Source organism: Poecile atricapillus, chromosome 8 (genome assembly GCF_030490865.1).
Source record: "Poecile atricapillus isolate bPoeAtr1 chromosome 8, bPoeAtr1.hap1, whole genome shotgun sequence".
Classification (NCBI taxonomy): Eukaryota; Metazoa; Chordata; class Aves; order Passeriformes; family Paridae; genus Poecile; species Poecile atricapillus.
In genome coordinates this window covers 25,378,338-25,648,334 of record NC_081256.1, presented here as the reverse complement: position 1 = coordinate 25,648,334, position 269,997 = coordinate 25,378,338, and the positions used below count along the sequence as shown (strand labels likewise).

Below are 269,997 nucleotides of genomic sequence, written 5' to 3'. Positions count from 1 at the left end.
CCTTCCTTATTTTTAAATCTCTGCAGAAAATGCAGAGAAATATCAGGGTGTTGATTTCCCTGCAGCTCTTGGGTGGCTGCCTGCACATGGGCAGAGCTGCTGGGTTTAAATTCTCCCTCCAAAGGTGAAATTTTCCCTCCAAACCCCCAAATTTGCAGTCTCTGACCCCAAAACCTCTCTGTGGGAAGCAGCTCTGGGGAGGAGCTGCCTCCTGCTGTATTTAAAGCAAAAAACAAAGCCCCAAATACACAAAATTTCCTCTCAGCTTTAAGGAAAAAAACAGAAAAATAAAAGCAAGAAAGCCCCTGGGGGATCCCAGAGCTCATCCTGGCCCCATCCAGCTCTGGAGCAGCGGGATGGGGCAGCCTGGAAAAGCTGGAATTCCATTCCCTTGCCAAGTGCCTTTGATTTGCTGGAGAGAATTTGTTATTCCACTCACCCAGCCCTGCTTTCCCCCTCCTCTCCTGGGGGGATTTGGGTTTTTCCAGGAAAAAATCCAGTTCTGGGTGTCCTTGGCTGGGTGTCCCGAGCGGTGCTGTGGATGATGGCAATGCTGGAATTGATGGATTAAAGGATATTTCTAAAAGACAAGGATCTGCTGTGGTTTCTGAGCGAGATTTTGGGGTTGTGTCTCACCCCTGGCTCCAACTTGGAGCCTCCTGAATCCTCCTGGGTGGGTTTTGATTCCCAAAAAAAAGCATGGAGCATCTCCCACAGGATGCCAGGCTGGGAATTGTTTTCCAGCTGGTCTCAAGCCACAACTTTCCTCAAGAGTTTGAATTCTCATCCCAAACCCACCTGAAAATCCTGAAATAAATTGAATAAACAACAACCCCAAATCATCCCCGTGGCTGAGCCCAGCTCCTGCTGGGATTCCTCTCCCTTGGGAACTGGGATGAGCTCCCTGAGCCAGCTGCACGCTTTGGCTTCCCCTTTTTGGGATTTTGGGTTCTTTTCTTGGCTCCTGGGTGTGCTGAGCAGGATCTCCCCAGACACAGAGTGGGAGAGGGAAAGGAAGGGAAATCCTGGCTGCTCCATCCCTGGAAGTGCCAGCTCGGACACTGGAGCAGCCTGGGGACAGTGGGAGGTGTCCCTGCCTGGCAGGGCTGGCATGAGATGATTTTTAATGTTTCTCCCATCCCCAAACTGTTCCATAAATTCCATTTCATTCCATAAAAACCACACTCACCACCCTTTTCTCTTCTTTTCCACCCTCCAATGATGAACTGCTGAGCAGGAAGGCTCAGCTGAGACATTTTGGGATCTCCCCAGCCGGCTCCAGGACATCCCTGCTGCCTCACACCCTTCCAGGGATGGTGAAGAGCTCCCAGATTTTCCCTCCCCGAAGCAAAGCCACCCTTCAGGCCGGGGGAGGCTGGAGCTGACCTCCCTCCCACCCCCCTGACACATCCCAGGCCTCTTCCCAGCCACTTTCTCTTCCCTCTTCCCATAAAGAAAGGAAAGTCTGGTGTCCAGGGCTGGCCTGGGGCATCCTGAGCACCCCCAGGAATTCTCCAGCTGGGATCAAATCAGCTGAAATTGCTTTTCCCGGCCCTTGGCTGGGATCAGCCCTTCCCTCAGCTCCTTCCCAGCAGGGAAATGTTTATAAAGATTGGGATAAAGAGCAGAGAAAGCACCCAGAGCTGAGAAATTCTGTCAAGAGTGAAAACTGAAAGTGAGAGAGAAAGAGCTCCCCGAAAGTGCCATGAAACCACGGGCACAGCTGGCAGCAGCCACACAGCCAGCACGAGCTCACAGCATTCCCAAAATTCCAGGGGATGCAGCTCCCCCATCCAGCCCCTGCTGCTGCTTCCTGAAGGTTTTAATTCCAATTAACTCTGGGGAGATTTAAAACAAACCCCACACGGGGTCATAAAATCCAGGAATGGGTTGGGTTGGGAAGGGACCTTAAATGCCAGTTCCATGGGCAGGGAATGGGAATAATTCCAGATTTGGGAATAATTCCAAATCTGTGGGCTGGGCTGTGATGTTCCTTTGTGTTTATTCCATAGAATCATGAAAATCATGGAATGGTTTGGGTTTTTTGGGTTGGAAGGGCCCTCAAAGCTCATCCAGTTCCACCTTCCACAGTCCCAGGGTGCTCCAGGCCTCATCCAGCCTGGCCTTGGGCACTTCCAGGGATGGGGAATCCACAATTCCCCTGGGAATCCACAATTCCTCTGGGAATCCACAATTCCTCTGGCCTGGAGCCTCCCCACCCTCCCAGAGAAGAATTTCTCCCTGATATCTTCTCCTCCCAGCTCAGTGGGAGAAATTCCCTGCCCAAAATTCCCCCTGTGGGCTTTGGAGGGAATCCCAAGCTCCATCCCTTTCCTGGGATGAATCCCTCACCCTGGAGAGGGGATTGGAGCAAGGAATGACCTCTGGATTTGGGGATCCCAAGGCTGGGTGGTCCCCAAGAGCCGGGATCCAGCACGGATCATGGGGAAAACCTCAGGAATTCCGGTGGCAACTGGAATAAAGAGCCAAGAGATGCAGGTGAGCATCCTGAGCCAGGATTTTGGAGGTTCCAGCACCCCAGGAAAGCTTCAGGAACCATTTCATCACCCCCTGATGAAATACCAGCAAAAGCAGAGGTTTGGGATTAGGAATTTCAGGGAATTCCATGAGGAATCAGAACCAACAGCCACAAAAAAAACACCAGGAAAGTTTCTCCTGACCCTTTCCCCCCGTATTTTATGGAGCAAACAGATCCCAACCCAAATCAGAAACAACTTCTGTCAGTGAGGCTCTTCTGGGGATAAATCTGACCTTGGATCTTCCCAAAAAATGATCCAGAAGCAAAAAAAAAAAAAAGATTCAATATTCCACAAGTTCTGTGAGTGGCAAACAGGATCCAACTGATTTCATTTGCTGCATCCAGAAATCCCAATCCAGGCATTTATTCCCATTTTTTAGTGGGGCAGTGATCTCTGTCTGCAGCTGACCATCAGCCTGGGTGGGATTTAATCATCCTGTGGCTTTAATTGATATTTTTCTGTGATTATTGTTTAATTAGAGATAGAAAATGATTGCTGATGACCACGCCAGCCCTACAAAGAACCAAACCCCACTGAGGATGTCACGAGTGACTCTGTGACATTCCCAAAGGGTTTGGAGCCTGTGAGTGAGGAAAATCCATCAAATTCCAAATTCCAGGAGAAACAACATCCCCCAGCTGGGTGGGAACATCCCTAAACCTCATTTCCAATGAGGAAAATCCATCTAATCCAAAATTTCAGGAGAAACAACATCTCCCAGCTGGGTGGGAGCATCCCTAAACCTCATTTCCAATGAGGAAAATCCATCAAATTCCAAATTCCAGGAGAAACAACATCCCCCAGCTGGGTGGGAACATCCCTAAACCTCATTCCCAATGAGGAAAATCCATCAAATTCCAAATTCCAGGAGAAACAACATCTCCCAGCTGGGAGGGAACATCCCTAAACCTCATTTCCCTCCAAGCAGAGCGTGATTCCCACCATCCTTACCTGGAAATCGGGATGTTCTTCCCTTCCCTTGGCCAAAATGAAGCCAAAAAATTCAATTTCTGTTTCTTGAAAAGGAGAAAAACCACAAGAGTGAAAGAAAAAGCCGGGACATTTCCAGGAACCTCCTGATTTTCCAGCAGAGAGAGGCTGGAGCTGATCCCAGTTCTCATCACTCGACTCCCCAGGACTCAAAACCAAACTGAGCACAGCCCTTGGGCCTCGGGGCTTTTCTCAGCCGCTTTCTTTCTGATTTTGTGTTTTCCCTTTCCTTTTTATTTGACATTTATTAATTTGTATTGATTTGGGGGAGGGAGGAGCCAGGGATTCCCCAAATTTTGGCTGCATTAGATCAAATCTGATTTTATAGAGACTCAGAATGCTCCTTGTTTTTCTCTGGGGGATTATTCTGACAAAAGGGATTTCTGCTGGGAATGCAGGCGGTGGAATTGCATTTTCCTGTGGAAAATCCTACAGCTGCTAACACATTTATAACTTAACAGTTATGTGGTTTATATATATATATATACATATGGATGTATAATATAGAATATACAAAGTATAATATAGAATACACAATGTATAATATATAATATAGAATATACAATGTATAATATATGATATAATATATAAAATATTATATAATATATATTATATATTATATATTATATTATACATTATACATTATATATTATATATTATATATTATACATTATATATTATATATTATATATTATATATTATATATTATATATTATATATTATATATTATATATTATATATTATATATTATATATTATATATTATATATTATATATTATATATTATGATAAGATATAATATATAAGATATAAGATATGTATGTATAATATATAATAGACAATGTATAATATCTAATATCTAATATCTAATATCTAATATCTAATATATAATATATAATATATAATATATAATATATAATATATAATATATAATATATAATAAATATCTAACATATTACATAAAATATATAATAAACATATAAATAATAAATAATATTTAATATATACTTATTCTACAAATTATACTTATTATACAAATTGTATTTCTTCTACAAATTATATTTATTCTATTTTTTCTATTTATTCTATTTATTCTATTTATCCTGTTTATTCTATTTGTGCTATTGGGCAGGCCCTGGCCCAGGGGGAAGCTGTGGCTGTCCCTGGATCCCTGGCAGTGCCCAAATCCAGGCTGGACAGGGCTTGGAGCCCCTGGGACAGTGGGAGCTGGAACTGGATTTTTGGTATTTGCCCCAAGCTGCTCAAGGAGTAATTAATGATCTCATTTAAATAAATTCTAATGTATAAAACACATTCTTTTGCTCTAACATGATTCATGTAAATATTAATTATCAAGATTTTTCATTCAGGCGAAGCCTGCTCAAGCAGAGGAGCTTTGAGATGAAGGAGGAGGAGATGGATTTCTTCTTCCATTGGAAAAAAAACCGAATTTCACTCACCAGAATTCAAATCCCAGAATCCTGGAATGGTTTGGGTTGGGAGGGATTGAATCCCATCCCAGCCCTGCCATGGCAGGGACACCTCCCACTGTCCCAGGCTGCTCCAAACCCATCCAGCCCGGCCTGGGACACTGCCAGGGATCCAGGACAGCCCCAGCAGGGATCACAGGAGAGATCTAGAGGATGTAATTAGGAAATATTCCAATTTAACACCAAATTAAACCCAAATCCCACCCCAGCACTGACCCTGTGGGGAAACCTCGTGTCCTGCTGGGAGCAGAACCCTGGAAAGCCGAAGTGGTGCCTTTGAGGAACAGCCCTGCAGCACATCCCAAAATTCTCTTTCACTTTTGGCTCTCGGAAGAAGCGGCTCCTCCACGAGCTGGAAACCACAGCTCGTGTGAAATGACGGGGCAGAGGTGGGAAACACAGAGAGAAATTGGAAAATGAGGCACTGCTGGTATTGGAGCTGAAAGAAGTCTCAGGACCCGTCACAGGCTTCTTATAGGAAACAGTGAAAATAAAAAGAATCTGAAAATGCAATATAAAACTCTTGATTCATCCTGCTCCCTCCCAGTTTGACAGCAAAAATCCCGGTGACTTCACGGCAGTCCCAATGCACAGAAAAGTTTCTCGGTGCAGCTGAGAATGGCCACGAGAAAACAGGAGCTGATATTGAAATATTTGTCCATTATTCCAAATATTTCAGCAAAATCAAACATTCGGGCAGGTTTCCATCAGTGAGGTTTTGTCATCACAGAACCAGAGAATCGTGGAATGGTTTAGGATGGAAAATATCCCGAAGTTCTTTGAGTGGAACCATTCCCCAGCTCTGCCAAGGCCACCCCTGTCCCCAAGTGCCACCTCCTCCTCCTTCCAAGCCTTTCCGTGAAGGAATTCCCCTAAAATCCAACACGGATCTCCTCTGGTGGAACCCGAGGCTGTTCCCTCTTGTCCTGTCGCTTTTCCATTGGGAAGAAAGCAGGGTAAAGAATGGAAATGGAGAAGCTGGAGACGATTTCCGAGGGCTGGAGCGACAGAACAGAGAGGGAACGGCTTCAGAGAGAGAAGAGGAGGAGGTTTAGTGGGATATTGGGAAGGAATTCCTGGCTGGGAGGGTGGGGAGGGGATTCCCAGGGAAGCTGTGGCTGTCCCTGGATCCCCGGGGCAGTGGGACGCGTCCCTGCCATTGGAACGAGAAATCTTTCAGGTCCCTTCCGACCCAAACCATTCCATGATTTTGGGATCCCATGGAAGTTTATCGCTCACGAGCCAATCCCGTTTTTCTGGAAGCTGCTGGGGCAGGGTCCGAGGAGGGAGCTCCGGCCCCGCGGCATCCCCGGCCCCGGGCGGGATTCCCGGCCCCGCCGCTCTCGGGATGAGCGCGGCCGGCCCGGGGGGAATCCCGCCCGTCCCGCGGCCCCATAAGAGCCGGACCCGGCGGGGAGGCACGGCACAGAGATGGAGCGGAGCGGCAGCACCGGGAACGGCACCGGGAGAGCCGGGAACGGCACCGGGAACACCGGGAACAGCACCGGGAACAGCACCGGGAACATCGGGAGCGGGACCAGAAGCGGCTCCAGGAACACCGGGAGCGGCACCAGAGATAACACCAGGAATAGCATGGGGAACAGCACCGGGAGCGGCTCCAGGAACACCGGGAATGGCACCGGGAATGGCACCGGGAATGGCACCGGGAATAACGCCGGGAATGGCACCGGGAGCGGCTCCAGGAACACCGGGAATGGCACCGGGAATGGCACCGGGAATGGCACCGGGAATGGCACCGGGAGCGGGCGGGCAGCGCCGCCTGGCGGGGCCGCCCGGGCATTGCTGAGCCTGGCGCTGCTGCTGGGCCCGGCCCGGGCTCTGCCCAGCGCTCTCCGGCCACTGCCCAGCGCTCTCCGGCCACTGCCCAGCGCTCTCCGGCCACTGCCCAGCGCTCTCCGGCCACTGCCCAGCGCTCTCCGGCCACTGCCCAGCCCTGTCCGGGCTCTGCCCACTCCTGTCCATCCACTGCCCATCCCTGTCCATCCACTGCCCAGCCCTGTCCGGCCACTGCCCAGCGCTCTCCGGCCACTGCCCAGCCCTGTCCGGGCACTGCCCAGCCCTCTCCGGCTCCGCCGCTCTCTCGCCCCTCGCCTCGGCCGCTCCCGGGAGCTGCTGGAAGCCGCCACCGCGTCCCTGCAGCGGCTGAAGGTGCTCGGGAACGGGACGGGAGGATCGGGGGAACGGGGATGGGGCCGGGGAGGCACCAAACCAGGAAATTCTGGTCCCCAGGATGGCAGAGATGTTCCCAGAATGTCAGAGATGTCCCCAGGATGTCAGAGATGTCCCCAGGATGTCAGGGATGTTCGCAGGATGTCAGAGGTGTCCCCAGGATGTCAGGAATGTCCCCAGGATGTCAGAGATGTCCCCAGGATGTCAGAGATGTCCCAAAGATGTCAGAGATGTTCCCAGGATGTCAGGGATGTTCCCAGGATGTCAGAGATGTTCCCAGGAGTGCAGGGATGTCCCTGCCACGGAGGCAGAGCAATTCCCAACCAAATACAAAACAAAATCGGTGCAAACCCTGGGATTATTCCCAATCTATTCCCTGTATTTCACATTTCACTCCTGGAGCCTCAGTGCTGGGATTGATCTGAGCACAGACAGCTGAGATAAATGAAATTATTGCGTGGATTGCCAGAGAAATGTGTAAAAATGGAGAAATCACATTGTGAAGCTGTGGAGGAGCTTTTTAAATTCCCTTTTTAAATTCCCTTTTTAAATTCCCTTTTTACCCCAGGAGCTGGGCACGCTGGGGTTTGAGTGCAGCCCTGAGGAGGTGGAGGTGGAGGACATCACCCAGAACCAAACCAACACCATCAGAGCCTGCACGGCCCAGGCTGCCGAGGTGAGAGAAACACAAATTACACCTCAAATCAACCTCAGGAATTAGCATTTATAATTATAAATATAATTATATATATATGTGTGGAATTTATAATCCACAATTCCCATCAAATCACAAATCTTAGTTCTTGTTTCATTTGCAGCCTGGAAATTGCCCGGTTTTGGAAAGATCAACTTTTGATAAGGTGAATAAAAATTTCCCAATAAAGTTATTTTTATTCTCGTTGCATGATTAAATGAGCTGCAAATTCCCACATTTCCTGACAATTCCCTGTTTTTTTTTTCCAGGGAAAATGCCTGCAGGGAATCTCTGAGGATCTGAGAGCCTACAGGACAGAGCTGAGGAACCTCCAGGACCCGCAGCTGCTGCTGGCTCTCGATGGGATGATGGAGGTGAGGATTCCTGCCCCCAAAATTCACTCCAAAATTCAGGAAACACGGAAAAAAACCCCTCAAATTCTCCTCCAAATATATTATATATAATAGAAAAATATTAATATAAATAATTAATAAAAGTATTAATTAAATTTATAATTAAAATTAATATAGATATTAATATACTATACTATTATATTATATTGAAATACAATATTGAAATAGAATATTGAAATATAATACTGAAATAGAATATTGAAATAGAATATTGAAATAGAATTTTGAAATATAACAGATCCAATATACTGGATTAAAGGTGGAGAAATTAAATTTTATCCTCTATAAATGCAATCATGAAATAGTTGAAATTTTCCCTTATTAATGATAATATTCAATATTTCATATTTTATCCTCAGTCTATTAATGCAATCGTGAAATACTTCAAAATTTCCCTTATTAATTATCAATGAAATATTTTCAATTTTACCCTCACTCTATTCATGCTAAATTAAATATTTCCAATTTTTCCTTCACTCTGCTCATGATAAATTAAATATTCCAAATTTTTCCCTCACTCTATTCACAATAAATTAAATAAATTAAATTTTTCCCTCAGTCTATCCAGGATAAATATCCTAAATTTTTCCTTCAGTCTATTAATGATAAATTAAATATCCCAAATTTTCTCTCTGACTATTAATGATAAATATCCCAAATATTTCCCTCACTCTATTAACGATAAATTCAATATCCCAAATTTTTCCCCTCACTCTATTGATTATAAACATCCCAAATTTTTCCCTCAGACTATTAATGATAAATTAAATATTCCAAATTTTTCCCTTAGACTATTAATGATAAATTAAATACCCCAAATTTTTCCCTCCCTCTATTAATGATAAATATCCCAAATTTTTCCCACATTCTATTCACTATAAATTAAATATTCCAAATTTCCCCTCACTCTACTAACGATAAATTAAATATTCAAAATTTTTCCCTCAAACTATTAATGATAAATTAAATATCCCAAATTTTTCCTTCAGTCTATTAATGATAAATTAAATATCCCAAATTTTTCCCTCCCTCTATTAATGGTAAATATCCCAAATTTTTCCCTCATTGTATTAATGATAAATACCCCATATTTTTCCTTCATTCTATTAATGACAAATTAAATATCCCAAATTTTTTCCTTCAGTCTATTAATGACAAATTAAATATCCCAAATTTTTCCTTCATTCTATTAATGACAAATTAAATATCCCAAATTTTTCCTTCAGTCTATTAATGACAAATTAAATATCCCAAATTTTTCCCTCGACCCACCCTTCCCACTCTTCCCGTTCATCCCTAAAGGGGATGAAAATCCCAGGAATTTTTTGGTTGAAGCTGTTTCCTAACCCTGTGCAGGCCCTGGGCAGCAGCACTGGGAAGGTTCCGGAAGCGCCGTTGGCATCGGAATTATCGGGATCATTGGGATCGGGATCATCGGGATTGGGATCATTGGGATCATCAGGATCATTGGGATCATTGGGATCATTGGGATCATTGGGATCATTGGGATCATTGGGATCATTGGGATGGGCGCCGTTCCCGGTGCGGCTGCGCCTCTGCAGCGTCCTCCAGGCCTTGCGCATCCGCAGCGTCACCATCAGCCGGATGCTGAACTTCCTCAGCTCCCTCTGAATCCCAGGAATCCGCCAGAACCCAGAGATCCAGCGGGAACAAGAGCGGGATCGGCGGAATTCCCGTAAATGTGCCTCCCAAACCGCGCTCGGTTCCCGCGATCCGGCCATTGAAGCTCCGCTGAGCTCCCAGCGCCTCCTGGCTCGGATTTATCCGTATTTATTCTGCTGCTTTCCCAGGAATTCAGAGCTGTTTATGATAATCCCTTCCAACTCAGGATATTCTAATCCATGATTTATTTAGGGTGATATTCCATTCTATTCCCTGATTTATTTATGATGATATTCCATTCTATTCCCTGATTTATTTATAATGATATTCCATTCCATTCCCTGATTTATTTATGATGATATTCCACTCTTGTCAATGATGTATTTATGATATTCCCTATTTATTCTCTTTCCTGCCTAATAAAATCAAAGTTGACTCCAAAATTGTGGGGATTTTTTTGTCCCTTGGGATCCAACACGAATCCTTGGAAATACTTTGGATATTGCTGGCATGGGAAGGCAAATCCCTGTAATTGGTGGGGTTTGAAATCCAAGTTTCCCTCTTGGAAAAACCTGGGATAGGGAAAATGTCCCTGCCCCTGGCAAGGGTTGGAATGGGATGGGATATTTTGGGATTTCCATCCCCCAAAAAAACCCCTTTGGTGGCACCTCCAGCTTTTCCAGAGGCTGAGGAACAAATTCCACCCTCCTCCTCTTCCCAGGAAATCCAACAACTTCCCAACACTTCATCCAACTAAAACAAAAATCAAAAATCTAAAAACTAAAATCTAAACTAAAACAAAAATCAAAATGCAGATGGAAATAATGGATTTTTTTCCTGTTTAATCCTTATTTTTTTAAAGTTATGTTTTCTTTTCCCAAACATACACAGAGGAAAATGATCCCAAATATTCCACAGCCTTAAAAACAAGACAATCCTGGATCTGGTCACTCCTCTCTTCTGCAAATTCCAGTTTTCCCAATTTTTTTTTCCAATCCTGCAGCACAGGGATTTCGGCTCCTCCCGAAATTTTAAGCACCTAAATTCTATCCAAGTTCAAATAAATCAAGTAAAAAACAAAAATAAAAAAGTATAAAAAGTTTCTCATAGGAAAAAGAATTATACAAGGTAAAAAATGTGAGACAAACTATACAGAAAAAGAAATTCCATGGGGAAATTCCGAGCTGCCTGGAATTCATAGCGGTGTTCCCAACTTTGGGAATTTCTGGAAGCAGAACCACAGCTTAACAAGGACTGGATGTACAGGAGCTATACAATAATTCCATATATACAGTGATTATGCAAAGGAATTTGGTGCAAGTTTAGGATTATTCTTCCCTGATCCATGAGAAATCCATCTCAAGATTCTGGCAGTTCTGTGGTTTTTCTCTTTTGGAAAGGGATAAAAGTTTCCAGGGGAATTTTTCTCCCTGTTTCTCCCTGATGGAAATAAAATTATTTTCCAGGTGATGAGAAAAATCAAAGTGGTTCCTTCCAGTGTTTGTGATTTTCCAGAGAGGCTTTTCCTGGGGGTGAAGCCCAGAATTCCAGGATCCACCTCTCCTGAGAGTCTTGGAAGTGGCTTCTATCCACACAGAATTCCATTCCTGTTTCTCTGGAGGATCCTGCCCCAATTTCCCTCTGGAGTGGTGATGCCACGAGCATTCCTGAATCCCAGCAGGATCCCAGGGGAGCGGAATGGTTGGGTTGGGAAGCTCCCACCTCCTCTTCTTCCTCCTCCTCCTTCCAGCTGGCTCAGCTCTGAGCCAAGAAACCTGAGGGAAGGGAAAACCACACCTGGATTATGGAATCTCTGCAAGCTCCTGCGAGACTCAAACCGAGAGAATTTGAATTTAAAAGTATTTAAGTTGGAAAATAAATGTATTAAACCCCACTGTTCCCCGAGGCAGCACGGGGCTGTGGCACAGGCTGGGAGGGAGAGCTCTCCACCTTTTCCAGCCAGGTTGTTTCCAGGGAGAATTAATCATGGAATTAGGTTGGAAAAGGCCTCTCAGATCATTCCCCAGCACTTCCAAGTGCTGTCCCCTTTCCAGGAAGGAATTTCCCCCATATCCAATCCAAACCTCGCCCTGGCACAACCTGAGGCCATTTCCTTTTCTCCTAAATTAAGGAATTAAGAAAAAACAAAGTTTTGCTGTTGCAAACAAAGGGGAAAAAAAATCCATTTGATTTTTGAGGACAATTCCCCTTGTCTGAGTTCATAAAATTAAGGAATGGTCTGGGTTGGAAAGGACCCTAAAGGTCATTAAATTCCAACCCCTACCACGGGCAGGGATAATTCCCAGCTCCTTGAATAAATTGGATTTGCAGAAATTGTAACAACTCCACAGAAAGGAGGAGGAGCTCCCTCAGGAAATCCATCCCCACATGGGGATGGAATCACCAAGTCAGGAAGGTGCTAATTAACCATTAATTAACCATTCCTGAAATAAAGACCCAAGCAGCTCCTCTGGGGAATCCCAAGAACTGGTTTGGACACCCAGGTCATGCTGGGAGTGCTCTCCACACCCAGGGCAGAAATATTCCTCATTTTGTGTCAGTCAGAGGGGAGGATAAAAACACCACAAACTAGAAAGTCAGTGCTGAAGGTGGAAAGGAGCCAATTTGTGACCTCCACCATAAACCACACACTGGGGATTTGGGGAATTCCCTGCTGGAATTATCCAAATCCAGCGGGACCAGGATGGGCTCAGCAGCAGGGAGCCGATACCTTGCAGTGCCTGCAGGATCTCGTAGGTGGCTTTTTCCCCGAGGCTCCTCTGCAAAGCCTCTGCAGTGCCATTGCCCTGTTCCCTGTCTCTCCACTTCCTCAGCACCTGGAATTTCTGCATGATCACCTCCTCCTCCATGGCCCGGATGTCCTCGATGTCCTTCATCTCCATCTGGAGACACTCGATGGCCATTTCCCTCCAGCGCCGGTCCAGGAGCTTGGCGATCTCCAGCAGCTGTTTGTCTGTTAAGCTTTTTGCTCCCATTCCATCTGAAAAGCATTGGATTTTCCCCCAAATCCATCCTGAGCCTCCCCAGGCCTAGCCTGAGGCTGTTCCCTCTCCTCCTTTCGCTGTTCCCTGGGATAAAATTCCAAATCCCCCCGGCTGTCCCCTCCTGGCAGGAGCTGTGCAGAGCCACAGGGTCCCCCTGATCCCCCTTTTCTCCAGGCTGAGCCCCTTTCCCAGCTCCCTCAGCTGCTCCAGCCCCATTCCCAGCCCCATTCCCTTCCCTGGCCACACTCCAGCCCCTCCATGTCCTTGTGAGGAGCCCAGAACTGTCCCAGGGCTGGAGGAGCCCCAGCAGGGCCAGCACAGGGGACAATCCCTGCCCTGGGCTTGGGGACCTCCTTGGCCACCCCTGCCTCATGTCCAGCCACTGCCAACCATCACTCCCAGCTCCTTTTCCACCAGACACCTTTCCCAGCTGCTCTTCCCCGAGCCTGGAGCATTCCACAGGGAAAAAATCTTGGGAAAAGTGAGCTTGGTTTCACTCTCAGGACACAAAACCAGCCCCAAGCAGGATCTTCCCCAGGCAGGCCCCACCTGCAGCGCTGCCGGTTTTCTGCTTTTTGCTGTGCAGCCCCTCTTCCTCCAGGATGTTGAGGGTTGGCTTCCTCTTCCTCACACCTGGGGAGGGATCAGAGGTGCTGTCACTGCTGTCCCCTCTCCCCAGAGGGGGCACGAGGAGCCCCAGGGGATCTGCAGGGTCACTCACCGGCTGTGCTCCTCTTCTGCTCGTTCTTGTTCTGGTCATAATGGATCCAATCCCCTGGGAGAGGTCAGAGGAGGAAAATGTGGAATTGCCAGAGCCCAGCTCCAAGAATTCCCAGAGCTGCTGGGTGGATTCCAGCCCCTCAGGTTTGATGGAATGAGATTTTTTTTCCCCTTTTACCCAATGTGCTGCAGCAGGCCCAAACAGGCACGGGAGTTGTAATGCAATAATATGCAATTTGATATTATATTATATTATACAATTCCATGGTTCATGTATGGAATAATATGTTATAACATGGAATAATATGCAGGAGGGTTGAACTAAATGGTCTTTAAGCTCCAAATGAAACCATTCCATGATCCCAGGGATGGAGCAGCTCTGCTGGGAGCAAAGGCTGGGAGAGTTGGGATTGTTCACCTGCACAGGAGAAACTTTGGGATGAGCTCAGGGTGGCCCTGCAGGGCCTGGAGGAGCTGCAGGAAACATGGAGAGAGACAATTCCCAAGGGATGCAGGGACAGGACACAGGGAATGGATTCAAACTTCCAGAGGGCAGGGCTGGATGGGATCTTGGGAAGGAATTCCTGGCTGGGAGGGTGGGAAGGGGCTGGGATGGAATTCCCAGAGGATCCCGGGAAGTGTCCAGCAAGGGCAGGGTTTGGAGCACCTGGGACAGGGGAAGGTGTCCCTGGGGGTGGAACTGGATGATCTTTAAGGTCCCCCCATCCCAGAGCATCCCCTCATTCCCAAGGACTCACTCTCTCGGAGTCTGGCTTTCCAGATGGTCTCATCCGAGTCCTCCTCCACCAGGGACAAGGTGAAGTCATCAGGCTTCTCCAAATACACCTCAAAGTAACTCTTCAATTTCATGAGTGAGTCATCAATGAATTTCATCTCCTACACAACAGAAATATAAAATAAATATAAATATTTACCTAAAATAAACAAAAGAGAAGGCAATTGCCTGATAGGAGAGACCCAAACCAACTCAATTTCCCCAGAGTTTTGCTGTTGACTTTAGCATCAGGATTTCATCCCAAAATTTTAGGGCTCTAAGAGCCAAATGGTTCCTTTTTGTGCCATATTTCCAGGGAAGCTGCAGTGCAGCAGGTGAGGGCTGTGTCAGGGACTCACCACAGGAGTTATTTCAGCTTCTGGCTCACAGATCAATCTGTATTTCTTCCCTTCCTGCAGTAATTTTTGGCATACAGCCGGCTTTTCAATTCGAATAAATTTCCTTTTTGAGTGTTTTACAGAATTTTCGATATCCTAAAATTTAAAAACACCATTTCAAGATTCATGTTTCAATGTTCCTGAATTCAGTAAAGGAATTAACATTTAAACACCTGTGTTCAGCATCACTGAACCTCCCCAGCTCTTCTGCCACGGGGGTGAAATGGAATAAGAGTTTTAAACCTGAATAAAAGGAAGGTTTTTGCCCCTGTCCTCACTGTAATGGGGTAAATTAAAGTCCTGCTCCTGCCAGAGCTCCTGAATGATGCCACAAACCAAATTTCCTAATTTTAGCCTGCTGCAGGGAGCTTTCCAAAGCTGGAATTTTATCCAGGGTTAGTTCCATGGCCTCTGTCAGACAGGCTCTGCTCTCCTCAGAGGTTTTTTCTGTCGTGGCCCTTGGCAGCAGCAAAGTTGGTGGCATGTGGATGAATTCACTGTCAGCTGCTTTCCCAAATCCCCAAATTTTCACTGGACACTCCACCAGTGCCCTGGGCAGCCTGTTCCAACGCTTGACCACCCTTTTTCCAAAGGAATTTTCCCCAATATTGACTCTAAAGCTCCTCTGGCACAACTTGAGGCTGTCCTCTCCTTATGTGGTAGAGGTGACTCGGATAAAGAATGGGAATGGAAAAGCTTGGAGAGAGACAATTCACAAGGGATGGAGTGACAGAAACAAGGGGGAATGGCTTTAGATTCAAAAGACTGTAGGTTTAGATGGGATTTTGGGATGGGATTTTTCCCTGGGAGGGTGGAGAGGCCCTGGAATGGAATTCCAAGAGAAGCTGTGGCTGCCTCTGGATCCCTGGCAGTGCCCAAAGCTGGACAGGCCTTGGAGCAGCCTGGGACAGTGGAAGGAGTCCCTGCCATGGCAGGGGGTGGGATGGGATGAAATCTGAGCTCCCTTCCCACCCAAACCACACCAGGATCCCTCAGCCCACCCTCCCCGTGGCCGGCTCCGTACCTTGATGACCGAGTGGTTGTTGGTGGCCAGGTAGACCCAGAAGGACAGGGAGGGGTGCTCGTCCACGGCTTTGTAGAGGATGACAACGCCGTGGTAGTGCAGGGGCTCCTGGCTGTGGATCAGGGGTCCCACGGGGGACAAGGAGCTCACCACCCACTTGACGTGCGACGCCGAGAACTCGGCCGAGGGCTCGATGGCCGCGCCGCCGCCCTTGACGTGCAGCACCTTGAAGGCCACGGCAGCGCCGTCACCTGCGGGGACAGCCCGGGGCTCAGCGCTCCCAGAGGGTCCCCGGGGCTCCTTCCCAAGCCCCAGCCCCGCAGGACTCACCCCCCAGGCACAGGCAGTGCGGGAACTGGATGGAGCCCAGCGCGGAGGGCGCCGAGCAGCGCACGTCGAACAGGGGCCCGCCCACGATCCAGGGCTTCTCCACCAGCCGGGCGAATTTGCTCCAGGATAACAGGGAATACGTGATCCTGGCGGCGCCCGTCACCTCAAACACGAGCCCGGTGATGCTGCACTGGTAGGAGCCCTCAGCATCCAGCTGCACCCTGCAAGAGACGGCCAAAACCCCCGGGAATGGCCGGGAGAACGGAGCGGATCCCTCCCGCTTTATCTCCGCACTCCAGGCGGGTCTGGAGCTGCTCAAAACCACTGAGGGCCCACCCAGCCCGGGCAAAAGCAGCTGGAAATGAAGGTTTGATATCAAACTTCCCGCCCTCGGTGTCAGAGCCAACATTTCCCGTGGGGGAGGTCAGCGAGGGCACAGAGAGGGAGAACGGCGCCGCATCCGAGGGAAAACGCAGCGCTCAGGGGGAGGGTGAAGCAGGACAAGATGCCTCATGTGCATCCAGGCTGAAATAAGCACATAAAAATGGGCCTGCTGTTAATTATTGCAGCAAGATGAGGCAGCATCCTGAAAAACCCTCCCAAATGTTGGATCTGGAGGCAGCACGGGCTCTAAACTGTGATTTTTAAGGATTTGGGTGTGCCTTCCATTATAAATCCAAATGCATTTGTGCAGCAAATGAGCTGTTTGCCCACTTCAAGCAAAGACTGAATCACCTTGATGAGCACAATGTAAACTCAAACCCGTTACATTAAAAAAAATTCATACATAAATTGTCCTCCAGCAAGTTTCCTGGGGGTCACCTGCTCCTTCTGGTCCTGAAAATAGATTTTTAAAACAAAAAAATTATCTTTAAAAAGGTGAGGAGACAGTAGAATTGCAGTTTGCAAATGATCTCATGCAAAATAAGTGGGTGGTGGCTTTTTCCCTCACAAACCTACGTTTTCATTCCTGCAGTGCTCACAGTGTGGCAAGCAGCTCTCTCCTAGTGGGAAAAGAAGAAGATGAGCTCAGGAAAAGTCAAGTAATTAAAGAGGCAGGAACAAAAGAAATACCCTCAGGAGATCTGTTCCTACCTGAGTCATTGCAGTAAGGTGGAGATTCCTTCTCCTCCTGTCCTTCATCTAGGAAAAAGGAGTTTGGAGTAAATATCTCAATATCCAGAAGGTTTCTGCTCCCACATTCACCCAGGACAACTCCACAATTTCATTTCCTTAAATTCATCAAATCCTAAGGAGAACATTCCTGACAGTCCTTGCAGGCTTTGCATGGCCTGGGGCTGAAGCTGAATATCAGGATACAAATTTGCCAAAAGCTCCAGAACTGCCCAAACTCCTGGGAATTTTCACTGGGGTTAAAAAAAGATTTCTCCTGGGTAAAGGAGAAACTGTGCCAAGGACAAAGTTCAGCCCTGGGCATGGAAACTGGGAACAGCTTTCCCAAGGAGCAGCCATGGTCTGCAGTGTGTTTGTCCCAAAAATGGTTTAAAAGTGCCTGGATTCTCCTGGCTGAATCCCACAGGACAGAATTCCAGCAGAGCTGACACTTCAGGCCAAGGCTGTGTCCCGAGGGGGGGATTTGGGAGCAGGGGAGTGGCAGAGCTGCCAGGATCAGCTGCTTCCCATCCCACCTCCCTCCCAGGAAAAAGGGATCCTGGAGGCTGTCCCAGAGCTATCCTGGAACTCCAACCCTCTCCTGGGCGATCCTGGAACTCCAATGTCCCCTCTGGAGCAGCAGCTGCAGCAAACAGCCTGGCAAACACCAGCCAGCACCATCCCAGTCCCCGAGCTGCAGCAGCAGTGCAGCAGCACCAGGAACACTCCCTGCACCTGCAAGCTCGTGGCCTCCACCCCTCATTCCCTAGGGATGCTCTCCAGCAGCTCCTTTTCCCAAAAGAGATGGAGCTGATGGCTGGGCCAGCTGGGAATCCTTCCTGGCACCCCACAGCAGCCCTCAGGAATGGCTTATCCCAGCTGGCTTCCTCCTGCTGAGCAAGGGATAACAGGGACAATAAAGCCACACTCACCCAGCCTTCCTCCATCCCACTCCTCTGCATCTGCACAGAAAAAAAACCATTGCAATTGTTTAATTATCAGTGTTACATAAAACCAGAATAAACAGCTGCCAGCAGAGCCATGGAAGCGCAAACCCACCAACAGCAAACACTTCCTTTAATTCTTTTCCTGTCCATCCTGTTTGGCCAGCTCTGTTGCCAACTTTTGAGGAAATTTATGGCCTCTTGGTGTTTGGACAATTCTGTGGTGTAAAAAAACCGGTGGGTATTGTGTCTGGGTGTAGAGTGTGTGAGGTGAAAGCAGCATGAACTGCTGCCCTTTGATCACTGACAGGAAATCACTGGCTCCCAAAACATTTATTGGGAAAGCAATCAGGGTTAGAATTCCCTAATAACTGGGAGGCTTTTCCCAGGAGCAGCAGCTGGTTTGAACTGAACAGCAAACAGATAAATAAATCACAATATTCTGCTCACCTGACTTTTCTTCTGAGGTGCTGCCCTTTGAGCATTGATAGGAAGTCACTAGCCCCCAAAAATTTTATTGGGAAAGCAATCAGAGTTAGTATTCCCTAAAAACTGTGAGATTATACCCAGCAGCTGGTTTAAACTGAACATCAGCTCTAAAAAAGGGATTACAGGTAAATAAATCACAATGTTCTGCTCACCTGACTCCTCTTCTGAGCTGCTGCTGGAGCTGCTTTCGGAACTGGCTTCTCCTTAAAAACAGACACAGGTGGAATGTGAGCCCAGGGATCCATCCAGAGGTTTGGATCCATCACCCAGGCAGCAGGTTAGGTGATGGAACAGAAAAGAAAGAAATACTGAGGCAGAGAAAAACACCAGAGCATCAAATCCCAGCACCAGGAGAGATTCTGGGGTCACCCAGGCCCTTCCAAAATGTGTCCAGAATATTTAATTCTCATGTTTAATATTTAATTCTCATGTTTAATATTTAATTCTCATGTTTTCTACAAGCTGGGATCATTTTGGAGCTTCTCCCACGGCACATGCCCGTTAAATTCTGGTTCTCCACGGCAGGTGGGAGCAGCCTTGGTGGGAGCTGTGTGTCCCAGGTGAAGAGAAACCAGCACTGGAAAGCCAGGGATGTGCTTTGGGGGAAATTTGGGATGCAGGAGCAGCCACACCACCCCAGGAGTGAGGAAATCCCTCAGCCATGGTGTGCTCACCCTGTGGGTGCTCCTCGGCTGATCCCGATCCCTCCACGCCGTTGGGTGCCACCTCTGCAAGAGAAAAGCAGGGAATAAAAGTTTGAGAAGGATTTGACTCTTCCCTTGCCAATTCTGTACTCTGAGAAAGGGAATAAATAACAACAGAACAGGGATTTTAAAAATCAGCATAAACCCCAAAATAATCCATAAACAAAGGGTTTACACTGAGGTTTTTAACGCTGGTTCTAGAATTCCCATTCCCAAGGATGGGAATTTCCCCAAATCTCTGCACCTTTTCAACTGGTTTTTAAAGCCAGGTCTAAAATTCCCATTCCCATTCCCAAGGATGGGAATTTCCCCAAGTCCCTGCACCTTTTCAACTGGTTTTTAAAGCCAGGTCTAAAATTCCCATTCCCATTCCCAAGGATGGGAATTTCCCCAAGTCCCTGCACCTTTTCCACTGGTTTTTAAAGCCAGGTATAGAATTCCCATTCCCATTCCCAAAGATAAGAATTTTCCCAGATCCCTGTACCTTTTTCATCCGAGGAGAGGGACTCTGCCCCGCTGGAAGACAAAAGCAGACACACATGAAAACTCTGCCAGTCCTTTCCCACACTTCCACAGGGGCAGCATTCCCAGCTCCCGCCCGCTGGCATCGCTCCCAGCCTTGGGAATCTGGGAGCTGACTTGGGATGGGGGTTGGGATGAAATGTTCATCTCCTGCAGCATCACCCCTGTCCTGGCTCTGTCCTGGCCCTTTTGGGGACACCTGGCTCTGCTGGACACAATTCCCACTGGCACAGGCTCCTGGTTCCAGCCCCTTTTGCCAAGCACCAGGATCCCGTGCCAAGCGCCGTTGGATTTGGGAGCAATCCAACCAATCTCCAGGCAGGCAGGAAACTCAGATAAACTCTGAGCTCCAGCAGACACATTTGTGGCAAACCCACACCAACCTCCAGCCTCCACCCACTCCTGGAGAGGGGAAACCTGCTGTGTTTATCATTCAGGGATAAAAATCCTGCTGGGAAGCCTTTTCCAGGAGCTCCACGACATCTGTCAGGCAGATCCAGCAGAGCAAAGCCACCCTGAGGATGGGAGAGGCGCTGGGTGCAGCCACCATAAACCAGCAGGTGACATCCAGCTCTCCTGCTGGAAGGACAGCCAGGGAAAATGATCCAGCCCATTTATTTTTTGGAGGTGGTGAAGGTCACAGCGCAATCCCAGAGATGCTGGGGCTGCTGAAGCCGGGGTGTGGGGCTGATTTTGGCTGTCCCGGCTGCTCCTGGGATGAGCGGGGCCAGAGCTGGGGCACTCAGCCACAAAACTGAAATACAAATAAATAGATGGGAATGGCAGAGGCAGGAAAAGCAGTGAGGATTCCTGAGGAACTCAGGGAAGCGATGCCAGCAAAGCACAGCAGAGGGGCTGCAAAAATCTCAGGGTCAAGAGCAGGAAGAAGTGGGGAAAGCTTTTCCCCCCACAAAAAATTACACAACAGCTTGCTCTTCCAACCTCTATCCTCTAAAATAAATAAATATAAATAAATAATTGTTTATCTGGAGGATTTGCATGAAGGCTGGATGCTCTCCAGGGCCAGCACACCAGCCAAGAGATGTTTGTGCAAGTTTTCACCACGTGCTGCCTTGGCTGAAATGGGATTGCTTCCCTCGAACCCCTCCAGCTGCATTTCCCTCCTCCCGCGCTGGCACAGAGCGCAGAAACGGGGGGTGGGGAGGAGGAGGAGAAAAAAAAAAACTAAACAAAAAACCCGGCCAAACAGCCGAGCATTGTGCAGTTAATAACTGTAACCATTAATTGCGGCGGGGAGGAGCCGAGCTTGGGGAAAAGGGGCTCCCCGAGCTCGGTTAAAGCAGGGAGAGATAAACAAACACGAGAATTGTTCGGGGTTAGGGCAGTACCGGGGGATCGGGGGGATCGGGGAGGCGGAGGGAGCCCGGAAGGAGCCCGGGAGAGGCGGAGGGAGCCCGGAGGGAGCCCGGGGAAGGCGGAGGGAGCCCGGAGGGTGGCGCGGAGAGGCAGCGATGCTTTGTCTGCAGGAGCGGGGGATGCGCGGCGGCGCTCGGAGCCCTCGCTGCAGGTGCACGGCCGAGCTCGGGCACCCGAACTGACCGGGATGGGGGGGTTTGGGGACGGGAAGGAGGCTCCGGGCTCGGTGCCCAGGAAGGGGGATCCGGGAGGGGATGGAGGAGCGGGAGGATGCCGGGGATGCAGGTGGGGTGGGGGATGGGAGGATGCGAGGGGCGGGGCTGGGGGCGCAGGGGGACAGCGGGACGGGCCGGGGGACAGCGGGACGGGCTGGGGGACAGCGGGAGGGCTCGGGGGGTGCGGGGGGACAGAGGGAGGCGACAACAGCGGGAGGCGACAGCAGCGGGGAGGGTGGCGGGGGACACCGCGCAGCCCCGGGAAGGGGGCGGGGAGGCTGCGGGGGGACAAGGGGACCGCAGGGACCCCATCCCCGGTCACCTGTCGGGCTCCTGGGCCGGGCCGGACATCGCGGCGGCTCCGCTCGGCGACAAACGCGCGGAACGGCGGCGTCCTTCCCGCGTGGGGGGCGGGAGCGAGGGAGACACGCCCCGGACACGCCCCCGGATACCCCCGGACACCCCCAAACAGCCCCGGATACCCCTGAACACCTCCAAACACCCCCGAACACCCCCAAACACCCCCGGACACCTCCAAACATCCCCGGACACCCCCAAACATCCCCGGACACCCCCAAACACCCCCGGACACTACCCCGGATACCCCCGGACACCTCCAAACACCCCCGGACACCTCCAAACACCCCCGGACACTCCCCCGGATACCCCCGAACACCTCCAAACATCCCCGGGCACTCCTCCGGATACCCCTGGACACCCCCAAACACCCCCGGACACCCCCTGGACACGCCCCCGGACACCTTCAGGACATCTCCAGGACACCCCCGGACACCCCTGGTCATCCCCAGACACCTCCAGATACCCCCGAACACCCCCCGGACACCTCCAGACATCCCCTGGACACCCCCGGACACCCCCGGAGCTCCTCCTCGCCCCCCTCGTTCTCGCCCCTCGGAACTCGGGTGTCCATCCCACCCTCCCTCGGTGTGGCTGCGGATACAGCCGGTATCATTCATAAAAACCGAGATAATATTCATATCCTGGGTGTTAGCTGTTAGGATATTTGTATTCTACATGCGAATTCGATGGTTCTAAAATCCCAGAATGGTTTGGGTGGGAAAGGACCTTAAAGCTCATCTCCTTCCAGAGACAATTTCCATGGATCAAGGAATCCAACCTGGCCTTGGACACGTCAGGATCTGCCTCCTGCTGGCAGAGCTGTTTAGGGGGAAAAAAAAAATAAATTAAATTTTAAAAACCAGCCCAAACCTGCCTCACATTCAGGTATTTTTATTTATTTATTTTAGAAAAAAAAAAAAAAAAAGGGAATAAAAAGAGAATTAAAGCCTCTTAACCAGAAGTATTTTGATGCTCCTGGAGCATGTCAGCAATGGGATAAATCCCACCTGTCCCCACCCCTCCAGCATCCCTGCAATCCCTGGCTGAGGGGAATTCTAGAGCTCCAAACAAGGAAACCTCACAGCCCTTCCCAACTCCTCCAGGGCTGGAAACATCCAAAGTCACCGGGGTCTGTGCCCAGAGAAGCCCTTGGAAAGAGTTCAGATGGGTGCTTTGGGGGTATTTCTCTTATTCCAAGAGCTGATCCAGCCCCAATCCTCAGCTCAGGCTCCCTGGGGTGCAGGTGTGCTCTGAGGTGACCTTTTTGTGTTTGCCCAGGAGCAAAAATGAAAATAATCTCCATAAACAAATGTAAGTGTTTGAGCAAACACGGGCTCAGAGAGCTGCTCCAGGCACCTTCCAAGAGCTCAGGTCGCCGCTCCTGGAAATATTCTGGATTGTGAGCGACCTCAGTTCTGCCCCTCGCCCCAAATTCCAGCTCTTTGGAGCCCCAGGACATTGAACAGTTGTGGAAAATCCATATTCCAGGAAACTCCAACACAGAGCTCACAGGAACGGGCTGCCACGGCTGGGCTGCAAAGGGGAGGTGGAAAACTGATGGAAACCCCACAAAATGAACCAAATTCTAATGGGAAACCCTGGAAAAGTGACTTTGGGCAGGGATGGAAGTGCCAGCGAAGGAAATTCCCTGTAAACAACCAGGCACCAGCAAATCCAGCCCGGAACAAACTGAAGGAAGTGGGAAAAGTTCATGGCACAAAGACAGTTGAGAGTGTAAATAATCAGCCACAATGGAGAGTAAATGAGGAAAGGGAAGCAAAGACAAGGAGGGGAAGGTGGGGGTGATGCAGAGGAGCTGAACCAGCATTTTCCAGCTTTTCCAGAGGTGCCCAGGCCCGAGGATGATGCAATAAAAATCCCAGCGCTGAGGATCCACAGGGACAGCCCCAGCCCTGTGTTTGCTGCTGGTGGAGTCCTGGCAGCTCAGCCCAAACCTCTCCAAATCCCAGTTTTCCTCTGAGATTTGATTTTTTTTTATTCACCCCCAGCAAAAATTGACCCAGTTTACATCAACAACCCTTCCCAGTTTAACTGGAGCCTCGTGGTGCTGAGGGATTCAGTTTCTCAGGACATAAATCAGCTTTTGTTTTTGTTTTTGACAACGGGGACAGATTTAAGGCGCAGCTTTGCTGACACTTGATAAACTGGGATTTTCTGTGGCAAAGGAAACTGGGCCAGGTCCTTGCAGGCAGCTCCCAGGGGAATTCCTGCTGCTCCCCCGGGATCTGCCAGCCCTGGGCCCCTGGCCAAGCTGGGCTGAGGTGCCTCAGGGTGCCAGACATTTGTCACCTAAAAATCGGGCTCTGATAAAAAGCCAGAGTGCTTTCAGCCTCCCACAACCCCTCTGGTTTGGCAGGTCCATCCCCTCAGCCTCACATTCATCCCAGTTTTAAAAATGGGGATAAAACATAGAGATCCAGAGCCTGAAACAAATATGTGGAGGGCAGCAGGAAGGAGGTGAGCAGAGACATCTCTTCCTTCTCCGCTGGTGGATTGGATCTGCATTTTCCAGAGGATTTTCAGCACAGAAGTTCATTGCATTTCTCCCTTTTCTTTCTTCTTCGTTTTCTTCCTCTTCTTCCTCCTTCTTCCTTCCTCTTCTTTCTCTTTTCCTCCTTCTTCTCCCTCCTTTTCTTTGAATCTTCTTTTCTTCCTCCTTCTTCTTCTTCTGTTAATCTTCTTCTCTCCTCCTTCTCCTTCTCCTTCTCCTTCTCCTTCTCCTTCTCCTTCTCCTTCTCCTTCTCCTTCTCCTTCTCCTTCTCCTTCTCCTTCTCCTTCTCCTTCTCCTTCTCCTTCTCCTTCTCCTTCTTCTTCTCCTTCTCCTTCTCCTTCTCCTTCTCCTTCTCCTTCTCCTTCTCCTTCTCCTTCTCCTTCTCCTTCTCCTTCTCCTTCTCCTTCTCCTTCTCCTTCTCCTTCTCCTTCTCCTTCTCCTTCTTCTCCTTCTCCTTCTCCTTCTCCTTCTTCCTGCTACTACTGCTGTTACTGTTATTATTTTTATTATTACTACTTACAGCAGGCTATCCATTCCCTTTTGGGGTATTATTTGAGCAATTAATGCATTTACCAGATCACTAAACAGAAAATAAGAAAGAGGCACTAAAAGATGGTTGTAAACTCCTGGAATTTCCACTTTTCTGGTGCTGGCTATTTCTCTTTTCTCCCGAGGGTGGGAAGGGTTTGCAGTGCTCAGATGTTGGAGCTGTGGGGATGCTCATTCCAAGAGCAGCCATGGACTGAGTCCTGCAGGAATCCCTGAGGGTTCCAGCCTGGGAATGAGGGCAGGGATTGTCTGCTCAGCACAAACCCTTTTGTCAGGAAATGGAGATTTTTTCATTTCAGCCACAACTGAAGCCCAGTGAGCGCTTTGCCCTCAGCTGAGGGACGGAATTAACGCTCCTGTTTATCCTGAGAGAGAATCCTGAAGTCGTAAATCACTTTTCAGAAAATCACTGTGTACTTCAGGTTGGAAAAGCCTTTTAAGATCATCCATTCCAACCATCCCCAGCTCTGCCAAGGCCACCCTGGCCATGTCCCCGAGTGCCACATGCCCAGGGCTTCAAACCCCTCCAGGGATGGCTGGAGCCCTGTCCTGGGCAGCTGTGCCAGGCTGGACACCCCTTTCCAGAGGGAATTCTCCCAATATCCAACCTGAACTTTCTCTTGTGCAGCTCGAGGCTGTTCCCTCTCCTCCTGTCGCATTCCCCGGGATAAGATCCCAAACCCGGCTGTCCCCTCCTGGCAGGGAGCTGTGCAGAGCCAGAAATTCCCCCTGATCCCCCTTTTCTCCAGGCTGAGCCCCTTTCCCAGCCCCATTCCCTTCCCTGGCCACGCTCCAGCCCCTTGTGAGGAGCCCAGGGCTGGAGGAGCCCCAGCCGGGGGACAGGGACACGGTGGCATGGCTGGATTTGGGATAAACAGCAGGAATGTTGTGTGAATCCCGGGATCCCGGCTGCTCCTGCATCCCCAACCCTTTCAGAGGCCACTTTTTCCCAGTCCCACCAGTATCCGGTGATGGTTCCTCGCCAGAATCCACAGGGATCTGCTCCAGAGCCGCCTGCAGATGGCAACAGCATCCCATCCCCGCGCTGCTCTCCCGGGATTCCTGCGGGCTCCCTCCGGCTCCTGGAAACACCGATAAATAATGTTATTCTTAATAATGAAACCAAAATAATGACCTAAAATAATATCAAATAAATAATGTTATTCTTAATAATGAAACCAAAATAATGACCCATAATAATATCAAATAAATAATGTTATTCTTAACAATGAAACCAAAATAATGACCCATAATAATATCAAATAAATAATGTTATTCTTAATAATGAAACCAAAATAATGACCCAAAATAATATTAAATAAATAATGTTATTCTTAATAATGAAACCAAAATAATGACCCAAAATAATAGCAAATAACGAAGTGATGTTGTAAGAATAAAAAAGAATCGAATCACAAAATAATAATAATAATAAAAAAGTGGTTTGTTGGGATGGTTGATTCTGGAGGAGTTGGTGCATGTAAATTTGGAATGTGGGGCTTTTTTATCCCATCCCAAATTCCCAGTGGGTTCAGGAGCCCCCTCTGGTCTTGCTGCTTCATCCCTCGGGCAGGTCCAGCACGGGATGGGATAAGGCAGGAAGAGCTGCCTGTGGAAAATGCAGTTTTTATTTAGTTCCCAGCTCTTTCTTTTGCCATTACAGCAGATTTAAACTGCCAGAGGGCAGGGTTAGATGGGATATCGGGGAGAAATTCCTTCCTGTGAGGGTCGGGAGCCCCTGGCAGAGCTTTCCCAGAGAAGCTGTGAATTTTTTTATTGTTTTTGGTGTTTGGGGGTACAGCAGGTCACGAGAACTTTGGGGGAAAGTAAAAATGAAAGGAGAAATGGAGTTGTAGCTTCAGATACTCATTAGGCTGCTCATTAAAATACAGATTTTACTCTATATAATTTATATATATCATGATAAATATATACACGTTTATCCTATGTGGGTTGCAAAAGTGATGGTCAGAAAATCAACATTTCCCCTCCAAATGACAGCCAGGGACCCCCAGGGGAGGGGACACACCACAGCCACAACAAATATCCCTGATTTTAGCAGCAAAACCACAACCCTGATGGCCAGGGATGCATCCCAATGCATCCTGGAATTATGGAATTCCTGATTCCATAATTGTGCCAAATAAACTCGAGCTGGGTTTGAATTGAACCACACAGGATTTTATCTGCCTCTGGAACTGGGAGCATCCCCCCTGGAGCAGCACTGGAATAATTCCAAACATCCAACATCCCCTTTGGGCTGAAAGAGCCAAAATTGTGTCACTGCAGCTCCTGCTGCACAGAAATGGGGGACAGCCTGGCTCTGGTGATTTTTGCTGGATATTCACTGTTTTTACCCCATTCTGCTCCAGGCTGGGACATCCTGGAGCTCCAGAAGGTGACAGGAATTGCAGGAGCCACCAAATATTCTGTTGTAACTCACTGAGCGGCACAGGGAGGGAGGAGGATGCTCTGGTGGATCAGAGCTCAGAATCACTGCAGATTATTTATTATTTGCTATTTTTTGGTGGTTTTGGTTGATTTGTGTGGAACAGGAAGGTCTGAGGCCATCACTCACCCCCAACCCCTTCCCCTCCCGTGCCTGAGCTCAGCATCCCCAGCCTGGGGGACCCTGAACCTCAGAGCCACCCCCAGGGAGCTCTTCCCTGCCTCCCATCCCGATTTCCAGCGTTAAATGTCACCGAGTGAAACCCAGCCCGAGCAGGAAGCCGGGGCTGGACACGGCAGATCTGCTCTTGGGGCTTGACAGGAGCCACCCACCTCATTTTCCAGCAGGGAATATTTGCCCTTCTCCAGCCATCCCACCAGTTTGTGCTGCCCAAAAGGGACACAGCAGCATCCAGCAGGATCCCCAAGGCCTGGGATGGATCCAGGGGGGGCCATTCCAGAGCTTTTCCTTGTTTTCCACGCCGCCTCCAAGGCTGACACGGTTGTTTAAGGAGAGTAAAAATAGCAGGGTCAAAGCTCTCCTGCCCCCTCATCATCCCCTCCTTGCGTCTGCATCTTTCCCTGAGGATGCTTCCCTGTGGAACACACAGCCCTGTGCCCTCCTCTCTCCTGGAAAAATAGCTGGAAAGGTTTTCTCCCTTTTTAAAAAAGGTTTTCTCCCTTTTAAAAAAATATTTTCTCCTTTCCCCCCCCTTTTTTAACAGCCTTTAGCGGCCTCAGTTGGGGGTGTTGGATTTTCTCTGGCTGCAGCCTGTTGCACAGGGAATCCAGGGAATTCAGGGTCCTGTGGACAAACTGGGGTGGGAAATGTCCTGTTTGGTAAGGAATAAAATCTCTTCAGAAGGAAGGGGAGAAGGAGAGGGAAATGGGAAATGGGAAAGGGGAAAGGGGAAATGGGAAATGGGAAAGGGGAAATGGGAAAGGGGAAAGGGGAAATGGGAAATGGGAAATGGGAAATGGGAAAGGGGAAATGGGAAATGGGAAAGGGGAAATGGGGAAATGGGAAATGGGAAATGGGAAATGGGAAAGGGGAAAGGGGAAATGGGGAAATGGGAAATGGGAAAGGGGAAATGGGAAATGGGAAATGGGAAAGGGGAAATGGGAAATGGGAAAGGGGAAATGGGAAATGGGAAATGGGAAATGGGAAAGGGGAAATGGGAAATGGGAAAGGGGAAATGGGGAAATGGGAAAGGGGAAATGGGAAATGGGAAAGGGGAAATGGGGAAATGGGAAATGGGAAATGGGAAATGGGAAAGGGGAAAGGGGAAATGGGAAAGGGGAAATGGGAAACTCCCTGCCTGGGCATTGCCCCATTCTTTTGACCCCCACAAAAACTGGGATCCCTGAAATTCCTGGGACATGTGGGGTGGCAGGGAAGCAGCTGGGCTGCAGGCAGGAAAACTGGGATTACCTGGCAGGGAAGCAGCTGGGCTGAGCCAAGGTGAGCTCCTCAAAAACTGGGATTACCTGGAATTCCTGGTGGAATGGCAGGGAAGCAGCTAAAGTGAGCTCCTCAAAAACTGGGATTACCTGGAATTCCTGGTGGAATGGCAGGGAAGCAGTTGGGCTGCAGGCAGGAAAACTGGGATTACCTGGAATTCCTGGTGGAATGGCAGGGAAGCAGCTGGGCTGCAGGCAGGAAAACTGGGATTACCTGGAATTCCTGGTGGAATGGCAGGGAAGCAGCTGGGCTGCAGGCAGGATGATCCCTCCTGGAATCCTGGAGCTGGCAGAGCATCCCGGGCTGTGTCACACGAATCCTTTCACCTCTCGCTGCTCCGGGATGCTCCAGGGCAGCCGGGGCGGGATCATCCCGCTGGGAATTGCTGCTCCTGACTCATGCGATTCGTGTGGGAGAGCAGCAGGGATGGGAAAGAATCCGCTGCTATATTTAACCACAAATAATAGGAAGAGGTTGAGTTTTTGGGCTGAGTTGTAAATAACAGCGGGGTGAAATCACGGCAGAAATCCACGGCTGGATCGCGGCAGCCTCTGGAGAACCGGAATGACTAACAAGGAAAAACGCTGCTCCCTGGAAAACACAAAGAATTTCAAAATGAGAAAGGTTTTGGTTATTCCAGAGGGACACGGGGATCCTTCCAGCTGTGACAAATTGTCCTTCAGTGCCTTTGAGGATATTTCAGTGTTTCTGTGGCAGCTGCTCCCACCCAGCCCTGGGTGGGATCTCCCCCCTGGATCCCAGAGGGATTCCATATGGATGGGGTGGGATCGAGGCTTCATCCTGGAATCACTTTTAGGAGTTAAGATCATTTGATTCAAAGGAAAAACAGCAAATCATCCCTTATAGGAAGAGATGCTCATTATTTGTAACTCTAAAAGCCTCTGCCAAAGTCATTGCATGAGTGGGAGCCTTTCCATGGAGTCAAGGGATAAAAATCCTAATTATGAGGAATTATTGCAAAGGGAAAACCAGTCCAAGCCAATCTTTCTAAAGCTTCTGTGTAGCAGAAGGAATAAAAAAGAGTATTTTAAGTGTCACACAAGAGCTGGAAGCCTGAAAACCCATTGATATCAACATCATTGCCCTGATATCTCCACCTTTTATTTATTGGAGAAAACTGTGTTAAAGAAATAAATATTTTATGCATTAAATAGAGAAATAGATACAGAACAGATAGCAATGAATAAATTTTATTTATTTATTCAATTGGACTGATTTATTACAGAAAGCACATTTCATTTCTGAAATGTTTCACCCAAACTTGTGAACAGCTTGGGAAGGAATCAGAGTTGTCCAGGAGGGTTTCAGCCTCTCTCTCTCACTTTCCCTGGTTTTTAAACAGTTCAACAGCAAATATTTGCTGGCAGAGGAGATTTCTGAGCTGTGAGGTAATGGCTGGTGGAGTTGTTTTACATTTGCAGAGTCATCTCCTCGGGTTTGGGGCCTTATTGCAGTTACAGATGTGCTGGAGCAAGGGGAGGCACTGGAGATCAGCTTTGGGGTTTAATTCCAGCTCTCCCTGAGCCCTGCTGATGGCTGGGCTTCCTTTGGAGCTTCTCTGGGAGTTTTTACAGGAATATTAAACATTATTTTGTTCTATTCAGAACGATTTAAGGATTATTTTGGCCTTGGAGGAGGTTCCCACCAGGCTGTATTTGATTATCATGGAATCCTGGAATGGTTTGGGTGGGAAGGAACCTTAAAGCTCATCCCATTCCACCTCCACCATCCCAGGGTGCTCCAACCTGGCCTTGGACACTTCCAGGGATGTGGCAGCCACAGATTTTCTGTCCAACCTCCAGTGCAGCAGTGATTTGCTCCTTAATTCCTGTCAAAAACCTCAATTATCACAAGGTTTGAATCAACCAGATATTAAAATATCATTGAAGCTGAGAGTGCTGAACCTGTTCCTATCAGCATCCAAAGCTGTGCTTCCCTCCATCAATCCATGGGATTTTTCCAGCTACCAAACACGTGAGGCTTTCAGAGTCTTCCCAAAAAAACAAACCTCAGGTCATCACGATTTTTTTCCTGAGTAGTTTCCCCATATTTGGGGGGAAAAACACATCAAAGGGAATTCAGATGTGAAGCATCACTGTGCCAAGAGCATTTTTATGGAGCAGATTCCCGTGGGTAAGAGTTTGGAGCTCCCCAAATGGCAATTTGGGGACAATGACACCATCAAATGGTTGTTTTGCTGTGTCAGCCCTTTGGCAGCACACCTGAAAGGTCTGGGAGTCCTGGAGCCTTAATGATCCTGCTGCTCCAAAGGGATCGATGGGTTTCTGCAGGGGTCATTTGCAGGATCAATAGTTGTCCATCCCCTGCAAAACTGGAGAAAATCCACTTGAAAGCTCCTTCCCAGCACCAGCGCGGCGGCTCCGGATTTTACCTGACTCCAGGGAGTCTCAAAGTGGCTTTCCTACAGATTTTGGGATGGGGCAGGCAGGATGTGGTCACTATTGATGAGTTTATTCCTGTTCACGTCTCCTGGTCCTGCCCCAGTGCTCTGCTGTGCTTGGGAGGCACAGAAATTCCAGGTTGGATGGAGCTGGGAGCAACCTGCTCTAGTGGAAGTTGTCCCTGCCTGTGGAATCCTGATGGAATCAAAGATCCCTGCCTGCCACCACACTCCCACTCTCCACAGATTTCCAAAATGCAGCAGCTGAGCCAGCTGCACCTCCCCAAATCCCCCAAAACCCACAGAGCCCCTACACCCACAGCCACCCCAGGATGAATCCCCTTGCCTCAATTCCTCCTGAGCCTGTATTTTTCCAAGTATTTCCTCCTGATTCCTGCATTTTTCCAAGCCAGGCATGGGGCTGAGGGAGCTGGGGCTGCTGCAGAACAGGAATTCCTATTCCTTCTTGTGCCCTGCTCACTCCAGCCAGTTTTCCTTGTCCGATGGGATGAGGAGCTGCTCCCGAGCCACTGCTGCAGGCTGAGCACCAAATCCCAGCTCACAGAACACAGGGCCAGGCAAAACGTTGGTTTTAACGAGTTATCAACAGGCTTTAATATTTCATGGAGCTCTGAGGGAGTCCCAGCTGATCAGAAATGCTGTTAAAAGGCTGAGCTCTATTAACAGCCGGGCAGCTTTCACCAGGCGCCTGCTGTTTACTCCCAATTTGCCATCAAAACACCACATCAGTTCTTGTCAGGTCTGGAGGGAATGTGGCCCCCAGAGCTGGAGCTGGAGCTGGCGCTGAGCATCCCAAATCCTGCTGGCCACGGGCAGGGATGAGCCCCCAGAGCAAAGGGTCCCCAAAGTCCCCCCTGTGTGAGGAGCAGCTCCTAAAGCAGCTGGGGCTGCACCCGCTGCTGGCACCTCCTGTCCTCATCTCCCAGCTCCTGCCCCCTTCTGCAGGGAGAAATGTTCCCAAAATGAGGAAACAGATGCAGAATAAACCCCTGAAATCCTGAAAGAAACAGCAGTTTCTCCTTGTTTGCCAGAAGCCCAGCACCACCACCACCTCCTTCCTCAAACTCGTATCACAGCTGAGATTCTTCCCCTCATTTTTGTCCCTGAGCACTCCAGAATGTGTCATTAAATACATTATAACCCCAAACTGGGGCTGACAGCAGGGGGGTGGCTCGCAGCTATCAGCAGTGAAATCATCACCAGTAAACAGGACAAAGGAAACAGATTTACCCCACGAGACGCTCACGTAGGTGGGTCAGCAGCTGCCTATCAGATTTGGCAGGGTCACCTTAGAGGAAACCAAGCAGAAAAGGTCTTGGTCAGCTTTTGCCATGTTTGATGTTAGTCAGTTTTTCCATGATGAGAGCTCCCTCTCCTCTCTCCCTTCTGCTGGAGTTTTGCAATGAAGCTGAAGGTGAGCAGCAAACCACACATCTGAGGGACTGTGCTCATGGCTTGGGACACCCCTGGGTGACACAGGGACCTGTGAAATCTGCATGGCAGGAATAAAACCCAACAAAGAGAGAAGGCAGAAGGTCTCAGTGTGCCTGCACAGGGCCCCAGTCTGTCAGTGCCTGCTCTGACACTGCTGGAGCTCCCATTTTTAAGCTGCAAAGTCAGTGCTGGGCTCTGCACCTTGAGTTGCTCAGGGCTCAGGTGTCACCCTGATGTCCTTGGCTCCTGCTCATCCCTGCACCTTTGGGTTCATCCCTCATGCTCAGGTATTGCTCATCCCCACATCCTTAAGTGCTGCACATCCCTGTGGCCTTGGATTCTGCTGCTCCCTGAATCCTCAGGTTCTCTCTCCCATCCTTGGGTACCGCTCATCCCCCGATGCTGGGCTCCTGCTGCTCCCTGCACCCCCGGTCCCCACACTCGGGTTATCCCTGTCGGGGCTGAGCCACGACTGCTGCCGGGGCCATCCCGCCGCTGACCCCTCTCCCCAGGCCGCTCCTGGCCTCGTGCCCGGCCCCATTAGGCGGTGAACGGCGGCCAAATGCTCCCATCAATATTTGATGCGTCCCGAAGCGCTCCGGGCGCGGATAAAGCGCGGCGCTGCGGGAGCGCACCGAGGCGCTCAGCGGGGATGGCGGGCGGCCGGAGCCCGGGGCCGTGCGGCCGGGACGGCTGCGTTGGTCCGGGGGTGGCGGCCGGTTCGGGGGCGGTGTCGGCTCCCCCGTGGGTGCCGAGGGCTCGCTGGCTGGCTCGGAGGCTGGCGGCGCTGCTGGTGCTGCTGGCGCTGCTGGCCGCGGGCTGTGCGCTCCGCCGCCGCGCCTGCCCCGCGCCCCGCCGGCCGCGACCCCCGGCCCGCCGCACCCCGCCCGCAGCCCCGGGCCCCGGGGGCACCGCCGGGCCCCCGGCAGCGGAGATGGGCGTGCGGCTGCCGAACCTGCCCAGCTACGAGGAGGTGAAACACCTGCCCAGCTACGAGGAGGCGCAGCGCTGCCCGCCCGCGGAACGCGGCGGGGATGCGGGGATGCGGGGCTGAGCCCCCCCGGCTGCGCTCCCGCGGGCACCGCTCTGATGGAGCATCCTCATCCTCATCCTCATCCTCAGGACCCTCGGGAGACACAGCGGACAGCCCCAGGGTGGCCCAGGAGGGATGCGACGCCAGGAACCAGCAGCGTTCTTTGGTGGGACACTGGAGATTCCCGGGAATGCTCCTCTCAGCACGGTGATCTGCTGGATCTGCAAAGGGACCTGCCAGGGACACTGGAGATCCCCGGGAATGCTCCTGGACACCTGGCTCTGTGAAGGGACACTGGGGATCCCCGGGAATGCTCCTGGACACCTGGCTCTGTGAAGGGACACTGGGGATTCCCGGGAATGCTCCTGGACACCTGGCTCTGTGAAGGGACACTGGAGATTCCCGGGAATGCTCCTGGACACCTGGCTCTGTGAAGGGACACTGGAGATTCCCGGGAATGCTCCTGGACACCTGGCTCTGTGAAGGGACACTGGGGATCCCCGGGAATGCTCCTGGACACCTGGCTCTGTGAAGGGACACTGGAGATCCCCGGGAATGCTCCTGGACACCTGGCTCTGTGAAGGGACACTGGGGATTCCCGGGAATGCTCCTGGACACCTGGCTCTGTGAAGGGACACTGGGGATTCCAGGGAATGCTCCTGGACACCTGGCTCTGTGAAGGGACACTGGGGATCCCCGGGAATGCTCCTGGACACCTGGCTCTGTGAAGGGACACTGGGGATCCCCGGGAATGCTCCTGGACACCTGGCTCTGTGAAGGGACACTGGGGATCCCCGGGAATGCTCCTGGACACCTGGCTCTGTGAAGGGACACTGGGGATTCCCGGGAATGCTCCTGGACACCTGGCTCTGTGAAGGGACACTGGAGATCCCCGGGAATGCTCCTGGACACCTGGCTGTGAAGGGATGTGTGGAATTCGGCGGAGGGATGGCACACGCTGCCTGGAGCCGCTGGAATGGTTCCCGGAGCCCAGCCCTGGAAGGTGACTCGGGGACCAAAGCCAGGACACGGAGGGATGGGAAGAGCATTCCCAGCTGCTCCCAGCTGGGCTCGTATCCCTCGGGAATTTTGGGATTGCTCGGCTGTGGGACTTTGGACACGACTGGGTGATCCTCACCCCCACAGGGAGCTTTGGGACAGCCAGAGCTGGCTGTGCCCCCTGGCCTGGGCAGCAGGGGAAGGAGGGAACCTCTCCAAAACCTGCAAATGAAATATCAGCGTCTCCTGCTCTAAGGGAATATAAATAAATGTCACAGCTCCTGCCCAGAGCAGGGAGATCTCCCAGGAACAAAACAATTCCCAGGAGAGGCAGAAACCTCCTCCAGCCCCAGCGCAGCCCTGAGCGAGCCGGGAGCGCCTCCCTCACTCCTCAATTCTCCTGCACCATCAGCCGAGCTCAGCCCAGCTCTCCTGGCTCTGGAACTGCTCGGTGACCAAAACTTTCATTAAATACCTTTATTTCTCCTTTCCTAGCTTGGCTTTAGCAGCTGGAGCTGAGGATGTGCTCAGTGCAGGAGCAGCAGCCACGAGCACCTCCCTGTCTCTCCTCTCAAGGTGTCTCTAATGGCAAAGACAACCTGCAGGTTTATTTAAAATACAGATTAGAGCTTTTAAAAAGGGCAGGGCTCCCACTAGCACGGTCATTTCTTTAGAGGAAGGAAAATTCTTGTAGACCCTTCATGAGAAACCCAGAAATAATTAAATATTTTGGTTTTTGTACAAGGAAAAAAACCTTGTACAAAAACCATCCCTCTCTCTCCCTGGAGGTACCAGCCCATCCTATTTCCCCAAACTTTTACAGCAGGGCAAAGGCACCTGAATTAAAATGAAAAGGTTAAATTGGACATTTTATAGCACCCTGATTTGATTTGGATCAACAAAAATAAACTTTGGTAATTGAGATTCTCAATTCATAAATTGAGAATCTCAATTTATGAATTTTTTTCTCCCTGGCTCTTCCCCATCCTCTGCAGAGCAATGTAACATCTCTGAAAATAAAGAAATGGAGGTCTTAAAATGAATATATTTAATAAAAAAAAGTGGAAAAAACTATTTCAAAGACATACCTATAACATCAAAAATAATAAATTGCTTCTCTCTAACTCCCCCCCCCATCTGTAGGTGATGTAAACTTTGTATTTATACAAATATCTATTAAAATTTCAGAATAAAATTTTAGAAAGCTTCAAGCTTTTCTGGTTTTGTTCATTTATAATTTTGACTATTTTGAAGTGAATAAGGCAATAATCACTGGTGTTTCTGCAGGAAATGGTTCCACATGATCTGTAAAATCAAATTTTCATGTCAGATGATTCAAACCTTCCTCCTGTTCCAGGAGGGCAAAATCCCACAGATAAATCCAGATTTCAAAGTTTTATTGCCTTAAAAACCAGTAAACAAAAAGGTATTTTTAATTTTTCCTCTGAACCATTACAAATATGCAGCAGGTTTTGAAACACCCACCTGAGCTTTTTGCTTTTACCTCACTTGAGGATTTTATTTTTCACCTGAAGGTTTGTTTTTCAAATTTTTATCCCTTTTTATCAGATTCAAGAGATCCTTTAAATCAGAGAGGATTTACTGTGGCCAAGGATAAATGAAGTGAATGAACTCAACTCTCACCCTGCAATGGCAAAATTTGGGTTATTTTTGATTATTGATCCATCACAGCAGCACCTAAACAACCGAATTTTAATCATGTTAATTAATCTCTGTTTCTTAAATTGGTTTATGATGGTTTAAATCAAGCAGGAAGTAATTAAATAAGAGGTAATTCTTTTTAAAAGAGGGTTTTTTAAATAATTTCTCATTCTGGGCAATAATGTAACCAAAATGTACCTGAAACATCTGTATCCTTCTGCTGTTTATTTTTACTTAATACTGAAAATAGCTGAAAACAGGTGAAAATACAATGCAAAACTTTGAAAACCCCAGAAAAACCAGCTCAAAAATTCCCTTGGCATGGATGGATGGAATTCCAATCCCAAAAATCCCAATGCCAGAGAAGCCACACAGGAACATTTTCCCCTGAGAATATCCTGAAATGTAAATTTCATACCCAGGGTCATAACTGTATTTAGAACCTGGTGAAAACAAGGAATGGAAGTGCTTTTCCAAAATATTTTGCTTTGTTTTCTATTTAACACCAGGATGCTCAGGACTGGATGTGTGTGATAAAAAAATGGAATTAAACACCTCTCCCATCCCCTCCAAATGTAATTAAAACACCCCAAATATCCTTTTTTTTAGCACTCAAGTGGAGATCCCCACATGCAGCAGCTCTCAGAAACATTAAAAACCTCCACTTTTATTTGGTTTTATTAAGAAATTTATGAAATGTGCAAGATTTACAAATTTGCTGCATGTACAGATATTTTACATTTTGCTGGTAACATTTGAAAGATACATAATAAACCTTGTCAATGCTGAATAAGCTGCTGATATATTTATATAAATGAAGAGAATGCAGCCAGTTTTGGGTGTGAAACAAAGAAAAACTTATCTATATGAAATAACATTAATAAAAAAAATATATTTACAAATCAAGTGCTTTTGGTAGAAAAAAAATACATGAAATATTCTCTCATCTTAAATATTCTTGTCAATTTTACACATCAGATGCTACAAATGCTTTTTCTAATTTCCAACCACCTTGAAAGCACATTCCAAAGTATTTTAAATAACAAAAAAAATTCATTTTACTGCTGAGTGTTTTTCTCAGTGATAAACCTGAGTTGGTGAAATTATCTGAAATCATCAAATCATCTATTAAAGAACTCATTGGTACATCCTAACAAATATGAATTCCCACAACTGTGAGGGAAATATTTCTACTTTAGAGGCTCAAGTTCCTTTTTTTAATTGCATTTTCAGCCCTTCCAGTTCGCTAAATTTGTTTTAGGGCAATTAAAAAAAAACTGGAGAGGTCCCTGAGGTTGCAGAAATAACCAAACTTCTTAATTTGGGGCTTAAATTGTGATTTCAGTAGACACAACTCAGGTTAAAGAATATTAATGGCAATAAAAATTTAAAATCACCAAGAGAGGAACAGTTAATTGCCTTTTTTTCTCGTGTATGTAGCCATCACTGGCACCAGAATATAAACCCAGCTCAAAATGAAATAATTCATCTTCTGTGTCACTCAAGGATTCAAATCTACAGAAATTCTCACTCCTGTGGCCCACAGAATATTTGCTGTGGCTTTTTTTTATTATTTTTTACAAGAAGCCAGTACCAAATATCGAAGCAGCACTTTGAAGGTGCCCAAAATGTGAATTATTGCTGCACAGTCACGCTGCTCCTCACTGCAGCACTGGCTGCTGCTCGTTCTCTTTCTTTAGCAATTTCCATCTCTATTTTGGCTTTGATTTTATTCCAATCCACTTCCAGCTGTAAGAAGAGAAAAAAATTAAACACACAGAGCTCAACATCAGAGAGAGACAGGTCAGTTATTCAGTATAAAAATATAATTATGAAGTGTTGAGTACCCAAACTCACAAAAGATATGAAGGCACAGCTGAGCTTTAACTGAACTTCCTTTAAAATAAACCAAGCCTGAGATAAAAATAAAATAATAGTAATAAATAAAATTAACCAAGCCTTTGTGTCTGGCAATAAAACATAAAAATAACCTGTTTCTAATTCAATATGACGACATCAGTGTCCTGTTACTGAAAATTTAGCCCTGCATCATTAATTTAGGAGTGGTGTCTCCTCCAAGGAAGCTGATAGCATATTAAACCAGTTATCTGCTCCAACAGAAATCCAATTCCTGCTTGGAATGGCCCTTCCACATCGATAAATGTTTTAGTTTTAACCTTGGCATTTCTCCAGCTGAAGAGAAATTGGCATTTTCTGGCTGTGTTTAGTGGCAGTGAAACCTCAGGCAATACACACAGCACAATATCACAGCACAAAGCAGGGTAGGAAAGTTGTTTCTTCCCCAAAAAAAATGCTTGACAAGGAAAAGAAAAAATGGATCATGGTACATTTGATGACCCTAAAAAACATCCAGAAATGTCATTGTGCAGTTCAGTTTATTGCTGGAGAATTAATGCTGTCAAAAGGTGGGACGGGGGAAGAATTTCAAGGGCTGTACAGGGAATTTTAGTCTGTAATTAAGTAATGGGATAACTGGGGAGATTCTCCAAGAGGAAAAGTGAAATTAAATACCCACATTCTCAGGTGAAAATATAATGATAATGATAATAATAATAATAATATATTATTATAATAACACCTCTGCTCTAGAGGTATTGACTGGGTCCAGGATTCCCAGGATATGTGTTAGGTATTAAGAACCTGATATGTAAAATAAGCACAATTTTAGATCCTGCCTGGCTGCAGAAAATAAAGGAAAAAACTCCTTATTTAAACCTGAAGAGGTTTTAGGTTGTGAGAGGGAAATGGAGACTCTTTTAAATCCCTGAGAAGGAACTGCAGCACAAAATCTTGCTTTTCTTTTAAATTTCTTTCTGATTTTTCTTTATGAGTCTGACAGGTTGCATGAAGAATTTAATTACAGCTTAAAATTCACATTATGTGGATCCCTCCTAGTCTCAGATCCAACAAAGATCTCCAGCACCTGGATGTGGAAAAGGACTTTTTTCCCTCCAGAAATCTCCTGAGTGAGACCCAAATTTCAAGACTGAGCAGCTGAAAAATCATCCTGCTCACACCTCGTCACTGCCAGGGTGGAATTCCTGAGGAATCCTGGTGGAATCTACAGCTTTCTCCAGGATTTTAAGAAAATCAGGATTATCTCCAATGTTTATCAGAAGCATCAGGGAATTTAGGTGATTTTTGCTCTGTAATGGCTTTTACAGAACACACACTTCCTGCACAGGAGCTGGAAAAGCTGCAGGATAAAAATGCTTGGAATCTGTGCTTTAATTTTCCCTATTTTCCAGATAAATTACTCTGGAATGGTTCATTAGGGGCTGAGTTTTGTTTAGAAAATAAGAATCCTTAAAAGTGCTAAAAGCTAATGACTTCCATTAGAAAGCCAGCTTTATTCCAAGTGTCCAATGAAAGGATGTGAATTCCCAGCTCAGCTGCTCCCTGATCCATCAGCTGCAGTGGATAAAAGGATTTCACACAAAGGAAAGATCTCTTTCCATCATTTCTCCCTCAGAATTCTGAGGAATAAGGAAGGGAAAAGCAGGAAGGCTGCTCAGTGGAATTGTGCCTCTCCTGAGGGAAATGTGTGGAAATATTCCAGTGGAATCCAAGATCCACCTTCTGAACTTCAGGGTGTGCCCTCAGGATCTGTGAAATGCTAATAAATTGATTTACTGGTGATGCAGAGGGTTTCCAATAAATGTATATTGATCTGTTTATCATATTTATCAGAATGGCTTGCAGTTCATAAATATCCAGATTCCTTCCAGGTTTGTTACTGTTTCTATCCATAAAATGCCACAAAAATGTTGAACTATTGGAGATTCTCATTGAACCATGGTGAAGTTTAGCTCCCTGTTTATAGAAAACAACTGTGCCTTCACTTGTGTGATCTTTACCAGCTATTAAATATATTAATGTCATGAATCTTCAAATAAAACCCAAAATGCCCAGCTCTTCCTGGCCAAGCAGCCCAATATTAGGCCAAAAATGGTAAAAATTCCCCATTTCTGTTCACATTTGAAGCACAGAAGGAAAACAGAGGTGCAAACTCATCCCACCCTCCCAGCAGGAACAACCCTGAGGGACACTTACACCTTCTGCATATTGCAAAAACCTTTGGTTGGTTTCTTTTTTCCCAAAATCTTCCAAGAATTTCTGTCTGTAAGCCAGGACCGTGTCCACGTGTGTCCTGTGCTTCACTGCCAGATCCAGGGCTCTGGAATAAAGCAGGAATGGGTTGGGGAAATGCTCTGGCACCACCACAATCACCAAGGTTTTGCAGAAATTCTGAGGGAGAGGGCAGAGATCCCAAATCCAATTCCACATTAGGATCAGCAGGTTAAAATACCCAATTATTTTGGGTATAATTATTCCCACTGAATCACTTCATCACATCCATAATTTCACCCCATTTCAAGGAAATGCAGAATATTTTAGTCTAGCACAAAACTAAAAATGTTTAATAACTTTTTTCTAGTCAGAAATAGGTTCTGAACAAGCATAATACACATTTATGATAAACTGTATGTAATATTTATAAATACTGTATAGATGGAAAAGATCAGGCACTGGATTAATTAAATTCATTACTCACACTTGGTTTCTTCTCAATGACTTAAGAACACTGATATTTGATATACAGAGATTTTTTTAGATGATAGAATAAAAGAATATTCTTTTCCTAATATTCAGCTTGAACCTCCCCTGACACAGCTTCATAAAAAACCAAAATTACAGATTTCTGGGGGAAAATCAACCTTTTGCCTGAATATATGAATAGAACAGCAGAGAAATCAGGAGGAAACAACTCAGAGGATTCTGTCAGAAAGCGTGGGGGTTTTGTTTAAAGGAGAAATTCCTCCTTTGTTTTCTCAGCCTTAATTCACATTTTCTCCACCTACACAATTGCTGGGAGTCTGAGTAGCCACAGTTTTATTTTTAGCAACAAGACATTTTAAAAGCAGCCCAAATTCCACAGCCAGTCTGGGGCATCACCGAGGGCTCCCTCAGTGCTAGCAGTGATGAAAAAGCAAAATGTTATTTCAAAATGCTTCCAGGAATATTTTGGGCTTTTATCACCAAATATTTGTATTTTTAAGATATGACACAAAAAAGCTGGGTTTTTTGGTTACTGTCAGGCTATAATTTAATTTGGTTTTTTGAAGTTGTGGGTGATTAAAAGATAAAAAACGAAGTCAGCAATAAAACAACTGATGGAAATAATTAGGGAAACGTATTTTAGGGGGAAAAAAACCCTACCTTTCCCAGTTGTAAAGATTAATGTTGACTTGGATAGCTTGGTAAACCAGGCCTGACTGAAGCAGGAGGGTTTCAGCCTCCTGGGTGTTCCCACTGAAGAGCAGCATGTGAGCCAGCCTGGATTCCTTGGATGGCAGATCCTTGATGGAATTGATGTACTGGACTTTGTCAATCTGCTCAGGAGGAGGACAGCAAGGAAATTAATTAATCAACCTGGTTTTGGATTTAATTTGGATTATATTCTGTTTTCTAATTGCATTTGCTTACCTCGCCAATGGCTGCATAGGCAATTTCAGCTGTGGTCATGTCCTTGCTGGCCACTGCCATGGCAGCCAAACAAGCCCACAGGGTCTGGTCCTGAAATTCAAAATAAAAACAACTTGTCAACCTTCAGATGTTTATTAGCATGCTGCAAATGCCTCCTCAAAGCAACTACACAAGGCCTGAAAATGATGTGTAATATTATGTTTATCTGTGTGGCATTTATGGCACTGTGTGGTCTGAGTCTTGCATCAGGAAATTATTCATTATTCCTCAGAACTAGGAATTAGAAAATCTTAATGGTAATAAATAATATTACACCTTGTTACTATTATTAATATGTGTTAGTATTTTATTATTAATATTATTATATTATTTATTACATATTATTATTTATTTGTCATTTATTATTATTTTTAGTGTATTATTTTATTGTTTCTGTGAGGGTTTTTTGGGGTATTTTAACCATGAACTCAGAATCTAGGAAGACCCTAAATGACATTTTGATGGATTTTCAAGTGATAACATGATGACAAAGACACACTAATAAACCATATTTTAATATAGTATAAGCTACCACATCTAAAACTCTATTCAGACAGGAAAAATGAAATTTTGGACTTGCTAGTCCAGGAATTAAGGAGGTTTTAATGTTGAGTGTGTTCAATAACAAATCTGGCAATAAAGACTTAGCAGTGTGAAGGTTTTCAGGAGGATCACTCTTGACTGAAATCTGAATTAACAGCTGCACTGAGGATGCTCTAAACACATTCCTGTATTTCCTGACTGACTTTTCCATCACTCAGGACAAAGCCTCCTGCAGGAAACCCAGAATTTGGGAAAATTCAGATTGTTCAGAGAATCAAATGCTCCTAAAATCTTTGTCACATTCTCTTCCCACTTCCCTTTTATTTAGAAAATCAGGTGATAAAATGCTGAAAGCTCAGCCTGAACTTATCCAGGAGATGAAATTCCCAGGAATTGCTCCTTGATGGATCGAAGTTGGTTTTTGTTGCTTTTTTTCCTCTCAGAAACGTGAACCATTTTGTTATTCCTGATTGGAAATACTTTTTACTCTGCCAAAATTGAAATATCCTGACTTGGATGCTTAAATCAGGTGATGTGGACACTGCAAATAAAGATTCTCTTACAATTAACTCTAATTATACAACCCAAATTATCTGGATGTGCATTAATTTAATAATTGGCTACACAAATATCTGAAATACACATTTAAGGTCATGACAAGTGCTAAACTTTTCAAGGAATAAATGGGAAGGAAGGTTTGAAGGGATTTTGTTGTTTCAAAAACTACCACACTCACCTCATCTGTTGCTGTTGTCTAAATAAATACAAAAGAAAGCAATGGAAAAGGGAAAAAAATAAAAAGAAGTGAAATAAAATATGGAAATTAACAGGTAATTGTGGAAATGTCACTTTTAATTGGTTATGTTAAGGCCCAGACCTGAAAATTTAAGTTCAGAACTGAATTCTGTGAGCACCTGTGTTCAATCCAGCTGGATTCCGGTGTGACTAAAAATAAGAATTATTATTTATCACAGAAGTTATGGAGTTATCATGTTATGGAATTAAGAAAACCACATCATTTTCCATGAAATGAGTGACAAAGCAGGCTGGGAACAAACCACAACATTTGATATGGAGAGATCACTATTAAAAACCACTTAAAACAATAAATATTCCACGGAATGGCATCTGAATATTCCCAAAAATCAGCTTTACCTTGACAAATCGGCAGAGCCTGACCCCATCCTCCCACCTGGAGGTGCTGATGTAGTCGTGGAGAATGGCAGGGTAAGGGGAGATGTGCAGGTGCACCAGGGACCCATCTGCTCTCCTAATTGTCACCTGATTTCCTACAAAACTCACAATCTGGGGGTTTTTGCTGAATTCACTGTGTGGAGAAAGAAAAAAAAAAATTTATTTGTTTTTATGAGAAAGAATTTCAGATCAGTTGTCACCTCCTATTTTGCTATTTTTCATTTCTGACGTAATCCAAACAAATATTTTCTGTTTGTTTTTTACAAAACATGAGGTAATATTTTATGAGAAAGAATTCCAGTTCTGCTTTTACCTCAAGGTGCTGCTCTCCTTTCAAACCCTGAATCCTCATTTCAACCCTAAACTTCATAATTTTCCTTACAAAACCCTTTTTCCTCGTTTCCCAATCAAGAAACAGGTAAATTTTTAAAAGTTGCAAGGCCAGCTTTTACTTCTCCTGACCACAATTTGTTAAGACAGGAGGGAAATAATTAAAATAAATCATATTTGGATTAAAAAGGATTTCTTACCTGGCATCTTTTTCATAAAGGGTTTTTGGGAGAAGATCTTTATCCACATAAACAGTGTTGGGATAATACCAGACTGTGAGCCTGGAATCCTGAATCCCACAGAGGATGTTGGAGGTGTCATTCCAGGCCAAACTCTGCACCATTGTCCCTTCATTTAGAGACAATAAATAATTAGAAATAAATAAAACATTTCCAGAAGAAGCTTATAAATAAAGGGAATTCTAATAGGGTGGTTATTCAGCATTTTTAGTTGCTTTTCTAAGGTTTTAACCCCAAATTTGTAATATTTTAAAAGCTGCTTTGCATGGAAGTGATAGAAAAATTATCAGATTTCAGATAAAGTTTCATATAAATGCCTCACTTTATTTAAAAATTCAATTTCACTGCTAATTAAACAAAATGTTGTCTCTTGTATTAAATAAAAATTTATTTCCCTCACAGCATCTTCCCAAACATCCATTTGAATTCTTCTCACCTATCTTGACAATCTTCTGCTCTTTCCCAAACCTTTTCACAGAGGTGATGAAAAGATCTCTGTTCTTATCAATAAAAGCTATTTTTCTCTCACTTGTCAGTCCTTTCTGGTCCAAAGCAATCTCCACAATCTCTGTCTGAAAAGATAAAAGAGAATTTTTATTTTTATATTGGATTTTTATATTGGATCTGATTTTTATTTTGGAGCTTTTATATTTGGACATTCAAACTGATTTTTTTTCCTAAAAACAAGACACAAAATTCTTTGATAAACTGGGTTGGAAAAACACATTGTGTGAGATTTCTCAGTGGAATAAATCATTCCATGGGGCTAGAATTAAGATTATTTCAAAGTCCTTTCCAACCCAACCCATTGCATGATTCTGTGATTCTATAAATTGAATTTAATGAAGATTAAAACAATTCTGAAGACAACACTAAAAGTCAGCTGAAAAGCTCCTTTCTATTAAGATTTTAAAACCTTTAATGGGTTTTTAGTCCCATTATTGAGGAAAACCATTAGTGGTTCTTAATTTCTGAGTAAAATAAAGACATTAAAGCCTTCACTTTACCTTGTGGGTCAGATGTTTTCCATCACCCAGTGGCTTCCCAGATAAAGCTTCAAATATGTAGATAACTGAAGGGAAAGAATTATATGGTTTATTAATGAAAAGCACAAGTTCTTAATGGATTTTTCCAGTGATTCCATTCTTTTTTTTTTAGTGTAATTTAGTGCAACCGGATAAAACATTCTGTGTGAGCTTTCCCAGTGATTTTCACACGGTGGTGAGAAAAAAATCTTATAAAAAACTGAATTTTCACTTCCTACTCCTATTTTTCATTTCCTATCTCAAATGGGGCTTTACAGAAAATGACACCAAATTGTGATACAAATCTGCACCTGGAATTTAAATAAATCCACATTTCCAATATCAGATTTACTCCATCTTAACCCACAATTTAATGAATGAAAATGTTTAGGAAGAGAGAAAATTGAAAAATCCCACCAGGGAGTAAAAACTTAAGTATTTTCTGTAAATATTCCATGGATCAACTGGAAATTCAGAGCCAGACCATTCTCTTGAAGTTTTTAAATTAATTTTAAGCAAGACCCATAACCTGAATTAATTTTTATAATAAATATATGTATTTTTATCCTAAATAAAACAGAATTTACCTTTCTCATCAGCTTTGTCCTTCACTGCCAGGGTGTCATTGCTCAGGGACACTGTCTTGGCATTTAAAATGTCTGTTCTCATGCCTGGATATTTTGGAGAGGAAATTAATCTGCCTTCATAGGAATATAAATAAAGTCCTCCACCATCCACAAGAAGAAAATGCCTAAGAAAAAAAAAACAAACAATCCAACAACAAAGAATTAAATCACTAAATCATATTTAAAAATGGTATTTTCAACAATGGGAAGGTCATTGTTTAATATCCTGCAACTGTTCTTCCAGTTTCCATCAGTCCTATGCTTTAAATTTTCAAGATATTCTGCAAGTTTTGTATGGAAAAGTTTGGTTTTAATGTATTATCCTTTCCCAGGAGAAACATTTATTATGTGAAATATTTACCATTTTATCTGGGTATATTTTGTTTATTTCTCATATCTCAATTTGAGCTTATTTTGTTATATATAGATATAGATATATACACATATATAATAAGCATAGTTATTTATAATATATATAATTAATTGATTAATTTATTTATTAATTAATTTAATAGCTATATTTTGTTCATAATGAGCATAAGAAGAATTTAAGAAGCCAGGTACCTTTCTGCTTGGAGAATCAAACTCACAGTTCCTTCCTTCAGGTCAAAAATCAATGGAGTGTTCCAGTTCTTTGTCCTGCAAATATAAAAAAATCAGCATTAAAATCGCTAATTTCCACATTATTTCAAACACAAAGTTGCATTCAGCAAGCAAAATACACATTTTTCACCATCAAATATTCCTAAAAAGGAGGTTTTCCAACTTCAGACAGCATTTAGGAAGCCAAGGAACACAGATAAACACAAAATCTGATGGAATGACAATTTTGCATTCATTGTTTCATCCCTTCCCACCAGCAGCAGCTGCCCCAGGAGCCTTAAAACCAGCAAAATTATATTGATATAGACTATTTTATTTTAAAAATGTTTTTAAAACATTCCTGACTCTTTTAGAGTGATCTGTACCAGTGTTCACTGAACAGATATTCTACTGAATGTCTCAATTAATTAAAAATAAATTAATGATTGTGCTTCCAATCAAGTTTCTGCCACTCTTTTCCAAAGAACCAGAGCAAGAGGAATTTGCTTTACTCACGAGAACACATAACACTGCAGGGAAGTGGAAACCACCAAATATCCATAATTCAGGGAGGCTTTAATGACCCTGTCCCGGAATTCCAACAAATCCACGGCATCGTTGATGACATTGTAAACCTGAGCAAAGGGAAAGGATCATAGAATTAAAATTAATTAATGAAATATTCCTGTTGAGGAAATAATTTGAGATGGAGGAGGTCTGAAAATTCCCATTTTAAGACTGTTCAGTTGTTGATTATTTGAATATTTGAAATAAACGTGGCAATGTTTATTTTATTGTTATTTAAATAAATGTCAAAGTTATTTTATTTAAATAAACACTTCATCCAAACATCTCACTGGGATGATGATGCTGCAGAGCTCTGGAATTTGAGTGATTCCACACTGAGAAGCACAGGAAATTCAGGAGATGGGCTGGGTGAGCAGGTTGTGGTTTTATTATTCTGCTTAAAATTTGCTCAAGAAAATCAGAATTTGCCTCAAATCAACACAGATTTTTCACCTCAGAGATTTTATGGAGCTAAAAATCCAAGGGGGGACCTTAAACCAAAAAATATCCTGTTTTTTTTTGTGGGGTTTTGGGGTTTTTTTGGAAGATGTCACCCTTCTGAGGGCGGTAACTTCCTTCTGCTGTTCTCCATTATGCACCAATTGCAAAACAACGACTGACCTCAGTTATTCCAAGAGCCTAAAAAGCATTTCCAAGGATATGTTAATTGCTATGCCCACCACAGCATCACTAATTAACTTTGCCATTGTAATACTCAGGAAAAAAAATCCATCTGCAAGTTTTTTTGGTAGGACTTTCCTACAAAATATATAGGAATAAAATCACTGTAAAATACCGAAAATTAAAAATGAGTCAGGGTTAGCTACACTTCCTCACTCTCTGCATATTCAAAAAGAGAATTCAAATCCCAAGGAGATCATTCCCAAGTCCATCTGGTACGAGTCGATGTCTGGGAATGAGGGAAAAAATTGGGAATTTTGAGCTGATGTGCGCTGTGTGTTCCCAGACACTGACTCACAGCATCCCACCCACGGCCCCAAACCCAAATCCAGCTCTTCCCAAATCCAAACCCAATATGAAAAGAAAAAAAAAACCCAAACATTTAATGGTTTAATTAGGAATTTAGGATGCTGAAAAGCCCAAATGTGTAATTTGAAAAATGTGGAAGGATGGAAATCTTTATTATCCCAGAGAACGAAAGTTGTGAGTCAATGTCTGGGAACACAAATTCAATTCAAAATTCCCATTTTGCATTAAAACAAGCTTTGTGAGCAGGCTGCCCAGCTCTGAGGTGATTTTACCTTCATGGTTCTTCTCTTCATTAAGGTAATTTGGAAGTTTTTCCACTCCCAGTGTTGTTCCACCACGTGGGCAAAGATGACCTGGCCATTTCCACACGCTCCGGCCAGCTGGGTGCCATCGATGGACCAGGAAATGGCAAAAATGCTGCCAGTGTTGGGCTTCTCCAGGGAATAAGACCACTGGAAAAAAATAAAAATCATCATTTCAGTTACTCTGTATTTTTTTAGAAGTCATTTATTGTCATAAATAGGTTTGCAGGGTTGGGGTTTCTCAAGGAGCGACAATAAAATGAAGTTTTTGTTGCATTGGGGTTGGATGTTTAAGTCAGACTCTGGGGAAAAAAAAGGGGGAAAGCATCAGGTAAAGCAGAAATTAAAAATGTACAATGCTTGAAGTACATCAGGCATCAGTTTTGTACTCATAACTTATTCCAAGTGTGTTCTCATTCATAAATCCAGGGAATCACTACATAAAATTAAGGTGCTTAAGAAATAATTGCATTTCCTCCACTCTGTTACTGTCCAAGTGAAGGATTAATTAAAAATTTCCTCCAGTAAAGACCTTAATTCTTAATTCCCTCAGCCTTATCATGAGACTCCTCTGAAATTTAGATCCTTATTAATAAATTCTTGTCAAAAATTTGAATTTTCAGACCAAGATCCTTTGTTGAATTTCCTGCATATCAGGAACACAAACCATTCTGAATCTTCAAACAGATGTTTCCCTGAAAATGGATGACAAATAAAAATTAAATAACCTTTTCTAGGGAATTTCAGGAAGATATTGAAGCAGATTTTGAAACAAGAGGCAAATCTCAATTATTTCCTCTTCATGTAATAGAATATTAAAAAAAAAAAAATAGTAATTGAAGAACTATCTGAATATTCAAATATATTTGAAGTCTTAAAGAGCAAATCAATAATAAAAATCATGTGATTAAAGTTAAATGTAAACATTGGATTGACTTTTGGATACATGAAATTATCCCAAAAGGGGCACAGCTGGAAGAAAATCCTCACCTGATGCTTCCAACACATTTCATAATCTGATTACTTCTGCAGGGCATAAAATCCCAAAAACCCAAGTATTTGTATGATTTAGATGGAAGGAAATCACAAAAATTCCAGTAAAACAGGTGTTGGACTTAAAAGGTTCAGCAGGAAGGAAATTCCATTGGGTGAAATCCAACCCCAGTTGGAATTTGGGAATTCTGAGTGGAATTAAAGCTCTTTTTTTACACACCAGGGTGAGTTAAAGGCGATGCTGGCACTGCCTGAATTTCCAGTTTCAAGCTTTGATTTTAAGGCTTCACCTTCCTCATCATCCCCTGTCTGTGTGAGCTGCACTTGGGAAAGAAATTCCCATTTTTGAATTGCAAGGAAGGAAATTCCCATTTTTTTTTGAATTGCAAGGAAGGAAATTCCCATTTTTTTTTTCATTTGCAAGGAAGGAAATTCCCCTTTTTTTTTGAATTGCAAGGTAGGAAATTCCCATTTTTGACCAGTCCATAAGTGCTCCTCTGCCTGGCCAGGATGAATTCAGCCCCAAACACTCTGCAGTAATTAACCCCAATAATTAAAGCCTGCCTCCAGCCCTGGAACCCCCATCCCAGATGTTTTTCCCAGCTGGAATCTGTCTGGGAACACTTTGAAGGAGTTGTTTCAAGCTGAGCCCTGGGATCCTCCCAGCCAGACCCGGCTGTTTCCGAGGTCGTTTCCCTTGGATCAAGGATCCACCCAGAAGGAATCAAAGGACATCAAACCATAATTAAAAACCACTTTAAGGAGCTCCAGGAATGTTTTTTTTTTGGAGTTACTTTTCCATGGAAAGCAGAACCACTGCAGCTCTGACGAGATCCATTCCTAAAACTCCTTTTTTTAATAAACTTTTTTTTTTTTTTCTTCAGGCCATTGAAAAATCACTCAAATATTTCCAGATCATAACCTACATTTTAAAAAACAAACCAGAAAAAGCCATTTCCAAGCTTTATTTTCCAGCTGTTCTGAAGGCTCTGTGTAACTCCAGTGATTCATGCTCCCTGCAGATGTCTGGGGCATTTTTTATGGCCATAAAATGTTATCAGAAAAATCATTTTACCTCTTCATTTTTAAATAGAAACAATTTTAAAACTGGAATAGCTGCTGTAGAATCCTAAATAAATGGATTTTTTATTTTTTAGGGAAGGTCTGACTGTGACTCCAGCAATGAATGTTGACCCAACATTAATGCAATATTTTGGGCTCCATTTTTCCTGTGCCATAATCAATTTTTCACTGAATTCTTTCAAGAACAAACCCAGGAATTCTTAAAGTTTCATTTTATTAAATCAATCCATAAAAGCAGCAACTTGAGCTTCCCCTTTCTGATTGCACAATTCTGTTTTCAGAATGTTTTCCTCTATTTTCCAAAGATATCAGGCAATATTCCATATTTTTCATAGAATTTCTAGCAAAATTTGATAAACATAAAAATACAAGAGGATCAAATATGCAAACTGCCAGTGTAGTGAAATGGCCAAAATTCACTCTGCAACACAAGAAAAAGTTTGAAGAATGTACAAAATAATATTAAAAAATGATGGATTAATGGAAATAATTGCTTTTATTACACAGAATTTTCTCAGCAGAGTGTTGAAGACAGGAGTAAAGCAAAGGGCAGGATTTAACCAGAAAATAAAGGTGCAACAAGAAGAGCACAAACAATTTGGAAAATAAACAAAAACATTCAATTAAACTGATCAATCCCATTCAGGGTAAGGAAGTCATCAAGAGAAGATGCATAAATATATTCAGCATTATTTAAATATTAATTGGATGCCCCTATTTAGTAACTAAAATCATTAATTTGACCATTTAATGTTTTTTTATCACTGATGCCCCTACACTTCCAAGGCCCTGGGAACAAAACTTGCCTGCAGGACAGCTACAATTATTTATTTTATATATAAATACAACATTTCTTTTCATGACTTTTAATCAAAAAAATACAATTTAAAATGTTGTTTTTAAATATGTAAGTTTGATCTTTACCATGAAGCTGCTTGAACATCACGGGGAGGTAGGAAAAAAATGAGAAAAAAAAAAACATTGAGTGCAAGAATTTAATTTAATTATGCCCCAAAGTGAACACATATGCTGGAGAAGAGTTAATGATAAATATTTATTGTCCTGATGGCTCCCTGGGGAGCAATTTGCCAATGCAGCTCCATCCCATCAGACACAATAAAAGTGTCTGTGCTGAGCAGGAAAAGCAGCTCTGCTTCCCTTCAAACCCCACCCCTCTGTGGGATGGGAATCATTCCCTCCTTCCCCTCTATTCCACACACTTCTTTAGGCAATATTTACATTTAATGGCATTATTTACATTCAAAAATCCTGAATTTGAAGAGAATAAAACCTGCTAAATGCACAAAGCATCTGGCAGCAGCTACTGTTCATTTCTGTTTTGAACTGAGGAATAAACCAAGTAAAATAATTTTATACAAGAAATAAACCTGTCTGCATTAAAATTCCCAATAACCTGTTCAGTATTAAATGCTGATTAAAACATTGATTTTTTTGCTTGCAGGAGCCTTCCTCAGACTTACAGGAAATTAAATTACAGATCTGTAGATATCAAAATAAAACGTTTTTAAATCAGCAAATTGACACTTTGCAAGAGAAAACTGCATTTGAGTACTTTTCCTTTGAGATAATTGCAATTAAAATTTTACTTGCAAACTTGTAATTAAATTCTATTTATACTCTGTCAGTGAAAATCAGTGAAATCAGAATCACAGCAAAAAAGTGAAATAGAAAAACTCAAGATTTTATCCTTATGCCCCTTCTTAAATAATCTTTCAAGGTTCCTCTTCATGAATTTAAAATAATCTGAAATACACACTCCAAATTCATGCCATGATTGACTGAAAACACCCAAAACACCACAGCAATTTTTTCCCAAAAAAGAGCAATAAACACAAGAAAATTAGGACAATAAAAGTCCCAAAAAATCAAGGTTTGCTGCAAAAAATCTGAGCAAAAATGTGCAGAACCACAGAGACAACGAGGTCAGTCTGAGCTAACTCAGAGCACCAATGAAGGGAGGTGAAATTGCATTAAATTCATTTTAACTGGACACCAAGCTGCAAAAAACCCCCATAAAAATAATGATTCAGGAATAAACCTTCAAGGGAAAAAAAATAAAGATTCAATACTAAAAGTGCAGGACATGGTTCTTCCTTTTCTGTCAGATTATTTTTATATACTCCTTTTAATGGTTAAAAATTACAGTTTATGATTAATGATGATCACAAGACATGCTTGTGAACTCTGTGGTTTTCAGGTGAAGAATTTCATGTCCCAAAATGCAAAATATATTAAAAATAAACTATTCTGGTCAGCAAAAAGGTGCTGGCAATCACAAGTAGTTTTTGCTAATAAAATACCCACCTGCACACTGATATCCTGAGGAATTATCAATAAATGTGAACAACTGCCAGAGTTTTACACTGGAATTTTATCTATTTTTAATATTTTTATTATATTTTATAAATATATTTTTATATAGATGTATAAATTTGCAGAGTTTTACTCACCCCAGTTTTATCACAGAGACGTAAAGTGTTAAAAGATCCCACAGCAAATAATTCTCCATCCAGAGCCCAGGCAATGGAAGTGATGGGATACTCGTGGGGCTGGGAATTGTACAGAGCACGGCCAAAACTGTCCCAAACCTGCAGCAAAATTCAAATTTCTACCATGCCAACACGCTTTGGGTGCATTTTTATTATTCCACAAGAATAATTTCCCCTCATGTTTTACTGTCATTTGAAAAATCACCTATATTATGGTTCACTTTTGGTTTATATATATATTTTTTGGGGATTTTTGTTACTCCAGAAGTGTGATTTCCTCTCATGTTTTAGCATAATTTGAAAAATCAACTGCATTATAGATCACTTTTTATATTTTTTGTATTTTTATTACCCCAGAAGAATAATTTTCCCCTCATGTTTTTAGTATAACTTGAAGAATCACCTGTATCATATCTCACTTTTTTATATATATATATATATATATATATATATATATATTTGGTATTTTTGTTATTCTACACGTATTATTTTCTCTCATGTTTTCAGTGTAACTTGAAAAATCACCCAAATTATAACTCACTTTCAGTTTATATACATATTAATATTTTTGATATTCCAGAAGAATAATTTTCCCCTCATGTTTTTGGTATAACTTGAAAAATCACCTGTATTACATCTCACTTTTTAAAATATATATATATATATATATTTGGTATTTTTGTTATTCTACAAGTATTTTTTTCCCTCATGATTAAGTGTAACTGGAAAAAAATTACTTTTATTTTATATATACAATCATTATACTTTTATTATTCCAGAAGTATAATTTTCTCTCCTGACATAGAAATTGTAGAAATAATTGCCCAAGTTAATTAAGTGTAATTAAGTGTAACTATACATATATATACACATATATATATTTATAAAAACATATAAATTATTATTTGATTGGTATTGGTTTATTTAATGGAACAGACTTTGCTTTTTGCTGTGGCAAATGTCACATAATTCTGGATAAAATATTCTGTATAAATTATTTTGCACTCCTGAGTTTTATTTCTTGTAAATTACCCCAAGTCTCTAAAAGAACCACAAGGTTTATTCTGTTTGCACTCATGAGGCCTCTCTGCAATTTTCCAAAACAAAAAAAATATTTTTTTATGGAAATCAACAGAATACCAGGAAGCCAATCCACAGAACAATTTCATAATTTATTGGATTTTTAAAATTTCTTAATTGTGTATCCTCAATCACAGCCATTACACAATTAAATGAACAGAGACAGAACCAACATTTAAAAATCAGTTTTTATTTAAGGAAAGATACACAAAATGGGCTTTGTATTTTGGATGCAGATTCTATATTGCCTGCATCTAAATAAATATTAATATATTTTAAAAATTACTGAGGGATTCACTAAATTCCTGTAGTAGAAAACAGCAGCTTTATCTCCTCTAATTTGATAATGTCAGTTTATATTAATTCAAATAATCACTTCTATATTTGTACATATTTTTCTTTTCATTTCACTCCCATTTTACCAATTTTTATCCTGCTGTATTTAAAAAAGGTATTTTACAAGATAATTACAAGGTATTATAATTTTATGTTACAGTGTGAGGTGTATTTATAAATAATACACTTTTTTCTTGAAAAGATTCCTCATTTCACTTTGGGCATCCAGGGTAAAATTCAAAAATTTCAAGACATCTAATAAATTTTTTGGTCACTTAGTTGAAATTGAACCAGAACTCACCTTGTATCTACAATCTTCCCCTGCAGAAAGAATCAGATCATTCACTGAATTCCAGTCAGTTTTTAGAATCAGGCCATCGTGGGCTTTCCACTGAAATGGGAAAAAAAAAATAAAAATCAACAGATGCAACAATTCTGACAACTTCTATTTTTAATATTTATCACTTGTCAGACTCCATCTTGGAGGATTTTTCCAACCTTAATGATCCTAGGATTTAGCAGAAAAAGAAATTAAATAAAGCCTGAACAAGGCAGAATCAAAGCACTGCATTAAAATAAAAAAAATCTGCATTAAAATCCTGTTTTCAACTACTGGTTTTTGACAAGAGAAAAGGGAAAGGCCTCTGTATATTTATTTATGTAACTAAATCTTATTAATTAATCAGATTATTAATGGTACCTGCAAAACTTTAGCATTTGGCTGGAGGGGTTTAATAATCAGCTGCTTCCCTGAGGTGTAGAGAACTTTGTCAGAGTCAGGTGCCCAGGATACTGAGTACACTGGTGTTCCTGTGGGCATGGAAAACAGGGAAAAAACATGGAAAAAAGCATGGAAAACATTCCTGGGGTTTGGCTGAAGAAATCCTGCAGGAATTCCTACAGCAAGGCAGGTCACCAGCTCTCCTTTTAATACTGTAAAACTATTATTATTATTATTATCATTATCATTATTATTATCATTATTATCATCATTATTATCATTATTATTATCATTATTACAATAACAACAATAATAAGCAATAGTGCATAATAAAGAAAATATATAATTATATATAATACATAGCTATATATTTATATTAATATATAGAAATATAATATATAAGTACACAAAACATAATACATTATTACTGCATTAAATACATTAGATTTATATTATCTATGTAGATAATACTGTATTATATAAACATACATTACACCTTTCTCAAGCCTCCTTATCTATTGCCATTTACCACAATATCAATTTCTGTAACTTTTACAAGTGAACAGTTTTAAGTCCAGAAAAGTCCAGAAAACCAACAGGAAATAGCTGCATTTTGTATTTATATTCAGATTTTATCCACTGATACAATTTTAGTCCCAAATGTCACTCCAGACATACAGAAAAACTAAATAATACTCACCAGGAGACATCAGAAAATAAATCTTTTCACCCCAAATTATGAGGCTGAACACAAATGTGGGTGGAAAAAGTTGTGTTGCACCTAAATTATTCTATTTTAGATTTTTAGGCTCTGTAATTAACCCAGATTTTTATTTTGCTGCACAAACATCCCATTCACAAACAACTTCCAAAATAAATGACAATAAATAAAACTGGCCCACAGACTTGACAGATTTTTCCCAATGAACTGAAACGTTCTTAGACTGAAACCCCCAGAATTTTGTAGCTGGAAAAAAGCTGACTGTTCCATTTTAAAATCATGTTCCAGTTTTCAAATTAGATTTTTTGAAAACAGAATAAAGCAAAAATGACATGGAAAAACATCCACGGAAAAGAAGAATTTTAAAAAGTCAGGCTTGCCAACTATGCAAATATTTTCCATATTTGACAGGATTTGTCTCCTCTGAAGAAAAATCAAAGGATTTTGCTACTTGATTCCTTGAAATAAAACTGAGAAAGTTAAGTAAAAACCATCTCCAAGTATGAAACTGAGCAACTGAATTAAAATTGTTCAAATAAAACAATTTTTAATGTAACTTTATGGTAATAAAAAACCCCAAAAGGCTTAAAAATGCTCTTACAGGGTAAAATACTCAGTGACAATTTTGGCAGACTAAATTCTCTTCCCAAAAATGACTCAGGAGTATTTTTGTATGGGAATATTTTGATGAGATTTAGATAATTCAGTGATTGAACTGCTACAGCTGCCCTAAAATCATCCAGTATCTCTCCACTTTTCCTCAGTGCAAAAAGCTGATTTTATTACGGTTAAACTCGATTTGAGCTCCCAAATATTCACCCTCTAAATTGAGACCTGGTGTTGTTGCTCCTGAGGATTTCTGTGTTTCACAGATTTTCTTTTAGGGAATTTTATTACTTAAAAATACAGAATTATAACAGATTTTTTTTAACTTGTCAACCATCAGAGCAGACAAGTCCCAGAAACACAACATATATTAAATAAATGTGGCTCTGGCTGTTTTCCTCCTGGCAATTCCTGGTGAAAACTCCATAAATTCTGTCACCAGCTGGAGCAGAAATTCTAAATAAACTCCTTTTTTTTTATTTTTTTTTTTGGTCCTGTCCTAATGCTGATCTAACAATCAGAAGAGTTTTCTATTTAAACCAAATGTTTCCCTTTTTTATGATGGCTGAGGACTTAACCACAATTTCCAGGGCTTAACAGCAGGAGCTGAGTTAACTCATTTCCTTCTGCACTTAACAAGGGCTGGGTTGGGAAAACGCTGCCAACACCCTGGAAAACCCAGAGGAACGGCCACACTGCAGGAATAAACAGGAATATTCTGGGAGAAAAGGATATAAAAAGGCAGAAAATTGGGATTTGAGGAAGGAAGACCTGGCTTATCCCACAGCAGACTCGGTAATTCCAAGAGTTTGTGTGGGGTTTGGGGTTGTCACAGGAGGAGAAACATTAATTTAAAGAATTTTCGATCTTGTGAGGGTGTCTCCAGAAGAATAAAGATATCAGGGATAAATTCCTCCTTGGGAGGGTGGGGAGGAGCTGGGCTGGAATTCCCAGAGAAGCCCCTGGATCCCTGGAAATGTCCAAGAGCAGGTTTGGGATAGTGGGAAGTGTCCCTGCCATGGAGGGGATGAGCTTTAAGCTCCTTCCAACCCAAACCATTCCAGGACTCCATGATAATCTTGTGGGTTCCCAACACATTATCTATGAAATCCATGGAAAAAAAGTTTCCTCATCAAAATGGATCAAAGGGATCAAATACAACATTTCAGTGTGAGGAGAAGGAGGAACAAAAGGAAGAATTTTAAGGGAATCTAAGGAAGAATAAAGGCAAAAGACAGAACAGGCACGTGGATCATCATCCCAAAATATGAGCCTGAAAATTTATTACTAACACAAAGAGTGGAGTGAGGCAAAAGAATGTTGGCAAAGGGAATTTTTTCAGTACTTATTGTAACAAAGGAAAGGAAAAATTGGTTGAACATGATGCACCTCTCTGAGAGATCAGCATTCCTGCAGAATTCTGCAGGAGTTCCTGCTCCCCTTACAACGGGGACTGTGGGATTCTGCTCCTGAATTTCCAGGATTTCAGGGCCTCACAAGATTTTAAGCTGAAAACTCAAATACAAGGTGACAGTTACTCCTTGGGGACTCAGCTGTGCTTTTGTACTGCACCAGAAACTTGCAGAAACCAATGAAAATTCTTATTTCAAAGTACAGCATAGAATTTACTTTATATGCTTTTTCAAACCTCAAATGAGCAAAATAATGCACAAAAAATCTGACAACATCAACTGAGAAATACTCAAGAAAATGGGCTTCAATTTGAATTTTTTTTTTTTAATTCTAGTTCAGTTGGTTTATCTTTTAACCTGACAAACACTGCATGAGCATGTGAACTTCCTTAAAAGAACTGAAATGCATTTTACATTCACTACTGTGGTTAAAATGCCTTCCCTGGGTTGAAAGAATTCAGATCATTTGTTTCAGACAGAGATAAAGGCCTGACATTTAACCCAAGCCCAGGTGCATGTGGTTTCTTCAAAAATGTCACAAGGTCACATGGGCTCCATCTATGAAGTCTGAAAAACAAAATTTAGTTGAGGATCTTCACTGAAATGGCACCAAATCCTTAGGGTGGGACAGAGACTGCTGCCTAAAAATATTTCAACACTTTTAATTTGAAAAATGAATTATTGTTTTAGATCTTTTTAAAATGCAACTCTGATTTACATTTAATTAAGTCCTTAACACCCTTGAACAAACCATCCCTGCCATATTTAGGATCTGTTATTTAAATATATTTCAGAATAACCCAAATGAACAAGTTCTGATGGAGCTTTGAGCAAAGGAACTCACCTTGCTGAGCCAAAGTGGATCTCAGCATTCCACTTTTAGACCAGATTTTCACTTGCCCATCTTCCCCAACTGCAAATGAGCACAGAAATCAGCAAATGCCATGCAATAATCAGTCTAACAAATGAATTTGTATTTACTCAGGAAACACTGAGTTAAAATAAATCCAGGTTTTTGTTCAGAGGTAAATTGCTTTTGTTTATTCTTCCAAGCATGCAATAGGAACTCTATGAAGGGAAAATACTTAAGATGGTTCTTTTGTTATGATGAACAAGTTTTTCCTTTCCTGAAAATCCCTGAATTCTTTTTTGAAGCTGGTCCTAGGAAGGGAAAGTCCATCATCACTCAAGCATCCCAAATTCTGTATTTTTGATTCCTTCAATGGCCCAGAAGCTGCTTGAAGGAGTCTGAGGAGCCCCAGGGGAGCAGGAGCAGATTTGATGGATTAAACTGGAGATTTCACAGCTGATACATGGTGGAAGTGAAGATAACTCTGTTTGTATGGCTTCAATTTTCTACCATAACTGTGTGTTACCAAATAACTCAGTTTATTTATGGAAGAATTAATTGCTAAACACTACACAGCACAGTTAGGGCTGTTTTAACACAGAAATCCTGGTGTGGTGTCATTTTTAAAATGCTCTGGTCCTTCAATTTAGGCCTCCCAGAGCCAATTCATGAGGAAAAAGATGCACAATGAAATGAATGGATTCTTCCATTCAAATGTAATTTATTTACCACATTTCAGGATTTTATACCGGGCCAATGTTGTTTTAAATGTTTAAAAAAATGTTAAAAAAAAACCCTGAAAATAAAAAATCTTATTTGTGCACATTTGATGCTGTTGAAATATAACCATAAAAATATTTTAAGTGGAGCAGTAGCAATGATTTATTCACTCTTCCTCCAAGTACAGCTGTGGTATAAGAGGAGTTGATCTCCTCAGAATAAACTGGAAGTGGTGATGAATTCCCACACTCCCAAAAAAGTGTCAGTGTCATGCAGTCTCATTAAAAAAAAAAAAAAAGGGGGATTCAAAAGACAATTTTGACTTTGTCTTTGGAGAAGTTCCTGAGGCAAAGCTGTCTTGAAAAAGAACAATATTTCCATCCCTCTGGGATTTCAGAGGAACAGGCCAGACAGAGTTCCTTGAAGCAGCATTTCAGAGTCTGGAAATGAGCAGATCCAAAATTATCTTCAGTTCTTGTGGCCTGAGCTGGAATTTGTCCAGAGGAATCAGCTGTGCTCCATCAGCAGGAGGCTGACACCACCAGAAACCCCAGCAAGGAGCCCAGCACAGGGAATTTCAGCAGCTCCCCTTAACACCGAGATGGAATTTGGGACAAAAAATGCCAAAAGCAACCAATTAACAGAAGATTTAGGACAAAAAGTGGTGTAGGAATGAAAAAATTGTGGGCTCACTCTCCTAGCATTAATATAAACAGGCTGTAGGTGATAATTACTGATAATTAAGGAATAAAGCACAGGAATATTCAAGATCAATGAGCCATTTTGACTAAAAAACCCCAGATGTGTAGGGATATAAATGTACAAACTTAGCAACTTTCTCTTGTAACAGACAGGAAAAAAAGAAATCAAACATTCTCCTTTCTGAAGTTCAGAACAGCCTCAAAACCATCTAAGCACTCTGATATTAAAACATTTACTTTCAAGTAGATTGGATGACTTAAATGAAAAAATAGAAATATTTTTACTAGATCTATTAATTAAAATGGACAACATTAAGCTAAAATAATTACACAGTGCAAAATGAACTCCTAGTAAACAAGGTGATAACAACCTCTGTGATAATTAAGACAAAAAAAGAAAAAGCAGATTATTATTTTAGTTTTTAAAGCACTTTATTAATGTAGGAATGCTCACCTGTAACCAGGGCTGTTCCCTCATAATTCCACCTTCCTGCAAGGACAGCTCCACAATGTGCTTCTACACTTTTCTCCACTCTTCCTAACTTGGAAATCAAGTGGAATTTCCCTAAAAAAAAAAGATACAGTATATGTAATTTACATAATTATAGATAATTAATCTTATAGTGAATTATTAATTATATTACACAATTATATTATATATTATTACAGCAGTGCTGGTACCTTCTGTGGAAAACACACAGAGAAAATAAAGCAAGAAACCAGCAATATAAAGAAAACATCCAATTGTTTTTCACTGTTCAAATCAGAATTATTCCTGCTTCCATGCTGGAGCTGGGATGGAATTCCACAGCAGCCAACCCCAAAGTTTGAATGATTTCAACAGAAGGATCAGAAGTTTTTCTTCCCAAATAAGGGATGCTGCTTAAATCCAGGAAGATCAAATTTAAACTGGAGCAAAGAGCAGACAATGCAGAGCCTGGAAAAATGAGCAGTCCAGCAATTAAAATTAACTACTTTAAAATCTAATTACTTTTATTATTATTTGATTTAAGCTGCCAGACTAAACCACTGCAAGGAAGTTCTTGAGTGACCAGAACTCTTGGCACAATCATCCAGCCAAATCTCTGCAAGATTTCCAAGGAAAAGACTTTCAACACTGATAAAAAAACTATGGTTTGGATAAATCCATTTATTTGAACATATCATTTAAAATATCATGGAATTCCAGACTGGTTTGGGTTGGGAGGGATCTTAAATCCCAATGGTCAGGGACATTTTTCACACACCAGGTTGCTCCAAGCCCCCTCCAAGACTTCCAAGGTGTTCATTTAATGAATTCCATTATATTATAACAATAAAACAGAATTTATCTCATTAATCTATCAATTATTGGATAGAACATCTCTCATGTTAATGAGATTTCCATGTTTCATGTGTAAGTAATAACTGGATTTAGAGGAATTTAATGTTATTTTCTCCAATTCAATTGGCCAAATGGCTTTTTCTGCTTTTACATCAAAAATAACTTTTATTTTCTGATAAGTAAATATTTTATTTTTTGCACCTTTTTCCATGCAGTGTCTTTGTTCCATCTGTATCCAAGATCTTTTTCATTGGAAAATCCTTAAACCCAGTCTCCCAGGACCAGGAATATTCCCATGCCATCACCCACAGACTCAACATGAAGTGGCTGAGCTCTCCAGAGCCATCACTTTTTTCAGGATATAAAGAATTCCATGGGATTTTATATATTGAAACAGCTTCCACTGATCTAAGCAGAATCCCTGAATATTTCTGTAAGTAATTCCCCAACTCATAGAAGACAAAATTCCAGTGGAAGCACAAGCAGCTGGGAAGGAACTGAAGGCTTTGGTGAAGTCAAAATATCAGGAAAATGGGAAATGTCAAAGTATCAGGTAAAATCCTCTTATCCAGGGAAAACTTTACTATTTTCCCAATCTTTTGCATCCTCTCCCACTCCACGAGCTCCTCTTCTCTCACAAGGCCCCTTCCAAAGAAGGAACCAGAGGAAATTGTAGCTGAACAGGAAGAACATGGTTACATGTAAAAGCAGGATCAACTTTCCAGAATTGCTCTGGAAAAAATGTGATCATCACTTAAAACTGTATCATAATCACAGGGGAGATCAAGTTTTCATGGGTATCACTTTCACTTCTGCAACTTCTTTGCTTTTCCAACCGGGGAATTTACAATTGCTGACAGTCAAATGCTTTCTCCATGGAATTCCCACAGGGAGGTTTCTCCATATTCATGGATTTCTGTTCTTCAACTGGGGGAACTGAGACTTTCAAATTACAACTTACTACACAAAAAAAAAGGAGAAAATTTTAGCCAAATGCCTGGAGTAGGCAGAAGTGATTCAGCTTAATCTCTGGTCCTTTATTTTTATTAAGTACTGAAGCCAGAACTGTCCTCAACCTGAAAATGCTAAACAGATTATAAAATATGTATGTTTTGTTCATTAACTTCCATGGACTCCTAAATATATATATATATATATATATATATATATATAATTTATATTCCTAATATAAAATTATCAATAAAATTTAAAAAAAAAATGTTTGAATCATTTATGATTTGTGCTTAATTTGAAGGTTAAAGCCAAACACATTCTTCATTTTTGCTGAAAAATAGCAACAAGACCAATGTCAGTAGGAAATAAAAGAACAGTATCCCCCAGGAGAAGCATTTCAGAAGAAAACCCAAGGGGATAAATTTACATTTGCTCTGATTTCAAACATCCACAGTTCAACTAGGAATTAATGCAACCCTGTAAAGACATTATGCTCCTTTTCCATTGGATTCAGCAAGTTTCCAGGAATCCTTATCACAGAGGCGAGTTTGCTGCTGCAGGAAAATTTCAGGAGTAAGCTGGTACAGGAAAATTCATGCAGGAAGAAAAATCTGGCTGGGTTCAAAATCTTTTTGGGGAGAAGGGGAAAAAAAAACCCATCCCAAGCAATCCTCAAAGCCTCTTACTTCCCAAATAATGCCTTGTACTTAAGTGACAGGAGCACAATAAATATTTTAAATTTACCTAAGTATTTTCAATTGCCTTACCATCAGAACTGGTCAGAACAAAGCTCTCAGCCTGGGATTGCTTCTTCCCACCAATCCCTCTGGGAAACCAGTGCAGATCTATGGGATAAACATCATCTGGAAGCTTCACCACTCGAGTGGTCTCGCTGGTCACGGGGTTCCACTTCATGATCTGGTGGTCATCGCTGCAGGAGTAGAGCTCATCAGCTGTTGTCCATCCCACACAGCTCACCAAGTCCTTATGTTTCATTCAGTTAAGGAATCTGAAAAGTTTAACTCCTAAGAATCATCAGATACCCCATCTCGGATATTAAGAACTGAAGGGACAACATTATTTTGATAAAATTGCTTGGAATGTTTTATATTAAAAATAAAACAAAAAACTTGATATTTTGCTCTTATGTGTCAAAAAGAGCTAGTAAAAATCCAGCCAAAAATAAAGGAAGCTTTCAAGTAAAAGTAAAACTGTTGTAATGATGTAAAGTTATCAAAATATGGCTAAGATGTTGGGTTAATGAAGGGCCTTAGTGCAAAATACAAGTGCAAACCATCCAAGTATCATTCAAAAGCGTTGGTTTATTAACACCACATCTTATGTAAGTGTTCAACATCTCTTAAAACATTGTCCTTAAAGGCTGCACTCAATGACAAGGGGAACAAAAGAAAAACAGGGGGAAAAGCCATCTGCAATTTACTAATATTTTACTGTAACTTCAACAATAAAAAAATATTTTCTGGAAGAGCCTATTCAGAATGAACATGATGTTCCATGTTTTTGTCTGTGACAAAGGATATGTTTTGGCTCCTTTAAAAGGGAAGTCTTCAGTCTCATCTCAGTTGTTCAGAGCATTAAAACCATGTGTTATAACTGTAATAAAAGAAAACAAATATATATGTAAGTATGTATAATTAGCATAATATATGTGCATAGACAAGCAGACAAAATTAAAAAGGAAGACACTAACACTAAAATTGAAAGTTCTGAAGTAATATTGTATCATTACTAGGGAAGCGTAAGCACCAATAAACACCTGAGTTTAAAGAGAATTCTGTTTTCACATTATCCAACTGGGTACAGAGAACTTGAAGAAAAAATGATGCTGTGAACAGTGAATTCTTGAATAATTAATGTTGGAAAAGATCTTTAAGATCAAGCCTGAAACATCAGAGGTTGGAGCACTGGAGGTGCCTTGTGCTGACACACAGCCAGGAAGGGAAAACCTGATATTTTTCTTTCAAAGCTCAGAACTTTATTAGAATTTTTAATGCATTTTAATCGCTCTGTATGCGCTGCTAAAAGGCTGAATGCCCAGTCTCGGCCATCCACAGGTACATCCATCACTATCAGTCCACGTATTCCCTACATCCCAAGGAATCCAGCAGCGGCTCCGCTGGAGCTTTAGGAGAGATGTGGCAATAACCAGGAATTAAAACCAGGAATTAAAACCAGGAATTGTCCCGACTCGGAGAAGCCAAAGTGCCTCACGCCTCCTCCCTTTCCCATCCGGAGCTGCTGGCCAGGAGACGAGGATCAGGGACAGCGGAGGAGATGGAGCAGAGCGGGACGGGGGGAGCAGGGAATGCCAAAGGCGGGATGAGGGCAGCGCAGGGAAGCAACGCCAGAGGGAAGGATGGAGAAACACCGGGAAGGAAAACTAGCGGGCGGGACAGGGAAGGCAACGGGAAGGGATAGGGGCAGAGCAGGAAAGAGACAAGAGCGGCAGGATGGGGGCACCGGGAAGGAATGCCACAGCAGGATGGGGGGAATGCTGAGAAGGAAGAGCAGTAGGCGGAATGGGGAGCACGGAGGAGACATCAAATCCTCGGGGCATCCTCGGCCACCACCGCCGTTTCCAGCATTCCAAGGAGCAGATTACCCAACCCCTCCTGAGGGCCGCCAGCAACCGGGGGTCCCCCGCCCCGCCCTCAGCTCCCCCGGAGCTCTCCCTCCCCTCCATCCGTCCGTCCCACGCCCGGCCGGGGGTCACGGCTCCCGACCCTCTCGCCCACCGCGGCGGTGACTCAGCCGAGGGGAGGGGGACGGCGGCCGCCGCCTCCCCAGCGCGCCTTTACCTGCGCGGGCAGCGGGAGGCAGCGCGCAGAGCGGCGGCCGGAGCCCGCTCCCGGCGGATCTCGGGACGATCCCGCCGCCAGCTCCCGGCGGATCCCGGGATGGTCCCGCTCCCGGCGGATCCCGGGATGGTCCCGTCTCCCGCTCCCGTCGCCTCAGGAACGGCAGCACCCGCTCCCCCCGCCGCCAAGCGCCGCCGTCTCTATGGCGACTTCTCGCGAGACCGCATCCTCTTCATCCTCCTCCTCCGCCACCTCACGGGTCCCCCCCGGCCCCCCCCGAGGTGCCACGGCGCCGCCCGTTAATTAATTTAACCCGATTCAAAATCGCCGCGCTGTCACCATTTTAAAAAGAAAAATCTTTTTCACTTGCAAAAAAATTTTTTATAATTTTTTTAAAATTATTTTTAAACCAGCGCGCGTCGCCCAGCAACCAAGCGCCGCCCACTGACCTACTTCTAAAATTGAAATTAGCCCCTTTCTCCGCCGGCACGGCAGCGAGGCTGTGTTACCGCATCACCCTCACTCCCTAATGCCTCCCATCCCTCAGTCTCTCCCCAGAAAAAGCCGCTCCTCGCGGATTTCTGGGCGCTTTCCCCTCCCTGCTGTAACGAACACAAGATGGCGGGCGGGGGCGGCGGTGCCGTTCAAACCCGCGGGCCCGGCCCCTCCCGTCCCAGCCTGCCCCGCGCTTTTCTAACGAATTTCGGTTCGAGTTCGCTATTTCGGCGCCATTTTCGAGTGTGGAAGCGGCCGAGCTTCTACAGCAGCCGGGGCCGCCCGCGCCGCCGCCGCCTCGCCGGGGCACGGAGCCGCCGGGACGAGCAGGTACGAGCTCGGCGGGAGGAAGCGATGGTGGTTCCCCTCAGGGCGCTGGGCTGGGGGGGCTTGGCAGCGGAGGAGGTGCCCTCAGGGGGCTGCCCCGGGTAGGGGGTGCTGAGGGGATGGCGCTGGTGGGGAGAAAAGAGATGCTGAGGGAGTTGAGGGGAGACAAGGGATGCCGAGGTGGAGATAAGGACTTTTGTGGGGAAGGTGCTAAGGAGGAGGCGATGGGTGTTGAAGGGAAAGTGCTGCGGGGGGTGCTGAGGGGATGGCAGGAGGTGCTGAGAGAACGGCGGGTTCTGCCCCGCGCCTTATTTCCCCGTTTCCCTCCTGACCCGGAGGGAGCAAAGGCGGCGGCAGCGCCTCTCCCCGGGCCGGGCTACCCCGCTGAGGGTCCCCCCGAGGGCTCCGGGCACGGCGGGTCCGTCCCGGCTGCTGTCGGCACACAGGGCTTAGAGAAGCGGGTCCCAGAGGGGCTGTGCACCCCAAGGGCTCCCGCTGTGCCCTTAGGGAGCCCCGGGGACCGCTGCTCGGAGAACGGGGGGAAGTTCAAAGACGCGTTTGGGTAGCGGAGAGATCCGATTTTAATTTGCTTAGAGCAGGGACCCTTCTAGCCCCGGCTCTGCCTGCTGCGTTGATGCTTGAAGGATGAGGGAAAAATCCCAAGAAAGCCCTAAACGATTGGTCATTCGCTTAAAAGAGCTGGACTCGATGATCCCCGTGGGTCCTTTCCAACTCGGAATATTCTGGGATTCTGTGACTTGGAAAGAGCGTGACAAGAGTGCAGTCTGGCTCTTTAGGCTTTAAAAAAATCCCCAGATTTGTCACTGACAGGGCTTGTCGCGATCAGATTTAATCGGCTGTTAATAAGGAAGCTTTTCTGTCCGGCTCCGGCTCCTTTTTCGCCATCCCCGTAAGGAAAACTGCGCTTGGCAGGAGAGATGCTTTTACCAAACACCTTCGAGCTGGCTCGGGGGAGGGGCTGGGCACGAATTTGTTAAATTTGTTAGAGACTATGTGGCAGCTGATTTATCGCGATTTAAAAGCTGAGGTCAAGTAGTTCGGCTTGTTCATTCTGATGAAGGATCCGAAGTGGGGGGGAAGGGGTGGGAAGGTAAATAGGTCTGTATTGCACAATTCTGTTGGAGTGGAGCAGCTTGGGGGGGGGGGGGGAAATTAAAAATAATAAATGTGCTTTGAGAAGCTGTAATTGTTCGCGACAGCCATTGCGGAACAGTTCTGAACGGGGGCATAGACTCAAATAGCCTGAAAATGAGTTCTGTCTCTCATTTCCCCCCTCCCCCATTGTCCCAAATGAAGGACTCTCATGAGAGTGTGGGTTGGGGGTAGGTCTGAAAACGTCAAATGATTGGCACCAATTGTAAGATGACTTTCTAACCACGTCAGTTTTTTATCTTATGAGAAGTAAACTTTCTCATGTCTGTTTTTCTGCGAACTCACTTCGCCACTTGCTGCGATTTCAACTCTTCGGGGAGAGTTTCGCTCCTCACTCGCCTTTTCTTCTCATCGGGTGCTTTCTCTTCACCCGTTTGGGGAGCTGTGCTCAAGTGCCAGCTGATGGCTTTTGTAATGCTCGTCCTTGCTCAGATCACTTTAACATCCCAGCTAGATGAAGGTATTTCGTTTTCTGCTTTCTCTGAAATGCTGAATGCTGGCAGGAGGGGTTTTGTTGTATTTTGTGAGCAGAATGTGTTGATTTAAATTATTTAAGAGTCAAGTCTTTGCTATGATCACGCAGGGCTTTTGTTTCTCTGTTTATCAATTTCTCTATATCCATAGAAATATTTAGCACCATAGAAATACTTATGGTTACTGAAAGTAAAACGAGTGTCAGCTCTGAAATATAATTAGTTCTTCCAGGAGAGTAGAGACATGTGGCTCCTGGGCTTGTTGTTCAATGTGTCTTTAACTCTTTTGCCCCCAGCACGACTTTGAGACTTTCAGGGAGCAAAGTCAGTGCCCTGAACGTGTCCCCACGAGTTGGCAGCAGGTAGATCCATGCTGTTAATACAGATTAAGCTCAGCCCCTCATTTTAGGGGTGATGTATCTTAAAATATATCATTATGAAGCTAACCTCGATATTTTGTTTCCAAATTGGATTTTCGTCTTCTCAATACCTTCAGTCTTAAGTTTCTAAATGAGTCAAGCATCTGGGCAGAGGTGTAGGTGAATTCCTTGCGGGGTTGTAGCTCGGTGCTGAGATCACGGGGTTTTCTTGTTTGTGTTAGCAAAGGAGATAGAGCCCTTCAGTTTGATTGCTTGGAATGGAAGGGGAGCAGCCAACAGGGACCGTGCCAGGCAAGAGCACCAAAACCTCCACTGCAGCCCATGGGAAGGGCAGGGAGCCCTTGGAGGAGTCCTCCATGGACATGGAAGTGGAGAGCGAAGGCACCAGGAGGCCTGACAAAGACCCTCCCCAAGGTAGGTCTGGGCTGGCTGTTGTGGTGCTGATAGAGTCTCCTTAGCAGCAACTTGAATTTCCCAGCTCTTCCAGATTTGCTCTTTTCCCTTTTCCAAAGCAATGTGAAACGCCTGCCTAATTAAAACTGCTTTTAAAATGGTCAAAAGAGCTCGCAAAGAGTTAAAGGGTTTGGCCCAGTACAAGTGCAAAAGAAATTTGTAGACTTTCTCCTAATAAAGCCTATTTCGGAGCTCTGATCTGGAGCATTGTGCTTCAGATTGTGGTACAACAGCAGGATTTTCCAAATTTATAGGCAGCCAATGGTATGGGATTTCTTGGAATGGAATAAATGTCAAGTTTATTTACTTAACTCTTAAAATGATTTGACTTTCTTTTTCATGAAGCAGTGTATTTTCTTGAGTTCCTTGAGCTGAGCTTTCGCAGAAAAAAAATCTGCAAAACCAGCAGCTGTGTGATTTTTTTAGGGAGCCAGATGTGCAGTTGTTAAAGGCAGGTATTTGACAAATAGATGAATACATTGAAATTGGTGACAAAAACTGCTGCGTGTTGGAAGAAGGAGCTGCTGGTGCCTGGGGAAAAGCTGCTCTGCTGATATCCAGGGGGCCAGTTTGTTTTCGTAACAAACTTCCTGTCTTTGCAGAGCAGCCGTGCTGTCATTGCAGCTTTCAGAGCCTCGTGCAGAGATCCCCAAATCTTGCACAGGGACTCTGAAATGTGGCTTTGCACTTATTCATTAGAAAGGCTTTGCCTGCTTCAGATTTGCAGATTTATTGTGATCGTTGGAGCTGTTGGAATTGCAGGGGGCCTGTTAAAGTGTGTTGGAATAAGAATTACATAATGAAAGAACAAACCCGGCGATGGGACATCTTAAGTAGCTCTTAAAAAACATTTTGTTTGTGGAAAGAAGAATTTTAATTCCACTCAGCTCATATTAATAATTACAGGTCAAAATGTAGTTTGGTTCAGATAGAAGTGATGTTTGCTTTTTCGGTTCAACATTTTAAAGGCTGTCAAATCATTGAGAGCTTACAGTTGTTTTTTGGTTTTTTTTTTTTATCTTTCTGTTGATTTGGATGGGTTTTAGCAGCCTCAGATGAGGTGGTGGATAATCGAAGTTTAGAAGAGATTTTGGGTAGCATCCCTCCTCCCCCACCTCCAGCGATGACCAGTGAACCTGGTGCTCCTCGGCTCATGATCACTCACATTGTAAACGAGAACTTCAAATCCTATGCAGGAGAGCAAACTCTGGGACCTTTTCACAAGGTATCTTTCTTTTTCCTTAAATAGTTTTGAACTGAAGGTAAGGCTTCACTGGGTGGTATTACTCCTTCCTGCATTTTCATCTAAGCTGACCTCAAAAGAACTGAAAAAATATTTCAGGTTTAGAAATATTTTCCTAGCAATATTCTAAATTAAGTAGAGAAAACAGTTAAGTGCAACTTTCCAATGCTGTGCAATTTTAATTTGTCAGCACAGCTTAGTAAAGCTCTCTTTTCTCTTGATTTCGTTTGCTGGAGAACTTTTAGGGCTGTGTTTGAAGAAAGAGAATATTTTTTAGTGCCCACAAGAGACTTACGTGGCTGAGCATGAAACTTTGCTTGTGAAGCCTGCGAAGTGCAGGGCTTTGGGTTAACCAGTGCTGCTGGGAAAGCTGAGCTGAGGTGTGGGGCTTTTATTCACTTTTACCTTTGGCACCAAAAGCTGAGCTCTCAGACACTTGCACTCACGAGGAATAATTGTGCTTTAAATGGGTGATGGACGCTGGGCAGGAGTTATTTCCCTTTGAAGATCACTTTTTTCCCCTTCTCTGTGCAGCGTTTTTCATGTATTATCGGGCCAAATGGCAGTGGCAAATCCAATATCATTGATTCCCTGCTTTTTGTGTTTGGCTATCGAGCCCAAAAAATCCGGTCCAAAAAACTCTCAGTGCTGATCCATAATTCTGACGAGCACAAGGACATCCAGAGCTGTTCTGTGGAAGTTCACTTCCAAAAAATCACTGACAAGGTATGTATGATTCCAGGTTTTTTCCTTTAAGGAGCTGAAAAACTTTTAATATTTGCTTATTTTTGTTGGAGCTGGAGAAAATTTCATAGCATGATTAGTTTACCTTTGGGATATAAACCATCAGTGTTAATTAACTTTAAAAATCCTCTGTTGAGTAGTGCAGCTTTTAAAATCTTAGTAAGGATTCTTTTATTTGCTGCAGGACTAATATGTGGTAGATTTCTGTTTGAAAACAATTTAGAAAATTTTAATCATCATTTTAAGAAGAACTCGTTTTAATTTGTAATCTCGTTTACCTCAAGTAAATAAATTTATTTCTGCAATTAAAAGAATAAAAATTTATAAGCCTATGTTTGGACACAGTAGATATTCTTAAATGTATAACACAAACATATGTATTAAGAAATAAAACCTATTTAAGCAAAACTTTTCAAGCCAATTAGAAATTATTTTAATTTATCTAAACTTAGAAAAATATATAATGAATCTGAAACTTATTTACACTTTGTGTGCTGTAAACGTGCCTGCAATTTTATAACAGATTTTTCAGCAAAAATTCTGGACCTCACAATTTACCACTAAAATTTTTTGAAGCTGATATTTTGTTTGAATTAAATAGAAGGAGTTAGCAAATTACAAAAATATTTTTTTTTGCTTGCTGCTTTGTGTATTGATAAAAACTTTAGCACTTTTTTGTTGATTTATTGCAATTGTGGTACAAAAAAATTATTTCTCCTAATTTAAATTTCTTTTTAGTGCCCACATCCAAACTTTTAAATTTTGGGTCAACCAAAAAAGTGGGAAGTGTACATTGAAATTTCAAAACTGCTGGTTCATAAAGTGACAGCACTTACAGCATTTTTTAGGAACTGTTTGAAAATACATTTATTATTTTTTCTTTTTATATTTATAATAACCAGATTAAAAAATTCATCTATTTAAATTTTTTTTTCAACTTTTGTTTCACTTTGTGTTAACATCCAGAAGCTGAGTTTGAATTAAAACCAGAGAGCCATTTGAGAGCTCTTGGGGGGGTTAATCTGGGTGAGTTTTAACTTCTTGAAGCCTGGCACCAGCTTTATTTTGGCTGCTGCTCTGGAGGTAAATGGAAGCTCTCTTTTGAAGCTGCTGATGTCACATTTGTCACATCTTTAATGTTTGGCTTTTTTTTTATCTTGTGCAGTTTCTCTTTGGAGCTCTGAGCTGAGAGCAGCACTGGAGGAGCAGTAAATGCTCTGCAGTCCCCAGGGCTTCCCAGAGTCACTCCAGGCTGGGACAGCACAGCCACTGCAACCTGGGGCACTGCAAAGGCAATTCATGCAGCATTTTCAAAGCACTATTGATATTAGAGGTGGGAAGGACATCAGATGAAGACAACTCTGGGTATTTTTTTTGTCCACTTCTCAAAGGATTTTTTTGTTGTTGTTTTTCCTCTGTTTTTGTTTTTTTTTTTAAGAGATGCAATTTTAAGACAGCTCCCACTTCTATAACTCAGAGTCCATGAAAAAAGCATCCCATGATGAAACTTAGCTGCTTAATTGTGAAATAGGAGGTAGATCCACAGCTACAGTAATTGTTTCTCTGGCTCTGTGTTTCCTTAAAGCAGGAAGGAGATGATTACGAAGTCATTCCTGACAGCAAATTCTGTGTGTCTAGAACTGCCTATAGAGACAATTCTTCCACCTACTACATCAATGGCAAGAAAAAGACATTCAGAGATGTTGGGATGCTCCTCCGAAGCCATGGGATTGATCTGGATCATAACAGGTTCTTAATTTTACAGGTTGGTGCGAGAATAAATCCTATTTAAAAGTTGAATTTCCAGTTAAAACTCTAAAAAAAAATGCAGGTTTGAAACATTGCCTTGGAGGCCTTGAGGTGCTGTAGCAGCACATCATGGTTTGCATGTTCTGCTCAAGGTGCAAATCATTATTTGCTGCTGTAGGAATTGAAGGCCCAGAAGCAGTTGGGGATTCTGCTGTCCCCTTTTCCAGGAGGGAATTGTGTTCCTGACTGCAGGATTGTGCTCGTTCCGCCCTAGCAGCACGTAAATATTGGCGTGTAAAAGAAACCTTCAACCCCAATATTATTGTGCTGCTTCAGCGTGGCAGAGGCTCAGCAACTGGGGGTGCTTTTAGCTGAACTCCATCAATATTAATTAAAATTTGAGTTTTTATTTTTTTAAATTGTATAATCTAGTGTTGTCTGCAGCTCTCAGAGATACATGGTTTTACTGAGAAATGAGTGTGGAAAAATGAACTGTGCATAAAATAAGTGCAAGAAAAATCCCCTGAATTGTGTTTGTTGTTTACACTTGTGTAGCTCCAGAAATAGCACATTTATAACCAATTACACTTTACACCCCATACTGTAAAAATAATCACAATTTGTCAATATCACATCATTTATATTCATGTTTGACCTTCAGATTCTGAGGCTTGCTTGCATCTGTTTGCTGTTTTAAAGTCAGGCTGAAGGGAAAAACATTAATTTTTTTTCCAGTTTTTAAATAATGAGAATTTTGCTAGGTGCCAGCCAATTAAAATGTAAATTAAGCTACAAGTATTTAAATATTAATTCTATTAAATATCTATTTCTGCCATTATCTGTAATTACTGATAAGTCCCAAATCTACTCTGGCCTAGAAATCAGTGATCAGTGGGAGCTTCCCCAAGGTCTGAAATGTTTTAACAGAGTTTATTTTAGGCCTGTTTCTGTCAAAGGAGCTTCCAGTTCCCCTCTAAAAAACCAAAATATTTAAAAAACTTGTAGCTGGGTGGCTGTGCTTGCTTCACTTCCTCCAGGCTTTCTGTACAGTCCTTTTTTACAGCTACACCCACAAAAAGAGGATATCTCTGTTTGCAAGTCTCCATGCCAATTAATTATTTCCTCCAACACTTTATTCCTGTATTTTCTGCTTCAAGATGGAGCGAGAAGCACCTCCAAGAAAACAACTTGGAGTAAATACATCCTTTTTTTTATTATTTTTTTTTTTAAGTACAGTTGTTCTGAAATCTCACTTTGCCAAAATTTCCAGAAGGGAGAAATGTAAAGTGAAAGATGAAGGGAATGCTGGGGCAGAGATACCCAAAGCTCAGAGTCAGGGAACACTGGGAGCAGGGGAGGGGACCATTTGGAAAAGAATATTGATATCTTAATTTATTTTATATTGTTTTTCCCCCAGATGGGATTTTTTTTTTTCTTCTCCTACAAATTGTTTCAATGAGGGGAGCATCCCTTTTTTCCTAAAAGCTGGAATTTCAGGCTTCCCACCCTCCAAAGGGAAACACGAGGAAGCAGAGTAAATATTAACCATAAACCAGAGTTTTCCCACCATAATTTTAATATTTCATCCCACCAGACTTTGTCTCAGTAACTGCACTGAAATTTTCTGCTTTTTTTTTTTTTAAGTCTTTCTGACTGAGGGCAGGGCCTTTCTCTTTGCCTTTTTGAAGTGAAATCCACTGATCTAACTGTCCAAAATTCAGTATTTCCACTTGGGAAATGTAGCAATATTTTCCACAGAATGACAGCAGAACTTCAACCCCCAAATCCTAAAATTTATAGTTAGAAGGAAATAAAACCATCTAAGGCTGTGGATTGTTATCACAAGGATTGCATTTTCCCCCACTAATGTTTTCCAAATTATTTAAAATTGAAAGGATAAGTAACAGGTTTATTTGGCTTTTACTTTTTTTTTTTTTAACAGCAAAACTAAAAGTTTAATTAAATTAAGTTTAACCAAGTATTTCTCCTTTAAAATAAGTTATAAATCTCTGATTTTTTACTATATCAATAGGGTGTAGTTAAAATATTTCATTTGTACTCTGTATTTTGGGGAAAAATATTAATTAAGGATTATCAAATGCTGGTTTGGGTGTGTGACAGAACATTTGCTGTCAGTACTAAAGAAAATGTTGTAGGAGAACATGTCCTACATGTAGTAACAACACCTTTAGAGCTTTGATTTTATCTTGCTCACATAATTGCCATTACTCAATGGAAAATATTTGCTTTTTAGAAGACTGCTTCAGTTTTTTTGCTTCATTTTCCCCTTTTCACCCCCTATTTTGCAGTGGTTTTCTGCTGATTTTGGTGCTTTTGAGGGTGAAATTTGAAAGCTGAGTTCTGATCTAGATATTTCTGCTGATGCCAAACTGAAAATATTCAAATCAAAATGCTGCTGACTTCTGTGAGTAACATCACAAAAAAAACACCTGTGGGAAAACAGAAAATGTGAGAGTAATTGAGTAATTGTAGAAAAATTACAAATTCTGTGCCTGAACTTGCAAATTGAAATAAATCTAGTCTCAAAATTCTTCTGGTTCCAAAGGGATGTTGCCAGCACAGAACAGGAGGAGTTTGTCACTTCTGGGATCCTTAACTCCAACACTCCACAGTGCATGTTTTTAATAGATTGCCCTGTGCTTTCAGTACTTAGGAATAGACAATCATTTGGCATTATTGCAAGAATTATTATTTACAATTATCACAAATATGTTTCATTTTGAATGAGCTTGCCACAGCCTGAAACTGTAGCAGGAAAAAAGTGTATCTTTGTCACTTAAAAAAGAGAGTTTGGGGGAAAATCTGGCACCTTGCTGCTGCTTTTCTGTCTTCCACACCTTCCAGGAACTTGGAGAGGTGTAAAGAACAACAAATAAAATAATTGAGCTTTCACTGAAAGCCTTGGAACCCTGCTCTGCCCAGGCTGACAAACTCAGAGTAAGTATTTGTGCTGTTCTCTGCAGTGAAAGTCAGAAAGAAATTAAAACATCTCAGCCTCTTCCTCTCCTGCCTGCTTTCCTCTAAGCAATGCTGAAAGAAATGGGAGCACTGGAGGAACATCAGGTTTGGAAGTGCAGGGGGGGAATATTTGAGATCTGTGGCCCATCTTGTGGGCAAGGTGAGAGGCAGAGTCACCAAAAAGGGTGGAAAAGCCAAGTTGAGCTGCCCAGGTGACCCCCAGGCAACCCCTTTGCACATAAATATTGCAGAATTCACTCTACATTAATAGCAGTAAACTTCTGAATTGATTTGACTTTATTTCAGAATCTTACAAACAAATTACAAGTGTTTCAAATTTGTCCTAATAAGAGTGGTGTTTCACTTGAATATATTTGCTAGACTTAATTAAAATATTCTCCTGTAATCTTAGGTGTAAACAACTGCAGGGATTTTATCTGGTGTGTTTTCTAACTGATTGGAGCTCAGTTTTATCCTGTGGCAGGATGAGGTTGCCAGGAAGGAAATTCTGTCAGGCTTTTCACCTGCTCCTGTGTGGAAACAAGGTGGGAGTCACTTCCAGGGGAGTGGGGAGGAAATGAGGGAGAGATTTTCTTCTCCTTTGAGATAAACCAGAAATTCCCAATTGTTGAGGTCTGTGCTCCTGATGGGACATTGGAGCTGAGGCTATAAATGAGATTTTAAAAGGGATTAGAAATGGAATTATAAAAAACTCTGGGCTGCCAGCATTGGGGGTGAAGAGAGGGTTGTTCCTGTAGGAAGTTCTGCAGAAAAACGTGGAAAATGGGAGGAGCAAATGAGTGACAATTGAATAATTTCTTAGAACACACCAATTAAAAATCAACCATTGCAGGTTGGGTTTGCCAATTCCTGACTTAAATTCCAAAGTGACTCTGGATTTGCAATCACTTTATGCTCATATATTAAACACAGGAATATCCTTAAAACTTCCAAACTTATTTCCAGAATGCAGAATTGTAGTTTTGTGCAAACAGCTGAATGTTGAGATTTTCCTCATCCCTGGCCAGTGGTGGCATTGTAGATTTTTGTACATACATTTATTTTTTAATTTGACTTTATTTCCCACTGAGTTTTCCTGGAAAGGAAGAATTTTTGATGCTTTTTTCCCCCTCCTGTGTATTCACCACGTGGTAAAATTGAAGGGTAAAAATGAGATAGGACTGCAAACATTAATTAATATCAACAATAACATGAAATTACAGGGGAAAAAAATCCTGTATTACAACAATCTGTTGTAATCTTCCCTGAGCTGTGTTACAGCAGGAGAATAATGAGATGGGAATATTGGCTCTCTCCATACATATTCCAAAATCCATGGATGCAGAATTGGAATTCATGGGCAAAGCTTTGTGAGATGGGATTAGATAAATAAATAAATTGAAGATCCAGAAATTTAGAACTTATTTTTCCCATTCTTTACTGTACTCCTGATTAAAAATGAGAGCTATCACTGTGGTAAAAGGGGGGAAATAACCCCAAAGCCAAGTGTGAGCACAGAAAAGACAAATAGAAAATTGAAATTGTGGGGGGAGGGTGAAATCACTGGAAGCTGCAGACAGGAAAGGGGAGACACTTGTCTCATTTTGCTGCCTGAAGGCTTTTTGAAGAGAAAAATGCACTTTTGGTGCCTTGTTATCAAGAAATTGATGGCACAAAGCAGCCAGGAAATAAAAATGTAGCGAGAAAACAAAGTTCCACAACACCCAGGCTACTTTTCCTCTAAATTTTCCTCCCCCTTGGCTTTTGCTGCAGTTCCAGGTTGTGTCAGGTGGAATTGGAGCTGAATGAGCCAAAAGCTGAACTCAGGAGCAGTAACTTTGTAGTGGTGCTGATTCTACTCAGAGGAGTAAAGAACCAAAGGGAAAGCAGGAATTAGGCTTGGATTTTTTCTTTTCAATCTCTAGAAAAACAACTTTATTATAAACATTTCAGGTGTTTTAATGGGATTTTCCTTGGAGCAAATCCAGTGTCCCTGTGTCACTCGGGCTTTGCTCCTCGTGATGCTGAGGAGGTTTCAGCTCCTGGAGAAGCTCTTGCAAAATCTCTTCGTTTCCATTTGCTTCAGTGTTTGAGAGAACTGAAACATTGCTGTGCTCTGGAAAATAGAGTAAAATATAACTTAACTTTTATTAAGAGAAGTTTGCCCTGTGCTGTGTCACTTCTGTCCCAAATTCCATGGCAAAAAGTTAAGAAAATAATTGAAATTGTGGTGTAATTTGAATTAAGATGGGTTTTTTCCATTTGTACCAGCAAACAACAGATTTTAGCTCTGACTGCTCTAATCTTCCACAGAGATTGAGTTAAGGTGGTTTTTACAACTGCAAGCACTGCTTACATTAAATTCCAATTACCCATGCATTTATAGTACTAGTTCTTCACAAATACCCCTTAATCTTGTGATGCTTGATAAATTGTCCTAATCACTGCATTCAGATATTAATTCCATTTCATTTATGTAAAATATCATAAAATTGCAAACTAATTTATGTAATCACCTGATTTTGAAAGCAAATTTTACATATTGATGTTACAATATTAATAATATTACTATTACAATATTAAGGTGTTATTGTTGTTAAATATTAAGTTACAGGATAATTGGAATTGTGCTGGAACAGGTGTTATGGTTGGATTACAGTAAAGTTTGCTGAGACTGAAAGATTTTGGTCTCAATAAGAAAACTTCCTTTTATGGGGGTTTAAAAAGCCTTAAAAAGTTTTCTGTTATTAAAAATATGCTGCTGCTACAGTGAGACTACTAAAATATCCTGAATTTTAAAAAAATGTCTTAAAAATACTAAATATTCTTAAAATGCTGAGTATCATGGTCACAGTTGTCATACATTAAATTTTCTGGTGGTTTAATGGGATTTTGAAACAAACTCATATATTTTGACCTGTTCCTAAACAGGGAACGTTTTCCTGATCCATAGTGTTGTGTTTTCCAGGAAATATCTTCTCTAAAGCTATTTCTCCTGAGCACAACTCTGATTTTCACTCAGATCTCATATTTCTCCACCTCTGAATAGTGGTGGAGAGCTCTTCCAAAAACAAACCCCCAAAATCTAAATGACCAAATTCCCCTCCAAAACCACCCAAACTTCCCTGAGCTCCTGCCCAGAGCACAGTGCATTCCCAGCTGCTGAATTCTAAGCTATCCCAAGGTTCTCAGCTTTTTAAAGCTGAGCTTAAGCCAGCAGAAATTGAGAATCCAGAATCCTGGCAAACTGTTTTTGCCTCCTTGGTGCCGGAATTATTCTGTGGCACATTGACCAAGAGCTCTGGGAATGTTGCAGTTACAATTTAGACAAAACTCAGGGTGTTTGAGGTGCTGCCATCCCAAATATTCAGGGATGAACAGAGGAAGCAATAATCACTAAAAACAAACATCTTCCTAGGTTCTCCAGAAACAGCTCATCCTGCCCGATGGGATAGTGGGAAGGAATTCCTGGCTGGGAGGGTGGGGAGGAGCTGGGATGGAATTCCCAGAGAAGCTGTGGCTGCCCCTGGAAGTGTCCAAGACACCCTGGGATAGTGAAAAGTGTCCCTTAAAGGCCCCTTCCAGCACAAAAGGTGTTGTTTGTTCTTCATGAAGAGTTCTGAGGTTGCTGTCAGTAGTTTTTCAAGATGGTGGAAGCTTTTTGCCATCCCTGTTTGTTCCACAGCAGAGTTTTGGGATGGAATGTGGTGGCTGGATCCCAAAACTGCCTCATTCCCGTTCAGCGCTATCCCAGTGCCCCACAGTCCCAGTTACACCAGTGGGGCTGGATCCTGTCCCTGCTGGGATCAGCACTTTGTGCCATTCACACCCCTTAGCTGTGGGGAACAACACCCAGTCCCAAAGGGAAAGAGGAAGGTTCTGGAACACAGCGCAGCAAATGAGAGTTACCTCTGTTAGGATCTTGATTCCAAACCACATTTGCAGGAAAAGCCTCAGGAGCAGGTCAGACCTTCCCTTTATCAGACAGTTAAATAACCTTGTTTAAAATTCCAATCCATATGTGCCAGAAAACATTGGATAAAACTGGACAGCTCAGGTTAGAGCTCTGCTGACAGGATCAGCTGTTTTCCTGCTTTTAGAGAAAACAGTGGTCATGGCAAATTCAGAATTTTAAACCAGTGCTGGAACGTGCTGCTGCTCTTGCCAGTCCTGAAACTTCTTTTAAACTTTTTACTTAGGTACAATAGAAAATTAAATTCTTAAATTGAGGAAGTATCTTAAACATCACAGCTGTGAATTATTCAGCTGTGCAAAGAAACACAGATTCCAGACTGCAGAAGTTTATTCCTCATGCTTTTTGCCAGAGGAGCCGCTTCCAGCTGAGAAGGGCTCTTCCCTTATTTTACAGCTTGATCTCCAACCAGGTTTGTCCTGATTTACCCCAGGGCTGAGTGTTTGGAAATGTTTCCCCAGATGAGGTGGTGGTGTAGGATTCACGGTGTTTGTTCCCTGAGGAGTTCTGTGGGATGGGTGCTGGGATGTGTGTGCATGGTACAGAGCTGGAGCTGGCCACTTCCAGCTCGTGCTGTATCTGCATCCCAGTGGATCCACGTGGATGTGGAAGGCTCCACACGCTGCAGAAGCTGGAATTTGGTTTGTAGTTCCATTTAGAGCTCTTGCACTGAGTGTAGAGCCTTCCCAAAGGGCTTGGTGGGTGTGGAAATGTGGAATTGCAGGATGGTTTGGGTCGGAAGGGACCTTAAATCCCATCCAGCCCCACCCCTGCCATGGGCAGGGACCCCTTTGCTATCCCAGTCTGCTCCAAACCCCGTTCCAGCCTGGCCTTGGGCATTTCCAGGGATCCAGGGGCAGCCACAGCCTCTCTGGGCACCTGTGCCAGGCCCTGCCCACCCTGCCAGGGCACAATTCCTGCCCAAAATCCCATTTATCCCTGCCCTGGCAGTGGGAGCCATTCCCTGGCTCCTGTCCCTCCAGCCTCTGTGAACAGTCTCCATCTTTCCTGTAGCTCCTCCAGGCACTGGAAGGTCACAGTTCAGTCACCCTGGAGCTTCTCCAGGATGCATCCAAGGCTGGTTTTTTCCAGGAATTTCTTCCCTCGTGTGGACATCTGGTTCCTTGTTGGCATCACCCATGGCTGGGTGTTGACATCCATTTTGATTGTCTGAACAGAGCCTGCATTTCCTTTTTATTTTACACATTTTTCCCTGTCCTGAATCCCTGAGCCACAGGAAGACAACTGAGGGAGGGAATTCCAGAATTCCAGGGGTTTTGGTGGGAACCTTGGCAAAGCTGGGTGTCCCAGCTCTGAGGAGCTGCTGAGCTGCTTCCCCTCATTGCTCAACAAATGTCTGCCTGCCCCGCCTTGGTTTCACTTTCACAACGCCGGGGCATTTCAAAATTCAGAAAGAGCAAGGAGGTTTGGGGCTTGTAAATTCATAATTCAAATAATGGATCGAGTAATGAACACTGGGAATTAATTAAGAAACACTTCAATCGAGTTTTAGCAGTTGTAAAATCTGTTTGCTCTGTTAATCATTATCAAGAAGAGCAGGTACAACCTTTTCACTCTCCTTTATCAATTAAAGGAAACTTATAATTTCTTTTAATTTTTTTTCTGCAAACTTTTTTATTTCTTAAATCTGGGCTGAATTAAACAGATTTCTTTATATATTAAACTTAATAAATAGTATAAATATTAAATAAAAACACTATTATTATTTAATTAATAATTTATAAATATATTTATTTTTACACTCAATGAGAAAATAATTCAAGAACTTCTTAGTGAGCTGCAGAGAGACCCCACAACTGCATCATCATCTTTCTTAGAGGTGGTTAATTATATTTAGCCAAATAATGGAAATTGGATTAATTCCTTGCTTGTCCAAAATTGCCATTTTTCCCTGTTAAATCCAAGGTGGATTTGTGATTTACAGCACTGAACACGAGGGGTGTAAAGCCAGTGTAAAACCTCTCAGTCCCAGTCAGCATTGAGTTAAATCTTTCCTGTGATTGTTTTCTCCTGGGTGTAAACAGAGGAAATGCTTTAATGCTAGAAGGAGAAAGACTTCTGACAATCCCAGAATATCTGGGGAGGCTGCAGAGTTTCCTCCCCCAAGAGCTGACAGGCAGTTTTGGGGAGAGAGCCACACTTTTGTGGCAAGGGAGCAGATAATTGGGGTTTTATCCAATCCAGCAGCAGTTACTCACAAACTGATTTGCTTTTTGAGGCATGCAAGAAATAAAACTTAAGGGTTGGGTTGAGGTTTTTTGTCTTGTCAGACCTGCAGCAGTAACACAAACTGTCCTTGTCACTGACTCTGTTTAATCCTTTCTAAATCTTACTTTTAAAAATTCAAGCTATTTTTAATACCGCCAAATTCACTTAAAATTAGTACAGTACATAAAGGGAAATTACACAAAGGAACCCTCATACCTAAAGAATCCTTTTCTCCACCAAGGAAGCCTCAATTAAATGAATTACAATTCTAGTTCATCCATCAGCCAGGATTTGATGAACTTTCTAAAGAGACCCTTCAGGGACTTCAATTCTGATTAAACTTTCTTCTTTCCAAGGGCCTGCTTTATTCTCTTCTTTTTTTTTTAGGTTGGGGAAACACATTTTGAATCTTTAGAGAATGAAGGAATGGTCAAACCTGGAGAGGAAATTTCATTCTGATCTATATTTTCCCAAATAAATGTGAAGGTTGGACTTGATCTTGGAGATCTTTTCCAACCTGAATGATTCTGTGACATTCCAGTTGGAATCATTTTGATTGCTGCCTTATTTTATTCTTTCTTTATAACGTCTCATACTCATTCCATAGATTTTTTTTCAGAATATTTTCCCCATCCCAGAAAAAAAAACAAAACAAACCCAAACTAAATCAGAAAAGACCCAGCCAGCTTTTGTTTCCCAAGGGGGAGGTGGAGCAGATTGCCATGATGAAGCCCAAGGGGCAGACGGAGCACGACGAGGGAATGCTGGAATATCTGGAGGATTTGATCGGCTCGGCGCGGCTCAAGGAGCCCATCCAGACCCTGTGCCGCAGAGTGGAGCTGCTCAACGAGCGCCGCGGGGAGAAGGTGAGGCTGCAGCTCCTGGGGCAATCCCAACCAAATCCCAGCATTTCTACACACAGCCCTGTGGAGAGTTCAAAATACACACAATCACTGCTGCCCAAGCTGCTCACGGAACGTTTTATTGGTGCATTGAGGGCTAAAAGGACTAAAAAAGCTCTAAATAAGATCAAAGTTCCTTTTCCTTGATGTGTCTGTGGTAAATCCTGTGGCAGACTCGTTTTAAAGGTAAACAACACCTGTAGTTGTAGGAATTAAATTAAGTATGGCCTTTCAGAAGGTTGAGATAAAGGAAATCGCCATAAAATTGCCTTGCAGAGGTAATTCCTGGTATCATTTTTCCAGAGGATTCACATCCTACAAAGGGTTTGGAATTTTCTCCTCATGGTTTCCTCCTGTAGTGCTGGCCCTGCCTTAGCTATGCCCTTCTGTTTTCCCCAGTTAAATCGAGTTAAAATGGTGGAGAAAGAAAAAGATGCCTTGGAAGAGGACAAGAATAAAGCCATTGAGTTCCTTTGCTTGGAAAACCAAATATTTAAGGAAAAGAATCAGATGTGTCAGTATTACATGTAAGTAATTCTCAGGCTTTGGGTTGGCTTTCACATGGTGGGGCTGCTGTTAAACTTTGCTTCAGTATCTCTAATTACAAATATTTTCTATTTCTAACTCCAAATTATTGTTATTTTTTGATACTTTACACAATCCTGATGTTACACTGAGAATTGGAACTAGAGATTCATTGTGAAGATGGAGAAAAGTGAGGATTTGCTGTTTTATTTTCCTAGCCATGACCTAAAGAAACGAATAAATGACCTGGAAATGCAGAAGGAGAAAATTAATGAAGAAACTAAAAGTATTAATGAGAAAAGCAGTAAACTTGCAGAGGAAACAAAAACCAAGAATAAAACTTTGAAAGAACTTGAGAAGTGAGTACTTTAGGGATGTGTAGTACCATGTTTTACATGTTTCCCAGCAAAAAATGAAATTATCTGATGAGCAGAGTCACTCCTGGTATGTCGAAATTCACAAAGAAACATTTAAATAAATGCACAAAAGAAATTAAATGCACAAAAATAAATTAAAGCAAATTCACATTGGTTTGATTTGGTTCTGGGTAAGATTCACAATTACAATAAGAAAATGTCTGATTTTTTAATGGATTTTAAATATTTCTTTTTATTGACTGTACAAAAAAAGAATTAGTAAATGCTTTTTAGATGTACAACTCTAATGCTTGGGGACATGGATTTGGGAATCTTCCCCTGGTTTCCTCATGAATCATTTTTGCATAAATTGTGTTTGTTAAAATTGCTTTGCCTGGGTGCTGATCCCCAGTCTATCTGCAATATTGACTTGCTCATCCTCATGGAATTACTGGGGAGAGATGGGAATTATCAATTCTGTCAAGAAAAAAATGAAAAATTCTGAAAATACATTTAATATTGCTTGGGTAATTGATCTATTTCTGATGGAACATCATTTTTCCAGGGAAAATACTGGGAATATAGTGAATATTGGATGTTGTTAATTACAAAACCTGAGTAATACTAATTTAAATTCTACATGTTCACTTGTTAAGCCAAGCTTAATAAGCCTTATTTTTATACTGTATGAAATCATTATTTTTTTTTTATTTCTTCCTTCAGGAAATTCAATAAAATCACAAAGTTCATAGAGGAAAATAAAGAAAAATTCACTCAGTTGGATTTGCAGGATGTGAAAGTGAGGGAGAATCTCAAACATGCCAAGAGCAAGGCTAAAAAACTGGAGAAGCAGCTTCAAAAGGACAAGGAAAAGGTAAAGGGGATGGATCAGCTGGATTGGCTTGGAAAATCCAAGTGGACAGAACTTGGAAAAGTTCTGTTAATTGTGGGAGAAAATGGAAAGGGCACAAAGAAGGTGGAAAATTTGGGTTGGAATTGTTTTAATGAGCTATTTGAGGTCATTAAATCAGCCCAAGGTTTTGTTTGCTAATCCCTGACTGCACTGATCACTCCATGAATGGAGTTAATTTGTGGATCAGTGCCATCCACTTGGTCAGTGAGAGCTGTTGGGATGCCTTTGGATCGAGGAGGGATTCAGGAATTGCTGTCCCAGTGGGGGAGGAGGCTCAAAGTGCTTTCCTGTGCAGGTGGAGGAGCTGAAGAACGTCCCCGCCACGAGCGCCAAAGCCATCGAGGACGCCACGGCCAAGAGGGAGCTGCTGGCAAAGGACAAGGACAAAGAGGAGGCCAAGCTCAGGCAGGTCCTGGCCAGCCTGCAGGAGGAGACCAAGGGAATTCAGAAGGAAAAAGAGGTTTGGACAAGCAGGAATTATCCACCTGCTGTAACTTCACTCTTCTAAAGGAAACCAGCACCAGGCGCTTCATAATCTATTTATTGAAAATTCCAATGTTCCTTAGTTCAGAGGAGCTCAGTGGGAAATTAATCTTAAATTAATAATTACACCTAAACTCTTGGCTGCTTTTTGAGTGCTCAAGCATCATCAAGTAGCTTATTCATAGATTTAATATAAATGATTGTCATGGTTTTATATTAAATCTATGAAGGTGAAGCTAACCCATGACAATGATACACTCTGACTTTCTGCCACCAAAACATTTAAGCCAATGGTGTCGCTTAAATAAATAAAGATATTCTGGAATGTTCTGTTCCCAGCCCTTCCCACACCATCTGTGAATTAATGGACAACTCCTTTAACACTTGGTTATTGGTGGTGGTGTTGTTCAGTACCTGGAGGCTGGAAATTTGTCCTGTAAATTTGCAGGGTTATTTTCTGTCCTTGAAAACGTGGATTCTCCATGGATTTGAGCTGTAATTTAGCTCAGTGTTTAGTGCTCCTCCCACCTTTGAGAAAACCATACAAAGCTTGTATGGAAATGCTCTGGGAGAACTCCCTGAAGTTCTTTATAATTAGGAAAAGCCTTGTTAAGCCATTAATTAACGAAGAAATGCCGCTTCTCCCAGAGAACAGAAGCATTTCCTGCTGCCAGGGCTGGAAAAGCACATCCCATTTCCCCTTGCCTTTGCCCAGCTGAGGGGCTGAGCTGTCCCTGGGTGTTCCTGCAGGGCAAGGAGAAGGAGCTGATGGAGTTCAGCAAGGAGGTGACCGAGGCCCGCTCCAGCATGGAGCTCGCGCAGTCGGAGCTGGAGCTGTACCTGAGCAGGTACAACTCGGCTGTGGCTCGCCTCAGCCAGGCTCAGGAGGCCCTGCAGAGCACCTCCAACACCCTGAAGGAAAGGAAAGCTGCCATCAGAGACATCGCTGGGAAACTGCCCCAGGCTGAGCAGCAGCTCAAGGAGGTGAGATTGACTTTGCCACTTCATCTGGAGTCACACACAAAGCAAAGGCCCCCTCCTCTCTTTGGCAAGAATCGTGGTGAAAATGAACTGTGACCCACCTCCTCCAAAACAACATTGAAAAGCTATTACCTAATATTGAGAAAATACTGGATTTCAAACTTAGTTTGTTAAGCCAATGTTGACTTCAGTTAAATCCTACATATCCCTGCAAGGTAATAGATTTAATTTCACACTGAGATGTGGCTGCATTCCTGAGCCTTCTTCAGGGTGCTGAGGCCCTGGCACAGGGTGCCCAGAGCAGCTGTGGATCCCTGGCAGTGCCCAAGGCCAGGCTGGACATTGGGGTTTGGAGCAGCCTGGGACAATGGGAGGTGTCCCTGCCATGGCAGGGGTGGCACTGGGGGAGCTTTAATGTCCCTCCCAACCCAAAAACCATTCTTTGAATTTAATTTCTTGCTCCTCAATCATTCCCCAAAGAACAAACAGAAGACTCCCTGAATCCAGTAGATTTTGGGAGGCTGAGCTAATGTCTTTGAACCCCCAGAAAGAGGATGCTCTGGAGAAGCTGGGAAGGGAAGAATCCGGGGCCAAGGATCTCCTGCGAAACCTGCGCCGAAAAGTAGAAGAAGCCAAAAGCTCTTTAGCACAAAGTCGCAGCCGAGGAAAAGTGCTCGAGGCTCTGCTCCAGCAGAAGAAATGTGGGAATATTCCTGGGCTCTATGGAAGGCTGGTAAGATCTAGAAGGCTGTTAAGAGCTTTAGTGTTGAACTTTGGAGGAACTGAAAGGTGTTCCTGTGATGAAGTGTGGGATGCATCACTTCCCTGGCATTAGGAATTTGGAGAGCAGAGCTGTAAATCCTGTGGACTTGCTGTAAAATCAAACATTTTTCAGTTCTTTCCAAGCAACTTTGGTTTAAAGTCCTGAAAATTCAGAGCTGAGTTTTTCATTCCTGTTGCACAGCAGTGTAATTGTAAAAATGCTGGTTTTGTATTCTGCGGTTTTTTGTCTAAGGAGAATTACCTCTGCTTCAGAAAAATCAGTTTATTCCGATTTTTAAAAGTGCATTCATGGATTTACTGGGACAGAACTCAAAGAGCAGCTCAGGTGCCAACTAATCAGTGTTTGCCCCTCAATGCTCAGGGAGACCTGGGAGCCATCGATGACAAGTACGACGTGGCCATTTCCTCGTCGTGTGGAGCCTTGGATCACATTGTTGTGGACACCATTGACACCGCCCAGGCCTGTGTGAACTTCCTGAAGGCCGGAGGGATTGGAGTTGCCACCTTTATAGCCCTGGACAAGGTGAGTCCCACCCTTGGGAAAACAAATCATTTTACTGTTAATTGCAGTCTAATTACACTTGTTTTAAAGCCTTAGCAAGCCATAGAATAACGGAATGACCTCAATATTTATCCCAAAGATTCATTCCTTGATTTCCTTTGTGGGTGTAGATGGCTGTGTGGGAAAAGGAAATGAAGAAAATCCCAACTCCTGAGAACGCCCCGCGTCTCTTTGACCTGGTGAAGGTGGAGGACCCAAAGGTTCGCCTGGCGTTCTACTTCGCTCTCAGGAACACTCTGGTGGCCAAAAACCTGGAGGAAGCCACCAGAATAGCATTCCAAAAGGAGAAAAGGTGGAGGGTGGTAACCCTGCAGGGACAAATCATCGAGGTGTCAGGTACTGGAGCTCCATTGGAAGCACTTAGTGGGCAATATCGAAGTCTGGGGAGTTCTCTGACCTCTTTTCATCCCTTTTTCTGTAGGAACCATGACTGGTGGGGGAGGAAAAGTCATGAAGGGCAGAATGGGCTCCTCAGTTGTGATGGATATCTCAGAAGAAGAGGTGAGAACATCACAGAAATGGAATTCCAGCAGAATTCCTTCCTTCAGGCAGTTCTGACACACACATGTGCCTTTCAAACCAGCTTGATCAGGAGCAAGCTTGGGATGGAAGAGAATTCCAAAGGGTTACAAAGCCAAAATTCCCAGTGTTAGCAGAGGTTATAATGCTTTGAAGTGCTTCAGGGATAAAAGGGTTGTCATTGGCAGGGGCTGCCCAGGGAGGTTTGGAGTCCCCATCCCTGGAGGTGGCACTCGGTGCTCTGGGCTGGGGACAAGGTGGTGACCAGGCACAGGCTGGACTCCGTGGTCCTGGAGGGCTTTTCCAGCCTCAGGAATTCTGGGATTCTGGGTTTGTTCTCAGCCCAGCCCATTCTCACAGTGCTCCCTTTGATAGCTTGGACATCATTTTGGCAGAGCAGGATACAGTTTGCTTTTCCTTCTGAATTCCATTTAGGTTTTAATCTGGAGCTGCTCTTCCTCTTGTTTTTCACTGGCAGAGCTGATGTTCCCAGCACTCAGACTCCCCAAGCTGAAGTTTTTACTCCACTTTCTCCTGTGCTTTAAGAGCTGTTGAGCTCAGGAATGAGCCCTGGCTTGGTTCTGTCGTGGTGACACCAGTAAATAATCCTCTCATTCTGTGTAGATCAGCAAAATGGAATCCCAGCTGCAGAAGGATTCCAAAAGAGCCACGCAGCGTGAGGAGGAGAAATCCCAGCTTGAGGAAGCCATAAGGAAACTGCAGCAGGACATTCGGGAAATGAGGAACACCTCGGAGAAGTACACAGCGAGCATCCAGGTGAGAATTCCTGAGCACTTCCCAGCCTCAGCCCCACACAGGCCTGCCTGGGGCCAAGCAGCTTCCAAGGACAAGATTCCAGCCCAGTTTTGTGTTCTCTGCAGGGTTTTTCTGAACAAGAAATCGATCTCAAAAATCAAACCAAGGAACTTGAAGCCAACGTCGCTGCTGCTGCCCCCGACAAAACCAAACAGAAGGAGTTGGAAAAAGTCCTTGAGGGTTATAAAAAAGGTACATTTTTTGGAGAGGAGATTAGAGATAAATAATCTCCTCTAGCAATAGAGGAAGGAATGGGTTTGGGTTTGTGCTTCAGTTCCCTGTCTTGGTTTAGGACCTCATTTTTCTAAGGTGTTGCTGGAGATCATAGAGTAAAACCCCTTTTCTTTGTAATTGCTCGAGGTCACGTTTCAGTCAAGCTAAAGATGGATTTCAGTAGTTTGTTTCTTTGCTTGGATTTTTGTGGTTGTATCACACATTCATAGGGAAACTTAGTTTAATTAGGGGTAAGAATTGTTAATGAGGAGGTAATGATATAAAAGCCAAGTGAAGGTTTTTTGTCAGGCTCTGCCAGTAGTCTATAAAATAAATCCCTGTATTCTTTGTGGGAACACATCCCTTTTGTGCAGCCATGCTCAGCAGGAACAGGAGCCTACACAGTTACACCAAATCCTGGGAAATGCTGGTGGCCAGTTCTTAAAATCGAATTTTTGAGCATCTTCCCGTTAATTAAATGCAAAGAATGAACTTGGAGAAACTTCTAATGCACCACCTCATGTATTTAAATACTCTGTGTACATTAACTGATCCTTGCTGAGTGGTTTTTATGGCAGGAGAGCTTTGGTAGAGCAGGGGCAGAAAGCAGTGGGTAGATTTTGATATTTGTCACAGTTAAACTCATCATTTGTCACAGCATAGAGAAGATGTGCAGTTTTCAGTAGAGGAACAGAGCAGAGCTTCCATCTGGTATCGTTTTCATCACTTTATCCCTTCAATCCTGCTGTCCATGAGCAGCCCCAGGGCTGAACTCCTGAACTCCCCTTTCCCATGGACAGATTACGAGCGCGTGGCTGAGAAGGCCAGGAAGATGGAGGAGGAGGTGAAACGACTGCACCAGCTCATCATGGACACCAACAACCGGAAACTGAAGGCTCAGCAGGACAAAATTGATAAAATTGACAAGGAAATGGATGAATGTTCCTCAGCCATCACCAAGGCCCAGGTGGCAGCCAGGACTGCAGACAGGTACAGCTCCTGGAGAGCCTCATCTCTCATCTCATCTCAGACCTGGGGAGCCTCAGGCTGGAGCTGCACTCACTCAGTGCCTGTGCTAAGTGGGGCTCAGGGAGGGAAAGGGAAGTAAAATGTCGTAGTTTTTAAGAATTTAAAAGTCACATTTAATCAGTATTTCTCCAGTATTTGTCTGAATTGTTTCTCTAATATTGCCTAAACTGCAATACTCAGGATAAAATCCAAAACAGCACTCAAATGGATGTGCAGGAGCAGTTCAGATCTGAAGGGACTGGTTTTAATAGGAGACCTAATATCAGGAAATAAAATGGGATCTAGTTTTTATGGGAGCTCACCATTCCATAGAGATTCCAAACTCTGAAAGAAGAGATGGAGTCATTTAGTGAAGCCTGGCTGCTCAGGAAGACAACTTTGTTTTCCTTGGATCCCTCTGGAGTGCGAGAGTTGGTGCCTAAAGCAGCACTTCCCCCTTGTTGTCAGTGAGATTGTGCTCCTGGATTATTTCCTGTGAGGTGCACAAAGATCCCTGTCCCTGGGCAGGAACCTGAAGAAATCCGAGGAGGCTCTGCAGCGCACAGAGAAGGAGATGGAAGACAATGAGAAGGAAATGAAGAACTTGGCAGCAGAGCTGACAACGCTGGAGGACAAAGCCACCGAGGTGATGAACGAGTGCAGGAACGCTGAGGTGAGTCCTGGGACCACTCTGGGCTCCAGGGAAATGAGGGAGAGGAGTCAAATCCTCCCTGTGTCCCACTGACATCCCATTCTCTCTGCAGAGCAACCAGGCTGTGGCAGTGGAGTATTTTTATATTTTATTCTCACCTGGAAATTTATCCTGACCCAGTTTAGGAAAAAACTTAACACTGAGTCTCCCCAGAGAAATTGCTGGGTTTAAAAGTTGCTTAAACATAAAATTTTTGCAGTTATGTGGGATTTTAGTTTCCCATCTAGATTTCTGTGAGAGAGGGAAAACCAGGATGGCTGAAATACTTTCAGATAAATCTTAAGATTTGATGTCTTTCTCTAATTAGCTAAAAATGAGTGTAGGACCCATTTGATTCAGATCTGGAATGAAAATACAAACTGCAGCATTTTATCAGTCATTCCAGAATTCAGGGATCAGTTATAAATCCAAGAATATTCATTTGTTTCCATCAATAGCCGTGAGTAAATTAAACAAAAACAGACTTTTCACCCAAAAAAGGGGCAACATTTTTGTAGGTAATTGATTAATGCCCTTTTTGGGGACATTTGCCATTTTTCTATTCAGGAAGCTTTGCCAGCAGTGCAGGAGGAGCAGAAGAATTTACTGGAGGAGATGAAAACGATTCGGGATGCTGAACATGCTCTTCAAAGTGAAGCTCTGAGCATCAAGCTGAAAATTGAACAAATCGACAGCCACATTTCCACCCACCAGGGAAAGGTTAAATTCTGGCAAAAAGAGGTACAAAAGCTTCCTAAAACTTAAATCAGGGAACTGTGGAATGATTTGGGTTGGGAGGGACCTTAAAGCTCATCAGGGACACCTTCCACTATCCCAGGTTGCTCCAAGCCCTGTCCTTGCCTTGGGCACTTCCAGGGACCCAGGGGCAGCCACAGCTTCTCAGTGGATCTCAGCATGAACTCATCAACATCCCCTTAGAAAACAGAGGATTTGGGAGCAAATTCCCCTTCAGATCACAGCTTATTTCTGGATATGCAGGAACAGGATCATAGGCTAAAGGGATATTTATTCTCTTTTTCACATCCTATTCATGTGGGAAGAATCTTGGACTGTTTGGAGAAGAGAAGCTTCCCTGTACCAATCCAGAAAAAACTCATTTTAAAACAGCTCCAGGTGTTTGTTCAAGGTTTCCATCCCCTGGGTTTTACATTGCAGATCTCCAAGTTATCCCTGCACCCCATCGAGGGCCAGGCCCCCGAGGAGCTGCGGGTGCTGAGCGAGGAGGAGCTGGAGGCGCTGCAGGAGCCCGACGCAATCAGCAAGAAAATCGCTCTGCTGGAGGCACAGCGGCAGCAGCTCCGGCCCAACCTGGGCGCCATCGCCGAGTACAGGAACAAGGTACAGCCCTGGGGGGACATCCCAGCCCTGGGGGGACATCCCAGCCCTGGGGGAACAACCAGCCCTGGGGGGACAACCAGCCCTGGGGGGACATCCCAGCCCTGGGGGGACATCCCAGCCCTGGGGGGACATCCCAGCCCTGGGGGAACATCCCAGCCCTGGGGGGACATCCCAGCCCTGGGGGGACATCCCAGCCCTGGGGGGACATCCCAGCCCTGGGGGAACATCCCAGCCCTGGGGGGACATCCCAGCCTTGGGGGGACATCCCAGCCCTGGGGGGACATCCCAGCCCTGGGGGGACATTCCAGCCCTGGGGGGACATCCCAGCCCTGGGGGGACAACCCAACTCTGGGGGGACAACTGAACCCTGGGGGGACATCCCAGCCCTGGGGGGACATCCCAGCCCTGGGGGAACATCCCAGCCCTGGGGGAACATCCCAGCCCTGGGGGGACAACACAGCCCTGGGGGGACATCCCAGCCCTGGGGGGACAACTGAACCCTGGGGGGACATCCCAGCCCTGGGGGGACATCCCAGCCCTGGGGGGACATCCCAGCCCTGGAGGGACATCCCAGCCCTGGAGGGACAGCCCAGCCCTGGGGGGACATCCCAGCCCTGGAGGGACAGCCCAGCCCTGGGGGGACATCCCAGCCCTGGGGGGACATCCCAGCCCTGGGGGGACATCCCAGCCCTGGGGGGACAACTGAACCCTGGGGGGACATCCCAGCCCTGGGGGAACAGCCCAGCCCTGGGGGGACATCCCAGCCCTGGGGGAACATCCCAACTCTGGGGGGACATCCCAGCCCTGGGCATTCCAGGAAAACAGCCTTCCTCCTTCCTTTTGGAAGCCTGGAATTTGCCTGTTCTTGTTAGCAGCTTGTCCTTAGCCGAGGTGAAAGTTGTTTCTAGGAGCTTCCACACTGCCTTTATCAGGTGACAAGTTCCTGGGTGATCTTGAAGTTTTTTCCAACCTAAATAATTCCATGATTCTCCTGGGAATGTTTATTTAATAGAGTCAAGTCTTCATAGCCAAGACAGACACACAATACCGGGATTTTTCCCTCCTCACATCAGTAACTGAACCATTTAACAGATGAAATATTTTTTATTTTGACACAGGTTTGGTTTTTTGTTTTCCCTCAGCAGCAGAGATGGGAAAAGAAGGACAATTTGGGGGTTTTGTTTTAGGGCTGTTAGCCCAGCTGAGGAAAAGGAATGTTCAAATGGTAGGAAAAGTGGTTTAAACTCAAAACAGAGGAGACAGCTGCTCTAAGTGCCCTTGGGTTTGGTTGTTTGCCCCTGCAGGAAGAGCTGTACCTGAAGCACGTGGAAGAACTGGACAACATCACCAGCGAGAGGGACAAATTCAGAGAGGCCTTTGAAGAGCTCAGGAAACAGAGGCTGAATGAATTCATGGCAGGATTTAATGTCATCACCAACAAGCTGAAGGAGAATTACCAGATGCTCACGCTGGGAGGGGATGCTGAGCTGGAGCTTGTGGACAGTCTGGATCCCTTCTCAGAGGGAATCATGTTCAGGTTTTCAAAATACTTTATATTCTATTAATTTTTAATCATCATAGTCCTTTTTTCAACCTGTTTTTAAAGTAAATTTTCACTGGTCATCAGTGAACCAAGACAGGCTCAATGTGGGCAGTGACAGAAACCACAACTTTTTAGCTCTCAGTTTCATTTCTTTCTCCTGGAGAAAGAGGAACTAAAGCAGTTGGAAAGCTTTGAACTCATTTCCCAGCATTAATTCCCAGGTCAGTTCATCCTGGCAGTGTTCTGTCAGAAATGCTCCCAGGATAAATGCACTCTTTGGGAGCTGAGCTGGGAAAGGCAGCGTGCCGTGGGGCTGAGATCCTGCAGATCCTGCAGGAACAGCCCCTGCTACCCAGGCTGAGCTCAGGCAAAGATCAGAATTCCTCACAGACACAACTCCTGCTCTGTTCCAGTGTCCGGCCTCCCAAGAAAAGCTGGAAGAAAATCTTCAACCTGTCAGGAGGAGAGAAGACCCTGAGCTCCCTGGCCCTGGTGTTTGCCCTTCACCACTACAAACCCACCCCGCTGTATTTCATGGACGAGATCGACGCCGCCCTCGACTTCAAGAACGTCTCCATCGTAGCATTTTACATCTATGTGAGTTCCCCATGGCCTCATCTTCCCGAGATGGGCCCTCCTCCCCCAGAAGGGACAAAGTGGCCACACAAAGGCAGATTTAAGGTCTGCAGTTTCCCTCTGGAGCACACAGAGACTTCCCCAAAACCATCAGCTGTTGTCAGAATACACAGCTTTAGCTGCTCCTGATGGCTTCACCGTTTTCCCATTTATACTTCTATGTCATTCCTATCAGTGTCTTTGATCTCTGTCTTAATTAGTGGTAATTAATTTTTTTCATGCCTTTAAAACTTCTGCCCTCACCATATTTAATCAAAGCAAATCCCTTACACGGCTCCAGTTCAGGTAATTAAACATTGAATATTCAGAGTTGTTATTAATTGCAGTTTTAGAGACAGGTGGCAAAGATTAGGAGCAGCTCCTTCAGATTAGGGAAATACTTGGAAGTTCCCTTCCTGCAGCTGCAGTTTTAAACCTGGCTTTGTGTGCCACACCAGGACAGAGGGAATTTTGGGAATGCTGGGCACTAACACAAATCACTTCTGTTTCAGGAACAAACCAGAAACGCCCAGTTCATCATCATCTCCCTGCGGAACAACATGTTTGAGATTGCAGACAGATTAATTGGGATTTATAAAACCCAAAACACCACCAAAAGTGTGGCCACCAACCCCAAAATCCTGGCTGTGAAAGGACTGGAGGAACTTGGTCTCCCTGAGTGCAGCGCAGCCCAAGAATAGGGAGGAAGCAACTTCCAGCCCATGGCTGCTGTTTATTTTTGTCTGATCTCATTTTGTATTGTAGACTTCGTGTTGTTTTATAAATTTTGTAAAAAAATTTATATTCTTAATATAAACCCAGGCTCAATAAATTCCACTTTTTGAATATCATGTAAAAATTGAGGAAAGGGAGGTGAAAACAGAGAGTTCATCGGATTTACCAGGGGGCAGGGGCAGCACCAAGGACCCAGACAGCAATTTAAGGGATTTTTACTATGATGTAAAACTGCCAAGAGTGACAGGAGAAGCTCAGCAATGCACCTGATCTTTGGCAGAGAATTCCAGGAGGATGTGAAGGACCGAATTCCCAAGTTGTGGATCGAGACAAAACTCTCCTCACCTTAATTGGATCAAAACTTCAGTTCAGGGGAAATCCATGCAAAACAGGAAAGGAAGGATAGAGAAGCAGAACAAGTGTAGAGCTTTAACAATCCAGCTTTTAAGTAGAAATTGAGAATAATCCTGGATTGCTGCACTAGGATTTCAATCTAATTGGAGCAGGAAGAATTGTCCTGCATGACTCCAGAGCTCGGGCAGAAGTGAGGCACAGCTCTCACACTCTGTCCTGCAGGTAGAGGCAGGAATCCTGATAAATCTGCAGCAGGAATTCCCAGAGACACACAAGAGGAGCCAGGATGGTGCCAGGTGAGATTTCCTTGTGCCATAACCACACAAGTGAGATCAGGATCAGCAGAAGAATGAAAAGTTTTGTTTCAGTAAGAGCAGCCCAGGGTGCAGACGGTGCCGTTTGATTTCCGGAGCGTTGGTTTTTGTGAGCCAGGTGGAGTTTTGGGGTGGGGATCTCGTGGAGTTGCCTGATTCGGTTTTACCCCACGTGTCCTGCAGCACATTCTCCATCCTCAGATGGGTCTCCACAGGCTCAGGCTCTGGGAGTTGCTTCATTCTGAGAGCGTGGAGCTGCAGCTGCAGCCTGTCCAGCTTCTCCAGGAAAAGCAGCAGGGACTCCTCCTTCTGAACAGCTGAGTGCAGCTCCTTTAACTCTTCTAACGTCACTTCTTCCACCTCCTCCATGAGGAAATGGTGGAATCTCATATTTCTCTGAGATGCAGCTGCCCAGTTCATCCAGCACACTCAGCAGAGCTGCTTTTCTGTGCCCCAAGGCATCACCAGCAGGTTCCTTAAACCAGCACAGCACAGCTTCCCTGGCGCTCTGCAGGGCGCTCTGGCACCGTGTGTCTGCTGCTGCAGCCTCTGGGAGTACACAAACACCTTGGAGTGATCCATCAGCTCCTGCAGGAGCTGTTCCTCAGCCTCCCTGGCTCTCCTGGGGGAGCTCTGTGTGGAGTTCCTCGATGCTGAGGCTCCCCAGCCACAGGTCCTGCAGCAGGAAATGTGAGCCCTGCACGTCCCGGGGCTCCACTGAGATGTCACAGCACAGCTCAGCTCCTCCTCCAGCCTCTCCACGGCCTGCAGGGACACCACAAACAACAATCCATCTCTGCTCAGCCCCACAGCGCAGTTCCTGAGCCAGACAGCCCTCCCTCCACACCTGGGGGGAACAGAAAGAGTGGAAGTGAGCAACGCTTCGAGCAGCTCAGCAGATTCCAAACTGCACCGAGTATTCACCACCACATCCCTATCCAACCCTTCAAAATCCAGGAAAATCTGCCACCAGACACTGGTTACAGTGGGAAACAGCAGCAGAGAGGTAAAAGCCAGAACTAGAATTTCTTTAGAAATTTTCTCCCACCAGGAGTAACATTTTCAGTGTGAACAGAAGTACAGAAATTTTTTTCTCACCCCCACTCGTTTCCAATGTTACTTTTGTAACATAAAATAGTTATAAGTGCATTTAACAGTCACATTTAGAAGCTCTCTCAAGGCTGTGGCACAGAAAGTCCAACTCAGCAGCCCTTACAGACAACACCACACCAGGAATTATTCCTGAGTTATTTTACATAATTAACTTTCACTTTCCATCCAATGCAATGTTGTTTTTTTCTATTTCCCAGCTGAGTGAAATCACACTGCAAAGTCCCAAGTAACAGTAACACTATTTCCATAATAAATCATAATTCTGGTTTTCCTTCTGCTAAAAAATGGGGAAATTGGTACCAAATTTCCTTCTCTTTGTGCCAGACTTTCCTGCCCCCTTCATCAGTTCCAGTCAGTTCTGTGGACTTTGCTACACTGCAAAAAGGAATTGTCAGAGCATTTAAGATCAAAGCCTGTTCATTTAGGGTCTGACCTGAGATGTGCAGCTGGGCTGAGGGAAGGCAGGAGCTGACAGAGCCTGTTTGTTCTTTGGGAGTTAAACCAGCTCTGAGCACAGCAGCCTGTGCTGCTGGCACAGAAATAAGCCTGGCTTATCTCACTGGCTTAGCCAGGCTGGGCTCGGTTAAGGAGGGCAGCCTGGGCTGCTGACTCAGCCCTGTGCTGAAATTGAGGTGAAATGAGGCCAGAGGATCAACTGTGATATTTTATTTATGGCAGCAGGAGTTCCAGCTTTGAAGGAGAGGAAGGAAAGAGGAAAAGCTCAGCATCAGCACCCAGAACTCACACTTTTAGAGGAGGGAAATTTCCTTCCTGAAGAACACACCTCACCTGAGCTGTGGAAAGGGTGAGAGAAAACAAATCAAACTGCCGAGGAGCTGTCTGCTGCCAGAAAAGCAAAGGAAAACCTTTACAAGAGATCTCTTGGCTGTGTCAGGAACGCCCTCAGTGCTGCAGGAGCAATGTCCCTCCCAGCACACGGAGCTGCCCTGCCCCAGGCCAGCCCCAGGCCAGGGAAATGACATTTCTGTTCCCCCAGAACACTCCCAGGCAAATCCCAGCCTGGATTTTGGCAGGAATCTCCAGCTGGAGCAGCGGCCAAGGCCGAGGGGGACACCCCGCTCTGGGCACCTGCAGAGGGAACAGCGCCGGAGCTGCTTATTCATTCTTCATGTCCCAACAAGATCTGCAGTGCTCAGGTTTGCTATGGACACCCAGTGTTTTCCTGCTTTGTTCCACACAAAGTAAAAGGTGGAAATCCTGAAATTCAGTTTCATCCACCACTGGCAGAGGAGGAAACGTTCATTTACTGATTTATTTCCACCCGCAGCTGAACAGATCGGAAACAGACTGGGAACATAAGGGAAAGGACAGAGGAGACACCACAGAGTTCAGCAAAGAACAAAAGGTTTTCCAGGGGGAAGGAAAAGCAGCAGGAAGCTGGGAAATGCTGGCTTCATCTGCCAAAAGCAGCAGGAAGCTGGGAAATGCTGGCTTCATCTGCCAAAAGCAGCAGGAAGCTGGGAAATGCTGGCTTCATCTGCCAAAAGCAGCAGGAAGCTGGGAAATGCTGGCTTCATCTGCCAAAATCAGCAGGAAGCTGGGAAATGCTGGCTTCATCTGCCACAGCGCCCACACCATCGGTGTCCAGGTAGAGAAGGAACTGCTCCTGGGACAATCCCACCCCCGTTCTGCTCTGAGCGATTAGAAGGGAATTTGGTGTTGGATAATGGCTGTGCCAGCCCATTCCAAGGGCAAAGCCTCCCTAGGAGCGAGAGCTGCCAGGCTCCTGCTGCTCTCCTGAAGCACTGAACCACCCAGAGCTGCTGACACAAACCAAGGCACAGCCGGGGATGTTCTCTGCTGTTAAATGGCAGAAAGGATTCAGTGCCAGCCCTGGCTTGGAAGAAATGCACAGCAATTTTCACTCAACTTTCACATTCTGCTTCAATCTCAGAGATTTTTCAAGACCACTACAGGCATCACTTCAATTAAGACATTTGCAATAGGAACTGATGCTGGTAATCCTAAAACCAAACTTCAACAAAGCAGTAGAAACCTGGGCCAGGAGTTTGGTGATGTTTGTGGGTCTCTTCCAAGACCCCCAGGGTATTTTATGATTCTCTATCTCCTCCCTATCTTTCAATTCCGTTGCCAACACTAACTCTCCATCCCTCCAAACCCTGGTAGTGAGCATTTACCTGTTCTTCACCGCACGGTCCCGGGCACTGGAGCCAGAGGCAGGAGCACACCTTGACCTGTCCCCCGCCGCTCCCGGACACCGGGGATCGGTGGCCGCCGTCCCTGCACGAGTGGCTGGGAAAAGGGATCCGTCCGCACCTGGACCTGCCGAGTCACAGCGACAGCAACGAACTGAAATGCCATAAAAGCGGTCCCGAACCCCGCCGTGCCCCGGGAGAGCGGCGCTCACCGGGCCGGGCCCCTCGGGCTGCGGGAACCCTCAGCACCCGCCTGGGCCCGGCCCGGGGAGCTCCGCTCGGCTCCGGGTCCATCCCGGGGAGCTCCGCTCGGCTCCGGGTCCATCCCGGGGAGCTCCGCTCGGCTCCGGGTCCATCCCGGGGAGCTCCGCTCGGCTCCGGGTCCATCCCGGGGAGCTCCGCTCGGCTCCGGAGCCCATCCCGGGGAGCTCCGCTCTGCTCCGGGTCCGGCCCGGGGAGCTCCGTTCGGCTCCGGAGCCCATCCCGGGGAGCTCCGCTCGGCTCCGGGTCCATCCCGGGGAGCTCCGCTCGGCTCCGGGTCCATCCCGGGGAGCTCCGCTCGGCTCCGGGTCCGGCCCGGGGAGCTCCGCTCGGCTCCGGGTCCATCCCGGGGAGCTCCGCTCGGCTCCGGAGCCGCTCTCGCCGCGGCCCTGGAAGGGCAATGGTAGGGAGCGGGGGCGGGAGGGAGGGAAGGAAGGAAGGAAGGAGGGAAGGAAGGAAGGAAGGAGGGAGGGAGGGAGGGAGGGAGGGAGGGAGGGACGGACGGACGGAGTGATGGTTTGTGGCGCTGCGGTGGCGGAGCTCACCGGGAAGGGACCCTCGGTGCCCGCGGCAGGGAATCGCTGCAGGGCTCGGAGGGATGGAGGAGCGGGGATGGTCCCGATCCGGGAGGGGATGGAGGAGCGGGGATGGTCCCGATCCGGGAGGGGATGGAGGAGCGGGGATGGTCCCGATCCGGGCAGGATGGAGGAGCGGGGATGGTCCCGATCCAGGAGGGGATGGAGGAGCGGGGATGGTCCCGATCCGGGCAGGATGGAGGAGCGGGGATGGTCCCGATCCGGGCAGGATGGAGGAGCGGGGATGGTTCCGATCCAGGACAGGATGGAGGAGCGGGGATGGTTCCGATCCGGGCAGGATGGAGGAGCGGGGATGGTCCCGATCCGGAGGGGATGGAGGAGCGGGGATGGTCCCGATCCAGGACAGGATGGAGGAGCGGGGATGGTTCCGATCCGGGCAGGATGGAGGAGCGGGGATGGTCCCGATCCGGAGGGGATGGAGGAGCGGGGATGGTCCCGATCCAGGAGGGGATGGAGGAGCGGGGATGGTCCCGATCCAGGACAGGATGGAGGAGCGGGGATGGTTCCGATCCAGGAGGAGGAGCGGGGATGGTCCCGATGCAGGAGGGGATGGAGGAGCGGGGATGGTTCCGATCCAGGACAGGATGGAGGAGCGGGGATGGTCCCGATCCAGGACAGGATGGAGGAGCGGGGATGGTCCCGATCCAGGACAGGATGGAGGAGCGGGGATGGTCCCGATCCAGGACAGGATGGAGGAGCGGGGATGGTTCCGATCCAGGAGGGGATGGAGGAGCGGGGATGGTTCCGATCCAGGAGGGGATGGAGGAGCGGGGATGGTTCCGATCCAGGAGGGGATGGAGGAGCGGGGATGGTTCCGATCCGGGCAGGATGGAGGAGCGGGGATGGTCCCGATCCGGGAGGGGATGAAGAAGCGGGGATGGTCCCGATCCAGGACAGGATGGAGGAGCGGGGATGGTTCCGATCCAGGACAGGATGGAGGAGCGGGGATGGTTCCGATCCGGACAGGATGGAGGAGCGGGGATGGTCCCGATCCAGGAGGAGGAGCCCCGTTCAGCCCCGTTCTGCTTCCAGCGCCTCGTTCCTCTCCAGAGCCCGTGAAAAATCCACCCTGAAGGTGGAAAACGGGAGACGCGGATCCTCCACCGCACCTTGTGCCGGCTCCAGACCAGGGAAATTGAAATGATTTCGTCTTTTCTTTTACGCTCGTTCATCTGCCTGGGCTGCCCAAGACAGCTGAGAGGTTTTTTAGGGTTTTTAGGACACAGGGAACGGCTCCCACTGCCAGAGGTCAGGACTGGGTGGGATTTAGGGCAGGAATTCCGCCCTGGGAGGGTGGGCAGGCCCAGAGCTGCACCCAATGAAGGCTTTTCCCATATTCCACATTATTCTCTATTAATTTACAGTTCACTGAAGTTACTTTCAGCTGTTTCAAAGTGAATTTGAAAGAGAAACAAAACTCACTGAATGTTGTGATGTAAATCATAATGCACCATCACCCAAAACTCACCTGAACACGTCTTAAAACGCCTGTGTAGAGAATATTATACAAATACCTGGGAAACAACTGGAATTACATCTCAAATAATAAAAACCCTCAAGCCCAAATCACAAATTTCCCAACACATCAGGAACATCTCAGGGGGAAAACGACAGGAGCAGAAAATCAGGGAGCTTTTGACATTAATTCACAGCACTGAGAGTATTGTAATGGACAGTAAAAACACATGTTGGTTTTCATCTATTTTATGTACTTAAATTAAGAATTCAAGATGAAGCAGCATTTCAAGTGCAAACTGCCACTCCAGGAATTAAATCTGTGATTAAACTCACAATCTGTATTGCTGATAGGAATCCTGACCCCCATCAAATTACAAAACTTCTGGAACACATTTGACAATAATTGGCATTTAAAGTTGCCCAAAATTGTTCCTTTTCTAGTAAGAGCAGATTTTAGTGCTTTATATCAATTTAAAATTGAAAATATTGACATTTTAATGACAACTTAAAGTCTTCCTCAGCTTTGGGGCACACCAAACCAGCAGGATAAATACAGGATTTCTAATGGATTGACCAAGCAAAAATGGGAATTATTTGATGGAAATGAAGATTTCCCAGTGATTCCCGTGTGTCCCCCAAGTTCCACTGGAGCAGTAGCTCCAGTTTACCCTGAGTTTGTAAACTTGACACGTTTGCAGCTACTAAGTTTCCTCTCACCAAGATTTGATCCAGATGCAGAATTCCTCTAATTGCTTCCAGCCTGAGGAGCAGCTTTCCTGCCAGGAATTTGGTGACACGCAGAGCTGAGGAAACATTTATAGTTAAAAGCAGTAAAAAGTCTCCCAGTTTTAATCTGAAGACATCCTAAAGTCAGGAATTGTCTCTGCCAGGGTTTCATTTGGTCAGTAGCTGACTGTTCTATGCAGAAATTTGGATTTTTACCAGCCTGTCCCACTCCCAGAGCAGAAATTCCCAATTTACCTGGAATATCTGGGAAGGAGGATGGGATGAGGTCTGCCCAGGGAATGCTGGAAACAGCCAGGGATAATTCCACTTCCAACTTTTCCCAATAAATCCCTTTCCACTCAGCTTCTTCTTCTTCCCAGATCCTAAAATTCCAGGGTAGCTGCTTGATTCTTTTATTTCCTTAAAAGAAAAAATTCCCACCTGGCACAGCTGATTTGTGGATTCATTTTTGTCCTTTTAATACTTTAAATATTTTTTTATTTGCTCTCCTAAATTCAGATTAAAAGATAATTTCCTATTCCAAAGCAGAGTATATTATATATATATAAATAGGATATAGATTATAATAGAGGATATTTTAATATATCTAACATATAAATATGGATGCAACATCCAAACTCAGTGATCAGTATTCCCAGAAGCAATTCCCAAATTTTTTCTTGTTTTTATCCCAAGATTTCCCAGCAAATCCCCCTTTCCCCAACAATGTAAACACTTGAAAAATTCAAATTTTGGAAAAAAAAAAGGCATCACCCAAAGCAGCTTCAGGTTTGTTCCTGGAGAGCTCCAGTGGTGCCACCCTGTGGAGGCTGGAAAATTTCACATTCCCACATTTTGGTGAAGTAACAGCGACAGGGGAAGAGAATTTCCCTGTTAAAAATCCACCCAAAAAGGGAAAAAGCCGGGACAGCAGCAGCCCAAGGGAATTTTCTGGAGTTATGTTATCCAAGAAGTGCCCAAAAGGGCATTTTTTGGCATTGAATATTTAATTTTGGTGGTATTTTTGTTTCTAGACAACCAGAAGTTGCCACAAACACCTGTTCCCTATGGAAAATCCCTCACAAAGGGGGAAAATTCTATTTTCCTGGTTAGAATTTTCCTTGGAACCTTGCAACTTCCAGAAAAAGGATTTCATTTCCCTCCTCTGTGGATTCCATGAAAACAGCCCTGATTTATTTAGTGAATACACAGAGTTAATTCAGTAAAACTGAAGTAAAATTGTTATTTTTAAACATTTTTAGCAAAATAACTCCAGCCTGCGACACACAAACACTTAACAGGTAAAACAACCTCAAAAAAGCCTTTAAAAAGTGATTTTAGAAGTGAAAATGAAAATCTTTAAAATTTAAAATAATTTTTAAAATTTAAAATAATTTTTAAAATTTAAAATAATTTCTAAAATTTAAAATAATTTCTAAAATTTAAAATAATTTCTAAAATTTAAAATAATTTCTAAATTTTAAAATAATTTCTAAAATTTAAAATAATTTTTAAAATTTAAAATAATTTCTAAAATTTAAAATAATTTCTAAAATTTAAAATAATTTCTAAAATTTAAAATAATTTCTAAAATTTAAAATCATTTCTAAAATTTAAAATCACATTTTTAAAATTTAAAATCACATTTTAAAAGTGATTTTCTTCAAATAATCTCTGTGTTTTAGGATGAAAAATGTGAATATTTAATAAAGAAACAGCCAGAGCAGCAGAATTGCAAGTTTTATTGTTTATTTCCCCAAGACAGCCTAGCCTGCACTCTACTTGGATAAATTCACAAGCTAGTTTTTCCGCTGCTTCTAGTTTTAAACTTTAAACTCATGTTTCTGATGACAAGGAATGCTGCAAAAATACTCTAGTCCAACAAAGAGTTATGATCACAAAATAATCTTTATCCATTCTACAGTGTTTCAGAATTACCAGCTGATTTGAAAACACAAGGTAGATATAGATGCTAATGGTGGCTAACCTGGGATGTTTTATTATAGCAAACTGTTGTTCATGCAACACTTGTGCTCAAAGGGGAAGGCACAGCATTTCCTACTATGAGCCACCTTATCAAGAGTTCACTTTGTACAAATTTGTAACATCACCTTGAATTTAGTGTGCACCACCTCAAAACTGAGGCATTCCTCCAATTATAAAAACACTTGCATCCTTTTTGTGCAAGTTTTAAAAATACAAAGGTTTTTTTTTTTTTTTATTTTTTTTTTCTCTCTAAAGTGGCTCAAAATAGATTGTTCATGGCTGCCTACATCTAAGATAAAAAGAGTCTAAAACAATTGGATTAGGCATATTAAAGGTGTTCAAACCATGACTTGATTTGTACATCTATTCACACCTCTTTTTTTTCGCTCTTTATTCAGCAGTACATATGCACCAAATTTCATTTTTAGACGTTTCCATATCATTTTCATAGAAAACAAAGTTTGAAAACAAGTAACATTGAAACACAGCACGGTATCCTACCACAACAGAAACATTTTGGTTACAGGACTCAACAAAATCTAAAAATGAACTATGCTGGAGATTACCACATGCAAAGGTCTTCATGTTATCTTTGAAAATGAAAAGGATGAGGTTTTATTACCACATTTTACTGCTTTCTACTATTATGGCAACTTGTGTACTGCAACACAGTCTAGTTTGAAGGGAAATGGATGATTTTTTTTTTGTTTGTTTGTTTTGTTTTTCCATGCAAAAATCTACAAATTAGTTTTGATGATATGGAAAAGCTTTTCATAACATCAAACATTCATCTGGTGCAAATGCACAGGGAAGCCTTCCTGAAATTCTGACTTTATAAACAACTAAGAAGCTGTAACAGGAAAAAAAAAAAAAATCAAAAGAATGGAAAGAAATGGGGGGGGGGGGGGAAAGGAAACAAAACAAGGAAAAAAAAAAAGAAAAGGAAATAAGAAGAAAGGAAATAAGAAGAAAGGAAATAAGAAGAAAGGAAATAAGAAGAAAGGAAATAAGAAGAAAGGAAATAAGAAGAAAGGAAATAAGAAGAAAGGAAATAAGAAGAAAGGAAATAAGAAGAAAGGAAATAAGAAGAAAAAAGGAAATAAGAAGAAAAAAGGAAATAAGAAGAAAAAAGGAAATAAGAAGAAAAAAGGAAATAAGAAGAAAAAAGGAAATAAGAAGAAAAAAGGAAATAAGAAGAAAAAAGGAAATAAGAAGAAAAAAGGAAATAAGAAGAAAAAAGGAAATAAGAAAAAAAAAAGGAAACAAAAAAAAGGAAACAAAAAAAAAGGAAACAAAAAAAAAGGAAACAAAAAAAAGGAAACAAAAAAAAAGGAAACAAAAAAAGGAAACAAAAAAAAAGGAAACAAAAAAAAAGGAAACAAAAAAAAAAGGAAACAAAAAAAAAGGGAAATAAGAGAAAAACACAGGCTGCAGGAGTAAACCAGAGTCTGCTGCTAAACCGGTCTCGGTGTGTCCAGTGTAAGTCAACACTTCTGAAGTCATTGGATGATTTTAGGTTTCTCAGCCCCTGGAGGCGACTCAAGCTCGCATTCAGACACTTCACAAGCACTCTCTGCCCTCGGGCCGGGCCCGTGGCTGCAGACACTCACTCACACGGGGCTGCAGAGCAAGGCCTGGGCTCCTCTCGCTGCTGTGCCGTGGGCGTCCTGCTCGCTGATGCGGACGAGGCTGATGATGAGAGTTCTGCGTTCCCCCCGCTGCTCCGGGAGGTCGGTGTTCCTTCTCAGGCACTGAAGATCTGTGACCTGTAGCCCTTTTTTTTTTTTTTCTTTGAACAATCTAAAGAAGCATTCAGTGTGAAGTTTGTCGTTACATTTTGCCACTCATTCTCACTCGCACCCACTCGCCATCTTGACTTCATTTGGGCTTTTCTGTGATTCCAAATGAAATCTTCACATTTACTTCCCCGATTTAATGCAGCAGCGGATCCCATGAGCCAAGATTGATGGATCAAACCTTTTTTTTTTTTTTTTTATTCGGTGCTGCATTGTACCTAAACTTCCAAAATACCACTCTAAAACTGGAACCCTTCTGCTGGTACATTGGCAGATGAATTGAAACCGAATGTTCCGCCTTGGATCGCTTCCGGAACAAGGCTTGGATCTTCATCAATCTGGAACGCAACGGGAACACGGTGAGTGGGGACACCACAGATCCTCCCTGCACAGGAGCTGGACAATCCCAAAAATCCCACAGCAGCTCTCTCCCCACCTCCAAGGCTCCTGCTCACACTGGGAGCCCTGTCCCTTCACCTCACCCCCAACACCCCTGCAGCCCTGCCACCCCTCCCCTCATTTAGCTAAAAGAGCGCTAAAATGAAGGCATTTAAACCCAAATGTTTTGGCTCCTGTTTGGCAGGGAATGCTACCAGGTGCCCAAAACCCTCCTGTTCTCTCCTGGCAGCCTCACAAACTGCCTCAGTTCTCAGGAGAGAACTGAGCACCCCTAAACACAAACTGACACTGGATTAAATTCTGAGTCCAGCTGCAAATACCAAAGTTGAGTTGCTAAACAACACTTGGATCTTATTGTTCACATCAAAGTGAAACTCCAGCACAAAACAATCTTCCAAGTGAAAACAGGCCACAAATGCAGCTGGACTCGAGCATTTCTGGCGCTCTTCAATGCAGCAGAAACCCTCCCTGCATGGCACAGACTGCCAGGGCTGCACTTTCCCTCTCTGCAATCAACTCCTGGCTTGGAAGTGCACACAAATCAACCCTGCCTCTGATTTCTGTTCCATGTTTGAAATGGAAACAACCCTCCTGATCAGCACATTCCACCTCTGGAATTATTCAGATATTCCAACTACTTTCTTAAGCAGCAGCCTCAGCCCTGGAGTCAGCAGGGAGCTTATCAAATGGGAAATGTCAAGCTGAGAGTTAAGTGAACTATTCCCAGCCTGGGATTTTAATCCCTAGAGATGAGGTTTAAATTAGGCATCAGATCTCCTTTAGATGCTTCCTCATGAGCAATGGCAGGAGATGCAGTCGGTTCAAACGAGGGCTCCTTCTTCCCTGAGCCCAGCAAGTGTCCCAGAGCAGCCCTGGGGCTGCTGCTTTTCTCCTGAAGCAAATTTACAGCTGAAAACCAGGAGCACCCTGCAGGGAACTGCACACTCACATCATCTGAAGAGAAGAACTGATCAATGATCTCATAAGCCAGTTTGTAGATGTCTTCATTTTCATGGTTTTGTAGCTGTTCAATTTTCTCCAGGCCTGTGATCAACACACAAGAGATCTCAGAACACCAAATTCAGGCCAAACAACTTCAACAAAGACATTAAAAATACATCTGGGAGTAGAATTATGAATAATCTGGTTATGAATAAGATGCTGTTAAACCCACCTGGCATATTTATATATATTTTATACACAGAAATCTTTTTGAAGCTCTAACAGGAAGAGTTTTGGCACAAACACCTCTTTTCTTCTCCCAGCCATCATTTATCACTTGATCTTTGTGCCCCCCCTCAAGATTTGATATTTTAAAACTTATTCTACTCCATGCTAACAAATCCCACAGTTTTTCACCTCTGCCCAAATTTAATATCACTGTTCTCTCATCCCTGAAAAGTTTCAGTCAATTTATATCACAACCAACATGGAGAAAGTCTCAAAGCCATGAGGAAATTAAAGTTATTATGTGTTTACAACCACTGTATATAGAATTATTTTCCAAGTTCACCTGGACATGACTCATGCATGATTAAGTAAAGCACATCACCCCCACACTGACTAATTTGGTTTCTGTTAATTAGACTAATTTGTCTAATATGCAGACTGCTACAAAATTAGCACCTGATGAACTTTACTGCCATTATCCTGCTCCTCCACATTTTATTTGATCATGAACTTAGGAAAAGCTGTGGATATTCACTTGATAGGCACCAAAAGGGTGCTTTAAAACAGGTTTACTTAAAATATCTGTGCCAACAATAAACCCAACACAAGCAGGATGCCAAAGCAGCAATCCCTGGAAAAGTTATTAAAATCTTGCTCTTCCTACCTCCACACTCTTCTATAAGATTGGCTATGGTTTCTGCTTCCTCTTCAGCCATTTTTAATATATTACTTAGTCCATCCAGAACCACTTGCACAACTTGTGCATCTTTTACTGTCAGCAAATTGCAAAAGGGAGGAATTACATTTTGTTGAATTAAGTAAGCCACCTGACGGGGGAAAAGCCAAGAGTTAGAGCAGGAATGAGGCAGCAGCACAAGCAAACACATCCCAGCAAGTCCAAGTCCTCCAAGTCACCCACCCAGCTCAGGGCACTCTGCAGTGGCCACTTCAGGAATCTCTTTTTGGAACCTTCAGAGGTAACATTTGGGTATTAAACTATGAACAGATTTGGGATTTACAACACCCAAGCAGTAAATACTGTGAATTTTTCAGGGTCAGGTTAGGAGTTTCAGCTTCATCTCTGAAGAAGCACCACCCCAACCCTGCCACAAATCCCAAACTCTGGGTTTACAAGAGGCTTGTGTACTCCTACTCATTGGTCACTGTCCTTTTAATTATCACATCCTCATGGTTGGGGAAAAAAAAAGGTAAAAAGAAATGTGGAAATGTTTGAGAATCCATCAGAGCCTGACTGAAGTCACTGATCCCAACAGTGCTTCCAACCAAAGCCTTGGGGATGCTCCTGATCTCAAATCACTCCAGAAACAAGGGAAGGGCACTCCTAAATCCCACTGAAGGAACAGAGACATCCATAACCCCAGCACTTCCCAAGACAGGAAATGGAAGTTTTCTCAAAGCTGGACTCACCTGGTCTTTTCTCCCACTGATTGTTAAGTTGCTTATTGCCCAAGCAGCTTCTTTCTGAGTCCCAAAATCCCCCTGAAAGAGACAGGAAGAGTCATTCCAGGGTTTAGGTCAGGCAGGATTCCCACAAAAGCTGTGTTTGTTACAGTCCCCTCTGCATGGTGCCACTGTAGCAGTTTGCTGTGAGAGTAACAAATAAATCCTGTCCTGTTTGAGTGTGCTCATCCCTTCCCTACAAACAGGGTTTGCAACTGATCTTGCAGGGGAAGGGAACTCTGCTGCCATCAAAGCAAGCAGGAGCTGCAGCACTGCACTCTGCCAGTCACATCCTCAGGGAGAGCTGTGATCCAGCACTGCTGCACACACTGCAGCTGCTGCAGCACCTCAGGGCTGCCATCACATGGAAAAGCCTCCAGTCTTTTCTCACAGATCAATAAATTGGCAATTAACAGAGCTGGCTGTGACCAGCTCTGTGTTGTCTTTTCCATTAAATAATTCCCATGTGCTTTTAGCTGTTCCTTCTTTCTGCCACAACAGATCCTTGGGAGTACAAAGTTGTTTGGGAAGTCACTTTTTAAAAGACACCAACACCCAAGAGATGGAAAGGAACGCAGGATTTGAAGCCCCAACACCAATCCTTGGGATCTGACCTTATCTAGAAGATGGATTATCATTGGAACAAGGTTTGCATCTATTACTGCCTGAACTTGCTGCTGGTTTCCTGCAGTGATGTTAGATAGGAACCACACTGCTTCCTGCAAAATGAGAGATCAGCAATTAATTCACAGAAGGATTCCACACCATTTATGTCCACTCTTATTTGTACATTTGCAACTGGCCAGCCTTAAACACAACCAAGCATTCAATCAGCTCGACTGTGCAGAGCTGAACTCTTGCTAAGACAAACCACAGGGACAATCTCACCTTAGGGGACTCCACAAGACTCCTCAGCCTCTCACTGTTACCACCTTCAACCAAATACTTCAAATTTAAAGGAAAAATTATGTGGAGACAGAAAATGCCAGATGAGCACTTCTGATTGCTTCCAGCAGTGCCAAGAAGCAGGTTTGAGCTGATGGCCAAAATGCCTGACAAATCCTGTACTCCAGACACCACAGTGCAGGAGACAGCTCTTCATCCCCTTCCTAATGGCTCTTCTCAGCTTCAGGAAAATGCAGCACTATTAATGAACACCTGATTTCTAACAATTCTCTGAAATTTATGACTCTTTAAGCTCATTCTGCCCACAAGGCCAGGGGTCTCCTCCCAGGCAAAGCAAGAACAGATCTCTTCCCCAGCAGCCCCTCCAAGAATGAAATCCAGAGCCCTCAGCTCCCTTTTAGAGTGGGAATCTAAACTTCAGTCAAGAAGTAACAGTTTTAAATATAATTTTAAGTATATTCAGGGTATCAGCCTTGAAAAATCCTACAGCTGATAGATTTTTCCCTTCCTAGAAATTCCCCACCATTCAATTCCCTTCTCAACCTCCCTGAAGGAGAACTTTTTAGCTGAGGATTTCTCCCAGCTAAAATAAGCTCCAGCAGTGTTCATCCTCCACTCACTGACTCTCTGAGATCAGATCACAGGATCACAGGTGACCCTGGGAGAGATTTGGGCTGCCTGGGGCTCTCCTGGTGGGCTCTTTTGGGGCTTTAATCACCGGCAGTGTTGCAGAGGGGCCCCGGAGGTGCCCAACACGCCTCAGATGCACTCCTGGCTCAGCACTGCCATCAGTGCCCCCAGGAGAGCCCCTCACACCCCCAATAACACACACAACCCCCAGCCCCAGCCTGCCTTCCCTCCCCTTCTCACACACACTCCACCCAAACACACCCAATCAGCTCCGTGTCATCACTTCCAAGAGAGTCAGCTTAATTAAGGTGACATTTCACGTATTGACAACTCCAACTTTTAAGTCAACAGCCAGATTTAAAAGAGAAAGCTTTGATTTCCTCCAAATATTGACATTCCTGTCAAGCACAAGTCTGCAGCTCCTAAGAGACCTCCCTATGGATATTAATTTCCAGAAAAAAAATATAAAAAAATCAGTATTTGCTGAAATTTGCCACAAACTGGTGGAAGGAGTCAATTATTCACATCTTTAGGATGCTACACAACATGGAACCCAAACTCAGCCAAATATAAAAGTCACCAATCAGGCAAAATCCCTGGTGTTGCTCACCTTATTAATTTTTTCTTTGGGATGTGTCAGAAGTGCTGGGAAATGTGAGAGAGCTTCGCAGTTGAGAACTACCTGTGTCTGCTCATCGGTGCCAGTGACGATGTTCCCCACGGCTCTCAGTGCAGCCGTCTGAAAACAAAACATTTCCTTTCAAAACAACGGTTTTTTTTCAGCCAAGATGAGCACAGAGAAGGTTTTATGCAAATGCTGCAGCATGCAGGAAAAAAATATTTGTTAAATTTCAATGTGAGCTATGAAAAGAAAGCTTTGTCTGCAGTAGCACATTTTGGGGGTCACTTGTTCCAAAATGTGATCCAAACTCACCTGGACTTTGACTTCCTGGTGGCTGAGGAGAGGAACCAAGTGAGGGACAATTCCAGAGTCTATCACCATCTGGATCTGCTCGTTGCCAGCATCCGTGAGATAGGAGAGGGCCCAGACTGTATCTACCAATATCTGACAGGAAAACACAACAGCTCTGGCAATGGCACAGAAATGGCTCCCAAAAAATGAACATTTATAGATAAATTTACAATTAATTGGAATTAATATGTGTGTGCAGAAAATGTGAGCATTTCAACTGACAGCTTGCAAAAATATTGAGTGTTGTTTCAGCTGACAGCTCTTGACTGGCTCACCAATACAGGCATTTCCAAAACTCAAATAAACTTAATTTCACCTCCTTGGAGACAAGAAATTAAATCACATTAATTGCTATAGGAATAATAAAGTTAATATAGCCATATTTTTTGCAGAGCACTGTTGCCATTAACTCAGCTACAATTGCTTTAGGAAGCAAAGAATTAATCTTAAATTCTGATTTATAGTCAGACAAAAAGCTGACTTATAATTTCAATAAAGTTTTGCTCATTTACTTCCCTTTTAAGTAACAAATTTCATATTTAACACCTCAGAAGTTACATGTACCCCTGACATTTGACAAGTGCAGCAGACACTGATTTTTCTTTCATTCACACTGATTTTCATTACAAATTTAAGTGCTGGGCAAAAAAAATCCTCTATTTCTCTGTGAATGAATGCTCACAGAAATAAAAATAAAATGCAGTTTCAGTTGTAAGTGCAGGGAAAGTACATGCAAATCAACAATTGCAAAGACAGAAATACCAGGGGGGGAAAAAAACCCATCACTATTTAAAAATTACATCAAGATTTAAAAAGAAATCGTTAATAGATATCAAAAGAAGTTTATCCTAATCAAGGGGAACATCACAGATTTTAATTTTATTTTCTATTTCAGTTAAAAAACTACAGCAGAAGCTGCAAGTGGCTTTAGGAGGGGTCACTCACATTTACATCCGTGTGGTGAATTAAAACACAGAGCGCCGGCAGGATCTGAGGGGGGAAAGGAACACCTCAGGGTTATTTCTAAAGCAGATATTTCTAAAATTATTTCTTTCCAAACCCCCAGCTGGAATTCAACCCCACTCCAGAGCAATCCCATCACCTCCTGGATGGTTTCCATCGGTGGAGGGGGGTCTTTGTGGCGGCACAGGTTGACCATGACCCAGGTGACGTTCCTGAGGAAGGTGATGGGGATGGAGGGGCTGATGAAGGACAGCAGTGGCTTCACTACTCCAAGACTAATGACATAATCTCTACACTGGGGTCCATCACCTGTGGGAGACAATCAGTGGTGCTTTAACAGGAAACAGCCCAGCATTCCCAGATTTCAACAGGAAACAGCCCACCATTTCCAGATTTGAACAAAAAACACCCCACCATTTCCAGATTTCAACAAAAAACAGCCCACCATTTCCAGATTTCAACAAAAACAGCCCAGCATTTCCAGATTTCAACAAAAACAGCCCAGCATTTCCAGATTTCAACAAAAAACACCCCACCATTTCCAGATTTCAACAGGAAACAGCCCAGCATTTCCAGATTTCAACAAAAAACAGCCCAGCATTTCCAGATCTCAACAAAAAACACCCCAGCATTTCCAGATTTCAACAAAAAACACCCCAGCATTTCCAGATCTCAACAAAAAACAGCCCAGCATTTCCAGATTTCAACAAAAAACAGCCCAGCATTTCCAGATTTCAACAAAAACAGCCCACCATTTCCAGATTTCAACAAAAAACACCCCACCATTTCCAGATTTCAACAGGAAACAGCCCAGCATTTCCAGATTTGAACAAAAAACACCCCACCATTTCCAGATTTGAACAAAAAACACCCCACCATTTCCAGATTTGAACAAAAAACACCCCACCATTTCCAGATTTGAACAAAAAACACCCCACCATTTCCAGATTTCAACAAAAAACACCCCACCATTTCCAGATTGATGGTGGTGGCAGACACCACCAGACCACCAAGAGCAGTGAGAGCCCAACATATTCCTGAAGATTCCTTGAGCAAGTTTCCAAACAATAACCCAACATCCCCAGAGGTTGGTGGTGGCAGGAGGAACACCCACCTATGATATTTCCTAAAGCCCACACTGCTTGCTCACAAACATTTTGATGAGGTGAATGCAGCAGTCTCAGGAAAAGCGGCACAGCATCTGAAAGGTACAGAAAGAACCCAGGGAAATGGTTAAAAAATGCATCTCAAAAGAGCAAATAATTCACAGAATTAACTCTCACAAGACATTTTTCTCCTGTTAAGAACTGGTGAAAGCTTCACTAATTTCCCAGGTGATACTAAAATAAAACACTGCAATAATTCTTCCTCTGCTGCATATTCTTACAGAGCCTGCACTGGAGAATATTAAACCCCTGACATTTAATTTGTTTGCAAGTCTCAAGTTTACTGAAGCTTGTCAGGATCCAAATTCAGTTCCATTTATTGAATTTAGAAATTCTCTGCTAAGTTCTGCACCAGACCCAAGTGCAAAGACCAGACTCAGCCACTCAAGTGAAGCAACTCAAGAATGAACAGGAATGGAGTGGGAATTGAGGGGTGGGAATGTAGGAAGAGGGCAGGAAAGGAATCCCCATTTACATAATTGATTCTGTTTGATTCTCCCCCAGCACTGAGGTGTTTCTTACATAACAGCTCAGTCTGTAAGGAACCCATTTACTTCATATATTTCAAGAGAAATTTGAAATTTTCAGTTGGATTTTTTCTTCATGTCAACCATGTGTTTGCTTGAGAAACAACAAATCAGCAGGATTCTTATTTCCTGCTAAATAAAGGTATTTACAGTGTCTGTATGCAAGGGCAAAAAACATCTCCAGCAAGCAGATTAATAAATTCTTATGGAAAAATTACAAAAGAGCATCTTTTTAATTTAAATAAATCATAATTTCATATGTCACAGCTACTAAATTGACTAACAGAGTGCAATACAGACCTACAGAAATCACTGAAACAGTGCTCAATCCATTGACAAATTAGATTTAAAGTGTTCTAGACCAGGGGTGGGATAGATTATCTATTAATGACATTTCGCAAAGAAAATTCAGGTTGCAACTGGGAAAGGAAGAGGACAGAGAAAAAGGTAAAAGTAGTACCAAAGGTACATCCCATAAAAGTGAAAACCAAATTATATCAAAGCTCACAAGCTCTTAACACTGAGTTTGCAAAAGCAGAAGCAACTGATCCTGCAGCCAATGTAAGTTTTGTGTATTTCTTTCCTTAAATTTTAGGAAAAACTCATTTCACGCTATCTTTAATGCTTCAAGAAGCTCTGGTTTGTTCACTCAATTTAAAACCCTGCCCACTTAGTTTTGATTTAGCAACAGAAGCTCAGCTTCAGGACATGCTTGGAGTCCAGAACAAAGTTTGCTCTGCCTGGCAGCTGAGATTCCAATGACAATTCCTTCCCACGTTTCAGATGTCTCAAAATAGGAAGGACAGGTTTTTTAATTCAACTTGATTTTGGAAGAGTTTGGTGTCAGGTGCATGAATATTCTTCCCTCTTCACAAGAGGGAGCTTTTCAGAGGGGCTGTTTGGTTTTATTTCAAGTTTTTTGGGGACTTTTAGGGTTGTTTTATTTTTAAGTTTGAAAACTGGAAACCAGCAGATACCAACTCTGCTAAGATATTGTGAATTTCCAGCTGTTCCACCATTAGGAAACCCCAGTGGGTTCAAACCCTGAGAAAAGGAAGCCAAAAGCAGGTGTGTGAGGTAAACACCTGGCAGCAGCTCCTTCAGGACAACCTGATCCCAACCAAATCCCAGATGTGGATGGAACCAAATCCACCCTGCAGGACTCACTGGATTGAACTACGGCCTGGGTTTGTTCCGAGGTTCCAGAGGCGATGTTTGTCAAAGCCCACGCAGCTTCAAACTGTAAGGAAGGACTGCAGAGACAGACAAACCACAGTAATTATTATTCACATCAGGGGCACTTCAGTTAATAGCAAGAATTGGTGCAGTAATTTGAGTTTTGGCAATACTCACTTGTCATCTCTTTCAAGACAGTGCACTAAGATAGGTAATATTCCTGATTTTATTAGGTCATCGATGGGTGGATTGCGGTCGCTGGACAGCAGCTTCCTGTGCAGGGAAATGGAAAAAAAACCCAAATTACAGACAAATCCTGCCTGGAAAGGAGCAGGGAGCTGTTTAATCCAACTCTCCCCTCAGAGAGGGATCAGTGCTGACACTGGAGCAGGTCAGTGAAGGCTTGCTCTGGTTGAGTTTGGGAATCTCCAGTGGAGCCCCAACAACCAAGCTGCTCCTGCTGGGAATTCCTTCCCAAGTGTTTCTCTCCTCCTCCCAAAGACCCACAGGATTTGTTTCCTTCTCTTTAAGTGAAAATAATCCCCCAAAGTGAAATTATGGAGCCACTGGAAAAGCAAAGCCATTACATCCATTGGCCATTTCATTCCATGTTTTCTCCCCTTTGGAAGTTTATCACCAGTCAGGAAAATAAAAAATCAGAGTTATTCAGTTCCAACTTCTCCAGCTTCTTCCTTCTCCACCCAGCAAAGGAGACACTCAACTCTTTCTGCACTTAAAGCCAAAGATTTCACACTGCTTTAAAGAGTGGATTTCACTCTGTGAGAAGCATCAAGTCTGCACCAAATAAATCCAGGTATTTACATCTAAAGAAAATCCACACTGCTTAAACGGTCTGTGTATTCTGATTTCTTTACAGTTCTGTTTTCTTCTTAAAAAATCAATTAATACAATTTCAGTTAAGCTAGACAACATTTTCTGACCTTAAGAGCATGATAAAATCAGAATAAAATCAGGATATTTGAGCAAAGTGTGTTCTTACCTTGCTGCCTGCACAGCACTTAACTGAATACCCTGGTTGTCACTTGAAGCATTCTAAAATAAGAAAAATTAGATTTTTCACATATCTGTCATTGTGCCATGAAGAATATTCAAACAATTTAATTGTTTTTACCTGTACTATTGCCTCCAAAGAAGTGTTTTGCTAGAAAACAGAGACAAAAAGCAGTCAGAAATTCCAAATGTCTTTTAAGTATGCAAAAAGAAGAAATTATTGTGAGTTAATTCTTACCACTCTGAAGTCCCCATCTATATCAGAATCTTCACAGATATCTTCATGAGGGACATTCCTTCTCTTTAGGAGATGCTCATCTCTTTTGTTCTTAAAGAGAAAAACGATGGAATGACTTTAGAACTTGGATTTAGAGGAGGGTGGGGGTGTTAAGAAGGGAAGAAAAGTTTCTGCTCCAAACAATCCTAAAAGACACCATCACTGACATTTAAATTTCCCAAAAGAAGTTGGAAAGGACTGCACAGAGAAGCACATTTTGGGAATTCTTCCTAAAAATCCTGCATCCAACTGGTGCTGGAAATTTGATGTGCACATATCCATCAAAATTCCAGTTTGTCATCATTTCTAACAGGACACAGCAATTCCCAGAAGTTTCCTGTTCAGCTCAGAAGAAAAAGAATTCCAGTTGTGATTCCTTTTTTCCAACAATTCCACTTTTACCTTCACACTCTTCCTCACTTGTAAGGGCAGTAATTTTCTGCCTGCAGATGAGCAGCAACAGCTGATTTTCAAAGGAAAATCCAAGATTTTTATAAATCTTTAAAAACCTCTGGAAGTGTAAAAATGATTCCCTTAATTGGGTCACAAACTCCAGGTTTTCAGGACAAAAGTTGCGGAACTTCCATAACTTCAGAACTTTTGTGTCTTTAACAAAAACTCTTACCATTGGTAAGAATCATAATATAAAATAGAAGAAGAATAATATAAAAATGGAAGAATAATAATTCTCACCTTTCTCAACTCCACAACAACTTCATTTCTTTGTCTTCTCATAGTCTGGAAAGAACAAAGATAAAAAAACCATCATAGTCTGAATTTAGAACAATTAAAAAAGTTCTTGTACAACTATTTCAGTTCATGCACTTTAAATAACTTTTACACACATGGTTTAATTTTCATTATAAAAGCAGAGATCCTACAGGAAATGGAAATAACTACAATACTTCTGTTATTATATAGTAAAATGCTCTCCTAAATCTTCATGTTGAGGAAAAAGGGAATTAGGAATAAAACCATGTCTTTCAAAGGGCAAAATGGAAAGGAGTTGTGCATAAAACAGCACCAAAAGCATTAAAAAGACCATGGAAATTTATAAACAAGCTCAAATTAAGAGACCCTGAGAGCAAAGCTGAGTTCTAGAACTATTACTTATAAATTAAAACCTTTGACATTCAAAGATTGATTTTTTTTTTGTCATTTTCTCTACAGCTGCCATGGACAGTATTCAGGAAAAAAATCAATGGCAAATATACATAAATTGGTTTATTGCTGCTTGTGCTACTGCAGAGAAAATAGAGAAATAAATCAGTCTGGAGTGATTTTGTTCTAAACTTTGAACTCTACAGTGAATGAGAACAGCAAAATTCCAAATAATTCCATTTTTATTGTGAGAAGCCCAGGGAAAGCTGGAAGTCCCCGAGCACAGGACAGAAGGAAAAGGAACCTCCTGAAGAGGAAGGAGATCTGAAGATAAGCATTAAAACTTCACTTTCAAAGTATCATTATTTTTATTAAAAAGAACATGCAGCCCATCAGATCAAATTTCAGCTGAGCACGACACTGCAGCTCCACAAAAAAATGTGGAAGACAGGAAAAACATGGAAAAGAAGGGATGTTTTCCTGCTGCTCTGGAGACAGAACTTTGCCTGGTCTGAGGGGAAATCCAACCTCTCCCCAGGGACAGGTTCCTGCTCTGGAAAAGGCAAAGTTCCCAGGAGCAGCTCCAGTTCCTCACAGGGCTCCACATTCCCTGGAATGCCCGAGCCCCCAGGCAGCGGCTGCAGCTCTGCAGAGCAGAGGGAAGGCAGGAATCTCTCCCTGGATGTTTCTCCAGCAGCTGATCCACTGCTGGAGCCCACCCAGCACTGCCAGGCTGGGAGAGATGCTGCAGCTTTACACCTGACTCTGGTACTCCAGGCTCCTGCTCTCAAATGCTCGCTGGAGTTTCTCCAAACTCTTCTGATCTGGCACATCCAAGATGAAATCAATGTGAGGGAAGCCTCTCATAATCCGATTGCAGAACTGTACCACGCCCCTGATGATCTCACAGGGCTTTTAACACCTTCCCAAAGTACAAGCCAACAAAATCAGTATTCCCACCCAAAAGCTGCCCTGGGAGAGCGATGGCTCTTCCCAAACCCCAGGGATGACATTGCTGGTCACAGCAAAGCTGCTGCTGACATAGGGAGAAGTAAGTGGGATCAAAACAAATATTACAACAACCACAAAAAAGCATTAATGTGTCATTTAGAAGATTCTTTACTTGAAAAATCCTATCTGCAGGTGATCAGACTTTAAAAGATCCTCTGCTGGGACAAGAAGAATGTTCTCCCTCCTGCCACAAGCTGACAGGCCCATGCCTGAATTCCTGCCTGCACACCTTGGAATCACAAAAGCCTTCACATGAAAGACAAGCCACCGGTGAAGTCACGCTTAAGCACAATTTACCAAAACCTGGCTCCACTAAAATCACCCTGTGTAAACAGAGTTTGTTGACAGAATAGCTACAGGTCAACCTGGCACTGCTCATCCTCTGAGGAAAAGCACAACAAATGAGAACTGAAGTCAGCTCTGCCATGGGATTTCCCGATGGAACAGTTTGGAGAAAGTAAAATGCTGAGTAGAGCCAAGATCAACTCGTGCTGCATTTTGGAGAACAGCTCAAAGGGCAGAGATGAGGGATGGTGGTGCCTCGGCACGTGGGGAGTTATCCCTTCTGTTCTGCAGGAGATCTGAGCTATGTGAATCAGCTGCAGCTCACACCAACACAGGAAACCACTCTCACCAGCAAGGCTTTAAAGCAGAGTTCAGAATGGCCCTGGGAAGGGCTCCAGTTGAAAAACATGCACCACTCTGGCAGGAATTCACGTGGCTCTTTCAGTCACTGGATCCTGTTTGTCATTTGCTACATCAAAAATCAAATGATCCGATCTATTTCTGTCAGCCTATGATGGCCACCCCTCCATCCTCCTTTTTTCAATTATATTTAGCTTCAGATTTATCATAAGGGCTATTTCTGACCATTAGTCATGACTGAGCCCTTCAGCTTATCATTAAAATCTCGTGTTAGCGATGCCTGCAGGATCCTGAGACATTCTGGGGGTTTTCACAGCAACACCAGGAACATTCCAAGCAGTTGGGATCCACCAGCCCATCCTAAATACACCAGGAATGGGATCCTGCCCCCTGTTCCCTCCCTGCAAGGATAAGGAACTCAGCCTGCAGTCACTCCTGGGTGGGGCTTTTTTTGCTGTTATAAAATACTCCCCTCCATTTATACCCCTCCTACAGGAAGGTCTGACAGCACAGGAGTAATTGTAGAACCTTGGCTGCTCCTCTCATCCCAGGGAATGGTTTCCAAAGGCACATTGTTTCTGCTGGGGAACTGCAAAGTCAACAGTTACTGTAAATAAAAAATGAGTTGGTTGTGCCATCCTTCCTTCCTTCCTTCCCAGGAAGTTGCTACCAGCACCCGTGTGGTCTGGGATTCCTAACAAAAACAAAAAACACCCCACAGGGAATAGATATGTGAAAACAGACCATTTTTCCTCAGTTGTATCCAGTGATCCAGGCCCTACTCCATCCATTATTCCCCTCCTACACAAATCCCATCTCAACTCCAAACTGGAGCAATGAAATCTGCTCTCAAGATCAGATAAAAATGCTTTGGGATCATAAAGCCAAGCCAAGATACCCCCAGAAATCACATCTCAGCAACTCTTCCCCCTTCAGAATGAAAATGGGAGTCTGAGTTCCAGATAAAAAAATAAAAATCAATATGACATTACAAGTGCTACCAGCCCCATTTTTCCTGGAGAAGCTGTGCATGGCAGAGAAAATGCCTTAAACAAATATCTCAGTATCATTTGAGAGTGACAAGATGGATGAGCTTCACCACAGAACTCCAAGTCAGCTTAAAGGAACCTATTTTTATCTCACTGAGTGAAATTCCTGCTCTCCTTCAGTTCTTCCATATTTAATCCCAAGCAGACTATTTTGTGTGGGATACAAAAAGGGTTGAAAAGCTTCAAAGTACCTGCAATATTCAATATATCTCACACCAGCACCTTTTTTCCCTCCCTTGGAGCTTCCTTGGTGTTCTCAAATTTTAAAGTCCAGTGAATGATGCTGGCAACTCTTAAAATCCTGACATTACTGATCTTCAAGCATCTTGATGCAATGGCTGCTCCAAAATTAGTTTTGAAGTGCTCTGCATCACGGAATTATCAGCATTTCCCTTCATGCATCTCTCAATTGCAGAGCAGAAATCTCTATTTAACACCTCTCCTGTGCTGGCACTGCTCAAGCAATCTTAATCTCCTGCCCAGCAACACAGGTGAGGAAGGGGAGAAAAGATTCAGCAGATTCTTCCAGGACTTCCAGAGAAGTAAAATGCAGGAAATATTTTTTATTTCATTTAAAAAAAAAAAACCTAAATGTCAGTCAGATTGCAATACTGCAGCAGGCAACAATAACCAAGAGAAAATGAAATGTTGAATCACCAGGTGAAAGAAAATGAAGCAAATAAAACACCCCAAAATTCTGCAAACCTTCCCAAATCAAGATCCCTAAATGCACGACTAAAAAAGGCATTATTTAAACTCACATTATTCATAAAACTCTAGCAGAGACACAATGAACAATTTGCACTTATCTGGCCTTTGTACAGTAAAGATCTGATATTTAACTCTGAGATCTGTGGTATTACCAGTAAAAAGAAAGGCTGGATGGGTGTCAGCACAGCCATGCCCACAATAACCAGTAAAAAACAGCTCAACCTTTCTCATCCAAGGAGGAAAAAAAAAAAGCCCAAGTAAAACCTGTTCCTCACTGAAGACACAAGATGAAAAAAGTCACCTTACCCTGCTCCCTAATGGATAAGTATTTGCATAATTTAATAGCAGAGTCCAGATAAGCCCTTCTTCAAGTCAGACTTCAGAGTTGGAGGTTAAAGAGAAAAACTCTGGCCACTTTGTGTTGAACCAATTCTATTTTTCCCCCCACAGCTCTAAAATCTTGAAGACTCTCAAAAAATGTTGCAAGCACTGACCAGAAATCTTCAATTTCCTGCAGAGATGCTGCCTCAGCTCCAAATTACCACTCTCCCACTATTAAAAACTTTATTACACCGTGTATTCCTTTGAGCAGGAGCAGAAATCGGGGAAAGGACAAGGAATTACTGGAGATTTCTGGTCCCAGTGAATGCCTCTATTCCCAGTGTCACCACAGGTCTGTCATCTCCAAACACATGGCAGTAATTATTTACAACGTGCCCGTGCAGGAAATGTTTACCCAAGACTTCAGCATATGAAGGTATTTTGTTAAACACCTTAGGTAAAACAGGTGCATGTGTTGGGATTTGTTTTCTTTTTTCCCCTCTTTTTCCCAGGTCAGAATTTGTATTTTCAGAAGCACATTGGGGGGAAAAAAAATAAAAATAACTGAAAGTTCAACTTTAACTTAAGTATTCAAAAAGGTGAATAAATGTTTGGTACTTTGAGGGATGAAATGTAGGAAATTCCCTATTTTTTGTCAGAAATACAAGAACTTCCTGTGAATATGTAAAACCTGGAAGGCGAGGACAATGTGACAGGAACTGCTGGCACTGTAACTGTCAATGGACTGATCTGAGTACATGGAATTAAGAGAACATTTTTAGGAAGTTGCAATTCACAACATGGCAACCTTTCTTAACCTCTAGAAATCTCCTCATTTGGCATTCACCAAAATTCGGGTGATTTCTTATTTCTCTAAGGGTGAACTGCCACGGAAAATTTGATAACATGACAGTTTTGTGAAAACAACCCAGGGCCAACCAGAATTTCAGCGGAGATAAAAAGGGGGAGGAGTGAAGGAGATAAAGATCAAACGTTGACTTCCTCTGCCAAATAAATACACAACTTTCTGCCCAAAGAGCCCTGCAAGTTGGATTTTGGAGGCTTCCTGCCCCAGGAACTTGGCTGAGAGTGGGCAGCAGCAATTCCCTGAGCCTGATGCCCAGGGTGATGTGTAAGCAGTTAATGAGCAGCAAGGACAGCCAGAAGCCTGAGCTATTGTATGAAAAATAGCCCTGCACTGTGGTTATTTTAGGGAGCAGGCGTGTGCTCTAGGATTTGCTGGATAAATGTCACTCTCTAAAATTTAACACGGCCCAGCAGTGGGTTTGGAGTGTGGAAAAAGGTGTTTAAGGCTTGCAGCAAATAATAATAATAATAAAAAAAAGATTGAACAGCTTCCCTGCCTTCTGACACACTCACATGTGGTGTTACCTCTGTGTGTCCATCTTGAACCTTCCCTACTTCAGCCCTTTTCCCTTAAAATTCTGCACTGAAACATCTCAATTCCAACCTGTGTCTTCTCATGAATCCCATTTTCCACTGCAATAGCACATTCTGTGTGCATTCCTAAAGATGCCTTCCTAGAATTGTTTATTCAGTGGTCACAAAATTTATATAAAAATAAATTAATATCCAAGGCAAGGCATTACCAACCACCTCAAAATCCTGTTAGGAAACACAGCAATTAATTATTCCCACTCCCAATATTTATGCCACAAGTTTGGACATAACTGAATAATCAACTGTTTTATCAATCTAATAGGACAGGCTAAAAATCCAGGTGTTACAGACTTCAGGGAAACTTGGCTGATGTCTTAATTAATGCAGGGACATAAGGTAATTTTTACTTTTGAAACATTGTAATGTCTTCATATAAAAACCTGGAATATTATGGAGAACACAAGGGACACTTCAAGGCTAGTAAAAAACAGCCATAAGAATGCCAAAATTCTTGTCCAGAACCTTGTACAGACAATTTTCAGCTCTGACCAGCACTCCTAGCCGAGTGTTTGAAGGTGAAGATTGATACCTAGTTTTAAAATTTGACAATTTCCTACGGAAACCCCAAGTTAATTATGTATCCTGCTGTATTTAGGAAGCACCTTCGCAGTTCAAGTAATCGAACCACCAAAAAGTTCAGGGGCTCTGTGCTACAAGCCAGAACTGCTTCTCAACTATTCGAACAGAAAATAGAAATATTAAAAAAAAAAAAAAAAAAAAAAAAAGAGAAAAAAAGTGATTTTTCAAAAGCCAATCTTGCTATGAAGATTAAGGCGTTATTTATTTAATTCGATATCCTGGAGACACGCAGCAGAACACCCAACTGGGCCCTAATCCTGACTCAGGCTTTTAGCGGCCGCTCGGAGATTGTTCCTGCAGGAATTCCGGCGAACCCTCCCCGAAGCGGGGCCGCCGGGACAGGCCCGGCTCGAGCCCCGGGGAGGCGCCGCCGCTGCCGGGCCCGAGGGGCCGCGGAGCCCCCGGAGCGGCGCCGGGCGGGCGCGGCCGCTGCCCCTCGCTCGGCGGCTCAGGCCCGGCCGCGCCCGGCCCACAGCGCGGCCTCGGCGGCTCCTTCCTCCCTCCTTCCCCGGCCTGCCCTCCCTCCCCTGCCGGCCGCGCCGCTCCCGCCTCCCCGCGGCTCAGGGCGGGCGCCTCGGCCGGGCCCCGCCGCGCTCACCTCCAGGTCGCGGCCTTTGTTCTTGAAGTTCTTGAGGCGCTGGTTGTCCAGCTTCTCGTTGTCGGCCATGGCGGGGGCGGCCAGGGAGGAGCGCGGCCCCTCCGCCTCCGCCCGGGCCCGAGCGCGCCGGGGGCCCGGCGGGCCCGCTCTCGGCCTCGGCGAGCCGGGAAGGGCCGGGGCGAGGGGGGCGCCGCCGCGGGGCCGGGTGGCGGGGCCCGGAGCGGGGCCGGGCGCGGTGCTGCAGGCGACGGCGGGGCCCGGAGCGGGGCGGTTCGGAGCGGGCCCGGGCCGGTGCCGGCGGCCCGAACGCGCCGGTGCCGCCGAGCGGGGGAAGGGACGGGGCGAGCGAGGCAGGGAGGGGGAAACAGGGGCAGCCTCGCTGTGGGCGCCGCCGCCCATTGGCTGCGCCGCGCGCGCCCCGCGGCCAATGGCGGCGCGGAGGGAGAGGGCGGGAGCCGTGACGCAGCGCGGGAAGGGGCAGGGAAGGAGGGGCCGCCTCAGCGCCGCCGCCATCTTGGGTGTTGGGGCTGAGGGGAGGGGCGGCCGGACGGGCGCTCCCCGCGCCTGCGCTGCTGCAGGCCCGGCCGGGAACTGCGGGGTTAATCCCGTCCGTTCTCGGCTTTGGAGGCGAAAGTTAACATTTTAATCTTTTGCCCCACTACACTTTCCCTTCGCTCCTCTTATGGAGCCGACAGTTAAGAGTTTAATCCTTCCGCTTGTTACACTCCGCATTCACTTCCCGTCATGGAGACGAAAGTTAACGCTTTAATCACTCTTTCCACTATACTTTACATTCAGTCTCCTCACAGGGCCCAAAGTTGACAGTTTAATCCTTCCCCTCACTAAAGTTTGCATTTGCCGCCATCATGGAGTCAAAAATTAAGTTAAACCTTCCATTTATTCCACTTTACATTTATTTGCATCGTGGAGCTGAAAATTAAGCTTTAATCTTTCCCCTCACTACACTCTGCCTTTGCTAAAAACAATCCCACTTCCTCCCAGCCTTCCACAATTTTAGAGGCAAAAAAAACCAAAAAACAAGAAAAAAGCAATCTGCTACAGAAACTTTTAAAATTTTTCATTGAAATAAGATCAACAGTATTGAAAACAACAGAGATACACACTTGCAGAGCAGAGAGGATGGTAATTTTGTTCCTACTTCTGAAATTTTACCTCGAAAATAATGTCTTTGTGCCATAAGCAGAAGAATTCTCCAGGGTGTGTATATCTATACATATCTATACCTATATCTATACATATATATCTGTATATAGATATACACATATATACATATATATGATATATGTATATAGATAATACACTACCCTGATCCTGCATGTAGTCTCTACTCATTTTTAATGATTGGAAATTAACTCTGTAAAGGTTTCCATGTTGATAGAGCTCATTATAATTTTCCATGATATTTGTTGAGAAAAGTCAAAGTTATGGCAGGAGATGCAGCTTCCCAAGCGTGAAAATGAAGTCACCGAGTCCCTCAGAAACTGAGGAGTATCAGGAAAGAGAAATTGTTTCAGCTTTTTGGGAAAACACAATGATTTTTCAGACTATGAGGAACTGTGTGTTTTATCTCTGGACACTTCCCAGTTGACGAGGCTTAGTTCTCCAAAAAAAACCCGAAAAGTGACAGGAGCTGAGTCACCACAGCCCCATCTGTTGCATAAACGTGGCAGTGATGTCACGGCAATATGAGGAAGGTTAATTAGTTGGGGCTAATTAGTGCTGGTGGTGTTCCATATAGGCACGACTTGTCTAATGTATGTAAAGCATTTTGTCCAAACGTGGTGTAGGAAGAGCAGCCCTTTCACATCCCAGTCTGGATGGACAAAAATGACATTTTCTTGATACAGCTAGTTGCTTTTTAAAATGTAGCGCAGATTTTTCATGTAGTAATGTTGTAGAAGACTAAATAGAGATAAAATCAAATAAAGAAATAGCATCACTTACAAAGAGTTCGGATTGTTCAGCCTAGAGAAGAGACTGCTCTGGGGAGAGCTCAGAGCTCCTTCCAGTGCCCAAAGGGGCTCCAGGAGAGCTGGAGAGGGACTTTGGACAAGGGATGGAGGGACAGGACACAGGGAATGGCTTTAACTGAAAGGGCGTAGGTTTAGATTAGATATTAGGCAGAAATTCTATGATGAATAATGAAATTGGACTCTGGTACTATGTGTTCCATTCCTGCCCGCTGTTCAGAACTAGTCAGAATACGATGGGAAAAAATCCTGGGTGTGTAAGAGCCAGGCTGGAATCTTACGATAGGAAAGAAAACCCTTTTATATCATCATTGCCCTTTTCATCACCTCCTTTTCTTGTTTCCCCAGACATGCTCATCCCACCTCTCCCACATCCCTTAGCACCGAGTGACCGCTCCGTGGGGTCTGGGAAGGATGGAGTTGGAAAGGCAGCGCATCCTGTGTAAGTCCATATAATAATATCCAAAACATGCTTAATTATGAAGGAAAACAGTCCTTCGGTGTTCTTTTCATCTGGTATCACCCAGAGAATAATTTATATTGTGACTTCATTGTAGACATCATCAGAGTTGAATCAAGTGCGATTTGTGTGACTGTAATCTAACCAAGCTGCTTGGCTCTCAGAGGAACAATTACCACGCTATTTTTGTTTGATTTCACCTCAGCTCCACAGTGCAAAAACACTCAAAAGACCAATTTTGAAGGATTGACCAGTTCCCCTCTGAATCCTTGATCCAAAAATCCTGCCTTTAAAAAAACCCCAAACAATTGGGTATTTTGAATCTGAAATGAGTTGTAGGCACCTATGACATAATAAATTATGCACAAAACAGAAATTCTTGTGTTGTGGTGCTGTTCAGACTTCATGTGGTGCTACAGAACAAAGCTCTGCTGCTTTGATTTTTTTTGCATATTTTTTAGCTTGGAAAATAATAATGCAAATATGAAGGTGGGAATTAGGCTCTGCTCACCTTCCTATCCTTCAAGCAACAGACAGATTTGTTTTACAAAGAATTTACACTTTGTAAATTTGCAATTTGTGAATTTTGCACCTCATTGTGCAATTAGAAAATCTCTAATTCTCAGTTTATCTTAAATACCTCTTTTTGAGCAACAAAATGAATTGATCTGAATGCTTTTACTAATATGTTGATAAAAAACGTATAAAATATATAAATGTTATATAAAATATATAACATTTATTTATAAAATATATAACATTTATTTGGGTAATTATTATGAAATTATAACATTTATTTCTGTAATTATTATGAAATAATAGTGTAATATAGATAATATTTATATGTAATATAATATATAATAACATATACTATAAGTATTACATATATTCATATTAGACTATATATTATATACACAATATATAATATATATTTATATTATATATAATATATTATATATTTATATAATAAATAATACAAATATAAAGATATAATATATAAATATACACAACATTATATATATACATATAAATATATAATATAAATATAAATTAAATATATATGTAATTATATTATATAATTATTATTATGTATTATTATTCTAAATGTACACTTAGGTGAAAGGTATTTTTATTTGAAAGCTGTAGGGTCCTGTGCATGTTTCCCCTTGGGTTTGTTCATTTAGAACCACTGGTCACACTGCATTTTGCTCTTTTTTTCTATTCAGAAAAAAAGAAGTATTTACACTTGGAGAAAAATACTCTTCAGTCAGGGTGATACTTAAAAACTCACTTCTTAAAATCAGTTTCTGAAAGTGATGGAGTGAACAGGCTTGAGAAGGAAAATCAGCTTCAAATGTTCCCAATGGGACAGGATTCATATGGGGAACATTTCCTGCTTTCCCATTTTTAACCCTTTAATCCCATCCAGGATTCACATTGGGAACATTTCTTGCTTTCGCATTTTTAACCCTTTAATCCCATCCAGGATTCACATGGGGAACATTTCTTGCTTTCCCATTTTTAACCCTTTAATCCCATTCAGGATTCACATTGGGAACATTTCCTGCTTTTCCATTTTTAACCCTTTAATCCCATTCAGGATTCACATGGGGAACATTTCTTGCCTTCCCATTTTTAACCCTTTAATCCCGTTGTGTGGACACCGAAGCTCCTGGAGCTGCTCTGGCCCCTCTCAGATGTTAAGGGCCTGCTGATGGCACTGATTTCCTTTGGGATCTCTCCCTCATTCCCAGTGTCCCTGGGCTCTGCTGTGTCCCTGCACATTCCATCTGCCTCGAGCATCTCCTCCCACAAGGCCTGTCTGGATGTGGAACACCCCTTTAATGAGCGCTCCTTTCCTAGCTGAACACCTCTAGATATTTTTATTCCCATTTTTCTGGAGGCTGCCGTGGGATTAGCTGTGAACTCCCAATATTCTGTGTCTCCCAGAGGCTGCAGCCTGGAGGGAGCTGCTGTGGCTCCAGTGGCCCTTTGCTGATTCACATCAGCCCAACATCTGCTGCTGTGATCAGGAGATCAACCCAGGGCTCCCAGATGGCAGCGAGCAGGAGCCAGGCAGCTCTGCAGGAGCACAGCCTGCTCTGATCTCAGCCACTCTGCTTTAAATCACTTTCTTAAATCACTTTCTATTTCCTACAGTGTTCAAGTGGGGCATTGCTTTCATTTATTTTGGTACGTTTGCTACATTTCAGCCCATAAATGTTCAGTTTTTAATGTGCTAAATCAGAGCTTTTGCAGACAAATTCATAGGTCATGATGTGACCACTGGTGAAAATGTTCCTTGGTACCGGAGCTGGAGTAGATCCCAAAAATCCATCAGCTGCAAATAGCTCAAGAAGAAGAGGAATCAATCCTCAATCAGCAGATTGTGGAGCTGCACTTCCATGCTGGTGTCCCAGCTGATTTGCTTTTCCAACACAATTTCCTTTTACAGGAAAGGGAAAAAAATTAGTTTGAGATAAAAAGTGAAGAAGTGGTGACTGAAATGATGCCAGTGTGCCCTGGAAGATCCAAGGATATCTTTTTTTCCATGTTAAAACAAATCCTTGTAGCACCTCTGATGGTGGGACAGTGACAAAAAATGCTTCTGTCTCTGCTGGTTTGGGCTGAGTTCAAGAATATTTCTAATTAAATTAGAAAGGAATTAATTCATTAATTCTAATTAAATTGGAAAGGAAAACTTCCTATCTGCTGGCAGGTCTGGGAACTCCAGGATTCTGGATCCTGTTCCACTTGACTGCAGGAAGGGAAGTTCCTTTTCCATCCTTAATTCCTCAGGTTTCCAGTGGAAGGCCGATCACTGGAGCTGCATTTGGAAAATCAATCCACACAATATGATCAGATAATTAAATGGTGTGAGGTGCTGGGTGATGTGTTTCATGTTGTACACTGATAGGAACATGAAAACAGAGACATTTTTGGGAGTATCTCGGATTTAAACTCTTATTTCTGGCTGTTAACACTCGCAGGGAGCAGAGTTTAGCTCATGAAACAGCATCAAACCCAAGATGCAGCAAAAATGTAAATATCCAGATGCAGATTGCTATTGTCAGTGCTGTGTCTCAGGCTCTTTTTGAAAGGAAACTCGAACACATGAATGAATAAAGAATTCTGAAAGGCTCAGGGCTTGGTATTGAGCAGAGAAATGAAAATACTCCAAGTTTGCATCTCTCTTTGTTCCGCTGTACTGGAGAAAATGAGTGCTCTGAGCAGCAGCACTAATGAGGCCCATTCTCCCATTTTCTCGATTTTCTGGTAAATGGGAATATTTCTGTTCATCTTTTCTTTGGGGGGACAATAATGGGCAGATCATTTTCCTGAATTACGCAGCATTTCAGCAGCTTCAGGAATCCTCTGGCAGATCAACCCTTTCTTTTAATGCTCGTTATTCCTCTTTATATTCAAATCTCACCTCAGTTATGAACTGGTAACCAGGGATCTTCTAAATCACAAGTAACGTGGAAAAAAATGGGAATTCCACTTTAGGAACCTGCTTATTTGGGCAGTTTGCACATCACTCCTTGATAGGAATTTTCAGTGCCACAAAGTGAAACTTAATGCATGATGAAAAGAAATGTGGACTTTACCTGAAGAGCAGAAATTTACATTGATATTGATATTGATATTGATATATAAATATATTGATATATAAATATATTTTTATATAAATATTTATATTTATATTAAAACTTTATATTTATATATTTATATTTATATATATATTTACATTTATATTTATATTATAACTTTATATTATAACTTTATTATAACTTTATATTTATATTTATATTTATATTGTAACTTTATATTAAAACTTTATATTTGTATTTATATTTATATCTTTATATTTACACTTACATTTCTATTTACATTTATATTTGTATTTATATTTATATTTACATTTATATTTACATTTACATTTACATTTATATTTACATTTACATTTACATTTATATTTATATTTATATTTAACAAATTGAAAGTAATCTCTGAAAATAAGCCCACGAGTGCTGTAATGAGGCAGTTTTAGTTTAAAAAAAGCGATTTTTAGCTGTGTGCTGGAAGCCTCTCAGAGGATTCTCCGTTTGAATTTGCAAGCCGATAGTTTCTGTTTGAGGAGCTGCAGGAAGCCTCACACACCACAAGATGTCCCAGCGAGGAAACACATTTTATAAAGTATTTTTTAATGATGTTCCTCAGTTTTCTGGTGTTTGCCTCGGGTTTTCCTCAGTGCTTGACAGGGACTTTTCAGCAGCACACGAGGCTGTACAAATTTACCCTTCAGCGTGGGCAGTAAATGGGTGTTTTAAATAATCAATGATCCAAATGACTCAGTGGAAAACATTAAGCTTCAAAAACGAAAGGCTCAATCTAGGTAACAGCTAAGAAATTTTAAATTTCCCTGTGTAGGTTAAATGGAAGAGTTATTTAACTATGATTCACTTCCATAATGCTTGACTTTAATATGTTCAAGTCATATAACATATATAAATACGTGTTTTTATAATTTATAGATATATATGTAATATTTTATCTTATATTTTATCTTATATATGATATATTGTCTTATATATTGTATATTGTATATTGTATATTGTATTTTATCTAGTATATAGTATATAGTATATAGTATATAGTATATAGTATATAGTATATAGCATGTATTATACATTATACATTATATATTACATACAATAAATATAAAAAAACATAATATAATATAATATAATATAATATAATATAATATAATATAATATAATATAATATAATATAATATAATATAATATAATATAATATAATATAATATAATATAATATAATATAATATAATATAATATGATATGATATGATATGATATGATATGATATGATATGATATGATATAATATAATATAATATAATATAATATAATATAATATAATATAATATAATATAATATAATATAATATAATATAATATAATATAATATAATATAATATAATATAATATAATATAATATAATATAAATTATAATAAATATAATATATAATAAAGATAATATAAATATAAATTATAATAAATATAAAATAAACATAATACACGTGTATATATATATACCACATATAAATATATAACATTATATATTATAATTATAAAACAATATATATTTATATGTACAATTATAATACAATAATAACAATTATAACACAATATAAATATAAATATAAAACAATTTATAACAAGTTATAAATACAATTATAACAATATATTTTTAACTATTCATACTCAGGATTAATACTGCTCAGAGTTACTATCAGGAGACAGTTCTTTGCAGAATATTTTCTCCAAAGTTGCATCATCTTTGTGTCTGGTATTATTTTATCTCTGAACCTGCTGCCTTCAGCGCTGAGCGTTCAGGGAGGGCACAGGGAAGTTCCCTCTGTGAGCACCAGGAGGGTTTGCACAAGTCAAATGTTGATTTTAAAAGAAGAACAGCCTCAGCTTTTGCACCAGAGTGCAAAGTTAATGGCTGGGAAGGGATTTTTTGTTTTTGCTTTGTGTATCTACAACACTCAGTACTTTGGCCAGAGAATTTTCTCACTTATTTTCCTTTTAGCTTCCCTTTTTCATGGTATTGCTGTCGTTTATCTTCCTTCACCACCCCTCCTGATTAACTCCTTAAATTCTGTAATTCTTTATATTTTTTTTTCACCTTTCCAGAGAATTCAAGCTGTTTAAATACTGATGGGCACATAAGAATTGTCTGACCACCACTAGACATTTTAGGTAAATTAAACATTTATTGTTAATCCTCAACAAAGAAAAATCCACATGAATTCAATCCAAAATGATTCCCCTGTGCTGGGAAAGGCACCCAGCCCTGAGCCACCCCATGAGGAGCCAGACATTAATTAATCACCCATTAATTAAGGTGTTTGCAGAACACCTTTATATTTTGTGTTCCATCCAAATAACAAGCGGGATTTTCACAGAAATTTGGGACGTCCCTGTAAGAAATAAAACTTCTCTGACTTCTTAAGGGAAGGTCGAGAGCCTCCCATTCTTGAGTGATAAATGTGTGTGCTTTAGATAAAGTAACTGGAAATTATTGATTAAGGCACAGTTACCTTTTAACAGGCAAGCAGAATTTCACAGGAGATTGGCCTTTGTCTGGATCGATAAAGTCATTGCTGCTGTTCCCAACTATAACTGCTGAAACCAAACAATATCCATGGCTCAGGTTCCAGAGCCAGCTGGTTTATTAAATTCACAAAATTACTTATTTGTTCCAGATATTTTGCCAAAATTAGGGTAATACAGGACCTGGAAACTTCTCATTGGCCAGGCAAATGAAAAGGGTAAAACAAAAGTTAAAACAAATCAACAAAAAGTTTTTAAAAAAAGAGTAAAAATAGAGAACAAAAAGATGATCTTTGCACCAATGAAAGCACCTTGTAAGACTAAAAGGGAGTGGATGAATAAATATGGGGAGAACAAGGAAATAATAAAAAATATTCATCCAAAGCCACGGCTCATAAAGCTTTGTCAGGAGGTTTGCATACATTGTGGGAAAGGAGAACTTTGAGGAAGGACCCGACAGAAAACAATGAAACGGGGCTGTAAATGTCTTTAGGGCACTCTGAGCCCGAGGAGGGGCTGAGAGCAAACCCAAAAACCCAGGGAAAATCAAAAATAAATCACAAACACATCGGGGATGAGCGGCAGCAGCACAGGAACGCCGAGCACAGCTGTGCAACAGAACCTGGAGAAACACAAGGAATTCCCTGTTTGCCAAAATCCCCAACCGGCAGAATGTGCCTGGATTCATTACTGACTGTGAATTTCCACTTGCAAATGGTCCCTGCAGTGTGGTGGGTGCTGAGAGCCTCCACCCTCGGGATTTACACCCCAAATGACAGCGAGCTGGTCAGTCCAGGCTGTGGGAGTGAGGAGATGGATGTCCAGCACCCAAACAGGGTGTCTGAGCTAATGACACTGGAGGAATCCTGATTGTAGCAGCACAGAACTCTGCAGGGCCCATTTATGTGGGGAAAAATCAGTTTAATGTGCACACAGCGCTTCAGAGTGCTGCTGTCTCCTCTGCAGCACTCACAACTTGTTTGGCACAGGAAAGGCTTTCCTTTGGGTCAGTTGCTTGTCCGAAATGAGATGGCACAGAGATATTTTGAGTAACACCAGTTAGCTGATATTGGAAAAGCCTTGTCCTGCGTTCCTCAGACACTGCATTTCTCCTGGATTCTGAATTATTGGGCAGTTGGCTCCCAGGAGGGAGTGCTGCTATCCAAATTTGCAATGGGTTCTTCTGCTGCTCCACACCTTCCCTTAAAGTGGCATTTCATCCCCATTTCAGCACACTGGACCCGTGTTCAACGAGCTCTGTGAGGTATTCCTAAACTCAGAAACCTCAGTTTTTAAATTGTGGTTTAAACCACAGGGATCTTATCAAGGAATGGCCAACAGCACAGGTCCCCATCCTCTGGGACTGTTAGCTTTTAAATGTTCCCATCCAAACACATCTTGAGAGGGCACAGGGTCCTGCAGCCCTTGGGGTTCAGATCCTTCTCTTTTTGTCATGTTGATTCTTCTGTCAGCACAAAGGAACAGGGACAGCAAACTCTTTAAGGAATATGAGCAGACACTGAAGGATTTGAGCCCTTTAGCTACAAAACACCTGCAGTGCTTCTGCACAAGACTGCCAGAAGGCAGCAATTAAAAACTGCAAAACAGCAGGGTGAGCTGATGAAAAAAACCTCCCAAATTTGAAGCAAAATAAACAGCTGACCCCAACAACCATCTGACCCTGACTCTTCAAGGCCTTTCAGCTCCCAGACTTCAGCTCCACTGCCTCAGGGCTCTTCAGGTTCTGTTTTCTCACCATCTCAAAGCATCCCAAACCCTTCAAAAATCCTAAAAGGTTTTTTCATGAATAATCTGTAAAAATTGTAAATAATAAAATAAGCCAAACTTATCCAGGAATAAATTATCCCGGAGCTGGGGGTTGGATTTTAGCACCGGTAGAATTCCTGAAACAATTCTGAAATCCTGAAACACCAAGACAATTCTGCTGATGGTGCTCAGCCAAGCAGTTCAAACTCTCCAAATGGGATGGAGCTGGAAAACACCTCTGGAACTCCCTGATTTACCATGGAACACATGGATCAGATATCCAACAATCCCCAGGCTTCCCCTGGGAGCACAGAGCCACAATTCCCTTCCTCTGCACCTTCCTGCCCAGCTCCCCAAACACCTTCCCGAAATCTGCCGGGTGTCAGGGAGGTTCTTTGCTCCAGGAGCTTTGGAGCAGAGCATTCCATCTCTGCCTCATCCTCAGGAAGCCCCGAGTGCTCTGCTGATCCAAGCAGGATGGAAAAGCCCCTGGAGCAGAGGAATTCATTAATCCCTGGCTGTGGATTGATGTCCCTTGTCAGCTCCCACGGAACATTTCTCTCCGTGGGGATCAGTCTTTCGTACCTTACCAGCCTTGCCTTTAAGGGGGCACCCGTGTGGTCACTTTTCTCTGTCTCACTGAGTTTTTTAATTAAACTTTCAGGCATCTAATTCCTCTGAGAACCTGTGCCTCCAAGCCAGCTTGACTGCTATTTATTTTAAACCTTTAAAATGATTCCAAAAGGTTGGGGTCTCCTTGGGCAGATGTAACAGGACTGCCTTCACTTCTCTGGGAAGCCAAGCTCTTAGAAAATGCAATTTTTAAATACCTGATACTCTATAAAGTGAATGGGATTGAGTTTATTCCTTTCCTTTGAAGCATAATGTAAAACATTTCTTCAAGTTGATGTGAGTGTCATTTAGTGTAATTTGATAACCTGCAGAAGGGCCTGTGTGCCTTAGAGCTTATTTTCATTTCTAGCTGTATGAGCTGGTCTATTTTATGATTTTATTTCTCCCTTCAGAACTTGCTTCTTGGTTAATTAGAGACCCTGGTGCACCCTCATTAAACCTCTCAGGAGTGTTTCTCCCTGAGGAAATCCCGAGGCCACAGAACTAAATTCTGCTTTATAACAGACACCAGATTAGATTAAGAGAATTCACCCTACACCAGACACATGCAAACGTTTCTAAATGTATTGATATGAAATATCACCTTTTTAAACATTGAATTGTTTGGCTTGGAAAACCAACATTAATGGCTTTTAAAGATCTTTTTCAGGGCCAGAAGATGGTATTTCCTATTGAGCCCAAATCATCAGAGCAGGCAATGAGAAATCCAGACACTTGCTCTGCTTTTAGCAGAAGTCTCAGCATGACTCAGGATTTAGCCCCTGGTAATTAATTAGTCTCAGTATTAATAACAGCTTCTACTGAGAGACTTCCCTTTGTTTACTTTTTCAGCAAATCCACCTGATGATTTTTTTTGGTCTTTGAATAACCCATGCATGAGACAACAGGGTATGTCTGGGTGATTTTATTGCTGCTTCACCCTTTTATACCTTGACATTCCTGTCTGTTTATTAGTAAGAATGAAATGTAGACTTCCTACTTCCCACATACTTCCTGAAATAAAAAATAAAAAAAACCTGGGAGCACAAGAGGACCCTGCCACAACTTTTCCAGAGCCCAGGATTGGGAAGTCACGATAAAACCAACGGGGTTCAGCTCTTCCCTGACTGATCTCCACCTCCTGTAGGGTTCCTGCAGCACGTGGATGTCTGGGACACTGGGATGTCACAGCTGCACCTTGGAGACAGCCCTGGAGCCAGGCTCTGCCTGGGGCTCATCCTGCTCCTCACAACCTCTCTGCTGGAATTTTCTGGAATTCAGGAACAGCCAAATTCTCTCGTACAGAACTAAGAGTTGAAGCTCTCACCCCACTCTGTGTTCAAGCAGAAACACATCCATGGAGCATCTATTACAAAACAGCATTTGGTTGCTGCTGACCAAATGACTTGGCTGGTTTACATCATGAAAAAAATTGATTTGAACCTTCATTTGATTTTAAGCCACTTAAACACCACTCACCTATTTTATTTCCATGTGCTCGACTGCCCCTTTCTCATCATTCAACTTAAATAACCCCAAGTAAATAAAAAAATAATAATAACAAAATGCTACAGAGTCCTATCTCAGGTATGAGATATCCTAGCAGGTATATCAAGTATCTGCAGGTATAACAGTAGAATTTAACATTGTCACAGTTCTTTATAAATATTTATGTATAAAAGTTCATCACGATCCAGTATTTCCAGATTTCATCTGTCCAACAAAATCTGTTAAGAGTCACCAGAAGTGGACGATAGAAATCCTTAAAAGGCAGTGAGTTCCTTCAGGGTGGTGAAAGTCTCCTTTGACTTGCTGTACTGCCTGGCAAAGGTGGCCACTCTCTGGAGAGCTTCTGGCAGCCCTTCTGCCGTGATGGCACAGCAGGGCTGCACGTACCAGTTCCTGTCACTGCAGTACTTCTTCATCTTGAACCTCCTGGTGATCTCCTCGGCGTTCAGAGCTCCAGGCAAATCCTGCTTGTTCGCCAGCACGACCACAGGGACGTTTTTTATGGATTCATTCTTTAAAATGAGCTCAAATTCCCGCCTGGATTCCTCCAGCCGGTGCTTGTCAGAGCTGTCCACCACGTAGAGCAGCCCGTCGGTGTCTTCCAGGAAATTGTTCCAGAGCTCTCTCATTTTCTTCTGTCCTCCAACATCCCAAACTGTCAGTGTAAAATCTTTCCCTGCTTCAATCATATCCACATTAAAGCCAATCGTTGGCATCGTTAGAAAATCATCTTTATACCTGAACTTGCAGAGCAGCGTGGATTTCCCCGCAGAATCCAGCCCCAGCATCAGGATGTTGGCCCGCTTCACTGAGGAGGCTTTGGCGTTCTGGAGGCCCATTTATCCCGGGCACTTCTCTATTCCAGGGATATTGGCCTCTTCTCTGGGGCCAATTTGTGTGGCTGCCTTTCCCCCTGCTGAGGTGAGGCACAGCCAGCGAGGGAGAGGAGGCAGCTGCGGATCTGGAGCAGGCAGAGCTCGGTACAAACGCACGCTGCTTTTATCGCCGTGATAAGGAGCCAGGAGGCTTCCCGAGGTGCAGAGCTCTGTGCCAAGCCTGTGGGTGGGACTGGGATGAGTAAGTTTGGCACAAAGGTTACAGGCTGCCAGCGTGTTTGAACAGCCACATTCCCAGCACCTGCAGCCCGAGCCGTGGATTCCCCCGATCCGTCTCCGAGAGAATCCGCCTGGGCATCCGCAGCCATCCGGGAGGAAAACGAGATATGAACACAAGCAGTGAGGAGGGGAGATGTAAGATTTGAGGTTTGTCCATACTTAGCAAGCCACAAAATGACCAGGTAGCTGATTTCTGGGTGCATCTCATCTCCCACAGGCTGATCTGTGAGCTCCAGCCCATGGGCTCAATCAAACCCTAAGAGAACTCCACTAAAACTGGGCTCTGCTCTAAGCAGCTGCCTCAGTGACTCCTTCTGCCAGGGCTGTAAACTCAGGGAGTTTGTTTATGTAGTTTGTGAATGAGTTTAACTGCACCCTGCAAGGTGGAGACTAAATACAGACCTTATTACAGTCTGGTCATTGCTGAAAATCGCTGCCTCAAATTAAAAATTAAATGAGTTACCTTCATTTTGCTCTACTCTGTGACTGCCCAATGCAGATTTCCTTCAGGAAAGGGTCAAGAAGCGAGGAAATAACCTAGTCTTGATCATTTTTTTTGGGCCACCATTCCAAGTAGTAGAATAAAACCAGAGGAGATAGAAAATTTAGTCAGCTATTAATGAATTCCTATTGACTGTTCAATTTTCTGACAGTGGATGCGTGCTGGGCCGCTCTGACACAGCCTGAGCGCTGCAGGAGTTGCCTTTACACCCAGGAAACCATTTCTCTTTGCTTCAGAAAGTCCAGAATCAGCAAAAAAGATGTAAAGGTCTTGTGGTCAAACAAGCTGCTGACTGATAGAGCAATCATTTCGATAATTACGACATTGGTTGCGTAAAATCCGCCTCAGCCCCGACAGACAAGTTATAATCTGGTTTCTCTTGAGGCTAAAAGGGTTAGACCGGGACTAACTGGGGGCAGTGAGAGATGACAGTGAGGCACTCACTGCTGTGTGTTTCTCATGGTTAATAACACAGATTATCTGTGGGGTTTTCAGGAGCAGGTCAGGATGTATGAAACCAGGGAATAAAGTGTTTGCATTGCTTTGGAAATAAACTGACATGAATGAATTGAAAGATGGGGAGGCAGCAAACTGCAAAGACAGGGTTAACATGTCAAATGGGTCAGAATTCCCTGATGCAATTCTGATAAAGTATGGATATCTTGAGCAAGGCAGGGATGATGGATGGTCTGTCCCCAGCTGTGATTTGAAGATCTCTCACAGTTCTCTGTGCTCTGTACTGGGTGTTCATGATCACAACTGGTATTTCCTCCATCAGCCATCACTTCAGGCGTCGAGCAGAGCCTGACTTTTTCCGAGGTAATTCATGTGCAGCTTTCTGACCCTGCCAGAGTCCAGAGCCAGGCCTTGTGATGCAGAGCTGCTCCCAGGAAGGATTTTCCCTGTCCCGGAGATGAAACCTCAGGACAGAGCTCACTGCAGCCTCTGGCAGCTGGGAGCTGGAGCGGACCCAGCCTGCTCCTCCAGAGCCGGCTTTGCTCTAAGGGCTGCGACCGGCTCTGCTGAATTTTCATTTCACCGGCTCTGCTGAATTTTCCATTCATTTCACCTGCAGAACCGCAGTCACAAACCGGGGACAGCCGATTTAGCACCGACCAACCTGAGCTCCAGCTCCGCACAGTAACCCGAGCAGCTCCACATGAGCCCTGCACATCCATCCCCAGCTCATCCAGGCGGGCTTGACTAAGCGGCGAGCTGTGATGATGGACTAATTAGACAGGGAACCCTCAGAGGGGGCGCTTCAGGCGGCCGGGGCCGGGGCTGGGCTGGCCGTGCCCGGCCTCTACCCGGGGAACCGGCGGGGACAGGGCTGGAGGTGCCTTGGCCATGCCCAGCCTTTCTTTACCCGGGGAACCGGCGGGGACAGGGCTGGAGGTGCCTTGGCCGTGCCCAGCCTTTCTTTACCCGGGGAACCGGCGGGGTCGGGGCTGGAGGTGCCCTGGCCATGCCCAGCCTTTCTTTACCCGGGGAACCGGCGGGGACAGGGCTGGAGGTGCCCTGGCCATGCCCAGCCTTTCTTTGCCCGCGGAGCCGGCGGGGCCGGGGCGGGCGCAGCCGCGGGGGCCGCTCGGTGAGGCGGAAGAGGCGGCGGCTCCTTCCCGCTGCGGCCGGGGACACGGTAATGGGCTGGGAATGGGCTGGGGATGGGCTGGGAATGGGATGAGGATGGGATGAGGAGGAGGATGAGGATGGGATGAGGACGAGGACGAGGATGGGATGAGGATGAGGATGAGGATGAGGAGCGGGGCTCCACGCCCCGCACTGGAGGCCGGCCGGTCACTGGTGCCGGGGGAAGCCCACACGGGGAGCCGCGGGCGCTGCTCCGCTGCCGGCTGCGAGCACAAAGCCGAGGAGCGGCCCTGGGGGCCGGGGGTGGGCAGAGGACAGAGGACAGAGGACAGAGGACAGAGGACAGAGGACAGAGGACAGAGGAAGGGATGTGCTATCCCCTCACAGCCATCCCTTCTTGCCCCGCCGGGACCTCCCGGCTCAGCCCCGCAATGGGAAGGGGAGCCCGGCACGGAGAACAGGGATGGTGGGGCAGGCACCGCTGAGAACAAGCCGCTGTAAATAAAAAGTTTAAAGTTTTATTAGGTTAGAGCATCGCAGCCCGGGATCTTGCAAAATTGCCTCTAGTTTCGATTGGTTTTAAGTTTAAAAACGTGGAATCAGTGGCTGTTTTGGGCTGGGAGGACTTAAAATATGATCTCGTTGTGCAGGAACAGCTCCCACGGACCAGGCTGCTCCAGGCCCCGTCCAAGACAGCTCTAAATATTTCCAAATTATTTCTGCTGGTAGCTTTAAAAAGGATTTGTCCCCCTATACACTTATTATTATGGTATTTTAAAATGATTATATGGGAATATTGGGTATTATAATTTGTAATCTTTAATATGAGAACTCCCCACCATTTCCCTGTCCACACTCCACAATGGATCTGAACCCCTGAGGAGCATTCTGAGCCTTGGGCTGGCTCACATTTATTTCAAAGTTCACCAGTTTTATCTGTTGGCACAATCTTGCAGGAGAATGAAAGTAATGCCCTGGAAGGAGCTGCCACCCACAGCTGGAAGGGAAAAGCTGCCAGGGAAAAGTCGGGAAGAGGAGGCAGAGCTGCACCTGCACCACGACTGAGCAGAAGTTCTCGGACTTCCTCACTTTGCTCCAAGCCCTTGAAATAGGAGAAGGTTGGAATTTATTTCCCTGTGTGGTTGGGGTTTCCTGAAGGACCTGAATTGATGTTTATTTTCCCAAATTTTCCCTTACGTAGCAGGTCAGGATTTGTCTCCAGTTTTATTTTTCACAGTGTCATGAAATCAGGCTTTTCTTCCTATAAAGAATCAAAATATTTATAATGCTTTTTCCATTAGGCAGCCAAGAACTGATCAAACTGATCAGTTTTCACTGCTATGCTTCTAAAGTTGATCATCAAAATAAGTGTTATTGATCTAAAATCAAATAATAAGCACTGATACATAACTTAGGTTATTTTCTCCCAGTATGTATTTTCCTACTGTCCACTGAAAGTCAGACTGATGCATAAAAAAAAGATTCCTTTTAGACAATTACTGATTTTGAAAGGAATCAGTTTAAAATTCTTCTATTTAAATGCTTTATGTAAAATTGCTTTAATCAATTTTAAGGCCGTTGTTGGTGAAATGTTTTCCAAATGCTTCCTTTAAAGGATGATTAATTTAAAATCCACAGAAACATGAGGCAGGTGGGCTTTGGAAAATCAAATTTCCCTGGATCTCAGAGTGCTGTTCTGGGAGTTGAATTTATTTGTCAAATATAAAACATTTATGAGCCCTGTGGTGATATTTTTGAAGATAAAGAGTAATTAATTGTGCTGTGAAATCAAACCTTCCATCATCCTGATGTGTGTACTCGTGCAGGATAAATATTATTACTGCAAACATCAGAAACCATTTGGAATCCCCACAGTTAGGCACTGGAATTATTTTGGCTTAAAGATGTCTAAAAAGATATGATAGAGCATGTGTAATTTTAAGGAAATACAGTGAAAACAAACATTGGAGGGTTCAGGCCTGGGGGTCTGGTTTTAAACTGAAGATTTATCCCTTAGAATCTCTAATCCTGACACTGGAATGGATTCCATAGGGGTTTGGAAGGACCTGCTGTGGATTTGTGTGCCTCTAATCCAAAATTTACCTGGCTAATGATAAAAACAGTCTTGATTTTGGTCATAAACAGCTTTAGTGCATCGCTTGATTTAAGGAAGTCGATTTTTACCTTTCCCCCTCCCCCTCAGAACAGGTGGCTGCTCAAGCCTTGAAAGAAGAAATATTTCCTTGTACTTTTGCTTTCTTGTGCCATGTGCCCCAGCTCGTGCAGATCAGTCAGACTTCCTGTCTTCAACAGAAACAGCAAAACTCTGAGGCCTCTGAGCACCCATTTCCTGCGCGTTTGTTGGATTTTGTGCACGGTGTTCTGTCCTTGAGCTGGAGCCGCCTCAGACTCGTGGTGCTGACATCCCTGGGATCACAGCCTTGGCTCCTGGGTGGGGATCAGCTCTGTGCAGGGAGGATTTTGGGTGAAAGCCACGAGCTTTTGGTGCAAACCGTTCAGCAAACCGTGCTGGGCAGCGGCTCCGTGTCCTGCTGCCATCCGTGGGGTGAGGGATGATGTGACAGCTGGATCAGGAATGCTTGGGTGGGCTGGTATTACAGCACAGTTCCAACACAAGGAGGTAATATTTGACTAACAGCACTCTGAATGCCACTTTTCCTTTCTTTTTCAGCCAGGAAGATGCTCCAGCACTTGTGGAACAGATTCTGAGGAGCACCAGCAGATCCCGACCATGGCACCGGTTCCAGTCAGTGCCTTGTACATGAGACCCTTGAAATGGATTTTCCTGCTGCTGCTGGTGTTTTCCCTGGTAACCATGTGGTACATCACCTCCTCCTCCAACGCTGGCCTGGAGAGCATCAACCTGCTCTACTTCTACGAGTACGAGCCCGTGTACCGGGAGCAGCGCCCGTTCTCGCTGCGCGAGCGCCCCAAGTGCGCCGACGTCCACCCCTTCCTGGTCATCCTGGTGGCTTCCAGCCCCAGGGACGTGAAAGCCAGGCAGGCCATCAGGATCACGTGGGGCTCCCGGGATTCCTGGTGGGGCCAGCGTGTCCTGACCCTGTTCCTGCTGGGGCGGGACACGCAGAAGGAGGACGGGGCGGCGGCGCTGTCGGTGGAGGACGAGAGCATCCTCTACGGGGACATCATCCGCCAGGATTTCATGGACACTTATGACAACCTCACCCTGAAGACCATCATGGCATTCCAGTGGCTCTCTGAGTTCTGCTCCAACGCCAGGTTCTTCATGAAGACCGACACCGATGTCTTCATCAACACTCCCAACCTGGTGAAGCTCCTGCTGCAGCTGAATTCCTCGGAGAACGTCTTCACCGGGTATCCCCTCATCGACAACTTCGCCTACAGAGGCCTGGACAGGAGGAGGTACATCTCCTACCAGGAATATCCCTTCAGGCTGTATCCTCCCTACTGCAGCGGGCTGGGATACATACTGGATGGAAAACTGGCTCTGAGGACCTACGAGCTGATGGGCCACGTCAAACCTCTGAAATTTGAGGATGTTTATGTGGGAATTTGCTTAAATATACTCAAAGTCAACGTCACTGTTCCAGAGGATGCAGAACAGTTCTTTCTCTATAAAATCGGCTTTGATATCTGTAAGTACAGACATTTGATTGCAGTTCATGGCCTTACATCAAATGAACTGGTCCAGTTTTGGCAGGATTTGTCATCTGACACTTCAAAAACTTGCCTTTGATTGTGGATTTATTTAGAAACTTCTGTTTGGTGCGAGAGTGGCCTCTAGAGATGACTCTGACTGCTGGGGCAGCGTTTCTCGAGGGCATTCCAATGCTCTTCAGTAAAAACAGGGATTCACAGAGCACTTTTCCATGTGTGTACCCCACACCCAGAGGTTCCTTGGAACCCCCTGCCTCTGCTGCCTTTCCATGTGCTCGGAGCAACCCTGGGATTTCCCCCTGAATCTTCTGGAATGTACAAAATGCCACCGAGGGAAAGTGTTTATGCCAAGAAAGCAGCTTTGATTTGAAATTCCTGCCTGGATTGTTTTTATTGTTTTATTGCCACTCTCCATTATTTGTTCTCTGCCCAGCACAAAATTGAACCCAACCCAAGTTTTTTTTTTGTCTGTGTAATCCTCCTGAGAGTGTCACACCTTGGTATTTAAATGTGTCACCTCCACAACGCTTCCAGGAGTGTTCCCAGCCTGGGGATCCTGTGGGATCTGCAGGAGCTGATGAGAAATGCTGGAAATGTGGTGCAGTTTATGTGTCCACGTTCACTGGAATGGCTTTGGTGTCTCTGCTGGAGTTCCCAGATCAGGCAGATGGAGCTCACGAGCAATTTGGACATCCCAAAAACATTTGGATCATCAATCCCCCCACCCCTGTGTGTGTGTGTGTGATGCATCCCAGGAGTTCTGGAACCCTGTGGGGAAGATGAAGAATCATTTCTGTTATGATTTATGTCTGTTTCTAAATGAGTGTTTTTGTTCCAATTTTAAAATTAACAAAGGCAGGAATTCCCCCACCTCTACTTTTAAAGAATACCAGCTCTTCCCTGTGTGTAAAGACCGGTTTTTAATCACTTTATTCATATCAGCAAGGCCCAGTTTTCAGTAGTTTACACTTCTAATGGACAACGATACAGAATTTGCAATTGCATGAACATAATTAACCTGGACACATCCACGACACGGGGGAGGGACTGCGGAGACGTCCTGGCCGCGCTCCCGTTGGGCTGGCACAACCCCAGGGCCCCGTGGTGGCTTGGGGACAGAGCCCAGGGGCTGGGACAGAGCCCAGGGACAGGGACAGAGCCCAGGGACAGGGACAGAGCCCAGGAGCTCGGCTGAGGCTCCCCTGTGCCCCCAGCACCCCGGGCTCCGCGGGCAGCGCCGGTTTCGCTCCGCTCCACACCTGGCCTGGGCGTGCGATTTGAGGATGGGCTTGTGTTCTTTAGGGATCAAAAGGTCTTGGGGACAACACTCTCCAGACAAGGGTTTCAAATGTTGGTGTTCTGATGGGGAGAAGATTTTAAAAAATGAAGGCTTTTTGTTTTCTTAGGGGTGGGGGAAATACGGTATTGCATAATTGAGGGAATCGATGCTCTTGTATTCCGAGATCCGGGTGAAATTCCAGCTGTGCCGTGGGTTTAGGAGCTGGGATTTGATCGTTCTCTGAGCAGGTGCTGGGAGAACTGCCTTGTTCTGTGATTGTTTACACATCTTAAACCCCAAACCCCTCCGTTTTCCTCTAAGCCTGCCGTGTGAAATGATGAGAAATAAATTATTCACCACAAGAACACTGATACTACAGCACAGCTTGTATTGCTTTCTCAAAAAAAGAAATGTCATTGTGACTCTTCTGCCTTCAGAAAATGGATAAAGCAGAGAGTGCTCGTGCTGAGGGAGGACGGAGAGTCCTGGGGAGGTGAGGATGGCCAGAAATTCTCCTGTCACCTGCAGGAATTTGGGGTTTTTGTGCCCCAAAGGCTGACACTGCTCACAGGTTCCAAGGCTTAGGTTTATACACAGTGATCTCTTTGTGCCACCTGAAATTCATTGTCATTTACAGTGCCAGCAGCATTGGAAAAACACCCATCCTGCTCCTGGATTTCCTGAAAAAAAAAAAACCACCTCATTTCCAAACCTGGCTTGTATTTGATTCTGACTTTATTATTGCTTAAAAGCCTGTAAAATTCCCAACTGAGCTCCTGTTTCTGCTCAAAGCCATTCTTAGGGAAGTTTTTAGTGTGAGCAGCCTGGCAAAAGGTGAAAAACCTTAAAAATATGAAATAATTTGGGAATTAAAGTGTGTGGGGGGGTTGCATTTTATTGCATCTGCCTAGAACACTGTACTAAAAGTATAAAACACAGGCTGAAAGTTTTCCAAATCCTAAGGGGTTATTTTTTCCTCATGCAGCTGTATTAAATCAGAATTCCAAATATTTGTGATTTTGATAGAAAAACTGTGGGGTTTCCTGACCTGAAAAGCCTAATAATAGTAATAATAACAATAATAATAACAATAATAATTATTGTAATAATTCATTGGGCAAAGGTGTTTGGAAGTTGCTGCTGGGTGGGGAGCAAAGTGGATTCCAAGATGAAATTCCCAGTCTGGATGTTATTTCAGAGGAGCTGAAATGCTGCAATGCTTCCTGTTCATCCTGGAACAAACAAATTCCCAATAAATCCTACAGGAGATGGAGGGGCAGCATTCCCTGTGGTCAGTATAATAGGATGTCTGGGATATTTCCCTAAATTTTACCTCACATTTAGGGATGACTGCTGTCAGAGCAGGCCAGAAAATGGAGAGGCTGCCTATGTCCAGGCTTCCAAAAATGCAGGAATATGCTTGGAAAAAAAGTGCTTTAGTCCCCTATTGCTCAGATAATTCCCAGAATTTGGATTGGAAGGGACCTTAAAAACCACCTGATTGCAGAGCAGACACAGGAGCTGCCCAAATCCATGAAATCCACACATTTTTCCCCTCAAAAATTGCCCTCAAACCTGTGTTTGTGGTTCTGGAAAGGCTCCAGCTGCACCCACTGGGTTTTGTTTTCCAGAGCACCCAGATTATCCTTCGGAGCTGGACACAGCTGATCCCTGGAATTTTAAGTTACCTCAGGAAAATCCGTATTTCTCCACCTGCTCCCCTAAGCCTTGTCCAAGTCAGCACTGGAAAAATAAAAGTAATGAAATTTCAGCTCATTAGGAACTGTCCAGACCTTTTTCTCTGGGAGTTTTGGAAAGGCCATTTATGAATATATCGGGCACAAGGGGCAGCAGCTCTGGGCTCTGCCCAGAGTGGCCAAATTCCAGCAGAACATTCTCACTTGGAATTTTGTACAGAGGCCTAAAATCCTACTTTGGGAGATGAAAAGCTGGTGAGGTGTTTTATTTTTGTAGTATAATCACTGACTAAATGCTTCTCTGTGTAAAACAAGTATCAGCTACATTAGCAATAATTCCATATTATTTAAAGCAGGGCTGTCCTGTATCCTGAGACACAAAATTCCCTTTTTTTTAGGCATTGGTGTTTCTGCAGCCAAGCTGACACAGCGCTTTCATTCTGACTTCTGGATTCCCAAATCTTCACAATATTTTTCATTTCACCTCTGGAAATGCTTTAACCCTGCAACAACAGCAGCAGCAGCGGGAGTTTAAATCCTTTATCCGGGGGATTTGTGGGAATGTCAGGGCAGGCTCAGCCGGTAGAAGGAGCCACGGTGCCACCAAATGAGGTGTGCCCAGCTCCTGGGACAGGCTGGGACAGCCACATTCCTGCCAGGAATTCAGGGTGAGCTCCGTGGCAATCCGTGCTCCAGGCTGAGAGAGCCGGAATATCCCACGGGAGCCACCTGGGAGCTGGGATATCCCTGGGAACAGCCAGAGCTGGCTCAGCTCAGTGGCTCCAGGTGCATTTTTGGCTTCCTGGGCCATGGGGAAGATGCTCTTTGGCAGCGACTCCGTGGGTCAGCGCTGGGCACCGAGGCTCCGGATCATCAAACCACCAAACTTCCCGGGATGGCCACAGCCCTTGTGCCACAGCCAGCGGGATATTCCTGGCTCCAGCACCTGGCAACCCTTCCCAGATGGAGGATGGAGCGTTAAGGCAGTGGGAGAACCCTGGGTTGGTCAGGTTGCATAAGCAGGATGTACAAGGAGTTCATCTCGCCAGCCTCCAGCTGCGTCACGACGGAGTTTGGCACGGCCGGGAAGTTGGAAATGCCTTGATTTGGAGGAAAAACTTCCAAACTTTCCAGCTGGGAGCACAGGTAGGCACTGCACCTGGATGTGGGAGACCACACAAAGCCTCTCACCTCCATCAGTCCTTCCTCTTCAAACCTGAAGCAGCTGAAGCTCCTTTTTTAAAGCAATCAAAGCAAAAATCCCCGGGCTGAGCAGAGATCATTGGCAGGGATGGCTTTGGCCAGGCCAGCGCTGCCAGGGAGGGGGCACAGGGGACTGGAGGTGCTGGACCGGTGCTTGCTGCAGCTGCAGCCACCAGGAGGTTGCCACAGGGCTGATCTGGAGCTGCCTGGAGGGGCTGCAGGGCCAGGGAATGATCCTGGAATGATGCAGGCAAACCTGCGAAGCGGCACCGCCCTGCTGCGCCTGCCTGCATCCCGGAGCGTGGCTCGCTTCCAGCGGCAGCTGCTCTCCCAGTGCTCCCTCCTGGCTGGGAATTCCTGCCAGCTCCTTTTCCTGGCTGTCCCAGGGCTGCAGGGGCAGCCAGCCAGCTGTGCTCCAGAGGTCACGGATCCCTCAGGAATGCTCACTGACCTTGGGATGCTCCGTGCAGCGAAGAGCTCCCAGGCCAGTGCTGTTGAGCTGTTTGTCTGGGAATGACCGTCATTCCACCTTCTCCAGTGCCTGTGATGGGTTAGTGGGGATGTCTCTGGACACAGACATCCCTCTCCTTTAGAGCTGCTGGATGGAATTCCTTTTTTTCCCCTTTTCCCAGGGCAGCTGTGCCCTCCAAAGGAAAGGCACAACGGGAAGGTCTCCAGTGAAGGAGACAGCAAAGGCAAACTCCACACGCTGAGCTCTGCCTGCAGCTGCTCCACCGCTCCTGCTGTGCCATTCCCAGCCCAGGATCCAGCATTCCCATGGAATCATCACCCAAGGCTTGCATTTCCCAGCTCTCTGACCTCGGCTACCTCTCCACAGCGGAACAACTGGAGCTCTCTGCAATTATTCCCATAATTCAGATCCTCGGAGTGCCCTGTGCAGGGGATTAAAAACATCAGGAACCTCCCATCCTCTGGGAAAGGAGCAGTGCAGGCTGCTGGACACTTCTCAGGGGCTCTTCTTGGAGGTCAGGGTGACACAGGGGTCCAGACATGTTTTGCACAGCACTGGAAATGCCACCAGAGCCAATTAAGGGCTGAGATTATCCCCAAACCAATTAAAGGAGGCAAATTTGTTGGGGGACAAAGCTGGAAAGACAAAGATGGGGATTCCTTCTCGAGCAGAAATTTGTGCTCTTTGATTTTTGCCTTGAGAGATCCCGACCCCCTCAGCACCTGCCCAGCTCAGCCTCACCCCAAAGCCCTGCAGGAGAGCACTGGGGGCAGGCAGCTGGGAAATGAGGAATATTGTACCTTCCCAAGGAACAGCTCATCCACCACATCCCAGACCCAAACACAGGCATCACCCTGGAGACTTGAGCAGATTGTCCAGGACCACGTTCTGGGGCAGATCCCGAGGACTTTTGAAAGGCAGGATAAGGAGAAAGGAGCCATCCAAAATCCTGCCTGCCCTGGTAGGTGCAGCAAACCCAAACTGTCCTCATTCCCACGTAAAGCAGTCACAGATCCCAAAATACAATTAAATACTGAAAGTTAGATCTAAACATACTTTTAAAATCTAGATTTAACACAACCTTTCATCTCTACAGTGCATTGATGCTGCCTGGCGTTCTCATGTCATCCCAAAAGCCGCTTCCAGCGGGGTCTGCCCGGGGATGAACACCACAAATCCACCTGCAGTGGTACAGGGAAGTCTTGCACAGGCTTTGACTTCCAGCCAGGAAGCTCTGAGGAACTCCCTGCTTGGATGAGCTTCCCAACAGCCACCGAAGAAATTCGTTCTCTCTCACATCACCTTCCAAGTCCATGCCACGGAAATAAGGTCAGGGTGATTCTCGGTGAAGGACAGACATTCTGCTATCCCAGCTGAGCTCTGCTCCCATCCAGGAGGTTCAGAACTCCCAGGATTTTGCTGAAGTTCACCATTAGTTGGTTTGGATACAATATGGCCTAGAAGAACTGGTTTAGAGTAATGCACAGCCTGAATCAAGGTGGTAATTCAGGAGCTCTACCTACTGACATGCTTGGCAGGGGTTTGTTTTGGGCAGGGGTTAAACTAAGCGAAAGCCAGCAGTGGCAGCAGGCTGAGAGGTGGCTCCTCTTCCTCCTTCACATCACAAACCCTCCTCCTACCCACCCTTATCCCTGCAGGTCACGGGGGACGTGAGAGCAGCTTCTGAGCAGTGACACCCAGGAGGGAAAAGCAGCAGCACTGCCCTGCCCTGTGCCCACGGGAGGGGAGCGATCAAACCAAAAACCTCCACAGGGCTGGTAAAGAAAAGTGAGAAATGGCAGGTTCCAGTGGGGGCCTGAGGAGCAGCGAGGGCACAGGAGGCAGGGACACGGGGACAAACCAGATTCTTGGATTTGTTGTATTGCTCCTTCTGCCAAGCCAGGAGCGGAGCCCAGAGGGATCCGCTCCTCCCGGGAGAGCCCGGACGGCGTTTCTAGAGCTTCCTACGGCGGAGAAAATGTCCTGAGTCCTGAGCGGGCCCGGGGGCTCCTTCACTGCTGCTCCTCTGCTTTGCTGCTATTCCTGAACTTCACCACCATGACGGTGATGTTGTCGGGGCAGCCTCTGTAGAAGGACTGCAGCACGATGCTCTTGGCCCCGAAGTGCGGCTCGTCCAGGCGCTCCTTGATGAACCGCACGGCCTCCTCGTTGCTGAAGGCGTCCCACAGCCCGTCCGAGGCCAGGATCATGAACTCTGGCTGCAGTTTGTCCAGGTCAAAGCTCAGGATGTCGGGGTCGGGGATCACCACGTTCAGGTTCTTCAGGGGGTAATCGCCCAGCGAGCGCGACATGGCCAGGATGCCCTGCACGCGCCACGAGCCATTGAAGCTGATGAACCCACCTGGGGAGAGACAGCAACGCTCAGAGCAGCTCTTGGGGACATCCAAGCAGCTCTCTGCTTCCTGCCAGACCCCCAGAGGCTCATCCTGAGGGGTTACAGAGCTCACAGTGCAGGAGGTGCCTTTGGTAGATCTCGGAGCGCTGCAGGGAGGAGCTGGATCGCAATGACTGGATCAGGAATGGCTCTGCCTTCCCCAGGAATGGCTCTGCTCTCCCCAGGAATGGCTCTGCACTCCCCCAGGAATGGCTCTGCCTTTCCCAGGAATGGCTCTGCACTCCCCAGGAATGGCTCTGCTCTCCCCAGGAATGGCTCTGCACTCCCCAGGAATGGCTCTGCTCTCCCCAGGAATGGCTCTGCACTCCCCAGGAATGGCTCTGCACTCCCCAGGAATGGCTCTGCCTTTCCCAGGAATGGCTCTGCTCTCCCCAGGAATGGTTCTGCCTTCCCCAGGAATGGCTCTGCACTCCCCCAGGAATGGCTCTGCTCTCCCCCAGGAATGGCTCTGCTCTCCCCAGGAATGGCTCTGCTCTCCCCAGGAATGGCTCTGCCATCCCCAGGAATGGTTCTGCTCTCCCCAGGAATGGCTCTGCTCTCCCCAGGAATGGCTCTGCCATCCCCAGGAATGGTTCTGCTCTCCCCCAGGAATGGCTCTGCTCTCCCCAGGAATGGCTCTGCACTCCCCAGGAATGGCTCTGCCATCCCCAGGAATGGCTCTGCTCTCCCCAGGAATGGCTCTGCACTCCCCAGGAATGGCTCTGCCTTCCCCAGGAATGGTTCTGCACTCCCCAGGAATGGTTCTACTCTCCCCCAGGAATGGCTCTGCACTCCCCAGGAATGGCTCTGCTCTCCCCAGGAATGGCTCTGCCTTTCCCAGGAATGGCTCTGCTCTCCCCAGGAATGGCTCTGCTCTCCCCAGGAATGGCTCTGCCTTCCCCAGGAATGGCTCTGCCTTTCCCAGGAATGGCTCTGCTCTCCCCCAGGAATGGCTCTGCACTCCCCAGGAATGGCTCTGCCTTCCCCAGGAATGGCTCTGCCTTCCCCAGGAATGGCTCTGCTCTCCCCAGGAATGGCTCTGCACTCCCCAGGAATGGCTCTGCACTCCCCAGGAATGGCTCTGCCTTTCCCCAGGAATGGCTCTGCACTCCCCAGGAATGGTTCTACTCTTCCCCAGGAATGGCTCTGCTCTCCCCCAGGAATGGCTCTGCTCTCCCCAGGAATGGCTCTGCTCTCCCCCAGAGAAACCCCCATCTTCTGGAACAGCACAGCAATTCCTGCTCCACACAATTCCCCAGGAAACCCCTTGGAATTTTTCAGCAGAGAAGAGTGAGGGCAAACCTTGACACCCCTGTGTTTGTGAGGACAGGTGATTGTGAGAGGAAGGGACAGTATTTACACTGATAACCTGAGGGCTTCAAAATGTTTTATACTCATGGAAGAACTGGTGATTCCCATTTTGGAGGGGAGAGAGGTCCTGCACTGCTGGACAATGCTCACTGGAGGGTTAACATCAACCTCAGGAACTTCTTTTCTCCCCCAGAGAATTTGCTGCTGCTGTGGGAGCCAAACCAGGAATGGATTCCAAAAAGATTCTGACAAATCCAAGGAGAAGTGGCTGTTAAACCTGATGATCCCAGTGTAAATTCCAGCCCAGGAGGTGGCTAAAGTGACAAGTAATGAAAACAAGGAAGATTTATTGTGGGAAGGTTTCTTCCCCTCTACTCCTGCCACGATTTCCATGTTTGTGCTCGTTATATGGGAATAAAAACCAGCTTGGATGAAGTAAATTCACACTCTGCTGATTTTAGCCCTAAACCTCCCTCAGGCTCAGACCAGGCCTATCAAAGCCAGGCTTTGGGCAGGGCTGGGGCTGAAGCTCCTGGGATGCTCCTGGTTATCCATGTGGAGATGGCAAGGGATGGTCACTGGGCTGTTGGAGGCTTCTCTCCCTACCCCAACCAGCTGCTTAAGGGGTGGATCATCTACTGCCACCTCTGCCTGTGACATCCCACTGGAATTTTGGGTGGAAAACAGGAGCTCTGATCTGCTGATGTCTCTGCCCTGTGACATCCCACTGGAATTTTGGGTGGAAAATGGGAGATTTGATCTGCTGCCACTGATGTGGGCCAGAGATTTCAGCCACCTCTGCTTGTGACATCCCACTGGAATTTTGGGTGGAAAACAGGAGGTCTGATCTGCTGATGTCTCTGCCCTGTGACATCCCACTGGAATTTTGGGTGGAAAACAGGAGATCTGATCTGCTGATGTCTCTGCCCTGTGACATCCCACTGGAATTTTGGGTGGAAAACAGGAGATCTGATCTGCTGATGTCTCTGCCCTGTGACATCCCACTGGAATTTTGGGTGGAAAATGGGAGATTTGATCTGCTGCCACTGATGTGGGCCAGAGATTTCAGCCACCTCTGCCCTGTGACATCCCACTGGAATTTTGGGTGGAAAACAGATTTGATCTGCTTGTGCCACCTCAGCCGGGCACTTCCCGCCCTCTCCTGGGGGAAATGTCCATTTTAGCAACAAATAAAAGATGAACCTTCCAACAACTCACCAGCTCTCTTGATCCTCTTCCTCTCCTTCAGCTGGTAGGGTTTGTGGTCGTGGGACAGGGGGATGGCGTTGCCGTCCTTGTCGCAGAGGACGCCGCGGGAGTCGCCCACGTTGGCCACGGTCAGCTCCTTGTCGGACAGGAGGGCGATCAGACACGTGGTGCCTGCAGGAACAGCAGGGGTGGGAGGCAAAAAACCCCACGGGGGGTGTAAAGAGATATTCCTGGGCTGCAGGAAAATGTCCTTCCTGGCACAGAATCCCAGGATCGTTGAGTTGGTGCCACCTGTGACCCTCTGAGCACCGAGCCCGTGGTGGCTCTCCCTGCAGAGAGGTTGGAATTTCCCATTTCCCTTCCTTGTTTCTCCTTTCCACTTCCCATCCCCTCGTTCCTGCCCCTCTCACCCAAAACCAGCAGAACCCCAGCAAATATCAGCTAAAAAATCCCCATTTTGGGGCTGACCTGGCTCTGGATGCAATCCCTAAATATCAATATCTCTGTATTGATAGCTCCCAGGACTGCTTGACAGCAGGGAAGACATGGAAAAAGAAAGGGAAAAATTAATTTCATCTCTTTTTTTTTGTTGTTGTTGTTGTGCAATAATGAAACTCAATTTCTCCAGGACTCCTGGGGAAGAAAGGCCATCCATTAAGGGAAAAAAACCCATTTCCTACCGGACAAAACCACTTCCAGAACCTCCCAGCAGGCTGGAATTCCCTGGTACACTAGAATTAAATGCCAAAATGCCTTAAAATAACCAAAATTTGCCAGAGATCAGGCACTGACCACCTCAGATGTAAATCAAGGGAATGGGATTAAGAGCCAGCAAAGCTTTGCTGGGAGAAAATATTCTTGCACAAAATTACCCCAGCCTTAGCTAGGCAAGAATGCCACTTTTTAAACTAAAGGATTTAGAGATTAGGAGAGGATTTGTCCCCATCTGTCACTTTTGGCCTCCTTTCATTTTTTAAAGCTTCCTTACTCAAACCTCACTAAAAATCTTGCCAGCATTTCCAGACAAACTCATTTTATTTGCAGCTCTGATGGATTGATTTCCTAAAGGGAAAGATTCCCAAAAAAGAGGGAAAGATTCACTTTGGGATGTGGAGTCCATCATTTATTAACACTGGGTGTTGCCAGAAAAGCCAAATTAACACCCCAAATTGTGCCAAACCCAGAGCACTCGAGCTTTGTTCTGGCAAATGGATGCAGCTGAACTCGACCCACTTTGGGAAACATCCCTGGGGAGAAAGGAGGTGCTGGGGGTGCAAACTGGTCCTTCCAAGAGGGATGGAGAAGGTTTCGTGGCTTCCCTGTGCACCACACCCTGCAACTTGGATCCCTTCAAACATCTCCTTTTCCAGTTTCCCTGGCTGACTCCTGCTGGAATCCCACCTCTCATCGTTCTTCCCGACATGAAACCCCTGGAAACGCTCCAGGGTGGCTTCGGGCAATCCCTCACATCATCACATTGCAGACAAAACTGCATTTTCTCCCCTTTCATCACCATCACTTCTATTTTTGCCTATTTTGGAGGATTGTTCCTTTTGTTTTTTATGCCCCACCAGCAGCTCGAGTTCCTCCTTGAGTTGATTTTGCTGTGGAAACAAAAGCCAAAAAAAAAAAAAGGGAAAATGCCACCAGCAAGGGCTGGAGCAGCCAGGATCACCAGCAGCTGCTGTAATTATATTTAAGTGCCCATTTTCTGTGCTTTGCTCACAATCAGCTCTCACTTCAAGGGCAGGGAGAGCCATTTCTGCTTTTCTCATAAATAAGGGACACAATTAGGAGGGAGAGGGGGCTCCACTGCTGTGTTTCCATCTCTGGAGGTGCCTCCACCTGCTTGGGAAGCTGGAATTTTGGGGTTTCATTTACAGCTCTGCTGCTGGGAATTTTCTAAACCGGTTATTACGGAGCTTCTCATTTCCACACGGTTTTTGTTGGATGAGATAAATCCCCAAATATGTGTTTCAAGCAGTTTTAATCTTTATTTTCACCGTACAAACACGGAGATTTCCATAAAGGAAAAAGCTTTCTTCTCTTTCTGACAGGAACCAGTAATTTCCCTGCATTTTCTCCTCCCTTAAAAACTCCTGTAAATGAAAATAAGTGGAGAGGACCAAACTAAGGGGAAAAAAAAATTACAGGATTCATCAGAGTGGGAAATTCTGTGCGAGAAAAGATCAACAGAAAGCAACAACTTTTGGAGCTCATTTTTTATGCATCATTAAAAGCAGGCCACATGTGATGAAAGAAATATTCTGCAGCCTCGTTTTACCTCTGCTGGCCTTTGAGAAGCCACAAGCCAAGCTCCTTGTGTGAGGTGCATTTTGCAAAAGGATCCAAAAGTTGGAAGGCATTTCTGACTGCTTGCAAACAAAAACGCTACAAAAAGCATCAGATCTGGAAACCCTGAGCTCAGGGTTAAAAAAGCCTCCAAAATCACCTGGGTTTGGCTGCCCACGGCCTCGTGTCACCTTGAAAATCGGGATTTGTGCCTCTCAGCTGGGAAAACCCAAAAATCAGTTGTTTGTGATGGAGAAAAGAGCAAAAACCAGGTGGCACAGGGGGAGATCGATGAGCATTGAATGGAGATCAACGATGGGCAGAGCACTGGGAGGAGGAGGAGAAGAACAAGGAGAAGAAGAAGGAGAAGAAGAAGGAGAAGAAGAAGGAGAAGAAGAAGGAGAAGAAGAAGGAGAAGAAGAAGGAGAAGAAGAAGGAGAAGAAGAAGGAGAAGAAGAAGGAGAAGAAGAAGGAGAAGAAGAAGGAGAAGAAGAAGGAGAAGAAGAAGGAGAAGAAGAAGGAGAAGAAGAAGGAGAAGAAGAAGGAGAAGAAGAAGGAGAAGAAGAAGGAGAAGAACAAGGAGAAGAAGAAGGAGAAGAACAAGGAGAAGAACAAGGAGAAGAACAAGGAGAAGAACAAGGAGAAGAACAAGGAGATGAACAAGGAGATGAACAAGGAGAAGATCAAGAAGAAGAAGAAGAAGAACAAGATGATCAAGAAGAACAAGAACAAGAAGAACAGGAATAATAATAATAATAAGATGATCAAGAAGAAGAAGAAGAAGAAGAAGAAGAAGAAGATGATCAAGAAGAACAAGAACAAGAAGAAGAACAAGATGATCAAGAAGGACAAGAACGAGAAGAAGAACAAGATGATCAAGAAGAACACGAAGAACAAGAAGAAGAAGCATCCTCTCAGCTCCTTGCCATCCCATCACTCACAAGGAACACTCCCCACAGCAGCCTGACCGCAGGAGAACCAACATTCCACGAGGACAACAGTCCAGCCTGCAGGAGGAGTTTGGGGAAAGGCTGGAAATGAGGGAATTTTGTGTCGCACCGTGTTAGGAACGGCGACGCGATGACACAGGCTCTCAGCTGGGCTGCCAAAGAGAGCGTGTTTTATTCTTCCAGATCCTCTTTTACAGACAGCTCTGAGAAGGTGAAACTTTCCTTGGCCACCAAACCAACACAGCACCATCACTGCAGAGTTGGGAACAACACCCCAAAATCCACCAACAGCACCAGGACAAACAGTTTGCCCTCCAAAGCAAGGAACTATTTAAGGAAAAAACACGCCAAGAGGAGTTTTCCTTTCATACCAAATTTTGGTGCGTTTAGCCAATTATTTCTATCTAAAAATGTCTTTTTTTCCTCTGCAATAAATGATCAATATCCACAGGGAAACCCAGCTCACAATTTAATGTTTCTTTCAAGTAAACAACAAGGAACAAACAACACCCACAAAGGTTCTTTTCCCTCTCCAAGGCCTGTTTGAGCTCCTCCTCACGATTTCTCAGGCCAGAGCGAGAACCTTGTGTGACTCCACACATCTCCCTGCCCCATCTCGCGTCCAGCACCCCCGTTTTGGGGCAGCAAAATGTGAATTTCCAGCCCAGCCGTACCTGCCTCGTCGTAGGACACGGTCAGCTTCTCCAGCATCTCCTTGTCGATGGACAGGATCTGCTGCTCCAGGATGCTCTGGTAGGACAGGACGCTGTTCTCCTTGTCCTTCTCGTAATCCTGCAGGTGCTGCTTCAGCACTTCGGGCAGCCGCGACTTCACGTACTCTGCTGCTGACTGCGGAGCAAAGAGTGCGCTAATTAGTGCTGGGGTTAATTGGAATGGGGATATCGTGGGGCAAAGAGTGGGGTAATTAGTGCTGGGGTTAATTGGAATGGGGATATCATGGGGCAAAGAGCGGGGTAATTAGTGCTGGGGTTAATTGGAATGGGGCTATCGTGGGGCAAAGAGTGGGGTAATTAGTGCTGCTGTTAATTGGAATGGGGCTATCGTGGGGCAAAGAGTGGGGTAATTAGTGCCGCTGTTAATTGGAATGGGGATATCATGGGGCAAAGAGTGGGATAATTAGTGCTGCTGTTAATTGGGGGCTATCATGGGGCAAAGAGTGGGGTAATTAGTGCTGGTGTTAATTGGAATGGGGATATCATGGGGCAAAGAGTGGGGTAATTAGTGCTGGTGTTAATTGGGGGCTATCATGGGGCAAAGAGCGGGGTAATTAGTGCTGGGGTTAATTGGAACTGGGCTATCATGGGGCAAAGAGTGCGGTAATTAGTGCTGGGGTTAATTGGAATAGGGATATCATGGGGCAAAGAGTGGGGTAATTAGTGCTGGGGTTAATTGGAATGGGGCTATCGTGGGGCAAAGAGATGGGGTAATTAGTGCTGGTGTTAATTGGAATGGGGCTACCACAGACCAAAGATCGGGGGTAATTAGCGCTGATATTAATTCGAACTGGGGCTATATTGGAGCAAAGAGATGGGGTAATTAATGCCAGAGTTAATTGGAACTGGGGCTATCACAGACCAAAGATCAGGGGTAATTAGCGCCAGTGTTAATTGGAATTGGGAGCAAATCCCACGGAGCGAAGCCCCCCGAGCTGAGGCCCCGCCCCCCCAGCAGGGATTGATGATGCTGATGGATTCGGAATCGGATTTTTGAAACCCCAACAATCCAATCTCCCGTCTTTACTCTGAATTTTAGAGCACCACGTGGCAAAGCGAAATCAAATTTAATGTCTTTCTAAATTCTAAATTTCTGTTCTAAATTATAAAGCAAAAATCGGCGCAGGGGAATCACATTTAATGTCTTTATTCTAAATTCTAAAGCGCAAAGTGAAATCACATGTAACGTCTTCATTTTAAATTTTTAGTCTGAATTTTAAAGCACCACATGGCAAAATGAAATAAAATCGAATCTGTTTATGCTAAATTTTTATTCTAAATTTTAAAGCACAAAATTGGCAGAGCAGAATCAAATTTAATGTCTTTATTCTAAATTTTTATTCTAAATTTTGAATCACAAAATTTGCAGAGCAGAATCAAATTTAATTTGGTTTATTCTAATTTTTTATTCTAAATTTTGAATCACAAAATTGGCAGAGCGGAATCAAAATTAATGTCTTTATTCTAATTTTTTATTCTAAATTTTAAAGCACAAAGTGGCAGAGCAGAATCAAATTTAATTTGGTTTATTCTAATTTTTTATTCTAAGTTTTGAATCACAAAATTGGCAGAGTGGAATCAAAATTAATGTCTTTATTCTAAATTTTTATTCTAAATTTTAAAGCACAAAGTGGCAGAGCAGAACCAAATTTAATGTCTTTATTCTACATTTCTACTCTAAATCTTAAAGCACAAAGAGGCAAAGCGAAATCATAGGTAATGCCATTATTCTAAATTTTAAAGCACAAAGTGGCAGAGCAGAATCAAATTTAATTCGGTTTATTCTAATTTTTTATTCTAAATTTTAAAGCACAAAGTGGCAGAGCAGAATCAAATTTAATGTGGTTTTTTTTTTTGGTTTTTTTTTTGCATTTTGAAGCAGAATTTCCTTTTTATCACCTGCTCTTGATACGTGACCAGGCCATAAATATTTACACACAAACACCCCAAAAATTCCTTTATTTCCTTTCTCCCACCGCTGAGGGCCCCGAGGAGAGGGAACGAACACAAGGGGGCAGGGCTGGAGCTGTGTGTAAAGCTGTAGTAACAGGTGAGTAACCACTGAGAGCATCCTGAGAGACCCAAACCCCTCCTGGATTCCTGATTTCCAGCACCTGGAAATTCCCAAATCCCAATTTCCGCCTCCCCTGGCGCTCCCGCTGGACAGGGAACAGAAATTCCCTTTTCCTGTTTAATTTAATTTAATTAAAATCGGGTTTAATTCGGATTTTTCCCCTTTCCCTCTCTGAGCCAGCTCTGATTTTCCTGCCAAGCTCAGAAAATAAATGATTATAAATTTGTTTTATTCCAGGCCTGGCAGTGACCAGAAGTCACCTCCCTTCCTCAGGGTTATATTTAATTTTCCAAAGTCAATCAGTGATTAAATTACAACCTTAAAATATCCCTGAGGTTGTGTTCCACGGTCCTGAGTGTGGGAATTACTCCTGGGAGTAAAACCAAGGGAATTACTCCTGGAAAACCAAAGGAACCGCCCGCAAGAACAGAGAATAATTCATTAATTATTAACTAATATTACATTTGAAGAGTTGCTTTTTCCACAGGAAGGCACGTTGTGGATGGATTATTATTAAATTATTATTATATTAAATAAATAATAAATTTAATAATAATAAATATCATTATTAAACATCTCTCAATGGGAAGGTAAAAAACCATGGAATAACGAGGTTGTGAACAAGAAATGTATTCCAGAAAAGTCCATCAGTGAATTTTTGTGGTAATTCCCTAATTTCCTGCTCATTCCCAAAAAGGACAATGTGGAAATATCGGAGTATTGACATATCCAGAAATTAACATTCCTAGGTTAAAAAAAAAATATTTTTATTTTTATTTTATTTTTATTTTTACTTTTATTTTTACTTTTATTTTTACTTTTATTTTTACTTTTATTTTTACTTTTATTTTTACTTTTGTTTCTATTTTTACTTTTATTTTTATTTTTACTTTTACTTCTATTTTTATTTCTATTTCTATTTTTATTTTTACTTTTATGTCTATTTTTATTTCTATCTCTATTTTTACTTTTATTTTTATTTTATTTTTACTTCCATTCTTTTTCTAAATATTAATAAATAAATCAATATAGAATATTAGGAATAATGAGAGTAAAGGAACTATTCCTGCAGCAAAAAATCATCAGCACTTAAATTGCACCTACACTGAACCTTAATTAGTGAGCCAATCATTATCCATGCCTCTTTTAGGAGAAAAAAAAATAAGATTAGTGAGGAAATTAAAGTGAAAATGAGGCTGAAAGCAGCTGTTGGATAAAATTCCTGTCAGTTCTGACAAACAGCTGGAGCTGGTTTAAAGGTGATGGATTCCAGAATTCCTGAATTTCAGAGCCAGAAGAGCAGCAATAATTCTGACAAACACCCACGTGGCCATTAGGAAAGGACTTTAATTTTTAACTAAAATTTGAATTTACCCAAGGGCACGATTTAGTTAATGGCACAAAGCAAAACAGGAGTGATTGAAACGCTAAAAAAAAAATAGGGATGTCAAGATTTCACCTGATTTTGATGTTAATTGGGTGGAACTATTAACAGAGATGAGCTGAATATGAAATGAAAATCTGTGAAATAAAAAAGGTTTCAAAATGCCTGAAAAGACTTGGCCATTACTGGGTAACAATGCAGAAAAATCCAGGTCCTAAATTACAATTTATTTCCTGAATGTGACGTGCAGGGAGCAGGGATTGCATTTGAAGGCCAGCCAGGATTAACTGAAACATTTCCTTATCTTAACTCTAAGCAAAAATAATCATTATTTTATATTTTTATATATAAAAAAGTCATTATTTTATATTTATATATAAAATATGTATATAAATATATATTATATTTTATATGTATATATTATTTTTATATATTTATATATTTTATATATTTTATATGTGTTTATATTATTTATATATTTTATATATTTTTAGATATATTTATATTATGTATATATTTTATATATTTATATATAAAATATATTTATATCTTTATATATTTTATATATTTTATATATTTATATATATTTATATATATATATTTATATTATTTATATATTTTATATATTTATATATAAATTATATATATAATATTTATATATTTTATATATAAATAAATTTATATATAAATTATATAAAATAATAAATATTATTTAATTTATTATTATTATATATTTTATATATTATTATTTATATATTATTAAAATAATATATAAAATTTATATATTTATATATAAAATATATAAATATATTTATATATTTTATATATTTTATATATAAAATATATTTTATATATTTTATATTGGTATGAAGAGGCAGAAGCAAGAAAAAGAGCAATAACCCTAAAAATAATGGTCAGAGTGTCAGAAACTCCCTAAATTTCCACAGGTGTTGAACTGCTCATTTTCAAAGCTGTTTAATTTTATTTTTTTTTGATACAGAAAATGCTGCATTTTGGATTTTACTCAGCGCATCGAGCTCAACATTAAAGGTAGAGAAAATAAAAACATAAAAAGAGGTTTGCAAAATAAATTGAAATGACATTTCTAACCCTGCATCAAGGCAGCCCCTGAGCTGAAAGCTTTTATTAGGAATTAAAATGCTTTAAAACTACTCCAGGGGATTTCCACAGGTGTCTCTGTGCAGAAGCTTTTCCAAAGAACAGGTTTTTTTTAAAGTGAAAAACCAGTTTTACCAGAAACCTTTCATTCTGCTCCTGCAGTTGAGGGAAAAAATGTATTTATAGCTTATTAGAGTCAATTAAAGAGCAAGAAAAATTCATCTTTTCGTGCCATTGTTCTCTCCCTCCAAGCACTGAGGGAGAGGAGTGGAATATTTTAACCTAAATGGTCTCTCCTGATTTAGAGACTTCACTTTGTGCCAAGCAGAAATCAAGAACTGGAAAGGTTCAGTCTGGGAGAGTTACACAGGTAACAAAAAACCAAACAAGCCAAACAAGAAACCAACCAAAAAACAAAAAAACCCCACCAAAACCATTATTATTATTATTATTATTATTATTATTATTATTATTATTATTATTATTATTATTATTATTATTATTATTATTATTATTATTATTATTATTATTTTTATTATCATCCTTATCCTTATCCTTATCCTTATTATCAATATCATTATTATTACTATATAATATATAATTATATAATATAAAATATATATATAATATGATATATGATATATAAATAATATAATACAATATTATTATAATATTATAATATATTATAATAATATATAATATAATAGTAGAATATAAATATAATATAAAAATTATTAGTATTGTTATTATTATTTATAATAATAAAATATATAAAATATATTAATATAAATATAATTATAAAATAATATAGTATTTATAATATAAGAATATAAAAATAAAAAATAATATTATAAAGATAAAGATAAATATAAAGATAATAACAATAACAATAACAGTAATAATAACAGTAATAATAATGGTAATAATAATAATAATGGTAATAATAATAATAATAATAATAATAATAATAATAATAATAATAATAATAAAAATCATCTCTATTTCACCTGCTTTGAATTTCACCAATATTCAACCAGCTGGTCACAAACCTGTCTCCCACTCTTCCCAGCTCTTCCAAATGGAATATTCCTGTCCTATTTCTGGAATTCCATCCAGTACAACTCCAAGGCCCAGCAAGCAGCAAACACCCAGGAATTTTCAAATAACAGCAGAGTTTTAATGCAGAAAATATTCTCATTTTTCCTTCCTCAGCCATAAATCCCCCGAGGGAAGCAGGAAAGCTCCTGGAGCAGGAGATGTTGTCCCTTGGAGCCAAGTCCTGTCCTGATAAAGCTTTGGAGATAAATCCAGGGCTGGAAACAATCCTTAAATTTCCATTTCAGTTTGACCTTAAAAAATTCCCTGTTCAGAAATCCCGTTAATAATTATCCCTGTGTGACATCCTGAGCTGGGAGATGAGGAGAGGAGGAAATGGAACCTTTCAGGGTGAGAAAGGGGAGCTGGGGATTGATCCCAGCAGCTCCTGCAGGGGGATCCAGGAATATTCTGGATTTTCCCAATTTATCCAGGAATATTCTGGATTTTCCCAATTTATCCAGGAATATTCTGGATTTTCCCAATTTATCCAGGAATATTCTGGATTTTCCCAGTTTATCCAGGAATATTCTGGATTTTCCCAATTTATCCAGGAATATTCTGGATTTTCCCAATTTATCCAGGAATAATCTGGATTTTCCCAATTTATCCAGGAATATTCTGGATTTTCCCAATTTATCCAGGAATATTCTGGATTTTCCCAATTTATCCAGGAATCATCTGGATTTTCCCAATTTATCCAGGAATATTCTGGATTTTCCCAATTTATCCAGGAATATTCTGGATTTTCCCAGTTTATCCAGGAATATTCTGGATTTTCCCAGCCCCTTCCAGAGCTGGGACAAGCCCTGCACACGAAGGGTTAAAAGGTGGAATGGATTCACCATTTTCCTTCAGGAACTGAAATTTCTGTTGGGGACAACTTGGAGATTCGATGAGCTCAGGATAAACGTAATTATGGTTATTTTCTGTGATTTTCTCATCCCTCTGGGTTTGAAAAATCCACTTTATTGACCCAAATAATGAGCTGGAGGCAGCCAGGAAAGCTCCACATTCCTGGTCTGTGTGAAAATAATCCAGAATAAAAAACTTTTGTGTCCTCTCCGTGTGCTCCTGGAACAGGGGGCTGCCAGGAAAAGAGATTTTTGGGATCATGTGGGTGATAAGCAGCTGAAAGGTGAGATTGGTGCTTAAAAAGGCTCCTGGAATCCTGAGATGTGTAAATAGTGGGGTAATAATCACTGATTGGGGTGAGGTAATTAGGGAATTGTGCATGGAAAACCCCAGCTGCTTGTTGTACCTGGAATTTGAGAATCGAGACAATATCTGAGGGCTTAAGAAAATGATAACAAAAAGGGGAAAATTACTTTTACAAGGTTTTTTTTTCCCCAGAGAAGGAAACTTTCCCTCTGATAACAGCTCAGAGAGGCGAGGATGTGACGGCCCCGAGGGAAGAGATGCTTTGGTTTTAGTGCCACAGCTCCTTTTCCTAAAAACCAGGAGCAATCAGAGGAATTTTAGGGCCATGGAAGGATGTCAGCTCCTGAAATCCATCTGCAGCTTCTCCTCCCTGAGCTGAAGGACACAAAAAACTCCCTTTAAATCCAAAGGCTCCTTCAGGAAGAAAAGACAAACCTTCCAGAGTGGACAGAATTGATGTCAGAGAGTAATTCTATAAACCACTTAATTAAATGGCAGAGGCTCAAAGGCAGGGAGTTCATTAAATAGAAAAGCAGCCAATTTTAATCCATAAATACTTTCCAAAGCCTGTTCATGTTCTGGAGGCATTTCACTGCACAAACACCGAGAGCTGTACCCTGGAGAGCAGCACAGGCATAAATCAGGCCCCAGTTAAGATTAAACACCAATATCTGGATGTTATTCCTTCTTCCCTCCAAAAATGCACATGTGAAAGAATAAAAAAGTATTAAAAAAGAATAAAAAAAGGAATTTTTCCTGCTTGTGGGATCAGGGATCTCTGGTTATGGAGCCCAAAGGCACGTGGGGAGCAGGGAATGGTTTGGAGGTGAATTTTCCTCAGGTTCATGAGAAGTTCATCCAAAAAGATGGGAAAACAAGGAGGAAGGAGGCAGATGTAGGGAGAAAGAAGGGAGATGGATGCTCATGAAAGGGGGAACAGGTGAGGAAAAGGAAAGATGAGCCCAGCTGTGCTCCAAGAACACCTGGAGGTGGCTGGGAACAAGGTGGGGATCAGGCATGGGATGGACTCCATGGGCTTGGAAAGCTCCAAGCTGAGTTTTTCAGAGGCAGGGAAGTGTAAGCAGCCGTTTAAAGGAGATTTTCCTGGAACACACTTTCATTAAACAAGATTGGTCCACTGTCATTTTGTTTCTCCAGCTCGTTAGGACAAGGGTTGATAATTGCATTTATTATCAAGGTGTGGATGCTAACTCTGAAACAGAGAGCTGTACAAGTTGCAGGTTTCTCAGTCTTGCCTGAGAAAGTGGCCTGAGAAATTCATGGGGAGGATTCAAAACAATCCTCAGAGACAGAAAACAGCCTTGCAGGTGCAGTTTGTCTGTCCCTTGTTTTCTTTGCAGGAGAAGGTCAGGGGGTGGTGAACCCCACTGCCCAGTGATGGTGATGTGTTAATTTGCTGATCAATAAGAGTTTCCTTTCTGTACTTTCCACATATCGGTCTAAAAAACAGAGCTGAAGTAATAAACTAGAGAAATTCTCCTGATTGACTCCATGAGAGTCTGTGTTGTTCTCCTCGCCGTTCCTAATGGAGCGACATCAAGGTGGAAGGTCAAGGAGGTTTCCAGCTATTTCCACCTCTGGATGGATGGAGAATGGGGGGATGAGCAGGGAATTATCCTTCAGGGAATTATAGCCTTCAGGACAGGCTGATGGACAGAGGGGAACCAGCAGTGCCTGCCAGGAGCTGAGAGCTCAGCACAGACACTGGGTGACACCGCAGTGCTGCAGCCAAAACCATCCAAAAAAGGAGATTTTTTATCTTTTTTTACCTGCACCCAAACAGGGCCATGCCAGCAGCACCACGCTCCCTGGGACAGCAGCACCTCAAGTGAGGCTGATCAAATATCCAAGCAGTTTCTTTTCCCTTTCCTGCTTCACTCTGCAATTTTCTCCTATTTTTAAGAGCAGCCCCAGCACGGATTAAAGGTCCATGATAGCACACTATAAAAACTTCAAAGCAGCAACTGCAAGTGATGCTGCTTCTGCATTAGGAGCTCCTTGAAAAAGCTCCTGCTCTGAGGAGATAACAGCACAGCTTTGATTTTAAGGTTTTTGTATGGCTTGGAGTGTTTGGATATTAAAGTGACACAGCCTGGAGTTTTCAGATTTCATGGCAAGCCTCGAGACAACAAAAAGCAAATGGCTTTTATCGGGAGCATGGAGTGAAACACCTCACGCAGCACAGCTCAATATTTTGGCAATGTTCCCAAAAATATTCAACCTCTCGCTTCCTGGAGTTTCAACAGGAATTTAAGCAAACCTGAGACGAAGTTTTGGAAGAAAAACTGATTTGAAATTCAGAGAAAGCCAAGATACCCCAGGGGCTGGTTGGGTTTTGATCCCGTGGTGGTGAAGAAGGGCTGGGACGCTGCTCCGAGGCACTTGGACCCTTTTCCCTGGGGATCACATTCCCAGGGTGAAGGAATTCCTCACATCCAGCCTCTGCTTCCCAAATCCCACTGAAACATTTCTGGGAACAATTCCTCAGCTTTTCCTGAGCTCTGAGCTGGAGGTTATTTCTCAGCAGGACAGGGCTGTTAGCAAATCCACTGCACTCAGCCATGGATTTCCTATTTCCCAAAATCTGGAATATTTTACCCCAAAATCTCTGGGCTCTTTGGTGCTCTGTCCCTCACCCTGCTGCTGCTCCCTCACTTCATCCCTCAGGATCCCTGCGGGGATTTTTCCCCCCTGCTGCTCATTATTCAACCTGGATCATTCCCAATTTATGGGAATAATAATTAATAAATAATAAATAAATTTATGTCTCTATAGTTAATAATAAATAAATTTATGTCTCTATAGTTATAAGTAAGAATATGTCTTAAGTAGGTAAGAAATTATATCAGGTAAAATAGTTTGAACTGTAATAGTATGACTGTATAAATATATTAACCATATTAAATATATATTAACTATATAAATATATATATTATAATATATATATATATTATAATATATATATATAAATATAAATATATTAACTATATAAATTCCAGTTCCAGGTGGCTTTTCCTGCAAAACTCCAGAAACCCAGAGCTGATCCCTGCCCAGGAGTTTGTGCCAGCTCAGCAGCTCAAAACCTTGATTCAATCAAAATCAAATTAATCAAAATCAAAAATCAAAAGATTTCCTTGCTCGGCCTTGGGATTGAATCTTGGCTATTTTTATTCTGTCCCATTCTAGGGAGTAAAATAAAATAAAATAAAATAAAATAAAATAAAGATATAATAATAATTATAGTAATGTTAAAATAAATAATAAAATAATAAAAAGGAATAAGGAAAATAAATAAAATAAATAATAAAATGAATAATAAACCAAAATATTATAATATTGCTAATATTGCTAATATTGCTAATATTGCTAATATTGCTAATATTGCTAATATTGCTATTTATATTTATATTTATATTTATATTATATTGATATTGATAATAATAATAATAATAATAATAATAATAATAATAATAATAATAATAATAATAATAATAATAATAATAATAATAATAATAATAATAATAATAACACCAAGAATGAGCCTCATCTTAAGGAGCTGCTGATTCTCCTATACCAACCCAAAACTATCCCAGGAGGAAAATCTGGGAGCAAATGAATGTGCTGCTCTGGGATGTGAAAATGCTGCTTTAAAGGAAATATTTCATTTCATTTCCCACCTAAGAGGCTCCACCAGAACAAAACTCATGAGCAAAAAGCCCAGGCAAATTGAATCAGGGCTATTTCAGAACTCCTTATCTCAGTTCTGGAGCCCATAAATTCCCTTTCCCCCACACGTGGCCGCGGTATTTTCATAAAGTGGATTTTAGTGAAGTGGGAAATCAAATTTACAAGAGCAACGGCTGCAGGAAATCATGATAAAACACTTGATGTTTCCTGACACTTAAAATAATATTCTAATCTGGTTTTCTAAAGCTTTGCAATAAACTCTGCTGCCTGGAAATCAGGTGGAAATTGGGGGAGGTGAACGAATCCAAACACAAAATGATGCCATGGATGTTTTCACTGGCTACAATTAAGGGATATTTTATTTTTAAAGACCTGAACTAGCTGAAAAACGATATATTTAACCCCAGCAATCAAAGTGAGAGATAGAATTGGTTTCCCCTGGGTTTTATGGATAAAAAGCTGTTTCACAAGGAGATGTTTCCTCGCTCCCATCCACACAGAGATTTTCTGGAGAGCTGCTGGGGAAACATCCCGGATTTCTTTTCCACGGAGATTATTTTGGTCACTATTCCACTTTCACAGGCACACCAGGAGCTACAGGCTATTTTTTGGTACCAGAATGTTCTTTATCCTGCTATTTTTACTTCTCATTGCTGTGCTTTTGCCCTTGGCCTCTCTGCACAGCTTTCCATTCCCATTCCTCCCCCAATCCCAGTTATTTGCATCCTTTCCTACAGATTCTCATTTTTATTCTCCTTGAACTCCATAAAAACTTTGAATTTAAGGCCTCAACTTTCCAGCAGAGCCCAAACACTGCTAGCCAACCTCTAGCTGCTATTTTTGCATCGTGAATTTGGAATATTAAAAGTGTATTTTGTAGATTTTTGGGTTTTATGATCTGCTAAATATTATTGGGCTTGATGCTCTTAAAGGTCTTTTCCATTTGAAATGATTCTGTGGTTCTTTAATATATTAAATAAACAGAGAATAAATAAAATAGTGAAGCTCAGGTGGGCCTAAAAACCAAACTCTGAGCATTCCACACTGAGGGAATATGAGTGAAGTGGAATAAAACTCCTTAAAATCTTTTTAAATTGTACTTTAAATGCATCAGGAGGATGTGCTTGAGAGAAAATGCTTTTTCCTGCTGATTCCTGTGGTTTTCTCTTTGGCCTTTCTCAGCACTCACAGGAATTATGTAAAATAAAATATATAACTACAGGGTCAAGCAAAAAAGCTGTTAAAATGTTTTCATAGGTAGGTGGCCAAGAAATAATCTGATTTTCTCTTAGAAACCGAGCTAGAAGCCCACTCAAACAACATCTCTGAGTGATTTAGCGGCGTGGTTTTTTAAAGTGAAGTCAATTACGAGAAAAATCTGTTTTTCTCTTACCAAATATTGCCAAAATATCCTGCAGCTTGTTCCTTTCTACAGTGATCAACGTTAGCTCCCAAAGGCATCTCATAAAATCATTTCCAGGCAATTTCTCAGAGTATCCATGGAGAAAATGCCATGAGCTGGAAATTCCATGGGGAATTTGGGAGAAATCCCACAGGGAATTCAGGATAAATCCCACGGGGAATTCAGGATAAATCCCACAGGGAATTCAGGATAAATCCCACAGGGAATTCAGGATAAATCCCGTGGGGAATTCAGGATAAATCCCACAGGGAATTTGGGAGAAATCCCACAGGGAATTCAGGATAAATCCCACAGAGAATTCAGGATAAATCCCACAGGGAATTCAGGAGAAATCCCACAGGGAATTCAGGATAAATCCCACAGGGAATTCAGGATAAATCCCACGGGGAATTCAGGATAAATCCCACAGGGAATTCAGGATAAATCCTGTGGGGAATTCAGGATAAATCCCGTGGGGAATTCAGGATAAATCCCACAGGGAATTCAGGATAAATCCCGTGGGGAATTCAGGATAAATCCCGTGGGGAATTCAGGATAAATCCTGTGGGGAATTCAGGATAAATCCCACAGGGAATTTGGGAGAAATCCCACAGGGAATTCAGGATAAATCCCACAGAGAATTCAGGATAAATCCCACAGGGAATTCAGGATAAATCCCACAGGGAATTCAGGATAAATCCCACAGAGAATTCAGGATAAATCCCACAGAGAATTCAGGATAAATCCCACAGGGAATTCAGGATAAATCCCGTGGGGAATTCAGGATAAATCCCACAGAGAATTCAGGATAAATCCCACGGGGAATTCAGGATAAACCCCATGGGGAATTCAGGATAAATCCCACAGGGAATTCAGGATAAATCCTGTGGGGAATTCAGGATAAATCCCACAGGGAATTCAGGATAAATCCCACAGGGAATTCAGGATAAATCCCGTGGGGAATTCAGGATAAATCCCGTGGGGAATTCAGGATAAATCCCACAGGGAATTCAGGATAAATCCCACAGAGAATTCAGGATAAATCCCGTGGGGAATTCAGGATAAATCCCACAGGGAATTCAGGATAAATCCCATGGGGAATTCAGGATAAATCCCACGGGGAATTCGGGATAAATCCCACAGAGAATTCAGGATAAATCCCACAGGAAATTCAGGACAAATCCCACAGGGAATTCGGGATAAATCCCACAGAGAATTCAGGATAAATCCCACAGGAAATTTGGGATAAATCCCACAGGGAATTCAGGATAAATCCCACGGGGAATTCAGGATAAATCCCACGGGGAATTCAGGATAAATCCCGTGGGGAATTCAGGATAAATCCCATGGGGAATTCAGGATAAATCCCACAGAGAATTCAGGATAAATCCCGTGGGGAATTCAGGATAAACCCCATGGGGAATTCAGGATAAATCCCACAGGGAATTCAGGATAAATCCCACAGAGAATTCAGGATAAATCCCACAGGGAATTCAGGATAAATCCTGTGGGGAATTCAGGATAAATCCCACAGGGAATTCAGAATAAATCCCACAGAGAATTCAGGATAAATCCCACGGGGAATTCAGGATAAATCCCACAGGGAATTTGGGAGAAATCCCACAGGGAATTCAGGATAAATCCCACGGGGAATTCAGGATAAATCCCACAGGGAATTCAGGATAAATCCTGTGGGGAATTCAGGATAAATCCCACCTTTCACTTTGTTTCCAACTCAAGGTGTTTTACATATACAATAATATATAATACACAATATAATAATATTCAATATTGTAGATATAAAGAAATAGAAATCTAGCAGATTTATATTTAATCTATATTATCTATTTTATCTATATTTCTACAGATGTGCTGACAGCTGGAAATCTGACCAGTTGAAATCTGCATTAATACCCAGAACAATTCCCCTCTGTGGCACCAATTATTCCTTTGCAAGAAACCAACGAAGAAACTAAAAAATCCTTGAGCCAAGGAATGGCTAAGCAGGGAAAAAAAAAAAAATCAAAGTATTCCCATTTCCAGTCCTAAATCTCTGTAAGGCACAATCTCTGAGCAAAAATCTCAATTTTGTACCTCTGGTATAAATAAAATACAGTTTGTGCTGATCTCGGTGCCTTTTCTGGCTGGAATAAATACTTCAAAGCGTGATTTTGGGTTTAAAAATAGAATATTTTGGCCCGTCTGAAGTCTGGCTGGCACCACTGGATGTGGCAGGGTAAAATTTGGAGTTTTATTGCTGGTTTGGGGTCACAGAAAGGCAAAACCGAGGACATGAAGTGTTTAAATCAGTTTGCACAAAGGTTTCCTGGGAAAAAATGGAGTGGCCACCAATAAAAACTTCCTTGGAAGTGAAGGAAAATTGAAGGAAGCCACAGAGCAATGGTGTGAACAGAACAGGATACCTGACATATTCCTAAACCTCAATAAACACAGGGAAAAAAATCTCATTTTTCTGTATAGAACATGGCATGTTATGGATGTAATTTCTAGATATAATTTATATATAGTTTCTAAATAAAGTGCTTGGAGCATCCCATTCCTGGCAGTATCCCATTCCAGGGAACAGTGAAATCCTTATGGGCAGCATAATTTAATTAATTTTTCCCCACTGCCTGTACACAGATGTAGAACTGAAGGCAAAGCCTTAACCATAACCCATAAATCAAATTAAAATCCACAGTACTGAGAGACAAAACGCTTCATAAATAGAAAACAAACCTTGAAATTCTCGAGGAAGCGACACAAAATATTATTAATTCCAACATCCTGGCCAGGGCTTTGTTTGCAGGTTTATTTTGGGGGGAATTTGGGCAGGGTCTCCCTTTGATGTGTCCCTTTCAGGATTATTTTGGGAGGAGTTTTGGAAGTACACGAGGGGATGTTTGTGAATTCTGCGTTTGAAAATGGAATTATTGCCTCCTGATGTGCAAAACACGCGCTTTGCGTGGAAGCTGCCGGGATAAAAGCTGGAAGAACAGCTTTTATTTAATATATTAAATATGAAATAAAATTTAATATTTATTTATTAATAATAATATTAATTATTATATAGATATTATTAAATAATAATATGATAATTATATAATAATTAATTATTATATTATATATAAATATTGTTAATTATATAATTTTATATATTATATAAATATTATTATTAATATTAATAATAATAATTATATTTATTTATTAAATATTTATTTAATAAATAAATCAAATAAAATTTCCAAGCCATGGAAATTCCCGCTCCAGGATCCAGCCTGGGGTAGATTTTCACATCCCACTCCCATCAACATCCAACAAACATCTGGAGACAGGGATGGGACCTCGGCAAACAGAGCCTGAACCCATCAAACAAAGGGATCTTGACAGAAGATTGAAACGAGTGAGAAATGATGAAAAAAAACCCAGAACTGTTAAAATGCAGGCGGTGTGGGAGAAGAAGGGACACGGAAAAACAGGAATGGGATCCAATAAAACACCAAGGAAGCCCCGTGGCCCCACTTTTATCCCAGAAATGCCCCTTGGCCACGCACTTTTCCCACACAGATGCGAGACAAACTTAATTTAGCACCAATTATCCTGCCCAGGGACCGTCCTGCTCCTTCCCACCGCGTTCCCATGGCACTGAAATTACACCCAAACAAAAAGGGGCCAAGGATTGCCCTTGGATGGGCTAAATTCCACGTTAATAATCCCACTGCTCCTCATCCAACAGCTCCCTGAGCACTCCAAGAAGGATTTTTTCCAGCTTTTCTTTTGCCACTAAATCCAAATATCCCCTCGTTTTGCCAGCTTTTAGGAAGAGCCCTCCTAATTTGTGTATTTAGCCACCAGCAAATTTGTGCCATTAGAGCTTTTCATCAGCACTGCTTGGAGCGGCGCTGTCCAAGAACATTTCCAAAGGATGGGCTGGAACAGGGGATTGCTCCTTGGGCCCGGTTCAAGATGCTCATTTGAGTCCATCCCAAAATCCAGAGCTTTGTTTTTGTGGGTTTTAATGAAGCAGCTCTTCCTCCATCGCATCGCACGTTGCGCGTTTCCAACGCGAGGCGCGGAAAGGAAACGCAAATCCAGCATTTACAGAATTCCTTTCTTTTCCTTTCAGGGTTTGGAAGGGAATGTGGGGAAACACGGAGCAGTGAATTTACCCAAAGCACCTGACTGAGGGGGAGTGCAGCTCAGTCCTGTGAGACTGAGGAGATATTCTCTACCGAGAGAGAAAAAGAACAAATGGCGTAATTCTTTCATGAAATTCAGTGGGAAAAGAGGAGAGTTGGGGAGAGCGAGTTCCCCCAGCTCTGATCTGCTCACAGTGCAGATTCCTGCACGGAACATCCCTCTGGATAAAAGCTTTTTTTACCGTCTCTCCTTCATGAAGAACAAGAACTGCAAAATCCAGATATAAAACAAAACCCCTGTAGGCCACAATAACACAAGAATTGTTGAGTTCCTCCTAAATAAAGAAGCTGAGATGAGAGCTCTTAAACAGGGGAGATAAATCTGTGCAGAGAGATGCTTTGGGAAGAGATCAGCGGGCGATGAGGAACTTCTGTCCCCACCTGGCAGCATTTCAGGGGAGTGACATTGGTACTCCTGCAGTAAGTGCTGACAGCTGGAAAATGAAGCCCTGCACTTGGCAAAAAAAGGGGGAAAAAAAAGCCCTGATTAAAGGCTGGGAAGTGATTTATGAGGAGCAGAAGAAAAGGCATCTGGTGCAGTTGTGAAGGTCAGAACCTGGGAGAGCAGGAGCAAAAGGAGCGGGAGGTGTGAGAAGAAGCTGGCTCAGCAGCAGGGCAGGAAGAGCTCGGGAACAGCAGGAGAAGGACAGCAAGGAGGAAAAACTGGGCTGGGCTCAGAGCTCTTGACAGAACTTCCCAACCAGGGCGAAAAGGAGGATGAAACCAAATGGTTTGCCCAAAAACTTGGGCTCCTGCAGGTCTGGTGGAAGACAAGGGGGAGCAGAATCCCGAAGTGCTGTGGGGACCTTAAATCCCACCCCATTCCACGGGCAGGGACCCCTTCCACTGCCCCAGGCTGCTCCAAGCCATGCCCAAGCTGCCCTTGGACACTCCAGGGATCCAGGGGCAGCCACAGCTCCTCTGTGCCAGGGTCAGGATTTTTTTCCTAATCCAAACTTTTCCTTTTTCACTTTAAAACCTGCCAGATGTGGAGCCTCCTTCACACCAGGGCACGTGGGACCCTTCCCAGAGCTTGGAAGGCTGGAAGGTGAGCAGGAAATTATCCAACAACTCACCAGAAAATGACCAGCATGGATCAAATGAATCTGAGAACCCTTAAATTTGGGAAAGATCTTTAAGGCCGTTGAGTCCAACTCACCACAGGCACCACTGGACCTCAAGTGTCACATCCACACCTTTTTTAAACATTCAGGGATGGGGACTCCACCATCAAAGCACTTCACTGCCAGACTTTCCATCCTCTCCCAGCTCCCTCCAATTCCTGCCTGGATTTGACACCATTTTTAGCTAATTCAGGTTAATAGAAATAAATTGCCCTCCCAATAACACGTAACTCACACCCCCTGGAGTGCCTGGGGAAAAGCCACAGCATTATTAATAATAAAGGCTGAATATGAAAGGGATAAATAAAAATTAAATGAATGAGTGTGTGTAACTACCTGCACACTTCTAAATTGCTATTTCCCACCATGAGCAGCTTTTCACAGCTCATTCAAATTCACATATTGTCCCTGCAGTAGATGCAGCTTTAGGAAAATAATTACAGAAGATGACAAATGAAGTAAATTGTACCCAAACTGTGGCTAGAAAACAAAACAAAAAAAGCTCTCTGCTCTGTGCTGGGTGTTTTGAGCTATTCTCAAGCAAGTTCAGAGGTTAATTCAATAAATACAGCAGTGTTTGCCAGCTTTAAAACCTGTGCAACATCACCCTTCAACATCCCACAGCCCAAACACCTCCAGAGAGGGGTAATTTATCCCAGCAAAGGGAAAATCCTGCTCCAAGCCCTTCTGGAAAAGGCTGCAGAAGTTAAAATTTCATGAGCAGGCCGCAGAAAATGGGTAAATTTATCTTTAAACCAAATAGCTGCTTCATTCTGAGCTCTTGGGCTCTGCATAGGAGATGAAAACCTTGAGGAGGAGGAGAAGTTTGGGGCTTGGGAGGCTCCTGGTGTTTGGTGGTGGTGATGATGGTGATGATGATGGTGATGATGATGGTGATGATGGTGGTGATGGTGATGATGGTGATGATGGTGATGGTGATTCTGGTCAGGTCACCAAGATCCCAGCTGCTGGCCAACCCCAGGAATGCTGCAGCAATGCATGAAGAGCCACCCCACCCTCTGGTGCTCGACTTCTCCACCGCATTGAAGATGTTTTTTTTCCCCAAAAAAAACCTTTTCCTTTTTCCCAAAAGGAAAGGCCAGCAGTGGAACTGCTGCTTCCATGGAAGCCAGTTCAGTTTTATGGAGCAGAGGGAACGGGAATGAAATCTCTGGAATGAAGGAAAACCAAACACAAAGCGCTTGGCTGAAGTTATTTGTGACCACAGGCAAAACTTGGTGCTGCTGTCGACTTTCCTGGCACACCTGAAGGCTGAATGCCAGGGAAACCAGGGAAATAAATTGATTTGGGAATGTTTAATTAGAGATTTCCTCTCAGGGGCACAGCTCTGGCCCATCCCTGTCCTCAGCCACCCTTCATCCCCAGCACGGAGCGAAGATGGAATCACGACCGTGCATTTCAGTTCAATCAGCTGGAAGGATTTATTTTTTTCCTTCTGTTAATGTAAAATTAGCATCTTTAAAAGAAAAAAACCCTACAAATTAGATCTAATAGTGTGAACAGCACAGAATGAGTGTGGGGGAAGTGTGGGACACACTGCAAAGAGCAGAAACTTAACTCCATTTTTAAACTTAGGGGATTGCAGCCTTAAGAATGTTAACTCTGCTTTTCTAATTCTTCAAACATTTAAAGCAAAATGGTAAATTTAAGGGCATTTTCCTACTCTCACCTCTGCAGTTGCAGAGTTTATTGAGCACATAACATGCAATGGTTAGAAATCATTAATCAGGGGGGTTTTATTTGTGACAAAAGTGCCCAAATTGCTGCTGACAGGGGACTCACACGCCAGGATTTTCTCCCTGAATTTATATTGGCACAGACATTTCAGAAATAGATTCCAGAACCCAAATGAAAACCTTAGCACAGAACTAAGGACGCTGTAATAGAGATAAGATCTGAATTTCAGATATCATTTTTGCATGAATGCAAAGCCATGTATCAATCCAGAACTGAGAATTTTGGAATATACGAGCATTGTTCTTAAATGTTAATAATAATGAATAAACTACAAATCCCTGTTTTTTCCTGGATTAAGGAAAACCTCACATTCATTCATTTCAGGAAGAGAAGAACAACTTGCACCTTTTGCTACCAGAACCTGCCTCTTCTCCAGTGCTGCCTTTGCAACGCAGCATTTAAAAACCAGAGATTAAATTTTTCCCTCTCTAAAATCACTCTGGAGATGGAGGAAAAGCAGGAGAAGTCTGGCTGTGGCTCCAGGCGTGGATCCAGTGACCCCTCTTGTAGCCCCCTCCTGTTTGTGGCCCTTCCCTCTGCACCCTGAAATTGTTGCTGCTCCAGGAATGATGAAACCAGCACAGGTGAAGCTGCTGGTTTGGGATTTTCCTGCCAAAAAATTGGGAATTTCCATCCCTCCACGCACAGGGGACACGGTGGGTTCAGGAGTGACCGGTTAAAGACGCTTCTGCCAGGGAGCTGATCTTGCTCCCAGGATCCCTGACCACATTAATTCAATCCAAAATTACATTAAAGCTGCTTTGCACTTGGAATAGCGCAGGAGTTCCATCCCCACCAACGACAGGAGCTCTAATAAACACATTCACTGCCTGGCTCTATTGTAACACAAATATAAATAATAAATCCAGCCTCTCTAGTGCCAGGCAAGTACTACACAAACACCCTCTTGCTTTACACACACTGCAACAAAATTCCTCTCCCCAAAGCTGTCGTCTCTTTGAACTCCCAAAGCCAGCCCAGAGCAAAGCAAAACTCTTTAAAGATAAATGATGTGCAGCCCTTGCCAGAAAAGCTGGGAGGGAAAAGCAGGAAAATGCTCTCCTTCCTTCTGGCTGCTGACAGCCCCAGCCTGCTTTGTTGTTTCTGACACAGCAGTGGAGTTAAAAACAAAAAAGAGATGATTTTGGTTTGGGAGTAGGAGTTGTGGAGTATTTTGGGGACTTGATGTTCTGTAGCCCTTGGTGCCAATCTGAAGCCTGGAAGTGGCACAGAGAAGCCAGGGTTTGTTATCCCAGGAATGACTTTTATTCCTAATAATAAAAAGAATAAAAAGAATAAAAATATAATAATAATAATAATAACAATAATAATTATTATTATTATTATTATCTCATTCTCATTTTCATTTTCATTTTCATTTTCATTCATTTATTTATTAATATTACTAATGCCAGCATCACTTGGAGTAGAACAATTTGCAGCATTTTGTCCATTTTTTGGGGGTGATGCAGGAACTGGCAGGATTTTTGTCTGTGATGGGACCCAGAGAAGCAGTGAGCACTGATGGGCTTTCATCTACACAAGGACATTTGTATTTTTATTTAGATTTCCAAAACCAAAATCATGGAGTTGAACACAGTTGTTGGAGTCGGGACACGGTATAAAAGTGTGTACACAAAATCAGCTCCCTGGTAAATCTGCAGTACCATGATCTGTTTTCATGAATTCTTTATCAGGGCACTGGGATTGATGATTTTTCTGTTCAAAATACGCTCACAAATTAAATCAGCTTCAGAATCCTGGTGCTTGGCTTTACACCGAGTGCTGATGTGGGTCCACCACAGAGAACAGCTGCAATTACTGAGAGAAAATGCAACAATAAATTGCAATAAAAGACACTCTGTTCACAGCCAGGCTTTCCATCATCCCTGAGCAGCTTTTGCCACCCAAATCCCCTCCAAATTGAAGGGGAAATTCAAAATTCAGCCCTCGAGGTGAGCTGCTTTCACCTTCACCCTCTCCCAGGAGAACAAGGAACATTTGGGAGCCCATTCAGCCACGCAGAGCAAACAATTCCTGCACAAACAATTCCTCAGCTGGAGGAACCAAGAGATGCTGTGATGTGCCTAAAACCATCCAGGTGCTCTCGTGCAGGGCAGGAAAAACCTGTGCACACAACTTGGGGGCTGCTCCCTGAACAGCCCAAACACCAAGAGCTGGGGCCAAGCTGAATCCCACAAAATCCAGCTGGAATCATCATTTTCCTAAAGCACAGGCACAGCCCTGAACTCCAGGATTTATCCTGCGGGTTGTGCACCCTGAAAAAGCAGCACAGAGCTCTGTTCTACCCCAATCCTGCTCTTTTCCCATGGAAAAACAGGATTGTGCTCCCAGGGACAACTCCCACCACACAGAGCTGATGGTTTGCTGAGAGTAGGGGGGAAAAGTCACTTTTTATGAACTTGAAACTCTCCAGAATTTCCTCCCACGCTGAATCCTTCCTTCCTTCCTTCCTTCCTTCCTTCCTTCCTTCCTTCCTTCCTTCCTTCCTTCCTTCCTTCCTTCCTTCCTTCCTTCCTTCCTTCCTTCCTTCCTTCCTTCCTTCCTTCCTTCCTTCCTTCCTTCCTTCCTTCCTTCCTTCCTTCCTTCCTTCCTTCCTTCCTTCCTTCCTTCCCTCCTTCCTTCCCTCCTTCCTTCCCTCCTTCCTTCCCTCCTTCCTTCCCTCCTTCCTTCCCTCCTTCCTTCCCTCCTTCCTTCCCTCCTTCCTTCCCTCCTTCCTTCCCTCCTTCCTTCCCTCCTTCCTTCCCTCCTTCCTTCCTTCCTTCCTTCCTTCCTTCCTTCCTTCCTTCCTTCCTTCCTTCCTTCCTTCCTTCCTTCCTTCCTTCCTTCCTTCCTTCCTTCCTTCCTTCCTTCCTTCCTTCCTTCCTTCCTTCCTTCCTTCCTTCCTTCCTTCCTTCCTTCCTTCCTTCCTTCCTTCCTTCCTTCCTTCCTTCCTTCCTTCCTTCCTTCCTTCCTTCCTTCCTTCCTTCCTTCCTCCCTTCCTCCCTCCCTCCCTCCCTCCCTCCCTCCCTCCCTCCCTCCCTCCCTCCCTCCCTCCCTCCCTCCCTCCCTCCCTTCCTCCCTTCCTCCCTTCCTCCCCTCCTCTCCCATTCTGGGAAAAAAATAAATATATATAATTTTATAAATATAATATAATGTAACATATTGTAATGTAAGATAATGTAATGTAATATAAAATAACATATTTTTATATTAATATATATTAATATAAATATTATATATTTATATATTATTTATATTATATATAATATATGTATTTCTAAATAATTCTATATTTTTCTATATTTTTCTATAATACAAGGAATATAGAAATATATTAAATTATAAATATGAGCATATATATTATATATAATACATTAACATAGAAAAATAAATATATCACATATAAATATATAATATATATAAATATGTATATAAATATATAATTATATATTGTATTAGATATAAATATATATTGATATATATATAGATATAGACATGTAGATATATATATATATATATATATATATATATATATATATACATACATATGTACTACAGCAGTCTCTGCAGCCACTCATAAAGAATGAACAAGAAAACTCAAATAATGAACAGGCCACAATAATTGTAGTGAAGTCTGGAGAGCCAAAACCACTTTTGTGATTTTTAATTCTCAGTAGTACTCTGCTGCCTGTGGTTTTGCTCTCCAGGAACTCACCACTGCAAGGATTTTTATATCCCAATATATTCAGGTTAGTGCATTAATCTCATCCAGCACAGCCCAGCTGACAAGAGAGATTCTCCTGCACAACATGAAAGATAAGGGACAGAAATTCCTAACTCTGGCTCTGGGTGCACCTCCTCCAAGCACCTTCAATAAATTACTGTATTTTGGGCTTCACCAAGCAGTTACAGCTCAGTTGGGAATGCAAGGTGTGTTTTATATTTATGTCCTGTGACAGAATTCCAGTGGAACTGAAAACAATAATCCCAAAAAACAGAACAGGGCACCCTTTTTATTTCAAGGTCATCACTGGACATTCATTATTTGATGCTGCTGTCATCACTGGGCACTATTTGATGATTTTGTTGGGATGTTGGAGCCAGGGAAAAGGAAATTTCATTTTAGGAACCAGTTCTGGTTGGTGCAGGGGAGAAAACTTGGATTTTTATAGACCCACTGCTGTTCAAAGAAACAGCTGCAAACTCCCCTGAAGAACAATCTAGAAAGCAACCCTGAGCTCTCCTGAGAGCCAAACTCCTCTGCAGCCTCAGCTCGGGGCTGGATTTGTGACCCTGCAGCCCTGGCTGTGCATTCAGGCTTGGCAAGAAACTTCCAGCTCCTTCTTCCCAGCCTTGTCCTCCCAAAGCCTGGCTGGGAAGGGTCATTAGGCTGAGCTTTAACCCAGGGAAAGCCACAACTGCTTCCCTCAGGAGCCCCAGAATAGTGTTAGAGATACATTTTATATTGTTGGCTTTTCACAAATATTAAAATGAATGTTATAAGAATGGGAAATTTTGTTGTATTAATATTGTTTTCTTTATTTCTGTTATTGATGAAATTTAGAAATAGTGGTATAATACATATATGTTAGGTTATGGCATAGTATTAAAATAAAAACTGCTTTTGTTTGTATAACCCAAAGACTGAGGAAAAAAAAATAAAAATATATAGCTAGAGAACTCCTGCATTTGTAAATTATCTTATCCAGATGAAGACAGCAGTGAGCAGAACTCTGGGGGAGGAATTTATTGCATTTCTGGTATCAGGGAATGTAAATCTCAATGGCACCAAGAGGATTGATCTATTGGGAAGGGAGCAAGAGAAAACTAAACAGAAGAACACCAAAGATCCTAAGAAGAATGTTTGAATATGTGTGAGAATTTATGGATATGTGGCAGGGTTCTGTTTTTAAGGGACAATCCTTTGTCAGTGAGGTGAATGCAGAGACACCCAGCCAGATCTGTATAATTTATTTTTTTCTCCTAATTGTTTTTTTATTAAACTTTTAAATTCTATAAAAATGATGTGAACCTCGTTTTTCACAATAGGAATAAGATAGGAATATATTTCTATTATTGAGGGAGATAGGTCTTGCAGGCTCAGTGAACATTTCCATGTGATCTCCTGTCTCCCCTCCAGCCTAATGGACCAGCACCAAAAGCATTTCCTTTTCTGCCTCCTCAGCTCCTCCAAGATAAATATTAATGGCCAAGCACGGAGGGAACACTCCAGTGACTCCTCTGCAGCTATTTCACACTAAATAAGCCCTTTAAAGTTGTTTTTTTTTTTCTTTTTTTCCCTACCAGATCTTTTCCTCTGAATATTTGCTTGGGTTTCTCCTCGGTGCCATTTAAAGGATTGTACAAAACTGGGGTTGGTGCAGAGCTGCCATGTGTGGGGAGAGCAGCTCTGTGGCAGAAAAATTAAGTTTTTTTTTCCCTGAAACCTCCTTGCTGGTAAAAAAAATCCCCTCTGAGGGGTGATTCTGCAAGGTGGATTTCACCTCTGAGGGTTCACCCTCCAACACAACACCACCAGCAGCCCCGTGCTCTGAGAAAAGGATGCTCACAGCCCCAAAAAATATTTGAAAGCGATCATTTATCCAGTGTGAAAACTCGGAGAAAACACGAGTAACATATCCAAGGCCCAATTCTGCTAAAAATCTCTTTGCAAATATTACATTTCTGCTTTTAACGTGGGATAAAGGCAGCGTGGATGCGCCTGTGACTTGAACATCCACTGGCAATGCCTCCTGTGGAACTGCTGCTTCATTTAAGGTTGTCTTTCTTTCCTGTAATGAGTAGAAAATTAATTAAGGAGCCCAAAGCCTCTCTACAAGGCACAAAGCACCCCTCAAGGGCCAGGGTTTCCTCCCTCCCTGGGAGAGCTCAGGGTTTCATCCCCAGGATGAAACAGAGTTTAAATCCCCAAGTAAATATAAAAGGAATAATCTGGAGTCTGCACGTTCTAAAAATAGCTCCCACGTACATTCTGCTATGAATAATTCCTCAGTTTAGGGAAACTGAAGAGCCTTTTAAAGTCTGAACTTTGGACACAGAGATAGAGAGAGCTGGGGGTGCTTCTGCCCAAAAAAAGCCAGGCCTGGATTGTTTTTCCTGGGTTGTTTTGATGCCAGAATTTGTTTTTCAGGATCATTTTCTCCCTCCCACACAACACTCGGACACATCCGTGCTCCTGGAGATCACAAGGGGGGTTTTCCATCCATAACTCACAGAGATTTTTACATCTGCCAATTATTAGATTACCCTAATCTAATCTATCCTAATTATAATAATAATTGTGCCAATTAATTATTATTATCCTAAAGCAATGGATAATCCAGGAGGGATGGGGGGATTGAGCTGCCCAGGGCAGAGACCTGAGCAGTGCAGGAGGAGCTGCCAACAACACATCAAAAATGGGTTTTTATCCCAGTCTGCCCATAAACACATTATTCCCAAAAACTTCAATCAAACCAGCCAGGAAAACACAAATTCCAGATGCAAACCTCATTCCTTTGCAGCTGTATAAACACTAAAGAATTGTTTTGGGTCAAGATAGACAAAATATCTTTGAAAAACTGACTTAAACAGGCTTGAAATAAAGCTGGGCACCGATTTGATTCAACAAGTTCATCAAACATTGAATTTCTTTTCTTTGCACGTGGACCACAGCAATTTCTGAGGGTGAGGTTTAAAATCCACCACCACTGACTGCATCTTCCTTTGGAAAAAAAAGCCTTTTAAAACTGAAATTCTGCTGAATTTCTCATCTGATCAACTTAACTCACTGAAAAGTCAGGGTTTAAATCACAGCTAATTGCCCAAATTATCCTTCCTTCCTTTCCTGTGAAGTCAGGCAGGAAAAAGAGAAAAATCACAAAATGTTAGCTTTGAAAACAGAACTTTCTGGCTCAGAAATAATAATAAATAATAAAAATAATAATAAATAAATAATAATCAATAATAATAATAAATAATAATAAATACATTAAATATATAATATAAAGGAAAATGAAATATATTAAAATATAATATAAATATAATAAAAATAAATTAAAATAGATATAATAAATACAAACAAAAATTAATAAAATACAAAATAAATATAATAAAAATAAAATATAAAAATAAAAATAACAATAAATAGTAATAAATAATAATAGTAATAAACCAGAAATAGTGCAAATTTTTTGTGCTGTGTCACCCAACACAGGCAAAGCCACCTGACTTGGGGGCATCACTCCATGCCACACTTAAACAGCCAAAAAAATCCAACACAGGAGTTCCCAGGGAATGTTGTTCTTGAGGGATGACAAAAAAAATCCAACTAAAATCAGCAAGGATTTTATTTCAGAGAGCAACATCCAAGTGCCAGCTCTTCAGCACTTCAGAGCCTTCAAGCAGTGGGTGAGCATTAATAAATCAGATTATTCAACTTGCTACAAATTAAAGAAAAGTGAATTTTTATGCAACAGATGCACCAAAAGGGAACTGTTAACACGGATGCTGCTTGCCACAGCCACAGGAACAGGCTCAAAAAGCCATTCTCTCCTCATTTCTCCCTTTCTGTTGAAAGCCACAATTATTCCAACAACTCCACATGCTCTGCCTTGGCAATCTGTAAATGAAAAGCTGAGATGGCATTCATTAAGGCTGGCTAATTAAAAGTGACTGTATTTATCAGGAAAACTGCATGTTTTGCTGCCTGAACATCACTGGAACAGGCTCAGAGCTGTAACTTTGGCTGCTTCTGGAAGTTATTCACAGCAGCTCTTGTCAAACAACTTTTTAGCCCTTTTAAAAAAATCTTAAATTCCTCGACAACCATAAAAAAAAATCTACCAAAATACCCCCCAAACAGCCAAAAAAAAAAAAAAAAAAATCAAAGAAAAACCCTAAACAAAAAAACCCAAATAAAATAAACCCCGTAATCTTAAAACTGCCTATCAAAAATTGTGCTTAAATTTCATATTCAGTCAGAAGGGTGACCTGAAATAAAGAAATATATTTCTCTCCATTTTAGGCCCCAGAATTTAATTAATTAATTAATTAATATTATTAATGAATTAATTTAGGCCCCAGTGTACAGCTAACCTGGATAAAGCAAGGGAAAGAAGGATGCCAAGCAGGATTTGGGATTCTTCAGGAAAACGGGAGCTGCATCTCCTCGAACCACCCTGATAATGAATTCCTGCTGGTGATGGTGGAACAGAAATAACTTCATTCCCTTTTCTCTCGTCCTGTAATCACCCACTTCGATATCACTTTGGAGCAGAGCTCATAAAAACCCACAAATTCAAAGCCAGGGATTACAGACAGATCAAACATTAATCCACAAGCCCTTTCCTTGTTTCACGTTCAGCAGCAGAATTTATCTTGCCCATTTTGCTGTGGTTTTGTTTTACAAGAAGTGGCCAGAGAAAGGTTTGTTTGTTGAGGGTTTGCAGGGGATTCAGCTACTCAGGGCTGGGGAAAATAAGGAGTTATTTAGTGGCTGAAGTAATCAGCTGAAAACCTCACAAAAGAGGATCCACGCTGGGTATTTTTGTCACAGCGTTCAAAAAATGGCTTTGTAATATTTAACATATTTAAGTCTTTATTTAATACATTCAAATATATTTATAATAAATAATTATATCAATGATCAATATTTATATATTTACTTAACACTCAGATCTGCTGGTTGAGTTTTTCCTGATCTAAATCTATTCAAGACTCGACCACAATCAAAATCTAAAGCAGTAGCAGGGCTTGTCCCCTCCTATCCAATTGTATTTAAGGTGGATTTCAATTCCTTTAGGTGACAAAGCAGGTTGAAAATTAAAGCACCTCTTAACCTGAAACTGCATTGATTTTTATTTTTCCTTTGGTCAAAGTTTCTGGAAGAAAAGCAGAAATTAGCAACTCCCCTTCCCTGCAAAGCCTGGGAGGAGTATTCTGTTTTTCTGAAAGATGAGGAGATTACAAACACCTCCTGCATTCAAACCTGCCCCAAAAATCTGATTTTCCTTCTCATATTGTACATGAAGATGGCTCAGGAGCAAGCAGTAAAGCAGCAATAAACAAAATACATCCCAAAATGTGTTCTCTGAGCAAATCCACTGCCTGGAGCCCCAAACCATCTTTAATCACAGAATTGTTAAGGTTGGGAGAGAACTTCAAAATGATCCAGCCTCAAGAAACCGGTGCAAGAGCAGGTCCTGGTGCTGTAGGATCCCAGTTCTGAGCCTGCAGAGGTTCCTGACACCTTCCCAGCCTCCCCACTCCGGGGATTTGCAGCCCAGGAGATTTTCCTCTTCTGGAATGGCAGAGAAGCACCCCCAGTGCCATAAACCATCCAATTCCCAGCTCCCAGAACGGACAGGATGGAGCAGGAGGATGCCAACAGCCACGTGGGATTGGCTCCAGGGGAGCAGGGACACAGAATTCAGCACCTGGAACACCAGGGAGGGATTTTCTCCTGGATTTAAGGATGGGCAGATGGAGCAGATGGAAATGAAATCACTGCCCAGGGTGGCACAGGAATTCTGCAGCCAGGGGCTGAGCCAGCTGCTGAGCCAGGATCCAGGAGAGGCACAAGGAACAGGATTGTGGAGTTCATGTGAGGATTCCCAGAAAAATGGAAGGGTTTGGGTGGGAAGGGACTTTAAACCCATCCCATTCCCCCCCTGCCATGGCAGGCACAGCTCCCACTGTCCCAGGCTGCTCCAATCCCAATGTCCAACCTGGCCTTGGGATCCAGGACAGCCACAGCTGCTCTGGGAATTCCTGCCCAGCCAGGAATTCCCTTCCCAAAACCCATCTAAACCCTTCACCCTAAAGCCATTCCCTCTCCACACCTTAAATTCCCTCTCCAGCCTCCTCCTAACCCCCACCAGGTGCCTGTTTGGGGGAAAACACCCCAAATAATATGAGCTTAAACTAAAGCAGGTTTGTTGTTTCTTTTAAAACCTAATTCCTCATTCTGAAAAAAAAAAAAAAAATTAAATCTATCTGAAATCCAACAAATTTGTACAAAAAATGGTATTAAAAATAAACTTGTCCTGAACAAATACAAGTGTTGCTGGGTGGTGATCACAGAAATGTTTTAAATCAAGGCAAACACAAGTGGAACAAAAAAAGCCAGGAGAAGCTGCAGGCTGTGTTTGCTCACCTGGGTGAGCTCAGCTCCCTGGAAGTTTCCCTGCTTCCACTCCAGGTGGTTTCAGGTTCCTGCTAAGAGGAGCTGGCGCTCCCAGGAACGTTTGGAAACTTTAAAGAGATCCAAGAGCGTGAAATATGAAACCTTTAAAATCAGTGCCAAGGCGGGTAATGACAAGAGGCAGCTCTTTAGGCTGAGCCTGATTTAAGATTTACTCCTCACATGCAAACTTCCTGCTAAATACAGGAATGTTTTACACATTTGTATGAGGTGATTTATTTTTTATGTTGTTACCAACTGGAAGTTATCCTCCTGGGACTGCAAAGCTGAGAGCTTTCAAGACAAGGATTCTTCCAGAATGCCCTTTTTCTTCCAAATTATTTCAATATTCTCCTGCAGAGTTTATCAAAAAGCCATGGAGGGAGAAGGGTTGATGCCATTCATTTGTAAGATTACAAAGAGGACAAGCAAGCTTTTGATAATACATAAAATGGGATTAATCTCATCATTTGATTTATTTAATATTAATTTTAGCTGGGAGTATTTATTCCTGGCCAGTTAATTCCTTCAGTTTTGGAGTGGGAACGAGCTGATCTATAAATACAAACCCAACAGAATGGGGATGGCAGCAGGAAATGTGGATTTTCCTTAATCAACAGGACACAGCAGAGCCTGATCCCACCTCCCTAATCCACATGGATACCCTCGGGAAGCATCCAGCTGTGATTCCAGGAGTTATCCACAAAGTGTTGGTGCTCACAGGACAAGGAAAGAGGAAGGGGAAAGAAGAGAAAAGAAAGAAGGGAAAAGGAAGAAGGGGAAAGGAAGAAGGGAAAAGGAAGAAGGGAAAAGGAAGAAGGGAAAAGGAAAAAGGGGAAAGGAAGAAGGGGAAAGAAGAAGGGGAAAGGAAGAAGGGAAAAGGAACAAGGGGAAAGAAATAGGGGAAAGAAGGAAAAAGAAAGAAGGGAAAAAAAGAAGGGAAAAGAAGAAGAAAAAAGAAAGAAGGCTAAAGGAAGAAGGGGAAAGAAGAAGGGAAAAAAAGAAGAAGGGAAAAGAAGAAGGGGAAAGAAGAAGGGAAAAGAAGGAAAGCTGGGACTGAAACAATTGAGAACAAGCTGGTTCTGTCCTGTGATCATTCATTTCATCATTCCTGTCCTCAACAACAGGTTTGAGGTCCTGTGATCATTTATTCCCAACTCCTGGAGGATCCCAGGGAACTCCTATCACAGGATTTTACACTCAGCAAGCACAAAGGAGCCACATCCAAGTGGAAAGCCATGGAAGGCTTCATTCCCAGGCTGGGGGTGAGTCCTGCACTTGTGCTGGAGCTTTATTTCCCCCCAGGAATGTTTGTTCTCCACATCCTGAAGGCACTCACCACCTTCCAGAGGTTTTTTATTCCTTGTGTTTCCCTGCCCACGGGAGAGCTCGTTTTTAGGATTCGGTGTCGTTAAACATTTAACTCGATCCTTACACAGCCCTCAGCCCTGTGTGAGCTAATTTGTGCCCATCTGTCTTGAAATGATTAAAGCCTAATCTGGTGAGTTCATTGGGCTGCTGTTAAACTCTTCCTGAATTGCAATGATCCAAGAGCAGCAAGCCCTGGAAGATGCTGGATGTTATTCTGGACATGCTGAGCTCCAGGATGATGGAGCTGATGGAGGAAGGAGCAGCAGCCCTGCCTCAGGTCAGGGGGGATTTAGCTGCCTGAATATTTAAATATGGATTTTTCCCCTCATTCAGCTCTGTCACTGGAAGCCACCTCCTCTCCAAGCTCATTAGACACCAGGGGTGTAATTAGTGTAATTAACCCACCCTGGATGGAGTCACTCTGCAAACAAGTGACACCAAGATGAATTCTGGCCTCCCCAAATACCTGCAGAAAAGCAGTTTTTACGACCACAGCCCATTTCTGGGTGCTAATTATCAAATAAAAAGCTCTTTTGTCAGCACAGCCCGGCCTGGAGGGGATGCTGGGATGACATTCCAGGCAGAGAGGGAAAGCTTTGCAAGAACAATTCCCTTCTATGAGCACACCACGCCAGGCAGGCAGATTTGAGGCTTTTTTTCAGTATTTTGCTGTCCTGCACACACAACACATTGTTCTTTCCTTTTCCTCCCCTCCCAGGCGCTGGGGAAGTGCCTGGGGATTGTGCAGAGCCAGGAATTTGTTGGGAATTCCATGGAAGGAGCAGAGTGATGCTCCCAGCTGGGAGATGCACCCAGAGCCACAGCACTGCAGGACAATCCCTCCCTGCATGGGAGGAGATCACAGATGCCCAGGAAATTCTACACAAAGCTACAAAAGATTTATTCATTCAGAAATACACAGAAAAAAATTAACTACACTTTGTACCCCGCTCCCTCAACTCTGTTTTACTTTTGTAGGTGAAATAATAAATCTGTCCAGGCAAATAAAAACAGCTTTTCCAGCAAAGGAATAAATCAGGACTCCAAAAGCACAGGGGGAATGGTTTCCCACTGCCAGAGGGAAGGGATGGATGGGATATTGGGAAGGAATTCCTGGCTGGGATGGGATTCCCAGGGAAGCTGTGGCTGCCCCTGGATCCCTGGAAGTGTCCAAGGACAGGTTGGACATTGGGGCTTGGAGCAGCCTGGGACAGTGGGAGGTGTCCCTGCCATGGAATGGGTGGGATGGGTGGGATTTAAGGTTCCTTCCAACCCAAAGCATCCCAGGATCTGTGAGAAGCAAGGTCAGATGTTGCTACAACAGTGAGCAGTTAATGGGGAAAGCTGAGAAAACCCCCCAGAGTATTGGAACATGTCTGCAGAGAATTACAAAAATATCTGATTATATGATTGTCAGTGCTTATTTCTGTATCAAAGTCACCCTTTGAGCTCTGCACTCTCACCCTGTAAAATCACAGAGCACAATTCACTCGAATCAAACCGGAAAAGCTCCTCTCAAAGCCACAGAATTTGTGCAGAAAAAAGCAGAGGGAGATAAGGAGGAGGCAATGGGAATCCAGGAGTCCTTCCCAGCAGGAGAAGACAGGCCAAAACAGGAGCTGGATCTGAGCCCAGACCCAAAACCAGCAACCCCAGGAGCTCAACCAGGCTGGGAGAACTCAGAGTTATCAACATGGTTGGAAAAACAGAGGAGAAATGGGAATTAATGAGTGGAGAAAGCCCCTCACTGCTTCTTTGGATGCAGCTGTCCTCACAAACCAGATGGGAAACACCACCAAAAAATAAAAAAGGACAAAACACACACGATTGCAGGGAATCAAAACACCCCCAAAAAATAAAAAAGGACAAAACACACACGATTGCAGGGAATTAATGAGGATCTGTCGAGGTGTTGCAGAATTTGGAGCTCAGACACAGAGATTGGCACTCAGGGAAATTGGAATTGAAGCGATGGACGAGCAGGGGAGGAATTCTGAACGTTTTGGAATTGCTGAACCTCGGGTTGGAGGAGAAGAAAAGGAAGGGACTCCCCCAGAAGGTGAGGATAAAGGGAAAATCAAAGTGCTGGAGAAGTCTGAAGTGAGGAGGGAGAGAACCCAGGGGAAGATGAGACACGAAAGCACCGGGAGGTTTGAACTCCAAATCAGTTCAGGTCAGAGGATCAAAGCACAGAGATCAGGGGGGAAGGTTCTGGATGAAAGATGCTGGCAAGGATGTGATAATTTGCTAATTTTACAGAAAAAACATGCATGTCAAAAATGAATCCAGGATTTTTCTATAAAAGCTACCATGCTGAAACCAGGGCACGGCAAAGCCACAACAATGAAGAAAAACGAAATAAAAATGGATTTATTCTTTCTCTCTGTGTCCCTCTATTTAAGGTACAGAGTTTGTGGGGATAACCCTGCACGCCACAAGCCAGAACACCATAAATATCAATTCTGGGGTGACTGCTGGGCAGGAATGAGGACCCTGAAAGTTGATTTAAAACCTCAGGAGTAGCTGAATGTCTTTGAGACACAGAGGTCAATTGGTCCTCTAAAAACATCCCTTGCTCTCCAAATTCCTTATAAAATTACACCCCTAAAATGTATTATAATCCTTACTGACAAGAAACCTGTTCATATAATCCCAGAAGGTTTATTTGGGGCTAAAACCCAATAATTTCTTTAGCTTTTGGAAGGGGAAAATTTCTAAAGTTGCATTTAAAAAAATCCCTATTATTATTTCTACTCTAGTGAAATATAATTGATTTTGCAGGGGAATCAATTTTTAAATGAGAGATTTGTTATCTTAAGCCCTCCAGAATGTTTGGTTCGTATCTGGTTGAAGGAATTCTTAAGAAAGGGAAATTCTGATTGAAAAATCTCTTTTGGAGTCTTCATAGCTGTCAAATATTTGTAATTTCCACCCCTGAAATTTGCCATCTGAAGCCACGTCAGGGTGCACAGGGATTCTTATCAAGTTGTTTTTCTATTTCTCCCTCACTAAGAGCTCGAGTGCCTCGTGCCACACATGGATTTACACAAAAACACCACTTTTGGGGCTGGTCCTCACCAAAGTGAAGCATAAAAGTCACTTTTATTGTGCTCACTGCTATTTCCAGCAAATACTACAAATTAAAGGGTGCCAAAATGACACTCCTGTGGTGCTGGGTTTTTTAAATGAAAAGAAACTGTCACTTTGATTTTTTTACTAACATAATAAACATCTTTTCCCCCCCCCCCCCCCTCTTTTCCAATTTACAGCAAAACTGATTTGTCCTGCAGCCTCCCTGAGCTCAATATTCACAATTTAGATAAAACAGCACCAATCTACCGTGGGAAAAAAAACCTTTCCCCTCCAAAATCTGCTGTGTGAACATCATCCCTGCTTTAAAATCAAATGTCAGCCCTGACCTAAAGTGATTTTTTGTGGGGCAGATGAGGCAGATAAACAAATCCTCCTCCCCTTTTGCCACATCTGACAGGATGAGCAGCGCATTTCTCTGAAATATCTGCAGGAAAGAGATCAAATGCTGTCATTTCTGTCACTTATTCTGATTTTTTTGGAGTGAATTTGTGGGATGTGGAGCTTTTCTTTCCCCGGGGTGGCTCTTGGCTCTTTGACAGAGCCACGGATCTGGTTGCCCTGGGAGCCTGAGTGTTTCCAACAACACCGATCCAGGAATTCCCTCCCGTGGGATGAGCTCGGGGTGCAGGCAGGGAATGAACACCTCACACCACAGCAAAAAGCACTTTAAAAGCAAACTTGGTTCCTCCTCAGGACCTGAATTCTTTTTAACTTCCTTTTATATGCATGAATAAAGCACAAATGGAGATTTCCCCCAGGGAAGTTATTTACACATAATTTTAATTGCGTTGTCTTTTTTAAAAAAAAATTAATTATTTACCTTTTGTTGCGTTCTGATTTTAGCCATCATTTTAATCAAAGCAATCTTTAATATCAGGAAATAAATATCATTGCCCAGTCTGATTCCACTGCAGACAGACACACTTAAATAGTCAAAAATTCACCTTAAAACAGCCAGCCTAGACAATTCATTTAAAAATAAACAGATTTATTTTTATAAATAAATTATCCAACCATTGATTAGGTTTAGCCCCTTGGGTCCCAAACTCATCAGATCAGAGCTGATTTCCACCTATACCCCAAAAAAAAAACCTAATTAACACATCTTTATTGCTACAAGAAAATGTGTTGCTTAGGGCTTTATTTAGCAAACTTCCAGCTATTATTAGATCATCCCTGACTTTTCACGGAGCAAACATCAAATGGGATGGCTCCTCTCACATTAAAGCAATTCTAAATTAATAAATCTGGCTGAGATGATGCCAAACAGGTCAGGAAACACAAAAAGCCCATTTGGAATCGCACACGTTTTCCATTGAAAAATGAAAATAAATGGGATAAATGAGAAGATGTGAAGTGCAAGCCACGAGGCCAAGAGAAGCAAAGTTTGCTAAAGAAATGTAATAATGTGGCATTTCAGTAAAGTGGAAATTATTGATGTGTTCAGTATTGGCTCGATGATGGCAGCAACTTCTCCCCCAACTTAATTTATAGTGCTATCACTGTCAAATAAAGAAAAAAGAGGAATATTTTGCAGCTGGATCACCTAAAAATGATGGAGTAACACGGCACAAGTTTGATTTATTGCTGATTTGGGAGTTTATCACCATCCCCTTGCCTCAGAGCCCAGCTAGGTGTGGTGACCTGGCACAGAAACCCCATCCCAGCTCCCTCACTTTATCCCCAGGAATTTATTCCCTTTATCCCCAGGAATTTATTCCCTTTATCCCCAGGAATTTATTCCCTGTATCCCCAGGAATTCCCATTCCAGCTCTTCCTCCTCACTGGCACTTTTTCCAGGAGCCAAGTGCTCTATTTCAGCCACCCTGTCTCCATGAGGTGCCTCTCGTTCCTTGAGTCACCCCAAATAAAATAAAGAATAAAATAAAGAATAAAATATAGAATAAAATGAAGAAAAAATAAAGAATAAAATAAAGAATAAAAAAAAAGAATAAAAAAAAAAGAATAAAATAAAGAATAAAATAAAGAATAAAATAAAGAATAAAATAAAGAATTAAATAAAGAATAAAATATAGAATAAAGAAAAAAATAGAAAATAAAAAATAAAATAAAGAATGAAAAAATAATAAAAAAAAGAATAAAATAAAGAATAAAATAAAGAATAAAATAAAGAATAAAATAAAGAATAAAATAGAGAATAAAATAGAGAATTAAAGAATAAAATATAGAATAAAATAAAGAAAAAATAAAGAATAAAAAAAAAAATAAAAAAGGAATAAAATAAAGAATAAAAAAAAATAAAATAAAGAATAAAATAAAGAATAAACCACTACAAACACCTCCCAAATGCAAAGCTGCACAAGCAGAGTTTGGTTTTCAGCTGAGCAGGGCTGTGAATACAGAAGATTTATTTGAACACACTCTGAGGGAGGTGTTTCATCAAGGAGAACTTCTCCAAGTGGCTTTTGAGAGAGCCAGAAGTGCCAGGTGGTGGCACATCCCTGGATGTGGAGCCCGTGCCAGGGGGCCCATCCCTCTCTTCCCAGAGAATTTCTGGAGCTGAGAATAGAAATCCTTTGCAATTCTGTATTTCACTTGTCGTGGCTGGCAGTGCTGCTCCTCCTGCTGCCAAAATTCCTTCAGTCCCAAACTGCAGCCGCTGCTTTTAGATCAGAGAGGCCCCAGCCTCAACCCCCCCACCCCAAAATTCCCTGTCCCTGCTGTGTTTGGAATGCTGGTAACTCTGGGATGAACATGAATGCAGCCTTTGGGGAGATCTGCTAAGCTTTGCCTGTTCCAGGGCGCATTTAAACCTGCAAGAACAGAGCAGAGAGACAAAGCCAGGCTTTGTGACCCTGCCCAAAGGGGGCACAGGGTGCTCACACACCCCCTCAGTCACCCCTCCTGCTCCTTCCCACCAAACAGAGATATTGTGGATGAATTCTGATGTTTATAAACCTCTGCACCCCTCTGGAGCTGCTGAAGGATCTGGTGGCTCTCCCACAGCTTCCCAGAACTCAAACCCACCAGCAAAGCCAACCAAATAAATAGAGAAAAAGGGAATTCAGCTGGGAATACCTGGAAAAGCAAGGCCTGAAGGAGCTCAGCTAATCCTTGGAGGCAAGGAAAGGGTTGGAAAGGAAAAGGAAAATATTTCAGAGCTCAAACACCACCTCCTGCTCCTTCCCACCAAACAGAGATATTGTGGATGAATTCTGATGTTTAGAAACCTCTCCACCCCTCTGGAGCTGCTGAAGGATCCATTGGTTCTCCCACAGCTTCCCAGAACTCAATCCCAGCAACAAACCTCATCCAAAGCCAACCAAATAAATAGAGAAAAAGGGAATTCAGCAGGGAATACCTGGAAAAGCAAGGCCTGAAGGAGCTCAGCTAATCCTTGGAGGCAAGGAAAGGGTTGGAAAGGAAAAGGAAAATATTTCAGAGCTCAAACACCACCTCGATCACCCCTCCTGCTCCTTCCCACCAAACAGAGATATTATAGATGAATTCTGATGTTTAGAAACCTCTGCACCCCTCTGGAGCAGCTGAAGGATCTGGTGGCTCTCCCACAGCTTCCCAGAACTCAAAGCCACCAGCAAAGCCCAAACTTCATTCAAAACCAACTAAATAAATAGAGAAAAAGGGAATTCATCAGGGAACACCTGGAAAAGCAAGGCCTGAAGGAGCTCAGCTAATCCTCGGAGGCAAGGAAAGGGTTGGGACAGCAAAATATTTCTGATGAGACACAGATATATAAACCACATGGAAACAACAGCTGGAAACCACAGAAACACCTGAAGATTGCCCCAAGGAGCTTCACCTGAGGATTTGTGAGGAAAACCAGGTTTTTATGTCGTGTTTATTCTGAAAAACAAATGCCTGAAACCACCATGTCTGTGCAGGTGATCCTGGCTAAATCCCTCTCCTCCCTGGCTCCAGGGCTGGCTCCTGCCTGGGGCTACCAGGAGTAAAAAAAAGCTGGAAAAAAACCAATTTTCTGCCAATTCAGCTTTCCAGAGCTGCTCTTGATGGGCAGAGCAGAGTCAGGGCAGGAGGAAAACAAGGCTGGAGCAGCAGCAAGAGGAAATTGTGTTTTTTAGATCAGCTTCGCACCTCAAAACCACATCCTGGGCACTTCTTGAGCTGGAGCAGATGAGCTGTGACACGGGAGAAGGGAAAAAACCCATTTTTATCAGTTCAGTCATCTCTCTGGGATAAATTAATTAATGTATTTTTATTGGAATGTCATGCAGGAGCAGAGCTGTGGCCCAAGGAGAAGCTGGAACTGGAGGAGCCCCAGGAAGGAGCTTCCTTCCTTGAAGGACCCGGGTTTTACTGGGACAGTAAAAGCTGGATTTAGCTCATTTCAATGGTTATATTTTACTTTTTTCCACCCTTTTTTATCATTTTATTTTACACTCTGCTTCAGCAAATTGCACAGCTGCTGGGGAGGAGCTCCAGGGCTTTCCTCTGGCTTGTTCCCCCTGACAAAGCAGCCCATAAACCCCCCAAAAACACCAAATTTTGGACTTGGAGAGGCAGTGCCAACCCACCTGCATAAACCAACCTCATTTCAAGTCTGCCCTGCTGGGTTTTTATTAGGACAGCACCCAGGGGAACTGTGGAATTAGGAATGCCATCCCCCCATTTATTTTTTTTTTTAGCACAGTGGAGGAAGCAAAATCCACGGAGAATTAACCTAACAGAGAGAGAAAAGTTTAGCTGAAGTGTTTTGAGTGGCCAAAAAAAAATAGGAGTAGGAGCAGGGCAGGCAGGAAAAGGGTAGGAATGGGGTGAATCCTACACTAGAGGATTTTTAAGAGCTGTGTGTTGATGCAATGTAATTTAGTGCAGGTAAATTAAATGTCAATCTAGTGGAACCTCTGCAATCTGAAAATACAGAGTGGTTGGAGCTATTTTTGATGAGCTTGGGAAGGAATTACTCCCTGACTGTAAATCCAAAGCAGGAGGCTGGAAATGGGGGAAATTTCCTGGTGACACCTGGAATAACCCGAGCTGGACTCAGGGGTTTTACATTTATCCTGTACTGAAATGCTTTTCCATCTTTTTTTCTTCTTTTTTAAAGAAAGAAAACCCTCTCCTCCAAAAGAGCCATCACAATCCATGTGTTTACCTTATTAAAGTTTTCCTGTTTCCAATGTTTTAACTCCAAAATTCAGACATATGAACTTTTTATTTTCACTAATATCCGAGCATTCCTGCCGCAGGTTTTCTCCACGGCAGGGAAAGCAAAGAGCATTTCTTGGAAAGCATTTATTTCTCTGTATAAAAACCCTGCCTTGGGAGAAATACCTATTTCATTTCATGCATTTTTAAAGAATACCAAGTGGATTTTATGCACCATAAAGAATATTTTCTCCCTGGCAAGGCAGCCCAAGGGAGGGTTTATTTGTGACCATCACTGGGATGTGTTGTCACACGCTCAGGACACTGGAGGTGTTTCCAAAATACAGAAATTTTCTCCCTAATCCATCAGAGGTTGAGGGCTGCACACAACCAGGAAGGTTTTTATGCAGGAGAAAGCAAAAAAGAAGATGGGGAATAACATCCCATTAATTCTGCCAGGAAAAACAAGGAGCAAGGGCTCATCCCAAAGAGATCCTGCTGCAAACACCTCCTGGAACAGCAATTCTGGTATTTATTTATATTGGACTGCTAAGGAAACTGCTTGTCTAGTCAAAATATTATCAAATTACAGAGGGGTTTTGTTTCCATTTGTTTCCATTTGTATACATATAAAAAAAAAAGGATTAATTTGCAGGCAGACTTGCTCTGATAGGAAATTCCTCCAGTTTGCATCACAGCTGGGATGGTCATTCCCAAAAAGTGCTTTTCCATGGGTCTTGGAATGAGGTGTTTGCTTGCAACACAGCTGCTCAGTTGATTAAAGAAAAATGAAATTAAAAATTAAAAATTAAAAAGTTTCATCTGCATGATTTCTACAGAGTGGTTCAGAAACTGAAAATAGTAATACCAACGTGGTTTTGGTACAGTAATTAAGAATCAAATTGAGACTGAAAGCCTGAAGTTATTAGAGATTAACAGCTTTTATCCTTCAGAATTTTCTCTTCTTTTTGACCTTCCTTCAATATGGAAATAATTGAAACTTTCAAACGTTAACTTTTCAAAAAGGCAACGTGCACTGAGCTCTGCAATCAATATTTGCCACAGGATGGTCATTACCTCACGGCACTAAAGTGTTACAAGAAAACCCAGTTATTTATTGGCATTGAGAAAGCTCAAATGATCAGAGCAGGACAATAAAATGAGTATGAAGTGAGTATAAAATGAGTATAAAGTGAGTATGAAATGAGTATAAAATTAATATGATCACATCCATGTTTTAAAAATTAAACTGCATTATTTCTCTGAGGAGAATTTGTATCTAAAGACGAGATTAATTCCAGATGGGGGCTAATAAATCCAACAATCCAAAAATGATTTCAAAGGCTCGTGTTTACAACAGCTACTCAAAATATTCAGGAATCAAGCTGTGGTTTCCACCAGAAAGGATGGGCGAGGGGAGGTTTTGGGATCACCACCCCATTTTGGTGGCAGGTACATGGCAAAAGCTCGGCCTCTCACGTGCCAATTCCATTTTTCACTTGGAATAATTTAAAATAACAAATCTTCCAGACCCTCTTGACTAGCAGACCTAAAAACCAATAATGTCCACAGGTTTTTCATCCCCTACGTGGTCTTGACTTCAACTCCTGACATTTGGCTCTGATAAATTCTGTGGATGGGCAGCTGCAAATGGCAAATTTTCACTGGGACCTCTTGTTCTTTGTAGCTGGGGAAGTATCACAGTGGCTCCTTTGAACTGTTTCATTTGAATTAATTTTTAATTTGCATTAAATTAATAATTATTTTTTAATTTTTGCTACAGAAATCTCCACCTTTTCTTCCACAAGGCACCAACCTTTGCTCAGCTGGGTTTTCTCTCGTGTTTTCCCGGTGGTTTTGTTTTGCTGGATTGACACCCAGGAGTTCAGCAGCCTCTGAACAGGTTTCAGGGCGTTCCCTGACATCAGAAATTATTCTCATTCCACTCATCTTCTGTCAGCCAAGCAAGGGCTGGAAACACCAGCTGGGAGAACCAGGAGAGGACAGGCAACAGCGCTGCACATCCCAAAAAAAAAGCAGGAATGAACCGGATCCAGCTGCAGCCTCAGCCTCTTTCTGCCCTTTCTCATCTCTCCTCATCTCTTGGCTGAATTTTGGGCTTTTTTTTGGTCTCCAAGTTGTGTTTCCATTTCATCCAGATCAATGCCCTGCAGCTACAGCAGCCTGGAGAACTCAGCCCTGCAGTGGGAAAAGCTGCAGTGCATCAGGATCACATCCAGGGAGCCATGAATTATTCAGCCAAGATAAATCCACACTTTTTTCCCCCCTGTATGGGCAATTTGAAAAATTGATGAATTTCACTTTCAGGGCAAAGTTTCAAGCAACCTTTACAAAATGGGAGCAGGAAGTTACTGCAAAAAGCTCTCCCACCTCCAGCTGCCTTGGCACAGCAAGGATTGGAGGATAAACATCCCTCCCAGTCAATCTGCATACCTATAAACAAGAAATAAAATAAAAATAAAATAAAATAAATAAATCTAAAAAATCACTGATCCTACAACAGTTTGGAAGGATCTTAAAGATCATCTCATTCCCACCTTCCACTCGCCCAGGTTGCTCAGGTTATTCCTTAAACAATCCAGATGAAAGAGCTGTTTTTACTTTAAAGATGACCCCTCTCAGCTGCTAATAAATAAATTATTAAATATATTAATTAATTTATTTATATTAAGTCACATTAAATATATTTTCAGGGTAAAAAAACCCCCAAGCTGCTTGTACAACAGAACAGGAGCATTTTGGAGCCCGAGCTGCTGCTGTTCACATCCACACCGTGACCCACAAATTCTTCTCCCCACGCTTGATTCATGAAATGAATTTCTGTGCAAATTCCTTGGCCAGAAAAATGCGTTACTAACTCTGATGCAATCCAGAGATAGAGCTTTGCAAACTCCCCTGCTCGTGCTTCAAAACCATCTAAATCCAGATTGTTAAATTCCATTTAGGATTCCGTTTTTTGAGACATAAGGATTTAAAAAGCTGCATATAAAATAAGAAAACCTAATACCCACAGAATGAGTAATTAGTACTAAAATCTCTCACAGAGAGCAGAATTTAACCCAGATATTCTTATCTTTAACAAAATGCAGTTAACAAATGAATTGATTTTTGCTCTCTGTATAAAGGAAAGGAAAAGATTTGCTGTTTTTTAAACTTTCCCTCAAACCTCCCTTTGGACTGCTGAGATCTTCAGTTTATATTTTGACAAATGAAGAAGTCAAACTCTTTTTTTTGCCATCAATTCTGCAAATAAAAGAGGAAGGCAGGGATAGGAAAGCCCCACTTCCAGGCCCCTGACAGGTATCCAAGGAATGCACCTGGCACTTTGATCCAGCCTGACTTTGGTCCCTTTGGAATCCAGCTGCAATTTAGAACAGCCCTACTCTTATCAAGCTGCCGCAAGTAAGATCAAATTCAAATGTTTATTAACTCCAAGAGGTTCCTCAGATATGGAAAACCACCACACCTGGAAGAGTGAAGTCAACACTGCCCTTGTACCTTGTGGTGAAGTGCAGGGAACAGCGATAATTCCACATTATCAGATCCAAACTGCTGCTCCCACAAATCCCCGAGGAACAGGGACGGGAGCTGTGCTCCCAGGACTTGGATACCTGCAGGGACACGAGAGCAAAACAAGCTTTGCTGGAGTGTTTTGGTGCATTTTCCTCCTCTAAACACACTTTCCTGGCAGGCTCTTGAACCCTGACATTTAAATAATGCCATTCCTGGCCACAGCAACTTAATGAGTGCAGGAGAAAAGGCACCACTGATGTGTTTTCAAACTGTTCATTGGGAAATCAAGATCCTCTGGCAGCTCAGGGCCGAGTGTGAGCTCATTCCAGCCACTAATTACTTCTCCCTACAAAATATTTACATATTTGCTGCTTTTGACCACTCATTATCTCTTTTTCCTCACGTGTCACCGATTCCTCCTGCACAAAAATAATGCCTGTAGGTTCTTTCCTGTGGCATGGAGTTGTCTAAGCTTCAGGCAATAATAAAATCCCGTTCAGCTTTCTTCATTTGATTTCCTCTCCTCATGTGGCTGTACAGAGGCAGGATAAAACACAGGCAACCTCACTTACAATGTAATTAATTTAATTTCTTGTTATTGTCCCCAGCTCGTCCCTGGTCACCTTGAGATGCCCCTCACTGCTAAGTTTTCTTGCAATACACAACTTTAATTCAAGACAGATCAGGAGGCCTTATAGGTTTTATTAAGGTAACTTTGAAAGTGAAAGCCAAAAAAACCATTTAACTTGATCTTCTGGGGAATTTTCATCAAAAGAATAAGCCCTGCTATGTTCCCTAATTTAACTTTTTTCCCCCTTATTTAAATCAGAGCACACTGTCCATGCCCACATCCCCATTCTCTGAGGAGCTGGGCTCTTGGATCAAAAGCTTCCAGGAGATTTTTAGTGTTTCCAGGGCATGTATTTAAGTCTCAACAGCAGAAAATGAGAGAGAAGAAAGAGTGCAGCCCCAGGAACCCACCCTGCAGCACCTGCAGCCCTTCAGCCAAAGGCAACACTTTCATTTCTCATTTCTTTCTTTGTGCTGCTCCAGAGAGGGCAAATTACAGCAAATTTTCCAGCCTTGCCTGCATGGAAAGGCTCCTGCTGGCAAGGAGAGGGAACACCAAATCCCTTTCCTGAGGAACAGGTGAGCACAGGGATGATGTTCTCTGAGAAAAGGGCTGGAAGTTCTGGGGTTAATTCACTTAAATTTAATTAAATTGTCCTGAAACCTCCACAGCTCCTCTGGCACCCCTGCCCGGCTATCACCATCACTTTTTGAACCAAAAATTCTGTTTCAAACCAAAACGCACCTAAAACATGACCAACAGCTCAGGGTTTGGCCCAGGTTCAAATGAGGGTTTCTCAAGAACTCATTTTGGTGTGGAAAGAAACCACCCAGATCCACGATCTGGAATAAGAATTGGTGCTGCCAGGTCTTAAGTGCCATTAATTTCTGAATAATCACATTAAGCAAAGAACCTGGGGCCTGCAAAGCCCAGCAGGAAGGTGCTGGTGTCACATTAAATAACAGAAGGTACACAGGGAGTGTCTGACAAAAAAAAATAAAAGGAGAAGTTGCACCTGGGAGAAAACAAGAGAGGGGCTACAAATTTCTATTTTCAGTTGTGTTCCTGACATGTGTGAGAGCAGCCAAGAGACGTAAGCAGAAATTTGAGCCTGTAAAATGAGCTGGAAACACCTGTTCACAGAGGTATAATATGTTTTTGTGACCCACTTTTGAGAGACTTTGAATCAGAGGCCCAAGTGAGGTCGGTTAAAGCCACTTTAATTTGTGTATTCAAAAAAAAAAATAAAATAAAATCTCGATTGAATGGTGTTTGCCACTGGAATTGTATTCAGCTTTCCTGTCCATTGGAGGTGCTGGGAAACTCAGCAACAAAACATTCCAGTAAAAACATCTCTTTTCTATAATAGGTTTGAGGTTACAGCCTCTCCTGTTCTTCATCCACGCCACCTTCCCTCCCCAGCAGGTTTTTCCTTAAGAAGATGGACACCACCATGCCAAAAAAGCTTTTAAAACCTGCATTTGAGACAACTCATTCCAATTTGCAGCTGGAAACGCTTTCTTTGGCTCTTCTGCTGTGGCATCTGAGGCTGTTTGGAGTTCAGCTCTCCCAACTGAATGTTTACATGGACACTTCAGAATTCACAAACTCCAACTCAGGCAGCTTAAAAGCCTGGAGTGCTCCAATATATCCCAAGAGATTCCTTAAATTTACTTGGAGTATTTTTCTACTCATCACATGCAGTGCTGCAGCCTGACCCAGTGTGCAGCTACTGCCTGGAGCTGTGATACAGCACAAAAAGGCAGATAAGTGTTGTTTTTTTTTAAATAAAACTAATATCAAAATTTGTTTCTCAAAGCCTGAGACTACATCACTCTAACATGATAATTAATTAGAGTAACAGATGTAAACAGCATGTATTTGCCTCTGTAGTTTGGAGAAAAATAGAATTTTTGAAGTGGTTACCAGCTCCTACCAGGAGTTTCTCCTAAAAGCAGGAAAAAATGTGTGTTTTTTAAAAATAATTGACTATTTTGCTATCATTCCCTTTGAAGTTGTAGTTACCTGGAGCAGAATTACCTCCAATTCTTGTCTGTTTGTAATTCCAGTTATAAATGGAGTCTGAGGAGAAGGTTCCTGATCCCATCACATTATTTGGCTTCTTATTTAGCTTTTCACTCTGCTTTTATTTACAGCAATGATATCCACAAAGTAAGAAATAAACCAGGGAAAAACCCCCAACCTCACACAACTAAACATTTGTAGTAAACACCATTTTGCCTCAGTGCAAAATAAAAATAACGTGAAGCAATATATCAGGGTACGTAACAGCTAAAAAAGAATTCAGGTTGATGATTTAAATGTTTGTCAATTTAAACCATCACAGAAAGTGCTTATTTAAAGCACTGATTGAAATAATTCTATCCCGGAGGCAGGAGATTGCTCCTGCCCTCAAAGTTAAAAATAATATCCCTATTAACCTCAGCAACAATTTCCTAATTGCCAAGGATTACAAATCTTTCACGGAATGTTCATCCACCGAGAATTCCGTCATCGTTTCACTTCCCAAACCGCTCCTTGTGATTGCAGTCCTCAGGCTCTTAAAAGAAGTCAAACTTCAGGGATGTTTTTTAGATGATGGCATGGAAGATTTGGAAAAAGGAGGGAGTGTCACCCAAATGCTCTGGAAATCGAGCAGCACCTGACAGGAATATTTCTGGGGGTCTCCTTTGCTGTGGTGGTGCCAAGTGGCGCTGGCACTGTGGAGCAGGAGCTGCTCCCACGCTTTGTTCCTAAGGAACAGCGGCTGGAATTTGTGCCAGGAGAGCAGAGACGTGGGCAGGAGCAAAGAGGGAGAAGTTTAGTGCCCACAGCACCTGGAGTTAAACCACATTAAAGTGCTTTTTTCAGAGTCACAGAGGAGCGCTGCTAAAAGCTGGGGTTCGCTGCTCCCCTCAACCTGCTCCGAGGGAAAACCGCGATCATCCTGAGCATGGAATCACCTCACACACAAAGGGAAAACCGGGATCATCCTGAGCATGGAATCACCTCACACACAAAGGGAAAACCGGGATCATCCTGAGCATAGAATCACCTCACACACAAAGGGAAAACCGGGATCATCCTGAGCATGGAATCACCTCACACACAAAGGGAAAACCGGGATCATCCTGAGCATGGAATCACCTCACACACAAAGGGAAAACCAGGATCATCCTGAGCAGGGAATCACCTCACACACAAAGGGAAAACCGGGATCATCCTGAGCATGGAATCACCTCACACACAAAGGGAAAACCAGGATCATCCTGAGCATGGAATCACCTCACACACAAAGGGAAAACCGGGATCATCCTGAGCAGGGAATCACCTCACACACAAACCCAACATTGAGAGGAAACCAGGATCATCCTGACCACAGGAATCACCTCACACACAAATCAGCAGTGAGGGAAAACCAGGATCATCCTGAACAGGGAATCACCTCACACACAAAGGGAAAACCGGGATCATCCTGAGCAGGGAACCACCTCACACACAAATCAGCACTGAGGGAAAACTGGGATCATCCTTAGTATGGAATCACCTCACACACAAATCCAGCACCAAGGTAAAACCAGGATCATCCTGAGCAGGGAATCACCTCATACACAAATCCAGCACCAAGGTAAAACCAGGATCATCCTGAGCAGGGAATCACCTCATACACAAATCCAGCACCAAGGTAAAACCAGGATCATCCTGAGCAGGGAACCACCTCACACACAAACCCAACACTGAGAGGAAACCAGGATCATCCTGACCACAGGAATCACCTCACACACAAATCAGCAGTGAGGGAAAACTGGGATCATCCTTAGTATGGAATCACCTCACACACAAATCCAGCACTGAGGGAAAACCAGGATCATCCTGAGCATGGAATCACCTCACACTAACCCAGCATTGAGAGGAAACCAGGATCATCCTGACCATAGGAATCACCTCACACACAAATCAGTACTGAGGGAAAATCAGGACCATGGAATCACCTCAAACACAAACCAGCACTGAGGGAAAACCAGGATCATACTGAGCAGGGAATCACCTCATACACAAATCCAGCACCAAGGTAAAACCAGGATCATACTGAGCAGGGAATCACCTCACACACAAATCAGCACTGAGGGAAAACCAGGATCATCCTGAGCATGGAATCACCTCACACACAAATCCAGCACCAAGGGAAAATTGGGATCATCCTGAACATGGAAACACCTCACACACAAATCCAGCCCCTCGGGCATTGGATGGATTCCACCAGTTTGGCATCTCCCACATCCCTGAGTTAGCTCCACTCTGGGGAGAAGGGATTGGTGCCTTCCCAGGGTTACTGCTTCTCTCCTCCTTGGGAACTGGAAGCTTCTCCCTCTGTGATTCCCCTTTCCTTCCACACCAACAAAGAGCCAAACTTCAGCTGTGATTCCCCTTTCTTCCCACACCAATAAAGGGCCAAACTTCAGATAATTAGGAATAAATATCCAATGAAAAACTAGTTTTGTTTGGTAGGATTATCCAGACTCTTGTCCAACTTCCCTGCTTCCCAGCAGAAATAAAACCACAGGAACCACATCACCTATATGCCACTTTTTAAGAAAAAAAACATCACGAAAAGCACCTTCTACATCCTACATAATGTCCTAGACATCTCCACTTGAGTAATAAAAAATAAAGCTAGAAAAATAAAAAAAACCCATTCACATTGCAAAGCAGGAATTGAAAGCTCAGGGCTATAAACATCAGAACACTAAAGAGACAAGCATGTTTCCTTCTCCCCTTCCTCCTACTCCCACACTTCATCCCTGAAGCACACAGCCTTGGACAGAGATTTTATTTCATGCCAAGCACAATCAGATATTTCAATACCTCAGTGTTTGTTTGGAGGGAGCATACATTCCAGGGAAAATGCAGTCCATGCACAGATTACCTGGAAATAAATCACATTCCCATTTAAAATGAAGTTTAAAGAAGTGGCACAGCACAGAGCTGTATTATGTGCCACACGCTTTCCCTCAGAAGAAATGTTTCACACCCTCCAGCAGTTTTCTGTCGGGAAGAGAATGAAAAAGTAAAGAGATTTATTACGTTAAAAAGCACATTGATTGAAAGCAGTGCTGTATGACAGCTTCAGCTATTATAACAGAACTTAATAAAATCAAATGTTTACCCCTGAAGGGGATTTGGAGGGGAAAAAAAAAATAAAAAAAGGCTTTATCAACACTTATGACAATGAGCAAATTTGCAAGGGATAACATTTTGGTGCTGAAAGTAAATGCAAATAAGTGCTCATTTCTCTGGGGGAACTTTGAGGTTTGCCCACACGAGGAGCCGTGGCTAATTGCGCTGTGGCTTAGCAGTGAAAACACGTCCTTTGATTGTGTGGCTGGAGATGTCAGCTGCTCCCGCAGCTGGGGAGCAGACAAGGTCACAGATGATGAGAGCAGGCCATGTCTCAGCATCACAATCAGTTTGTAGGAGCAGCAGGACAATCCTTTGTGCTGCCACGCTGCTCTCGGGGCCTGGTGACAGCCCTGACCCAAAGAATGACGTTCCTTTCTCCCTCCCTTTGTCCCCTTTGCTCATCTCTCCTTCCTTTTGTCCCCTTTGCTCATCCCTCCTTCCTCTCCTTCCTTCCACTCTGCTCATCCCTCCTTCCTCCTTCCTTTTGTCCCCTTTTCTCATTCCTCCTTCCTCTTCTCCACTCTGCTCATTCTTCCATCCCTTTGTCCACTCTACTCATCCCTCCTTCCTTTTGTCCCCTTTTCTCATTCCTCCTTCCTCTTCTCCACTCTGCTCATTCTTCCATCCCTTTATCCACTCTACTCATCCCTCCTTCCTTTTGTCCCCTTTGCTCATCCCTCCTGCCCTTTGTCCACTCTGCTCATCCCTCCTTCCTCTTCTCCACTTTGCTCATCCCTTCTTCCCTCCTTCCTCTTCTCCACTTTGCTCACTCCTCCTTCCTTTTGTCCCCTTTTCTTATTCTTCCTTCCTCTTCTCCACTCTGCTCACCCCTCCTGCCCTTTTGTCCCCTCTGCTCATCCCTCATTCCTCCTTCCTTTTGTCCCCTTTTCTCATTCCTCCTTTCCTTTGTCCCCTTTGCTCATCCCTCCTTCCTCTTCTCCACTCTGCTCATTCCTCCTTTCCTTTGTCCCCTCAGCTCATCCCTCCTTCCCTTTGCCCAGCTCAGTGTATTATCCACCACCTTTTCTGGGATGGCTTTTCCACATGAGTAGACAGAAAGGTGGATTTCTGCTCCATCCACATTATTTGATGGCAAACCACTCCAGACCTGAGAGCCTGCTCTTAACAAGGACTTTCTGTTCTTTCTGGCTTTTAGCAGGACCAGAATATTTCCCTTGATCCTTCCTGGATCAGGCCTGATCTGGTCCAAGCTGTATTTGCCACATAAACATCAATTTCATGGCATAAATGAGCAATTATTTCAACTGAAATTTACCATTCTCACCAGTCTCATTTACCCTGAGTATTTGTCAGTATTCTGCTGCCTGCAAACCTTTTTTCTCTCGTAAACTGTAATGAAATTTGCATTTTTTCAAAGCTATGCTGCTTTCAAATGAAACCTACTTTTGGCACGAGCTTTAAACTGCTTTAATAAAACCACCAGCTGAAGTGTTAAACACCAGCTAAAAAACAAGAGTAAAAGCACATAAAACAGCCCAAAAGGGGAAAACAAAATAAAAATCTGCAACTCGTTACAACTCCTGATTTTACACACAAATTACAACAGCCTGGAGATCCAACACGGATTTGTCAGGATGAAAATTTCCTTTTTGGATTGCTTTATCTGTAGCCTTTGCTGTCTCATGACCTTCTGGGCCAAGTGGAAGTCTCCAGGCTCATAAAGAAAAAGGGTCATTAAATGTTGATGACCTTCTCCTGCATGGGAGAACTCCTGGGCTGGGATTGAGGCAGAGGAACTGGTTTGGCCAGCTGGGCTGAGATCTGGTGACAGAGCCACTGCTGGAGGGGCTGAGCAGCAAGAGGAGCGGGGCCAGAGGGAACGTGGAGTTCCAAACTCTGATTTAAAGCACACAGTCCATCCCAGGAGAGCTGGAATGGGAACAGCTCCTTGGGACACAGCATTCCCTGAGGGTTTGTGGGATGAAGGACAAAAGTGTGGGCACAGGACCAGCAGGGATGAGGAATGGGGGTGAGGAGTGTGTGTGGGGCACAGGGGGGTGACTCCCCTGAAACTTCGAGAATTTACCAAGTATTGCAGTGAAAAATTGGAGCGAGAGGCGTGTGACATTCTGTGCATAATTAGAGCAGCTGCTGCCCTTAAATTAGGTTTGGGAAGTCTCCTTGCAAGGGCAGAGATTCAAAGCAGGAGGAGCACACGAGCATTTTGTTCCTTTTCCCAGATCTGTCAGTGTTTCTGTGCTCTGAGGGAAGAGCAAGACCTGAACCTCAAGACTGAAGAGAAATTAGTGCCAGGTACCTCTGGATTGCCTTTCCTGGAATGTTTGGGATGCAAGAGACCTTAAATCCCATCTCTTCCCATGGGCAGGGACACCTCTCACTAGAGCTGGATGCTCCAAACCCTCTCCAACCTGGCTTTGGTCACTTCCAGGGACGGATCCCAAAACCTGGCTGATCCCACAGCACAATCCAGCTCATTTCTGAGAGCATCAACATGTCCAAAGGCTCCTGAGGCTGAGAAAAGGTGGAATTTCACTTCAGTGCAGCCAATACCTGTGTGCTGAGGAAGACACAAAACCCCAGATGAAAAGGGGCAGGGCTAAAAGTCCTGAGAAGAAGAAGAAGAAGAAGAAGAAGTAAATTTAGAAATGCCAGATCCAGCGCATGGGAATCCTGCCACGAGCACGGGACATCCCCACAGTGCCAAAACTGCTGCAGGAAACTGCAGCCACCAGCAAAAACACAGCAACCACGTGCCAAGAGATTGTTTCAGGAGTGAAACCGCCAGAAGCCAAATCGCAGTTTTAAGGCACAATTTACACCGTAAATATTTGGGTTTCCAGCAAAAAGGGAGGGAGGAGAAATCCTGGAAGCACGACATTGGAGGCAGAGCAATCTGCTGGTTTAATTAACCCACATGACAGAGGGCATGAATTTTTTTTTTTCTCTCATGGTTATTAAACACAAAAATATCCAAACTCCTGAGCTGTGGAACAGGAATTATTAAAATCTCATTGCTCCAAGATTGTTTCCTCCCCATCCACAGCAATTCCCAACACAAACACATCCTGTGGAGGAGTCTTGAGTTCCTCAAGTTCACGGGGAAAACTTCAATGACCTTCATAATCTGAAAGCATCTCGTAATCAAAAGTGATTTCATTAAACCAGTGGCAATCTGTCAGCAGCCTGAGAGCCCAGACAGGGTAACACCGGTTAAAACAAAGCTGGCAAAACACATTAAAAATTAATTGACTTCTTGATTTTTATCAAAATTGAAAAAAGGCTCAATCCTACACCCAATGATGCAGCCCCTGAATGGCAGCAATTAAAGTTCCTCCTTCCAATTACAGCTTTTTACAGCATTTTAATCAATTTTTGTACAGCAAATAAGCGTAGAGTTTAACCCTAAATCGAATCAGCAGGGTGTTGTAGGGTGAAAATCATAATCCTGGAGCATGACATGCAAGAATGAAACTTAAATAAACTAAACAAAATGTCAGGAAAGTTCCTGTAGATCATTTTGGACTTGCATTTTAGGCCACTGGAGGGGAATTCATAAACAGATCTGGGACTTGCCTATCAACATGACCTCACCTATACAAATATTTATTCAAGCATTTGGGCACATTGCAGGGGATTTTAGAAACCAAAGGAAATTCCTATAAAAGGAAAACCGTGCCAGCAGTTTCTCTTTAAAAACTGCAAACCCTCAAGGACCTCACCTTACAACAGTGCTGGAACAACCAGAGAAACTCCCAAGCTGTTGTTTGATTTATTCCTACCTTTTATAAAATCCCAAGCCATTAATCCTGAACGGCCTTGACTCAAAAGCCCGATAGATAAATTTTCATTGCTGAGATCACTTAAGTAGTTCAGTATCACAGGGATGGGACTGGAATTAGAATTAGCAGATTAAAAAAAAAAAACAAAACAAACCAAAAATGCACTAAAATTGTAAAATTGCCAGTTTTCTCTTCTTTCAGCACAGCACAAACACCTTGTGCTGTGAGGAGCAGAGAGCTGGAGTTGAATGCACAGCAGGTTTGTTTAAACACAGCTGGCACAGTGTCCTCTCCCCCAGGCCTCACCTCAGCATTCCCATTTCCAGAGCCCCACACCAGGCTCCTCAGGACTCTCCACCATTATCTACTGACATTTCCCTTTTTTTAATATTTTTTTTTTGTGTCTTTTTAAGTTCATCAGTAACCAGAGACTTCTGCCAGCACTCGGTGCTGCTGATTTCAAGGTCCTGAACCCCACCGTTCCCTCCTTTCCCATTCCAGCTCCCTGGCCTTTCCCTACACTGGGAATAAAAAATAAGAATAAAAAGGTGCATTTTACATCCTAAAACATTGGCTCAGCAGCTCCAGAACCCAATTATTCCGTGCAAAATAAAGCTCTTGCCCACAACTACACATCATGAGGGACAAGTCTTGCCACGTCCCCGTTCAGGAGGTGGAGGGAAATAAAAAGAGACATTTTTTATGAGACTCTTACCGAGCCTTAATTTCCCACATCCGTTTAGGACTGCAAACAAGCCCAGGCAGGGGAAGCTACTATCTATTACCATAATTATTTTTAAAACCTTCACCCCACAGGGTTAGGAAAAAACGGGTGATTTACAGCAGAGCCATAACTATAAAACTGCAGATGGGAGCTGAGCTACTTTGCCCTTGTCTAATGCTGAGATCTCATTAAACTGCGTGCTTAAACCTTAAATATTTGAGAGTAAATGGTAGTTAAAATAGGGAAATCATTCTCATTAAGCAGCCAGCCTTTCCTCTGCTCAGCTTCCCAGCTCATCATTTGTTATTTGGTCGTTTGTGGAGTTTGACACTGCTCCATCTTCCAGCCTGGACAGCCCCAAAATCCCTAAATAACGGAAAAAGGGCAAGGAAAAAAAAAGCACTCAAGCCATTTTTGCACCTTAAAAAGAAGCTGATGAGAGAACTGAAATTTTTTGTTTTCCAAGTTCAATCACCTTACAGGGTGGTCCTTTGGCCAAAGTCATTCAGTGAGACAACAGGGAGCAACTTTTCTTTGTTCCTTCTAAATCTACTTCTTTCACCTCTACCTTCTCTGCATTATTATCATAATTATCATTATCATTATATCTCCAAGAAACTAACATTTATTAAAAGATTGCACTACACACCCCACATCCAATTTTCTCTCTGAAATATTCTTGCTTTTCAGAAGTTACTGCAGCAAACCAGAGCATGAATAATTATTTTTGCTTACTCCTTTCTCCTCGAGCCACCCACAAAATCCAAAGCAATGGCTGCCAACCTATGCAGGCTAAAACTGGAAGCTGGAAGAGGAAATGACATAAGGGAAAAGTAGAATTTATGCAAAATGTTGGCGACATGAAAGCAGAACTCAGAAATCTTCATAAATTAGCAGTGCACAGTAATTGAAGCTGCTTGAATCATGCTCCTCCATCCTTCCACTTCAATGGGACATGGCAGGAAGTAATTAATGGAGACAGGCTCCCTGGCATATAGCTGGAAATAAATCATCTGGCATCTCATTTCTGCTATTGGCTGTTTGGAAAAACAAATTTTTCCCCATATAGAACAGTTTGTTTCACACATAACCCCAGGGATCAGCTGTTCTTTATTCTTTAAATACACATAAAGAAATGTAATGGGAGCCCATAAAGAAAATTTAACCTTCACCAGGGCTTTGCTACGTGAGTGGATAAGGTGTTTCACAGAGTATTTTATGTTTTATAAAAAAGTAAAATAAAATTAAGACATACAAACCCCCTCCATTCAAACAGAGACTTAAAATGTAGTGATTAAATAAGAACGTGAATTTTTATTTCTTGTCCCTCGTTTTCTACTCAAAATTACAAAACCCCCTTAGAATAAAACCTTTTCATTATTTCTTTTTTTCCTGTATGCACACCACACAGTTCACGCTATTCTGAACAGTTTTACCAAAAACTTAAAGCTTGAAACTAATTAGGTCCTCAACTTATTTTTGCAGGAGTAAAGGCCACGAAGAACACTTGGGATTCCATTATGAATAACAGATGCCAGACGGATACATTCATAAAGCACTAAATTTAGAAAGATTTGTGGAGAGTTCTGCTGAACCTTTCAAAATTAAAAACCTCCCTGTACTTTGCCACTGAATTCAGTTCTGAGGAAGCAGAATACAAAAGGCCAATGAGTTTTGCACGGATCCAACGTGAATGCATCCCATGGGTGGAATTTCAAGATGCACAACAAAGCAGGCAATATCTGCGGGGCACATCAGCTAAATGCCCCCGTTCCCTGCGTTGGCTGGGGGTTATTTAATACCCTCAGCTTGCAGCCTCGTGCAGGGCAAGCTACAAAATTAATGAAAGAAATCAGATCCCCCTTTCACACTGGATCCCACAAGCTCGGAGTGCTCTGTTTAAGAACACCACTCAGATACTTCCCCGATTGTTTGGGCTGCTGGGTTCCCGCAAGGAAACTCGCTTTACACAAAGGCACAGCCCCAGCACCTTCCTGGGGACAAAGAGCCCCAGATGTCCCCAGTGAACTGCTCAGGTCCTCCAGGAGAAGCTGGGAACCGCTTTGGGACACATCAACATTTCCACCTGCGATCCTCGAACACCCAGGGACAGAGAACTGGCCTGAGGATGCCAGGAGGAGCTGGCACAGCTGTGCCCCGACTGAAACCAGACAAAAACCCTAAAACGGGGCTCAGGCACCACCAGCATTTTCAAGAAGCCGACAAATCTCAATATCCCAAGAGTTTGCGTTCATTTAAACGGGGCCAAACACCGTGAGGAGAACCCGAGTCCCTTCCCAACACTGGCAGAGGTTTCCCAATCCTGAGCCCACGGCCTGGATTTTCCAGGCAGCTCTTCCAGGTTTAGCAGGGCAGCAGCTTCCACCCCACAAATGTCTGGGCACTGCCAGAGCTTTGCTAGGAAGGATTTTGACTCTTGGATCTGGGGGAGCAGCCGGAGGGACCCCCAGGCTCTCACACAGCAAATCCCCAACATTTCTCTCCATCATCCCATCAGGTTCTCTCGCTCCCAGCCAAAGCCCTGCCAGGGGTGATTTGCCACCCAAGGACAAATTCCCCGTCCTTTCCCCCAGTTATGAAACGCGTGCCTTGTGCCACACCAAAAGCTGCGTGGCAGCACCACATCCTAAAGGCAGAGGAAGCTGCAGCTCCAACATTTGTCATCCGCAATCCGCGGAACATCCCGGCGAGCTGGAATCATCAGCCAGCCCAGCCTGGAGGAGCCCAGGCTGCCCCAAAACCCGAGTGCCACAAAGCCAGCCGGGCTTGGCTTTCCACCGGGGAAGGGACAGCGCACTCGTCATGACATCCACTCCACACAATTCCCAACCGCGATGCTCGGCTCGCTCACTGGAATTGCTGAAAGCACATTTTACACACTTGAGGCTCCTTCAGCATCGCTCCTGTTTAACCTCTGCCCGTGAGCCGGGCTCTGGCCGGGGGGAGAAGCCAGCCCGCTGCCAAAATCACATCACACCACACTTGGCTGTAACAAAAGATGACTCCGGGGAGTTTGTGCTCATCATCGTTATTCCACGCACGTCAGAGCCACCTCCAGCAGCTTTTCCTTCAATTAAACCTTCACTACTGCAAAGGGCGAGGGGGTACAGACACATTTATGCCGTGCTGAGGGCGGAAGGGGTAACGAGGGGTAAAGGGGAAGGGAGGATTGCACAGCCCTTTTTTTAGAGACATCCACCCCCTCCCAAAAGCACACAAATCCCCCTCCCCACAATGTACAAGATAACCACACAAACCTGGTGGGTGAGAGCACATCCACGCCTTGCCCCGGACCATCCTCCCTCCCGCACCCCCTTTTTTTTTTGGTGCTGTTGTATTATTTATTTTTTTTTTTCCAGCTGAGCACTTGCCTCTCCTCCGTGCCCATCAAATATCCCGAAGATGGAGGGGTGAGTCTTGTTCACCAGGTCAGTGATTACTTCGAACCTGTCCTCCATGTGATCCCTCCGGCCTTGGATGGAGTAGACAGCCACGTTGTGGCTCTTGAACTCCCAGGTCTTGGAGAACTCAGCGTCCAGCACGTCTAAACCCCCGAGCCTGTCATTCTGCATGATCTCGGCCACCTTGCCCTTCACCATCTTCACCGCATCCCTGCTGGACTTAACAATGGTTTTCACCTCATCCGTGTGGAAGAAATAACTCCACAGGGCCAGGCTGATGCACAGCAAGAACAGGGTCTCCGGTCTGAGCAAGAAGTAACGCATGATCCGACCCAGCAGAGACAGCAAAGTCATTGTATCCTCTATCATTTATTATCGCGACCGTGTCTCCCCACAGCATGCAGCGGGGCGGCTCCGAGCCCGGGGCCGCTCGCTCAGTGCATGCTCGGCCGGCCGGGCAGCGCCGAGCCCCGCGCTCCGCTCCGCTCCGCTCCCCGCGGCTCCGCTGCTCCCGGGCGGCCGCGCCCCGGCCCCGCGGCGCCCCGTCCCTGCCGCGGGGGCGCGGGCCCGCCGATGGCTGCGCCGAGCCCTCCGCCGCCGGATGCCTCCTGAACGCCGCCGGCCGCCGCGCTTCGGCCCGGGAGGTGGCTGGCACGGCAGCCCGCGGTACCTGCGTCCCGTGTCCCCCGCGCCCGGCGCCGGCCCGCCCTCCTTCCACCCGGGCGGAGCGTCCCGGCCGCCGCCCCCGCCCCGCCGCGGAACTACAAATCCCGGCAGCCCCCGCGGGAGCGCGCAAACGCGGGGGGAGCGCGGGGCGTGCTGGGAGTTGTAGTCCGGGAGCGGCCGGGGAAGGAGGCAGGGAAAGGGAAAAAATCGTTTAATCCAAGTGTGCCCCGTCCCTGGAAGTGTCCAAAGCCCAGTCGGACCTGGAGCAGCCTGGGGTGGTGCAAAGTGTCTCTGCCCATAGGATGCGATGCCACTTAAAGTCCCTTTCCAACACAAACCCTTCTGGGGTTCTGCCAAAGGATGAGTTTGACTCTCAGGTGTTCCCCAATTCCCTTCACAAACTCGCTGTCAAAACGCAAATTTCAAAGCGGGATTTTGTCAATCACTAAACCGAGAGTAGAGCTTGCCAAGGTAGCATTTTGTTGAAAAAAAAAAACAAAAAACCCAAACCCCAGAACATCTATCATCTTTCTCTGACCCTTTTCTGTAAATTGCCATTTTCCTGCAAGCCCTGGAAACCACCACAAGCTTTGAGTGTGTGAGCAGAAGTTTGCTGGAATATTAACAATATTATTATTAATATTTATATCAATATTATATCTATTTAATTAGATTTTTTATATCAATTTAATTCGACTTTTAAAATTATATTAATTTTATTTTAAAGGGAAGATAAAATAAATGCAAAATAAGGATGCTGCTCCCTCCCGCCAACCAATTCAGTATTTATTTGTCATTTTACTGCAGCATAAACGTGGAGCTGTGATTCCTGTAGAAGCTGCACTGCTGGCAATTTGTGTCCAGGCCCTGGAATTGTGAAGGGAATAATTCCAGACCCAGAGCTCACAAATCCCTTCCAGCCCCTCCTTCAGTGCTGGTGTCCCCAAAATCCTGAGCAGATTCAGCAGAGGATGCTCCACACGGATGAGATTTCCTTTAATAATCCCATTTATTTTATCCAGCGGGAGAGCTGGTTCCAGGAGCGGCTGGAATTTCCCTTTGGGAGGGTTTGGAAGAGCAGGAAAGGCCTTGTTGGAAAACTGGGATGGGGAAACCACTGGAGATGGGATGGAGACCCCCAACCCTTGGGATGGAGACTCCCAGCCCTTGGGATGGAGACCCCCAACCCTTGGGATGGAGACCCCCAACCCTTGGGATGGAGCTGCCCACGGTTAAATGGGAATTAACAACAATTCAGCGCCATCTCAGTGCAAAATTCAGAGAATACTGAGCCAGCTTGAGCCAAAATATCCAATTCCAGGGATCATTCTGCACTCCAATCTTCCCAGGGGAGAAGCAGAACTTCAGCATCCATGGATTCTTTGAAATCCTGGAAATCAGCAATAAAAACCTCACCAATATTCGGGGTATCAGCCGCTATTTAATTGTTGGTTGTGCTGAGGGGAGCGACCTCAAGCTTTTGGTCACTTGTGGAAGGAATGAAAAGTGATTTTTGAGCCGGGTTTGTGAATAAACTGGAGAATTATCCACTTGGAAAACTGGGAAAAAGCATTCCTTGCTCAACAGCTCCTCCTCCTGCTCGCCCATAGCAGAAAACCATCAGGGCATCCTTTGGTTTTTATATTTTGGCTACAGAAAACAAATTATCGGATGCTGCAAATGTGAATTCATTGTCTGTTCAGCGCTCTAATACACAGGAATTGTGGATTATAAACAGAATAAACTTGGGAATTATTTTGGCTCCAAGAGAAAAAAAAAACCAAAACAATATTCGGCTTTTCTAGGCAATTTTTGTGAAAAAACTCTTTAATTTCCAGTAGTTGCAAACTGAATTTCCCATTATTTCACCCTGGGGATGAGCAGTGAGGATGCTGATGGATTTAGCTTTACTGGACAAAATCGGTGCAAGAAACATTTAATTTAATGGGAATTTCCTCATAAAAATACTCCCAGAATCTGTAGGATATCTGTTCTATAATACTCTCCAGGATGCTAAAATTTGGAGGATGTTTCTGTTGCTGTTTGCTGAATTTGCTGCCCAGTTAAAGTTTTTCTCAGGATTTTCAGCTTCAAATGGTTTTATTGCCATAAATCAGATGTGCACAACAATGACTCACTGAAGATTAATCCTGGAAAATATTAAAGCAAAATATTCCCCCAAACCTGTGGATTCACCTCCCTTTTCTTCTGCTGAGATATAAAATCAGAATAGAAAAAATCGGTACCAATAATTACAGCTGTAAAAGTGGAGTTTTTCTTGTCAGGACTGCAATGCAGTGAAATAATCTTGTGCTTTTCTTTCCTGATATTTTAAAATGTTAATTTTAGGATATTCAGGGTGACACAGGCCCAGCTCTGCATTGGAATAACTCGGTTATTAAGTATATAAATAATATAAATAATATAAATAATATAAATATATACATAGACATAAAATAATAAATATATATTATAAAAATAAAAATAAAAATAAAAATAAAAATAAAAATAAAAATAAAAATAAATGCACACATGAACATGAACACGAATATAAATATAAATATAAATATAAATATAAATATAAATATAAATATAAATATAAATATAAATATAAATATAAATATAAATATAAATATAAATATAAATATAAATACTATTATGAATATAAATATTAATATAAATACAAATGTAAATGTAAATATAATTAAGATAAAATATATAATATCAGATTTCTAAATTTACAAAGATTTTATCAGATATTTTATAATATTATAAATTTATATTTATAAATTTATAATATATATAAATTTATAATATTTATCAGATTTATATAATTATAAAATTATAAAAATTATACCAATTAATGTAAATATAGATTTATAAATATCAATAATATCAATAAATAATTACTTAAATTATTTAAATTATTTATTTTATTTAAATTATGATTTAACTTATTATATTATTATTATTTAAATAATATAAATAAAATCAGAACCTGGTTTGTACATTAATTTGCATAACAGTAAATAAGGTTGAGTTGTCCTGCCAGAGTTTTCATCTCAGTTGATATAAATGACATTTCCTGATATTATTGCCAGGATTTTATCTGCCAGCAAATGCCAAGAATTGCAGGGAAATTTTGCCTCCCTCTGCTAAAGCCCTGAGAAATCCCTCCACAGCAATTCTGTTTTGCAGCTCCCCTGAAGAGGAACATTTGCAGATGCAAACAGCAATTTTCCACCCAAGTTGCTCCTTTCTCTTTTCCAGGATTCTCAATCCTGGGACATCTTCATGTGTAAAATCTGATTTTCATTTATCTCCTGTATTTTTCATTATCACCTTCCCAGTGACCTCAGGGTCAGTGGGAAGGGGAGGCACTGGGAGATTTCTGACTGAGGTTTTAACAGCTTTGATTTAAACACAGAATTCTGCTGTGGAATGGTGTGCACCAAAACACAGCAGGGGAATTATTATATTATTTATATTTATATTTTATATTATATTATTATATTAGAAATATGAGGACATCCTGGTTAAATACCTGCAGGTGCCTGGGGTGGAAATCCCACACCTGCCTCACTCAGGGAATATAATTCCTGATTATAAAGATAGAGTTTGGTGTAAATGATACCTAAAATGGACATTATTTTAAGGAAACAAAATCTCATTTCCCAAATAAACTGTGTGACATTGTTTATTAACCTTTACATCTTCTCATTTTGAATATCAGAGCCAAACTACCCGGTGATACATTGAATAAGGATGCCAATATTCATTTCATGGAAAAGTTTAACCAGGGATATATTTCAGAAGGAAATTCTGGGATTTTTCAACTCACAGAGCCTTGACTCTGGAATTAAATTCTGGAATTACCAGAATTCTGGAATTACCACAAAAATTTGGCCGCTGAAGGCACTGGGAGTCTTTGCTTGGCATGAGCCCCAAAATATTGATTTGGAGCCCACCTCTCCAGGGCATGACATATTTTGGGAGGCAGAGAGAAAATCCCCTTTATTCCAAATTTTCCCTGCCATTTTCCAGAAGTGAACTCACTGGGAACTGGGAAATGCCCGGGATGCCACCAGAACACCCAGCAGATAAAGCTGAAAATGCTCCTGTGAATTGAGCTTTGATTCCAGCTGCAGAGTGCAGACATTTGGGAATGGCTGTCAATCATTCCTCACAAATTCCCTGCTTTTCCAGAGAGCTCCAGGACACAGAAAATAGAAAGGAAAATAGAAATAGAAGCTCAGCAATCTGGAATCGCTTTGCAAACTGGCGGCGTTCTCATGAAACCTTCCTGGGGTCTGGGCACAAATTGATAAAAAGCAGCAACAGAGCAATCTTAATTTTCTTCTTCATTAATTTTTGCTCTGTTTAGCAGCTGTTTCGTGTCTGTGGTGCAGATTGTTTAATTTGCATTAAGCAAGAGGCTGCAAAATTGATTTATACATTTGAATGCCTCACATTTTCACTCTGAGGCACTTTTGGATGCAGAACATGACAGGCTTAAATTGAGGATGAAGTTCTTAGGCCAGGCTTGTCCCAAAGCTGAGGTGAGAGGAGAGCTGAGGTTACAGGAGCCTTTTTTGGTGACCTCTCTGAGACTAAAATTAGCCGTGCCCTCAGCTGCCTGCAGAGTGTAAAATCCAGATTTCACTCGCTGCCTTGGTGATTCCAGAGGTGCATTCCAGCCTTGATGCCTTCCCTTGGCCAAATTCTTAATAAATCCCAAAAAGTGAAACGTTCTGGGGCAGGACTGAGATAATCCAGCTGATTTAGGCAAGGGAACATGACTCAGATCCAAAGGCTCCTTTCTTTAGCACCAGCTTTTGGTGATGGAGTTAAGGAAATATTCTAATTAAGGCAGAGAAAGGATTTTTCTGGTGGAGGATTTATTAAGAATTGGTGTTTGGATTGAAGTTTGATCCAACAGGGGCTGTCAATAAGTAAGAAATAAATATAGATGAAGCATTCCCACCTCTGGGGCTGGAATGGGAGATGTTTTTTGGAAGTGATGGGAAAAGAAAGAGGCTTTAATTAGCTGGTACAGAAAACCAAAGGTGTCCACTGGATGTGGCCATAACCTCCCTCACACAGCCATAATCTTCTTCAAAAATACAAATACAAAAGCACAGAAATAAAACCAAAAATAAATAAAAAATAAAAAAATAAAAAAAAATCAGGAATCAACAGTTTGGGACACTCAGAGAAGATTAAAACCCATCCAGTGTCAGGGGACAGGGATGAGCTGCTCAGAGACGTTTGTGCTCCACTGAATCCTACCCAAGGTTTGGGTTCATCAGCAGGGAGATGGGACAATTCCCATTTTTTTCCCATTTTCCCAGAGGGACAATTCCCATTTTTTTCCCCATTTTCCCAGAGGGACAATTCCCATTTTTTTCCTATTTTCCCAGAGGGATAATTCCCATTTTCAGCTCCCAGCCCAGGGTGTTTGAAGCTCTGTCTGTGCTCCTCGAGTGTCTGCAGTGACAAACACATTTCTCTTTGTTTGCTCTCCTGGGCAATCTGTTGGGTGTGATGGGAATGGCGTGGTTTGGCCCAAAATAGCTGCCTGGGCTGGAGCCTTCAGCTGTCAGAAGCGTCTCTCCTCCTCCCCACTCGGTGAGATCTCCATCCACAGCACCATCTGCTTCCTCAGGATGCAGATTTGCCGCATTGGAGCTGGGTTTCAACGGGGGAAATCGTCTGGCTGTGATTTAACGTGATGACTTTGGTTTAATTTCCAATTCCCACCGCACTCCTCGCTCTCCCGAGGCACCAGAAGCTGCCACCAGATGTGGGAACGAGCTTCAAACATCTGTGGGCTTCCCTACTGCTGCTCCCAGCTCCTCTGCACGTGCCTAAATCCACTTTTCCTCCCTGCCAGCCTCAGTGCTCTCAGCATTCCCAGCTCCCAAAAGGTTCCACATTCCCAGGTTTTGTTTGGGAAGGGGGGAATGACTGGCAGCTGCCTTCAGCTGGTGGAAAAGGAGAGAAAAAAGGAGGAGCATGGAAGGGCTGGGATGTAACTCCACGGATCCCTCTGCTGTTTATCTGATGGATGAAGGGATTTATTTATAGCTCCTGACTTCTCCAAAAACATTGTGCTGTGCTGACCTTCCCACTCCAGTCGGGAGCCAGGAGAGCAGCTGTGCCAAGTAAATGAAACAGATTTAAAATACAGGGGGGAAGCTCCTTGCTGTGTCTCGTGGGATTTCTGCATTATTATCAGCCCTAGGCGCTGTGGAGGGCTGGGATTCTCCAGAACAACCAGGAAACCTGGGATGTGGAGAGAAAATCACCACAAATTCACTTAATAAGGGAGGTGAGGGTGCAAAAGCAGCAGCCTGATGACCACAGCTCTTCATCCCGGCCTCTGGCTCCCAGCAACTCATTCCCAATCCATTGGGATAATGCCCCACAGATAAGGAGCAGGGATTTGCACTTTTCCTGGCTGGTATTGAAGCATAAACTTTGAAGAATTTAAGATATTAGAAAAGCTAAGACCTTAATTTAAATTAATTTTTATTAAATCTAATAAAAAACTAATCCTTAAATTTAATAGAGAGGCACTACTAGAATTAGGAGCTAATCATTAGCCAATAACTAATTGTCTGTCAACCTTATGCTTGTTCATCTGGGAATCTTGTAAAGAACTCCAAAAACTTAAGAGAATTGCAAACCAGAAACCAAGTGGAAAAATGAAATTAGAAACATGGCCAGGGGTTCATTTGTCACTGAATTGAGAAGGTAGAAAGGTCAGAATGAGGAAGAGCCAAATCCCTTTCTCCCTTTTATGACCACTCCCCATAACGAGACCACCGACCCATTTTGAAGGGCAAACTACACATGCTTAATTGATTTTTTTTCTAATTAGCATCAGAAGCAGGGAGTGGGTGGGAACTGGGTTATGAATATATATTTGTATTCAATATTTGGCTAAATAAAAAGTTTGTAATCGCCTGTGTTCGGGGCAGTGTGAGTTAAGGGGTGACCCTGCACATGGGCCCAGCACTGCCAATAAACCTGAACTCTGAAACCCTAATCAGTTAAAGATTCTTTGTCTGTTACAGTTGGATACTGATACTAGATCCATATTGAAATATATCAATATATAAACCAGCATAATTAACCATTGCTTGCTCAGAAGCCAGGGAGAGCAGGAGCCAGGCTCTGTGTGCTGTGTGGGGCCTGCTGGATCCTGCCCTGGATCCCATCCCTGCCCTCCCAGGAGCTGGGATGAGCAGCTTTGGCAGTGAGGAAAAGGCTGAGCTGTCCCAGGATGGGCTCAATCCCCCTCCCTCTGTGGGGCTGGGGTTTTGTTTTAGCTGGGGAATCCTGTCCCACCCTGTTTCTCTCCCAAAGCTGAGGGGACACTGCCTGGCAGAGGCTGTGCTGGTGCTCAGGGCTCTGCTGGGCTCTGCTGTTTGCTGTAGGGATGATCCAGGGTTTCCCTGTGGCTGCAGGGATGATCCAGGGTTTCCCTGTGGCTGCAGGGATGATCCAGGATTTCCCTGTGGCTGCAGGGATGATCCAGGATTTCCCCGTGGCCCAAAGGCTCTGTTCCCATCCCACTCTCCACATTCCCATTTTCCCCCCGGTTCCTCCCATCCCTGCCTGCTGCTGGGGTGGCTCAGGGAGTCCAGAGCTGCTACAAGAAGGGCCACCAGCCCCTCTCTCCTGTGTCCCCAGAAGTGACAGCGTGAGGCAGCGCAGCCCTTCCTCCACAGGCTCTCAGAAAATCCCAGGATGGTTTGGGTTGAAGGGACCCCAAAATCCACCCAGCCCCACTCCTGCCATGGCAGGAACACTTTCCACCATCCCAGGCTGCTCCAAACCCATCCAGCCTGGCCTTGGGCACTGCCAGGGATCCAGGGACAGCCAGAGCTCCTCTGGGAATTCCACCCCAGCCCCTCCCCACCCTCCCAGGGACGGATTTTTTTTCCTACTTTAACTTTTGAGCATAAGAAATGTGTCTGAGGACAGGCAGCTCAACTGAGCAGAAACACCTTAATGAGAGAATTAATCCTGGGCTTTGGAAGCAAAAGCAGAGAACTGCGTGCACATCAAGCAGTTTCTCCTTTCTGCTCCTCGCTGTAATGGGAAAAGTAAAGGATTCAAGAAATAATTTCCCAGCTTGGCTGAGCATTAAGGAACAGCACTTTCTGTGTAACAAATACGTGCTGCTGTGGATTTGTAACGGAACAGGAGGTGGCTGAGGCACTTAGAGGAGAGGAGCTGGGCCAGCAGCCAAAATTTGGGTTCTGCTGGTTATGTTCCCAAGCAAGAGCAACAGGAATTAATTCCTGACTTGATGTAGGTGAGGACAGAAAAGGAAAACACAGCATAATGTGCAGGATCTGGGGGCTGCCTGCAGATTCAGCCGTCTTTCTTTGACTGTTTTTCTTTAGCTGGCCTGTCTAGAGCTGAAAATTCATAGAAATCTTCTCTCACAGAAGTCTTTGGTAGTGGAGGGAGATGGATTTGCAGCCTGAGAAGGAAGATCCCACTCCTGCAGTGCCTTTTCAAGTTTTCCCTTCACATGGAACGGCAGAACCATGGGGAAAAACCCTAAATGCACAAACATTCTGTGCCTCTAGTAGTTATTACATATTAGCTGTAAGAATTGAGGGTATTTTTCTTTATCTTCCCAAGTTTCTCACTCTCACTGCAGTGCTGGGGTGGAGGGAGAAGATGAGATGCAAGAGCAGGAAACGTTGCCTTGTGTGACCTTCAGCTCTGAGCTCCCTCCCAGCCAGGTTTGAGTCAAAAATTGGGGATTTCAGGAAGTTCAGGAAGTTTCCCAGGGAATTTGATGGCAGCTAAGAAAGGCCTCAGACCCCAATCAATCAAATGGGTCCTTAAACCTCTGAGAAGTCTCACAGGGGCAAATATCAAGGCAAAAGGAGCAATAAAAAAAGTAAAATAAAATAAAAAAAGTCAGTCAGAACCTCTCTGAAGGAGCAAGAAACCCTCATTTGAAATGTAAATGGATTTTAAACTTTGGCTAATCTATATTGGGGTGAAATAAAGCAGATTTGAAAAAGCTGCCATTTCTCCAGCTGCTCCATTACTTCCTTAAGGTTCACTTAATTCCTCTCTGGTACCAAGAGACATTTAATGAAGTGCTGGGGCTTCAAATCACATTCTCCAAAGAGCCAAGTTCTGCTGAACAAGCTGAAATGGAAAGGTTTTTAACTGGGACCCTGCTCTGGAAATATTTCAGCACAGAAATAGTCCCAGGGACCTTCAGCCTGCGTCCTCCTCCACACAATTCTGGATTCTTGGGAATGTGGGGCTGGCTGGATGTGGAATTTGTACAGCCTAGTGAATAAATCAAAAATAAAATATGGGGAAATCCCATTTAATAATTCTTTCCACACTCCTGCAGCTCTGTTCAATGCTGGCTCTTCTCACAGAATAGATTTCGACAGTAATTTGCTCAATTATTTAATCACATTAATAGTGTTTAAAGGATAAATAGTGCTCCCCCTTGAGCTGTATTTTTGTGTGTTTAACTCCATAAAAAGTTGTAAAAGAGCACGGTGAAAAGGTGGAAATATTCTGGATTTTTCCTCAGTGCCAGAATTTCTGCAATTCTCTGCTTTCTCACTGTTCCCACAAAACTCCTCAAGCCCACTCTGTCCCCTGCCAGCCTCAAGGTTTAGATTTAAAATAGGCCTGGGATTGTTCCTAAATTTAGATCTTTAGAACTATTTTAAGAGGGTGTTGAAGATTCAAAGCTGCTATAAATATATACTATATATAGAAATAAATATATACTATATATATAAATAAATATATACTATATATATATACACACACACTATATATAGAGAGTATATATATGCTATATATACTATATTAAATATATAAAAATATATAGTATATATATAGTGTATATATATACTATATATATACTATAAATATATATAAATATATACTTCAGGAATCACATCGATTTTAGGATTTTCATAAAACCAAATTTTTCACTGAAACATTTGAAAATGATAACACCTTTTTTTTGGTTTGGTTTTGTTGGTTTTTATTTTGGTGGAAAACTGTTTCTTGACCATCTTTTAAAGAATTCTTTATTTTTATATTATTTATTTTTAAGGAAATCATTTGCAAGAACACCAAGATCATTTAATCACATCTAAATCTTGGCCTAATACATGAATCTGTGGAAGAATTTTGGCTGAAAAGACAATTCTGTACAGTCAAAGCTCTCCCTTTCTCCACAAAATTAAGATTATTTTGACGAATATCCTTCATTTTAAGTTGGACTCTGCATATGAAGACAGGCAGAGGAGAATTTCCACATTAAAGTGGCAATGAGACAAACTGTGGATAATTTTTGCCCTTTTTTTGTCAAAATGGGCTTTGTTTTCTCTCCCCACTGAACAATTTTTCACAGAGGCCCTCCAGGGTTACACCTGGCACAGGGAAAACGAGGCTGAAAGGATTGAATTTATCTTGAAAATAAAATCCAGTAGGTCACCGTGACGGGACAGAAATTCCAGGGAGGAATGTTTGATATAAAAATTTATGAAACACGAAATGGGCTTTAATGGAAACTCTGTGAAGTCTTGGAAAAATCATTCTCTGTGGAGTGGCAGAGTCTTTTTTATGTTTTTATGGTGCTTCGATAGGTGGCAAGGCCATAAAATGAGGAAAGAATTAAAAATGGAATTCCTCAAGGTTCATAAATCCCTGAGGATCCAAAAGCTCAGAGTAAAAATTCCTGCTGGGAAAGGTTTCCCTGGGAGAGTTGCACCAGAGAGGTTGGCAGTAAATAAAAGGAAAAAACAAAATCTGGCAGCTGCAAATCCCTGTCCTGAGGTGGGATTTACCCCTGAGCTGAAATTATCCATCACTTGATCACTAGGGCTGCGTTTTCCAGGAAATCTCCTCCTCTCTTGGGTGATTTATTGAGTCTGGGAGCTCAAATTTAGATTTAGAGGAGTGGCAACACCTCATTTTTTCCTCTTTTATTTTTTTCCAGGAGTGAAAATGTCCTCGTTTCAGATGGGATGAAAGCCTTTTATAATTCTGAAAGGAATTGCTCTTTTTTAGGCCACTCTGTTATTAATCATGAAGATGGATATGTACAAAAGAAGATATTTTTACATCTGCACTAAAATTCTGAAAATTCCACAGTGACAAATGGCTCTTAATAAGAGGAGGATATAAAGGGGGAGGAAGAAAAGAGAAATGTTAAAAATGAGGCCTTGTGGCAGCTCTGAAGGGACCGAGGCAGAACAAAGATTAAAATCCAGAATTCCAGTTCTTATTAATTAATTTACCAAATAACTGCATCATATTTAACAAAGAATCCACTTTTTAGCTCTGTGGAGAGAAAATAACTCCCCCCTGGGAGTGCTTGATCCCATTGAAAAGAAATCTTCACAACAGAAACCTCTGTTTTGCAAAGTGTGAAAGAGTTTCTAGAAAACAGCAATAAAACCTGGGAAACTTCACACAAAGCAGAATTTTATGGGAATAAAAAACCGACCAGGAAAAACTTCCCCACAGAAGGAATAACCACTATTACACTGGAAAGAAATTCCTGTTTCTTGCAGGAAAGAGAAAGAAATTCCTGCTCCTTTCTCTGGACCACAGTCCCAGGAAAAAAATAGGGCACGTGTAGGAGAAATATCTAAATAAAGAGGATTCATATCTAGGAAAGGTCTGAACTTCTGTCAAAATAATATGAATAAAGCAGCGGCAGCACTGATTATGTTGGCAGGGCAGAAACGCAGAAGATTTGCTTTCTGTAAGAAAATACATCAGGTTGAAGAAAAATCTGCCTCAAAATCTCATTCTCAATTAATCAGTTTTGTCACCCAGAAGTAAAATAGAAGTTGGACCCAGTTTTCTGCCACCACGTGTGGCCAGAGCTGACCGAAAAAAGCTGAAGGTTCCAAATTTGTGGGGTCTGGAGAACAATAAATATAAAATATTTTAGCAAAATATGTATTTCTGTGTATTTTAGCCTCCCCCCATGGGCTGATTCCCCAGTGGAGGAGAAACTTCTGGCAACCTTCCTCTAATTATCCATCATCTACACCCCATCTTCCTTCTAGAGCTCCGTGGAATTTTCTTCTCCCTCAGAGAAATAAAGCACCAGGGATCGAAACAGAATTTTAAAAGCATGGAGAGACAAGAAAAATGAGTTTAAATAAACTTAGGAATAGTTTCAGTTTGATGGCATTGATAAAACCTCCTTTGAAGGAATTTGGAGAGGAACACAGGCCTCTGTGCCCACTTTGGCTCTCGGCAGGGAGGCCGAGAGGCTTAAAAAAATCACTGAGCTCATCCTCTCCTCCTGAATATTTTCCCAAAAAGCCCAGATTTTAATTCCCTGCCTTTCCTCTCCAAACCCAGCTCCCTGCACCTCCCTGATTTATCTTCCAGAGGTGTTTTCTGCACAGCCCAGGTGGATTCCCAGCTCTTGTCCCGTGGTTGTTGACACGGCTGGGACCGAGCACATCCCGATTCTCCTTTTGATGATTCCCTGCTGGAATGTTCCTTTGCACATTCCAGGCCCAGATTCCCGCTGGTTCCAGCGTGAGGTGGAGGAAGGTTTCAGGCTGCAGTGGTTTACAATTTAGAATTAGATTTAGAATTCCTTGCTGCTCTCTAAAGAGCCCTTTCAGACTTTGCTGCAGCTGGGCTGAGTTTTGTGGCAGCTTTGGGATTCCCTCAGTGCTGGGGATGGAATCAGCGGCTGAATCTTCCTGGAGAAGGGATGGAGAGTTTTGGGGATGGGATCAGGGGCTGAACCTTCCTGGAGAAGGGATAAAGCATTTATGGGGATGGAATCAGCGGCTGAACCTTCCTGGAGAAGGGATGGAGAGTTTTGGGGATGGAATCAGCGGCTGAATCTTCCTGGAGAAGGGATGGAGCATTTTGGGGATGGAATCAGCGGCTGAATCTTCCTGGAGAACAGATAAAGCATTTATGGGGATGGAATCAGGGGCTGAATCTTCCTGGAGAACGGATAAAGCATTTCTAGGGGTGAGATCAGAAGTTGAATCTTCCTGGAGAATGGATAAAGCATTTCTAGGGATGGGATCAGAGGTTGAATCTTCCTAGAGAAGGGATGGAGAGTTTCTGGAGCGTGTTTATTCCCACTGTTCACAACTTCCAAGCTGAATGAGGAGAGGAGAGGGAACAAGAGGCAATGGCAGTGCCAGGGAATGTGAGATCCCTGAGCAATGGAAAATCCCTGATTCCCATCCCGTGCCACTTTGCTGGGCTGTTGCTTTTAGCAGGGTATTCTGGAGGAATTTTCTGCAGATTAATGACAGGAGGAACAGTCTTGCAGTATTCAAATTCCTTCTTTGAATGAATAATCTGGCTGAGAATCATAAAATAGAATCCCAGACTGGTTTGGGTTGAGGGGACCTTAAAGCTCATCCAGTTCCACCCTGTGCCATGAGCAGGGACACTTTCCATTATCCCAGGTTGTTCCAAACTGGCTCGAACACTTCCAAATGTACTTTATTTTCTTTAAAAGTCCTGTTAATAAAATCTCCCATAGCATTTGATAGACCTGTGCTTGACTACAGAAAAATTTGCTTTACAGGTGTCAAACTGTAATAAAAATGCTGCTATTTTTTTACTAGAAACAAATAAAATTCCTTTCTTACTGCTTCAGTCAGTTCTTGTACAATTTGTGCTGAAGATCTGCAAAATAGCAAGGCTGGCATCACCCCTGATTTAAAGTCAAAATACAGAATGATCCTGGAAATAAGAGAACAGGATGGTCATATTAAATATTGATATTTAAAGTCAAAATACAGAATGATCCTGGAAATCAGAGAACAGGATGGTCAGAACTTGGTCCCAAGAATTCCCAGTTCAGTCAGCTCCTAGTCCCAGCTCTGTATCTGTGCCATTCTCCATTTCATCTTGTTCTAGGCATCTTTTCCTTCCCAGTTCATTGGTTTAGTCCCTGAAACCACAGCAGGTTTCAGGTGAGCCATGCCCCAGGCTGGGCAGCACGGAGGAGGAGCTGAGGGGGATAAATGTTGGTGCCAGCTCGGAGAAGGCAGAGGGAGAACACCAAGCCCAGCTGTGTTGTCTTTTCTCCAGCGTGGAAAAGAAACTCGAGATCGTTTCAGTAAGGAGGTCATAGAAAAGTGGATCTTTATTTGAAGAATTTATTTTTTATTTATTTATTCACCCCCAGGGGAAGTTATGGAAAGATGTCCACAAGAGCCCACACACCCCCCAGAGGTGAGTACATTTTATCAGCTTTAGGAAATTAGCATAATTGATAAAAAGCACTGATTAAGGGGACAAGTGGGGATGTGATTCTTTCTCAGCCAAGCCCCTTCTCTGGAGCTTCCTCCTCAGCACTGGCTGATCTTTGTCCATGAAAATGTTTTTGGGGAGTTGTTCTCAACCTTGGAAGCCTGGAAGGATGGAGATAGCGCTGGGGCCTTGCACCCAGGGCTTGGAGCTCTGGAATTTTTATCTTTCTGCCGAGGGAAAGGCCATGGAGAATGACTGGGAATTGGAGTCACTAACACAACAGGCTACAGAGCTACAGATAGATGTGTGAGGAATACAGAGAACAGAGGGAAAAGCCAAAACCCAAGGAGCACACGGCTTCCCTGAGCCCTTCTGTCCCCAAAGGGCCCATCCTCAGTTCAGGAAAGGAGCTGGAATTCTGCCCCAGGCACGGGGGAGTTTCACAGCTGCCATAATCCAGTTTTTATGGGACACTCCTTGGTGGCACCTCCAGTGACACGGCCTCACCTTCCCCGGAGCTGAAACAGGCCTGCCCCATCCTCTGGGCCAATTCCTTGCATATTCCAGGCACATTCCGTGTACTTTTGGCTCCGTGCTCTTCCCTTGGTTAATGATGAGTCTTGATGCAGGGCTGAGGAAGCTCCTGGACTGGTCTGGCGGCTGTGGGGTGACTCTGGCAGGCAGCAATGTCCTAATTAAACTGTGGGATTTGCATCCCAAACAGCAGCAAGGCAGCCCCAGTGCAGCCCAGATCAATCCTTTATCGAGTCCCATCAGCTCCTTATCCAGTTTCTGTGGACACAGAACTCTGGATAAATTCCTTATCCAGTTTCTGTGGACAGAGAACTCTGGATAAATTCCTTACCCAGTTTCTGTGGATACAGAACTCTGGATAAATTCCTTACCCAGTTTCTGTGGATACAGAACTCTGGATAAATTCCTTACCCAGTTTCTGTGGACACAGAACTCTGGATAAATTCCTTACCCAGTTTCTGTGGATACAGAACTCTGGATAAATTCCTTACCCAGTTTCTGTGGATACAGAACTCTGGATAAATTCCTTATCCAGTTTCTGTGGACACAGAGCTCTGGATAAATTCCTTTTCCAGTTTCTGTGGACACAGAGCTCTGGATAAATTCCTTACCCAGTTTCTGTGGACACAGAACTCTGGATAAATTCCTTACCCAGTTTCTGTGGATACAGAACTCTGGATAAATTCCTTTTCCAGTTTCTGTGGATACAGAACTCTGGATAAATTCCTTATCTGGTTTCTGGAGCCCCATTCCAGTGGGAATCCCTCCAGACAAACCAGGGTTGTTTCACACCCCTGGAACAGAACCTTGCCAAGAATTGGGCAGCGTTTCCCCTTTTCCAGGACAGGAGTGGATTTTCTGTGGCCTCCTTGTCCTTCCAGTCCTCAGCTGGACCAGGAGTAGGGAGGGATTTCATTTTCATTTTGACTTCTTGCAGCCTACAGATGTGAGGCAGGGATATTTTCAGGCATTTTTAGCTTGGTTTTCTATGGAAACAAAGCTGATTTTCTTTCATTACCTCTCTGTCTCTCTCTTCACACCCCACAATTTTCATCCCCTTGGCCAATTTCAGGGAAGTTGTGAAAAGAAATACTGACCTCAAAGATTCAAATTTTGTCAGAAGAGACGATTAGGAGGAGAAAAGCAGATTTATTATATAATCCTTACTGGACAGCAGAGAAACCCCACTAAACACAACCACTCTGCCCCTCATTAGACATCAGAAAATCCCATTATAAGGCATGAAATAATAAGGGAAAAAAATCATTATTTCTACACGTGGAGCTAATCTGTTAAATTCTGTATAAACCCAAAGTTTTCCATATTAAAAATGTGGTACTGAAAAGGGGAGGTTGTTGGTTCCCTTTGTAATTTGAATATTTCTGCTTTGTTTTGCTAATTTTCCCTTGCTAAGAACAATTGCTGTGCCCTGGTATCACTTTTATATCGTTGGGTTTGAATTTGTTTGGCAGGAAAGCACAGGGAGAAGCAATAAAAAGAGATTTTGAAATCCAGTTGTGTGCAGAACACAATCAAGAGATCTAAAACAAGGGACAAAGTGCTACTGGGAGAGTCTCATCCCTGCTTTTCAGGGCAAGATCTTTACAAAAATTTGCTTTTTTAATGTATTTCCAGTCATCCATCCAAAGCAGAACATGGTTTTGTCTGGGATTTTTTTTTTTTGTCGTTGTTGCTTTGTAGAATTTTTGAATATTTTGAGGTTATTTTTTTCTGTGTACATGAAACAGTCTCTTGGAGCATAAGAGATATAAATTAAAATAAAATTGCTTTAAAAGGTAGGGATTTCAGGCAAATCCTGTACTCAGAGTGAAGCTGCCCACACCTCATTATGCAGTGTGAAAGTTATTAATGATTCCTTATCTCCCCGTGGGATATCAGCTGGAAAAAGCAGCAGGAGAGGCTCAGGAAGCGGGAGCAGAGGATGCCTGGGGCTTTTCCACTCCTGCATCCAAGCCCTGCTTGGCAATGGATGCTGCTCATCCCACCTGCAGCTCTTTCCCAATGGATCAGGTAAAACTTTGGGAGCTGCTGGAGCCAAACAAACCCACACAAGCTTCACTGGAGTTGTTTCAAATGGGAGAATTTGTTATTAAAAGTGGAGAATTACTGAAAAGACTGAAAATCTCTGTGTGGTTTCGTACTTGGGAGGGATGGAAGAATGTCCTGAGTGTTCCTGGATTTTCTGCAGGTGGTTTTGGGGAGGATTCAGGGAGCCTGGAGGTGCCAGCCCTGCCTTCAGCTGGGTTTGGTGCTGAAGGATCCAGGAGAGGCTGCTCCACCTGGCAGGGAAACTGAGGAACCTGGAGCAGGGATGTTGTCCCACTGTGGGAATCAAACACTGATTTTCACCTCCAGTCACCCAGGGCTGCCCTCCAGACCCCGTGAAATCCATGAAATCCATGAGAAAGCTCTGGGAATCAGCAGCTCCTGAGGTACAAAGTTTGGACACGGAGCATTTGCTTGAAAGGCTGAAAATGAAGCATTTTGACTAGAGTCCTTCCCCATTTCTGGATTTTCTAAGGAAAAGGGACAGTTCTCAAAGAGAAAACTTGATTTTGTTGGAAAACACGAGGGGGAAAAGCAGAAGGTGAGGGAGAAGGGCGGGGTTTGCTGGCAGGTGAGCTCAGGCTGTGTTTGTAAGGAAGGGAGGAAAGGTGAGGCTCAGACTTTGCTTGTGGCACATCATCCCCATGCCAAGCTGATTCATATTTGGAAATGATTTGGCTGCAGGCAGACAGTTTCGAACACCATCTATTATGCAGATTCATAATATTTGAATTTACTCATTTACTTGCCCAATTAGATCATTAAAATGCCTCTAGCGTTTGAGGCCTGCTCTTATTTTGCAGCTTTTCTGAGGAAAACTCCCCCTCTTTTCCTTACACAAACCTCATCCCCAAATTCCCTCCGCCCTGGGGTTTCTGGATGAGAGTTGGGAGATGCAGAAATTGGGAGCTGTTTAAAAATGATTTTAATCAGGGGTTGCAAAAGAAGGTGGTGGCTTCACTGCAGACTTTCCTGTGCCACATTTTTGTGGCCGCTTAACTCTGACCCCATCATTCTGTGCAGACATTAAATTACCCCTTGCAGGAGCCCCACAGGGTTTGGGAGGTTTGAAATTAGGGAAGGCATTAATTGTAAATATTATTTTTTTTACCTGATGTGTTCCTCCCTGCAGAGTCCCTGAGTTTGGGCTCAGCTCCAAGAGCCAGGTGCCGGTGTCCTGAGCCAGACAGAGCATAAATCACGGCATAAATCACGGCATAAATCACGGCATAAACCCGAGTCCTGTGGCCAGAGGAGATTTCAGCATCCCAGGAGGAGGGCGGGGAGCACAGGACACGCTCTGTAATTGAGGATCAAAGCTCCTGCCTTTGCCTCTCCATCCTCACAGGAGCTGCTCCCTGCACAGCTCCGGAGCATCCCCGGCCGTGTCGTGACAGCTCTCACACGTGGACAGGTGAGTTCTGCTCTTCACAACCCCAATTTTCACTGGAAAACTCTTTCCTCAAAGGCACACCTTCCATGGGAAGAGGCTCAGCTGTCTGATTTAGTAAAAACTGGGAGTAATGGGCAGAAATGGGATGGTTAATGAGGATATTGTTACAAGTCATTGTTAATATTTCCAACTGCAGAGGAGTTTGTTTAGCTCGCCTGGCAGGAAGAGAAGAGGTGGGGAAGATATGGAAGCCAAAAGGTCTCTAAAATCTCTGGGAACTGGCTTTTTTAGGATAAAATCCCACTCTATTTGCATCTGTTAATTGTATGTAATTTCTGAGGGATAAACTTCTTTCCACAGATTTTGACAATCATCAGGAGTTCTTTACTTCCCAATTAAAAAGTGGGAAATCCGAATTTTGGGTTTGTTTCCTCTTATTTACCAAAGGACAGAAAGTGTCAAGAACTGAAACAGTCCTATTGTCCCTTTTCCCCTCCAGTTCTGTGTCCTGCTGATGACATAATGCAACACTCAGTAACTATTAGCATTGATTTATTTCTTCTTTAAAAGAAATCTGCTTCTATTATTATTATTTTGCATTTTTAATACATCATATGATCGATTACATATTATATAGTATATATGATTTATTATATATTATAGATAATATATAATATATATTATTGATAATATAGATGATATATTATATATTATTGATAATATATTATAGATGATATATTATATATTATTGATAATATATTATAGATGATGTATTACATATTATCTATAATATATATTATAGATAATATATTATAGATTATATATTGCATTTTATAGGTAATATATAATATATGAAATATGAGATATGAAATATAATACATTATATATTATACATTATATATTATGCTACATATTAAATATTTATTATTATTGTTGTTGCTGTTGCTATTATTATTATTATTATTTAATTCTGGCAACAGATCAATTCAATCCCTGATGCAGAAAAAGCTGGATAAGCTGGATATAGTTTCCTTTTATTGGAATTAAGTGTGTGTGTGGAGTTCTCCACACTCTCAGTTTGCACCTGGGGCTTCCAGCAGTGACTGGAGCACGAGACATAAGATCCAGTCTGCAGTGGTAGAAATCAGCCTCAAAGCAAATTCTGTGTAGAAATCCAGAGGTGGGAAGGAGGAGGAGGAGGAAGGAGAGAGGGTTTAAGGTGGTTTTTAATCCAGCTGCTCCAGCAGAGTCTTGAGTAACCCAGTGCAAGGTGAAATCCTGGCCTGGGGAATGGAATTGCCACAACTGCTGGGTAAAATGAGCTCTGGTGGAGCCTCCTTGGTGAGGAGGGTGCGGTGTGAGGTTCCCATTTCCACCATTCCCCATCCTTCATCCCACAGGAAGCTCTGTGGCGCGGGGATGGATGTGAAGAGCACCCCGAGTTACCTGTACTGGCTCTTCTGCCAGTTTGAGCTGATCACCTGCAGTTACCTGATGGAGCCCTGGGAGAAGGTGCTCTTCTACTCCTTCAACCTGGCCATGCTGGGGCTGCTGCTCTACACCACCTATGTCTGCCTGGCTTTTCACGCCAGCTCAGCCTTCCAGCTCCTCTGCAGCTTCCTGGGAAACCCACGGGAAAATGCTCTTGCTGTGGTGAAGTAAAACCTCAACCTGACTTGGGGATCAAAATGTGTTTCCTTACCCCATTTTTGTCCAGGAGCAGCAAAGTCTGCTTTATTCTCTCTTTGTTTTTTGCTCTGACTGCGAATTGTTTTTGCTCCAATCAATCCCTGTTTTTTACTATTTGCTTCTTCAAGAGCTTTGAATTTTAATGACCTGCTGGAATTACAGAGCTGGGATTGGGACAGGAACAGCCCCCCTGAAGATTTTGTCATTCCAGGGGAAAGGAACAACCCCCTTGCAAATTTTCTGTTTGGAAAGTTGCTCGGATAGGGGAAGTTTTCATCTGGAGAAATGCTATGGCATGAACTTGTTCTTGTCTGCCAGAAGAGATGTGCACACAAAAATCCTGGACGAGTGGGAGCTGCCTCCCTGGGCTTGCTGTGTTTTTATGGAATGATTTCAGGATTTATTCAGTCTCCTTGATTGTTTTATCCAATGAATTACTTGACTGGCTCGTTAGCATGATGCAAACAATACCGCTGATTCATGAGAAATGTGAGGATGTGCTGCTGTGAAAATTTATGATGAAATTCTCAGATTCTTGGGCTTTATAAAAACAGGTAATTTTTTGTTTACTTTAGAAGATGAGTAAATCATGTGCATCATATGGAGAATATAACACTACAGATTCACTTGTGGTAGCTGGAAATAAAACCCAGAAAAATGTAAAAATACAATGTCTCTTTTTTCCCCCAACCCTTTTCTCCTGGCTTTTCACCTTTTACACTCTCCCTGTTGTGTCTGAAACACGAACTCCTGAGCTGTAAATAACGTGCTGGATTTGGCTGGGACTGCTTTTGTTCCAAATTCCATGACTTTTTTACCTTCAAAGCAGCAGATTCCTGTGCTGTCAGCTTCCTAAGTGGGCAGGAGCTGCACTGGGATGAGCTTGGGAATGAGAATTAAGGTTTGGAATCCTCAGGAGAAGAAGGGAGTAGAGGAGGACACACGGGGTGACACAAATCCACATTTTCCACCCACACTGAGTTGAGTTTTGGGACTTTTTCCGAGCTCCTGGAATGTCCTCTCCCTCCAGAGGATGGGTTGTAGGTGGCAATCCAGGGATTTAGGGAATGAGGCTTGGTCACAGGAGGGGACACAACAAAGTGAAGACATTAATTATGTCATTTGTCACCTCAGCTGCTTTCTCAGTTTGTAATTATGGGGAAATAAGGTAGGAAATGAAAATAATTTCTCTGGGAAAATGAGGTCAGCCGTGCTCAAACTCACAAATCTTTTAACAATGCCCAAGTATCTCTGAATTTTTAAAATAAAAAAAAAAATAAAATCTATTCAATACTTTCAAATTTGGATCCAGCTGGACATTTTATTCAAGTAATGGTGGAAGTAGTAATTAGTGTAGATTTGCTTTTCTGCTTAGCCTATGTAATATATTTACTGATATTTATCAATATAATTTCTATTTACTGATGTTTAGGAACAAGAGGGAACACGTAGTATTTCAATTGCATCAATCATTGGACTATTTATGGAGACAGGGATTTTTTTCCAGCCTGTCAGTCCCTGATACAGAAACACAGGCAGGACTTTGCATTACAGGTGCAAAATTTGTATTTCTCAAGACTGTGCAAATAAATATTGCTCAAGATGTGGCTGGGGGCGAGCCCAGGGCAGCAGCAGGTCACCCTCAATTCCAGCAGAGGACTCCACAAGGACATCCCAAGAATTTCTGGACATTCTGGAATCCCAGATTCTGGAATCCCAGAGCAGGCTGGAGGGGCAGGAGCTGTGCCCTGTTTGTGCTACTGCTGCCCTTTCCCACACCGTGTTCCTGGGTGCCTCTTCTGCAGGGATTGGGGTGGGATTGGGGAAGGACTGGGGAAGGATTGGGGTGGGATTGGGGTGGGATTGGGGTGGGATTGGGGAAGAATTGGGGAAGGACTGGGGAAGGATTGGGGTGGGATTGGGGTGGGATTGGGGGCAGGATTGGGGTGGGATTGGGGTGGGATTGGGGTGGGATTGGGGTGGGATTGGGGTGGGATTGGGGTGGGATTGGGGGTAGGATTGGGGTGGGATTGGGGAGGGATTGGGGTGGGATTGGGGTGGGATTGGGGTGGGATTGGGGTGGGATTGGGGTGGGATTGGGGGTAGGATTGGGGTGGGATTGGGGAGGGATTGGGGAGGGATTGGGGTGGGATTGGGGTGGGATTGGGGAAGGATTGGGGAAGGATTGGGGTGGGATTGGGATGGGATTGGGGTGGGATTTGGGTGGGATTGGGGTAGGATTGGGGTGGGATTGGGGCAGGATCAGGGTAGGATTGGGGCAGGATCAGGGCAGGATCAGGGCAGGATTGCAGTAGAATTGGGGTAGGATTGGGATGGGGCTCTGCCATCCCAATCCCAGCTGGGCTGGAGGAATGGGACAGGGCCAGGAAAACAAAATCCAGCAGAGGAAACAAGGGGCCAAGTGGCAGCTGGAGCTCCCCAGAGTTCCGGATTTATTTTCCTCCTCATCCCCTTTTCCCTGCCTGGCCCAAGACTCCAGGGTTTAAAATCTTCCATCCCAACTCCAGCTGCCATTTCAGCTCCCAACACTGCCTGGGCAGGTTCCTGCTGGAAGCACCAGGAGCCCGAGGGGCTCCGGATTTGTCACGTCAGGCTCAGCTGGGAATGGGATCAGGATCCCGGGAATGGCTGGAGCTGTGCCAGGGCAGGTTTAGGGTGGAGATCAGGGAAAGGTTCTTCCCCCAGAGGGTGCTGGCACTGCCCAGGCTCCTCAGGGAATGGTCCCAGCCCTGAGGAACATTTGGACACCGCTCCCAGGGATGGGATTGCTGGGGTGGAACAGGCTCTTTCCACATTTCCTCCGAATTTTCCATCCAGCTCCACAGGCTGCTCTGAGTGACCTCATTTAGTTTTTCACACTTGATGCTCACTGTTCCAGACCCGAATGAATGGATTTTGAATGAATTAATGGTTGAAGCAGGAAGTGTTTCAAGAGGAATGGGAAATGGAATATTCCCTGCACACCCTTCTCTGAGGACACCAAGGTCAGCTGTGTCTGTCCAGGGGAAGTTTCTGTGCTGGGGCACTTAGAGAGGAATGTGAGGATAACATTCAGTTCACATCCCTGCCCTGTGAAAAGGAAATATTTAAATTGCACAGCTTAACCACACTGGTTCAGCAAGAGTGGAAACTAAAGAGCAAAATAAGAACCAGCTGCTAAAATCAAACTGCTTGTGCTGCTCACCAGGAAGCCTTTGATGTTTCCAGCCAGAACATCCTGGTGCATTCCCAGCATTCCCATTAGGAGTGATTTTTATTGTAACACTTTCACACCTTATCTCCCATTAAACTTTAATCTGTTCTATTGATCCGAGGAGTTTATACTTCCTAAAAGCCCTGGAGATTATTCTGTTCATGTGGAACTTTACCCCCTCTGCTGCTGGTCACTTGAGGAGTTTTTAGAAGCTCAAGATGATTTCTCACTCCTCGCTGTCACCTCATTGTTTTGCACTACAACAGCTGCACTTTGCTTTATTTACAGCCACGTGTAATTGCAGTTCTTATCTCTGCTGTTCATTACCCGACCTGAAAATCCTGCTTGTAAAATGAACCTGTCAGCACCTCCAGGCCCCTGCATCCCACAGGACATTTCCATCTTGCAGGGCTTTGGTCAGAGCAGGGGGAGTTTCCAGCAGATCTGTTTGTTTTTCCAGAGCTGACCTGAAATTCCTCCCTCCTGCTCTGCTGAAAGTTTCTGCTTCGCTTCCCTGCTCAGCTGAAACCTCTTCATGCAACAGTTGAGTTCCAGTCTCCCTGAGACAGGAAATTCCTCCTTCCTCTGCTGTGTTTCCACTACAGAGCACAGAGATTACACCAAACAGGATTTATGTTTTTCCAGGTGTTTTTTTTCCAGGGATCAAGGTGTGAATCACCATCCTTAGAGCACAAAGTCTCAGTAGGTTTTGCAAACACCAAATATTTCACAGCTTCAGGAGTTTCCTTCCATCTCACCAATCCACTGTCCAGAGATGAGCTTAAAATTGGCTTTCAGTCCTTGTTGGGGATTTGTGTCATCCAAAATGATTTCATTTTAGGAAGCTGAATATTTAAATGGCACAAAATCCCTTCAGTTTCTTGCTTTACCATCAGGCATTGATTTTATCATGGAACTGAAACCTTGACAAGTTTTGAACTTCATTTCCTCTTTCTGACTTGGTTTCACCAGGTTCCCATCTTGTATTTAGGAGGAAATACAGATTCTGACAGCAACAAGATTCTTTGTTCTGTGATTATGCCCTGGAATGAGCTGAGAAACATTCCCAAATCCCTCAGGATTTCCAATTCCCGGCACTCCTTTTACCTACTCTGGGAAGTGCAGCTGAAATAAATGTCCCAGAGTTGAGATAAATCCGCAGGAGCAGTTTGCTGATGTGAAATCCTTCAAGTTCAAAGCGGTTTTTGTCTTATTTTTCTTTAGCTTGGCGTTATTTTGAATTTAAATATTAAGAACTGCACGGGCATGAAGAGTTTTCCCAGTTTTTAGCCACCTTTTCCTCGGAGCAGGGAACAGCTCTTGGGGCCGTGCAGGAATAGTGACATCAGGTGGACTCTCATGTTCAGCACATCCCGATTTTTCCATGGATGCTCCTGCAGGAGAATGGGGAAGAGATGGAATTGGATCCATCTCTGCCAGTCCCAGGGTGGAAATGGAGCCAGACTTTTCCCACTGGCATCCAGTGAAATTCTTCCAAATCCCAAAAATCCAACAGAAGGAATCTGTACCCTGGTCTAACTTTTTATAGAAAACTTCCTTACACGACATTCCTCTGGAATTCCCTGTTTTAAGCTACTTCCAAGAGACTGAAATAACACTGATTTTGCTGGAAGTCCTCACCAGATCAGTGTCTCAATTCCTCAGCTTGGGGAAGCTCCCAAAATTGCTTTTTGGAGCTGTCCCTGGAGTTCAGCCAAGCTCAGGCACCCGGCCTGAGGTTCCAAGAGTTTTCCCATAAATATTTCACCTCAGCAGTTTCCATCCGACCCAGATTTGGGACCCTGGAGTTCCATCAGCCCATCCACTAACAGATTTTTAAAGCAGTGAAAGGTGAAATCATCACCTTAAGCTTTTAATCATCAACACAAAAGACTTCTATCTAGGAAAAAAAAAATCAAAAATGAGTGTTTTTACACCCAAATCCCATTTTTGTGTTCATTCTTACCCTCAGTTATCCAGTTTTTGTGCCTTAAGGTCTGACTTATACAACATTTCTTTTTTCATTGTTTTTTTCTCACTTTTTCACTTTTCACTGTTCTTTTTTCACTGTTTTCTCCAAGCAAAACTTGATTCCAAAGTTTTGCACAGCTTCTCCCATGACTTTCAACTCAAAATTCATCAACATCTGAGTGGAAATGCATGATTGAGCAGTTCTGACTTAAAATCCTGGATGATTTCTGTTGTACAAAAGGAGCTTTTTGTGGCTGAACTCAGAGATTTTCAGGAAGAGCTGCAGGGCAAGTGGCAGCTTTTATCCATGAGAATTAATGTTGCCTTTGTTAACTCCAGCAGCAGTGAAAGCACTGGCAAATATTTAATTTACTGGACACTCTTTAAACCTCCCTGAGCTCCCAAGGGGGCACTGGAAACTTGAGAACCTACAAAGAGACCCAGCTTTGGTTCTGGGGAGCTGCTCCAGCCAAGGAAATCCCACAAAGCCAAGGAATTCCTGGATTCTTGGCTTCAGCAGCACAAGATCTTCCCAGGCAGAATTCCTGCTGGAAGATCCATGGCAGCAGAGCAAGGAAAGGGGGGAAAGGAAGAGGGAGAACTCCAGGGATAAACAGGATGAGACAACACAGCAAATATCCAACATTCCTGGGAGACTCCAGGAAGGAAAAGAGGGAGGAGGAAAAGGATTGATGAAAACAGCACAGTTTAAACCCAGTTTTTATTATTTCCCCATCACCTGCCACCAACAGGGAGTTTATTAATCTGGCCTCTTTGGGCTTGCAGAGTGCAAGTGGATTTTAAAATGAACTAAAAAATGATGAATCAAAATATCTTGAGAGGTTTTTAAATCCTTTATAGCTGATTTATTAATTAATTACTGTGGTGTTGCTTTTAATCCACTCATCCAGACATGGGACATAGTTCAATATTCATCACACTCCATGGGATTTTCCAGTCTTTCTCACCAAGGGCTTTCCAGGGAGGTTTTCTTTGTGTAAGGGAACAGAAATTACAGTCTTGAGCTTCCCCAAAATATGGATATATGAAATCATCTACCAGTATCATAAAAGGCTTCAAACCATTGTGCCAAAAAATGGGGAAAACCTTCCCCATGTGAGAAATGAAAGCTGTAACAGTAGGTAGGGACTCCATCTAAAATCCAGGAAACTGGAATAAAATCTTTCCCTCTGGACATCCTTCCTTATTTTCTCCACTGCAGAAATTGCATGGAAAGATCCCTCAGGGATGGAAGAATTTGTGGAATTGATATTGCAATGCTTCCACCAGAAATTGAACTCAAATTGCTGATTTCTCTGGAATATCACCCATAAAATATGAATTCCAGGCCATTATTTTGGGGTGCAGTGGGAGTTTTGTCACTTTTCTTGTGATGGTTTATTGTGGTCTGGGGAGTTTTTCCCCCCCAGGGGAATATTTATTGCATGTAAGGCTCTGTCCTTACTCTGTCAGCATTTCTGCTCCCTCCCCTCCCGTGGCGTCCTGGGAAATGTGGAGATCCTCCAGCATCTCAGCCAGGCTGATCCGTGGAGCTCCATCATCATCTGTGTCACTCTCCACTGGAATATCTGCATCTAAAAACACAAAGAAACCACCCCAAAAAAACCAGTCAAGCAAAGAAAACAAACCCCAAAACACCAGAGCAACCCCAAGGGAAAATAGGGAAAAAAATCAAACCAACAATGCCAAAACAATCAACAAACCACAAACTCAACAAACCAAAAAATCCTCCTGAAAACTCAACAGTCCCCTCATGGAAAAAGAAAATGAATTCTGTATCAAATCCCACACCCAGCAGAGATTTTGGGTGCAGGAGGAAAGTTCCTTTTCATTTTTAAAGGCAAGGAAACAAAACCCATCAGGTGAAACACATCTGTGAAATACACTGCAGTATTTTTCCAGGCATGAATGGTTTGGAGCATGAAAAATAGAGAATTTCAATAAAATTATTTTGCCTCAAAAACAATTTAAATATGATTTAATTACACCCAGTGGAGGAATTAAAAAGGCCTTACTTCTGTAAATGTTGACATTCTTCCTTATGTTCTCATCCTCTTCCAGATCTTCCAGGAAGTCCTGGTATTGTCTGTAAAAGATTTGGGATGTATTTACCCACTTTTCCTTTGGATTTATGGAAATTCATACAACAAAGTAAAATCACAGAACCCAAACCCCATCAGACCTGAGAGCACTCCCACATTTCCAACTCATTCTTGCTGTTTTATCCTCACCTATTAATTCCCAACTCATTTATCTCTAATTTTCTCCTCTTTCCCACTCAGCTGGAGGTTATTTAGAAGCTGCTGCTGCTGCTGGAGCAGCTTTGTCACTGAACAAGGAGAGCAGATACTGAACCTTTCATCATCTGTGTCCGTGGCTTCCCTGTCCCTTTCCAGCTCCTTCAGCTTCCAGTTCCTGCGGCGCTGCCGCTTGGAGCGGTCGTAGCTCTTCTTGATCAGCACCTGCAGGGAAAAGCAGCCCCTTTTTCCACCTCCCAAAATCCCAAATCAGCACCCAAATCCACATTTGGGTGTCTAAAACCAGCTGGACTGGCACTCAGCGGTGTTATATTGAATTTACAGGGAATTTGTCGGTTCAAATGTTTCTGAACACTTGGAAAATGGTCCTGAAGAGACAGGCACAGAGCTGGAGTTATAAAAGTTTTCAGCAGCCAGGGATTGGTAATTGGAACAAAAACAACAATTAATGAATTATCTAACCATGGGAATTGAAAAAAAAACAAACAATAAATGCATAATTTAACCATCACTCAAATAATTGAGGAAATAATCCTTCAAAATCAGATGATGCTCAGATTTCACTGTTAATCTCCTCTCTTCCTTCAGACACTGTTCATTATAAAATCCCACTCCCTCCCAGCCTTGGGGAATGGAGAGAACTTTGGGCAGAGAAAGGCATTTTCTTACCACATCAGGAATATGTTGGGGGTTCATCTTGTTGGCAAATTCATCATTTAAGTTGCAGTTGGCCAAGTCGAAGCTAAAACAGAAACAGGGGTTTTATTCTGCTTTATACAAATCCCCCTGACCTGAAAATGTTTGTGTTGAAGGGCAGCACAGTGCCAGGTGCAGCTCCTCAGGAAGGGAAATATTCCCAGATGAAGGCAAACAAATAAAAATCCAGATTAATGTGCAGCTTTCATGAGTCTGAGCAGCTGCTGTTCCCAAATCCTGTTCTGTTGGCACTTCCCAGCCTCTGGAATCTAAACTGCAATATCCACTGAGGTTCTGCTGGGCTCACAATGTTCATGTTTAAGCCTTTTAAAGCATCACTTAATTTGCCTGACCTTACAAATATTTCACATTTATTTTCACTCTATATGATATTCATTAGCAAACAAATAATTAACTGGTATTTTAAAAATCCTTCCCACCTACTTGTGGCTAAACTGTGATGCCAAGCTGCACTCTGAAGGCAATCTGAACTCTGAGCTGCACTCTGAAGCCTCAGCTCTCTTATTTCTAACAAATTTTACATGAAAACTCCTTCTAGAAAAGAGATTTCCGGGATTAGGACCAGGATGGTTCCACCCCTTTTGCTGCTTTCATTTTGAAATCAGAACAGTTCAACACTTTCTTGATAACACATGAGTTCAGTCACTAAATAATCATTTAATAAAAGGTTCAGAAAAGAAGAACAGACCCCAAGACCAGGTCCCCAGGATTCAGGATGTGCCCCAGGTGAGTACAGCAGAAATATTGGTGATCCGTGTCCAGCTCCGAGGTTTTCCTGACCCAGGCTTCAGCCAGAGTGTGCTTTGGGAATGGAAAAGAAAACATTCCTTAAACCAAACCCAGCATTTGCACTGATTTAAACTCCACCTGTCATTAAACTTGTGTTTCTGCATCAAATATCCAAGGTATCCCTGGCCACTCCTCATTTCTCATTAAATAAAAGGGAATGGACATGGCAATTCCCAGGAATTCCCAGAGGCTGGTTCTATAAATAGACACCCATTTTAGCTTTTAACTGAGGAGATCCATTAATTCTGATTAAAAAGAACCAATTCAGTCATTAGAGCTGCAAAGTTAGAATTTCAATACCCAGTAACAAGCAGAGTTCAGAGTTTTCAAGAATTCCTGGAAGTGTAATTCACATCGTGCCTGTGCCATTTTCACACCAAATGGTCCCAAGGAAAGCTTTTGCCAGTGGAAAGATCCAGAACAGCCCAGGCAGATCCAGGTCGTGAATTCAGCTGAGCAGAAGGCCCAAAACATGAACTGAACAGAAATTCTCACCTTGTTTGATCGAGCCCCTGCCCCAGCACCCTTTTTCTTCTCATGCACCCTGTTGATATCCATGATGATGAACTCCTCCAGCTGCTTGGGGTGGAACAGGCTGTTGAAGGGGTGACGCCAGTAGGTGTTTCCATCGATTTCAGCAACTGGAAAATGATCAAGGAGAGAATTTCTTGTGCAAAAAGAACCATTAACCAAAATGAAGGCAACTGCCAGCCACGTTTTATCACTGTAACACACTTATTTAGGATGTGACCCCTATTGCTGCAGGAGCAGCTGATCTGGGACAGACCCCACTCAAAGGAATTATTCCCTGGATCCATCCTTTTAGCGGGATTCTGCTGCCCAAGCTCACCAGCACACACCAAGCAAAGGACAGGATTGTGCTGGTACTGAAGTGGCTAAAAATTGAATCCAGATGCTCTCTAATTGTAGAGGAATGAACCTGACACAGGTGAAAGCTCCAGGAACTCAAGCTCAGCCTGCAGGTTCTGTGGGCTATGGAAACCGAGCTTGGAGAACTCGCAATTCCCTACGGAATTTCTGCTGTACAGATAAATTTAACAACATGAAGGTCCAAAAATCCAAGATTTTGTGGAAACAAACCAACACTAACAGTGCCAGCAGAACAGTCAGGTGCTGAGGAAAAGTCCAAACTTACTCTGCAGAGTCCTGGGGTCGATGAGGTGGATGGTGCTGGTCACTCTGATGCACACACAGATCTGGCTCATGTTCCCCAGACTCTGGGCCAGCTTGGGTGACAGACACACAACATTGTCCTGCAAACCAACACAAACAATTCACATTCCCATTTCCTCAATTTTTAACCAGATCTTCTGAAATAAAAATTTAAATTTTGGTTTTTTTTTCTTTTTCTAGCCCCAGTAACTTCTGCATTTCCCATGTGGATCCCTCCCCACAATGTCCAAATCCCAACTCTTCCCACTTCCCACAACATCCTAAAGATGAAGCAGAGGGAAGTCACCTTGCAAATGGGAACGATTTCCACGGAGAAAGTGCTTTTGTAGTTGTAGACATTGCTGTGAATGTCGTGGGAGATCAAACGTTGGGATGACTTGGATCTGTAAAACACAAAAACAGAGTTTTCAGGAAACAAGAGGGACACCACCTGGAACAGGAGATCCTTGGAACAAAGTGTCTGTGTCACAAATAAAAATATGAAGGAAAGAGAGGTAAATTTTACCATGGCTAAGTGGAAAGCATGGGACTTTTGTCTGTTTTGATTAAAATACAGATTCCTTACCCTTGCACTTAGAAAATTATTTTTAAAAAATTATTTTAAAATGAAGGATTTAAGGCAGTTCCCCGAAGTTCTGAGTACTCAAGGCAATGAAGAGGAGTGCTGTACCTGGATGGAACTGTGCACTGAAGGAAGTCCACCATCTTCTGGGCATGTTGCTTGGAAGAGTAATAAAAATCCAGGCCATCTGAAAAGAAAGGAAGCAAATCTATTTCTATTCTATTTTATCAAACATAATTAAATTCTTTTTTTTATAATTCTTTTCTCTACACAGCTCCCAGCACACACACATGAAACATCCATCATAAATCCAGGTTATTCTGCCTCCAGACCCACTCACCGTGGATTTCTTTGATCCTTAGTGTGTTTTGATGGAGCCTGTGCTTCAAAATCAGCTGCTCCAAATAGAAAAAAGTCTTCTTGTGCACAGTCTAAAACCAAACAAACACAAAAGCATCAAGGTTACTTAAGAAGCATCAGGTATAAAGCAGGATCTCTGAAGAATGAACATCTATATGAAGAGATCACCTAAAAGGAACATCCAAGCAAACAAAAAAATTTTAGAGTGCTCTACTTATATAAAATTATTTAAAGCTTCCATTTATCATTTTTGCATAACTGGTTGTTAGAGATCTATTTCCTTTGAAGAAGATTAAAATGTTTGTCCCACTGTCTCCAAACTACCTTAAAATACAGGAGGTTATTTAGTTATTCACACAAGATCCTCCTGTCAGCATCATTTTACAGAATGTTAATAGTGGACAGCAGAAAGTTTTTCTAAACTGAGTATGAAAAAATTCAACAACCTTGAACACAAAACAAATCCCTGTGGCTAAGGGTGAGTATATTTTTGTCTGAGAAATCCAGAAAATCACCCAATTCTTTGCTTGATTGTTCTGCCACAATCAAATAAAAATTCAGTTTGCCTCTACCTTTTGCCTGACTTGCACCACAGCTTTCCAGAAATCCTTGGCTTCAATCCTGTGGCAGTCTTCACACATCTGAGACTGAACAATGTACTCCACCACAAACACCTGCTGCAGAACTGCCCCATTTATCACCTGCAGAACAAAAGTGCCCAAGGTTTAAGCTCTATTTGGGTCACAAACAACAGCAACGTTTTCCCATCTTCACTGGGACAGTAACTTTCTCCATTCTGATGAATGGCACTTTAGTGACAAAATCTAGGCAGGATGAAAAATAATAATTAAAAAATCCTGTTGTTTGCCACAAAAGCTTTTTAGAAGCCACAGGGAGAAGGCTGTGCTCCAGTTACCTCTTTCTGAACAGTCAATTTGAGCTTGAGCCTCTTGGAATGTGGTTCTGTCCAAATGAATCCTGCATCAATCAGCCGGACCTGCCCGTGGGGAAGGACAAGAGCTCAGTAAAACCAAGTCTAACTCCAAAGCAACAAACAGTCCATAGTGAAGAAGTAAGTAATCTTAATTAAAAAACAAAGAATATATTAATATCCCAAATCCAATTAATAGTGCTTAGCTAGAACATGGAGGTTGATTGATGTAAAATAAAGGTGCTCAGCCTCAGGTCTTTCCCTATAACAATATTCTGAACCTAAGGGATGCTTTATTCAACTTAAACGTGTGCATTTGAGTTAATCTACATACAGACCTCTGCAACCCTTTTTCATATCATCATAAACCAGTGAGAGCAAATACTGCATAAATTATTTCTGAAATATGCAGAAAACTCTGAAATTGAGGTACATTAAAAACACATCAGCTTCCCTCAGTTCATTCTGCTCAGCTCCCATCTCTACAGTAACAATTGTGACCAGGCTGTGAAATCCCAGCAGGATCAGCCTCTCACCTTGCTCAGGGAAGCTTTGAGTTTCTTCAGACACAAAGCCAGGAGCTCTCTCGATTCCAAGGCACACTGGATCCAGGTTCCTGGAGGCTGGAGATACCTGGGATACAGGGAGCATTTTACAGCATGTGAAAGTTGCTTGAGCACTGTAAATCACTCCAAGGACGAGCAGCTATTTCCAAAGCTTTCAGTTTAGTAACACCAATGCAGCCACTTTTAGAATCATAGAAGATCATGGGAAAATGTCTAAGGCGACCAAGTTCATTCCCCCAGCACTGCCGAGGCCACCACTAAACCACATCCATTGGACTTTTAAATCCCTCCGGGGATGGGGATTTCACCAGTGGCCTGGGCAGCTGTGCCAGGCTGGACAATCCTTTCCATGAAGAGTTTTTCCCAGTATCCAAGCGAACCCTTCCCCGAAGGTTCCACCTGAGCCTCCTCTTCTCCGGGCTGAGCTCCCCGCTCCTCCTCACCAAACTCGTGCGCTTTTGCCTCCCTAAACCCTGAGAGTGATGCACTCCAAGGGCATTTTGCTGCCATCCCCAGCGATCTGGCGGCTCCTCACCTCTCGCACTGCTTGCAGAAGTGCACCGTGCCCTGCTTGGGGATGCCCTCGGTGATGTCCACCTGGGCCCGCAGGCAGCCCACGCACATGTTGGCCGGGTTGGGCGGGATGGGGACGCCGCACTGGCAGCACAGGCTGTGACACGGGGACAGAGAGAAGCACAGTCAGCCACAGGCACAATGGCAAGCACAGCCACCCCCGCCCCGGGAAGCCCGGTCCCCCGGCCCCGCTCACATGTGGCCCTGCGCCGGGGCCGCCGGGGCCGGCAGGTACTCCATGGCTGCGGAACGCGCGGCGCTTTCCGGCCGCAGGAGGAAGGGGAGGAGACGGCGGGGTCGAGCTCAGCCCGGCCCGCCGGAGGGTGGAGCGAGGGGACGCGGAGGGACAGAGGGGAGGTGTAGGGGAGCCGTGAGGGAGCCCGGAAAGGGCCGAGAGGGGCCATGGAGAGACGGGGGGAAGCGGTGAGGGAGCCGTGAGGGGATCATGATGGAACCGTGAGGGAACGTGGAAAGGGCTGTTAGGGGGCCGTGAAGAGGCAGGCGGGAGCTGTGTGGGGGTCGTGATGGAGCCGCCATGGAGAAGCGAGCGGGAACCGTGAGAGGGAGCCATGGGGGAGCTCTGAGGGAGCCATGGAGGAGCTCTGAGGGAGCCATGGGGGAGTTCTGAGGAAGCCCGAAAAGGGCCGTGAGGGAGCCATGAAGGAGTTCTGAGGGAGCCCGGAAAGGGCCATGAGGGAGCCATGGGGGAGTTCTGAGGGAGCCATGGAGGAGCTCTGAGGGAGCCATGGGGGAGCTCTGAGGGAGCCCGGAAAGGGCCGTGAGGGAGCCATGGAGGAGTTCTGAGGGAGCCATGGAGGAGCTCTGAGGGAGCCATGGAGGAGCTCTGAGGGAGCCCGGAAAGGGCCGTGAGGGAGCCATGGAGGAGTTCTGAGGGAGCCATGGAGGAGTTCAGAGGGAGCCTGAAAAGGGTCGTGAGGGAGCCATGGAGTTCTGAGGGAGCCTGGAAAGGGCCATGAGGGAGCCATGGGGGAGCTCTGAGGGAGCCCGGAAAGGGCCGTGAGGGAGCCATGGAGAGGCGGGCGGGAACCGTGAGGGACGTACGCTCTTACAATTTATTAATTAAGAATTAAGTTATACTTTCATTTAGAAGTAGAAGAGCCGGTTCAGTCCGCTCTGTTTATATTCCATTTGTAATGTGCCATAAGCACCCTTTGAAAAGGAGGAACTGCCATGGCAGGGGGTCAGAATTCCATGACCTTTAAGATAATTTCCAACCCAAAGCATTGTATCATTCGATGATTCTGTGATACCTTGGTTTGTTTGTGGATCAGTAATTGTTTCCTGCAGGTTATGCTGGAGAAAAATAAAGCTGAATTGCATCAATACATTGTGTGGGATTTATTTAATGTGGTACCATCCTGATGGAAATGAAGAGTTCTTTCACTCAAAGACTGAAAATCACAGCCTGTCCAAGTTTCTGCTATGTTTTTAATTCTTTGGCACATTTTTCTTTGGTGTGCTGCTTGTGTTTGCACAGTTACTCACTTCTGCCCCTTTGAAATTAAGTTTCTTTCGAGACCTCTCTGGAGACTCACTATGAACCATATTATTAAGAGCAATGAAAGGGAAAAGCACAACAAAAAAAGAGAATGATTCCCTGCTCTGAAGTTTTGTTTCAGAGCCTCTGCTACACAGTGGGTGATACATAGTTTTTACTTTGAAGCCCTGATGAATCATTCCATCTTTGATTTAGGAAATAAAACACTTCCAGGCTGGCATTTGGAGAGGGGTAGGACAAAGCCTGTCCTTTATAGAAGCCACGTCTTTGAAGTCACTGGGAGGAGAATTGGATCCTGATAATGCTGGAAAAGTTTCCGTTGCGGATTTATTTTCAACTGCAGATTTATTTTCTCCGCCTAATTTTGGTGCCAATATACCAAATCCCACCTCAGCTAAAGGCACAGCCTCAGTGAATATCAGAACTGGATTCTGTGTAGTCATCAAGGTACTTTGTGTTGCCTGTGCAAGCTCTGGTTGTCCTCTGGCTTCCATGGAAAATTGGTGTGTTTTAAACTGTGTTACAACCACTTTTGAAGGATTTTATATTTTTGCATTAAAGAGGTAAAAAGCAAAGCAGCCTGAATCTCGCCCGTAGTGAAAGCCATATCAGTTTGTACTGATTTCTTATGTGTTTTTAATTTATATATTTATGTTTAATTTATATAGTTTTCTGCCTCTGCTGCCATATTCTTTAACAGCATTTAAAGGATCTGTGCGATAAGCAAGGACAGCAAACACACCATTTTAATATATGTTAAATTAAAAAAAATTAAGACTATTTAGAAACAGGTTTCAATATAGATTTGCTCTCAGGCTTATTTGCAGGTGGCTGGGTCCTCAACAAGGTCCCTGTAGGTGTTTTTGGGAAAGCTCAAGTGCCAAGGCCGGAAAAACCAAGACACTGTGCCAGTGATGACAGCTCCCAGCAGCTTCATTTTCAGTAGGAATGTCCATTAGAGCAATGGAATGGTAAATCCATGGGAAATATCCGTGTGATTAATTTAACAGACACCTGAGGTCACTATTCCCTCACATGAACTGGATCCAGGAAAGGAGGTGCCCGAGGAGCTCCTGGGACCTCTCCTGCAGTTGGAGCTGCTCTGACCTTCCCAAAGAGGGTTTGTCCTGGGCTGCTGTTTTCATAACCTGTGCTCATTTCAGTATAAAACTCCCAGGAATTTAAGAACAGAACCAAACTGTGTTTTACATGTACTTTTTCCTATTCACTCTCATATAAATTGGGGATTCAGAGCAGTATGCCCAGCACCTCCACCTCACAAACAATAAAAATATCCTCGTTTAGCTGTAGGATTTTAGTAACAGCATCCAGATGGAAGCGTGGCAAGGGCTGTGCAATAAGAATAAAACGTTAATAATAAACCTTTCTGAACTTTACTGGTGCCCAATTTAGTTTTGAGGAGGATCCTGGTGACACCCAGTCTGTATTTTTAGCTGTTGAGGTCCTCAGTGTTCACACATTCCCGACAATTTTGCTCCTCTCCCTACTGCACAAAGTCACGATTTAGAGGAATGGAGCAGTTTCCATTCTGACAACAGAAGAGTTGCCAGGATTCCGAGCAGGAATTAAAGGCAGGGCTTTTTACAGGAGCTGTTTCGGGATCCAAGGTGGAGGCAGCAGCTCCCTGTGCCACCGGAGACATTCTTGGGCAGGAACAGATTGTGCCCGGCCCGTTTAGGGGGTGACAACTCCCAGATTTATTCCAAGCCAGGATCTAGCTCCCAGTTTGTGATCAGACATCTCCAAGCGGTCTGTTCCTTTGGAAAGCAGGGCTCTCCTTACTTTCCGTGGATTGCAGCTGGGAAGTTGCAAACTGATGATTTCAGCAGGGGCTGCTGCTTGTCCTCTGTGGTCTGAACGGGAGGAATAACATTCCCTGATTCCAATGGGACACGGCACTTCCATGGGCTGCTCGCCATGCGTTCACCTGCACTAAATTTACTGGGATAACGCTCCAATTATTTTCCAGTTCTTGCCTATTTCCTCAGTTCTTGTGAGGAATCCAATTAGCAATCCAATTTATAGCGTGAGCCACGAGCATTATCACTGGTGATAATGTTCCTTTGCAGGAACAAAAGGAACCAGCAGAACTCCTTTAAAATAGCTTTGTGACAGGGATCGGGATATTGTGACATTCCTCTCTCAGCTGCTGGAGGTGAAACTGTGTTGCATCACCAGCTTTAATGAGCATTGTCACAGGACAAATACCCGTGGGTTGGCTTCCTTTCCATGTGTGTGTGAAACGTGCACATCAAACATGTTGGATGGAGCTCATCCAAGCTCTGGAAATGCTGCCCTGTGTCAGCACAGGGGGATAACTCCCAGCCCTGCGGAGGCAGCTGGGAATAGCTGGATGCTCAAAGTGCCAGGGGCAGAGCTGCTGGGTTTGTCCACTCAGGGGAGCAAACAGCATCCTCTGCTCCCTAAATCCCTGGAACCTTTGAAAAACTCCTGCTGTGCCTGTCACGGGCTTGCAAACAGCGCGATTTTTCTTAGGAGGCTTTATAAACCAAAATAACCCAAACCATATTGAGCTGCTCAAACAAGGAGACATCCCAGATTAATGAAAGTAGATTTAGATTAGATATGAGGGAGAAATTGTTCCCTTTGAGGCCCTGGCACGGGGTGCCCAGAGCAGCTGGGGCTGCCCCTGGATTTCTGGCAGTGCCCCAGGCCAGGCTGGATGGGGCTTGGATCTATCTGGGATAGAGGGAAGTGTCCCTGCCCATGGCCCAGGGTGGGATGGGATTTAATTTCCCTTCCAACCCAAACCATTGTGGGATTGTGTGAAATTGTGATAACTCAAACATCATGGCTTATCCCTCCTTGATAACCACAGCCACGGCAAAGGTTTCACTTTAAGGCAAAGCATGGACAGGAGCCAGAAGGTGTTGCCTTAGTCCTGGTGTGTTTGTTACCAGCTGCACTAGGCATGAACCTCAGACTAAGAAATAATTGTTTTAAAAAGGTAAATATTTGCTCATCAAAACACGAGAGGGACCTGAGGACGACTGTGCAGGAGCTGTTTGCTTTCCACTTGCCTTTGGTGATCTTCCGTGTCCCAGATTAAACATCTCATCCCATTAAAGGAATCCTGGGGAGGGGTGGGGTGAGCTGAGAGCTGCTGGGAGAGGACAAGTGTGGACATCAGGAGAGGTTCAGGTTGGAGATCAGGAAGAATTCCTTCACTGAAGGAGTGGTTAAGTGTTGGAATGGACTGCCCAGGGTAGTGGTGGAGTCACATCCCTGAAGTGTTCAAACAGCAATGGAAGTGGCACTTTGGGGTATGGTGTAGAGGGTTGAAGGTTGGATTATATGGATTTGATGATCTTGGAGATCTTTTCCAACCTCAACGATTCTGTAATTCTGTGATCAGGAAAATGGGTGTATTTTTCACTCTGAGTTCTCTGATGAGACAGCGTGAGAAGAGTGATATGCAGGTAAAAATATTTTGCACATTATTCCCATTCCAAAGCTGCACATAAAACTCGTGGGTAGAGTTGACATTTCCAGACTTCACTTTCCTGACTTTCCTTGCCTCACTGTCTGTCTGGAGACAAAACCAGGGAAAATACCAAAACCACAGTTTGGTGAATGAACAGTCAGGGAAGGAAGACATGGAAAAAGGAGGGGGAGTGGGAGGAGAAGGAGGAGGACAGGGACACTCTGCCCACCCAGGGCTTCACCAGACCACTGGGGACATTTTAGCATTAAGCATCTTCTCAGTGGCAACCTAAGATATGCTGAAATAAATGGAGTTTGCTAAATGAAATAACAATTAACTCCTTCTTAACTACTCATTATTTCCTTTTGCTTGCTCCAGCCCTCTCTGATGGAATTTGCATGTTACAATTATTCAGCGAGATAAATTCCCGGGGGGAGATGTCGCAATTGTCGTGGGTTGGATCATTTCCCACCGCTCCCACCTGGCTGGCACAGGCAGGACACGGATTGCTGACACATCCCTGGGAAAAGGCGTTTGTGCAGGTCCTGCTCAGCCAGAACGTTGCAAAACCAGGACTCACTGCATGGCCAAGGGAGTGGAAACTTCCCCAGCTGATCCCAGTGCTGCAGCTCATTATTTATTTAGGAGTATCTGCATTTATATGAAAGATGATCCCAGAGGTGCTCATTTGGCAGCTGAAGATTTCTTGGGGAAAAGAGACCACAGAGCCAGGATGGGTTGTTCCAGTGCCCGAGTCCTGGGATGGAGGGAAGGGGTTGGAGAGGGATGGTTTGGGTTGGAAGGGACTTTAAAGCCCACCCAGTGCCACCCCCTGCCATGGGGACACCTTCCACTAGCCCAGGTTGTTCCAAGCCCTGTCCAGCCTGGCCTTGGGCACCTCCAGGGATGGATCAGCCACCAGGGCACCCTGTGCCAGGGCCTCAGAGGAGAGGAATTCTCCCCAGTGTCCAGTTCTGATCCTGAACTGCCTGTTGTTGTTGCCTCTGAGGTATTTTGGTGCCACTAAAATACATCTGTGATAAAGAAGAGCTTCTGGATATCAAAATTAGCCCAAATTTGGATATCAATTACCTCAGATTATTGGATAGCACGTGAGGCACCTGTAGCCAGCTGTGGAAGGTTTGGGCACAGGAAGATCTTGGAATTTTTTTGATGTGTCTCCACACCGAGCCTGAGGCAGCACGGACTGCTGGGTGTATTCACACCTCAGAACCAGTCTGATTCCACATGATTTCACCTTTAATTCTCATGTGGGAAGAAATATTGGAAAGGGAAATCAAAAATGTGTGGAGAAAACTTCTTGGGATGTATGATTTACCTGAAGTGAAATACCAGACGTGTCCCAAACTTCCCCTGAGCAAGGCACCATCGTGTTCGGAGCTGGACATGTCGAATGAGTTTGCAGCATCTTTTTTGAGCTGTTCCTTCATAAATCACTCAGTCTCTGTGCATTTGGCAGGTAATTGCTGCCTCAGTGAGGCTTCTCTCTTGTGCAATTTGTGGCTGTGGGAAATGCAAGGAGCTGCTGGAAGCCCTTTCCTCTGCCAGCCCGATGGGCGAGGCTGTTGCTCCCCATCTTTAATTACGGTGCTGCAATCCCATCCCATCCCAGCCCTTTCCATGCCAGGCTGCTTTATCCTGAGCCTGGCCTCACTTGTTTCCTGTCAAATTCTCAAATTCCCCAAGATGAACATTTTACCTGCATTTTCTCTCCCCTGTTCTCTTTTTTTTTTTTTTTTTAAAGTACCTAAAGCTCCTAAAAATTCAGAGTGTAACTCATCCTTGGGTATGACCTTGAAATAAAGAGATATTTCTGATTTACTCCACGATTACAAAGCAAAGATAGGAGCTGCCAGAAAAAATAACGGGAACAGCACCCTGGCTGCCAATGGATCTATTCCTGACCCTGCCACAATTTACTTTCATTTCCTCCCTCTTTGCTCAGTCATTGTAAGAAAAGCAAAATCTGCTTTGTGGGTTTTTTTTTTTTTATATGGACCAGATTTACCCTATTTTCTGTCATGTGGATGTTTCCCCTCTCCTCTTTGTCCTGGTTCCTGACTTTTCCCTCTTGCCTGAGCACATTCCAATGCAGAGTTTCTTATTTTAATGCAGAGATTCTTATTTTCATGCAGGGTGCATGGTTTTAATTTCACTTTTAAACCCAAACTAATCTGTGTTGGTAATTGATGAGGCCTATAACTTACATTAAACCACATAAAACAATTTCCATAGCCTGTTTTGAGCTTGGACCTCCTTATTCCAATAAAAAGGAGGCCGTGGTTATCCTGGCTGTACTGAAACCCCAGGATCAGCAGAGTTTATCAGCTCTTACCTGTCCTGATGGAGCAACTGCTGAAATAAGGGTGGAGCAGGCAGGGATGATGACAAGAGAGAATTCTTGGAGTTAATTCTGACCTCCACCCGTGAATCAGAGCCTTCCAGCCAGGGAGTTTCCATGGAAGTTGCCTGGAGATATTCCCAGGATTTGGGCTCCCCAAATCCAGACCAAAGATTGTTTATTGGAAGGAACATGAAGGACAAAGTTGATCGTGCTTTGAACCGAGGGCTTTGTTCAGTGCAGGCTGAATTTTCCTGCTGTGTGTGAGGACAGAGTGAAGAGGAACCCATTTCCTGATCCCTTCTCCTGATGGAACGATGGAACAAGCTCAGATCCAGCCTCTGGAGCACCTCAGGAGCCACCAGACCTCCCTTGTCAGCTCACAAACACCACATTTTCAGTTTCCTGGGATTATTTTCCCTGCACATTTCATTCATTTCAGCTCCTTGATTCCCTTGACTACAAGAATTCTGCAGCTGGGCTGCTTTGGGTGGTTTGATGTTGGATCTGAGAATCTGCACTTTGAGTCCAGCTTTGCTCCTGACTTCCCAATTTGTGGTAGGATTGCAGGATACAGCCTTGTTTGGTGTTTGAGGGAAAAATAATTGAAATTCTTTGGGTAGGGGTGAGAGGACAGGGCTGCTTTCACTGCATGAATATTGATCATTCTGTGTGATTAAGAGAAAGTTAATTATTCCAGGCTCTGTAATATTTCATTTGCAAATCTGCCTGTTCTGCTTTAATTTCAGTGCTCAGCCTGGCACGTGGCCACTTGTCCACGTCTGTGCCCTGGGGTGCAGCAATTCATCTGGGAGAATTGTCCCAATTTTTCCTCTCTCTGGTGCTGAATGATTGTAATTTGCTGTTTATGTGGTTCTGCTGACTCTTCTACACCTGCTGCGCTTCTTTTACCATGGCTTAAGCAATTGTTTGGATTTTTTCCCTTAACCTCTAAATAATTAGGGAATTAAATTTAAAAGTGGAGCATCTGAATTAAGAATTTTAGATTATGGCTGAATCACAATGATGGGAAAGCCTTAAAAGAAAAAGAAAAGAAAAAGAAAAAAAAACCCGAACTTTTTTAATATTTAAAAATTTCATAAGCACGGGAATTTTCCCTGGAATTCTGACTAAATTGGATCCTCAGACATGCAGGGGCACTGGTGGTGATCCTGATCCCTGTGTTCCCTGGGGAACAGCACTGAGGAAAAGATCTTTGGGAAGCTGTTTTTAATGGTTTTGGGGAAAAGCTGCCCGCAGGGGCTTGGGAGGAAAGTTCTGGAGGTTCATGGTCTGGGCACGTGGATGTGTTGTGGCCCTCAGTAATGGGTTTGGGAGCTGATCCATGAAATTGGCCAGGAAACCTTTATAGCAGGATAAATGTGAGCTCAAATGAGGTGAAATTAAGAAAATGAGTTTTAAACAAGAGGTGTATGGTGCTGGCCAGCTGAGCCCCAACATTTCTCATCCCTTAAATTAATGGGGCATTTGTACTTTCAGGGTCAATGCAGCTGGAATTGGATCATCTCCTGCTCTGCTTTTCTTCCTTTTTCACTGCTGGATTATTGGCTCTGTTTGCTCTTTTTATTTGGATTATTTTTGGTGTGAACACTTCCAGCTGCTGTGCTACAATTAGCCCAGTGGAGCAATTAACTACAATTAACATGGAGCTATAATGAAGCAGGAGAAAAGAGTCTTTCATAAAGAGCCTGACATCACAACCCTCACAGGAGAGCTGTCACCCATGTACTGGGCATACTGGTGTTACTGGGAGCTCCAAAATTCCACCCTCCCACCTTAGTGTGCAGCTGTGATCCCGTGGAATCCCATTGTCCAGGAATGGGTTTTTTTCCCCAGGGAAAAGGATTTCAGAGCTGGAACAGTTTCCTAGGATGTAATGTGGTCTCAAGCTGTCAGAAGTGTTATCTCACCTCCTCTGTCTTTTAGCTGGGCAAAAAAAAATTGCTTCTGTTCCCTGCTGAGTGCCAAAAATCCCTTGAAGTCTCCTGCTGGAACCCAGTGATTTGGAATATTAAGTAGGGAGAGTTATTCCAGCTTTTCTGGATGCAAGGAGAAGGGAAAAGGGCTGGGGAAATCTCAAAAGGTTTTTAGCAGAGATTGTTTTCAGCAGCTTCTTTCCTTCCTAGTAAATACCTCTTGCCTAAACCCTTTAAAATTTAGTAAAGAAGGTGAAGAATTCACACAAAAAAATGAGTTTTCACTCAGTTGAAACTGCAGGGACCCTCCCAGAAAGCAGCTGCTGCTGTTTCCTGCACCTCCCAAAGCCAAACCAAGGCAACAGGCACAACGAGGAAGAAAAGTGCTTTGCATGGATCCCACCATGGCAGGGCAATGGAAACCCTGAGCAAAGTCCTCTCCACGTTCTGTTTGCCAAATGAAAATCGGGTGTGTGCTCCTGGAGATAGGAGCTCCAACCTTTGCTTTCCTGAAAAAAAAACTTTTCCTTGTGCTCTGAAAGTTGACTTGGATGTCATGGGGAAGAAATCCACTTTTTAAGGAATTAAAAATGAAAGGGAACAGGACTGATGAGGAGCTGCCCTGGCACTCACACCATCAGTATTATCTAGATGAGCAGAATCTTTGGAGATACAATTAATCCCACTTGGAGATAGAATTGATACCAACTTGCCAAGTAAATATTCTCAATTTTTCACCTCCAGTGATGGGATTATAACTTCTAGTCTGTTTTACAGACACTTTTAAGAGGAATTGTGGCAGGTTTTGCCATTTTTCACCTCCTGCAGTGCTGTGTTCATTACTCGAGGTGTGATTACAGCTTGGCACCTCGTATTTGCAGGTTACCAACTGTGATAAACTGTCAGGACAGCTCCTGCTGGAGCCCAAACATCTCAGCTGAGCCCTCAGCACACTCAGGTATTTCTTAATCCCTCAATCTGAAGCAGATCAGAGGTTCTTTTTTCCCTCCAGTAACAGGAGAGGTCTTGGCTTAGAATTCACCCCAAATCCATTTAAAGGATTCTCAAACCTTGCCCCAAAACATTCAGCACAAAATAATCCGTCTGCCACGGTGCCAGCCTGGCCCACACACATCCAGAATATTTATGAATGAGTGGAAAACACAGGAGAGCTGAGTCACACAGCCAGAAGTCGTTTCTGAAGAATAAAATTTTATTTCTTTTGGCTGAAAAAACTGCATACACATGTTCAGATCTGGGCAACCTTCACCACATGTCTTCGTTTCCAAACCAACTTGTGCTTTGAAGCATGCAGGACCCCACTGCAGCTTGAGAAAGAAGTTAAGAGGGTTTTTTATTTTTTTGTTTTGTTTGTTTTTTTTAAATCTAGAACTGTGCAAACATCATTTGAAAGCTATTTACATTTTGCACCTCTCACTTCTACTAACAGGAGCATCAGCTGGTAGAGACGTGCAGTGTGCAGCTGTAATTTATGATTTGGCATCCACCTTTGATTTGTGTCGAATGAAAACCGAACAAACCTCCCATTGTTCCAAAACCTCCCCACGGGCAATGGTAATAAATCTAATTTCTTCTTTGTAAAGGAGATCTCTTTAAGCCTTCCCTGCAGGTATTAAAATATTATTTCCACTCTGGATCCTCTTCCCCTGGTGCTGGTGAGTGGGAGCAGCAAGAAAAGATTTTGATTTTCATCAGAGAAGGCAGGAGGGCACCGAGACAGAGCAGGGCTGCTTCTTCCTGTCATCCTCACTAAACTGCAAGATGAGGTGGAGAATTTTTTTTCCAAAAGAAAATATTTTAGACCATCTGATGCAGAAAGTTGGATGTGAAAAAAGCTGGATTTAAGTTCATCCTCCTGTTGCTTTCTCTTCCAAGTTCCTCTCCCATCCATGAAAGCCTGGAATCAGCCAGACAGGAGCACTCCAATCCTGCGGGATATCCTCATTTTCTATCTCCTCTAGCCTGCCCACAGGACTGTGCTGGTAGAACTTTGGGTGTGATGAGCCACCAAAAGTCTCACCAGAGTGGTTGGATGAGGCTGCTGGGGGTGGGAGCTGCCGGGATCCTTGGATCCTGTGCCATTCCAGCGGCCGTGTCCCATTCCCAGAGTGTCCATGGAAGGGGGGCTGTGCTCGGTGCCTCGCTCTGCTCTCCAGCCCCGGAGGTGAAGCAAGCAGGGTTTTCCCAAGAGCCAAACTGGAACACAAACATTTCACAAAGCTGCGAGAGCTGCCGGGCCCTGCTGGCTCCGGCTCAGTTCAGCACCGCGCTCTCGGGCTGGGAGCCGAAAATCTGGGAGAAGAATTCCAAGGCCAGGCGGACGTGGATGGGCACGAAGACGTAGGCAGTGTACACCACCATGGCCAGCACGGTGACGGTGATGGTGTGGAACATGGACTGCTCCCAGGGCTCCAGCACGTAGCTGCACGTCACCAGCTGGTACTGGTAGTACAGCCAGTACAGGTAGTCCTTCACCCTCTTCACGTCCATCTTCAGCTCCACAGGGGTTGGAGAGCACCTGGAATGACAGGGAAATTGGGATTACAGCTGGGATATCCCATGGAATCGCTACACAAACTCGTTTTCTGCAGCTGCTGCTCAGTTACTGGAGCTGTCTCAGCTCAGTGGCCATTCCCACTTCCCAGAAAAGCTGTGGCTGCTCCATCCCTGGAAGTGTCCAGGGCCAGGTTGGAGCAAGCTGGGATAGTGGAAGGTGTTCCTGCCCATGGCAGGTGTGGAACTGGATGATTAAACTCCCTTCCCACCCAAACCTTCCTCTGATTCTATCGATTCCCACGTTCCAAGAGTCTTTTCCTATCCATTCCCTGTGGAAATCAGGGAAAGAGGCTTGTAAAAAGAATGGCTTTGGGCCAGCTTCTATAAATATTCCACAAATTCCATGTATGCCCTGGAATAAAGATGAGATTTAAAACAACTGCTCTGTAAAAACTCCTCTGCTTACTTTTGATAATCATTTTTATTGTTCTGCAATTGTTGGGAATAAAGAGAAGCCAAGTTATGAAAGAGAGAGGGAGGAGAAAAGTAATCTCCGATTGCAGAAGGATTTTTTTGCAGCTCATTCCAAAGAAATCAAAAACATTACAGATTAAAAGAGTATTTAATGGAAATTACCAGTCTAGGAAAGATTTTCCTCTTGAGTAATACCTTTATTCATTCATTGTTCCCAGCTCCACTTGGAAAAGAGAAGGGCTGAGCAAGAATTAAATAGGAAATAGGGTTTTCTTCCACTGTTCATTTTTAAATGTGTTTTTTGGCATTGGAAACAATCTTTAAATGCAGGCTAAAAGCATCTCTTTAGAGAAAATAGAATGATAAGAAAGTGTACAAGGCTTTACAGAGGGATTCTGTTATTTTGGGGTTTAAGGGTGTTCCAAGCACATCAGTCCATAGGGAATTCATCAAATTTCCCTGCTGGAAAACCTCCCAATGCTCCATTTTCTTCTACACTTGTGCTGCCTAAAATGCCAGAACAAAGAGGCTTGGACACATCACATCCCTCCAGTCGGAATTTGGGGCAACAGAACTTTGCTCTCCCTCAAAGCAGCAAATCCTGAAGTGGCACTGGGAAATTTGCAGCCTGGGATTAAAGCAACGATGGGCCACGGATGGAGGTCAAAAATATTCCAATATTCCATTGGAATTCAATTCAAATGGTTTCCTGCTCTGTTCTGGGGGCATGTGGGATTTACCAAAGGGAAGTTTCTCCCCTCTAATTCTCCCAAAGCATTTCCTTCATTTCTATCTTCCCATATTTCCTAGACAAGAAATTTTCTACAACACTTTTGGGGTACGGATCAACATGTGAGATTTAGCAGTGGCTGTCTCTGTGATCAGCTTCTCTTGCAGGAGCTTTTTCTTGGGGAAAAAGGCACCGCTGCTCTCTGGGCAGGCATGAATCATTTCACATCATTTGTTTGAAGGCAGAACTCCAGAGAGAGAGGCCTTAAAGCCTTGGAAATATTGCAAAGCCTTCAATAAAAGTGGCCCAGCTGGAAAAGTGGCACTCCCTGCCAGCCAAAAGGGTCTCTGGGCTTCCTGCAAAAAGAGGAGGTGAAGTGCAGTGAGGAGGAGGAGGGGAAGGGGAAGGGGAAGGAGAAGGAGAAGGAGAAGGAGAAGGAGAAGGAGAAGGAGAAGGAGAAGGAGAAGGAGAAGGAGAAGGAGAAGGAGAAGGAGAAGGAGAAGGAGAAGGAGAAGGAGAAGGAGAAGGAGAAGGAGAAGGAGAAGGAGAAGGAGAAGGAGAAGGAGAAGGAGAAGGAGAAGGAGAAGGAGAAGAAAGGGAAGGAGAAGAAAAGGAAGGAGAAGGAAGGAGAGGAGAAGGGCCCTCTCACACTCTCCAGGATTATGGGATTTACACTGGGGTTATGGCTGTGCTGGTTAAACTCATCCCTTCCGTGGGAAAATCCCTGCTAATCCCGACCCCTGCCCGAGGAGCTCCAAGGCTGGAGAGCACTGCTGGGGGTGTTTGAGGCTCTGAGTGACCAGAGGGGCACAGACTCCCTGCTTCTCCATCCAGAGCTGGTTAGGCACAGCCAAAGGCAGGGAAAACATCCCCAAGGTTGATTTTAGTGATATTCCAGGCTGCAGCCTCACCATCATCACTTGGAGGGCCACATGAATAAAGGATGAGGCAGTTAAAATGATGAGCAGCCCTTTGGATTTCACCAAAGCCCCTGGCACCCTTTTTCCAGCCTGGGGATTGCATTTCCCTGCAGCTCTGGCACAGCCTGGCTTTCTTTGGTTTCCCCAGCTCCCAGGGCAAGGGAGTAATTCCATCCCCAGGCACTCAGACATTCTGGAATTGCAGGAGGAACACGAGCTGCCTTCATGCTCTGTGGTCTCCTAATGAATGATGGAGGTTGGGATAAGTAAAAGGCAAAAAGCAAATTACAGTCCGTGCCCTCACCACCGCCACGCTTCCCCTGCATCTCATCCAGCCTGAGACTGCCTCGGGAGCTGTGCAGGGATAACAACTCCAGCTGCATAATTTAGAGAGGAAAACCCAGGAGGGCAAGGGGAAAAAAGCCATTTTAAAGCAGCTGCTGAGGCAGTGAGAGACAAGGCTCCCCCGTGGCCCTGTCACACAAATCCCCAGGGGAAGGGACAGTTCACATCCCTTTGGGCCCATTCTGAGGAATGAGGAGAAGCCCAAACCCCCACACCTCCAGAGGTCTGTGGCTGCTTTACCACCCAAATTAATTGTAGCAGCAATCAAAGGGAATAGCAGATTACTTAGGCGAACTTTGGAGGCTAAAAAATCTGTATTTTAAACAGGATTCATCCTAGAGAGGCTTCACTTCCACGAATGTGTTTTATTCTATTACAGCTGGCACTCCCACTTAAAAGGGCCCTGAGTTATTCTCTCATCAGTTCCCACTATTCCAGAGAAGGAGATAATTTGTTCTTATGCAATTTTAACTTAACATTCATTTGTCTACAAATTTGGATTTAAACATTCAGTGGTGTTGGGGAAATGCCTTTCTGTTTAGAGGCCACGGGACTGTTACAGCCAGCTATGAAGAGAATTCAGCTCCTGTTAAGCAATATTCAGATTATTTTCAGCAATTGCACCTCCAAGAGAAAAAAAAATGCAAGAAGAGAAACCTGCAAAGCAGCTTTTAGTGTTTTAAGTGGCTGCCTGATTCTCTTGCTTGTTGACACATGTCTCTGATTAGGGCAGCTGAAAAGATAAATCATCGTCCAAATATCAAGGTTTCATTCCAGAGCATGCCAAATCTCCCAAATTTCTGTACTAATGACCTTATTTTCCTGAGTCAGAGCTAGCTGGGAGTTAGAAGATGCCAGTGTTAGGTTCTTTAATGTGTAAGTTCTGCTCTGAGCAGGAGAGATTTGGGAAATTTTGGTCACATTTTCAATCTGCAACTTTGACCCGTGGCCGGACAGCTCCTGCTGGGAAATTCCTGTGGAAAGAAACATTCCTGCAGGGGAACTGGGAGAGACTGGTTTTGCAAAGAATGCTTGAAAACCACTTTATGCCCTCAGCAGGAGCGGTTGGTCGAGTTACACGTACAGGGGAAAAAGAGTTTCCAACAAAAATTCAGGAGAAGTTCATCTGGAGTGGGGAAAAACAAAGCCTGGAGCTGGAAATGCCCTCATGATCACTCAACAGGTGATCTCTGCTGCTTTGAATGGAAAATAGGGATGAGATGAGAAATAAAAGCATCAAACAACCAATTCATCCCCAAAATATGAATATTTAATTGGCTAAAAATGGCCATTTGCTGAATAATCACTGGGACAGCCCAGCAGCAAGAGTGGATGGGGTTTGCAGCATCCTGAGGGAATCCTCTTGTGCTGGAGCTTAAATAAAATCCTTCCACAAGTTCCTGAGGGGGTTTCCAGTCCCAGAACCCCTGAGCACCCACATGTAGGCAGGTGCAACCAGGCAAAGTACCAGAAAGAATTTAAAGTTGTCTGATCTGTAAATAATTTTGGATATTAGAAGCTAAATGGGCAATCACCTCCTTGGGGTTGAAATGGGAATCCCATCTGCAAGTTAGTGATGTGGAACTGCTCTAATTTGTAACTTAGACATGCTGTAAGATGGGTTTGTTCTGTGGAATATCCTGATTTATCCAAGGCACCAGGCTTGTCCCTCTGAATGCTGCCATGATTCTGGGTTTGCCCAGTGGTTTTATGCAGGCTGACACCTCCAAGAGCAAACAGAACCAGGAAGGGATTCCCATTCCCATTCCCATTCCCATTCCCAGCCCATCAAAACCTTTCCTTTCATGTTTTATTCAGTGAGCACCGAGCACGGTGTACAAGGAATGAAATGATCAGCAGCTGGGCAGAAATTGAGATGAGGCAGCAGATTCCAGGGAATCCGGAATCTTTTACATCCCAGCACTTCCTGGAAACACCACCTCAGCCTGCTCCAGAGAATCCACATCCCAGCATTTCCTGGGAACACACCTCAGCCTGCTCCAGGGAATCCTCATCCCAGCATTTCCTGGGAGCACCCCTCAGCCTGCTCCAGAGAATCCTCATCCCAACATTTCCTCGGAGCACAGCTCAGCCTGCTCCAGGGAATCCATATCCCAGCATTTCCTGGGAGCACACCTCAGCCTGCTCCAGGGAATCCTCATCCCAGCATTTCCTGGGAACACACCTCAGCCTGCTCCATTGAATCCTCATCCCAGCATTTCCTGGGAACACAGCTCAGCCTGCTCCAGGGAATCCTCATCCCAGCATTTCCTGGGAACACAGCTCAGCCTGCTCCAGGGAATCCTCATCCCAGCATTTCCTGGGAGCACAGCTCAGCCTGCTCCAGGGAATCCTCATCCCAGCATTTCCTGGGAACACATCTCAGCCTGCTCCATTGAATCCTCATCCCAGCATTTCCTGGGAGCACATCTCAGCCTGCTCCAGAGAATCCTCATCCCAGCATTTCCTGGGAACACCCCTCAGCCTGCTCCAGGGAATCCATATCCCAGCATTTCCTGGGAGCACATCTCAGCCTGCTCCATTGAATCCATATCCCAGCATTTCCTGGGAACACCCCTCAGCCCATTCCTCTGCGCATCCCCACGGCTCCGATCCCGCACGGAGCGTGTCCATGGAGCAGCAGCTGAGCCTGGAGAGCTCCTTCCCCTCCTGGCAAGCAGAGCCCTCAGGTTCCTGCAGCACTCCCACGTGGATCTTTAAATTTAACCTCCAGCTTGTTCTCCCAGGGAGGAAATTCCAGATGGAATGGGAGGGAGAAGAGCAGCAACAATCCCAGCACAGCTCCTGCTGCAGACACCTCAAAAACCACCTTGTCTTGCAGATTTGAATAAATAACCACTCCTGGAATTCTGGAGTGCACAGCAGAGTGAAGCAATCCTGCACCTTTACCATCCATTCCAGAGCTCCAGGAAATGTAAATCCCTTCCATATGTCCTGGGATGAGGTTCTGAGCTGGGGAGATCGTGGTGCTCTACATGACTCAGCCATTCTGCATGGGGTGAAAATGCTTTGGCTGAGCCTCTGGGGTTTGCTGGGATAAAAATCTTCCAGGAGTGGAAGGACTAAGGCAGAAAGAGGAATGGTGTTTCCAGCCCTGCTTCTGTTTTACCTGGCTCAGGAGAATTAATTCCAGCATCTTCCTAATCTTTAACCCCAGCTTCCTTCCCACAGGTGCTATTTTGGTTCTTTCAGATGTTGCATAATGCACACAAGGCCCAGGACCTTTCCCTGTGCAGGAAGACTTCCTTTTACCTCTGGAACCTCAGACCCCTCCTCGAGGGGCAGTGCCACACCTGCACAAAGTCTGACCCGACTTCCTCATCTCCAGCTGAACCCTGATCCATGTGTGTGCTCCTCCTGCAGCGATTCCAGGCTCCCAACCTGGGGTTTGGTGCTGGAATTCAGCTGCATCTCTGCCTGGAGCATGAGGATTCCTGTCAGCCTGCCTCTCCAGCTGCATGGGACAGCAGCCAGAGTGCTGCTGGGTTTTCTCCTTCAGCTCAGTTCAGTTCACAGATGGAGTTTACCATGACCTACAATATGTGGAAAAGTCCTTTCAAATGAGACCCACACGTTTGTGACCCTCAGGAAAGCAGAGCTTGACCTGCAGCACCCACAGGGATCTCATTTGGAGAGAGGCTTCTCTTTTCTTCTGAAAGCAGCTGAACTTGGCACTGATTTCATGCCTCAGCTACCCCCAGCAAAGCCACAGCTCTAAAGAACTCAGCTGCCCCCAACTTTGCAGCCTGGCTGATTTATCAGTGCCCAATCCCATCCTTAGGCACAGGGGAAGGAGAAGATGCAGCTCCTCTGTTAGAACAACATTCCTGGAGCAGCTCTGTCCCATTTTCTTCCAAGGCCAAATTAATTTTTCAACAATTTTCCTGTTCTTCCCTCCCTTGAAGTTTCCTCGGTTGTTTCCTTACATAACCAGCTGCTCCTTGCAGTTTGGGAACAGATCCCTTCCTTTCCAGCTTTCCTGGGCTGAGCTTGGTTTGGGCTCTGGGTCCTCCCCCTGTGCCAGGATTTGTACCTTGGAGCAGCTCTGCCAGAGAAAATGGGGAAAATGTAATTTCCCAGGGAAAGGGAAACCTTTCCCTCTGTTTTGAGTGTAAACATAATTTAGGAACGTGGGTTTGAACAGAACTATTCCCAACCAAAACCTCAAGTTTGGGACCAGAGAGCATCACCAGCTTTAAATTGCAAACACTTAAAAATGGAGAGTTCTCAAAGAACTGTTCTAGGAGTATCTCAGGGGGGTTTTGCATTTGCTCCTGGTGACAAACCTCAGTTCCTTGTGAGATTTGGGACATCATCTACATCCTTTGAAGGCTTTCAAGTTCAGGAGGTTGTGTAAACACATCAACCTATCAACAAAATAACCGAGATGTCTGGGCTCTAAAATAAGATTTACTTTCTGTTGTAGCCCCTGTTTTATTCAGACATCTTTGCTTTGCTCTGAGTCATTTCTGAGGCAGCTGAAAGTAACAGCTTGGGTTGTGTGCAACGTGAGGAGGTGAATATTGTCACAGCTATGACAGGTATCAGTGGAAAATGGGTCCAAGCTCTTGTGCAAGTGCATCTCCCCTGAGATCTCATCAAAGGCAGCAGAGTTGCACCACTCCAGTCACTGCTCCGAGAGGGGAAAAGCAAAACTGGAGTGAGATTCTTGCAACAGATAAGAAATTAAAAAGGAGATGCACTCTTTTCACAGCTTTAACCCCATCTGTGCAGCAGGGAACAGGTTCCTTTGCAGGCCACTTCCCCGCTGTGAGCAAACAGGTTTGGACACACAAAGCTGTTGACATCCATAAAACAAATGGAAAGCTCCATAAAATGTGTCTTGGCAGGACCCAGAGCAGAGCCCTGGCTGCCTCTGAGCCAGCTGGAGCTGTGTGTCCTGCAGCACCCGTGCTGGATGCTTTTTGGGCACAGAGGGGTGGGACATTGCCGTGGGACCAAGCTGCTCCCCAGGCAGCGTTTCAGCATCTCCCATTCCTGCTGGAATAACCTCCATGCTCCATGCACAGCTCCCCTGCTTCTCTCCACTAAACCTGCACCAGAAATCACTCCAAGCACTCATGGAATTGCTCCCAAGACACAGTTATTTGTACTACACTCGTGATGTTCGCAAGAGAAATAAAACCAAGCACCCCAATTCCTAAAGCGTTAAAATCCACATTAAAATCCCCTCGAAATGCCTTGTGCTTACTAAGCAGAGCCAAAACATTTATTGCAGGGATTCTCCTCCATATTATCCAAGGTTTATCCAACAGGGAAGGCAGGACTTGCACCTGCTTCCCACTGAGGGCATCCACCAGAGACTCTAAGAAAGCCAAGGAGGAGAAATCCTCCAGCGATGAGCGTTCCCAGCACACGGTGTGAGCAGCACCTTCCCTCCTCCATCACCCCCCACCTATCGCAGCCTTTCACTCCTGCCTGTTTGCCTCGATTTTCGGGAATCCCTAAGGCAAACCATCACCTGGCAAACCAGACCGCAGGGCTGCAGCAACAAGTCCCGGGATGGCTTGGAAGGGACCCCAAAGCTCATCTCATGCCATCCCTTGGAGGGGACACCTCGAAGCCCTCGCTGGAGGCTGCAGGTGCGGCTGGAACGCCAGCAGCTCCCGTGAGGAAGGCACAGCCCAGCAACCCCCGCAGGTTCTGCCAGCCCCGCTCCCGGGCCTTCCCCCCGCTCCTTACCGAGCCGCCGGGGACTCGCCGTGGCAGCGGCCGCGCTCGCCAAGGTCACCGGTCCCTGCCCGGGGGATGCTCCGGGATGCGACGGCCTTGGGCGAACCGAGCGGGGAACGAGCGCCGGCACCGGGATCACCGGGATGCGGGAATGCCGTGATACGGGAACGCCGGGCTGCAGGAGCACCGGGCTGCAGGAGCACCGGGCTGCAGGAGCACCGGGATGCGGGATCACCGGGATGCGGGATCACCGGGCTGCAGGATCACCGGGATGCAGGATCACCGGGCTGCAGGATCACCGGGATGCGGGATCACCGGGCTGCAGGATCACCGGGATGCAGGATCACCGGGCTGCGGGATCACCGGCATGCGGGATCACCGGGATGCGGGATCACCGGGATGCGGCGGCTCACCGCGGCCCCGCGCCTCCCATCACCTCCGCTCCGCGCACCGCAGCTCCGCAGCCCGGCGCTGCCCGCGCTTAAATCCCCACCTTTCCCCCTCCCTGTTTCCCTCCTCCCCCGTTCCTCACCTCCCGCCCGCTCTCTCCTGTGGCCGCGGCCCCGGGCCGGTCCCTCCGCCCCGCCCGCTGCCGCAGCCGCTGCGCCGGGAGCGGGGGAGGAGGAGCGGCGGAGCCGGGCTCGGGGAAACCCGTGGGATGGAGCTGGCTGGCACCTCCGGGACGCCAGCTGTTTCCCTGGAGCTCCGTGTCTCCCTGGCTTTTCCCGGCGCTGGCGTCATGCGCTCGGCGGCCGCGCTGCGGGATGCGGGATGCGCCAGAGCTGCCCCGCACACAGCGGCTTCTGATGGCACCGCTCTATCGCGACAGAGACCCTTCACATCGCACCCCTCCATCGCGACAGACCCTTCACATCGCACCCCTCCATCGCGACAGACCCTTCACATCGCACCCCTCCATCACGACAGAGACCCTTCACATCGCACCCCTCCATCGCCACAGACCCTTCACATCGCACCCCTCCATCGCGACAGACCCTTCACATCTCACCCCTCTATCGCGACAGACCCTTCACATCGCACCCCTCCATCGCGACAGACCCTTCACATCGCACCCCTCCATCGCGACAGACCCTTCACATCGCACCCCTCCATCGCGACAGACACCCTGCAGCGTGCTGGTCCTGCCAAGGGTGCCGGCAGGTGCCTGCGAGCATCCCGGCTCCAAGGGAATGGGTGGGAAGGAGCTGGAGCCTCAGCGCGGTGTTCCAGCGGCAGGAGAGGGGATTTGGGATGGTTTCACATTTATCAGGTGTCAGGTGAGGCGGTTCCAGAAAGGAGAGATAGGGATGGACAGGTATTTTCAAGATTTAACCTGAAATCCCATGGAATACAACATGACTCTGCCGATCACGAGGCTCAGGCTTCTGCAGTCTATTCTGTCCCAGAGATAAAAAAAGCTTCATTTAGTGTCCTTCTCGCCACCAAACATCTACTTTAGAACGTAACTTTGCAGTTTAAGTGAGAAATAAAAGTGTCAGGAACGCTTTTTTTCCCTATTTTCCCCTGGAGCAGCAGGATTCCAGGCACGATCTGCCTCACCAGTGTCGCTGTTCTGGCACCCACCGGTGCCTTCCGACCACAAAGGAATGCAAACCTTTTCGAGGGCCAGATGTAAGAGCTGGTGTTGAAGCTGCTCTTTTCCTGTCTGAAGACATTTTAACGATGCTTTAAAGCTGCTCTTTAAAGCACCTGCACAAACAGAGCTGAGCAGGTGGCAAAGGGGCCGTGGGGATGTGGCGCTTTCATTCCCAACCCAGCAGTGCCTCTTCCTGCAGCTGCTGGTTTTATGGATGTTGACTGTGGAACTGCTGCTTGCTTAGCCTTTGCTATTAAAATATTGCCGTGCAAAGGCTTTGTTTGAAATTGAAAATGTCCCTTTCAGGCCTGTCCTGGAGCTCTGAGCTGTGTCTGGGCACGACTCGGGCTGGTGAAATCCCTCAGCAGGCAGAGCTTGAAATGGTCAGAGTGGTTTTGCCAGTGATCAGCGGTGGGTGGGTGTCACCCAATCCCCTAAAAATCCTGGCAAAAGTATTTTGGGTGATCAGGGCACTTGCTCCACACAACAGTTTAATTTAGGGTATTTATTCCAGGGGCTGCTCTTTACAGAGAGGAGTTTACAAAGAACTGTCCCACAGTGTCATTAGCACCCCGATGAGCTGTGATGGGCACAGAATCCCTGAATCTTGGAATTTAGGTTGGAAAGGATCTCCAGGATCACTGAGTCCAGGTGTTCCCAAAGCCACCACTAAACCCTGTCCCCCAGTGCCACATCCCTGCAGCTTTTAAACCCCTCCAGGGATGGGGGCTCCACCAGGGCCTTGGGCAGCTGTGCCAGGGCTGGGCAGCCCTTTCCAGGAAGAAATTGTTCTCAAAATCCAAACTGAACCTCCCCTGGTCCAGCCTGAGGCTGTTCCCTCATCCCTGGGGGCAGAGCCTGACCCTCCCTGGCTGTCTTCTCCTGGCAGGGACTTGTGCAGAGCCAGAAATTCCCCCTGATCCCCCTTTTCTCCAGGCTGAGCCCCTTCCCAGCTCCCTCAGGAATTCTCCAGCCCCTTCCCAGCTCCCTCAGGAATTCTCCAGCCCCTTCCCAGCTCCCTCAGGAATTCTCCAGTCCCTTCCCAGCTCCCTCAGCCCCTCCAGCCCCTTCAGCCCCCAGGTGAACTCAGCAGCTGCTGAAGGTTCATTGTTGTATAAATGCCCCACATTTGCCTTTGACACACTCTGGCTTATCAAAAGGAGAAGGATTTGCCTCACAATGAATTTCAGATTTGCTGATAACCGAGTCTTGTTTGCCTTGAGACAAGACAGGGCTGCAAGGCCCCGCCAGGCCCCGCTGGTGTTTCCAGAAGGAAGAACCTCCCGAGTCAGAGCTGATGGAATTCAGGATTAACAGCTCTGTTTGGAGAAATAGGACAGAGTTTAATGGAAAGGAGGCTGTGGTTTGATTTATCAGGCTCTGCTGCTGAGGGAGGCAAGGCTCTGCTTCCCCCTGAGCCTCCTCCTGCTGCTGCTGCCTTCCCTGATTCAGGAGAAGCCTCTGGCTTGTCCCTTGCAAGGAATGAAAAGCAAATTAAAGAAAAAGGAACAAAAAGTGAACAAAAAAAAAGGGAAATGAAGAATTAACTTTTGAATTAAGTTTTCTGTTAGAGTGGGGTTTGAAAAGGAGATACTTCATGTGGTTAAATACATTTATTTATAAAACTAACCCTTGCATTTACCAGCTGCAGGATGGTAAATTCTGCACTGAGCAAAGGAGCCCCAAAACATCCCAATACCTTAAAATCAGGCCTATAAAATAAAAGATGAGGAACACAACTACATTTAATTGCCAACTTCCTCAGGGTTACCATCCTTCTGCTCCAGACTTGCTGGAACCTCGGCCTCCCCTAAAAACCCTGTGGTTGTCGTGGTAAAAACCAGGTCAAACTACCTGTATAAAGTAGATAAAAATACGGGACTTTGTTTCCTTATCTCCCCAGGGGCTGCTGATCTGCTCCCTTCCTGGTTTGGCCCCTGGGGATTTGTGTTAATTATTGCTGGGGATTCCAGCTTGGCTTTGGCTGCTGCAGGAAACATCCAGCTCAGCCCCTGGAGACAGGAATAAAATCCCTGCCCTGCCAGAAAGGCCAACATGGGAATATTGAATATAGAGCCTGGGAATATTTCCTGAGCCTCTGGGCTCTGTCACAGCCCTGCAGGAATATTCTACAACAGGCCAGACTCTTCCCAGCCTGGATCACCGGATCCAATTTCATAGAATCCCAGAATTCCAGGATGGTTTGAGTTGGTTTGGTTGAGTTAAGGGACCTTAAAGTCATCTCATTCCATCCCCCCTGTCCCAGGCTGCTCCAAGCCCTGTCCAACCTGGCCTTGGGCACTGCCAGGGATCCGGGGGCACTCACAGCTCCTTTGGGAATTCCTCCCCACCTTCACAGGCAGGAATTTATCCCGAAAATCTGATCTGAGCAGACTTGAGGGTGTTCCTGCAATCCCAACAAAGCAACAG

At 43.9% G+C, this 269,997-nt stretch overlaps 11 protein-coding genes and 1 non-coding gene across 17 annotated transcripts; 4 read left to right on the top strand and 8 right to left on the bottom strand.

The window, feature by feature from the left end:
- Positions 1 to 5,982: 5,982 nt before the first annotated feature.
- Positions 5,983 to 10,384, top strand: IL12A (interleukin 12A). The gene is made up of 7 exons (XM_058843437.1): positions 5,983 to 6,068; positions 7,056 to 7,188; positions 7,778 to 7,885; positions 8,028 to 8,069; positions 8,173 to 8,277; positions 9,673 to 9,738; positions 9,844 to 10,384. The coding sequence occupies exons 1-7, from the start codon at positions 5,983 to 5,985 to the stop codon at positions 9,946 to 9,948; spliced, it is 645 nt and encodes a 214-aa protein (XP_058699420.1). The 3' UTR covers positions 9,949 to 10,384.
- Positions 10,385 to 10,752: 368 nt separating this feature from the next.
- CARD8 (caspase recruitment domain family member 8) lies at positions 10,753 to 21,977 on the bottom strand. The gene is made up of 16 exons (XM_058844247.1): positions 21,878 to 21,977; positions 19,926 to 19,957; positions 19,412 to 19,465; positions 18,890 to 18,940; positions 18,237 to 18,266; positions 17,287 to 17,334; positions 17,152 to 17,195; positions 16,979 to 17,028; positions 16,192 to 16,412; positions 15,862 to 16,112; positions 14,799 to 14,933; positions 14,423 to 14,561; positions 13,666 to 13,719; positions 13,494 to 13,577; positions 12,671 to 12,940; positions 10,753 to 11,714 (listed from the first exon to the last, which is right to left on the bottom strand). Exons 1-16 carry the CDS (start codon positions 21,904 to 21,906, stop codon positions 11,695 to 11,697), a joined length of 1,512 nt encoding a protein of 503 aa, XP_058700230.1. The 5' UTR covers positions 21,907 to 21,977; the 3' UTR covers positions 10,753 to 11,694.
- A 15,122-nt stretch (positions 21,978 to 37,099) lies between these two features.
- Positions 37,100 to 65,450, bottom strand: IFT80 (intraflagellar transport 80). Its single transcript, XM_058844238.1, has 20 exons — positions 65,233 to 65,450; positions 63,959 to 64,027; positions 63,181 to 63,406; positions 60,590 to 60,700; positions 58,709 to 58,777; positions 55,105 to 55,214; positions 54,706 to 54,795; positions 52,950 to 53,087; positions 48,373 to 48,552; positions 47,060 to 47,178; positions 46,526 to 46,600; positions 45,923 to 46,086; positions 45,318 to 45,382; positions 44,747 to 44,882; positions 44,272 to 44,419; positions 43,703 to 43,874; positions 41,966 to 42,055; positions 41,699 to 41,871; positions 40,532 to 40,655; positions 37,100 to 38,206 (listed from the first exon to the last, which is right to left on the bottom strand). Exons 2-20 carry the CDS (start codon positions 63,989 to 63,991, stop codon positions 38,093 to 38,095), a joined length of 2,337 nt encoding a protein of 778 aa, XP_058700221.1. The 5' UTR covers positions 63,992 to 64,027; positions 65,233 to 65,450; the 3' UTR covers positions 37,100 to 38,092.
- Positions 65,451 to 65,972: 522 nt separating this feature from the next.
- SMC4 (structural maintenance of chromosomes 4) lies at positions 65,973 to 95,829 on the top strand. 3 transcript variants are annotated; one of them, XM_058844236.1, is made up of 24 exons: positions 65,973 to 66,057; positions 68,302 to 68,494; positions 69,580 to 69,758; positions 70,311 to 70,502; positions 72,109 to 72,285; positions 82,152 to 82,316; positions 82,752 to 82,879; positions 83,096 to 83,236; positions 83,957 to 84,107; positions 84,442 to 84,606; positions 85,380 to 85,613; positions 86,158 to 86,343; positions 86,755 to 86,916; positions 87,066 to 87,291; positions 87,377 to 87,456; positions 88,099 to 88,251; positions 88,356 to 88,482; positions 89,304 to 89,493; positions 90,040 to 90,184; positions 90,770 to 90,943; positions 91,379 to 91,561; positions 92,866 to 93,098; positions 93,518 to 93,701; positions 94,232 to 95,829. In XM_058844236.1, exons 2-24 carry the CDS (start codon positions 68,338 to 68,340, stop codon positions 94,418 to 94,420), a joined length of 3,921 nt encoding a protein of 1,306 aa, XP_058700219.1. In that variant the 5' UTR covers positions 65,973 to 66,057; positions 68,302 to 68,337; the 3' UTR covers positions 94,421 to 95,829. The 3 variants fall into 3 exon arrangements, with proteins under 3 accessions (XP_058700219.1, XP_058700218.1, XP_058700220.1); XM_058844235.1 differs by lacking the exon at positions 65,973 to 66,057 and adding an exon at positions 67,498 to 67,687; XM_058844237.1 differs by lacking the exon at positions 65,973 to 66,057 and adding an exon at positions 67,498 to 67,687 and having other exon boundaries at positions 69,583 to 69,758; positions 94,232 to 95,827.
- A 9,351-nt stretch (positions 95,830 to 105,180) lies between these two features.
- On the bottom strand, positions 105,181 to 123,717 carry KPNA4 (karyopherin subunit alpha 4). The gene is made up of 17 exons (XM_058844241.1): positions 123,371 to 123,717; positions 116,588 to 116,632; positions 115,856 to 115,945; positions 115,739 to 115,768; positions 115,607 to 115,659; positions 114,784 to 114,879; positions 114,598 to 114,683; positions 112,852 to 112,938; positions 111,877 to 112,046; positions 111,720 to 111,764; positions 110,736 to 110,867; positions 110,412 to 110,540; positions 108,880 to 108,984; positions 108,233 to 108,304; positions 107,469 to 107,631; positions 106,584 to 106,678; positions 105,181 to 105,573 (listed from the first exon to the last, which is right to left on the bottom strand). The coding sequence occupies exons 1-17, from the start codon at positions 123,437 to 123,439 to the stop codon at positions 105,475 to 105,477; spliced, it is 1,566 nt and encodes a 521-aa protein (XP_058700224.1). The 5' UTR covers positions 123,440 to 123,717; the 3' UTR covers positions 105,181 to 105,474.
- On the bottom strand, positions 109,800 to 110,089 carry LOC131581861 (small Cajal body-specific RNA 7). The gene has a single exon (XR_009278179.1). It is a non-coding gene; the product is annotated as a small Cajal body-specific RNA 7 (non-coding RNA).
- Positions 123,718 to 135,914: 12,197 nt separating the features above from the next.
- Positions 135,915 to 136,807, bottom strand: ARL14 (ADP ribosylation factor like GTPase 14). Its single transcript, XM_058844267.1, has one exon. It carries the CDS (start codon positions 136,685 to 136,687, stop codon positions 136,103 to 136,105), a length of 585 nt encoding a protein of 194 aa, XP_058700250.1. The 5' UTR covers positions 136,688 to 136,807; the 3' UTR covers positions 135,915 to 136,102.
- Positions 136,808 to 136,988: 181 nt separating this feature from the next.
- Positions 136,989 to 144,746, top strand: B3GALNT1 (beta-1,3-N-acetylgalactosaminyltransferase 1 (globoside blood group)). 4 transcript variants are annotated; one of them, XM_058844258.1, is made up of 3 exons: positions 136,989 to 137,098; positions 140,012 to 140,173; positions 141,748 to 144,746. In XM_058844258.1, exon 3 carries the CDS (start codon positions 141,808 to 141,810, stop codon positions 142,792 to 142,794), a length of 987 nt encoding a protein of 328 aa, XP_058700241.1. In that variant the 5' UTR covers positions 136,989 to 137,098; positions 140,012 to 140,173; positions 141,748 to 141,807; the 3' UTR covers positions 142,795 to 144,746. The 4 variants fall into 4 exon arrangements, with proteins under 4 accessions (XP_058700241.1, XP_058700238.1, XP_058700239.1 ...); XM_058844255.1 differs by lacking the exon at positions 136,989 to 137,098 and adding an exon at positions 138,958 to 139,104; XM_058844256.1 differs by lacking the exon at positions 136,989 to 137,098 and adding an exon at positions 138,958 to 139,104 and having other exon boundaries at positions 140,012 to 140,259.
- Positions 143,619 to 212,936, bottom strand: PPM1L (protein phosphatase, Mg2+/Mn2+ dependent 1L). Its single transcript, XM_058844248.1, has 4 exons — positions 212,179 to 212,936; positions 156,198 to 156,368; positions 152,291 to 152,452; positions 143,619 to 149,728 (listed from the first exon to the last, which is right to left on the bottom strand). The coding sequence occupies exons 1-4, from the start codon at positions 212,579 to 212,581 to the stop codon at positions 149,379 to 149,381; spliced, it is 1,086 nt and encodes a 361-aa protein (XP_058700231.1). The 5' UTR covers positions 212,582 to 212,936; the 3' UTR covers positions 143,619 to 149,378.
- Positions 212,937 to 231,037: 18,101 nt separating this feature from the next.
- LOC131581335 (serine palmitoyltransferase small subunit B-like) lies at positions 231,038 to 232,802 on the top strand. Its single transcript, XM_058843443.1, has 2 exons — positions 231,038 to 231,161; positions 232,541 to 232,802. Exon 2 carries the CDS (start codon positions 232,560 to 232,562, stop codon positions 232,800 to 232,802), a length of 243 nt encoding a protein of 80 aa, XP_058699426.1. The 5' UTR covers positions 231,038 to 231,161; positions 232,541 to 232,559.
- A 6,053-nt stretch (positions 232,803 to 238,855) lies between these two features.
- NMD3 (NMD3 ribosome export adaptor) lies at positions 238,856 to 246,250 on the bottom strand. The gene is made up of 16 exons (XM_058844381.1): positions 246,182 to 246,250; positions 245,948 to 246,082; positions 245,383 to 245,479; positions 244,832 to 244,912; positions 244,488 to 244,616; positions 243,896 to 243,986; positions 243,664 to 243,742; positions 243,280 to 243,376; positions 242,956 to 243,073; positions 242,295 to 242,440; positions 241,699 to 241,811; positions 240,963 to 241,035; positions 240,391 to 240,497; positions 240,051 to 240,121; positions 239,480 to 239,609; positions 238,856 to 239,005 (listed from the first exon to the last, which is right to left on the bottom strand). Exons 1-16 carry the CDS (start codon positions 246,223 to 246,225, stop codon positions 238,918 to 238,920), a joined length of 1,599 nt encoding a protein of 532 aa, XP_058700364.1. The 5' UTR covers positions 246,226 to 246,250; the 3' UTR covers positions 238,856 to 238,917.
- A 10,211-nt stretch (positions 246,251 to 256,461) lies between these two features.
- Positions 256,462 to 266,455, bottom strand: SPTSSB (serine palmitoyltransferase small subunit B). The gene is made up of 2 exons (XM_058844066.1): positions 265,980 to 266,455; positions 256,462 to 257,808 (listed from the first exon to the last, which is right to left on the bottom strand). The coding sequence occupies exon 2, from the start codon at positions 257,778 to 257,780 to the stop codon at positions 257,544 to 257,546; it is 237 nt and encodes a 78-aa protein (XP_058700049.1). The 5' UTR covers positions 257,781 to 257,808; positions 265,980 to 266,455; the 3' UTR covers positions 256,462 to 257,543.
- Between the last annotated feature and the right edge of the window lie 3,542 nt (positions 266,456 to 269,997).

Bases quoted from the DNA above. Each gene is read 5' to 3' on its own strand.
- IL12A (XM_058843437.1), top strand. From the start codon at position 5,983: ATGGAAATGGAGAAGCTGGAGACGATTTCCGAGGGCTGGAGCGACAGA. The intron at 6,069-7,055 runs GTTTAGTGGGAT...GCCACTGCCCAG, and splicing joins CAGAGAGAGAAGAGGAGGAG to CGCTCTCCGGCCACTGCCCA. The intron at 8,278-9,672 runs GTGAGGATTCCT...AACCCTGTGCAG, and splicing joins CTCTCGATGGGATGATGGAG to GCCCTGGGCAGCAGCACTGG.
- CARD8 (XM_058844247.1), bottom strand. From the start codon at position 21,906: ATGTCCGGCCCGGCCCAGGAGCCCGACAG. The intron at 17,335-18,236 runs GTGAGTGTGGCT...CCTTTTTCCTAG, and splicing joins GTGGGATGGAGGAAGGCTGG to ATGAAGGACAGGAGGAGAAG. The intron at 16,413-16,978 runs GTATGAATTTTT...CGTCTCTTGCAG, and splicing joins CTTGCTGGAGGACAATTTAT to GGTGCAGCTGGATGCTGAGG.
- IFT80 (XM_058844238.1), bottom strand. From the start codon at position 63,991: ATGAGACTGAAGACTTCCCTTTTAAAGGAGCCA. The intron at 44,420-44,746 runs GTGAGAAGAATT...CTCTAAATGAAG, and splicing joins GCAGAAGATTGTCAAGATAG to GGACAATGGTGCAGAGTTTG. The intron at 38,207-40,531 runs GTAAGTGTCCCT...CTCTTCTTACAG, and splicing joins TTTTGCAATATGCAGAAGGT to CTGGAAGTGGATTGGAATAA.
- SMC4 (XM_058844236.1), top strand. From the start codon at position 68,338: ATGGAAGGGGAGCAGCCAACAGGGACCGTGCCAGGCAAGAGCACCAAA. The intron at 86,344-86,754 runs GTAAGATCTAGA...CTCAATGCTCAG, and splicing joins CTGGGCTCTATGGAAGGCTG to GGAGACCTGGGAGCCATCGA. The intron at 91,562-92,865 runs GTACAGCCCTGG...TTGCCCCTGCAG, and splicing joins TCGCCGAGTACAGGAACAAG to GAAGAGCTGTACCTGAAGCA.
- KPNA4 (XM_058844241.1), bottom strand. From the start codon at position 123,439: ATGGCCGACAACGAGAAGCTGGACAACCAGCGCCTCAAGAACTTCAAG. The intron at 114,880-115,606 runs GTAAGAACACAC...TTCCCTGCACAG, and splicing joins AGTGCTGTGCAGGCAGCAAG to GAAGCTGCTGTCCAGCGACC. The intron at 105,574-106,583 runs GTGAGTGTGCAG...GTTGCGTTCCAG, and splicing joins AGTTCTTCTCTTCAGATGAT to ATTGATGAAGATCCAAGCCT.
- ARL14 (XM_058844267.1), bottom strand. From the start codon at position 136,687: ATGGGCCTCCAGAACGCCAAAGCCTCCTCAGTGAAGCGGGCCAACATC.
- B3GALNT1 (XM_058844258.1), top strand. From the start codon at position 141,808: ATGGCACCGGTTCCAGTCAGTGCCTTGTACATGAGACCCTTGAAATGG.
- PPM1L (XM_058844248.1), bottom strand. From the start codon at position 212,581: ATGATAGAGGATACAATGACTTTGCTGTCTCTGCTGGGTCGGATCATG. The intron at 156,369-212,178 runs GTGCTCAGCTGG...CTCCGCAGTCAG, and splicing joins TGGGCACGGAGGAGAGGCAA to CAGCAGAGTACGTGAAGTCG. The intron at 152,453-156,197 runs GTACGGCTGGGC...CTGTTCCTGCAG, and splicing joins CGTGTCCTACGACGAGGCAG to GCACCACGTGTCTGATCGCC.
- LOC131581335 (XM_058843443.1), top strand. From the start codon at position 232,560: ATGGATGTGAAGAGCACCCCGAGTTACCTGTACTGGCTCTTCTGCCAG.
- NMD3 (XM_058844381.1), bottom strand. From the start codon at position 246,225: ATGGAGTACCTGCCGGCCCCGGCGGCCCCGGCGCAGGGCCACAT. The intron at 246,083-246,181 runs GTGAGCGGGGCC...CCCGTGTCACAG, and splicing joins GCCCCGGCGCAGGGCCACAT to CCTGTGCTGCCAGTGCGGCG. The intron at 245,480-245,947 runs GTGAGGAGCCGC...CCTGTATCCCAG, and splicing joins TTCTGCAAGCAGTGCGAGAG to GTATCTCCAGCCTCCAGGAA.
- SPTSSB (XM_058844066.1), bottom strand. From the start codon at position 257,780: ATGGACGTGAAGAGGGTGAAGGACTACCTGTACTGGCTGTACTACCAG.